The 288,358-nt window shown below is 48.2% G+C and overlaps 3 protein-coding genes and 1 pseudogene across 5 annotated transcripts; 2 read left to right on the top strand and 2 right to left on the bottom strand.

Moving 5' to 3' along the window:
* Positions 1–58,864: 58,864 nt before the first annotated feature.
* On the top strand, positions 58,865–190,228 carry CORO2B (coronin 2B). The gene is made up of 12 exons (XM_080644079.1): positions 58,865–59,236; positions 125,712–125,912; positions 164,626–164,742; positions 178,007–178,156; positions 178,719–178,883; positions 180,842–180,958; positions 181,086–181,190; positions 181,748–181,844; positions 183,550–183,662; positions 184,019–184,109; positions 184,295–184,434; positions 188,264–190,228. Exons 1-12 carry the CDS (start codon positions 59,222–59,224, stop codon positions 188,393–188,395), a joined length of 1,443 nt encoding a protein of 480 aa, XP_080500205.1. The 5' UTR covers positions 58,865–59,221; the 3' UTR covers positions 188,396–190,228.
* Positions 190,229–216,775: 26,547 nt separating this feature from the next.
* On the bottom strand, positions 216,776–217,300 carry LOC308258157 (ferritin light chain-like; annotated as a pseudogene). Its single transcript has one exon. The product of its transcript is annotated as a ferritin light chain-like (transcript).
* Positions 217,301–230,195: 12,895 nt separating this feature from the next.
* On the bottom strand, positions 230,196–270,042 carry ANP32A (acidic nuclear phosphoprotein 32 family member A). Of its 2 annotated transcripts, none has more exons than XM_080676611.1 (7): positions 269,825–270,042; positions 238,274–238,423; positions 237,925–238,047; positions 235,242–235,443; positions 233,700–233,797; positions 231,676–231,739; positions 230,196–231,415 (listed from the first exon to the last, which is right to left on the bottom strand). In XM_080676611.1, the coding sequence occupies exons 1-7, from the start codon at positions 269,876–269,878 to the stop codon at positions 231,354–231,356; spliced, it is 753 nt and encodes a 250-aa protein (XP_080532737.1). In that variant the 5' UTR covers positions 269,879–270,042; the 3' UTR covers positions 230,196–231,353. The 2 variants fall into 2 exon arrangements, with proteins under 2 accessions (XP_080532737.1, XP_080532736.1); XM_080676610.1 differs by lacking the exon at positions 269,825–270,042 and adding an exon at positions 267,253–268,478.
* Positions 270,043–285,613: 15,571 nt separating this feature from the next.
* Positions 285,614–285,961, top strand: LOC308233379 (large ribosomal subunit protein eL33-like; the record flags this gene model as incomplete). Its single annotated transcript, XM_080640311.1, has 1 exon — positions 285,614–285,961. One exon carries the CDS (start codon positions 285,614–285,616, stop codon positions 285,959–285,961), a length of 348 nt encoding a protein of 115 aa, XP_080496437.1.
* Between the last annotated feature and the right edge of the window lie 2,397 nt (positions 285,962–288,358).

Raw genomic sequence — 288,358 nt, 5'->3', positions numbered from 1 at the left:
AGCGCAGCCCAGCCTCCAGCCCGATCTGTGGCATGGCTGCCTCCCCTTCCCACGATTCTTGTCCTGCCACCTCCCAAGGCCGCTGAGCAAATGGACTGATGTGATGATGTAACTGTCAGACGCTGCTATATTTTATTGATTTTTTACAGAGAGGAAGGGAGAGGGATAGAGAGAAACATCGATGAGAGAGAAACATCGAACAGCTGCCTCCTGCACACCTCCTACTGGGGATGTGCCTGCAACCAAGGTACCTGCCCTTGACCGGAATCGAACCTGGGACCCTTGAGTCCGCAGGCCGACGCTCTACCCACTGAGCCAAACCGGATAGGGCAGTTTGTGCTTCTTTGGTTGGAGGTTCCCCATGAAGCGTTCAGGCCACCCCCGCAGCACCTCCCACCAAGTAGTTTAAAGGGACCGATGCTTCTAGATCAGGGGGGTTATCTGCACTGTCATTGGCAGTGCCACGCGGGAGTCCAAATCCCCTCATGCAAACCCAGGGAGCGAGTTACCTCGGGGCCCTCAGCTTCTGCCTTGCTCTTGTGCTTTCACTCTCACAGGTGACCTCAGTGGAGGGGCTCATGGTTTCTAAATGAGAACCAGGTCGAAGGGGTTTGCTTTTCCTGATGGTCCCTCCAACATCCTCCCTCCCCCTCCCCCCACCTCTGACTCTGGTGAGGAAGCTCTCAGATAAGGAGTCAGATGACTGTTGGGGTGTTCTCTGTGCGGCACTTCCCCCCTCCCCTCTGGAAAGTGAGCCTGCACAGCTGCTGTCCTGGGACCTGGGCCAGCAGCACGGGCTGCAGCCTCTAAGTGAGTTTGCAGGTGGGCCATTTGGGTTGAGTGTGCACTCTGTGCTACTGGGGTGCTGCACAGAGGTAGGTGGCTCTGTGACCCCCACTGTCCACTCCTTGCAAACAAAGACTCCTCCATGGTGCTAACTGGGTGTGATGTGGCAGATGCAGTCTGATTCAGGCAGGCCAGTCAGGCAAGAAGGAGCAAGCAGGTACCATAGGTGCTGGGATCCAGGTGCTCATTACATCAGCATTTAGTCATTCCAAAAGTATTTTATGCATCAGTGCCAGGCCCTGGGATGTAATGATGAGGGTGACTGTTAGGCTTTGGTATCACAGAGCTCACATTCTGGTAGAGGAACAGGCAGGTGGGCCGGCAATTGCAATACAGTGTGACCCACGCTGCTGTGCTGGAATCGAACCTGGGACCCTTCAGGGTTGTGGTTGAAGGCACTGCTGTGCTTGAATTGTGTCCCCCCAAGAAAGATATGTTGAAGTCTTAACCCCTGGTACCTGTACATGCGACCTTACTTGGGAATAGGATCTTTGCAGATGCAATCGAGTAGAGATGAGGTCATTAGGGGGGCCCTAATCTATTATGACTGATGTCCCAATAAGAAGAGGAGAGGAGTCTCAGGAGGATGCTATGTGACAAGGGAGGCAGGACTGGAGTGATGCGTCTGCAAACCAAGAGTTGCTGGCAACCCCAGAAGCTAAGAACAAGGGACGGAATAGATTTTCCCCAGCGCCTTCGGAGGGAGCATGACCCTGCTGACACCTGGATTTGGGACTTTAAACCTCCACACCCGGGAGAGAATACATTTCTGTTCTTTAAAGCCACTCCGTGTGTGGTTCTTTGTGACAGCAGCCCTAGGAAACTGAAACAGGCCCATCACCTGTCTCAGGTCCTTTGCCTGGAAGGATCATGGAGCCATGCCCGTGGCTCCTGGGAGCTATGCCCAGAGGGAAATGAGAATGCTTCCCCTGGACAGAACCCCGAGAAGCATCAACTGTGGTTGATCCCTAGATGATTTGTAAGTTTGCTGCTGTCGTGAAGAGAAGTTTATTTTCTACTATATTTTATCATTGATTATTGGTGTTTTAGAGGAATGCTAATGAATTTTGTATCCAACCATCTTGAAGAACTACTTATTTTAGTTCTATTAGTTTGTCTGCTGAGTGTTAGTTCTTATTTGAAGGTAATCATATTACAATCCTCTTTTTTATTTTATTTTATTGCACTGACCATAATCTCCAGTGCTATATTGAATAATAGCAGTCATGGTAGGCACCCCTGTATTATACCTTAACATAAGAAGAATGTATCTAAACCTAAAAAAATTTCTTGTTAAGTATATTCACTGTAGCATTAGAGAACCTTTCTAAAGTGAAAGAAGTTCCCCTCTATTTTTAGTCTCTAAGAATTTTTATCTAAAGAGATGACGTTTTCAAATACTTTTATGCATCTGTTGAAACATCATGGGATTTTCCTCCCTCAGCTCATTAATGTGGTGAAATACAAGGATAGATTCCCTGATACCAGACCATCCTGACATTCCTGGCATCAACACTTTTTAGTCACGATGTGCTGTTTTTAAAATAATTTGCTAATGTTTTATGAAGAATTACAATAGCAATAAGTGAAATAGTCTGTAATTTTCTTCTCTCTCTCTCTCTCTCTCTTTTTTTTTTTTGTCTTCTTCTTATCAGTTTTAAAAACAATGTCATAAACAAGGAGGTTTCTCTCCTTCTGTTAGGATTTCCATCGGGGTGCTGCCCAGGCCTGGAGGAGTGGCTGGGACCATTTCGCCGCATGTTTTCCTCAGCTCAAGGTTTTTTCTCAGAGAACACTGGTTACTTATGTGTCTTAGAGATGGCCCTGTCCCTCACCCCCAACCTCATGGAGCTCTAAGTGCAGATGTGCTGGGTAAACCCACCTGACCCTCTTACTTGTATGACCAATAACACGTGCCTTAGATAAGCTGTTCTAGGGTCAGGCTGGCCAGGGTGCAATAGTTCAGTCTGGAACTGGGGTTAGAGGTCAGCCTGTGGCCATTGTGTGGTTAGCTCATGGCAGTTAGGGCTAACCCTTGAGGATTGGGCTCAATACTCAAGTATGGTTCATGCTCAGAGTCCGTCTCTAAGTCAGCGTCTAGGTGGGGTAACTGAGTTGATGGTCAGCCTATGACTGAGGTTTGGAGCCAGTTTGTATCTAGTTTTAAGGATCTGTGGGTGGCCAGGGTTGAGTTCAGTCCTGCCTAGGGTTAGAAGTCAGTGTGCGGCTGGGTCCATGGACCAGAGAGCAGCCCCCAGGGGGCCTATGTTGGCCTTGGCCAATGAGCAGCTCTCACTACCCTATGCACTGCAGAGATCCCAGGCCTGACCCCTTTGGCCAAAGGGCCTCTGCTCTTGCCCTCTGGAGAGCGGTGTGCTCTGGCCAGATCCTGCTTAGCAACCGCGGTCACTGCAACCCTTGGCCCACCCCCCCCTCACAGGGGCTCCACTCACCCTGGGGTGGCCTGTCACTTTGCTTCCAACACACCCAGGTAACACTGCTGTGAGGTGGTTCTGCCCTGCTCCCAGAGCCAGGCCCACCTCCAGGCCCCCTTTCCAAAGAAGCCGGAGGCAAACCCAGAAAAACAGAACATGCCATGGCTGCTTTAAGGCATCACACTGAATGTGCTACTCCATGGCACTGCTGTGTGGAGGCAGGTTCTGGGTTCAAGTCCTGCTTGTCCCACCATGGAGTGAGCAATCTTGGGTAAGTCATCGTTCTCTTTGAACTTCAGATTTCTTATTTGTAAAATGGGAACCAGGATTTCTGTGAAGATGAAACAAGATAGACTGTTGAAATGTATAGTTAAAACTGTCAAGTGCTATTGAAAAGTAGGGGATGGTGGTGGATTATGAAGAAGATGATGATGATGATGATAGAGGGTGATCATTGTTTGTTCTCCTGGAGTCTCCTGATGGGGCTCCTGCAAGTACAGAGACGAGCACCAACTTTGGCGTCACACACTCTTCAAGTCCAGGCTCAACCTCTTACTAGACATGTGTCCACGGGCAAAGCGCACTCCCGCTCTGAGCCTCCTCATCTACAAAGGGAACCGCTCAGAACAGCCAACATTGTAGGCGTATTAGTTACAGGCCAAGCTTTTAGATGAAAGCACTCATTTCAATCCTCACAACCTTATGCAGATGAGGATACTGAGGCAGGAAGAGCTCCAGGAAATGGTCCCAAGTCACGCAGTGAGAATAGAGTCAGGAGTTACACGCTGGCCAGTGGCTCCGCGTCCTTGCTCATGGCTACCCTGCTCCGTGTGCCCTGGTCTAGGGCGCACCCTTCACCTCCAGAGGCTGAACTGAGACTTCCTCCCCAGCCCTCTGGCTCCAGAGCCCACGCTCGCCACTGTGCTGCTCCGAGCCTGGCCAGGCTGGGGGTCAGACATCTGACTGTGGACCTCACATTGCCTGCCAGTAACACCTTTGTGTCATTTTGGACGCCTAGCATTCTCAGTAGGCCTACCTGCTGGGGGGTCATTGAGGGTCAAATGAATGGAAGAATATAGTTAAAAGGTCAAATCGCGGCATAAGTAGAAGAGCTGTTTAATACCCTCCACACTCTTTGGTTTTCTCCACTTCCCCTTCCCCATCTCCTCGCTCCTCCTCCGTGACAGAGTCAGGACAAAAGTGATGATTATCCGAGGGGCACAAGCAGGGTCTGTCCCCTGGAAAGGCCTCTCCTCCCGGCTCCCTGGGGGCTTTCCAGTTCTCAGGCTGTTCTCAGCAACCCCCAGAAGACGGCCGCGCGTCCCTCTGCAGCGATGGAAATAATTAGCTCCTTTCTTCCTACTTGGACAGTCACGCCTAGTTGGGCTCTTAAATATGATCTTTGTGTGCAGTGCATTTTCAACCCCTCACAGGTTCTATTTTTACTCCTCTTGCTAGAGGAGCGCTGGGAGGAAGATTCCAGCACAAAAGGGCCCTAATTAATTTCCCCTGCTTTTAAATATTTTTCAAAGTATGTGTTTGAAAAGGACATTTAAAAATTCCATGACTGTGGAGGCGGATTCCAACATATTTCTCACCGCTTTCCACTTGGAAAGCCACCTCCCCTGCCAGCGGCGGCGGCGGGGCTGGGCGCTCTGTTTTGCAGCTGGTAGCACTGCTCTCCTCCCCCGGCCCCGGGCTGCCTCTCAGGCCACGCGGAGGACAGGGTCCTGGCTAGGCCCGGGCAGAGGTGAAGGGGGCCTCGGGGAGCCAGCATCACGAAAGCGCAGGCCTGGGCCGTTGGAAAATCCATTAGGGCGGATTCCTTTGCCCTGAATCCCCATTCCCAGAAGGGCAACCGGGCCAAACCATACATGGTGACGGTGATTTATTGCTGATCTGGCCGCCCGCCTTTGAAATGATACTCCTCACACTGCCTGTGTCCTCACCAGGCCACGGGGCGTCTGAGCACACGGTCCTGGGTGAGAGAGAAGCTTCTAGTAGCTGGAACAAAGGGCGGGGAGGGGGTTGTCATTCTTTGAGAGTTAAAGTGATTTAATTCTTTAATTCTCCGGTTTTCGAGCTCCTCACTGAAGAGAAGTTGTTTTGAAAGAGGCTTTTTGAAAAAACGCACAAGAAAAGGTTCTCCCAGTTCAGCTTTCAGTTGCCAGGGGTAGGCTCCAGCTTCTTGGGATGAATCCTAAACCGAGGCCAGGAATTCGGGGCCCCTGGGACTGAGGGGAGTCTGGGGCAGTTGAGAGCCCTGTGCCTGAAATCCCACTGTTAACGCTTCCTGCTTTAAGACGGGAGGCACCACCCTGGCAGCACCAAGCCCTTTTTAGCCGCCTGTGAATGGTGTGGGCGGCAGGACCCAGGGCAGGCTCCTCCCCTCTCTGCCCTCCTCAGCTTCCCCTGGCTCCTCTCCTCCCCTGGCCTCCTTCCCCCACCTCCGTCTTGCTAAGTCCGCTCCCCCAGTTTCCTAGTCAGCCTTCCTCTCTCCTCCCTTTCTTTCTCTCCCTTGGCCTCGAGGCTCCCCTGCCCTTGCTCCCAGCAAGCAGCCTCCGGTCCCGTGTTTCCGTGCAGTCTTGCTGCTAGAATTGGGACCATCTGGGCATGTGCTTCAGCTGCAGCTGGAGACACACTTTGGGCTGGTCTCCACCCGAGGGCTTCCCAGGGGCTCCCTGGTAACCCTGAGATGACCTGTCTTGCTTTTTTCTGATGGGGAGTGGGGCGGGGATTGGCTGGAGGAAAGAGAGGTCAAGGGGCCTTTATAGACACAGAGCAAGCCAGATGTGCTTGATCCCTCAGATCCTGGGTGTCCAGAGCCTTGGTTCAATGCCCTGAAATGACCTCTCTGAAATGAGGAGGAGCCTGGGCTGGGCCTCTGCTCTCCATTTCTCCTCTGCTGATTTCAGACAGCATGCCCGCTGTCCTGCTCCAGGCCCCAGTCTGCATATGCAGGCACAAAGGCAGCATGTGCAGGGCCTTGGGGAGTCCCTCACGCTGTGGGCACAGGGCCGCCCCGCACCTCCCCGCTTCCCAGGACAAAAGTGTCCCACGGGGACTCCTCGGGAGAACCTGATCCCAGTAACCTGCAGAAAATGCGGCCAGGATAGACAAGGCCACAGAGATTTGATTCTTCAGAAAAGTGTACAAACCCAGAGAAGCCCACATCCATCAACGTGTGTGATTGGAGTCCCAGGAGGAGAAAAATGAGGAAACGGGGCAAAAGTCGTATTTGAAAAGACAATGGCCAAGAATTTTCCAAAACTATCAGGCAGGTTAATTCTACATATCAACTTTACATTGGCAATTGTATTCTATTTTTTTCCAGCTTTACTGAGATATAATGGCATACCTGACATGTAACATTGTGTAAGTTTAAGGTGTACAAGGTGTTGATTTGATAAAATTATATATTGTAAAATGATTACCTCCATAGGATTAGCTAACACTTTCGTCTTGTCACATAATTACCATTTCTTTTTTTGGTGAGAACATTTAAGAACTTCTCTCTTAGCAACTTTCAGGTCTATAATAAGTATTGTTAACTGGAGTTGCCACGCTGTGTGTGAGGTCCCCAGAAATTATTCATCTTCTAACTGGAAGTTTGTAATTTTTGACCAACATCTCCCCATTTCATTTACCACTCAGCCCCTGGTAATCACCATTATCCTCTCTGTTTTTATGAGTTTGAGTTTTTAATATATTTTAAATGATTTTAAAGACAGAGAGAGAGAGAGAGAGGCAGGGAGAGAGAGAGAGAGAGAAACATCGATTTGCTGTTCCACTTATTTATGCATTCATTGGTTGTTTCTTGTCTGTGCCCTGACTGGGGATCAAACCCACAACCTTGACATATCTGGACAATGCTCTAACCTAGTGGTCAGCAAACTCATTAGTCAACAGAGCCAAATATCAACAGTACAACGATTGAAATTTCTTTTGAGAGCCAAATTTTTTAAACTTAAACTTCTTTTAACGCCACTTCTTCAAAATAGACTCGCCCAGGCCGTGGTATTTTGTGGAAGAGCCACACTCAAGGGGCCAAAGAGCCACATGTGGCTCGCGAGCCACAGTTTGCCCACCATGGCTCTAACCAACTAAGTTACCCAGTCAGGGCTTGAGTTCGACTTTTTAGATTCCACATTGAAGGGATATCACACAGTATTTGTCTTTCTCTGTCTAAGTTAATTTAGCATAATGCTCTCAAGGTCTATTGATATTGTCACAAATGACAGGATGTCCCTTTTCCTCATAGCTGAAATACATTCTACTAGAGGCCCAGTGCATGAAATTCATGCACTTGGGCATTCCCTCAGCCCAGCCTACACCCTCTTGCAGTCTAGGAGCCCTCGGGGGATGTCCGACTGATAGCTTTGCCCTGGAGGGATGTCCCATTGACAGTTTAGTGTGGTCATCCAGATGGTCATTCCACTGTTCAGCCATTTGATCAATTTGCATATTACATTTTTATTATTATAGATTGTATATATACCACATCTTCTTAACCCATCCACCTATTGATGGACAGTTAGGTTGTTTCCATATCTTGGCTATTATGAGTGATATTCTGTTTTGAAACCCTGAGACCTAGGCAATCTGGTTTAGAGACTGCACTCTTATCACTCTGCTCTATGGTCTGTATAAATTCATTATGAATATTTATCTTTTCATTACTGACATTGGTAATCTGTATCCCTCTCTTTGTTCCTTGACCTGTCTTTCTACAGATTTATCAATTTCATTAGTCTTTTAAACAACCAACTTTGACTTTGTTGATTTTCCTTTTATATTCTGTTTCACTATTATCTGCTCTTACATTTATTATTTCCTTTTTACTATTTTCTTTGGGTAATAATTTGGTATTCTTTTTCTAACTTCTTAAAGTAAATACTTATATAACTGATTTTTAGCCTTTCTTCTTTTCTAATATATTAATTTAAGGCTGTCTATTTCTCTCTAAGCCTGGCTTTAGCTATATCTTTAAATGAATATTAAATAAACTGATTTCAGCTTTTATTTTCTAATATAGGCATACTTAAGGTTATACATTTTCCTCTAAGCACAGCTTTAGCTTCATAAATTTTGATATGTTATATTTATCATATCATTCAGTTCAAACTATTATCTAATTTCTATTGTGATTTTAAAAATCCATCTATTATTTGAAGCATAATGCTGAGTTTTCAAACATCTGGGAATTTTTTAGTTATTTTTTTCTTACTGTCCTTAATTTAGTACACTATAGTCAAAGAACATACTTTGAATCATTTCCACCATTTGAAATTTGTTGAGATTTGCTTTATGGGGTAGCATGTGGTCAATGTTGATAAATGTTTCATGTGCACCTGATATGAATGCTTTTTCTTGGTGCTAGGGGCAGATTCTATGTTTGCTAGGTAGGTGGATTTTGTCACTCTCATTTTTATTTAGTGCAGGTCTACTGGTGCTGAATCCTCTTGGTTCTTGTCTGTCTGAAAATAACTTCACTTTGTCCACACTTTTGGAAGATTTTTTTTCACTGAATAGAAAACTCTAGTTTGATGATGATGATGATGATGATGATTTTAGCATTTTAAAGATATTATTCCATTTTCTCTGACCTTTATCTTTTTGTGCTTTTGAAGGTATATATATATATACATATACATATATATATATATATATATATATATATATATATATATTTACCATGAACCACTTTTAAGAATATTCTTTTTATTTTTAGTGTTCAAAGATTCACTCTGATGTTCCTAAGTGAGATTTTCTGTATATTTATGCTGTTTGGTCTTTGTAACACTTCTTGAATCTTTAGCTTTATGTCCTGTCAGTACTGGAGATTCTTGGTCATTATTTCTTTACTAGAGGCCCAGTGCACAAAATTTGTACATGGTGTGTGTGTGGGGGGGTCCCTCAGCCCAGCCTGCAATGGTGCAAGCTTTCCATGCCCAGCCTGGCCAGAGGCCCTCCATGGCCAGGCATGGAACATTTGCCTCGTTGCCGGGGTGACGATGCCAGTGTCCTCCTCTTCCCCCTCCCCTGGCCGCTCCGTACCCGCTGCCCAGAGGCCCTCTGCGGCTGGGGTGGAACGCTTGCCTCGTCACCACAGCAACAAAGCAAGCATTCCACCAGGCTGCTCACGCTGCCCACTCTCAGTGGCTGCCCGCTTTCAGCGGCCACCCCCCAGGACTGGGGGACTCCAGTGGGGTTGAGAGGACTGGGAGCTTCCGTCTTTGTGGCAGAGTGATGGTCAATTTGCCTATTCCCTCTTTATTAGATAGGATATACCACTTCTCTATTCTCTCTTCTCCTTCTGGGTCTCCAAGAAGGAGAAGAGAGAGTGTATGTATTGAAATCTCTATTTAAACTTTCCATCATGTTCCATATGTATCTTATCCTTTATTCAGTATTTTGCTTTGGACTTCAACCTGTATATTTTCTGTCGACTTAACTATGACTTAACTAATCCCCTTCCTCTCCTTCAGTCCACTATTGAGCCATCCATTAGATTCTTAATTTTCTGAATTATATTCTCTTTTAGTTTTAGAATTTCTGCTTGACTCTTTTTTATAAAATAGATTACCGATTCCTAGTAAAATTCTCCATCTTGTTATATCTTTTTATGGACTTTAATCATAGTTATTTTAAAGTTCACGTCTTGTCACCTTAACATCTAGGTTATCTGTGGTTTGTTTTCCTGTCTGCTTTTATCTCTTGGTCCTGTGACTGGGTACACTTAGTATTTTTGATTGGATACTGACATTAAAACAGGTGGAGGCTTTGCAGGACGTCCTCCACAGAGATCCCCCCTATCCTCTGGCAAGTGGCTGGAGTAGGGCTGCTGGTCCCGCTCCTTCAAGCCGGGGCTGCACTGGCTTGAGGCCTGGGTTCAGCCTCTGTAAGTGTGTGTGGTCATCGTCTGGTTGATCTGGAGTGCTCCCAGCAGAGAACCTGGGTAATTCCTGGGTCCCTTCATCCTTGGCATATCCTCTTTCAAATTTTTGTCCCCTGGGGACCATGGAATTTTTTCCAGCCACGTTTTTATTTCATCCTCACCTGAGGATACTTTTCCATTGATTATTTTTAGAGAGAGTGGAAGAGAAAGGGAAAGACAGAGAGAAATATCAAAACACATCAATTGGTTGTCTCCTGCATGTATCCCGACCAGGGCCAGGACCAGAGAGAAGCCTCAACCGAGGTACGTGCCCTTGACTGGAATTGAACCCGGGACCCTTGGGTCCGCAGGCCGATGCTCTATCCACTCAGCCAAACCAGCTATGGCTCCAGCTTTTACTCATCTTCTTAGCCTCTTATCCTGTGTAGCTGAGAAATGGAAATTGCTTCAAGGAGAAAAGAGCCCACTGCCAGGCTAACTTCTCTGGGCTCCTTCGTCTCTTGGATCTTGACTCCTCTGGCCTTGGAAGCCCGGAACCGTGCTGAGTTTCTCTGCTCTGTGAGATAACCTGAAGCTCTGCTAGCTTCTCTGTCTCTGTGTGGGTAACCTCTCCTGACCCCTCCACCTCTCACCCCGCACCAAATGTCCCGAGGAGAAAAGTGATGTCCAAATGGTGGGATCTTTCCAAGAGCTTCCTTTTTCCCCCTCCAAAATCGTGGCCTCTTGAATCATGGCTGCCTTGTAACTCTTTAAAGAAATTTTAAAAAATATTCTATCCAGCTATTTCAGCTGATCTCAATGAAAATTTTTATCTGGAATGAGCTCCTTCATCATAGCCAGAAGTGGAACTATGTTTCTTCATCTTTTAAATCTTGTTTTAATGATTTTCAAGTGAATTGAAACTGTTTTTTGTTCCTAACCCCTCTTCGTTGTTCCATGGGGCATAAACAAACAAACCATAGTATGTTCATGCAGTTCTGCTGAGTCACCTGAGGCTTATCTCCCCAATCATATTCTAATAAATGAACTTTACAATTTCACTAGTATTGCATTTATTTATAATAATAAAAGTGTAATATGCTAATTAGACCTTCTGGACGAAGCCGGGGATACGAGGGAAGCCAGGGTCCTGGGTGCCTGCCGGTGGCCAGAGGGAAGCCCAGGTACCAGAGGGAAGCCAGTGCTGGCAGCCGGGGGAAGGAAGGCCTACTCTTGCACGAATTTCGTGCATCGGGCCTCTAACGGACATCCTAAGCATTATCTTCTTTGACCATCACCCCAGTCCTGTAGAGTAAATAGAGATAATTTTTCCTGTTTTAAAAATTATGACACTGAAGATCATGAAAATGTATTTAACAAAGAAGTTAAATGAATTCTTGAATGAGTACTGCTAATGAAGCGGAGGAATCCTAACTAAAATTTAGTTATTCTAGAGCAAAGTCTAGCCACTATTCATGCTTCTTTTTAACTGTAGGCTTCCTGAAGCCAGAGCTTCTTCTGAATATTCCACCCACTGAGCTCACCCAAGATCTGAGTGCACAATGGAAGTGCGAGAAATGCTGGCTGAACTGATGTATGTTGCATCGCAGTGGCTGATCAGAGATGGAGGCTCCCAGCCTGACATTGGCCCTTGACTATTGCATCAGATTTCATTTAAAAGGAGCTGAGAACAACAAATTAAATGCCAAAAGAAACCCACAGGAGTTTATGAGAGGTACAACATAAATTCACTAAAACTCTTACTCAGTATTTGTTCTCCTTTGTCTTATATGTAGGCACATCTGGGTATAACGAAATGAGACAAATCTGCCTCTCAGACAGGCAGCTTCCCCTAGCAAAACGCTCACCAAAATGCAAAGTTAAAAGAAAACTGACATCATTTAATAGTTAACGAGGCTGATTATGGTCTAAAATGGCAGGCATGTAAATGGAAGCCATTTCTGAAATAAGCCATTCTTATTGGCTGGGGGAGGAGGGAAACACACCTTTTTTTTTTTTTTTTTTTTTTTTAAGCAAATTCTGAAGTATTTTGAAAAGATGAGCTGCCTGTGAAGCCTTGCTGAAAAAGTCAGGAAGGACTACAAATGGTTTGAAGCAAATACTGATGAGCTTGTCAAAATTTGGGAAAGGTTAGTGCCCCCTCCTTCTGGGCCATGAGAGGATTCAACAAGGCTTTATAGTTTCCAGGCTGAGAAAAACTCAGCTCTTGACAGAGCCTTTTGCAGGGTTTGGGGCAAATATTATTCATTCATTAAAAAGTAGAAATGCAATTTCTGTTACTTGCTCACTCAGTGAAGATCTCGAAACTCCTGTCTCAAGTTCAGTCTAATTCACATTTGTTCCAGTACAGAATGTAACAATTCATGAAGAAGGTCAAAACTGTCAACACTGTTTATAGAATGGGCTGCTGAGCAGAGAGTCAAACTTGGCTTGCTAGGTTTTTAAATTTATTCTAATCAACTTCATTGAGGTATTTTATGTATGCATACACATACGTGTGTATATATAGTAAAAGTGCACCCATTTAAAGTGTTATCCACACATCAATTGGTTGCCTCCCACACCAGGGCCCTGCAAACCAGGTATGTGCCTTTGACTAGAAATGGAGCCTGTGGCCCTTCACTGTGTGGGCTGATGCTCTAACCACTTAGCAACACCAGCCAGGACTATTGAACATTTTTAGTTGGGTTTTCTATTATTATTGAGTTCTAAAAGTTCTTCATATATTCAGGATATAAGTCCTTTGTCAGATATATGTAAAATGAATATTTTCTCCAAGCCTATGGCTTATTTTTCATTTATTAAAGATAATTTTCAAAGAGAAGTTTTTAATTTTAATGAAGACTGTTATGGACTAAGCTATGTACCTGCTAAAATTCTTATGTTAAATCCCTAACCTCCAAGGGTTAACATGTTTGGAGGTTGGGTCTTTAAGGTGGTACATAAATTAAGTGAGGTCATAGGGTGATGCTCTAACCCAGTGGTCGGCAAACTCATTAGTCCGCAGAGCCAAATATCAACAGTACAACGATTGAAATTTCTTTTGAGAGCCAAATTTTTTAAACTTAAACTTCTTTTAATGCCACTTCTTCAAAATAGACTCGCCCAGGCCGTGGTATTTTGTGGAAGAGCCACACTCAAGGGGCCAAAGAGCCGCATGTGGCTCTCGAGCCGCAGTTTGCCGACCACTGCTCTAACCCAATAGCACTGGTGTCCTTATAAGAGGAGGAAGAGACCCCATGGATGTGCATGTGCAGAGAAAAGGCCATGCGAGGACAACAAGAAGGCAGCCATCTGCAAGCCAAGGAAAGGCCTCTTCGAAACCAACCAGCCGGCACCTTGACCTTGGACTCCTGTCTCCAGAACTGTGAGAAAATGAACTGCTCTCAGTGTTGTCTTGTTTTTGAATAGTTGTTTGTTGTTCTTCTTGTGAGGGGGAGTAAAGTCAGGAATGACCTATGTTGACATTTTGGTGATGTCACTCCCTAACAAGTACTCGCGAATGTATGAATTTACTAAGATATTTACTATTTGTTATGCTCTTTATTCCTTTCAATAGGTCCAGGTTTCTGTCTAGTATCAATATTTTGAATTTTCTTTCATCTTTCTTGTACTGTAGTTCTGCCAGTAATGAATTCTATTAGCTCTAGTTTGTCTGAAAAAGTCTTTAGTCTTCATTTTTAAAGAATATTTTTTGTTAATATAGAATTCTAGGTTGACAGAGTATTTTTTTCTTTTAACACGTAAAAATATCTTTCATTGTTTTCTGGTATGCATAGTTTGTGACAAAAAAAGCCTGTAGTGTTTTATCTTTGATTCTCTGACATAGAGTATCTTTTTTCTCTGGATGCTTTTAATAGTTTCATTATTGCTTTTCAACAATTTGATCATAATGTGCCTTTATCTGGTTTCCTTTGTTTTTGTTCTGATTGGGATTTATTGAGGTTCTTAGATCTATGGGTTTACATTTTTCAACAAATTTGGAAAATGTTTTGCCCAATAGATCTTTAAATACTTTTCTGTTCTTGCTCCTCACCTCTGGGACTTCAGCAACATGCATATTAAACTGCTTTTTGCTGTCCCATAGGTTACTGTGTCTCTATTTATTGTTCAGCCTTTTTTATTTTTGTGCTTCAGGTTAGATAGTTTCTATTGCTATGTCTTCAAGTTCACTGATGCTTTCTTCCAATCCACTGTTAACCCCATCCAGTGAATTTTCCATTTCACATGTTGTATTTTTGCCTCTAAAAATTCTATGTGGTTCTTTTCTTCTTCTTCTTCTTCTTCTTCTTCTTCTTCTTCTTCTTCTTCTTCTTCTTCTCTTTTTCATTACTATGTTCATATTTTCATTTAACTTCTTGACCATATGGAGTATATTTATAGTAGCAGCTTTAAAAATCTTGCTTGCTAATCCTGTTATCATTATAATTCCTGTTTCTGCTTCTACTGACTTGACTTTTTTTGTTTTTAGTCACATTGCTCTATTTTTTGGCATGTATAGTAATTTTTGATTACATTTTTATTTGATTGTGAATATTATGCAGTTGAGTATTTTCCTGTGAAGAATGTTGTGGTTTTTATATCATGAGGTTAAATTGCCAAAGGATTAACTTGCTTTTTTCAAGACTTGTTTAAACCTTTGTTACGGCAGGTTAGCAGCTGAATGTCCTGGGTGGTCAATAAAACTTTACTGTGTCTGGTTGGAGCCTAAACATCTCCTCACCTGTATGAACACAGGAAACTTTCAACTTAAAAAACCCCCACAGCTGTTCTTTGTATGAAGTCATAGACTTTCAGCCTCTGTGAGCATGCTTTATAATTCAGCAAACATTCAAGGGAAACACTATGCAATTTCTTTTGGATTTTGTTTTCTGCATAGCTCCCTTCTCTCTAGAACTATATCCACAGTTTTAGCTACTTCAACATCCCTGAAATTTGTTCTCTGTCTCTTCAGCACAATGAGGCCATAGATTTCCTTTCCACATCACAGTCCAGAATGTGCCTCTAGACACAGTCCATAGATATCATTGGACTCATCTTATTTGTTTTCCCAGTCTCATGGATCATACTCCTATGCTGCCTGTTAACCAGTGTCTGAAAACAATTGTTTAATATATTTTGATCCATTTACTGGTTTGTTATGGTGAGAAGGTAAGTCTGAATTCTGTTACTTTATCTTGGAAATCTAGTGTGCTGAATTTTAATTCAGAAACTCTCAACTAGGTTGGGAGAAACAGGTGGATTAATAAGTTTGCAGATCACACACACACACACACACACACACACACACACACGCATGAACAAATAAACAGATAAACCTAACCAAGAGGAACCAGGGGTAGACTCACCAGTAGAGTAACTAGACTGTGGAGCTGAAGCCAGTGGGATTGAATAATTGAGTATTGGCTGATTGGTGATACTGCCACTCCTTTGTGGGAAGAGGAGAGAAGTCAAACTTGAGCTGGTTCTCCCTTGGGCAGGGACATTGAGAGAATGAGATCATGGAGGTAAACACCCAAAGCTCCCCAAGCACTGTCTCAAAAAGCAGTATCTTTTCAACATTTTCAAAGGTTACATTTGGCATGACCGTTGTTAAAATAATAATAAAAATTTGTTAGGGTAAACAGTATGAAATATCTGTGTCACAAATATGAGAGCCTAGAGAAGGTAACCAAAAGGTGGGGACCTTGTTGTGATTATTTCCTCACCACACCCTGCACATGCTTGTGCAGAGCGCCCCATCTTAGAACCTCACATTCAGTGGCTTTCTGTGGCCTTTGATAGATACAAGACTCAGTCTGGCCCTAGTCTCCCTGCTTCCTGAGCTGCCTAAGACGAGCTCTCTGTCCATGGCAGGCAGGATTCACCACGGTTCTCCATCACACAGGTGTCTTTTCCCCTGGGGAACCAGTGGTGGGTCCTCTGGAGGGGAAGGCCTCCCACCACTTCTGCCTGTCTCACCCCACCTAGCAGACTTCTTCTAGCTTGTCTTTATGGATCCAGCCCACCATCTCCATTTCATCAAGCCTTCTCCACTCACCTCTCTCTGGGTGTATAAGTGCACACGCACACACATGCTTGCTGGCCTCCCATAACTGCAGTTATGTTTGATTGTTATTCACCTGTTTCTCCTGTTACAATAGAACTTCTTAAAGACAAATATTTTGCCTTATACATTTTTATCATATTTTATCTCCAAACCAAGGAACATGATCAAAGCCTAAATGATGTACTCACTTCCACCTTAGGAATTTGTCTGCCAGATGAACCAGAATTATCATGTCAGCCAATCCAGGCATCCTTTTTCCTTATTCATTGCTGATTTCAGACTGCTAAATTACCCTTTGAAAACTCACTGACAGTTACAGCCTCTTTGCCAATACATCTGCTCTTTCTCCATGTGCCAGCACAATGAGTCTTGTTACATGGTTCTCAGTGATATGGGAATGCACTCAAGGCTTTACCCAGCCCTTATTAAGATTTATGCCTCCCCAAATATCCTTTGCTCCTCACTTTCTGCTCATGCCGAGGAAGGATCGTTTCTATAGATGGCTCCTTTTATCATCTTCCTGTTGAAATTGAGTTGTTTTTTTTTTAAATCTCCGGAGTGTTATGGTCTTTTCCTTATGCTCTGCTCCAAGGCTAGAGGCATCTCCTTGTAGTCCTGGAGCAAACAACCAGGCATATCATTTTGAATCTACCATTTTATAATTGTACTAGTGGCCCGGTGCATGAATTCGTGCACATTGAAAGGAAATTAATTATAAGAAATATTTTAATATCGCTATTCACCCTTTCTCTATAATAGAAGTGTCAACCAAATTCAGAATCGACAATGACAGATCGAAACACACGCATGCGATTGGTGCCAGTGAGAGCTTTATATGTATCACGCATGCATGAGTCAACTTAGCCTTTTATACATATACTAGAGGCCCAGTGCACAAAATTCATGCATGGGGGAGGGGGGCAGACAACCCTCAGCCCAGCCTGTATCCTCTCGCAATCCGGGACCCCTCGGGGGATGTCTGACCGCAGGTTTAGGCCCGATCCCACAGCATCCCTCTCGCAATCTGGGACCACTGGCTTCTAACCACTCGCCTGCCTGCCTGCCTGCCTGATCACCCCTAACCACTCACCAGCCTACCTGATCACCCCTAACCACCTCTGCCTACCTGCCTGATCACCCCTAACCACTGGCCTGCCTGCCTGATCACCCCAACACCTCTACCTGCCTGCCTGATCGCCCCTAACCACCTCTGCCTTGGCTCCTGCCACCACGGCTTCATCTGGAAGGACATCAAAAAGGACCAGAAGGTTGTTCGGCTGTCTGGTCTAATTAGCATATTACACTTTTATTATTATAGATAGAATAAACTTGCTTAATTAGACCTGCTTTCTGATTTAGCTAAACTTTTTCCAGCTCAGTGAATCACCCCAACTTCTCTTTCAGATAATTGTCAGCAACACAACAGTAAATATCAACACAAAGCAGATTATTATTGTAGATCATGCAGGGAGAACAAAGGGTAAAATATTTAACTGCAGCAGTGTTTGACTATATTCTGCATAGTGAGAAACCTGAAGTCATTTTCAAGGTCCACCAATTCTTACTTCTTTTCAGTTGGGTCAAGTTTCTAAGCTTTCTAAATCTCTGTCTTCTGGCGAATGAAAAGAAAATAGGATTCTACTAAGTCTCCTATCTACCTACTCCAGGACTTCTGTGAGGATCAAATGAGATAAAGCACGGGAAAAAGCTTCACAGACATTTGGTTAAAGTGTAAAATGTTTCCACCTGGCTATAAAGCAAGTCATGTTCCTGGGCTGAAGAAACTCCAAAGAGGCTAGTCGCTAGGGAGAGGAAGTTGGGCATTGCTATGTGACATCATTACCCAGATGGACACTTAGCATATTAACATTTTATATATATAGATGATCTTAGACAAGTTGCTTAACTTTTCTGAACTGAGCTTGGTCATGGAAAAAAAGAGTATTGATGAAAATTATTAATGACTAGAGGCCTGGTGCATGAAATTCATGTATGGGTGGGGTCCCTAGGCCTGGCCGGCGATCAGAGCCTATTGGGGCCATCTCGCCCAGTCCCGATTGGGACCAGGCCAGCCAGGGCCTGCAGCTGGGGCCTGGGAGCCCAGGGTTGGCTGGAAGCAAGTATCTAGGATTTATTTATCTCCTATAATTGAAACTTTGTAGCCTTCAGCGGAGGCCAGGGACGGCCAGGGTGGGTGGGAAGCTTGGCTTCCTCCATTGCCAGGGCAATCCAAGCCTCCTGCTTGCTCCAGCTCCATGGCCGCCACCATTTTTGTTGGGATTTATTTATCTTCTATAATTGAAACTTTGTAGCCTTGAGTGGAGGCCAGGGCTGGCCAGGGTGGGCGGGAAGCTTGGCTTCCTCCATCGTCGGGGCAACCCAAGCCTCCTACTTGCTCTAGCTCCGTGGCCGCCTGCCATCTTCGTTGGGTTAATTTGCATACTCACTCGTGATTGGCTGGTAGGCATGGCGTGTGGGCATAGCAGAGTGATGGTTAATTTGCATGTTTCTCTTTTATTAGTGTAGATAGTTACTAAACCTTCATACACTAATGATACCACCTCTCTGCTCCTCCTGTCTCTCACAAATATATAAACACTTCTAGAACCTGTTAGGGATAATGCAACAGTTGGAGATGCCTAGAGAGAGGAAGAGTGCCTGCCATAGGCATTGGAGGGGGTAATGTTTTGTGAATCCTCACTTGAAAGCAGACTCAGTCAACTTCAATGCCAGCTTAGAAATCAGACACCAGAAATGTAAGGATTATTTGAGATTCCAGAACTCAGGTTGTTTAAGATTCTGGAAACTGGGTCTTTGAGAACTGTGTGGGTTTATGGAACATGAGGCTCTAGGAATGCTGTGTGATTCTAGATCCACTGGCATGAAAAAAGCTTTGGGTGATTTTGAAACATTAGCCTGTAAGAAAGTTACATGATTTGCAATATTGGTTTATAATAATACTATGCCATTTCATAATCTTGTGTGTTTCTGGAAACTTGACCTGTAATAAACTTACAAGATTTTGGAAACTTGATTAAAACATTTTTTTTTTATTCTGAAAACTTGGCCTGAAAGAAATATGCTTGATTCTAGGATCCTGGCTATCAGAATATTATGTAATAATACTGTGTTATTTCAGAAATTTGCTCTATAAAAACATTGTATGATTCTGGAATCCTAGTCTATAAGAGATATAGGGTAATTCTAGAATTTTTATCTCCATGTGCCTTAGCCTATAGGAATCTTGCATGAGTCTGAAAGCTTATTCTGTGGGAACCTTATATAATCTGGATACTTGATCCAAAGAAGCTCATGAGATTTGGGAAGGTTGGTTTACTGGACTTTGTGATTTTTACTCTTGGCTTGTGAGTTTTTATGTGAATTTAGAATTTTGGCCTGAGGAAGTCTTATCTAATTCGAGAATCTTGAGAATCATCTGTGATTCAGAATCCTGGCATATAATAGCCCAGCACTTCAGAACTTTGGCCAGTAAGAATGCGGTGTGACTATGTAACTGGCCTGTAACCACATGGTGTGGTTGCAGAACATTAGCCTTTACAAGGTGTGACTGAAACCTTGGTGTATCAAAAATCACTGCTTGTCTTTTCATATCTGTTCTTCTTTTCTTCTTTGGTTATAGACCACCTGATTTTCAGTTGGGCCCATGGCCACCTGAAATAACAACTAAATTCTAAACCCTCTCTTACATTTAGATTTGTCCTTGTGACCAGACTTTGTAAACAGAAGTGGCACACACAAGTTCTAAAAAAATGTCCATATATGAAGGGGCTAAGTCCTTGTTTCCACCCATCCTCCTTTCTGTGGGTGGAATGTGGACCTGACTCCAGGGGCCACCTTGAACTATAAAATGACCTTGGCAGAGAAGCCATGAATTATGGAGCATTGAGATGAAAGGGCCCTGAGCTCCTGATACTGGAGCAATACATGATGTGAGAGAGAATTCAACTGCCTCATGTAAACAAGCTGAATCCATTGTTTCAATTCAATGAATAGTAGGAGATTCTGAAGATATGGTGTCTGTCATTCTGGCATCATGGCCTGTGAATATTCTGTAATTCAGAAACATTGGTAGACTGGATTATCTGTTGCCAACTGTGCATCACTATCACCCTCTTGAAGAGGAGAAACCAAGAACTACATTTCCCAGAATTCCTTTCTGTGTGGTTCTGGATTAGAGTTTGCCTGTAAGGTAAAAAAGGAGAGGCCATTTGTCTCCAGAGATAGTAATTGGCCACAGCATGGGAAGACTTAGCAAACTATAGCCCATCAGCCAAACTGGCTTTCTGTTTGTTTTTGTAAATAAAGTTTTATTGGAGCACAACTATGTTTGCATATTGTTCATGACTGTTTTTATACTACAACAGCAGAGTTTAGTAGTTGCTACAGAGATCATATGTGGCCTGTGAAGCCCAAAGTGTTTATGGTCTGGCCCTGTACAAAAAAAAGGTTGCCAATTTCCACTATAGAATACAATATTGAGGTTCAGTAAATTCAATTTAATAAGTATTATGGAGTATCAGATATCTGGTATAGGGGGAGGCAAGAGTCTTGTTCACAGAGTGGATATTATTTAGGGGAAATAATAAAGTATACCCAGGTAGCAGGATCTCAGAGTTACATATGTTACCTTCAGATGTTCAAAGACATATATAATTCTATTTTTCATCCCTAATAATTGATCTGATCTTTTTCAAGTCACTATCCATTGGGTGATAGAGGCAAGAAACATTACAATTTACCCCAATAATTTTTAATTGCATAAAATAATTTAGTCTTTTAAAAACAAAGCTTGGTTTCATTAGGTAAAAATGTCCAGGGTATAGCAGTTGAGAGAGAGAGGGGACACTGGATTCATGCCATGTCCTCTGGAATTGCTGACTTCAGCTCAGAGGAGCTGGTCCTGAGTGCTCCTTGGGCTGGTGACTGGGAGGAGGTCCTGGATGTTGCCCTGGCGCCCACTTCTAGAGTCTGTGGTTATTATAACTCATGGGTTGTACTCCCGTTCCTCGGCACAGTCAGAGCCCATATCACCCCGGCTGATTTGGCCCCACTTTGGTTCTTGCTGTCTGTTATTTTAATTGAAGCCCAGTCTTCACGTTCACTCCAAATGGATAGAACTTTATCTAGAGAAAGGAAACTCACAAGTTTATGAATACAAAAAAAAAAGTTAGTTTTTTTTTTATCATCTCCCAACCTCCCTACACCCAGTGGGAGAGAAGGCGAGGATTCCAGAACCCACTCGGAGTTCTTGCACTCTAGGCAGGGTATTGAGTTGCCCAAGGAGGAGACTAGGTACCATGACAGCAGCCTGCAAGTTCTCACAGATCTAGGTCCCACTTTGTCTCAAGAGAGAAGGAGAGATGGCTCAGAGTCCTCATTTCTATTAGCTGAGCTAACTAAAGTCCTGAGGCATTGATGGTTTGGAAAACTATTAATTCTTTTAATTGATTGTATCACAGAATGGCAATCACACTCTAATGTTCCAGATTTTGCATTTAAACAGTTGCATTACATATGAATTGTATTATGCTATTTAACATTCATAGGTTTCAATAGCATAGGAGGTGGTTCAGGGACCAAAAAGGAAGTTTAGTCACAATGTCCTAGAAGTAGGAACTATAGAAGCCCAAGCTGCAGGAGCCTGCCAGGAGAGCACACTGAACCAGAAAGAAAACCCGCTTCCTGCTGCAGTGGCTCTCTATCTCCCTCTACTGACAAAGCTTAACAGTGTGCCAGCTGGCAATGAACAAACATATTTAAAGTGCCCAGCTCCATTTTTGCAGAGCTGGCATTGAAGGACTAATAATCAGTAAACTGATAAGTGGTACATATGGGCTAGGTCTATCTATAATTACCTTATTGGAAAATCTGAAAAAATCTTTGAAATATTTATTAATTAAATCATTTTAAAATAACAAATCCATTAGGTATTAATAATGCATTTTTATGAAAATAACATTTTCCAAAACAAATAAAATTAATGAAAAGAGTAGCATTGTTTTTAGATTTCTGGAAATATTTTTGATGTTTGATTTAATAGAAGACAGCTGGATTCTCCTATCTGCTTCTGCAATCAATCTATTGTGATATGTTGTTTTGGTGGAGGTATATGAAGAAAATCTGCTTCTCAACGCAAACACACACACACACACACACACTCACACACTCATACAATGAAAACTATGTGAGGTGATGATATGTTAATTAGATTTATTGTGAAGATTTTTTCACAGTGAGTATATATCAAAACATAAAGTTGTATACCTTAAATATATACACTTTTTATATGTCAATGATATCTCAGTAAAGCTGTTTTTACAAGTTTTTGTGTTTGGTTTTGTTTTGTTTTTGTTTTTTTAAGCAAACCGGGCTTCACACAGCTATGTAGTTGGAAAAAAGAGGAGTGCTTATATAGTCTTTAAAGATGATTGTGACTATTCTTCTTGGACAGTGCACCAAAGCTCAACATGTGCTCATTTCTTAAAGGCTAGTTGCAATGAGGAATCTGAAATCATATCAATGAACTTTTCTTACTCTTACATCAAACTCCGCATGTCAGCCTTGTACTTTAAATGGATCTTTTGCTTATGCATAATCCTGAAACATCATTCATTTATTGCTTTGAAAATATTGATTCATTGAGTTATTATGTAGAGCTTCCAAATGTTGACACATTTTATTATACAATATATAAAACAACATCCTTATATTAATATTACAAACAATCACAATGTATTGAGAAACTGTCAACCTCATAGAGGCAAATACAAGTTTTCCAAAATTCTAAATTGCACTTGAAAGCTTGAATTTTATAATTGGCAACAATTATTGTCAGTCATTTTTCCTTGAAGTGGTAAGCTCAGTTCATTCATTTTCAAAACTGTGTCTGCCAAATGCCCAAATCTGGATAACTCCACTTTGTCTGTCTTTGAAGTAAGAATAATATTCCATGAAAAAAGGGGCTCGTTTAGCTCACAATGCAATCTATCACAGAGTCCTTGTCCTCCAGACGACCCTCATACTTATGCTTGCAGCAGAACTGCTTTATGCTTTTTCCCACTTTGTCACACAGAACCAGAATATTAAAAAGGCATGCACTCAAGGTTCAATATTTAATACATGGAATAATGTTCGCTGCTTCATCAAAGACATTCTTAAGCCAAACTGGCTTTTTTTTTTTTTTGTCTGCAAGTGCACGGTGGTGAGAAACAGTCAATGACTCCTATTACAACTGATGCCACTGCTTCATTCACACTCAAGCACCAGCAATTTTATTCACATTTGTTTTTGCACCATCGATGCAAATTTCAACACAGAAAAAAAAGGAACAACAATATTTTTGTATTCATAGGAAAATAGTTTTCATTTTGTAGACCCCCCACAAAAGGCCTCAGGAACCTCCAGGGTTCTGTGGGCAACACTTGGAAAAACATAGATCTATTTAAACATTTTATTTTTTAAAAAGTACATTTATGTCATTTCAGGGCCCTAATTATCATTTGAATTGAGAGTCATGTTGGGGCCAAATAGTACTATATTGTTTTTAAGTGCTAGTGAGACTAGGAGGAGGCATAGCACATTGAGGATGAGTTCACACCAAGGGATGTCAAACTCTGTATTATTACATAGTAGTTTGGATAGAGGAAAAAGTGATGGGAGAGCTGGATCATTGCACAAGATAATAATATGCTGATCCCAAAGGAGTCTATATCATTGCAGTCAGTACCATAATCATAGTGCCATGGTGATTTAGTCTCATCAAAATAATATCATTTAGAGCTAATTATCCCTCACTACTGAAGCAGGCCCTTCTGAGTGCTCTGCCCCATGCCCTGTGAATTATGGCCTAGTTCAGTCTGCCTGGTGAGTAAGCATTATCCCCACCCAGTGTGAGCTTCTGCTACTGTTCCCTCTAATCCTTCTAGGTAGTTCTTCCCCTGCTCCTGTGATTTCCCCACGCTTCCGTGCATCTCAGTCCTCGCCGAAGACAGGAGGGAGCCCTCCTTGGGCTTTGGACTCCTTTCTCGGTGTGGCTCTCTCCGCTCCGTACTGTGCCCTGTGAATTCTAGCCGCCTTGGTCTCCCTAGACTCAGTTCTGTCTTCTCAACTCAGAGTCTGCCTGTGCTCCTTCTCCTTGCACTGGGGCCTGGAAACTCTCCTGGCAGCAGGATGGGGCCCTCGTGGGACTGTCTCATTTGTTTGTTGTGTTTGGGGGATCACTGTTCTTTGTTGCCTGAGGTCTAGTGCGTGGAAAACCATTGTTTCATAGTTTTAGTTGTTTAAGGTGGGCCAGTCAACCAGTTTCGGACTTCTTGGCTGGAACTGGAAGACAGGTTCCAGATCCCATCCTACTGTGCACCTGCGAATAGGCTGACCCATCCTTGGCCACATGATTTCTGAGCTCATCACTCCCCTGCATTGCCTTGCCAACTCACACTTTTAACTTCCTGTCTTCAAACTCCTTTCCCTAGAGTGCATTCCAGTGACCACTGGCAACGGTTTTACCCAATGCTGCTCCACTGCATGGATCACCGTCTTCCCAGCCTCCAACACCAGTCTCCTCACTGCCTGCCATTGAGTCTCTAAGAGAATGCCTCATCTCTTAGGTGTTTGTTCCAACAGCACCCACTTCCAAAACCAAGTTTCTGTGTCAGTCAGAATGAGATAGGCTAAGCTATGCAAACGACAACCCCCAAATGAACAAGAGTTAATGTCTGGCTCACACTACATGTCCAGTGTGGACCAGAAGGAAGGGGACCTCACTCATGGTAGTCACTCGGCAACCAAACTATCCGAGGTTCCATGTTAACGCCGGCTTTCATAGTTGCTGAGCCGGAAGAGACATGGCCGAAATTGTCCTCTGGCTCTTAAGGCTTCCCCAAAGGGTCAGATGTCACTTCTGCTCACATCTCACAGGTGGAGGGAAGTCATATGGCTTCCAAAGAGCATAGAGATGTACAAGCTTACCAATGCCTGCTTGATCACCAGTGGTCAATATGTGATTTGCTGAGCAATGCTCCACATTTGGCAGATTTAACAACAACAAAAAGTCTCGTTCCAGACTGCTCCTGGATTGTCAGAGTTTATTGCCGAACAAAGGAATCTCAACTACCAAGGCAATGCAAATCCAAAAAGCATCAGGCTGGACTGGAGCAGGTCACTCAGGAAGGCTTCCAGCAGGGGGCGGCTTTGGGAGTCCCAAATGCCCACAATCCCAGTGGCCCTGGGCTGAGGTCCCAGGGAGGCATTCTCCAACTCTGGCTCTGCGCTGCCAGGTGACCTTGAACAAGCTGTGTCCCCTCTGTAGCCCTCAACTTTCTCCCCTCTAAAAGGAGGACAACGTGAGTGGAAATTTCCAGAACAGTGGCTGGGTGTTCCCTTTCCTTGGCTGGGAATTGTCTCTCCTGGACCAGAGCCTGGCTGACTCACAGGCACTATCAGCATCATTCTCAGGCCTGCGCCAGGTCAGCAAGTTGTTTATCTTGGTGTCTGAGCCCATTCCTGACTTTGCAGACACACAGAGATGAAAAGCATCTGAGGGGCTGCTGTACCCCACCCCCACTTTCCCCTGTCTCCCCTCCTTCCTCTATCACCCCAGGGGCTTGTGGGAATGACTAAAATTCAACTCTACGGCCAGCAAGGCCAATTTCCCAGCGGCAGAGTTCATAGTTCCCAGAGAGAGCCTCCTGTTTGCTCCCCAGGACCCTCCCCTTGTAAGGATCTTGAGTTTATGCCTCCTTTCCAGTCCCCCTGCCTGTCTCTGAGCCCAGAGTTTCCATAGCTGACCCATCCTTGGCCACATGATCTCTGAGCTCAAGACAACTGTCAAAATCTCCCGTCTGCTTCCTGCCCTAGTCACCCATCCTGCTCGTGAATGCCAATCCAGTCTTCCCAGCTTTACCTGGCAGTCTCCTGCCCAGCAGCCTCCAACGGTGGCTGGGGATGAAGCCCCCCTGCACCCCGGGTCCTTTCCTTCACTGTCCCTGCCCTCTAGTCAGAACAAACACTCTTCTGGGTAAGTCACCTGCTTTCCTCCTGAACAGTCTCCCCATCCCTTTGTCGAAAAGGCATCTTAGACCCCACCCTGGTGACCACCCGCCCACCCCATGCTCTTTCGGCCTCGATTGTAGACAGCCAACTGGGAAGGGTAGTGTCTGAGAGCAAGGGCACCAGCACCCAACTGTGGCATTGACACCCTGACTCTACCCCCCCTGAGCAAGTGGCTCTCTCTCTCTGTGGCTCATTTCCCCCAACTGTAAAAGGGAGATGATGATGGTACCTTCCTCAGGAGGTTGCTCACTGGGAGTAACTGAGACCACATGTAATAAATGCTGTGTGAGTGTGTGTACGTGTGTGTCACTAGTGACCTGTGGCACTAGTCGTAAGTGAATCCACGTGTACCAAGCCCCTCATTTCTGTTGGGCTCTGAGCTAGCGATACCTAGGACTCAGGCTGTGCCCGCCGGGAGCCCTCCTTGAACTAGGGGGGAGCCAAGCAAACAAAGTCTGGACACTGTGTGACATGCATGTACAGAACAAGTGATCCTTCTGCCTGGGGGAGAACACCTGAGCTGGCTTCCAAGATGGACGGGGGGGGGGGGCGGGGGGGGGGAAAGAAGGGGGGAGGGTGCCACACACCAACTTGACCCTAAACTCTTAGGATGGGACCACCTTCCCAGACATCTCTGTGCTCCCTCTAGTGCCCCCACCGGGTGTTGCACACCACAGGAGTGGAGCAGCATTCCTCAAGGTGAGGGAGCCGAGCTTAGGTAACCTGCTGCTTTGTACCTTTTCTGCGCATTTTCTACATCTATAAAGTGATGGAACTACTGGTTCCTTCGTCGAGGGGCTGTGCGGACTGAAGGAGTTGTGATAAACAGAAGCCCTGGTGCCTGGTGCATATGGAGTACTCAGAAAATGAAGAAGGTACAAGTCAATGAGAATCCTGCCTCTGGGCCTTCACGGTTTCTTCTCCAACTTCTGAACCTGGGTGTTTAATTCACTTCTTTTCACTTTGTCATTGAGTTGATGTGGGAAGGCATTTGCTCCTGTAGATGTGAGGTCTCAGGTTCATCTGACACCACAGTTTGTGGCCTCCCTGCCCACCGCAGTCCTGGAATCATTAGGTGGCACATTCAACCCTTTGAATGAATCATGAATTGAATTGCGTCTCCTATGTGGGTGTGGCTGCTCTTCACATTTTAAAATTCTTGAGGTAAAGAGTGTGTTTCTCCATGGCCTTTCCCACCATCCGACGCTCCCTGAGGGGAAGCCCAGCCTGAAGGGGAAGAAGGGGTGAAAATCTCGGGGAGGGAGCAGAGCGCAGCCACAGCCGGCAGCATCTGGAGGAGCCCAAGTGGCTTCCCTTCCTTAGGTCCTGGCGGAAACATCCCTTCCTAGGGAGAAAAAATTCCCATCATCCCATCACAGGGGTGTATGAGGCCTGTCTGGGAGGCTGGGGCACTCCCGAGGGGTGATGGAGGCTGAGGTCGCTTCCTGGGCTCAGACTCAGACATCCCCAGTCCCCAGCCCCAAGGCTGTGGTTAGGAAAGTGGCACACAGCGGTGCCAGGGCCCAGAAAGCCTGTCATGGCCAGTGGCCACCCAGAGAGCTGGCATTTCCTCCTAAAGGTCTCATTTCCTCCCCGTGGGGTCTCCTAAACCCCAGACCTCCCCCACTCTGCTCTCCCTCTTTTGCCAACTCATGCCATTCATTTTCCAGGGCAAAATGCCAACAGTGAATTGAGCTGGCCACCCTCGTTCTCTGGGCAGAAAATGGACTCGAGGCTCTTTTCTGAATATAGAACTGCTCTCTTGTTGATTGTCCATTATGTTCCCATCCCCTCCACCCTCACATTTCCTGCCAGGAGGGTGACCAGACAAGGAATTGTCATGTTCATCCTGCAAACGAGGAAACCCAGCCCAGAGACGTTGAGAGATTGGCTACAAGATCTCCCAGTACTGGGTTTAAGGTTCTACCACCCGTTGCGTTTTTCCTGTTTCCTCACCTTTCCAATACTATGCATGCATCTGGGTGTGTGGGTTGAGTTTCTGTAAACTGGGTCCTAATCCAGCTACCCAGGGATTTCCAGCATTTCCAGAGAACTACGGGGAGTCCTGTCTGCGGGAGCAAGCAAGCAGAGCAGCCCTCCTGGCTGCTCGGTGATGGTTTCCCAAGCTGGGTTTTGGTCATGCTGAAGCCTGAGGTGTCTAGATGGGCCACCCGGAAGCCGCTGCTGGCCTCCTGCCTGGACTGCCTTCATTGCTCAGTGCAATGCATTTTCTTCTTCCCCTGGTGTTCAATGGTTATTGAATGAACGAATGTGGAGGGAGGGAGGGAGGGAGACAGGGAGGGAGGACGAATGAAATGTTGCCTTGTTATGCTCTTGATCCTGCCTTGTTCCTGCCCTTCTCTGGTCTTTGGCTGACCTTTTCCTCCACTGACCTTGGCCTTGACCTTAGCTAGTGTTTGCCCCCTGTCCATTCCATTACCTGGTCCTTTAGGTCAGGACAAAAAAGCTCCACATATAAATGTTAGCTAATATTTTAGGCAAGCACTCAGGATATTTTCTCCCTTTCTTGTAGGATCATATGTTATCATTCTGGTGGATTTGAAAAGGTAAGTTAACTTATAACCAGCCTCATTCCAGAAATGACTCAAATCAGTTTGTAAGTTTAAATATAAAACAAATGAAGTAAATTATAAAACAAACAAGTGCAAAAGTCACATTAAAAGGAAAATTATGCTTAAAAAAAAAGGTAAAAATAAGAAATGAGATAAAGGCAACTGGGAGGTCCAGTATAATTGCTAGAGAATAGGGCAAATATCTGCCACTGAGCTTCCTGACAGCCAATGCAAAGAGGGCACACTATAGCATGTACTTAGAATTCCTCAGTGTCCCTCAGATAAAGACAGATCAGAGACTCCCAGCTGCTCCTGGAATGATGCTTCCTCCTAACGAGAGTCCATATGAATCAGCTACATCCATATTTACAGCCTCAGTAACCAGAAATAGAGCAAGAAAGTTCATAGCGCTGCTTCCTTCATTTTAAAATTATAGAAAATACAGAGATAATCACAAACATTTACAATGACAGTTGTTAATATTTTGTTGACATTACTTTAATAAGTAAAAAAACAAAACACTTCTAATAAAGTTCTCTATCTCGTTTTTCTCACTTTCCTCTCCCCAAAGCAACTGCCACAATGAATTTGGTGTTTATCCTCCCAGTCCATTTAAAATACAGACATATGTTTCATGAATAATATCAATTATTGTTTTTAATACACATAGCCATATCCTACTGAACATTTCATTGTCACTTTTTTTTTTTTTTTGCTTACAGTATGTTTTTTAGATTGGTCAATGTTGATATCTAAATCTAATTCTTTTAACTTCTGTATACTATTTCATAGAATAAATATACCACATTTTATTAATATAGTCTCCTATTAATAAACATGTAGGTTAGCCCACATTTTTCTATTAAAGTCAAAGATACAAAAAACATATTTGCAGGGGTGTGCAGGTAAATGTTTAACCATCATCTCTCTGGGGGAAAAGCCCTGGTTTATAGCGTTTGCTAATTTCTATGGTGTAAATACTCCCACCTTGACTGATTTCAAGCTATGGACATAACCATCACTGAACACAGAGTTAGGAAAAGTTGAACATCCTCAGGTCTTATGAGCTGGTACAGGTTGGCTCTGGCACACCACAGCATACACATCTCCCTGAGCATATATATCAGCGTTTCTCCAGGAATATATCTTAAAACGAAGCTGCTGTTGGCATTCTCAAATTTACCACTTATTGCTAAATTGCTCTCCACAGTGGCCTTACTACGTTACACTCCTTCCAGCATCATGTGAGAGTGTTCCTGTCTCCACATCTTTACCAGTACTCAGTACCTTCAGGCTTCCATTTTTGCCAATATGATGAATGAGAAATGGTACAACCAGTGAAGTCGAACACCTTTTTATGTGTTTGTTGATGATTTGGATTTCCTCTTCTGCAAATTGCCTATTTATATGCTTAGCCCATTTTATCTTGAATTATATATTTTTAAATGATTGATAGGACTTGTTCCTACATCATGTCCTCATCCCTTGTCTGTTATGTAAATGGGGAATATCTGTAGTCTAACTTTCTAATCTTTTCTTTATTTTGTACTTTTTGTGGTTTAAGAAAATCTTCCTTCCCTCCCCCAAATCATAAAGATACTCTCCTCCTTGCTTCCTTTTTACAAATTACTTTTTGTCTTATTATATGAGCAATACCAAGTCTTTGCAGAAAAAAATTAGAAATGATATATAATCAAGGAGAAGAAAAATCACTAACAATCCTGCTACCCAGAAATAAGCACTGTCTGTATGTTGGTGTATTATCTTCCAGTCTTTATATATAATAGGACGGTTTATCCTGTCCCTCGATGCGGGTCAGTGATGTCAGCCCGCTGAGGGCATCTTGCTTGTGTAGTACGCAGCTCTCTGAGTATTCGGTTTAGCATTTGTTAATCTGTCAATCTTCCTTCCTGGCATTTTAGATCTGGACCTTTTGTCTCCTTATTGGTTGTTTTAATGTGTCTGTCCTTGTGGCACCAAAACCTTCTGCTGTCTTGAGCAAAGTCTTCCATCCCCTTCCCGCCTCCTCCTGCTCTGGCCCTTGGCTAGTCTTTGGCCACACCAGCTCAGGCCTCTGTGGTGAAGGGCCATAGGGAGGATGAAATGGGAAATGCTCTGAGCGGGCAATTGGTTTACTCCATTGTAATCCCAGCCCCTCTGAAGCTGCTGGTGAGCATGGGCAAGTGGCTGAGTTCCTCTCCATCTTGCTAAGTTTCTTGATTCCTGCTTCCTGGATGGTACAAACTACACTTGGTAGGTTTTCCAAACCTGGGAAAAGGTAGAGTCCTCCAAAGAGGTGGGCAGGGGAGATGCCAGGCCCCGGGTGTCCTTGAAGCTGAGGGTTCTTGCTGAGGCAGATCTGAAGCTACTTCTTTCTTTCCAGCATAAAAATAGTTTCTCATACAAGTCCCCAAAGCAAGCCCCTGGCACGGAATGCTCTTTCTAGTTGATGTAGATTCTTTCCCAACTTTGTCATTGACTTGCCATGTGGCCTTGGCAAATCAGTCAGCCTGGGTCTCAGGACCCCTTCTGAAAACTCCCTTCATGAGAGGCTAGTTAGTGATATGATGGGCTATGGAGTCAGGATGGCAGCATTGAATTTTAGCCCCACCCCTTATCAATTTAGGCAGGTTATTTAACCTCTCTGAAGCTCACTTTAATAATATGTAAAATTAGAAAGCAATATCACCCATTTCACATAGTTTATTGCAAAATTTTAATGAAATTATCCAGGTGCAAAGTAAGTCAACCTCTGTTACAACAGAGTTTCAGGGAATCGGGAGTCACCTGAGAAAGGATGGGCGTCATTCCTAGAATGGCCAGCAGGTGGTGCTGTCTCAAAACAATTCTTCCAGGGGCTTGTGGGAAGATTTTCTCCAGCAGGCAGGGAGGTCCTTGGAGCCAGAGTACATCTGAGGTGGAAAGGACTCTAGAGAGTTTAGCTCTCTCATTCTCCAGAGAGGGATCTGGAGACTAAAGAGGTCATACTGCTTTCCTGCACTCATGACCTTGAACCCAGGCCACCTGCCAGTCACCTGTCCCCATGGGTGCGGATGCTGGGTGGGGAAGTGTGCTGGGTGTGTGTCTGGGTGGAGAAATTATTCCTGTCTCTCCAGGGAAAAGGGGTCCAGGCTGCCATCCCTTGTATTTGAAAAACGAAAAATGACAATCAGAGTTACAAAGACGACAGCTTATTTTAAATGCTTATGATTACAGATTAGTGCTTTTCACTTACATATCAGTGATTAGGACTTTTTTTGATGTGACATCTAAAGTCTAGATTTGGGGTCCTTCATGAATGTGAGGCCCAGAACCAAATGCCCCTTTCCCCTCCCCCCATAGGCCAAGACCAGATGCTGCAGTCCTGGTGGCGGGGGGGGGGGGGGGGGGGGGGGGAGGAGCGGGGGGGTGGGTGGGGGAGGAGTGTGTGTGCAGAAACCTGGCTGGGCCCTGAAGCTTGGTTTCTGCTTGTCTCTACCCCTGAGGTTCTGCAATCACAGAATGCCTTGGCAGTCACCTTGCCCCAACTCTCCTCTCACAGATGGGGAAACAGAGCCTGGAGAAGTCCTTTGCTGGTGACGCTCAGCAAGTGAGAGGTAGATCCAGGCCATCGCACCCACTCCCCTTGTTAGAGAGTAGAAATTTGTGAGCATGCTTCCTCCTAGTCAACTTAGCCTTGAATCCTAGCTGTACCTCACAAAATAGCTTTGCAAGAGAGAACATAGAACACTGTCAGCTTTCTGAAGAACAGGATGACCCTGTAAATAACATGGTCGTCAATGGCATGACCCTGACATTGCTTGGGAAAAACTGTTTTGTCTTGGGTTGCTTGCTCTGCAAAAACTGGATGTGGTAAATGTGCTTAAAAGTGGTCCTGCACAAAGGGTCGAGGCTGCTCTCTGGACTCCCTGCGTGGAGAAAGGCAGAGCAGTCACCGGCCAGCTAATAAAGGCTCCCTAAATTTTAATTTGGCCTGGACTCCAGTGGTTGTTCACTGGCGTTCGCTCCACAACATTTGGAGGCCCCCAGCGAGATAACCAGCCTTTGACTGGTCCTGTGACCGGAGCCCACCGGGGTCCCCGGACTCTCCGACCCAGGGGGAGATCTCTGAGAGACGTTCCTCAGCCCCGGGACTGGTAGAGGTCGGAGACCCTGCCTGCTAAATTTCCTGATTGACTCTGATCGGAGCCACCTGGATCTGGTTCTTACCAGTAAGAAACTTATTTCTGGTTCTGTGGGCACCCATCTAGGGTCTCTGGAAGGCTGGACTCAGTGCTACTTCTGAGACCAGATCCCGGCGCATGACGGTGCCTGGCGATCCTCAGTTGGTTGTCATTGTCTTTGTTATTCTGTGTTATTGTGGTCTAATTGTCTCTATCATTAGAATGGGTCAGTCTGCTTCATGTTCTGTCTGTACTCCCCTGCAATGTTTTTTGAAAAATTTTCAGGAATTTAAGCAGCGAGCGGATGACTACGGAGCCTCTGTTAACGCTTTTGATTTACCGAAATTTTGTCAAAAACTCAGACTGTTTGGTGAATAAATGTAAGTGTGAGAGTCTGTGTGAAAGACAGTGCAAACCCTGCTTTAGAGGGAAGACAGTATAGAGCTTTTAATTGCTTTTCCTTGATTTATAATTTTGCTGTATTACTTTAAAATTTTGGAATTCTACGGTTAATTTAAGGGTATAAAATTTGTGAAGGTTGCCAATCCAGAGAAGTTTAAACAAAGGCTTATTGGGTTAAGTCATAATTAACTGCTTTGTAGGCTGCCTTTTTCAGCCCTGCTAGCAAACAGAGAATCATGTGGTCCCGAGAACTGCGACCTGCCTGCCTTCCTGATAGATTTACAGTGGGTCTCTGGGGGAGGAAGAGAGCCGAAAACTGCTCTGGAGCAGGTGTGAGAAAGGGTAGAGTAGTGGAATTCACTCTCAGCCTGCTGAGATAGAGAAGCCCTAGGCTGGGGGACAGGGGGATGGTTGGAGATATCAGAAGTGGTGAAGGAGGTGAAGGTTGAGATCTTCTGGGGCCTTGGAGTAAAGAAGGAAAATCTGTGAGGGAGAGCAGCCGTTCCTTAAGTGTAAAAAGCCTGGTTATACAGGATCTCAGACTGCTTGCCTTATTTCCCCTGCTAAGAACAGAGTAAATGGTTAATGCAGAAAAGGGGGAGAGCAGGGAGAGATAGGGTTTTTTTTATTTTGCTGGCTACAACCCGCTCTGCTGGCGTCCTTGGTTTCTTACTTATCTGAACTATGCTAGACTCAAGGCTTTCTACAAAACACAGTGGATCTTCCTCTGCCCTGTTTTCTTCTTTTTAACCCTTCCAGTACACATAAAGAAAATCTCATTGTCCGAGCCTGGCAGGGCGGGGTTACTGGGTACTTCTTGGGCGGTGGTGGAATATTCAGCAAAGGAACTTTAAGATATAATATCTTTAATGTTACAACTAGTTTAAGTTTTAAAAATCTCTGTCTCTCAAAAAGAAATATTTTTACCTACTCTTAGTTTTATCACAGAAGGTCTACTTTGGAAAGTCCATAAAAAGGACTGGCAAGGAAAATTCCATCTTAAAGCAGGTCAGTATATTTTTCTCCTTATACAATTCCTCCGAAGTTTGGCAATACTTAATAAATAAATCATGGCAACACATTTCTTTGCATAAATTCAATAAGACCGGTTTCCAATAGTGGTTTTATTAACCAGAAACTTTGACTGGAGTATCATGTTTTAAAGAGCCCTGCCTGAACTCTGAAGACTTGAAGCCAATAAGAGTGCCAAGGAATAGCCTGGTATCCTGCTTGGTAGCCCTGAAAATAGCTGGTGCTGGAGCATCAGGCCCATACTCTATCATCACTGGCGGTTGGTCAGAGTACAAGGGGAGCAATAAGGGAGCTTCTGCGTCCCTGTGGGACCCCCATGCACTCTGAGCCGCGCCGAGTAGGAGGGCTGAGATGGGCCTTGAAGCCTAGGGCATGGGCCCAGGTAGAGCCACTATAGGTGAGGACTTCACCTAACTTAGCAGACACTTCAGGCAGGCCTGACGGCACCTGGATGGCTTGGCTTCCTGGCCCTATGGGGCACATTGAGATTCAATCATAAAATTTCGGCAAAGGTAGTCAGTTACCATTCTTGTTATGTTTATGCAAACAATCAGGCCAAATTAAATACAATAGATAAATTAGTCTTGATTTGGCTCTTTTGATAAACATGGGGGTAATTTTGAGGAGAAAAATTCTATTTCAATGGAAGTTATTAAAACTGAAAGGTTTTTTTTCCTTTTCATCAGACCATTTGTTACAGTTTGTCTCCGCCAGGTCACAAGCCCTCCTTCTGTGCCCAGGCCTCATTGTCCCTCTGACAGACAGCAAGGATCTCTTGGCTCTGAGAGAAACCTCTGACCTGCCTCAGCAGGAAGTAGCTAGAAGAGCCCACCAACGTCCATTTTCCCTAAAAGAATTCAGAGCCAGGATCCTTGAGGTAATATATTAGGCAGTTAGACAGATATGAGAGGAGCAAGGACGATGGGCCAACTAGCACTACCAGATGTAATTAAGTCTTTCCATCTCTACCTATGTGAGACAAGGGGACTCCCCAGAAGCAAGAGAGAACGAGCTGCAGATGAAGCAGCCCGGGAGGCTGCCCTAAAACCAGTGGGGCCTCTACAGATTCTAGTGACTCTTCCAAATCCTGACCTACCCACCTCACCAGCTTACATGGAAACCCAAGCTAGAAAAGCTGAAATCCATAATCAATCTTTACTCAAGTTCTTACAGGCTTTACAGTCCACCCGGGCCCTTATCTTTTAAACAGGCCCACTGACTTTATTCAGCAGAGAATTAATTCTATCCAGCTTATAGTCCTCAGGGGTCAATATAACTCCCTCGCCAACAATGACCCAAAAGAGTCAATGATTTGACTCATGTACATAAAAACCAGTGGGGAATGTTAGAGAGTAGAAATTTGTGAGCATGCTTCCTCCTAGTCGACTTAGCCTTGAATCCTAGCTGTACCTCACAAAATAGTCTTGCAAGATAGAACATAGAACACTGTCAGCTTTCTGAAGAACAGGATAACCCTGTAAATAACATGGTCGTCAATGGCATGACCCTGACATTGCTTGGGAAAAACTGCTTTGTCTTGGGTTGCTTGCTCTGCAAAAACAGGATGTGGTAAATGTGCTTAAAAGTGGTCCTGCACAAAGGGTCGGGGCTGCTCTCTGGACTCCCTGCGTGGAGAAAGGCAGAGCAGTCACTGGCTGGCTAATAAAGGCTCCCTAAATTTTAATTTGGCCTGGACTCCAGTGGTCGTTCACTCGGTGTTTGCTCCACAACACCCTGACTCCCAGGCCTGTGTGTTTCCTGCTTCACTTCAGTATGAATGGAAAAGGGAAAACACCCAACGAAGACTGAGGCTGAGACACCACTTGCTCCCTTTTCCTCACCTAGAACACCTGGGCCTCCTCTTTCCTGATGTGGAATCCCGGCCCTAGCCACCAAAGTCACAAAAGTAGTCCCTTTCTTCTGCTACACTTGGTATTTGGACACAGAGGGAATCTGGTTCCTACTACATGCTGGAGCCATCCAGGAAGAGCACAGAGCCCCCAAGGGCAGAAATGGCCATAGGAGGGATGGGGGAGGCAGGGCCCTGTTGCTAGGCAACCAGACTCATCTGTTGCCTCAGTTACAGCCCCATCAGAGGGAAGTTGTGAGCAGTATGTGCCTACGAGTCTTTCCAGCACCAGCTGGCTGGAGTCACCCCACCCCCACCCCCAACACACACACACACACACACACACGCGCACACACACGCACACACACACACACACATCCTGGTCACACACCCCTGGTGGGAGGGGGACCCATGAGGATCTCCTCCCCTTCTCCTTCCTTCTTAGAGCCAGTCCCCTGCCAGTTTTCTCAAGGACTCTTGGGATAACCACTGCCTCTAACAGACTTCCAGCTTTTGGAAACAAAACCCCAAAGGTAGGTGTGGCTCTTGCTGGCAACTCCTGCTTTGGTCTGCCCGTGACCTCCCCATGACTGCCCCCGACGGTTGGAATGCCAAGCCCACCTGCCTCACTGAAGTGCGGGTGGGAATACAGAGCTTGACACATGATCTTGTCCCATTTACATTTTCTCCAACACTCTGAATGGGATACATAGAGAAGGATAAATAGAGTTTAATCCTGAACAGAAACTGGGGAGGGTTGCCAATGAGGAAGCTAGAGTTTAAGGCTAATCTACCCAAGATACATCTGGGAATGGCGATGCAGGTGGGGGACCAGGTCATGCTCAACTTTGCAAAAGTCAGGCACCATCTTAGCCAGAAGAGCATCTTCTCCAAGGGCTTACTACAGGCCAGGCACTGGTCTGAGTGCCTGTAGGGTAAGTGCCATGATGTTCATGATCACTTTGAGCACAGAGAGTGTCCCAGCAAGGCTCCCAGGTCACAGAGCTGGTGGATGGCAAAGCTGGGCCTTGAACCCAGGCAGCCTGATATCAGAGTCGCGCTGCTAAGCAGGACTCCATAGGCCTGAGTCATGGTGTTCCAGGAGGTAAGCAAGGACAGGGGAGCAGGGAATGATGGATGTGACAGTTGTAGCACACACCTCCCAGGAGAATGAACACGTCTCTGGAAGGCCCTGAAGACATAGTGGTGGGCATGTGGGCACTGCGGGAGGTCTTTGTGGGGTCCTGCAGTTGAGGATAGTTTAACCTGAGGGCTGTGAGGGCAGCCAGATAGGCACTTGTGGGCACCTCCCTGGAAGGAACAGTAGTGTGGGCACAGGGACTTCCTCAGGGGCAGGCCAGCGAGCAGGGGTGGCAAAGGCCTCGGGGAGGGCAGACAAGAAGCAGCTGCTGGGGGAGGCTGGCTCCCCACCCTCTGTGGGGATACACTGTAGGGCTCAGTGGGGACCCCCATGCATGATATATTTCTGGGCAAAAAGCCCAGCCTCTCGAGAAGCCGTGTCTTGCTGCCATTGCCCGCCAAGCCCAGGAGCCTTGCTGGAGCTCTGATGGCTGCGATGGTGGGACGGGAGGAGAAAGATAACTAACTCCCTTCCCCTGGACTCCGGACAGGATGTGGGTCTGCAAAGAAAAGGGAGAGGAGGACATGGGACCACTGACTTGGCTCCTTGTCAGTGGCTGTAGGAGAGACACAAGGAGAAGGAGATGGATGGATCTTGGAGCAAAACTCAGCTCTGCCTTGTCTTGCTGTGTGACACTGGACAAGTGAATTCACCGCTCTGAGCCTTAGTCCCCTCATCTCCAGGTCCTGATACTCACCCCACGCAGTTGTTAACAGATGAGGAAGTGACCTGTGCAGACCACGAAGAGAGAGCACGTTTCTCTTTTGCTGCTGTATCATCTACAATTTTATTCAGTAAACATTCACTGACCACGAGTTACTTGCCGGATGCCATCTCACGTGCTAAGAAGGGGGAATGGGTAGCAGACGTGCGTAAGAAGTGGCTGTTCTTACCAGAAGAGCAGTACACCCCAGGGGCAAGGGGCAATGGTAAGTTAGTGGCACGCCTGTTAGTTAGAAGTGGCAGTGTTTTATTAATACTTTAATGTACAAATTGCCCTGTGCTTTGTCTTGCCGAGAGCATTTGCATAAGAAAAGATAATAAATGAGTCGATTCTCAGGAACACTGGCAGGGGGAGGTGGGGATTCCCTTGCTCAGGGGGAATGAAAAGCCTTCGATGAACTTCCACACAGTGTTCGTTTTATTTTTTATTTTTGTTAATCCTCACCCGAGGATATTTTTCCATTGATTTCTAGGGAGAGTAGAAGAGAGAGGAAAAGACAGAGAGAAACATCCATGTGAGAGAAATACATCGCACCTCCTGCATGAGCCCATACAGTGCCCAGGCTGGGGAGGAGCCTGCAACCAAGGTACCTGCCCTTGAGCCCTTGGTTGGAATCAAACCCAGGACCCTTTGGTCCCATGGCTGACGCTCTATCCACTGAGCTAAACCGGTTAGGGCCACACAGCGTTCATTTTAGAAGTTATGGTCTACCTCACATTGTGGTCAGAAGACTCCCCCACCCCCACCTGGATCTGAATGACTGGAAGCAGTTATTTAAGCAGATTCCCAGCCCCCACTTCTCTGCTGGAGCAGTATCTCTGGGGACAGGGCCCAGGAATTGACATGTTAGTGAGTTGCCCACAAGATTTAGAGCATACAGAGAGAGGTCTGAGAATCCCTGCTGGGACACCGGCAGGACTGGGCTGTGTTGCACAAAATGTGGGATTAGCACTGTGGGCATTGAGGGCATTGCGGGGCCCTGCCTGGGGCAGTCAGAGACCAGGCCACACCAGACCCCAGGGCCTCAGAGGGACAGCCGTGGTGAGCCCTAGGGGACTCAGGGCGGGGCAGGTGGGATCAGGCAGTGGGGCCGTGGCTAGGAGAGGTGTCTCTGCTCCCTGCAGCCCCTCTCAGGGAATTGCAGGCACAGCGGGAAGGCAGGGGCAGCACCGGGCAGTGACCTTGGACAGCACAGGAACTTGGGCCTGGAATAGAAACTACCGGCGGCCAGGAAGCCGAGTGAAGACCAGCTGGCTAGAAGGAAACAAAAAAGTCAGCACCCTGCCTTGTCCCACTAAAAAATGTCGAGGTAGTTGATATCTCCGGTCTAACTGCCTGCTTAAACCTCTGGCCCGCACGCACAGTGGATCGAGGTTTGACCACCATACGGCTTTCCTTGAGTGGCGGTCGTGGGCAGTCTGCCGTCTTGCCCCCACAGGGCAGGTGCGAACACAGCAGCCCACACAGCTGGAAAAGGAAGTCACCGGACCCAGAAATAGAAAATTCCCCAAGCCCGCCTTTTTCGAAGAGCTCGCCTTTTCTCACAAGGCCCTTTTGCCCCCGGTTTATAAAAGCAGCCTTGAAGAGCCAGTTCAGAGGACCTTCCTGTCCTCTATGCTGCCTCCCTGTGCTCGAGCATAAGCTTAATAAAATCTGTCTGGAATTTCTCTGGAGTTTTCTCTCGATTTCTATCTTAGGGAACCCAAAACCCCAAGTTCTTTGTGAAGTGAGAAATGAAACTAAGACAATACCCCATCCCTGTGTGAAGTAATCCAGAGACCAAGCAAAAATGATTTATTTTTATTTTTTTTAAAATATATTTTATTGATTTTTTACAGAGAGGAAGGGAGAGGGACAGAGAGTCAGAAACATCGATGAGAGAGAAACATCGATCAGCTGCCTCCTGCACACCTCCCACCGGGGATGTGCCCGCAACCAAGGTACGTGCCCTTGTCCGGAATCGAACCCGGGACCCTTCAGTCCGCAGGCCGACGCTCTATCCACTGAGCCAAACCGGTTTCGGCAACAAGCAAAAATGATTTAGTTACTTGCTCTGGGAATGCTAAGATGGTGAACGAATGAACAGTTCATTAACAACCAGATTATCAAGACTCCCTTCAAGATCCTTACATCCCTGTGCCCCCCAATTCAAAACTCTGTCAGTTTCCCCAAACCCAACCAGTTTCCTGCCCACTTTAAGTAAGCTTGGACCCTCAAATCCTATCAACACCCCTACCTGATATCCCCATTTTAGACACTCGGAGGGCTGGTCAAGGTGGGCTCCTCCCCACTGCAAGATGTCTAAGAGACTTAGCTTCACTTGATCAACAGTTTCTTGGTGTCTTTGGAGAAGTCCATGGTCAACTTCTTGCCAAAGACTTTGGTTGGTGCCTGTGGTGTAAAAAAATATATATCCATAAGATTTCTGGCACAGAGCTCCTAAACTCCCCCCGGAATTTTCTGAGTATTAGGAGTGTCTTTCCATTCATAAGGGGTCCCTTTTGAGCTCTCCTGAGTATAGGCTAATGAGGTCACTTAGAGTAGGGCCCCGGATAGCCTCAGGAGGGGGTGGTCACCAGAAAGACCAAGTGATTAGAGGGTGGGAACTTTCGGGCACACCCACCAGCCTCTGGGAAGGAGCCCTGCAGACTAAGCTCTACAAAACTCTCAACAACCAAAAAGGATGAGCTCCCAGGTTGGTGAACACCTGGAGATTTGGGGCGAGTGGTGGGCTCAGAGCGGGCATGGATGTTCTCAACCCTTTCCCTTTATCTTGTCCTCCGCATCTCTTCCATCTGGCTGTTCCTGAGTTATATACTTTTATAATAAACTGGTGAACATCAGTACATGTTCCTCTGAATTCTATGAGCTGCTCCAGCAAGCTGATCATACCCAAGGAGGGGGTCATGGGAACCTCCAATCTATAGCTGGTGGGTCAGCAGCATAGGTGACAATCTGGGACTTTCGAATGGTGTTGGGAGGGGCAGTTCTGCAGGACTGAGACCTTAACCTGTGGGATCTGATTCTATCTCCAGGTAGACAGTGTCAGAACTGAGTCAGTGTCTGCTGAGGTTTGGCAAATTGCTTGTTGGTGTGGAGAATAATACACATTGGAATGCCTCCGTAAAGGTCAGTTTGGCTTAGGAAAAGACCTGTCATCTATTCTTTCTTTCTTTCTTTCTTTCTTTCTTTCTTTCTTTCTTTCTTTCTTTCTTTCTTTCTGAGAGAGGAAGGGAGAGAGAGGGAGAGAAACATCCATATGAGAGAGAAACATTGACTCATTGACTCCCTCATGTGCCCCCACCAGTTATCAAATCCAAAACCTGGGTATGTGCCCTGACCAGGAATTGAACCACCCCCTTTTGGTGTATGGAATGATGGTCCAACCAACTGAGCCACACCGGCCAAGGCAAGACCTGTCCCCTTTCTCCGGCTGTGAAAGCAGGGATGGAACCTTGCCTGCTGAATAGTGGCCTGAATAAGTAGGTGGAATAATGAGCCTCCAGGAGGAACCAGCACCTGCGCACACCTGGACTCTAGGCCAGTGAGACTGATTTTAGACTCTGACCTCCAGAACCTAAGAAAAGAAGCGTGAGTTGTCGTGAAGCTACTAGGCTTGTGGTAATTTGTTACAGCAGCAACAAGAAGGATCACACCTGCCATGTGGGATAAAGGTCAGGCCACAAGGGTCAGGGGGAGAGAAAGAGAAGGAGGGACATGGGGCAGCTCTGAGATGGCCATGGGGTGCAGTGAGCTCAGTCCATGTGGAGGAAACCGCCTCAACTGGGCTGGGGTCATGGGACTTCTGCGGTTCTTGGGTGCTCGGTGACAACTGGGCCAGGGTGAGAAATGAGTTAGAAGGGAGGCGGTGCCACAGTGCAGGGGCCTGGCACTCAGGGTGCCATAGCAGGCTTTAGGCTGGGAAGGATGAGGTCTGGCTTGTACTTCGGGAAGGTCACCTGGCTGCAGAGAAGTGGATGAAGCAAAGGGGCCTGTGGGGAGGCGGTCACCTTGGTCACCTTGGTCTTGGGAGCGGGGATGAAGGCCTGAGTGAGGAAGGATGCATGGGCGGGGCTGGCTGTGGACACAGGAGAAGAGGGGAGAGCTGAAGGGATGAAGGAACAACATGGGGGAGGGTAGAGGGAACAACCTTGGTAGTGACAAGATGTCCCCAAATTCTGTCTTTAATCCTTTCCCTCTGTGGGCCTCAGTTTCCTTGTTGGTACAGTGATCCCTGAAGTTCTCACAGGAAACAGTCTGAGCCAGTGGCTGCCATGAAACCATTCCATGTTCCCATAGGCCTCCCAGTCTGGATGGAGGTGTAAGTCCAAGGAGTTTCCACCAGAGGGCAGGGTGGCCCACATACTTAGGAACTTGAGGGCTCAGAGGAACACTGTTAATGTGGCTCTCCTCTCTCCTCTCTCTCTCTCTCTCTCTCTCTCTCTCTCTCTCTCTCTCTCTCTCTCTCTCTCTCACACACACACACACACACACACACACACACACACACACACACACTTCTCTTGGCATCTGTGTCCGTTTGGGTCCTCTGGTAAGCAGACATTGATTGAAATGAAGTTTGGAGTTCAAGCTGAGACTTGAACTTGTGAAATAAGGAGGAAGGCAGCAGGTCTGGCAGGGGGAACCTCAGACCAGATGCAAATCTGACCAAGTCTCTGCCAACCCCTACCCAACAGAGCTCTGAGCCCAGTCTGCCTGTGTGAGAGTCCTGGATGGGCTGAGACCAGCAGGCCCTTGAAACTCGGGGCCACTTAGGAAGATGGGGCTTCACATCCAGTGGACAGAAGGTGCTGGAGGTTGTCTGCTAACTGCACTCCCTGAGACTGACAGCAAGTTCCTTCTTGAAGAGGCCCAGAGCAGCACACAGCCTCCTCTCTCGGAACTCCGTCCTCCACCTCTGCTCCTTGCTGGACGGGCCCTCTTTAGCTGCCCTCCCTGAACCCCTCCCTTTCAAGTCCAGCTTTCAGGACCTTGAGGGCAGGGTGCTGGGCATAAACAGCTCTCATACCAATGCATTCAGTATGAGGCACCCAGAGGAACCTGAGCCCAGCCCTCCTCACTGTTGCGGGGTTTGCACAAATTAGCACCCACTCTTCTGGATGTCCCATGGCACAATCAGGATGATCTTCCCCACCAGCCCCCAGGAATAGGATCCAAAAGAGGAGTGTAGGAGGGGTGACATGTCCCCCAAGGGAATGGCACAGAAAGGGTACAAGAGCCTGTGGGTTTTAAGGTGTTTATGCCCCTCCCCTCAACCCCAATATAACTCCACCTCTCAGTGCTGGTTGGGTTCCAGGAAAGGAAGCTTTGAGAGGGTTTTTTTTTTTTTTTTTCAGAATCAGTTAAATCTGAGGATGCTCAGGGAGATACAGTGAGGGGTGGAGTGGGGGTTTTCCTGCATATGGCACACCGGCTGCCCCTCCTCCCACTTCCTCTCAGCCACCATGATGCCCATCTGCCATTTTGGAGAACTTGGGTAGTGTCTGCAGCTCCACTCTCCCAGGTCCAGATGGTCATCTCATCCCTTTCTCCCCCCACTCTCCTCACTGCCCTCACCCCAGTCCCGCTCAGCAAGGGCCTGAGCAAATGCCAACACTGCCTCCCAGCACCTTCTCCTACCAGGGTAGAGGGTCCTTGGTTGTCATGGAGACCAGGCCTGCACATCTTCCCTTAGCCTTCCTGCGGGAGAGAGGCAGACGGCTGGGATGGGAGAGTGGAGCATAGACAGATATCCAGATAGAGATGGCAGGAGAGGCCCCCGCGCGCGCTCGCACACACACACACACACACACACACACACACACACACACACACATCTAGAGCCTGAGAAAGGACAGGCAGAGTATATGAGGTTTGTCCTGACTGTGATTTGTTATTAGCATACAGGGTCATGTATGCCAATGTGTGCAGGGCCATGTGTCTGTGTGAGTGGAGTATGTTTCAGTGGGGCTGAGTGTACGAGCCTATGTTTATCGGGCTAGTGTGTTTGGTGGGCCTGTGTGTATAGTGATGCATGGGAACGTGTATATAGTAAAGGTGTACCTGTGAGTGTGACACGAGTGTGTGCTGTGATTTGGTGCATATGCATATGGATGTGGGAGTACAGAGGAGGAATGCCCTGTTTTCCCACAGACCTTGCTCCCAAAAGCAGGCTGGCTGGGGCTCCCCAGCTCATACCCACGGTGGACTTTGGATATTGGGCACTCAGTGGACAATGAGGTGTGAGTGGAGAAATGCTGGGACTGACCAGCAGACCCTGAGTGATGGATGAATGGATTACTCTGACACTTGTTTCTGTGAAAGAGAGGGCTAAGGGACTGCTTGGCTATAGCAACCAAACAGTTTGCCTGTCTCCTTAGGCTTTTATTGTAACAACAGTTGGAAATAAAATTAACTATTAGATACTATCAGCAGGGTAAGCATCTTTGAAAAAGCACATGCTTCTACAAGGTTGGGTCTAAAGACTAAACACAGAGATTCCAGTAAAACACCCAGGGGCTCGGACTTGTTTGAAAAAGTCAAGGCAGGGGCTGCCGCCTTCATTAAGGTCTCCCTACAGGCCTCCGACCTTTCGGAGAATCCTCCTTACAGACTTTCCAACCAAGTCCCGTGCTTCCCCATGGGGAAACCTTGGGAGACCCAAGAAAGGCCCTGCTGGGAAGTCCTGGCTAACTCCCCTTGCCTTCTTGGTAAGACTGTGCCTCCTCTCTCCTTCTCCCTTCTCTTCAGATGATAAGCTCCCTCTGCAAGGACTGTATTTCTCTCTTAAACTGGGAGCCCTCCAGGTTAGGCCCTGATTTTCACCCTCAGATCAGAAGTTCCCAGAGTGTAGGGCCTATATCTGTCCTTAAAATCTTATTAGGTAAAATATAGAATGCCCTGTTAAATTTGAATTTCAGATAAAAAGTGAATAATTTTTAAAGATATAAATGCATATCAAAAATTGCTTGGAATATACTTACACTAAAAATGTACTTATTGTGTTTTGAAATTCAAATTTAACTGGGCATCCTGTATTTTTATTTGCTAAATTTGGCAACCTTATACTGGAAACTCCCCAAAGACACAAATAGGCTGAAAGTAAAGGGTAAAAAAAGATATTCTATACAAATAGTATAGAATCAAAATAGAGCTGGGCTGGCTATACTAATGTCAGACAAAATAAATTTTGAGTCAAAAATTGTTACAAGAGACAAAGAAGGACATTATATATTTATAAAAAGGTGAGTCCCAAAATATATAAAGACAGAATTAAAGGGAGAAATAGACAGTTCTACGATGATAGTTGGAGATTTCAATACCCTGCTCTCAATAATGTATAGAACAACTAGAAAAAAAACATCAATAAGAAAATAGAGAACTTGAACAGAACTATAACCAAATAGACCTAACAGACATATACAGAGCACTCCATGCAAAAACAGAGCATACATTCTTCTCGAATGCATATGGAAAATTCTCCAGGATAGATCATGTGTTAGGTCACAAAACAAGTCTCTATGAATTTTAAAAATTTAAATAATCAAAAGTATCTTCTCTGCTCACAATAGAATAAAACTGAAAACTAACAACAAAAGAACAACTGGAAAATTCACAAGTATGTGGAAATTAAACAAACACTCTCAAACAACCAATGGGCCAAAGAAGAAATCACAAGGAAAATGAGAAAATACTTGAGACAATGAAAACAAAAGCACAGTATACCAAAACTTCTAGGATTCAGCCAAAGCAGTGCTTAGAGGGAAATTTATAGCCCTAAATGTCTACATTATAAAAGAGGAAAGATCTCAAATCAATGACCTAAATTGAAATCTTAAAAAAGAAAAAAAGAAAAAAGAAAAAGATAAGCAAATTGAACCAAAGCCAGCAGAAGGAATGACATAATAAAAATTAGAGCACAAATAAAAAAGAGACTAGAAAAATAACAGAGAAATCAATGAAACCAAAAGTTGTTTCTTTGAAAAGATCAACAAAATTGACACTCTGTCAAATAGATTGACTAAGGAAAAAAAGATAAGACTTAAGCTACTAAAATCAGAAGCAAAAGTGGGGAAATTACTACCCACTTTATAAAAATAAAAAGAAGATAAAAGAATGTGAACAATTGTATGCCAAAGAACTAGATAACCTAAGTGGACAAATTTCTAAAAGACACAAACTACAAAACTGATTCAAGAAGAAGTAAAAAAATCAGAACAGACCTATAAGAAGTAGAGATTGAATCAATAATGAAAAACTTCCCAACAAAGAAAGACCCAGGACCAGATGGCTTTACTGGAGAATTCTGCTAATCATTTAAAGAAAAGTCAACACCAACCTTCTCAAACTCTTCCAAAAAATAAAAGAGGAAGGAACACTTCCTAACTCATTCTACAAGAGCAGTATTACCCTTTTACCAAATCTATACAGAGATGTTATAAGAAAAAATATCTATAGGCCAATATTCCTTTTGTACATTAGATTTTCTAAATTCTAAACAATTGCTGTATTTATTGTTGAATGTGTGTGGAAGGAGTTTATTGTAAGTTAGTATGTTTTATTATTTACCCTTTAATAAACATTGTTTTTTACAGTAAGTCAATTAGGGGAACCCCTCATTATGCAGTGGGCCTCGACACACCTAAACTAAGCTTCTATATGAAATTGTTTAGAGAACAATTTAATTCTAGTGAAATCTTTAAAACTGTTTTCTAGCTAGTTTTGTGTTTCAGTAGATTCAAAATTATCAATGAGTACAGAGTCACTATAAAAATGAAGAAGTAGAACTTGAGTTACTCAAGTCTGTCATCCTTCTAGAGCAGGGGTCCTCAAACTATGGCCCACGGGCCACATGCGGCCCACCGAGGACATTTATCTGGCCTGCAGGGTGCCGCTGCCTGTCCTGCTTAGCAGCCAACTCGTCCCAGGCCCGCAGTGCGCATAGGAATTTGTTCATAGTTTTTTTTTTTAAACTATAGTCTGGCCCTCCAACGGTCTGAGGGACAGTGAACTGGCCCCCTGTTTAAAAAGTTTGAGGACCCCTGTAGAGCAATGGGTCAAATCACATCAGTGTTCTCTATCTTTCAGCCATTTTCTCTGATTTTTTAAGAAAAAACAAAACAAAACAAAACAAAACAAAACAAAAAAAAACTTCAGAAGGTTTTACCAAAAAGAAAATCATTTCTTGTGAAGGTATTTTACCAGAAATTTTTGGCAAGAAATATTTGAAAACCACTGCAATCAATACTAAAGAAAGATGTAAACAGTATTGTAATTTCCAGAATTTTTTGTGAAATTAAAATTTTTAGAATCTCTACCAAATATATCCTTATATTTAAGACTTTTCCTAACTATTTATTATCCATTGCTTCATGTAAAAATAAGTTTTCAAAGTTAAAATTAATAAAAAGTGTTCTTTAATGAATTGTGAGTAAAGGTAGATAGACAAATATGGCTTTCCTGTCAGCTGAACATGAATTTGAGGTCAATTTGGATGTCAGTCACAGATTTGCTACTGTGCCAGACTAATAGTAACGTAAGTTTCCCCCTGTTTAAAAAGCACATTAGTGTAATTTAAAAGTATTAATTCATTACTATTTTCCTTTTTCCTATTTTTATTGTTAAAATTTTTATTGGCATGAACATATATATGAAGTTAAAAAAAAACATTTTTAGTGTCTGCATTTCTTTTCCAGCGATTTTAATGATTTCTTTCATCTCAAGATTATACTGAAAGGTTGGGGGTGGGGGTGGGGGTGGGGTGAGGGATGATCCCCATTCTGGGTGTCAGATGCGCAAGGAGGCCACTGACTGGGAGAGCATTTGCCTGTGGTCCCGAGGAACAGGCCCTCCTATGCTTCACGTTTGCCTCACTTCTTTCCGGAACCGTTTTGTTAGGAATAATGCCTACTTAGTCTCTGCTGGGGAGCCCCGGCCTCAGCGGATGGTTCCACCATGTGCTCCTTTCCGCCAGCCTGGCCGCTTCCTCCACCACGTGGTCCCCGGCCCCAGCCAGCAGGGAGGCAGACCTGGGTGGGAGCAGAAGGAGCCTCCCTGGTTAATTGGTGCTAATAAATTCCTGCCTCCCAATCTTTCCTCCACCACCTTTCTTCCACCGCCCTGGGGAGAGCTGAGAACAATGCCAGCTTTGCACTTTGCATCCTGGTTAAGTAGCCCCCTTCTCCAGGCCCTAGCTGCCACCTGGACGGGGAGAAGAGGTAGGGAGAAAGGGGATGCTGATAAATAAAACGCTCAGCATTTCTCTGCCAGAGTCCTTCCTAAGCACTTTTCATGTATGCTACTCATTTAACCTTCACAACAAGGCAGCTACTAACAAAAACCCCATTTTACAGCCGAGAAACAGCTAATATATTCTGAGTCCTACCGTCTGCCAGTCCCTGACCCAAGCCAGGTACAGACATTGCCCTCTGAGGCAGCTGCCATCTTTATCCCCATTAGACAGGGGAGGAAACTGGGGCCTCTTACTTGGGGAGGCTAAGTAATTCAAACAAGGTCGCAGCCAGGGAAGAGCAGGGGCAGGATTTGGACTCAGGTCTGGCTGCTTCTAAAACCCTATATTCCCAATCACCACACAGAACGTCCTCCGAGGAACTCCCACTCAAAATCAGGTCCTGTGGGTACCATGAGGAGGCCTTCCCCTCCCCTCCAGCCTGCAGGGAGTCGGGGCACTAATGGATTTGCCTCCAGGCCGGGAGCTCTGCCTTCCTCCCCTGCTCCCTCCTCTGCAGGCCTCCTCTGTGGTTAAGGGGCAAATTGGGCTCCATGCTCCTGACTTACCTTCCCTGCCTGGTACGTGGGGGCAAAAATCATCCCGGGTGGGGGAAGGAGCCTGTATTGCCAGGCACTCTTGGGGTGAGCGCAGCAGGAGACAGGGCTCTGGAGGCTCGGGTGGCCTCTCTTGACTATTGATGTGGTGGGTCCCAAAAGGAAGCAATGCTGCAACAGCACAGCACCGAGTGCATTACACACACACACTCACGCACTCACGCACGCACACACACGCACACGTGCCCCTTGCAGTAGCCGGAGCACTTGAGACCACCCAAAGGGAGGTAGAATGTCCCCTAAAGGACTAGGAGCAGCTGAGCCCCACACTTCCTCTTGGGTCTGACATTTTCTGTTCTTCGAGTTCTATGTTTCAGTTTTCTTATCTGTAAAATGCGTATAACAATAGTACCTACCTCAGGGAGCTACTGTAAGAATTAAGGTGCATTGTTACAGGCTGAAGAATAGTCCTGGCTCATAGTAAGTCCCACAGAAAGGTTGACTCTGATCATTATTTGTTATTCTAAAGCCAGTCTCCAGTGATCGGGCAATGGGGCCACCCCTGTGTGCTCCAGGGCCAGCCTGGGAGGCATGGGGGCAAAGCTGGAGGTTGAGTACAAGCATGGAGTCTTCCAGAACCTACTGTGCCACTGACCAGCTCAGGGCAAGTTGCCTGTTCCCCACCCCACCGCCTCCTCCCCCAACTCCATGCTTCATCTGTAAAATCAGTTGTAAGGATTAAATGAAATAATGTGTATAGAGTGCTTAACACAGCATCCGGATATAAATGGTGGTGGCATCATCATCATCATCATCATCATCATCATCATCATCACTGCTTGCCACTTACTCTCTGAGAGGTTGTCATGGGGATGGGAATAACGAGTATTATTGTCTAGGTTTGTAGCTAAGAACACTGGGACTCAAAAAGTCAAAATGATCCACCTGCACTCCCACTGATGAGGATTTCTGGCACTCCTGGAACTTAATGACATAGTAGCCCCAATCCCTTATAGCAAGAGCCATCTCGCCCTCTACACTGTTTCCATGGGCATTCGCTTGTTTAGCCCAGCCTGAGACCTGGGTGGTTTGGGCCCCCATTTTTAAAATGGATTTTTATTTTTTAGATCAGTTTTAAGTTCACAGCAAAACTGAGCAGAAAATAGAGAGTTTCCATATATCCCTGCCCCCATGCAGACACAGCCACCCCCACTATCAACATTCCTATCAGAGTGGGGCATTTTTACAATCCATGAACCTACACGTCATAATGACCCAAAGTCCAGTTTACGTTGGGGTTCACTTTTGGTGTTGACTCTCTGTGGGTTTTGACATGGATCCACCATTACAATCTCACTGTCCTAAAACTCCTCTGTGCTCCGTCTTCTCAGCCCTCCCTCCCCACATCCCAGGCTGCTCCTGATCTTTTTACTGTCTCCACAGTGGTGCCTTTTCCAGAATGTCATGCATTCAGAGTCATACAGTATGTGGCCTGTTCAGATTGGAGAGAAAGAGAGAGAGAGAAAGAAACATCAATGATGAGAGAGAATCATTGATCAGCTGCCTCTTGCACAACACCCCTTACCGGGGATCAAGCCCGAAACCAGGCATGTGCCCTGACCAGGAATTGAATAGCAACCTCCTGGTTCATAGATAGACACTCAACCACTGAGCCACGCCAGCCGGGCTAGATTGGCTTCTTCCGCTTCATACTACACATTTAGATTTCCTCCATGTCTTTCCATGGCTTGAGAGCTCAATTCTTTTTAGTGCTGAATGATATTCCATTGTCTGGATGGACCCCAGTTGCTTTATCCTTGCACCTGCTGAAGAACAACTTCATTGCTTCCAAATTTTGGCAATTATGAATGAAATTGCATCCTACTATAAACCCATGTGTATGTTTTTGTGTGGACATATGTTTTCAACTCCTTTGGGTAAGTACCAAGGAGCAATTGGTGGATTGCATGGTGAGAGTATGTTTAGTTTTGTAAGAAACTGCCAAACTGTCTCCCAAAGTGGCTAGGCTATTTTGCATTCTCACTTACAGTGAATGGGAGTCCCTGTTGCCCCTCCTCCTTGCCAGCATTTGGTGTTGTCAGCGTTTTGGAGCTTTGACCCCATTTTGCAGATGAGGAGACTGAGGTGTGGAGAGGCAAAGGCTTTGCCCAGGCAGTGACAGGTTGCCCTCCCACTCCACCTTCGTCCTACACCCATAACTCTCACAGTGTGCAGGCTGATGTGTGTTCTTTGGCTCAGGAGTCACTTTCCTGTGGGCTCTGTGCCCTCCCCAGCAGGCTTGGGGAAGGGATTCACCCACAGGGAGATGCTACTCTGGTGAGTCACCCAAACACAGAGCGTGCAGAGGTGATATTGGAACAAAGGGGCAAGTCTGCAGCACCAGCTGTTTCTCATCCCCTCTTTGGATGGCTGTGTGGTGTAGTGGGAGGAGCTGGCCTTGGACTTGGAAATGGGTTTGAACACAGATCTGCCACTTTCTAGCTATGTGACTGCCTTCAAGTCATTTAGCTTCCAAGCCTTAATTTTCTCTTCTGAAAAATGAGTGTAACTCCATGGGGTTGTTGGGAGGATCAAAGGAGACTGGGCATAGGAAGTAGCTGCGAGTCATATAGAATGATTTAGAATTAGACCACATGGTGAGCAGAAAGCCCAGGGTGCAGCCAGGCTGACCCAGAGTCCAATCTTGTTGCCATCACAGCCTTTTGGGATGACCTTGGGCTCCAGCTCTCTGGAAAATGAGAGAAACCCTCTAGGACTAGGACTACAGTGAGGATGGACTGAGATGTTGGACTAAAGCACCCAGTACAGGGAAGGCTCCAGGAACTGGTCGCTTTTTTATTCTTATCTTAGGTCCCCATTTCTGATGATGGCAGAAAACATGAATCTTCCCACTTCAAGGGGTCCCCTGGCAGGATTTGTCCTGTGGAAGGAAGTTTGGGGGAAATGAAGAGGAGGTCATGGATGGCTGACATCTAAAAGCTATGCCCCAGGCTGTGGTAGACTTGGGGGTAGAGATCTGATGGTAAACATCATTAAAGAGCTGCCCAGAAATGCTTAGCTGGCTTCTTTGTGAGCTCCAGATGGGTCATCTTGCAGCATCACAGCATCCTCCTCTCCCACACTGTCTAGCCCCTTGGGCCTCTGGGGCGGTCGGGTGGGGGGCGGGGGCTCCTTATCCCCAGACATCCACAGGACTCCTGTCCTGGACTCCTTAGGGTTCTACACAAGTGTCACCCTGTCTCACTTGCTTAGCAGCCACGTGGGCCTGTGTAAGAGTCCACCCCACTGTTAGCCTGGGAGAGCTTGTTACAGGAGGAAGCTGAGGCTGAACCATACGGCCTATCTTTCCCCCAACATCTTATTCCTCATGGGGTTGCCTCCCTCCCATCACTGCTACTTCCACCAGGATAATGGCATTTGACAAATATTTAACAGACATCTAAGCTGTACCAGTCACTGTGCTGGGACCTGGGGATACTGGTGGAAACCAAACCAAATCCTTGCCCCTTTGTAAGCTTTTGTTCTGTGGGTATGTTGGGGACAATGTGCAAAGTAATTATGAAGTGAAGACATGTCAGGGGTGCAAAGAATAATGCAAGACAAGGGGTAAAGGGAGCAGGGTGGAGGCATTTCTGGAACTGTCAGGGGAGGCCTAATTAGTACAGAGACACTTGGGTAGATCCCCAAGGAGGCCAAGATAGGAGTCCTGAGACCAGTTGGGCCTATAGTGCCACTTATGCATGCTCCAGTTCCAAGAGGGTGGTCTGCTGAGCAGGTTGTTCCCACAGTCTGGCTGGTGCCATATTCCTTTTGCAGGGTCTAGGTCATGAGCGATTGGGCCACTAGAATGGTGCTGACATGCTGAGTTTGAGTGATTCCCATATCAGACCCAGGTCAAGTTCAGGCCTCTGGGCTATCATCACTCCAGGGTCTGTGAGGTGACTCTAGCCCATCTATGTTTTGACCATGGTGGCACTTCTCATCTGCAACACCAAGAGTGGCAGAGGTGGTAGCAAGCATTCTTTACCCTGGTGCCAACCTCCATGAGCACCCATGGCATCACTCCATCCCATTGCCGTCTTCTGTGGCTAAAGGGCTTGTCATTTACACTCCAACATTCTGAATGATCAATTAATGACCCCAAAACAAGTGACCCTTCTTATCTCCTGCACATTGGGTAAGACTTGCACTTATGATCATTAGTGAAGCAGATGGAGAACATGTGAAAGAGTCACTGGAATCCAGTATTCATGGGCAACACAATGGATGATACAGAGTCATGGGTAATAATGAAACCGGCATTAAATAAATGGTAGCAGAGAACTGAAGGGGTAAGAAGATTCATATTGGTTCATTGCAAACAGGTGCCTAAGAGCCATGACACTGTGAATAAAAACCTTTTTCTCCTGGTGGGGGATAAGAAATGGACCAGGAATGACCTATCCTATCTAATAAAAGAGTAATATGCAAATTGACCATACATACATTACACCCATAAGCCACACCCACCAGCCAATCAGGAATGAGTATTCAAATTAACCCAACCAAGATGGCTGAGACCACGGAGCAAGCAGGAGGCCTGGGTTTCCCCGGTAATGGAGGAAGCTAAGCTTTCTGCACACCCTGGCCGGCCTAGGCCTCCAAAGTTTCAATTATAGAAGATAAATAAATCCCAGATACCAGGGCCTCCGCTTGGGTTGCCGGGGGGCGTGGCCATCCTGCAAAGCACCACAGGCCCCTTGCCCAGGCTGCCCCACATCCCAAGGGAACCCCCACCCTGATCCAGGACATCCTTCAGGGCAAACCAGCTGGTCCCCACCCATGCACCAGGCCTCTATCCCAGGGGTGGGCAAACTTTTTGACTCAAGGGCCACAATGGGTTCTTAAACTGGACCGGAGGGCCGGAACAAAAGCATGGATGGAGTGTTTGTGTGAACTAATATAAATTCAAAGTAAAGGAGCGGAGGGGAGAGCAAGACAACCCTCCGCTCTTTCGGCTCCGTGGGCCAGATAGAACAGCCGAACGGGCCGGATCTGGCCCGCGGGCCGTAGTTTGCCCATGGCTGCTCTATCCTATCTAATAAAAGAGTAATATGGAAATTGACCATCACTCCAACACATAAGATTGCTGCCCCCATGTAGTCAAAGATGGCTGCCCCCATGTGGACACAAGATGGCTGCCACAAGATGGCCAGCAGGGGAGAGCAGTTGGGAGGGATCAGGCCTGCAAGGGAGGGCAGTTGTGGGTGATCAAGCCTCCAGGGGAGGGCAGTTAGGGGTGACCAGGCCAGCAGAGGAGGGACGTTGGGGGTGACCCAGGCCTGCAGGGGAGAGCAGCTGGGGGGACCAGGCCTGCAGGGGAGGGCAGTTAGGGACAAACAGGCTGGCAGGAGAGTAGTTAGGCATCAATCAGGCTGTCAGGGGAGTGGTTAGGGGGTGATCAGGCTGGCAGGCAAAGGTGGTTAGGGGCAATCAGGAAGGCAGGCAGGCGAGCAGTTGGGAGCCAGCAGTCCTGGATTTTGAGAGGGATGTCCAACTGCCCGTTTAGGGCCTAAACGGGCAGTTGGACATCCCTCAAGGGGTCCCATATGGGAGAGGGTGCAGGCTGGGCTGAGGGACACACACCCCCGTGCACAAATTTCGTGCACCAGGCCTCTAGTTTGAAAATAAAGAACATGAAGAGCTGGTTCCTGGGCCTGAGGAGGAAAAGATGGCTCTTGGACCCACAAAGACTCAGCACACTGATTGGACAATAAGCAAACATGCTGGTACCTGTTCTCTATCATTACTTGATGTCTTCATCAATAAATCACAATACTTCATATAGGCCAAGAGATTTGTGTTACATTTGAAAATCAGATTGTTTATATAGACATGGGTTCCCCACATACGCAAATTTGCCCAAGGCTCTGCACATGCTCAGGGCAGCGCTGACTGGGGAGATAAGCCTGTTCTTGCAAACTAGAGTTCAGAACATCTTGCAGCAGCACAGGAGGCCTTGGCAGCCATCTGGTCCCAAGCCTGCTCTTTGCAAATGATGAGGGCTGAAATGCAGCAGTGACAGGTGCCGTGGTATCTAACATGGACAAGCTGCAAGTGCTGGGAGCTCCCCTCCACTCTCTCTAGATACAATGGAAAAAATATCCTCGGGTGAGGATTAACAAAACAAAAATAATAATAAAAAATATAAAAACACCCCCCCCACACACACACACAACAAGACAAATACACTTAATTTTGATAATTATAAAACAGGGTGAGTTAGGCCACCATGGAGGTAGTGTCAGGAGAGCTACATAGAGGAGGTACCATTGAACTGGGCTTTGAAAGGTGAATAGGAGTTTGCTACACAGAGAAAGAGGGGCAAAGGCATTGGAGGCTGAGGAGAGAGCCTGGTCCAAAGCATGGAGCCATGAGAGTATCCAGAGGAGACCAGAGCTACTACTGCACACTCTTAGTTACTCCACAATTTGTAACACATTTCCTCAGCCTCCCTCTGGTTTCACCTGCAGCTCAGTGGATGGTTTGTGTAGAGGGCCCCCTGGGAAGGCACATGGGCATTCTTTAATTATTGTCAGTTGAACCCAGTGGCATCAGCAAAGCCACGCCCTGGGAACACGCCTTGCCAAAAGGCAAGGGTGTTGTCAGCTTGACCTTCATTTCAGCCCTTGGTGTGGGGAAGTGGGTTTTGATATCTAAATCCTGCCTAGCACCAGGAATGCTCAGGGCCTACTCAAGAATGCAAATAATCTCCTTTGTCTTGACCTTTTGGTGAAACTTCCTGGTATTTGAGGGTATAAAATAAACACGCTGTATCGGCTCTGGGACACTGTCTCGCCATCAGAAGAGGGCAGCGGTCCACCTGGCCCCAGCTTTTCTTTCTATCTCTGTGTCTTGTCTCTTTCTTTTATTTCTCAATCCCCAGCTGCCTCTACTAAGGAATTGGACCTGCTTTCTAGCCGCGCTGGATGTGGAAAAGAGAGAAAATAGTTACAGTTTGAGAAAGCTCAGACTTGAGCTGACTGCATCAAGTAAGCTGGGGTGGGAGTCTTTCCACTTCTGCCCCAGGGCATTCTTCAAGTTGAAGTAATGCCCTATGGGGCAGCCCTCAAACAGGGAGGAAGAGAAGCCTGTGGATAAATGCCTGCTGGCTGACTCCAGCAACCAATCCTGGACACATCCCAGAAGTCTCTGGGGAACTGGCCTCCTTCCCTCCAGCCGTGACCTTGAGAACACACAGTATAAAGCCAGTCTTTATATTGTCTCTTCCTCCTTCCCAATCTCACTACCCACACACAGCCCTCTCTTCCACTTCTGCTTCCTGGGACACCTTCCAATTAAACCACCAGCGTCCAACTCCTTTGTCAGGCTCTGCTTTGGGGAGAGTCCAAACGAAGATGGGCCATGTGCTGGGGACCCAGAGTGGGAGGTATTGTGGTGTAGACACTGCACCACAGAAAATGTACACCTTTCTGAGAGTCTTCTGCAGGCCAAGCCCTTGACCTGACAAGGGGACGCAGAGTTCTCTGAGAGGCCCTTCCTCTTACAGACCTCCGTTCTGATTGGGAAGATGTGACACGAGGGGTGAGCCGGCAACATGTGAGGGCTCAGAATCATTTTCCTTCTGCCTTTGGAGCCTGTCACGTGGGTTGTGGGCAGCAGATTGATGTTCCTAATTACATTTGGCTCAAGCTGATATTAAGCATTTGTCTTATTCTCAGGGTCTGTAAGGCTGGTGGATGGTGGAGAGGGTGCCAAGACGCATGCTGGGTAGCCGAGGATGGCAATCTGGGAGTTGAAACATCCATGAGAGATAAAGGTGGACAAGTCACAGCCGTGGGGGGAGGGGGATTCGTGTCTTTGAGTTGCCTTTTCATGGCTTCCAAGGGCTGGAGGTCCTGGAAAGGTTTTAGGGGCACCCTCCTGTCTTGAGGCTGACCTACCCAAGGCAGTCCAGACAGGGACTGTGACCCCTTTTGAGGCTGGACAGCTTGCTGAGAGCAAATGCTTTTGTGGGTCTAATCTAAATATCTTCTGCTGCAGATCTAAGGTTTATTTTGACTGATTTGTTTTTGGTGGTTAATGTTTGCTGAGCACCTACAGAGTGCCCAGGGGTACACAGTAAGAGAAGATGTGTCCTGTGCACAGGATGCTTCCCAGCTCACGGTGTATACCAATAGGAAGCTCATGTCAAGAAGTCCAGATACCCACAGCCAAATGCAACTGGTGGAACCAGGGGTGCTGGAGTTGTCAGGAGTATGGCAAGGAGGTGGGGTGGTGAGAGGTAGGGAGGTTTGGATTAGTGCTGAAGGATGGGGTGAACAGTGTGGTCAAAGGTTTGAGGTCCAGCATGGGAACTAGGAAGGGTCTGCACAAATGAGATGCCTGAGGCCTGTGGCAACATCTGCTACCCAAGAAACTTAGTAAAGTTACTCAAAGTCCTCCTGTGTGAAACCAGGACTCATAGCCATTCATCTAGCATCCAAGGGGAGGAGGGGGGCGGGGGGGGGGGGCAAATAAGGCATCCAGGCTGAGTGGCCCTGGAACACACAGATCCAAAATACACAAGAATTCTGTTCATCACTGTGTGATTTTAGGCAGGTCTCCTCCCCTCTTTGTTCACTCAGCAAAATGAGGATGGTAAGTCCTGTCTCCTACTGTTGCATTTTGGACTACAAGAGGAAATGCAAAGAAAATTAGTGTGATGATCCACAAAGCTCTCTACAGAACCCCTGATTGCTGTAGTGTAACAAGTGTGCTTCTTGAAGGCAGGCATCAGGTCTCCTCTGTTCTCTTGGCACCTTGGACACACAGGTGGTCATCCACCGAGTTGACTGCCTTGTGGTATACTTAATTTGGATGTAAATCTTGGTGTAACAGGAAGCCAGTACTTCCGGGCTTGCAGTGAGGTGGTGATGCACCAAAAAGCCCTGCACTCTCCATCTGGGCTAACCTGTCCCCTGCTCAGTCTTAGCCTTTCAGTGGTTCAGTTTAGGCCCAAACAGGTTCTTTCAGATACTCCGGATGGTGGAGTCACCTTCAGGTGATTGTCACTCAAGCCCCTGCAACAGCTCCAGGATATGGTGTGACCCAGGTCAGGATTAGGTCACTGCACAGGACGCACCTGTGTTCTCCCGACCAGCTGCACCAAGGGCAGTGTAGACACACCTGGGGCCGGGGCCCGCCCTGTCACTAGAAGGCATCTCTTATCACCACGGGTACCAGGACCGTGGAGAGCTTGCGCGCCGTGGATCGCGGAGAAACGCCTGGGGCAGTCCCACCGCGTGTCCTTGTCTAAATCACTTTCCACTCTAGTACTGTTTCTTCCTCTGTAAAATGGCTACGATCCCCCTGGGCCAGCTAATCGGATAGAGAATTGGATTCAACCGATCGCTTACACAACCCTACTCCGCGACCTTGTGCCTGGGGTTTGCGTGAGGAAGGGCCGCGGGCGGACTCTGGGCTGGAGCCTGCCACGCCCCTCTCGCGGAGCGGAGCGCCCCTCCTGGCCCGCGGGCCGACTTTGCGAACCTCCAGGGGGCGAGCCCGGCCGTCTTCTCGGCCAACGCGGCGCCTCGACCGTCCAGCGGGTGATTGCACCAGCGTCCCCGGGCCAGCGGGGCACTGAGAACTCGGGCTGCCGCCCACTTCCCCGGCCAGCAGGTGCCAGGACCCCGCTTGCCCAGCCGCCTGGCGTCCGCGGGCCTGAAGGGGTTAAGGCCGCTGGCCTCGGCGCCCGGCCCAGGCTCCAGGAGCGGCGGTGCCCAGCGGCCAGAGACACGGGCCGAAGGCGCGGGGCACGGCAGCGGGCGGGCGGGCGCTTCCTCCTCCCCCTCCTCCCTCCGCCTCCTCCTTTGTAGCGAGTTCCCGGCCCCTCTTCCTCCCCCCGCCCCCCAGCCCGGGCCCGCTCCCTCGCTCCCTTTCTTCCTGCCTCGCCTTCCTGCGGCGAAAGAGGCTCATCTATTATAAATGCACATTTGGGGCTGACATCAGCGAAGAGCGGCGGGCGAGCGCCGACGAGCGGTCCCTGCGCGCTGCCCGCCCGCCCGGAGCGCGGGCCCCACGGCTCGGCTGAGCCTTCCGCGGGGCGTGGGGAGCGCGCCCAGAGCCGCCCGGGCCGCGAACGCGCTAGCCGCGCGGGACCCCTTCCCGCCGCCGCCCGGGCCTCAGGCGGACCCCGGCCGTCGCCCCCGCACGCCGCGCCCGCGCCCGGCAGCGCCCCGAGTTCCTGCATGACTGTCACAAAGGTAAGCGCCCGGGACCCGCCGGCGCCGACAGCCCTCCGCCTGGGCTGCGGGGACACGGGGGTGGGAGGGAGGAAGGGGCGCTGATGCTGGGAAGGTGCGGCGTGCGCCTACTTAGCTCCCCCAGTCGCTGGAGTCTCTCCGGCCCCCAAGGACTGCAGAGGGAAGGGGGAGGATGCGGCTTTGGCAGCCGCTGTGGTTTGGACAACAAGCCTCCTCACCGGCCCAACCCCAGGACTGCATTTTTAACCCTTGTTTAGGATGCTGCATTCTTAACCCCTGGAGAGAGAGCACTGTGGGGCAGCTCCTTGGTGTCCCCCAGTGGAGCGCGCCGCGGGGAGAGGAGCTGGCAGGGACTGGTGCTGGCAGTGGTGTGGGAATGGGCTTGCCGCCCAGAGGAGGCCACTGGAGGGGAAAGCCCACCACACCTGCCGGCCTCTGCCGCCAATCCCACGGATGCTGGCCCTTCGCCAACGCCACTCACTGGAGAAGGCGCTCCCCAGCCCGGGAGTTGCTACTGGGGATAGGGAAGGTTCTGAGGTGACCAGCTTGAAGATAAGGGGAGGTGGGGGATGTAACAGGGAGGGTAAGATGGGCATTCTGGCAGCCCATTGAGGAGGGGTTTTGGACCTTGCCATAGGGGCCCAGGTTTATTGGAGCGACTTTGGGGTTTCTCTGTTGTGAGGAGGAAGGGGTTAAGAGGAAAGCAGACAGGGTACTGGAAGGTGCCCAGGATTAGGAGACTAGCAGACCTGAACTCACTCCCCACTCTACCCAAACCCTGGGTGATCTTGGCTGGGCCCTTCTTCTTTGGGCCTCAGTTGCCTTTTGTGGAATATGAGGATGATAATATGGATCCTGAGGGTCATGCTGGGCAGTTGAAGAACAAATAAATCAAGGATGTGAACCCACACTTTTGAGGGAGCTCTGTCACTGTAAGGAGCTCACAGCCTGGCCTTAGCCTTGGGTGTTGGCCTTGGTTTTGGTGATCCAGGCACCCAAGGCCAGACTCCACTAGCTGTCCAGCTGGCTCTCAGGATTGGAGAGTTGGAGGCCAAATGGGAAGGGCAGATTGCTTGTGGTCAGAGCAGTGGACCAGATGGAGGGTCAGCCATGGTAGCTACGGGAGGGGTAGTTCTGGCTCCGTCTGATAAGTCAGGGGCTACCTAGGCCCCCATGAGATCTGCTACAAGACAACATATTTGTTCAGGGTATTTGGGCTCAATTCCAAAATTGGGACTTGGAGACATTGTGGGAAGATGAACTTGGGGGCGGAGGGTCCACCTTAGCTCTGGCTACTACTGGCAGGGCTGCTGTGACCCACAGCGAGTAGGATGCTTAGTGTTTTGAAATGCTACGCATGCTATTCACCTGGGAAGGATGATTATTATTAAGGTTATTAATGTCAAAGGGAAGAAGAATAATGGATCGGCCTGGATGAGAGATAAAGGATGTGAGATTTTAATACTGGCACTGACATTTGATTCAGTGCCTCCCCTGTGTCTCTTTATGCATATGAGCCCAGGACGCCTGCCTACCCAGGAGGCTTGCAAGGAAGGTGTGTGTAGCACCCTCTAACAGAGGAAGAAACTGAGGCTCAGAGTGATACAGGATTTGCTTAAGGTCACACAGTGAGTAAGTAGCAAAGCTGGGGTTTACCCTGAGGTCTGTCGTAGTCTATGGCCTATGACCTTCCCATTGCTGTGTACTGTTGAGCTCCCTGGAGATGGGATTATTTCCATGTTAGGGGGTCACTACTTGGAGGCGGCCCCTGAGGTAGGGAGTCCATGAAGGTGGGTACTTGTTTGTTAAACCCACTGGCAGGCCTGCCCTCTTGATGTCCAGTGATTATTCAGGAATGCTTTCCCACCCCCACCAAAACCCTCTGTGTCTCTCTCCTCCTGCTCTAACCAACGTGGCATCAGTCTAAGCCAGCTCCGGGGATTAAATAAAATCCCCACCTTAACCCTATCTTCTTCACTCTTGCCGGTCCTTCACAGCGTTCCTGTTGGGAGGGCTGGAGGAGCAGGCGGCTGCAGGAGAGGGCCTGCGTGCAGTCCTGCTGCCTGGGAGCCTGCTGGAGGAGGTGCCTCTACAAGTTCCAGAAGAAGCCAGTGCTCTGGGAGTCTCAAGGCCTGGCCTCTAGTCCTAAATCAGCCACTAAGAAGGCCGTATGACTTTGGGCCAGTCAGTTCCACCTCTAGGCCTCTGTTTTCCCACCTGTGAAATGGAGGAATTGGTTTTGAAGATGCCTAGAGTTCCTTCTGCTGGTCCTTTAGACATCTTCAGCTTCAGCAAGAAGTCGGCTCTCACGGAGATTGGGGAGCTCTTTGTTCTCTATTTGGTTACAAGACAGATATGAAGAAGAACCCTAAAGGACATGGGAGGTGGGATCACTGCTTACAAACTGGGGGTGGGGGGCAGGGGAGGCAATGGCTTAGAGGGTGAGACCTCAGCCCTTGCTGCTACTCCCCCAGGCACAAGGTCATCCCCTTTGGGGGAGCCTAGCTCCCTGCCCCCTGGACAGAGCTTTTGTGGTAGGTCCCCTGAGGGCAGAGGTTAGGTGTGGATTACAAGAGATCATCTTGTTAGTCCAGAGATCCTGGAAAGAGGAGGGAGGAGATCAGAGGGGCAAGCTGCTAGATGGTCTGCAGCACTTCCTGAGGGGAGGCGGGCCTCTGTTTTCCACTTACCACCCTGCCTCTCATACATATCCCCGTTCTCCTTCATTGGGCGGTGCAGCTGGTGGAGCTGCATATAAAGCCTGGGCATGAGGCGGGTAGGACCTGGAGGGACTTCTGCCCTAATCAGCACTAGATACAGAGCCATGTAGATGGTGACCTTCTAGCCCGCTGGCATTGCTCCTGGTTAGGATGTTTCAAACTCTGTTTTATTGTGTGTGTCTAATAAGCTACCTTAGTTTCCTTATGTAATGAGGAGGAGGAAGGAATAAGAGAGAGAGAGGAGTGGGAGGGGCCAGAAACAGCTTCCCTGACCTTGGCCAGCCACAGGAGAGCCAGGCTTCACCTCCTCCCAGGTTTAGCCTAAAATCCTAACATAGGGCAAGTCAGGGGAGAGGAAGCAGAGGCTGCTTTCCTAGTAACAACACGATTTTATTCCAGATGATTTTACTCTTTGAGTTCTTGTGCCTGCTTTTAGTAATTTTTCTATCTGTATTCCATGTCAGCAATATGCCAGACTGGCAGTACCTCTCCTGTTCTTAATACCCTTTCCTAAACTGCCGTCACCTGGAGAAAACAGAACAAAACCGTTAGCACTGTGTGCGGAGTACAAGTCAGTGGGCTATGAGAAAAGGTCCTTTGGTGTGATTTCCTGGCTTTTGTCTGAGATGTGACCAGAGATGGGGCTTCTGGGTAAGCAAGGTGGTGACTTGTTGTGACGGGGCTTCCTGGTTCCCAGGTGTGCCTTGTTAGGTTAGAGCCCGTGAGCTCAGTGCTTTCCAAGTCCTCGAGGCTAGTTTGGTGGGTCTGCTGTCAGGAGTGCCTCAGGAATGCCTGCCATACTTCAGAAGAACTAAGCAGGAGGATGTGGGCAAAGAGGAGGCCCTGGTGCCAGCACTCCCTCTCCGGGACCTGATTTCAGGTCCACAAGCAGCACGGCAGCCACTCCTGGGCCCTCTTCCTGCAGGTCAGTCTTCTCTCGCCTGCCCCTGTCCTGGCAGAGCTCAGCGCACTGCTGGCCGCCCTGGCCTCTGCTCAGTGTGACAGGACCAAGGATGGTGTTGCTCTCCCAGGTAACTAGTAATAGTTAATTGTTTGACAAAGATCACGTGACTCTAGGGCCCCTATAGAGTGGCTTGTAGGAGAACAGCATGCCTGAGCTGTCAAATCATCCAACCTCTCCCTTGACAGACGAAGGAGCTGAGGCCCAGGGCGCAGAATTGGGAGCTGCCTAAAGTCACTCAGCAAGTTGGAGGCTGAAGGGTCTGGAGCCTGGTTCTCCTGACTGCTGGCCAGTGCTCTTTACCCCGGCCGCCCTGTGAGGGGATTTCAGGCAGCCCAGCCAGAGGCAGGTGTTTCGGCCCCACTCCAGTGACCCCACTGTATAGGCCAACCTGGACTGCTGGGGTCTGGCTTTCCCTCTGCTGGGCAGCCTCTTCCCTTGGAGACCAATGTTGGGGTTTAAGGTATATGGGAGCCCTAGCTATACCCAGGATCAGGATGGGAAGGGAGGGATTGCGAGGCCTCTCTACCTCCAAATCCTTGACCCAGAATCTAGTCTATGAAGGAGATGCCTGGGCTCCATTCCTCTCTCCCCCGCCTCCCACCCCCAGCATCCCCCTTCCCAGCACCTCTTTCCTGTCTGGCTCTTACTGGGAGAAGAGATGTGAGAACCACCGTGTCACAGCCTCAGGTAAAAGGCACACACCCAACTCCCCGCACTTGGGGGTGGAGGGAGGTTCTGCCTCTCTACTTCATGCACTCATTATACCTCCTCCTTCCTGTCAGTTCTTCCAGAGATGGAGCATTCTCATGCAGAGGGTGTGAGGCCAACATTCACTCATTCCTTTTAGCTAGCACCCTGGGAGCCCCTACTCAAGGCCAGGCCCTGTGTTAGGCATTAGGGTGACAGAATGCGTAAGCCATTGCCCCTTCTGTCCAGAACCTCTGAGGAGATGGAGATGAAGGAGATGTCCTGAGCTAAGAGTCTTGAGGTCCAGGGGATACAAGCCAGGAGAGGTCTGTCTTGCTTGCACACTATAGGTGCTCAATAAATACAGGCTCTTTCCTTCCTAACTATCTCTCCTTACAGGCAATGAAACTCACTCTCCAGAAGAGCTCTGGTGAGTTATTTGAGGGTACCCCACAGGCCTAGGTTCTCTTGCCTGGGGGCATTGCCACCTTGGCACCTGTGGCATCACTTAGAGGCTCGTGGGAAGGATTGTGAGGCTCCCCAGGGCCCCAGAATCACCCCACAGCTGGCTGGCCCTGTGGAGTGAGCCTAGACTTGAGCTCGGCCAGTTTGGGAGTGTGGATGCTGGCTGGACCAACGACCTGGCAGCACTAGGCCCTGGCAGCTCAGTGATGGAGTGAGTTTTTCCATTTCTCTCCCGGGTTGGCTAGTCTGGAACAGACATGGCCTCAGCTGCCGCCGGCTCCTGGCACCGCGCAACCCAGAATCCGATTTGGATGTGCTGGCCTCAGATTTGTCTGGTGTCCATGAGATGAGAGAATGTGCACATTCCCAGTGTGCACAGCACCCTCTCCTTTCCGCTTCTCCAGATCAGCTTGTTCTGTTCCCCTGCCTTTCTCTGCCGGTGGACCCCGCAGACTCAGGCCTCAGAGCAGCTGGCCTGGAGCAGGCCCTGCCAGGGAAGGACAGATGTAAATCCAGTGGCTTCCACATGAAAAGAAGCTGTTTACAATGAGCCTTCCCTTTGTGGGCCTGGAGTGTGGGACCAGCTGTGAAGGAGCAAGAGTAGGGGAGGAGGGTGGGAAGTAGGGGAGGAGCTGCCACCCAACCTCCTTGGCCCCTCCCCTCTGCTCCCGACAGAGGCCCCTGGAGGGACTTCTTAATTGGTTTCTGGCTGGCACCCTCCTTCCAATTAACACGGTGATGGGAGGCACCGGCTTGCTCAGGACTGTCCTGTTTACTACGGACTACAAGCATGGGTTACTGCACCTAATCCCTTTCAAGGTCCCATGGTGGGGTTCCCCCTATTTACTGAGGACTAAATGGAGTCTGAGTGGAGAGATGGCCACAGCCTGGTCACAGAGCTAATGTGGGTCAGAGCTGGGATGCACACCCACATCTTCTGACTTTACGCCATAACATTCTCAATCCGATCACATAATGGTCTACATCAAGCATGTCAAACTCAAAGGCTAACACGGGCCAAATAAACGAGGCATGTGGCCCACGGGCTGCGAGTTTGACATGCTTGGTCTACATTCTGTGAGGGTTAATCACCATCATCGAGAGAATAACAGTTATTAAGCAGGCATTGGGCAGGCATGATCGCACTTACCCAGTACAACCATGAGGTTGAATCTGTCATCGGATGATCCCATTTTCCAGAGGAGGAAACTGAGGCTCATCAAGGGTAGGTGAGTTGCTCAAGGTGGCAAGTGTAGTGGATGGGGGAGGGGCGCTCTGTGCCTGGGCTGTCTGAGCCCAGAGCACACATTCATCTAACGTCCAGGCCTCTTGTGCAGGTGTTCCACTCTGCTCTGCTCCCACCCCCGAGGTGGAGGGCTCCTATCTGTGTGACTGTGGTCCTGGTACTGAGGTGTGTTTCAAGGCTGCTTGCCTTGAAGGCGACACCATGGATGTGTCCTGCTTAGACTTCCCTGTGGCCTTTGCTGGAGCTGGGAACCACATAAATAATTTGGGGGAGGGTGCTGGTGAGGAGGGCTTCCTACCTGTGGTGTCTGACATCAGATAGGGCTGCTTAGGCACGGTGGCCAGCCCAGGGGCCGAACAAGGTGTGACTGAGGCAGGACCACTAGCCCCATTTCCATGAAGGGCCAGCAGCCCTTACCAGAAGTGGCCTTCTCTCGATATAATATGGCCCTTGATTCCCAGGGGGTGCCGACTCTGAAGAATGCCAGCTTTAGAATTAGACAGATGGCAGATGGCACTACATCATTTACTTGCTGTGTGTTCTTGAGCAAGTTGCCTAACCTTTCTGAACATCTGTTCCTCCATCCATGAATTGGGATTAATAATAATAGAACTTAAAAGAATTATTATGAAGATTAAATGAACTGATCCACGTGAAGCAACTAGTGTTAGCTATTAACATCCAGAAGACAGAAAATTAAAGAAATGCTGACAGTGGGTGTCCTGAGGGTTATAAAATGAGTAGTAGAGCAAACTTGGGGAATAACAACAGGGGACGACATAGTCAGGGGATCAGGAAGCGACTTTAAGCTGAATCATGAAGGGTGAGTAGGAGGTAGCAGGTGAAAGGAGGGAGCTGAGGAGAGGATAACAGGCAGAGGGAACAGCATGCCAGGACTTTTCCTGCAGCATTGGGGAGGGCTCGGTACATGTATGATCCTCAGAAGGATTTCATGGTGTCGGTTGCTGTTGCCATCCCCACTCCACGCAGGAGGAAACAGGCACAGAGGCACCAAGTAAGCAGCAAAAAGTCAGCCAGCGATGTGGAGTACAGGCTGGTCAAGCAAGCCCCGGCCTCCTGACTCTGTCACTCTTCCCTTCCTCCTCCTGCGGTTTGATGATCACAGGGAGGATGGCTGGGAGCTGGGCCACTTAAACTGACCTGGGCGAGAGGGGGTGGAAGTGCCACGTTCAGTTGTCCAACCCTCTGCCCCCCTTGCAGAGCCTCCCTGGGCTGTGTAAGGGAGAGCGGGGGCCCTCCTGGCTCACAGGCAGCTTCAGGGAGGGGTCATTTAGTTTTTTCCAAAAGGAAATTTGGCTCCGTCAGGAACATTTCCATGTTATATTTTTACTTGGCCCAATTATGACCATTTTTAGTTTTTAAATCTCTGTGATGATCTGGATTGGGCCTTGGTCTTTAAAGTAAAACTATCCTATATAATAAAAGCACAGCGACCGAAACAGCAGAACAACTGGAACGACCAGAGACCAGAACAACCACGGCCCCTCGCCCCAGCCCAGTCCCCCAGCGGGGACCCCCACCCCTATCAGGGTTCCCATCAGGGCAGGCCTGTCGGCCCCCACCTGTGCACCAGGCCTCTATCCTATATAATCCTATATAATAAAAGGGTAATAATCAAATTGACCCTAATGGCAGAACGACCACTCAGCCGGTCACTATGAGGCGCACTGACCACCTCTTGGTCTCTTTCCCCAGCCGGCAGGCTCCGATTGCCCAATGGCAAATGGGGAACCAGGGGTGGGTGGTAGTGGGTGGCGGGGCCGGCTACAGGCAGCCGGGGAAGATAGCCCTGATCACAGGCCAGGCCTAGGGACCGTTCCCACACACGAATTTCATGCACCAGGCCTTTAGTATATATATATACACACTAGTATAAACTTTAATGTTACAAGTCCACTAGGTGGTGGCTGCATTTTGGTTTCTGCCCTGCCTGAGCTCAGGGAAGGTGCACATTTTACATGGAGTTCCTGGCTCAGGCTTAAACTTACTGGCTCCTGTGTGAGGAAGAAGGTGACGCCCTTGGAGGCTCTGGCTGACTGGAGAGGGGGTGTGGGAAGACTCCTGCTGGGTGGGTGCTCACACGAATCCCCAGGAAGAAGCCCCCAGGCTCAGAGTTTCACTCCAGAGCCAGCTGAGGTCATCCGGCCCAGCACTCGGCCTCCATGGCACTCCACACATGCTAGGAACATGAGAATGACTCTTAATCTGAGTTTAGATTCATTTAATAAATCCCAATTTATAAGTAGGCAGTTCCCAGCCTTTTACCAGGTGTTAGGTCCCTGCTTTTAAGGAACCAACTGTGAAACAAACAAGAACAACAGAAGTAGCTAACCTTCCTAGAGTGTGTAGTTTCTGGCAGGCATATAAAAAGTGCTTCATATAGTATATCTACTCATTTAATCTTCATGACAACCCTTGAGGTCTGTGCTATTAGTGGTCCTCTTTCTATAGCTGCAGCAGCAGAGGCCGAGAGAGGACGGGAGGTAATAGTGACTAACGTCCACAAAGCTGGTGAGGAACTGAGCCTGCCGCCCAGGCCTTCTGTCTGGCCACTGTGGGGCTGGGATGACCCTGTGCCACCCACTCCATGTAAATGTGCACCTTCCCTGAGCTCAGGCAGGGCAGAAACCAAAATGCAGCCACCACCTAGTGGACTTTTAACATTAAAGCATATATATATATATATATATATATATATATATATAGTTTTACTTTAAAGACCAAGGCCCAATCCAGATCAACACAAAGATTTAAAAACTAAAAATGGACCTAACTGGGCAAAGTAAAAATATAACATGGACATTTTCCTGACAGAGCTGGGGATCTGGAGGCTCTTGACTCTGTTCCTTACTGTGTGACCTGGGCCAGCCCGTCAATGTCTCTGAGCCTCTCTTTTCTCATCTGTAAAAAATGGAGTTAGTACTCAACCTTTCTAGGGTGCTGTAATATGGAAGTAACATGGAAAAATAGAAGTAAAGTGCTTTGCAGGTGTCATGGCAGGGGGTGGTTCGTGGTAATGTCAAATTCACGGCCCCTCCTGCCCCATCCCACCACCAGGGTTTCACAGCCTTCAGTGTTAGGCAGTTCGGTCCAACAGCTAACCAACTTCTGCTGCTGCAGTGCTGCCTTCAGAACTGATTCGTACTCTGTTGGTGGAAGAAATGAGTTCCTCTCTTCTAAAGGGCCTCTACGTGTTTTTATTGTCAGGCTAGTTTTGCAGATGAAAAGCTGCTTTCCTCTCTTCCTGCTCTATTTTGGCTATCTTAATATGCTTGGGACACATAATCTGGCGATAAAAATTGGGTGTCCTGCTTTCGTTTGGAAAGTGAGCCAAATAAAGATCTAAACCTTGATCTGAATCATCCTGGTTCCCCGTGGAAGGTAGGGAAGACAGGCCCAGGGCACAATCTTGCCTGAGACTCTGGACAGCAAGACCCAATCCTCCATTGGCAAATGACCTTGACCTTTGCTCCAGACACATCTGACACTCCTGGGGGCTAGATCTACTTTTCTCTTGGGCTTATGGAAAGGGATATTTTTGACTAGCTTGAGGTCTTTGCAGCAAACCATTTAGACACCTGGAGTGTGATTTCAGAACTAGTAGCTTTATGATCTGGGGCCCAGGGGAATATCCAGGACGTGGAGCAGCCAGAAAGGTGTTGGTGGAAAGGGACAAAAAAATTGAATTTTTGAGTTTTTTGTCCAACTGCATGAAGAAAATGCTGTTTATGCCTGCCCTGCCAACCTCCAGGTGAAAGGTCTGTTTTCAGGAATGCAGGGGAAATTTGGGATTCTGAGAACTATGGGATTCTGGGAAAGGGGATTTCTGTGTACCTGATAACTTTTTATTTTCACAAATCTGTCCTCTGAAGGCCCTGGGACAGCCTTCCTGCCATAGTCTTTATACTATCTGAAAACAAATTCATGTGGCTATGGATTGAGGCTATTTCAGGGCCCCCACCGCTCTGTTAAACTGGCCTTTTCAGGGTCTGGAGATTCCTCTGCCTCAGAGTCCCTGGAGCTCCCCAGTCTCTGCTACACCATCCGCAGGCAAAGGCCTAACCTATGGTGTTGTTTGCTGAGTGTTTCATGAGTGTGGACCTTGACTCTGTAACTGTGAGCTTGCTGAGGCCGGGGTTTTTAGTCCCTTCCCCAGCACTCGTTAAGGGTGTGGTCCAGACTTTGGGGTACGGGGTGTAAAGATATAACATTGGCTAGGATTGCAGCAGGCCTAACCTCTGTCCTGGTGTTGCTGCATAGGCAATGTCCTCTTCCTATTGATCCATGGATTTCTAGAGCCAGAAGGGACTCTAAAGAGATATAATGGGATCCCCCATTTTGCAGAGGAGAAAACTGAGGCCCTGGAAGGTCTGCCTAAGGGGGCACAAGTATCCAAGCAAGACCTGGAGCTCCCTTGGGTTAATGGCAGGCTCAGGTTGGATGAGTTTCAGTTCAATGGGTTTTTCTAGGCTTCTAGTAGAAACCAGGCCAAGGACTGATTGAAAAGTGGGTGGTGCCCTAACTGGTTTGGCTCAGTGGATAGAGCGTCAGCCTGCGGACTGAAAGGTCCCAGGTTCGATTCCAATCAAGGGCATGTACCTTGGTTGCGGGCACATCCCCAGTAGGAGGTGTGCAGGAGGCAGCTGATCGATGTTTCTCTCATCGATGTTTCTAACTCTCTATCCCTCTCCCTTCCTCTCTGTTCTGTAAAAAATCAATAAAATATATTAAACAAAGAAAAAAAAAGAAAAAAAAGAAAGAAAAAGAAAAGTGGGTAGTAGGGGAAATTCCAGAAGGAGACTTTGAGAACTTAGCCTAGATGACAGGGAGCGCCTGAGCGGAGAGGCTTGGTTTCCCCCGAGTGACCGGCTAGGAGTGCCCGCTCTGAGGCTTGGACACGGCAGAGGCAGGCGGAGTGACTGCTGAGGTTCGTCCTGCTCAGCCAGGGGTCTGTGATTACTGAGATCTTACGTCCAGGGTCCAGGCCACCACTCTGGCCTCCAAAGCGGCCTGTGAACCCCACTCTCCCTCCTGGAAGTCAAGGGAGAGCTGGCCCTCTTGGCACCCTGGGCTGAAGGCGATCTTTCCCTCTTTTGTTTCTCTGAAACCATTAGAAGGGCCTCTGGGTTGGGAGCCTGGGTTGCTAAGAGCTTTCTGCTGGCCAGACCTTATCACAGGCTTGAGAAAGTTTTCCCTGGAACTCTGACTTGGAGGGAGGGAGGGAAGGAGGGAGGGAGGGAGGCAGGGGAAGAAAGTAGAGGATGGAGGGTGGAGGGTGGAGGGAAGGAGGGGGAGCAGGGAGGGGCTCAGGAGCCACAACAAAGCCACCATCCCAGGCCCCTGGAGAACCAGTGCAGGAGCTGGCTGTGGGAGCTGCAAGCTCTGCAGCTCTTGCTTTGGGAAAGCAGCAGGAACGATGCAGCCAGTTCTCCTGAGTTGCACACCAAGCATGACACATTCTTTATCTCATGTAACCCCACAACTCCTCTGGTACCTCCACTTTACAGAGGGGGTACTGAACCTCAGAGAGGGCAGCCCTTGCCCTGGCTCACACCATAGGGAAGGGTGGCCCGGGACCTGCCCCTGGTGTGTCTGGTTGCACAGCCCTGTGGACACTGAGCAGCCCGCTGGCTTGGCAGTGGACGACTGATCAAGCTGTGTGCTCGCTTTTTCCAGAATGCCCTCCCAGCCCCCGTGCCAGAGCCCCGCGCCTGAGTTCAGTTCCTTTGGGCTTTTAAGATGTTATTAAAATGTAAATTAGCCCGGGAGAAGTAATGCCTTAAGTGGGTGGCATTGACTGATAGATGGCAGGGCCCTAAGTAATGAGAGAAAGGAGAGGTCCCTGAGGCGGGAGTGAGGCCAGAGAGGACCTCTGGTTCCAGGAGCAGGTTTTGGGAGGAGATGGGAGTGGAGAAGATGGCCATTATTCTGTGTACCTCTCCACCCTGGCTGTCCTGCTCCCCTGACCACTGACCACCCTCCACACCCCTCACTGCTAATCAAATTAACGAATCCCCCAGATTCATTACAAAATCATTTGCTGAGCATTTGTGTGCCAGGCCCAAAGCATGTGGCATGGAGCATGCAGGGATGAACCCAAGTGTCCCTTCCTTCAGGGGGATCGCAGTCTAGTGGGGGAGACTGGCTGCTCGGAAGGACACACAGCTGTGGGGGAAGGAAGCTGGTGCGTAGGGATGTGGGGGCCAGGGACAAAGATGTGTGCACAGAACTCTGAAGTTCTGGGGGACCAGGTGGGGAAGCCAGGGAAGGTTTTAGGAGGCGGCGATCTTAGCTCAAGTCTTCAAGGTTGAGTAGGTGGAGGCGGATGAAGAGCAGGGAAAGGATCCCAGGTGGAGGGGGTGGCGTGAGCATGGAAAGGGACACGCGGTGGCTTATTCTCAGAGAGACAGGAGTGGGATGCTGCTGGGAGGAAAGGGTAGGATAGCGGTGGTGAAACAGGCTGGAGCGGCAGGTAGGAGCCGGGGGACTTGAGCTCACCCTGTGGTGCCCCGGGAGCCCTAGAGGGGTTTTAAGCAGAGGAGTGACAGGGGCTCTTTTGCTGTTCGCCCAGCCCATGTGGCCTGCAGGCGGACAGGAGAGTGGTCACTCACAAAGCCCGCGTGCATGAGGTGGCGGAACGGTTCCGGCCCCCAGCCCAGGTTTCCTGCAGGCGTCTCCCCGTGCCTGGGAGTGGGTGCTGCACGTGTCCCTCTCCATCAAGGAGACTGTGACTGGGACCACTCCATGGAACTGGCCTTTCCCATGGTTGCATCTGGAGGTTGAGTAGATAGAAGAGGAGGGCTGAGGGCCACAAATCTCCGCCTAAGAAGACTTGGTGATGGCATGGTGAGAAGACCGCTGCAGTGGGGTTTTGGAGGCTCCTGCCTAGGCCTCAGCTCTGGCACTGTGTGGCTGTATGACCTTGGGTCAGTTATCCCGCCCCCTCTGGTTGGGACTCAGTTTCCCCAGCTGTCTTAGGATAACATCACCTGGTTCAAGGCTGGGTGCATGAGTGAGCTTATGCCCTGCTGCCCAGCCTCTGGCCCAGCCCTACCCATCTCCCTCCCCCAACTTCCAGACTCTGCCGCCAGAGTCTACTGAGCTGTGTCTCCAGTCTGCTTGTCCAGACTGCCGAGGGCTGTGAAAGTGCACGGAACTTGGCAGTTGAGCGCCAGAGTTCTAGCTGCGGCACTGCCATGAGCTTGCACTGTGACTTTGAGAAGTCATGCAGCTGGACAGCCTTCCTTGATGAAAATTCTATCCACTTTTCAGTGCTGACCCGGGTTGGGGGTGGGCTGTAGCATTAACTGAGATAGGGCATAAGAGAACCTTCTGGAGTGATAGTGGTTAGGCGAATGTATGCTTGTGTAAAAATTTTTCAAGCTGAACACTTCAGATTTGTGCACAATAGGCATGTCAGATATATTTCAATATCTGAATGCTAATATTTTATTATATAAAACTAGGAGCCCAGCGCGCGCTTCGAAATTGTGCAGCGCCGCCCACCCTCGAGTCGCCGGTCCGGCCCTGCCTCCCCGTCGTCCGGCCCTTGAAGCAGCCGCGGCTGCTGCTGATCAGGCCCTCCCCCAGTGCAGGCGCGTGGAGGCCCCTGCCGCCCTACCCCGTGATGCGCAACCTCCTCCTGTCCGGTGGACCCGTTATCGAGTCCTGGTTAATTAGCATATTTCTCTATTATATATATAAAATCATCATTTATGTATAATGTTAATATTTAATATGTAATCTATTTATAGTTAATTTAAAAAGCCAAACAGACAAAAGGTTTGCCCCAGCTTTCTGGTTCCAGTGCCATCTCTCTCCATCCATTCACATATTCAGCCCAGGCACAAGGAGGTGAAGGAGACGCAGATGCATGGCTGCTGTGGAAGCTCAGAGGTGTGGAACCTGCAGTGGCTCCCCATGCCATTAGTAGTGGTTCTCAATGCTGGCTGCAAATCACCTAGGGACGTCTACATGCTTGTGCCGAGGGCCAGCTTCATGGGTGTGTGACCTATGAGATGCTCGTTCCGTCACTGTCTAGAAATTTCATCACAATTGTTGATCAAGGGGACCTACAAATTATGTAATTGGTCCTTTCTCCCACCCTTCCTCCAGAACAATAGGCTCAGAATCTCTGGGAGGTGAGGCCTGGGCATCAGGGTTTCTTCAAAGCTGAGTTCCCTTCCAGGCACAGCCCTTAGCCTCCGACCCTTGGCTGAAACAGAAGTTGGAGCCTAGTTCTCTAGATGCTTGTAACTGAGTTGGAGCGATAAGACCTCACACGTGAGAGTGTCTTATCAGTTCCCAGTGGCAGCAGAGGCAGCGAGCCATGAGGGAGCTCAGGGAAGAGACCGGGATCATTGTTGTAGGGTGGGATGGTCAAGGAAGGCTTCATGAAGGAGGTGGCCCATGTGCCATCCTGAGAAGGGCGAGAGAAAAGATTGGGGGAGAAGAAAAGGCAGAACAACATTTAGGAAAGGGAAGGACTCGTGTGGGGAAAGGGAGCCAGACTAACTGGAGTGCGAGTGTGACTTGAGCAGAGATGTGGTTGGGAAGCCGGGGTGGGGCACGTTGGGAAGCGCAGGAAATGACAGTCTGAGAAGTCAGAATCCTGTTGGCAGTGGGGAGCTGCTGGATATTCTAGGTCCAAGGAGAATGTACTCCATGAATAAGCATTTGAATGAATAAACAAAAGGAGTGTTTCGGGGAGACTTAAGGGGGACCAGCCTACCGAGTCCCCAAGGTTTCCAGCCAGAACTGTGGCCACTTGTTCTTGCAGGTTCTGCACCCTCTTCCGGTCTGTGCAGGAACCTTGTGTCCCCTGCTGTGTGCTCTTGGGCAGCAGCGATGGAAGCATCTCCAGGAACAGACACTGAGCAGACCATGTTCTCCCATTTCTAGGAACAGCAAGTGGGGGTGGGGGTGCTTCTGGTAAAAAAAAGGGGGGGCTCTGCTCTCCAGCCCACACCAGGCCTGCAGGGAGGTGGCTGTCCCTGCCATCTTGTATTTCCCATGGCTTGGTGGACACTTCGGTGCCTGGAGAGGAGTGAGGGTCCTGCCTGGGGTAGAGCAGCCCCCGTCTCTGAGTAGCCAGCAGCAGATCAAACGCAGATCTGTTTGTTTCTTAGTCTCCTGAAATATTTATGCAGGAAGATGAGAAAGGGGCTCTGTTTATTGAATGCATCCTCTGGGGAAGAAGCCACAGGGAACGGGCTGCTTCCCGTGTCTGAGAGCCAGTGAGCAGAGATGGAATGTCTTTGAGTTTAAAGCCAGACAGAGCCTGTGTACTTAAAAGGGAAAGGGGGGGGGCATGGATTTCTGGAGGGGACAGAAAGTCCTCTCAGCCTCCTGCCTCTAGTCCCAGGAAAGCCTTTCAGCACATGCTTTCCTGGTGACTCCAAATAATAACAATTGAAATCTCAATCTAGTTTCTATTCTGGGCTCTGTCTCTAACATACTGTGTGACCATGGACAAGTTGCTTAACCTCTCTGGATCTTTGTTTCCAACTCTGAAAAGAGGGAGGTATCAATCCAGTTCTGTGTGCCCCTTGGTAGTGTTCAGAGAGTCAGATGAGCTGTGGAACGGCTTTGCTCTGAGGCAGCGAAGGGGTAGGAAGAGGTGTAGGGAGCACTGTACCATACAGAAGTCCCAGCTATGCAGCTTTCAAGGACAGAGAACTGAGTGTGAGTAGGACTTAGTGGCCAGCCCAGCTGGCAGTCTCAGCTGTGGCCTGTGGGGCCAGGCCAGAGGGAGGGCCCCCAAGACCCAGGCCCACCCTGGGCCCCTTTCCTTCTTCCTCCTCCAACTGAGCTCTGCTGTCCCATGTCCCTGAGAACTCTGGCAGGATTTCCTCCCAGGAAGGGGATGCGGGTGTCCGGTTTACATCCCCTGGGAGTTGCAGGCACCAAGGAGAAAAGCAGCACTTGCTCCTGACAATGGGATTGGCCTTTTCTTCAGATGTGAAAGTCTGTGGCTCCGTGCCCTGAGCCTGTGGCTGGCCTCAGATCATCGCTGTCCACAATCAGGGCACCGGGACCCCTGCCCTCAGCTGGACCCCTGGTTGGGCCTTCTCCCAGGGTGGGGGTTCTGTTCCCAGCTCTGTGGCTGGCTGCTGCTCCTGTCTCCCCTGGTGGGCCTTGCGAGAGGTAATAGTTAATAAGTTCTTAGCATTAGAACAATCTGAATCTTAATACAAACTGTCTCGTAGGCACCCGTTCCCTGCCAGGCACTGCGCTGGCTCAGGAGACACAAAGGGACCAATTTCCCTGAACTTTAAGGAAGTTGAGTTCTGGGAGGCAGACAGATGCCAATGCAGTGATTGGAACAGCGTGGGGTCCGGGGCCTGAAGGCACCGGGCACTGGCAGGCAGCACAGGACCTCCTCGAGGGGTGGGGTTTGAGCCTGACTTGGAGGAAGAGTAGGGTTTAGGGAAGGGAGGAGCAGTGGGGTGCAGCATTAGCAAAGGCAAGGGCGGCATGCTCCTGGGGCGTTCCAGAGCTGGGAGGTCACCCAGGGAGGTTTGAATGTGAAGGGTCAGGGGCTGCAAAGGTGAGGAGCAGGCCTGGGGAGCAGCCAGGCCTGGGGGGAAGATGGAGGCTGGGCTAGTCGTGCCTAAATCAGTAACGAGCTTTTCCTGGGAAAGAGACATGATGGAGGCACTAGATTACATGATAATTCATACTCAGAAAGCACGTCCTGTGCTAGCCACGTTCTAGGTGAGGACACAGCAACATCCGTGAACAAGACAGAGAAAGTCCCTGCCCTCAGCGGCCTGGCCTGGAGGGTGGGGACACAGGACAGAACACAAATATGTAAATATTTGGATGTCAGGTGGTGGTGAGCAGTATTCAAGCTAATGCAGTGGGGCCAGGGATGAGAGCCAGGGGACAGGACGGCTGTGAAAAGGGGACATTGGGGCCCAGAGGGGAGTGAGGGAGGCATGCGGCGGAATCTGGGAAGATCTTTCTGGCTGAGAGCAGCACGCTCCCGGGCTGTGAAGGGGAGGCCACCTACCATTAAAGGTGCAGCCCTGAGGCCCTCTTTTGGGGAGCTTGAGGGGAGAGGGTTAGACAGGAGGGTGAAACTGGATCTGGTCACAATGAGTCCAGCCTCCCACAGGCTGGCACTTGCTTCTTGCTCACTAATGTGTACTGACTGAGTTTTTGTGTTGTCAATCCTCACCCGAGGGTATTTTTTTCCATTGATTTTTAGAGAGAGTGAGAGAGACAGTGCGCCCGCTCTGACCATGGGCTGGGAATCCATGCCCTTGACCGGAATCAAACCCAGAACCTTTCAATCTGTGGGCCGATGCTCTAACCACTGAGCAACCGGCTAGGGCCTGACTGACTTTTTGAGAGTGGCCGCTTAGAGGAGGAAGGACAGGAGCAGGGAGATGATGCAGAATGGATCCTGGCAGCCACTCTGAGCTGATGAGGGATGGAGCCAGGGCTCAGTGGCATGGGGGAGAGGTTGCAGGCTTTGGTGGGAGGAAAGGGAAACAACAGCCAGGTGGTACCAAAACTTTCTGGAGAAGAACTGGATCCATGAGTCCACGGGGCGTGACCACAGCAGGGTTCCCACACCCCTCCCATGGGGCCCCTCAACTCGCTGGCCTCTGACCTGGGCCTGTGGAGTGAGCGGAGCCTCACTGCCCACCTGCCCCCTGGAGGATGCTCCAAACTGGGCCGCGTCCTCCTGCAGGGCCGGCAGGGCTCAGGGATCCTCCGGGGCTGCCCTCCCCTGCCAGCCAGCCTCATCTTGCGTCCAACCTCATTAGTATTTTGAGCAGAAGCATATTTATTTTTTCCTGCAGGGAATTGGTGCCCTGCTCGTTTCAAATTGAGTAAAACCAAAGAGCAATTAAGAGGCACAGCCTTCTTGGGTCAAGGAGAAGTGACGGAGGGAGCAGCGGTGCTGGCAGCCGGACACATCTGTTCTGGGCGGGCTTGGGTTTGGAGGGGCAAGGAGGGAGGTGCTGTAGGATTCGCACTCATCGGTATCAAAGTACTAATGATTAATGTTTGTTTAGTTGCTGACCATGTTCCAGGGTCGGTGCTATTTTACATGCATCTTATCACCCTTGCAACAGTCTGAGGTGCAGGGTGGGGTGCTTCTGCTATGTCCATTTTGTGTATGAGGAAACTGAGGCTCAGAGAAGTTACGTAACATACCCAGGTTGCACAGCTACTAAACTGAGATGGAGCCAGGGTGCTATCTTATCTCTGAGATAGAGCCAGGGTGAGATAGAGCCAAGGTCGCACGGCTACTACACTGAGATAGAGCTCGGATCCCATGCTCTTAGCTGCCTGGCTCTTTGCCCCTCCAAAGCATTGCATTTGCCAATAGAACTCCCTAATTTCTGTTTCCCTCCCATCAAAAATATAAAAACAATGAACAAAAAGCTCTCGTGGCTATGGGTGCGAGGCTTCAGTGCAGTTACTGAGGTGAACCAGGGCAGAGAGGAGCCACTGGCCGTGCTGTGGCCTGTCCCTGTCTCTCTCTGGGATCTGCACAGTTAGACCCATTGCTCTTGGCCAGCCTGGGGGCAGCAGACTGGTTAGGGGGCCTTGTGGTGGTCCAAGCGACCGGCCTGAGCCAGCCTGGTGGGAGCAGCAAGGGCTGGAGAGGAAATGGGACGCAGGGTGGTGTTGGTTGAAGAGTCGGTGGAGGTGTGTATGAAGTAGAAATCAGTGGAGGACTGGGGCTCCTGGCCTTGCCCTTAGGGCGATGGAGAGCCACGAGGAAGAAGTGGCTCTGGCCAGTGGCCTGTGATCCAGATCCAGCCCCTCCCTCTGTAACTGGACCATCTACCTTGTGCCTCAGTCTTGGTAGCTCTTCAAGCATTTTCAGTTTTAGAAAATCAGATTCTGCAGAGGCCGAAGCTCGGTACTTCAGGCTTTGCAGGCAGCATCTGGAGAGGAGGGGTGGCATCTGGAGAGGAGGGGTGGCATCTGGAGAAGAGGTTGGCAGCTGGAGAAGAGGTTGGCAGCTGGCTAGAATTGGTGTGTCCTGCTCAGGGGGAACTGAGCTGGGTTCCTGGAGAGAAAGGGGTGGGGAGATCGAGGGGGAGGAAAGGAAGGAGGAAGGGAGGGAGGGAGGGAAAACAAACAGGAAGCTTTGCCATCTCAGCTCCTCTAACATGCAGGGTAAGTGATTTTTACTAATAACCTTCTGGAAAAAAATTGATCCAAGGACAGAAATCTCATTTTCTCAGGAGAGTAGGCCTGCTTTCTAAAAAAGCCTGGACTTGCCCTAAGTGGTGTGGCTCAGTGGATAGAGCGTTGGCCTGAGGACTGAAAGGTCCCAGGTTCGATTCCGGTCAAGGGCATGTACCTTGGTTGCGGGCACATCCCCAGTAGGGGGTGTGCAGGAGGCAGCTGATTGATGTTTCTCTCTCATCGATGTTTCTAACTCTCTATCCCTCTCCTTTCTTCTCTGTAAAAAAATCAATAAAATATATTATAAAATAATAAAAAAAGCCCAGACTTTAGAAAAGCCAGGGGGCCGAGTGCCCCAGAGAGGCAAGTCCCTGCCTGGTGAGCTTCTCCCCAGAGCCACCAGGCCCGGGTTGTCCCTCTGTAGCAGCCTTCTCTCTCCAACTCCTCATTCCCCCTTTTAACTCTACAGCAGACCTAACTGTCCCCCTTCCTCCGCTCTCTTTGCTGGGCACCGAGGGGCTAGGCTGCGAGCGCATCTGTGTTAGGACACTGCGGGGTTTGTGCAGAGCCTTGCCAGGAGAAAGTTTCTACTCCGACCAGGCCTGCAAAGCCTTCCCCGCCTCTGGCTTCCCACCATTTACCTCCTTGGCCCAGGCCCAGAGCCTGCCCTCCAGCCACACTGCTTGCTGCCCTCAAACTTGTGCTTTTCTCTTCTCTCTACTTTCAAAGCCCAGCCGGAATGCCACCTCCTCCCTGGAGCCTTCTCTGATCTCTCCTCACAACACACTCTGTCCTTCCTATGTCACAGCTGTGTTGAGATGGTTGTAGCTGCCCACACCCTGTCTCCCCAGCCAGAGGACAAGGCCTGTGCCCTGTGTGGGAGGAAGCATGTGATGTCATGGATCCCATGGCGTGTTTCCTCGTGTCTGGTTCATAGACGTTCCAGTAGAGAACTCTGAATGACATATTTGTGTTTTCTGCATGGATAGAAGGATTTATTCTGCTCATGCCACGTAGCTTTAGCCATGTGAGATGCATTTGTTGGCTAATCCATCAGAGGGTGCAGAAGAAAGGATCCCGAAGGGCCTGGGCCCTACACAGGGAGCTTATTCTTCCTTGCTCCCATCCCCCAGCACTGCTCACAAAGAGGCTGCGCTGCCCCTGAAGAATTCTAAAGGAGGGAGAGTGCTCCCCAGCCTCCAGGCTCCTGCCCAAGACAGGCTGTGGCCCGGTGACCTCGTGGCAACAGTGTGCTCTCCTGGGGCCCTGCGATCCCCTGGGAGGCTGCCATATGCTTTCCGGACGTTCGGGTCTCATTAACTCCAACTCAAAATTTCATCTTGTCTAATTGTGCTCGAGGCCTGAGTGAATTCAGGGACGATTAGCCGGGCTCTGTGGACCAGTCTCCATGGCAACGGAGGATGCGCCCTAATGAACTTCAATCTTGGAGACCGACTCAGGGGTCCCCTGCCTGCCCCTCTGTGTGGACTGCTGCTGCTCTCCCTGCTGCTTGGCGGAGGCCCCTTCCACAGGGCAACTGGGCTGCGCGAAGGGATGGAGGCAGTCTGTGCTTCAGCCATTGAGACCCCTGTGGTGTAGCCACAGTTCCTCCCAGGACTGCAGGGATAAAAAGTACTTACAGATGATCCAACAGCCTTATTGCTGGCCAGAGTTCCCCTTCCCTTCCCAAACAAACAGCCCTTCATCTAACAAGTGCGCGCGCGCACACACACACACTCACAGAACCAATGATTTAAGTGCCATTTGTTTTGTAAATCTTTAAAATGTGGACGTTGCACTCCTCCTTGGAGGCCTGGCTCAAATGCCACCTCATTCAGGACACCTTCCTGGAATGCCTGTCTCTCTCAGCCCCATTCTACCACTGTGCTTGGTTTGTGCCTCAGGGACGTTTCCAGCACACTCTGCCCTGGAGTGGTTTGCTGAGTACACATCAAGATTGCTTTGCATCAGGTGACAAGCTCCTAGCATGGGAACCCCCTGCCTTCCTCTCTAGAGCCCCAGACCCAGACCTCCATGGGGCTTAGTCCGAAAGAGAAAGGGGTCTTTGCTAACCTGTCTGTGCTTTTGGAGCTTCTCTGTTGATGTGGCTCCCAAGGGCCTTCAGAGAGCCTCCTATGACTGTGGGTCATGCTAAGAGGCAGGTGCTTTGCCTTCCGCACCCGAGAATGAAGGGGGCACCCTAAAACTGGGCCTTTGGCAAAGGAATGCAAAAGAAAAGGAGACTTGAAGTGAGAACAGTAAGCTGGGGACAGCGCTGGCCCAGCCCCAAGCATCCTGGTCGCTGGGCCCCTGACCCCTGGCTCTCCAGCCCCTCAGCCTGGTCCTCTGCAGGAAGACCATGCAGTATGGGAGGAGGGTTGGTAGGGAGAGATGCAAACCCAGCGATTTCTCCACACCCAGCACACCTCCCTCTGAGCTGTCCTGCTGAGTCTCAGTTCCAGAAATGACCTGGAGAGACAGGAATGAGTGGGGAGGAAGCTGCCTTCTGACTTTTAATTAAAAAGGACAGGACACCTCCCAGCTGGACTTTAAGGCAGTGGCACTTCCTGTGGAGTTGTGTATCTTCATCAAGGGGGACGGTGGTGTGCAAGTGTGTGTTCTGGAGATTGAACATCTATCCAGAAAGCTGTTTCCTATATGCTTCTCCACAGCCCCTCCCCTTAATACAATGAATACTTTTTAAAAAATGTATTTTTATTGATTTTAGAGAGGAAGGGAGAGGGAGAGAGAGATAGAAACATCAATGATGAGAGAGACTCATTGACCGGCTGCCTCCTGCACGTCCCCTACTGGGGATCGAGCCTGCAACCTGGGCATGTGCCCTTGACCAGAATCGAACCCGGACCTTACAGTCGCAGGCCAACTATCAACCTGAAGAAGTAGGAATGAACGAATGAGACACTGTCTTTGGCCTCCAGGGCTGTGGGGAAGGCTGGCACCAAGAGGTCATGGGGCCTGCCTATCACTAGGCCTTCATCCAACCAGCATCCCCTGAGCACTCCTCTGTGCACAGGGATAAAGTGGTGAATGCGGCAGATGGTCCGGCCTGCAGGGGACTTACAGTCAAGGGCGCTGAGGGGCTGCGTGGCACAGGGTCTGACCAGGCCACTGGTGCTGCACGGTGTGACGGATACTAGGAAGAGGGAGGTACGTGGGGACCCAGAGGAGGAGCAGCTGACACAGTCTGGGGGACCGGATGGTCAGCCTGAGGAAGTGGCCCTGAGCAGAGTGCTGAAGGAGGATTTGGCCACGTGAACCGCTGGGAAGAATGATCCAAGTGGGGGAACAGCGGTGGGTGCAAAGGCCTGGAGAAGAGAGACAAAGGCTTTGAGGAACATGAGGAAGTTAAAGGTAGTGGGAGCATGGATAGGCTGTGGCGGGGCCCAGGCTAAGGAGGGCCAGAAGAATCCGATGAGTGAGGGCCATGGACTTGACCCTGCAGGTGAGGGAGGGACTGCTTACTGGCGGGGGAGTAACACCAGATTTATGTTTTAATAACATCACGCTGGCATGTATTTTTTAATGATCAAAAACAAAAATATTGTCAGTTTTTTTATTTAAGGTCACGCTTGGTGCTGTGAAAAGGAACAGTGAGAGGCAAGGAAGGTATTGCAGTGATTGGGATATTTGGCCCAAGTTAAGTCTGACCCTGGATATGCACATTTAACCTAGATGTTTTAATTCACCCTGATATGGAAATTCCAGGCCACTAAAAGAGAGATTAGCCCCCAAAGAGATCTGGCTACTCTTTATAATGTGTGTCTTTAACTCTTCTCTATCCCTATCATGTACCAAGCTAAGCAGGACCCAGCTCATCGCCATGGTTCCCAGGGCTCTGGTTGGTGGGGGTCCCATGGTTTTGCCTCCTATGGTGTTTCTCCTCCTTTTATTGCCCGCTTTGGGGTAAGGATGGGAGGTGGGAGTTTCCTGAAGGGAGGTTCAGTAAGACAAGCAACCTAAGAACACCTGGACGCGATTCCTTTCTGTTTTCCAGTAGAAATATTTCATGGAAGCATGCCTGTGTGCTGAGCAAGGAGCGACTGCTTGTATAAATCTTGCAAGCACACATTTATTTCCCCTGTTGGGATGTGTGTAATTTTATTTCCTAGAAGGGGACACACAGCTTTGCAATCTCTTGCCCAAAAGCAGTGGCCCCATTGGATTAACACCACCTGCTTCCCCTGAGCAGGAAGGTGTTAAAGAGCCTCCTGCCCACTAAGGATTTGTCAAAGGTCTGTTAGGATAGGAGGTGAGAGCTGCCAGGTGGCCAGGGCTTGGGGAGCACAGTGGGGAGAGAGCAGGGGGTAGGATGGTCGAGTTTTGCAGAATTGTCCTATGCACCATTGGCCTCCCAGGGCTAACGCGGTGCCTGGCTCCTAGGAGGTGCTTACTAAACTAGTTGCTGGACAGCTGAGTGGCCGACCAAATGAATGAATGAGTTGAATGAATGAATGGAAGAGTATGTACAGATGGTGAAACTTGGCCATCCAAATAATCATAATCTACTAAGAGAAAACATGCTTGTTAATAATGCTCATATGAGGTATGATGACAAAGGAGCCTTTATGGATGATGAGCTGCAGGGACAGTGCAAAGTCATCTGGAAGATGTCACGAGTCTGCATTTCTCCGAGCAGAGTTTGGTTGGTGTGGTGTTAGGGACTGAATTGTGTCTCCCCCAAATTCAAATATTGAAGCCCTAACTGCCAATGTGACTGTATTTAGAGACAGGGCCTTTAAAGAGGTGTTAAGGTTAAACCAGATCATAAGGGTGGGCTGCTAATCCCATAAGGCTGATGCCCTTTAAGAAAAGGAAGAGACACCAGGAATGTGTGGTGCACAGAGGAAAGGCCCTGTGAGCACCCAGTGAGAAGGTGGTCGTCTGCAAGCCAGGAAGAGAGGCCTCTGCAGAAACCAAGCTGCTGGCACCTTGATGTTAGACGTCCAGCCTCCAGAGCTGTGAGGTTGTTTAAGCCATCTAGGCTTTGGCACTCTGTTTTGGCAGCCCTAAGAGATTATTACACATGAGGACCCTGGACCTGAGTTGGGAGGTCAAGGTGGACGGAACCTGGAGATACGAGTGCCGTGTCATAGAATTCAGAAGGCCGTTGGTCTCTCTTGGAGGCTCATGTGGAACATGTACACCCAGGAGATTCAGAAGAAGAGTCCTGGCTGTGGAGTCAGCCTGCCGAGGCCCAAGTCCTGGCCCTTTCTACCGTCCAGGTGTGAAGTCCTGGATGGTTTTAAAACCTCAGTTTCCAATCATAGCAGTCACTGTGCTAACTCCTTGTACAAGTAGCATTGTGAGCATGAAATTTCATTTACATCTGTACAGCAGTCAGCACAGAGCCAGGCTTGGGTAATCCTCAGTAAACCCACGCTGTTCCTCTTTATCCTTGCAGGGTCTGCTCCTCCGTGTGCTCTGCACCCCGGGTGCTCCCTTCTCTCAACACACATTTCAGGGGCGCCAGCCATGGTTCAGAACATTTTGGGACCTGCTTTCGGTACCCAGCAGCTTTCAGTATCAGCTTCTAAGGTCGAGAAATCAGTTTGACACTTCATGGCCAGCCTCCCCCATCCCCAAACCATCTTCCCCACCTTGAAAGGACCACGCTTATGTCTAAAAGATTCTGTTCAGATGTGGCGAAGGAGAGCAACCTTAATAATGAAGGACAAAGACAGGCCCTCACTGAGGGTGTCCCTAAGGATACCTTTCCAGTTCTATGTGGGAGTTTAAAGGTTATTTTTTAAAAATACGTTTTTATTGATTTCAGAGAGAGGAAGGGAGCGGGAGGGAGAGATAGAAACAACAATGATGAGAGAATCATTGATCGGCTGCCTCCTGCACACTCCCTACTGGGGATGGAGCCTGCAACCCTGGGCATATGTCCTGACTGGGGATCTAATCGTGACATCCTGATTCATAGGTTGATGCTCAACCACTGAGTCACACCAGCTGGGCACAAATGGTTATTTTTTTTAAACGTGGTGGTGAAGGGCGGGATTTGATCTCAGTAGTGTAACCAGAACATGTGCTTGCCCTTTCCAGGGAGCATCATGGAAAGGCCAGGGTCTAAACATGTATATGCCGTGATGAAAACAACAACCTCACATTCAGCCTGAGCTCCTCATCCCAGCATCTGACACTCAGAAAGCATGTCATCTGGGAACTCTGGAAAGGTGGAATTATAGGTGCTTTTGTTTTATTTGGTTACACAATTCCATGTTTGGCTTTTTATAATGTACATTATTACATTGATAATTAGGAGAAGATTAAGCAAAACTTTAAGAAGTCTTTTAAAAAAGAATCTGACTGGTGTGGCTCAGTGGAGGTCACCTGTTCGATTCCCGATCAAGGCACATGCCCGGGTTGTGGGCTTGATCCCCAGTGGGAATATACAGGAGGTGGTAGATCAATGTTTCTCTCTCATCGATGTTTTTATCTCTCTATCCCTCTCCCTTTCTCTCTCTCTCTAAGAAAATCAATAAAAATATCTTTTTTTAAAAAACCTTAGGACTACGCTTGCCAACGCCTTTCCCATCCCCCTCCTCTTAAAAAAAGGGGCGGGGGGCGGGGGACTCTAAATTCCCAGGTGCCCAGGAGTGTCCCAAGAATCATAGGTCCCAACGTTGTATAAGCCATTATCAAAGACACACAAAAGTAAAGGAATACCACCCTTTTGGAGAGCAATTTGGCACCATGCATCACAAGCTATAAAAATGTCCATATCCTGTGGCCTAGTAATCCCACTCCTGGGAAGGTGTCCAAAGGAAATAATCTAAAGGCAGGGAAGGCTCTGTGCACAAAGATGCTCATCACACGTTATTTGTAGCAATTGAAACATGGAAGCAAAATAAAGGCCTCACAACAAGGGGCTGGCTAAGTAAACCAGGCAGCATTTGTTCAAGGGAACATTCTGCTGCTGTTAAAACTCATAGCGAAATGCTATCCCAATGTGGAAGAATGTTCCTGCTAAGTGAAAAAGGTGGCTTACAAAGTTGTATGCACACCATGCTTATAACCGTAAAAGTTATTTGGAAATCACAGATGCTCTTAGACTGAAAAGTGAAGGGAGACGTGACGGGACCTAGAGGTGGGCCCAGGAGAAAGGGGGTTCACAGATGTCTCTCAGGTTGTGGGATGTGCAGCCGAGTGGACGAAAGTCCCATTTGCTGGGAGTCATGTTGGCAGAGGAGGAGCAGATTGGGGTGGGGGAAAGATCATTAGTTAGTTCCCGACATGCTAGGTCAGAGATGTTGGGGAGAATCCAAATGAATGGATATGAAGCTCAGAAAAGAGACCCAGGCTGGGGGTGGAAATGTCAGAGCCATCAGCTTGTAGATGGCATTTAGGTCCCGGAGTGTGGGTGACGTCAGGGAAGGAAGAAGTGAATCAGAATCTCTGAGGTGGGTTTGGCCCAATGGGGGTGGGTGTTAAAGTGAGAGGAGTGGCTGGGCGAGAGCTAGAAGCTCTCTGTGGCTGAGGCTGAGAAGGGGAACAGCCTTCAGAGAAGGTGTGGCCAAGGGAAGGTCAAGGAGGAGGGAGAGGTCACTCCACCAAGCGCCGTCCAGAGGGCAAGCGTGAGGCCTTGGCCTCTGGACTCAGCAACATGGATGTGGCCCTTCCATGACTCAGTCGCCCCGCAGAGCCCAGCACAGGGCCTTACATGTGGGCAACAGGCCGTAGGCGACTATTCTGTTGAACTGAACAGAACAGTTGTTCAGTCGCTTTTCATAAAGTAAACATTTTCCATACCCCAAATTCTGGCACATGGTCTGCAGGATTTTTGCACGGCTTCTGGGTGGAAGAGGCCATGTAGAAAATGCAGTTTGGATATAGAAACAGTGAAATGACAGAGATGTTTTGATAGCTCATGGATGAGTGTGGCAGAATATTTGAAACTGGGACAGACACAGAAAAGTCTGGAGCAAAACTGGACATGGGGTGACATTGTCCCCAGTATCTCTGGTCAGCCCCAGTCTGGCTCCGGGTAGAGAGTAAGTTCCTTGAACAGAGGGCTGGGCACGAAGGCGTTCTTGGCATCCCCTGGAGCTGCTGGCACGGAGTAGGGGTTTTGTGGGTGCCCTGTACGTCCTCCATCAATTTGGATTAATTCAGAGCCACAGAAAGGACACCACAGGGAGGCGTCTTCCCCAAACGTCCTGAGCCCTTCCTGGCATTCTCCCTCGCTCACCAGGCTGGAGACAGATATTGGGCCTTTGGAGCAGGTAGTGGGGTTGGCAAGGGGCCGCCTGGCTGTTGTGGGTCAGGCATCCAGACAGGGTACACCAGGATAGCTTGACTCCGTTTCACAACGTCTGGAGTCTCAGCTTGGAAAACACAAATGATTAGGAAGTGACTTGAACATCTGAGAGTTGGAATCTTCCAGAAGTTTCTTCACTCTCATGTCTAGTGCCTGGACTGGGATGATTTGAAGGCAGGGCGCAGCTGGGCTGTGGATCAGAGCATGTACACATGCCATCTCTGTGTGGCCTGGGCTTCCTGGTGGCATGGCAGCCTCAGAGCAGTCAGCTTTCTTGCAGGATGACTAGGCGCAAGCGTTCCAGCGAACAAGGCAGAAGAAGCATGACCTCTATGACCTAGTCCCAGAATCACACAGGTCACTCCTATCCCAGATTCAACAAGGGGAGGGCCCATGGAACCCGCCTGAGTCCTCTCCAAAAAGTGCCTCTCTGCCTGTCACTTCCAGCCTTCCCCTAAGGTCTGTCAGGCTCAGTCTCTGGGAACAAACATGATGTTTTTGTCCCTGCCTTTCCTGAGACCTTAGGGTCTTCATCATCTTTCGGTCAAAACCAAATGCCTTGGCCCTGGCCAGTGTGGCTAAGTGGGTTGGGTGTTGTCCCATGCACCAAGTGGTCGCAAGTTCAATTCCTGGTCAGGGCACATGCCTGCATTTTGGGCTCAATCCTTGGTAGGAGGTGTACAGGATGCAGTCAATCGATGTTTTACTTTCATATCGATGTTTCTCTCTCTCTCTCTCTTTCTCTCTCCTTCTCCCTTTCTCTCTAAAAATCAATAAAAATATTTAAAACAACAATGAAAAAAAATGCCTTCCAGCCTAACATCTCATGAAGTTGAGGCTTGGGAGTGAAGGACCATGTGTGCACAGAGGCCACCATAAGGCTCAGCTGCAGCTCCTGGCCTACAACTTGGGAAGGGATGCAGTGCTGTCCTTGCGAGAGGACTTATCCCACTCTTCCTGCAACCTACCCCTGGGCCAGTATTTCCCTCTCTTGGATGGAGGCAACCGAAGCCAGGCCTGGTGGCCTCACCCCGACCACTGCAGGCCCAGAGCTAACAGTCAGAGGGAGGCAGTGCTCAAGGGGGAAGCGAGCAAGGTCTGTCCTCCTGTGGCTGGCTGCCCACGGCCAGACCTGAGGGGCAATAGTTACAGTTTCCAGGCCCCTGGGAAAAAGGCCAGCAAGGCAGGTTCTCCCTCCCCCACACTCTGGTTCCTGGAAGCCTTCGGCCTTGGGGACAGCTCCCCTGGCCAGGCCCATCTGTGCACGCTGACCGCAGGCTGGCGGGGGCTCAGCTCTCTCCGTGTGTGTGTGTGTGTGTGTGTGTGTGTATGTGTGTGTTGGTGCATTTCTGTTTTTCAAGGATTTGGCTCTTTGTGCAGTGAAGAGATTTTGGAGCAGGATCTGAAGATCAAAGGTCAGGGAACATCTCCCCTCTTTTCCCCATTTCCTCCTCTCCTAGAGAGGGAATGCCCCCAGGAACCAGAATGTGTGAATCCTGAATGGTTGGAGCCTCAAGGCTTTTTTCTTGGAACCTCAAGGCTTTGTCCAGACTCCCATGTGCCTGTGCCCAGGCCCTCTCCCACAATTCCCACAGTGGGAGTGAAGGGGCTCAGAGAGAGGCCTTGGAATTCTTCATCCTCCTCTTCATTCTCACCATCATCATCTGCCTCCCGTGTCCACCATTCCAGCCCTCCATCTAACCCAGGGGTACTCAAACTTTTTAAACAGGGGGCCAGTTCACTGTCCCTCAGACCGTTGGAGGGCCGGACTATAGTTTAAAAAAAAAACTATGAACAAATTCCTATGCGCACTGCGGGCCCGGGACGAGTCGGCTGCTCAGCAGGACAGGCAGCGGCACCCGGCAGGCCGGATAAATGTCCTCGGCGGGCCGCATGTGGCCCACGGGCCGTAATTTGAGGACGCCTGATCTAACCATTCACAAGCATTGTAACAAGTAGTTATTTACTCAAACGCCTATTCAGTGCCAGGCATGTAGAGAACTCAAACTCGGGCCCCTCCTCAAGGGCAGCAGAGAGGAAATGGACTTGCAGTAACAGCCTTGCAGGCAGGCATTGCAGGCTTAGGGTGTGAGCAGACGGGGCAGGGAGAGGGGGAAGGAACCATGGCAGCAGGAATGACCTGAGTGTGGGGCCTTGTCAGGACCAGGTGCAGCCGTGCTGTGGGGCATGTACTATGTCCTCATCATTCAGCGTTCCCTGGCTCGAGCCCTTGCTTCCAGAGGGGAGAAAGGACCTGTGTACAGGGTCACACCAGGCCCACAGGCACCGTCTTTCTTCCTTCCCCCACGGGGCCTATATGTAAGAAAAGGGCCCTGGCTGCGTGAGCTCTGGGACAGAGGATCAGTTTGTGGCCCACATCAGGCATCTCGGCATGAGGTAATGAGAGCCTGAACCAGAGCAGGGGTGATGGAGAGGAAAAGGAAGGGAAATCTCTGAACTCGGGGGCCTGGCCTTGCCTCCCGCCTGGCAGCTGCCCAACACAAGAGCAACTGGACCGTCTGTGATGGAAGATTTCCTTGCAGTTGGGGAAGATGTGGAGTTGGAAGTCACTGGGGTCTTCATCTCCTCTTTGCTGCCAGCCTCCCAGCTCTTTCCGATGCCAGTCCTGGGCCCGCTGTTCTGGCCACTGGCCCCCTCACTACTGTTCATTTCCCAGAGCGTCTGTGTGACTTAAGCAAAGGCATAAAAGCTGCTGGTGGAGGCTGCTGCTCGGCTGCCCTGGGGTGAGCTGGGGTCAGGCGATGAGGACATAGGGCTGGAGAGCTGCCTTTCGCCACACGCCATGTGGATGGGCCTTTTGGGCCTCGTCACTGGCAGTGATGGCAGACATGATGGAATGGGGCGGGGAGTGCGAAGAGGTCCGTTCAGTACACTGGCTGGACCTGGAATCCGTATGAGTCATCCAGACGGGCCAGCTAGCCCAACCCCAGGGGCCCTGTAATTGTGCAACCAGCCTCTCCCTTCCACCCCACAGTTTTCTTGGTAGAAACCAGGCACAGACTCTGGCACAGAGAGAAAATAAATGTGGTGACGATTTCATTTGTGATTCAGACTTAACTAGGTGAATGTTTATGGAGCACCTGTTCCTGGGTAGGTATTGAATATCTGTCCGAAAGGAGTGCTGTCCTCAGGGAGCTGCAGTCCTCTGGCCCCAGCCGGGAGCCCCCAGGAAATGTGGATGGATGCAGCTTGTAAGAGTTGCTGGGGCTCCGCAGGATGGCATGGGGTCTCCAGTGCCTGGTTTACAGAGCAAGTGCTGCACCACTGCCTACTCTGAGGTCCTACATTTTCCTCACGACCCTGTGCAGGAAGGGCTGGGGGCTGCCTTAGGTCCTGGGTGCACCCCTTCACTGCTGATCCTAATTTGACATCCAAGACCCCTTGCTGCTGGCCCCTGCATCCTCTGGGGCTTGTTTCCCACGCTGATCTCCAGACTCCCTTGTTTCAGCGACAACAGACTCCTTGCCCTTTCCCTGATGGCCCATGAACTTTACCCTCTCTTCATTCATGCCTTTGTTGGTGCTGTTTCCTCTCTCGCCCCTGGTTCTGCACTTGAATCTGGAATCTGAGTCAAGCCCAGGCAGACTCCCAGGCTGGATTTTCCTCAGCTCCTTCCCCATCTCTCTGTCCTGCTCAATCAGGCATTGTTCTGACTCTTGCTCAAACTCGTAGTTATCTAACTCAAACACTCATTGGATTGTGGGTTCTTTGAAGGCAACAGTGGCGCTCTTTTTCTCCGAGGGAAGATGAGGCCTAGTGAGTTAACTTAGGTTGGCCTTTCAACTCAGCCACTTGCCATTCTGTGACCTTGGGCAGATGACCTAACAGGTCTGAGCCTCAGTGTTGTTGCCTGTCGGATCGGGAAAATAATACCTGCCTCCTAGGATTGTCACAAGTGATAGGGTAGCTCCATGCCTGACAACTAGTAAATGTTCTAGAAGTGTGGTTCCCTCCTCCCATTCCTCTGTGCCGCTCCTGTGGTCCTAATGCTGTGCCTCACACAAGTAAAATGCTCAGTAATTGTTTGGTGAATAAAGTGAGTGACTTGAGCTCAGAAATAAACCCAATATATATATAGTCAACTAATTTTCTATAAGGTCGCCACAAATACATGATGGGGAAAGGACACAGTCTCTTCAATAAATGGTGCTGGGAAAACTGGATATTCACATGCAGAAGAATGAAATTGGATCCTTATAGCATACACAAAAATTAATCCAAAATTGATTAAAGACTTAAATATAAGACATGAAAGCATAAAACTCCTAGAAGAAAACATAGGCAGTAAGCTCCTTGACGTTGGCCTTGGCAATGATTTTTTGATGACACCAAAAGCTCAGGCAACAAAAGCAAAAATAAACAAGTGGGACTGCATCAAACTAAAAAGTCTGCACAGCAAGGGAAACCATCTGCAAAATGGTTTCCTACAGAGAACATATTTCCAAACCATATATCTGAACAGGAGTTAATATCCAAAATATAAAAGGAACTCACACAACTCAATAGCAAAAAACAAAAAAACTCGAAGAATGGGCAAAAGATTTGCCTAGACTTTTTTCCCAAAGGAGATATACAAATGGCCAACAGGTGTATGAAAAGATGTGCAGCATCACTAATCATCAGGGAAATGCAAATCAAAACCTCAATTAGCTCTTTCCCCACACTCATCAGGATGGTTATGGTTTTAAAAAATAGATTATTGTTGGCAAGGACATGGAGAAAAGGGAACCCTTTTACATTGTTGGTGGGAATGTAAATTGGTGCAACCATTATGAAAAACAATATGGAAGTTCCTCAGAAAACTAAAACTAGAACTCTCATATGATCCCGCAATTCCACTTCTGGGAATATATGCAAGAAGTGAAATCAGTATCTCAAAGAGCTATCTGCATCCATGTTCACTGCAGCATTATTCAAATAGCCAAGATACAGAAACAACACATATGTGTCTGTCAATGGATAAATAGATAAAGAAAATGCAGCCCTAGCTTGTTTAGCTCAGTGGATAGAGTGTCGACCCACATACTGAAGGGTCCTGAGTTTGATTTCGGTCAAGGCCATGTGCCTTGGTTGCAGGCTCGATCCCTGGCCCTAGTCAAGGTGCATGTGGGAGGCAACCAATCGATGCAGCTCTCTCACATGGATGTTTCTGTCTCTTCCCCTCCCTTCTATTCTCTCTAAAAATCAATAGAAAAATATCCTCAGGTGAGGATTCACAAAACAAAACAAACATACATATTTTTTTAAAAAAGAAAGAAAATGCAGTATATACACAATGAAATGTTATTCAGCTTTTGAAAAGGAGATCCTGCCATTTGCAACACCACATATGAAATTGGAAGATAAGTCAGACATAGACAAAAACTGCATGATCTCACTTCTATGTGGAATCTAAAAAAGCTGAATACACAGAAGCAGAATAGTGGTTACCACGGGCAGGGAGGTGGGAGAAATGTGGAAATGTTGGTCTAAGGGCACACAGTTGCAGTTATGTAGGATGAGTCAGTCTAGAGGTCTAATGAATAGCATGATGACTCTAGCTAATATACTATAATGAATACTGGAAATTTGCTTGAAGAGTCAATTTCAAAAAATGGGAACTATGTGCAGAGATGATATGTTAATGAGCTGGACTGCAGTAATCACTGTTACATGTAGATCAAATAATATGTATTCCTTATGTATATACAATTATTATTTTAAAATAAATTTAAAAAAACACAAGTGACTTGACTGTCATCTCTTCTGGACCCTTAAGATGTCAAAATCAGAAGGGACATTACAGATCACTGGGTTTATTTCCTGAAACTGAGCACTGGAGGGCACGAGATAGAAGCTTACTTGAAAGAGTCACTCTTCAAACCTTAGTCTGTTCGTCCTAGTCCAATGCTCTTGACAGTTCCTGAATGTTGGCTGGTCCCTTGGGGCTGCTGGGCATGGGCACGACCAGGGCACATCCTCACGTGGATGTGGATCCATGTAAGAATCCTCCATCTTCATACCGCTCTGCTCAACTCCCACCACCTCCTGGATTTTTTCCTACTGATTCAATACCTCCAGGGAGTTTGGTATGGCAGCCAAAGATGGTAGAGATTGGCATTTCCCTGGCTCTGCAGGCAGGAGTCCTCGGTTCAAGCTTGCTGTTTTCTCTGGAGAAGGTTGTCTCCCAGGCCCCGGGTCTCCTCTCCCATGCCTTTTCCTTTGGTGTCATGTTCTTCTACATTTCCTTCAGCACGCACCCCACCCCATACACCTCTTCCTATCCTCCTATCCTTCCTCCTTCTTCCCAATAAGCACCCTGTGCCTTTAAGTTCTGTTTGTGGAAAGCTGGTCTCAGACTAGATCCTGCGTCCATCTTCTATACCGGAGGGTACACTATCCCAGGGTCCCATCTCTCAAAGAACTGAAGTTTTGTTTCACTGATTGAAATGGCTTATCACCTTACAGAGCACGATGATCTGCTCAGCAGCCAACACATTTCAGGTTCTGTCAGGTGGGCCTGGGCGGCCAACGTGGCATCAGGTCAGTCCAGAATGTTCACATGTAGAAACAGAACATCAGAGTGAAAATGGGCCTTGGAACCACCCTACCCCTTGACTCCAACTCATGGAGATGCCAACTAACACCCAGAGATGCCAGGTAGCACCTTCCATCCACACCCTGGAAGCGGCCAAGGAAATAGCCCAAGAGAGAAAATAAAAGAAGTATTTCGTAGGATTTATTTGTGTTAGCAGAAAATTGGGAAACATTCCATGTACTGAATAACAACGAAGTGAAGCCAGCTGTGGGTCTTCAGCTTGAGGGAGTACAGCAGCCCGAGTGCGGCTCTGGCAACCAGCTCATGCGGTTCTGGGAACCAGCTCATGTCTGCAGACATGCTCATGCAGAGCATGGTTTTACCTGTTCCCCTGCGTTCACTTTCATATTTATTTTTAAAGGAATATCTTTTTCACATTATAAAAATGACATGTTTAGTCTGGAAATTTGGAAAATAAAAACATGTAAAGATGGAAAGAAAATATCACCCTTTATCCTACCCTCCCAAGATACCAGCCTTTGTGTTTTGATGCTTTACCTTTCACTGTGTTTTTTTCTATGAGTATGTATGAGTACGTAGGAGTACGTATGAGTATGTATGAGTATACCCTATCTTTTGCATTTAATATTATAACGTTGTATAAGGAGCACTTCCCCATGGTATTATTTATGCTATATTTCACATTTTGTGACCTCTGAAATTGGGATATATCTTCACTTGATAGCATGTCATAGTTAGTTATTACATGTTTTTCTTTCTCAGAAGAGCATAAAATAAAGGCCAGTCCTATATTGAATTAGATTTGATTAAATCTGGATATACTTCAAAAGCATGATTTTTATGCTTGTATAACATAGTCTGTCATAAGAACATAAGCATATTTGATCTTATTAGCCTCTTATTATTGGGCATTTAGATGAGTCCAACTTTTTACTTTAAAATATATATTTATTGATTTCATAGAGGAAGGGAAAGAAAGAGAGAGATAGAAGCATCAATGATAAGATATTGGCTGCCTCCTATATGCCTCCAACTGGAGACTGCGCCCGCAACTCAGGCATTTGCCCTGACCGGGAATTGAACCATGACCTCCTGGTTCCTAGGTGGACGCTCAACCACTGAGCCACGTTGGTGGGGCCCAACTTTCTACTTTTAAAGAAATATCCTTATATGTGAAATGTGTCCACCATGCTAATTGTTTATTGTGGTTGATTCCCAGGAATAGGTATGATGAGACAAAATGAATGAAGGTCTTAAAGGCTCTCGATGCAGACACATATACATATTGGCAAGGACCAACATGATTATAGAGGAATAAAGATGGGCATTACACTTACCAGGTTCTTATTTTCTATGAAGTTCTTTGTGCATAGACTTTGAAATGATGATCATAAGGACAGTTCAGCTGTAAGTAACTCCATTTACTTATTAGGATGTGTGTGTGTGAGAGAGAGAGAGAGAAAGAGAGAGAGAATGAATAGGAGAGTGAATAGGATAGAGTAGGGAAATGAGAAATGCCTAGTGCTGCAAGAGAGCCCTCAAATACTGGAATGGATGCTGTAGGAGTGTGTGCCATGAAGTCTGGGGTGGGCAGGAGAGCTGTTGGGGTGAGGGAAGGTTGTTTGGTAAGATTTGCATACCCCTAAGTTCCAGCATTGGAGCACAAAGTCTAGCAAAGCACTGAACTGGGTGAGGCCAAGGAGACCTGGGTTCAAGTCTTGGCCTGCTGATAATTTTCTCTCTAACCAAGCTTGAACACATGACTTCCCCTCCTCAAACCTCAGAGTTTTCCCCTGTCAATGAGGAGTGCGAATGGAAGATTTTTAGGATCCTTCCAGCTCTACAGATCTATAACAGTGGAGTTCCCAGCATTTGGGGAGAGACAGATGGCATTAGTTGGTTTGTAACTGACCCTAGCTTCCCCACTTCTGATTCTTTGAAGCCTGGAAACAGCTTTCTTGGCATCTCTTACTCAGGTAAAATGTCAGAGCCATTAAATACCCCTGGGAGTGCACAAAGGATTAGTGTGGCCACGTTTAGCATGACATGGGACTCCAATTCCTAACTTAACCAAAACTCCTGACAACCCTTCAGAGAAACCTGCTGCTTTCTTTTCTTCCCCAAGAATTCCAGAAGAGGCAGGTATAGATGCCTTAAGTCTAGCTTGTATGCTTTATCTGAACTGGCCTCTCACTATCAAAGATCAAACCCTTTTAACCGCTCCCACTACCCCAGGGTCATGAAACAGTGCTTTGGTTAGGACATGGCTTGGACTGCTCTAATAAAGACCCCTAGTGGCATGAACAAAACTAAAGTTTATTTTTGTCTCACATCTCATAGTCTAGATATGTGTCCAGACGGTTAAGGTGGCTCTTCTTTTCAAAGGGGTCAGCAGCCCAGGTTCCTTCTCTCTTGTTGCTCTGTCATCTAGTGAGACTCACCCCCATGTCCATGTTTCTACCTGAGGGATGTTACAGGTAAAAGAAGGGGAAGGCAGTAAAGCATGAAGGACAAGTCTTCAGTCCCCTCGTGGGTGGCAAGGCTCTCGCTGAAGAACTGAGAACAGATTCAGAATTGCAAGCCCTTCCTTGGATTTTCAAGAGCCAATGAGCATGATTCCACATATTTTTATTTTATTTTAATAACCAAAGGCAGCTTACAAATATCTTTCTGTATCAAACAAGGATTAGCAAATTATGGTATTTATAAACCCAAATTAATAATTCCTAGAATTTATTGGGGTCTTGATATCAGTATTCTACGAAGATGGCCAGTGCCTTTGCAGTCCTTGGCAAAGGTCCTCCTGTGTGCACCTGTATAGATTGCTAGAACTCCTAAAATTCTCAGTAAGGACTCTTTGCCGTCCGTGCCATCTTTTTAAAAAATATATATTTTTAGAGAGGAAGGGAGTGGGAGAGAGAGATAGAAACATCAATGATGAGAGAGAATCATTGATCGGCTGCCTCCTACAAGCCTCCTACTGGAGATCGAGCCCGCTACCCGGGCATGTGCCCTTGACTGGAATCGAACCCAGGACCCTTTCAGTCCACAGGTTGATGCTCTATCCACTGAGCCGAACCAGCTAAGGTCATCCTTGTCATCTTGAGTTTGTTCCAATATTCAGTTGCTGCTGCTCCTGCTTTTTCATTATAAATTGCTGTGAGTTTAGCTCCATCATTATTGATTTAATTTGTAGTGTGTTGTTCAGTGAGCCACCAGTGTGTGGCACTTACTTGCATATTTGAAACCTATAATTTTTCATTAACCACTGTGTCTTAAAGTATCATCTGTGGACCACCTACATTGGAATCTCTTAGGTGCTTGTTAAAATGCTGATTCCTGGGCTCTCGCCCAGACCTCCTGAATGAGAATCTGTGCTGGCGAGAATCTCTAAACACATCTTTAGTGTGTTTTCATGGTGGCTCAAACACGAAATCGCCTGGACCCTTATTGCTAAAGCAACTGTGCATATAATTCCCAATTCTGTGTATATAGAAATGGGCTGCATGTGGATTTATTCTACTTACAGATCCTGCAAGAGAAAAGGTGTTGTTTTATCGCATAAAATTGTGCATAGCTTGTTTTAGGAAGTACAGTAGGTGGTTTATAACACCCCTTTCTTATTCTGTTACGCCTACATTGTTTTCCCACTGACAAATGAGTGTGGGTAGGTGAGTGGTCTCTGGGCCTGCCAAGATCCAGAAGCCAAGACCCCAAGGAGCATATTAGCTCCTGACAGGTGGAAACACTTGCTGGAGTAACTCTTAAAGAAGGAACATGGGGACCATGATAAGGAGGGGTCCTGGAGGACTCTCCATGGCTCACAAGGGAGAAGCAGCTAAGCCTGAGAATCAGGGACGTGGCCTGAGGCTGCACTGGAAAGTGGCTGGGAGGATTTCAGGACACCACCCCCACCCTGCCTGTGGGGCCTCTGGGAGCCGCCTTCCCCTCCACCCCTGTACTGTGCACTGGAGGAGGGGCCGGTTCCAGGGTCCCAGCAGGCCCTTTCTCCACTGCCCTCCGTTCTGACTGGAGCACATTGTGTCCTGGCTGTGCCCCTCACAGCCTCTTAGTGACGGGCCTGTTGTCCAAGATGGGCGCGCGGCTGGTCCGGGCCTGCGCCCATGTATTATGCATCAGCAGCTCAGACAAAGCTTCTGTGTGTGGGAGCTGGGTGGGGTGAGGGCTTGGCCCCCCCACAAAGTTTTATTTACCAGGCACTGGATGCCCAGAGGGTGGGATGGTGGGGGCTGCTGCGTAGAGGAGATGGGCTTTGCAGTGGGGCCTCCAAGAGGAAAGAGGTGAGGTGTCCCTGGCGCCACTGCAGGCCTTCCTAGCTGAAGCAGGAGTGATGGCTTACTTCAAGTTCAAGGCAGCCAGGGAAACAGTCGCTCACAATCTCATGAGAAAGACAGGCAGGCCCCGGAGGAGTGATTACACAGTGTGCTGAATTCATTGGGCTCTGGAACCTAACACACAGGCAGACTAATTCCAACCACATGGGTCTGCTTTTGGGATAGGGTTTTGAAAGGAGGATATGGGGCAGGCAGGTCTGAGGGGAGAGTGCTGGGTGTGTAATTGTGTGCTCTGTGTGTGTGTGTTCATTCTCAGCAAAATCTGTGATCCCAAGTGATAGGTGACTGGTCCATCCCATTGATGGACAAAAGGGCTGAAGAGATAAAGAAATAGGATCCAACCCATTTTCAGTGTTGGGCGAGAGTCTGGTCTTTATTCTCTTAGGGTAGGGACACTGAAGGTGCTAAAGAAGAAGAAGATGGTCAGAGGTGTTTTGTTTTTATTTGGAAGAAATCTCTGAGGATAAAATGAAAGGTTTCAAGGGAGAAGGGGAAAGGAAGGAACTAAGTTTACACACACTTAGCAGGTACTTAACTTACCTTGCCTCATTTAACCCTCCATGAACCGGGGAAGTGGAGAGCAGTAACCTTGGTTACCAGATGGGGGTCCAGGGCTCAGAGGGGTTCGGAGAAAGTGGTTCATGGATTGTTGGGGCGAAGTTACAGCCCGTCTGTCTGCCTCCAAGCCCATGCTTTCACATGACATCAGTTCCCTCCAGCTTTACAAAGCTGGGCAGGGTGCTATGCTGGCACAGGTGGCCCTGGGGGACTGATGGCTGGGGATGGCCAGAAACCCAGAGGCAGCCTGGGAGGAGGGAGACACGTTAGCCACTGTGGCCTCTTGTCTCTGCAGATCCTGGAGCTGGGCCTTGACACCACCTCTCACTCTGGAAAGGGACGGTCCATGGTTCTCTAAGCATTTTTCTGTTTAACGCCTCATTAGTGCCCTCTTCACTCGTGGTCTGGGAACCAACGGACATGGTTCTATTCCCAGCTCTAGGTTGCCACTCACGTGCTATGTGACTGTGAGCCATCACTTGCCCTTACTGAGCCCTGATGTTCCCACCTCTGAAATGAAGAGTAGCATGTGTACGTGCATGCGTGTGTGTCTCTGTGTGAATTGTGTGTATGCGTGTAAATGTGTGTAAGTGTGTGCTTGTATGTTAGTCCTCAGCAAACTCGATGTAAAGAGGAGGACCAGATGAACTCTAGGCCTTTCCTCACTGTGTTCTCTTCTTGGGGGATAGGGGATGCTGGCATCATTGTTCCCATTTTATAGAAGCTGAAAGTAGCGTCTTGAAAGGGGATCCTGGGTGAGCCTGGACTAAGCCATATTGCTCTTTTCCACCCACACCCAACAACCTTGATCTTGAAATCCCCACTGGGTGGCTGCCATCCTGCTGGGTGGGTCCTGTGCCTGAACGGGGCCTTGGATGTTGTGGCTGAACATGGGGGTTTATAGATGACTCTTGTGCACCTGGAATACCCTAGTAAACATACTAGTCTGGGTTACAGGATTTTCATTTCACTTCAGTAAATGTTCATTGAGTATCTACGCTGTGCCATGCTTTGTGCAAAGTGCTGGGAACACAGAAGTAAACCTGGCTTGGTCACTGCCCTTCAGGAGCCTACAGTTAATGCTGTGGCTTTCAGATATTTCTGTGGCTCAACTCTTGTTAAAAGATAATTTTATGTCCTAGCTGGTTTGGCTCACTGGGTAGAGCGTTGGCCCGTGGACTGAAGGGTCGCAGGTTCAATTCCAGTCAAGGGTACATACCTGGGTTGCAGCTCGATTCCTGGCCCTGGTCAGGGTACATGTGGGAGGCAATCAATCGATATGTCTCTCTCACATTGATGTTTCTCTGTCTGTCTCTTCCCTTCCCTTCCACCCTCTCTCTAAAAATCAATGAAAAACAGCCTCAGGTGAGGATTAACCAAAAATAAATAAATAAATAAATAAATAAATAATAAAATAATTTTATGTTGTGACCAAGACCAAGAGCATGAGTGCGCATGTGTGCACAGGCACACACACACACACACACACACACACACAAACATTATGCATATAAAACCCAAAGTCCTGCCATTAACTCTGATATTTTCTACTGTTTTATTTTTTTAATGTTGATAGCAACCTATCACTTTGATTTCATAACCTACCAGTAGGAGGTGACCTTCCAGTGTGAGAAATACTGGTTGAGTGTTGCATACTATGGCATTTATTACATTGTATATAAATTATGTGATGTGGGAAAAGGGAGCAAGGAATGGGTTCTTTTGATTGAGAAAATCAGGAAAGGCCCCCAGTTCAAGTGGCACTTGAGCTGGGTCCGGATGAATGATGGGATTTCAGTCAACAGAGAAAGGGAAGGGCAGTCAGACTGAAGCAACAGCGTGAGCACAGCCAGGAGGGACGAGCGCGCACTGCGGAAGGCCAGCACCGATGTGTCTGGCATTGAGCAGCCCTTTTCCTGGGCCACCACATTCATGGTAATCTCATTTTATCATAATGCTACGAGACAAGAACTCTGTAGGCTACAGGTGAGGAAATTGAGACTCAGAGAAGTTCTATAACTTGCTCTCGGTTACACGGCTACTAAATGGTACAGCAAGATTGGAACTCTGGCAGTCCTCCTGAGATCCAAACATGAGGTTCCTAGAGATGTGATCGGAAAGATACTGTCGGGCTAGTTTATGGGGATGCATGAAAACAGCCGGGAAATACTTCATTTTATTCTGGAAGCAAGAGGACAACATTATATGTTTTTTTGAGAAAGGGAAGTGACAAGATCACAGCTTTATTTGGGGATGATCACAGTGGCATTAGCATAGGACATGGGCTCAAGGTGAGGCAGGGACACCTGAGGAGCCAGGGGCAGCATCTCTCCACCCAGGTCAGCAGCCCAGAGACCACTGTCCTAGGGATGCAAAAGCGTATTGGAAAACAAATTATGAAGTTTGGAGAACACTGACTCAGTTCAACCCCGTGCCTGGAAAATGACGGAAGGCCCTCGTCTGTGGGTCTTGTAGGTTATTTTAAGCCACAGAAGTGCAGAGCGCCTTTTCTTTCCAACCTCATCTGGCCCTGCATCATGTTTGTGTGTGTGTGTGTCTCTGTGTGTGTGTGTGTGTGTGTGTGTGTGTGTGTGTGTGTGTGTATTGATTTCAGAGAGGAAGGGAGAGGGAAAGAGAGATAGAAACATCAATGATGAGAATCATTGATGGGCTGCCTCCTGCACGCCCCTCACTGGAGATCAAGCCCACAACCCAGAATGTGCCCTGATTCAGAATCGAACCATGACCTCCTGGTTCATAGGTCAATGCTCAACCAATGAGTCACGCCGGCCGGCTGGCCCTGCATTTTTGTTTTGAATCATTTGTATATTTCTCAATGCCTTCTGTCTTTTCCTAACTCATTCCCCTTTACCCCAGTCCTACAAGGCAGACACCGCAGGGGTTCCTGTTTCTGGTGTGTTTTTGTTTTTGTTTTGTTTTTGATGAACAGACTGAGGCCCAGAGAGAGTGTGGGCCTGCCATCACCCAGCCAGCCATGGCGGACCAGGCCTTGCCACCATGTGTGCCGGGCAGGGTCAGGAGGGAGCCGTCTCTGTGATGAAATCCCCTAGCACATGGTAGAAGGTCGCTGGGTGAAAGCAGGGCCGCCTGCTGGCCCAGCTCCATGAGAGCATCACGCTGCTGCCTTCCAGGCAGCTCCTGCTTCTGAAGGAGCCAGATGTTCTCCTCGCCTACTCGCGAATGGGCTTGTTCGGTGTGGACGGATGATATCAGCAGTGAACATTCTCAACTGTGTGACCGCTGTGAACCCTGCCAGAGCCCTGTGTGGGGACCCTCCTGACCATAAGTAATGAAACCATGGTCTTTATTGGGCGTCTTTGTGGTGCTCACAGATGAACTCTCACACTGACTCAGATGCTGTTCTGACCCCAGGGGACCCAGTCTGGCAAGGGAGGCAGACACATAACAAGCAGCCAAAGAATAACGCAGTAAGTGCCGGAGTGGAGCAATGGACCAAGTGTTATGCAGGGAGCGCAGAGGAGGGAGTGGCAAGTTCTCCCTCGCAGGGATCGCAGAGGCTTCGCAGCGCAAGGGACCTCTGAAATGCACTTGTGCCTTTGAATAGGATTCGCCAGGCAAAGAGGAGACAGCACCCCTGACCCAGAGGTGACCAGGAAGGGTCCAGTTTGGCTGCAATATAGGGCTGAGGTAGCAAAGATGAGCTACAAAGGCGGGTTAGAACCATGTGCGAGCAGGAGTCCAGTTGCTGGCTTCACACTTGCATGAACCCGGCAAGACCAGCCCAGTGCACCTGAGGTGAGGCTGTGCCTTTGACTTCACTGGCTGTCTTTCCCAGTGGGTGGGCTGCCCAATTGGTTCCACTGCCCCTAAAGATTCAGATGATGGCTGGGCTGGAAGCAACCTTGTGAGAACCAGTTGGACTCGCTTTGTTTGGTTGTTAGTTTGTGTTTGGGAGGAAGTGTGGCTCAAGAGGACAGGCTGTGGAGGAGACAGAGCTAGTTCAAAGTCCAGCTCTGCTCCGGCCAGCCATGTGACCTTGGGCAAGTCATTTCTGAGCCTTGGTTTTTCCATCTTTAAAATGAGGGTAATGAGGGAGAAACCAAGATGGCGGCATAGGTAAGCACCTACACTGCTGCCTCGCACAACAATTTCAAAGCTACAACTAAAAGACAGAACGGACACCATCCAGAACCACAGGAAAGCTGGCTGAGTGAAAATTCTACAACTAGAAGGAAAGAGAAAAGCTCACAGAGAATTGGAGGTACGGCAAAGGGTCTTTGTGTGCGCAGAGAGGGAGGGCGGCTGAGAGCCTGGCTGACTTTCTCTGGCGGAAGGGGGAAGGGAGCCCCCGACCACACTGAACCCCAGTTCTGACTGCACTGAACCCCAGTTCTAGGCGAGCCCCTGGGGACCCATGCTCTTGTGGGGGGAATCTGGACTCTCGGGCAGAGACTCGGGAGCCGGGGAAGGCAGAGGTCTGAAGGCGCGCACGTGCCAGTGTGCACAAAGGCTGCAGAGGTTGCCACAGGCTTTCCCTAGTGGAAGGGAGTCAGAAGCTCCTGACTACACTGAGCCCCAGTTCTGACTGCACTGAACCCCAGTTCCAGGCGAGCCCCTGGGGACCCACACTCTTGTGGGGGGAATCTGGACTCTCGGGCGGAGACTCGGGAGCCGGAGAAGGCAGAGGTCTGAAGGCGCGCGCGTGCATGCAAGGGCAAGGCTGACGGGAAGCCAAGACTGTCTGCTCCGCCCTGAGACTCCACCCCATCCAAGCTGAGCACAGAGGCTATTGCAATTTGGCAAATCTAATCCTATAAGGCTGTCTCCAGCACCGAACTTCTCCCAGCATAGACACAGCTGATCCTTACAGCCAACTGGCCTGGAGGTCAATTCCTCCCAGTGATACCAACAACAATCAAGACTTAATTACAACAAGGCTGTACACACAGTCCACAAAGGGGTGCACCAAGAGTGTCCACCTCAGGTTAACTGGGGAGGCCGACCCACTGGGCCATATAGGAAACCTAGCACACAAATCTACCCTACCAACCCAGGGAAGCAGTGAAAATGCGGCGTCAAAGAAACAGATCACAAACGAAAGAAATGGAGAAAAACAAACAACTGGATATAGAATTCAAAACCACGGTTATAAGACTTTTCAAGAATATCCTAGAAAAGGCCGATAAATATAACTAGACCCTTGAAGATATGAAAAAGGACCAACTAGAAATTAAACATACACTGACTGAAATAAAAAATATTATACAGAGACCCAAAAACAGACTAGAGGAACACAAGAATCAAGTCAAAGAATTGAAATACAAAGAAGCAAAAAACACTCAACCGAAAAAGCAAAAAGCAAAAAAAAATCCAAAAAGTTGAAGATAGTGTAAGAAGCCTCTGGGACAACTTCAAGCGTAACAACATCAGAATTATGGGGGTGCCAGAAGAAGAGAGAGAGCAAGATACTGAAAACCTATTGGAAGAAATAATGACAGAAAACTTCCCCCACCTGGTGAAAGAAATAGACTTATAAGTCCAGGAAGCGCACAGAACCACAAACAAAAGGAACCCAAAGAGGACCACACCAAGACACATCATAATTAAAATGCCAAGAGCAAAAGACAAAGAGAGAATACTAAAAGCAGCAAGAGAAAAACAGTTAATTACCTACAAGGGAGCACCCATACGACTGTCAGCTGATTTCTCAACAGAAACTATGCAGGCCAGACGGGAGTGGCAAGAAATTTTCAATGTGATGAATAGCAAGAACCTACAACCAAGATTACTCTACCCAGCAAAGCTATCATTCAGAATTGAAGGGCAGATAAAGAGCTTCACAGATAAGAAAAAGCTAAAGGAGTTCATCACCACCAAACCAGTATTATATGAAATGCTGAAAGGTATTCTTAAAGAAGAGGAAGAAGAAAAAAGTAAAGATAAAAATTATGAACAACAAATACATATCTATCAACAAGTGAACCTAAAAATCAAGTGAATTAAAAACCTGAGGAACAGAATAATCTGGTGAATATAATAGAATCAGGGGCATAGAAAGGGAGTGGACTGATAATTCTCAGGGGGAAAGGGGAATTGGGGGTTCAGGAAGAGACTGGACAAAAATCATACACCTATGGATGAGGACAGTGCGGGGGAGGTAAGGGCAGAAGGTGGGGTGGGAACCGGGTGGAGGGGAGCTATGGAGGGAAAAAGGAGAAACAATTGTAATAATCTGAATAAAGATTTATTAAAAAAATAAAATAAAATGAGGGTAATGAGCCCTTCCTCTTAGGAGTAAGAATTCAATGAGACCATGTGGAAGGAGGACTTAGCCCACAGCCTACTTTGTAGTGAGAGCTCAGTATGTTAGCGGCTACTCTCAATTATGATGACGTGGCAACTTCTGGGTGAGTAGCTGTGTGTGCAAGGTGGAGTAAGTGTGTATGGACATGAGTGTATTTTTGAGACCGTCCATCCTGGTGGAGAATATGACCACCGTATGAGGATGTGATGATTGGTTTTGAGTATGAGTTGACTGGACAAGACTTGACTGAGGGCTGTTGTTGGCTGGAAGGGTTTGGGATGGGAAGAGTGAGCCTGTCATTCACTCTGAGTTGGACAGGACTCTTGAGGTGTCATCCAGTTCAACCTGAACCTGTTGTGTGAGTCTTATTTCTGACACCTGTGCCAGGAGACCTTCCAATTTCTTTAATTGCTTCCAGTGATAATGAACTCCACCTCCCAACACAATCCATTCTGTCGTTGGACATCAATGACTACTCATTAGAAACAAAAGCAGCTCACCCCTATGGAGTACTTTCAGAGTCACAAGGTATATCCCCACGCTCCATCCTTCCATCCATTCATTCATTTATATTTGGTGCTGAGCACCTGCTATTGACCAGCACCATTCTAAATCTTGGGGATGCATCAGGAAAGCAAGGAGACACAGGCCCTATTCTCACGGAGTTTACAGTTTTGTTGACCTCTCACAGCACCCTTGTGAGGTAGGCAGGGCAGGGATTAGCATTACTCCCACTTAACAGACTGGGAAGCTGAGGATGGTGGTGGTGATGGTGACAGCTAAAATTTTTTAAAAATATATTTTTATTGATTTTAAAGAGGGAGGGAGAGAGAGAGAAACATCAATGATGAGAAAGAATCATCGATCAGCTGCCTCCTGCACACCCCCTTCTGGGGATTGCGCCTGTAACCTGGACATGTGCCCTGACTGGGAATCGAATTGTTACCTCTGGGTTCATAGGTTGACACTCAACCACTGTGCCACACTGGCCAGGCAACAGCTAAATTGTATAAAGGCCAAGAATGTGTCAGGTGATTTGTATACTTTATGAAATCTAATCTTCACATGACCCCTGTGCTGTAAGCACTATTAATATCATCCTCATGTTATAGATGAAGGAACTGAAGCTCAGAGAAGTGATGTTGCTTGCTTGGGTCACACAGCAAGGAATGGCCCAGTTCTTTACACCTCCACCCTGCACTGCCTCTGGAATTGAGGCCCTGAGACTTGCCAAAGCAGCAGAACTGGGGCCAGAATTGAAACAGCTGGAGCGAGACTGTGGGCCCTTTGCACTTGGTTGGAAGGTCATGTGGGAGCCCAGGGAGTATCTAACTTGTACAAGCTGACATGACTGACCGCCAGCCCTCCCCAACCACAACCCTCCTCCTCAGCCCCACCTCGTCCCATCCCCAAGGGACAGAAATGGGTGAGGCCAGCCTCTCCCAGCTGCGATGTGGACTGACGCTGTCCCGGATGATGTCCATGGGTTGTCTCAGGCACTGGGGCGGACTCCTGGCGGGAAGGGCAGGCTGCAGGTTCCTTTGCTTTGGAAATCATACTGGGCTTCTCCATGCAGCACCCAGGAGCTGGGTGCAGTGACTGCGTGCTGGGTTCATAGCTCCAGATCATCCCAGTTTGTACCATTTGCTGAGAGTGAGATTGGAGGAGGTGCTTGAGCAGCCCGCCCCTCGCTGTCTACGTCCCAGATCTCAGCAGCCACTTTCCCTTTGTGCTCAGGGAGCACAAACAGGTTTCTTGATGGCTGGCCCTAGCCAGTTTGGCTCAGTGGATAGAGCGTCAGCCTGCAGACTGAAGGGTCCCAGGTTCAATTCTGGTCAAGGGCATACAGGTTGTGGGCTCGGTCCCCAGTAGGGGGTGTGCAGGAGGCAGCCCATCAATGATTCTCTCTCAGCATTGATGTTTCTATCTCTCTCTCTCCCTTCCTCTCTGAAATCAATAAAATATATATATATTTTAAAAAAAAGAAAAGAAAAGAAAAACAGCCAGCTGCTGCTTAGATGAGGTAATTCATGTCAGGGTGCTTGAAGCACCCTATCAAGGGAAGATATTAAAATTGACAGCAAACACAGTTTCTAACACAAACACTAATGGTGATGCACAGATCATTAGTCTTCAGTGTTTCCTCATACGAGGAACTGCTATCTCTAGGGCCTAAAACCAATATATGATGTTTTTCAAATATTAGTTGTGCATCTCTGGGGCTTTTTAAACACCAGACTGCCAGGTTTCTGGGGTCCACCCCCCCCCCCCACACACACATTCTGATTCAGTGGATCTGGGGGTGGTCTCTATTTTTAACTTCAATGCCGGTGACTAAAGGCCACATCTACCCAGAGGAGGGACACTACAGGACAGTGGCAGCCTGCCCAGGGACCCTTTCCCTACGCTCCACTAAGGCCTCTTACAGTGGGGGTTCAGAGTGTGCCGCTGCGTGGGAGAGGGACCCGGGTCTCCTTGTGCCACCAAACAGGGTTTAGGAGTCTCTAAACTGGAAAATCCCCTTAGTTTCTTTTATGCAACTTCCTTTATCCATTTAACATTTCTTTAGGGAATTTTTAAAAGTCAGGTTTACTGTATAATTAACATGCAGTAAAAGCCTTCCTCTTGAGTGCACCAGTCTGTGTTTTAGCAGCTGCCTATGGCTGTGTAACCACCACCGACCCTGATCTGGAACATTCCTGAGGGAGAGTGCCACGCGCCTGGACAGTGAGATGAGTCTGACTGCAGCTTAATGATTCAGTGGGAGAGGAGGCCCGGACGATGGTTTGGTGGGAGGCACTGTGGCAAGCCTGGTCTTTACCTGCCGGGCGGCAGAAGGAAGAGGGGCCTGGGCAGACCTGGGCTGAAACTTCACGGAGGGGATGACTGGGTGTTGACCGAGCCCACGGCCAAAGAAGGAAAGGTGACCTGGGGAGAGACACTGCCCTCCTGGTTCAAAGGAGCAGCGGTCTCTCCCATCATCCTGACACTTTCACAGGGCGCTCATGTCTGCCTTGCAGGCCAGCTGTGAGGTCTCACCCACCACCTAGTGCTCTGCAGTGATGAGGTCACAGAATAGAGCAGCCCAAAGCAGGTGGGACCTCTGTCATTCATCACTGTTCACTCAGCAATCATGCATTAAGCCTCTACTGTACATACAGATATTATAAACCTGGCCCCTGCTCTCCACAAGCCTATCGTCAGAAAGACATTCAACCTCTTTGCTCTGTGGATCTGAAACAAAGCAGGTATATGGGCAGGGCTGGGCTTGAAATATAAAGTGTTCTGAGGAGAGGAAGGAGTTGATTCTACTGGGACATCTAGAAAGGCTTCCTGGAAGAAGTGGCATTTGCCCTGGGCCTCAGGGATTGTAGTAGGTGGTTCAATGATCATTTGCTGAGTTGAATCTTTCAGGGGCAACCTGATCTTCTTTCATCTGCTTCCTCACCCAAGACCCCCAGGCTCATGGGGATGGCTTCCTTTCTGCCCCAGATCCCCCTACTTACCCTGATATCCCATCCCACATTATAGCCAATGTGACTTGCTGTGTGTTGATGTACCATCAGTTTGATGAGGCTCTGTGCCAAGGGCATTTATTTGCCCTCTCCTCTGTACCCCAAATTTTCTTTCCCTGCCCCCTCAACTGAAAACCCAGCAGGAAACCTTCCATAAGGAATACCAAGACTCCCATCCACCACCTAAAGATGCAGACACATCAGCGCTGCAGGGAGGGAGAGAAGGGAAGAAGGGGCACTGCACAATGAGTAATAATGATGATAAATGTCCAACAATAATGATGCCTTAACATAATGACCATATATTGAGTGTCTGCTGTGTGCCAAGCATGCTTTATCTCGTTTAATTCCCACGATAGCCCCACAGCCTGCTTGATAAGTGCACACTCAGTGGAGCTGGAAGGCCTGGGTTCAAATACCTCCGTCCCTAGGTGACTTCGAGCAGGTTACTTAACCTCTGTGCCTCAATTCCCTCCCCTCTAATTAGGGGAAGATAATACATCTACCTCATTGGGTTGTTGTGAGGATTAAGGCATCTAACCAGGGTGGGATGAGAACATGGGGCCAGCTGTGTGATTTACCTCCAGACAGGGCGGGAGGAATGAACTAGAATTGGACAACAGCGGTACTGTGGCTTTAACTAGCGTTGGCAGAGAAGAGACCTAAAGGAGGTCCTGGGTGAACCGTGGGAGTGTGCTGGGGAGCACTAAGTAGGTCCTGGTGTTTGTACAGTTGTTGCCCCTAAACGGGGCTGCTCCACATTGGAAGTTCTGTAGTCAATGTCCGAGAATAGCATTTAGGTCAGAAACACTGGAAGGTAATTGGAAAGGCTCCATGCGTGGCCGCATGCACAGCTGTGTGAGTTGTGACTGCGCAAGGGCACCTGGAAGAGGAGCAAGTGGAGGCTGAAATTCAGCCCGTGTGCTGCTCACCGCGCTGTGGGCCCTGGCCCAGAGCTGTGCCTGCCAAGAGGAAGGGCTGCCTTTTGCTATTTTCACAAAAGTGCCCTACAGACTGGGGTGGTCCTGACTCCAGGGGAGAGGTGAGTAGAGAGACTGTATCTGCAGAGGTGAGTCTGCAGAGGCCAGATGGTGCCAGTGGGTTGGCTTGGATTTGCATAGTGACCAGGAGGGCCTGAAGCTGGAACACAGCCTGGGACCAAGACTGGGAGGAAATGATGTGAATGGAAAGGCTGAGCACTGAGCAACTCCATGGACTTTGTAATATGCTCATGAAGTGGACAGGGACCAGCAGAAGCAGAGGTGCCAGGAGCGTGCGTGCGTGTGTGTGTGTGTGTGTGTGTGTGCGCGCGCGTGCATACTATGAGGGAAAGCAGAAAGAGTACTCCAAAAAGCAAGAATCCCAAAAGAGCCCTAGCTGGTTTGACTCAGTGAATAGCATGTCAGCCTGCGGACTGAAGGGTCCTGGGTTCGATTCTGGTCAAGGGCACATGCTCGGGTTGTGGGCTCAATCCCCAGTAGGAGGTGTGCAGGAGGCAGCTGATCAATTATTCTCTCTCATCGTTGATGTTTCTATCTTTCTCTCCCTCTCCTTTCCTCTCTGAAATCAATAAAAATATATATTTTAAAAAAAAAGAGTCCCAAAAGGACAGAGGCACCGCCACCCTTTCGCAGCTGCCCAATGGCCGTGTTTTGTCACCCACATGCCATTATGTTGGGAGGGGAAGGCAAGGGTGCTGGTGTTTGCTCATTGCCCACCAGGCCCTGTGCCAAATGTTTTACATACATGACCTCATTTTCATCTCCGCCCCGCCTCCTCATGGTTTCTATCATAATGACAGCCATCAGAGGAATAAAGAACAAACGTGGGGGGAGGGACCTCCTCTCAAGTCTCAATAGTGTTGCTGGACCCGGGAGGTGCCGTGTGGGTGGTTGTGAAGCAATGGGCAGTCTGAATCTGATTATTGCTTCTCCCCAATGGCCATCATTCTTACCCCCGAGCGTGCAGCTCTTCCAGCAACTGCACGGGAGGCAGAGGCAGCTGCATAGCCCACCCCGAGGAACTCTGCTGAGAGACCAGAGGAAACCTGGAAAGGGAGCAGAGGGGCCCTAGGTTCTCTTTGCCCTCTGGCAGGGGCAGGCCTGCTGCCATGGGCAGAGCATCCTGATGATTTCCAAGTTCTTGGCAGTGAGGGCAGAGCCTCTGAGACATAGAGACCTCAAGGAGATAGTGTTGAAAGACTCAGACATCTGCTACCTCCTGCCCTTTCTTCTTCACCCTCTGTCCTTCTGGCTACAAATAACAACAAAAATCAACCCAGAATGACTCAAGCTGTAGGCATATGTATGGTTTATTGAACAAGAAGCCTAGAGGGAGGAGTTCCTAGGCTTGGTTTTGTGGCTCAACAGTGTCATTGGGACCTAGACTTTTTTCTATCCTTCTGGTCTGGCTCTTCATCATATTGGCGTTTGATCATGGGTTTGTCACCTCATGGGCCCAAGGTGGCTGCCACAGCCCCAGGCTTTCCGGTCTCAAATGCAAACGAAAGCAGGAAGCAGTGTATCCGCCAGTATATCAAGAAAGAGAAAAAACTTTTCCCAGAAGTCCCCCAGCACAGAACTGGATCACAGGGCCTCTCCTGAGTGTGAGGGGTCCTGGGACAGTCATAGCCCTCCTGCCATGGAAGTAAGTGGAAAAGGATGGGGACAGCTGGCATGTAGCCTGTCAGCAGCATCTGCCACAACTCCCTTATCCAGGCACCTGCCCCACTGCTCTCAGGGAACACCCGGATGGCAGCGTCATAGAACCACTCTGGAGTTATGCTTGACTTTGAAAAGGCCAGTCAAGTCTTACCCAGTAATTGGTTATTGACAGTGTGTGCAGGACACTCTGAGGGAGACCAGGAGGGTGGAAACTGCCCTGAGGAGTGGGCATGTTATCCTCCATTTTTACGGATGAAAATGCAAGTTGCAAAAAACAAATGAACCTGTCCAAGGTGTGTAGGGCCCATAGCTAGTAAGTGGTGGTACCAGAATATCCACCCAGGCCTGTCTAATTTTAGAGTCCCTGCACTTTTCAGGCTTCAAAGCTGGCATGTGGGCCCAGCTTAGAGCCTTCAGAGCATTCTCTCACATGTAAGAGAACCGATCAGACCATCAAGTATAACCAAGTGCCCAGCGGGAGCTGCAGCCAGGAAACGCTGCAGATGCTCAGGAAGGGTGAGTCCGCGATCAGTGTCAGAGGTACATAGGGGCCAATTTATTCAACTTTCAACACCAGTGAGCACACCGGGGAAAGTGTGGTACCTGGGCAAGGAGAGCTCCTTACCCTGAGCTGTCAGGGATGAGTGACTTCCCCTTGCCAGCATAGACACTTGCCAGTGTAGACCGGCTGCTGGAATGGCTCAGACAGCTGCCCTGGGAAGGCCATATGTCCCTCGCCGTGGCTCGGGTGGGTTCTCTTGGTTGCTAGAAACAGACTCTCTCTGTTGACCATTAGTAACGGGAGGCAAGAGAGTGACCAGCAAGCAGGCTCCCAGGGGCAGCCACAGGACCGGGCATCAGAAGGCTGGAATGCCGTTTCAGAGCTACCATGTGCGGGATCCCCCTGGCCATCTTGTGTGCTCAAGCCTGGCCTCTGGGATGGCGATGAAGCTCTCCGACTCTACCTCCTGCTTCTGCAGCCACTTCATTGTGAAGGGACTTGCAGTGTTTCTCTCCCCACCGGCCACACACACACATTGCATAACTCCATGGGGCACTGTCCACATGGTGCAGCTAGGCAGTGCACAGCCTTCACAGCCTGGTGAAACGGCCCTGACCACTTGGATGCAAAGAAGATACAGATTCTTTACTTTTGCTGAAGCTAATCTGATCTCATTCAGGAGCCTCACCTCTCAGGGTCATGGTGATAAACACATTCAGCCTTATCCAGGGGACTCAGTCTGATTCAGTAATTTAAACAGTCCTGTCATGTAATGGCCCAGCCTCTGGGGTGATTTGGCTTCTGCTTGAATGACTCCAAAGGGCTCATCTTGCAGAGCTCCTTCTCCTCTGGCTTTTGTTCCAAAGGCATCTGGGGTTATAGATGGCCGGGCTTAAGTGACCTCAGGTATCAGGGGAGGGGGACCTCTGGCTCTGCTGGTCCTTAGACATGTCCTAGCTGACGTCCACTGAGCTGTGGCTGATTGTCCCATCCCAGCGTATTCTTTGGGCATCTGCCACTGAAGTTTGCAGCTGACAAACTCATGGTCCATTTTTTCTTGGTCCTGATAGTAGGGTCCATCCCGAGCCGGGCCTCTGTCTCACTAGTCATCTTTCCTAGTCTTTCCCATAACCTCTGATACAGTTTGCTTGCCTCTCATCAATATATATTTGTATTGATTTCAGAGAGAGGAAGGCAGAGGGAAGAGAGAAACATCAGTGATGAGAGAGAATCATTGATTGGCTGCCTCCTGCATGCCCCACACTGGGGATCATGCCCACAACCTGGCCATGTGCCCTGACCAGGAATTGAACTGTGGCCTCCTGGTTCAGAGGTCGATGCTCAACCACTGACCCATGCTGGCCAGGCTTCTTGGTGGCCTGTGCTTCTTAGATCGTCCATGTCTTCCCTTTGGAGTTAGCAGGGGCAGCTTGGTTCTTTCCATCCTCTCTGGCCAGTATCCTTGGCCATCTTAATTCCACGAGGCCAGCTCTTATTTGGCCCAGGGCCATTGAATAGGTCTAGAAGGTCTCTCTCCTTCTAGAATCTCAACCAAAAAGTTGGAGAGAACCCCTGCTACCCTCTGCACCACCCTTAACCCACCGAGCACATGTGAACCTAAGATTTGAGCCCAAAAGTGTGAAAAATCAGGACACACATCTGAGCATGCACTTCCCTCCTGTTTCCCTTCTCAGTCTCCGTCCTCGAGGAGTGGGCTCTCCCTCCCTCCGGTGTTGGGCCAGGACCTCCCTGCCATCTGGGCAGCCAGGTGAGACTCCTCATTTGCTAACAGAGGCAGAGGGGAGTCGAGGAAGGCCTCTCAAGTCTGGCTCTTAAGTCTGTTGTGTAGCTGCAAAATCCTATGCCTGGCATCTACTCAGCTCAGCCTTTTGACCCAACTATCAAACAACCTTTTTAAAAAAGTTGCTTAGCCTTACCTAACCACGAGAGACTGCAGTGGGAAGAGAATCAGGCTGAGAACCAGAAGTCTTTGGTTGAATCCCACTGGCCCTTATTGAGCGCTTACTGTATGCCTGGTCTTGTGCTTGGCAGTCTGGGAATGCAGGATAAAGCCCCCAAGGATTGCATTAGGCCCAGCTCTCCCACTGACCCACTGAAAGGCAGGGCAACTGTCAGGGTCAAAGGAGATCACCTAAAGTCCTTTTTAATTGATTGATTAATTAATCAAATTGATTTATATAATAATATTTGTGTAGTAGTTCACAAAGCACTTTCACACACACTGGAGCCTCACAACTATCCTAGGGAAAAGGTAAGAATTATATATCCATTTTATAGATGGAGAAACTGAGACTCAGAGGGTAAAGGGAATTAGGAAAGCCACAGAGGTAGGGTTTCAGAGGGCACAAGTCTCCTTGCTGGACAGATCAGGGACTGAAGTGGCTTCAGCATCTCCTGGCTACGGTTAGACCTGCACATCCTCAGGCCCTGCCCACAGCGATCTGTGTTAACAGCTCCCCTGGCTATCCTGCTGCATGTTCAAATTTGAGGTGCACTGGAGGAGAGCGGTTTCTCAGTTTTAACACACCTGCAGTCCTGGGGATCTTGTTAAACTGTGGATTCTGCCTCTGTCCCAGGTGGAGCCCAGGATTCTGCATTTCTAACCCACTCCCGGATAATGCCTGTGCTGTCGGTCCACAGACAGTTCACTAGGGAGCCTGGTGGAAATGTGGATTCCTCGGCCTAGCCCCAGAGTGGGATCCTGCAGGCCCGACGTGGGGCCCAGGAACCTGAATTTCACAAAGACCCCAGGAGACTCTGAGACAGGATTCCCTCCCCAGGGTTCAAGCTTGCAGACATCCACCCAGCCTCATTGTCCAAGGTTTCCCCCCTCTACTCCCCCTCTCCACGGGCCCTGAACCATCCATCTGATCTTCTGCCAATCTGTGGGTGAAGGGGTGTGAGTAGGAGGCCATCCCTGAGCCAGTAGGGCCCTCAGTTTCTCAAAATAGGTCAGGAGTCTGGCAAGACTGGGCTCACTGGCTGCAAATAGAAACCATCTGCTGGGCCTGTGCTTTGTGCTCTACCACTCCTCCCTCGATAGGCAGAGGAATATAGAACTCAGAACCCCGGTGGACGGTGGGTGCTTCCCTGGGTGCAGCCTGCCCAACCCAGAAACCCCAATGGGTCTGATGCTGAGAGAGGTGGAATGGCAGCACCATGTACTACCCCTCCACCTCCCCACCTCCACTCCCACTTCCTACAGGAGGCTTACAGTGTGTCTTGGCCATTAGGCAACCTTGCTGTGTGACCTCGGACAAGTCACCTCCCCTTCTGGACCTCATTCTGTGAGAGGAGAGGCTGGATTTTAGTGGGCCCAGGGCCCTTTGCTGCCCGGGCAGGCTGTGCTTCCATGAAAGCCTTTTTGTGTCAGGACCACATGTAGGACAAGTTGGGCCTCAGGGGGGCAGCCGTTTCCTTCCCCGGCTTTCCGCCCAGTTTGGATCTGACAAGTGGTAACTCATCCGGCAGATCCGTAAGGGGTGGATAGGTGTGTGATCCGGGAGCACCAAGGGGGCTTTGGAGGCTTTGAGGGGAACAGACAGTCACTCTTTCTTATTCCTGTCCTCTTATTCCTTCACTCATTCATGTATTTAATACATATTTATCAATACTGTATTGAGACTAATGGGAAGCCCTGGAAAAATGAAGAAGAATGAGACCCAGTCTCTGCCCTCAAGAGCATCCAGTGTGGTCGGCAGTGAACACATGAAGCGGAGATCCTGGGTCAGATCTGAGTTCTGATCCGCATTCCTCCACCTAAGTGACTTTGGACAAGCCCAGCTGCATCTGTAAATGGGGATAATCGTCGTGTCTGTTCCATGGGATTATTATAAGGATTACAGGATGTAGTGGATGTCAAATGCTTGGCTCATAGCAAGCACAAGCACTTAATAAACGTTGGCTGCTGTTGTTAGTGTGATGAGCCAGGAAGAGGGTCAGATGAGATGATGAGACAGGACTGACACTGGGGGCTTCCGGAAATATTCCCAGCTCAGGGGCCATTGCGGGAGAGGTGGGAAGCTCTCCTGAAGAGCTCAGAGCAGAGGAGGCTGCAGCTTCCCCTCATGTGCCCAACCTGCTCAGCAGAACAGGAAGGCTGTGGGGATTCAGGACGGAAGCCTACTCCAGGAATAGACTTTGTGTCTGGCTGGACTTGCGTTGGGTGATGGGCAGAATGTAGCATCCATGGATGCAGGATCTGTGTCCTCCCATCTGCAGATGTCATCCCATGTTCCAGCTGGACTTGGTTCATTTCATGTTCATTCCCACTGGACTGTGACCTCTCCCCTCCCCCGAGAGCATGAGGGAGGCAGGACAGAGCTGGGCAGAGGGGAGGAATCCCCATTTCATGGTTGAGAAGACTGAGGGACTTGCCCGGGAGGCTCTGTGTGTCGGCAAGAGAGCTGGCCTGGAACCCAGGCATGCAACACATACTCAGGGTGGAGAGAAAGTCATGGGGGTGACTACAGATTATGACCTTCCGTGGTCCCTGTGCCTCCCAGCCAGGAACTCCTAGGTGTGGGGGTTCAGTCTGATTCTTTTCTTCTAGGCTGTGACTTTGGGGGCTAATTGATATTCTCCCAGCACTGCCCAATAGAAGTTGTTTTGCAGTGAAGGAAATGATCTGTAATCTGTGCTGTTGAATATGGTAGCCACCAGCCATGCGTGGCTAGGAAGCACTCGAAATGTGGTTAGTCTGATTATAAAGAACTGAATTATTTTTTTGTTTTCTAAAAAAGTACCTTGTTAAGATACAGTTTACGTAAAGTGAAACACAGAGATTTTAAGTATACAATCAATGTTGATAAACGCATACCCCTGTGTAACCTATACTTCTATCAAGATATAGAACATAGAGGAACTGAATTTTTAATTTGATGTAACTTTAATTAATCAGAATGTAAACAGTCACTGTGACTAGTAGCTAGCAGATGGGATGGTGCAGCTTTGGCCTACTGTTAGGCACATAAGCTAGAGCAGATACTCTCACACGCTGGTGTCCACAGTTACATGCATTTGCAACATGCTCCTCAGACAATTCCGCTGCATAGCCCAGTGAGGGAGTCACCAGACCAGGGGTTTGGGGGATGCTGTTCTGAGGGGAATGGTAAAGACCACACAGTGTATGTAGCCTCCAATGTCGATCTGTCTGCCTGCCTTGATGGCTTCTACCTCTTTTCCTGTCCTATTCCCATTGCAGTTTAACTGGAGCCCAAGTACACATTCAGTGATGCCACATTGGTACCTTGAAATCAGCCATGTTGGGAATATTTTCACCCTGGAAATGGTCAGACACTGCAAACCAGGGCTCCCCACCCCTCCCACAGAATGCTGGTTGGTAACCATTTGCCAGCACACCACTGCCCTGGGCCCACGGGCAGGCACACTCTTCGAGTGTTGACCGTGTGCCAAGGACTGTTGTAGGCACTGCTGATATAGCAGCGAACGGAAGGGACAATACCCTGCCCTCCTGGAGCTGCCAGTCTAGTGGAGGAGACGGTACCAGCCAGACAAGTGAAATATGTAGTGTGGTCGATAATGACATGTGCTTGGGGAAGGTCTCCTTGAAAGGTCACTTCAGAGAAAAGACTGGAAGGAAGTGAGAAGGGGGAACAGCATCCTCACAAGGTCATGTCACAGATAAAGGGAACTGAGTCTCAGAGAGGTTCGTTGACTCCTCCAGGTGGGCCTGGGTGATGTGGAGCCAGGATGCAAATGTAGGTCCCTTGGCTGCAGAGCCTTCCCTCCTAACCACCGCTGTGCTGCTGAGCTGTGAGCTCCGGCCTGGTGGCACGGGGGCAGTGAGTCAGCCCTCTGTCCTGTGCACCTGCTGCCCTCGGCTGTGCTGTAGGGGTCAAAGAATTCAGAGGCAGACCTTCCAGGACTTCCTGGATCCCTGGAGGCCCAAATCCAGGGGATCCAGCCATCAGAGAGCATCTAAGAGAGATGTGTGGTCTACCTTCTCTGCTGGGAATTTCTTAAATGGCTACAACATCTTCTCAGAGGTCCTGGAAACCAGTGAGAACTCAGGGTCCGGGGCTAGGCCATGGAATGGCAGAGCTAGATGGTGGGCCTTCTGGGCCAAACCCCTCCTGTGGGAGGAGAAGGAGAGATGTGCGGAGGGCCCACGGTGAGTTAGTGGCTGAGCTGGCCATCTTTCCTCACAGAGGTTCTCAGATTGCGTGTCACAGTGCAGTCCCAGGACCATGGCTTGAAGTCCCAGCTTCCTTCTCGACGTGAACACAGACAGCTCTGACTTTGCCCATTTTGCATTTAGGAGCTCTCCTGCTCAAAGGAGAAGATCCTAGCCCTTCATTCTATACAGGAGGAAACTGAAAGAGAGGCATCGGTAATTCATGCCCAGCCCGGCAAGCTCCTCAGGACCCTGGGTGATTCACTCCTGCTCCCTCATTTGGGAACGTGCTCCGTGTCCCTCCTGTGTGCCCAGACCAGGGCTTGGGGATGCAGAGCTGGCTCAGGGGTGGAGGAGGGCCAGGAGATCGGCATCGCTCAGGGACCCGGAATGTTCTGGGCGAATGCAGCAGAGGTTCTCATGATAGTATCTGTGCCCTGTGTTCTCATGTCCTCCAAGGATTCTAGGACGTAAGGGTGGTTGATACCTACACTCTTGGAAGAGGACACTGAGCCTGAAGAAGGAAGGTGACTTGTCCCAGGCCACACAGTTAGTGACCCAAACAGGATGGGAAATGCCAGCTTTTCTCTGGCAGCCAATGGACAGGGAGTGGCTCTCATAGAGGCAGGTCTCCTGGGTCCCCCGGCGGACAGCTCTCCGAGGATGCAGCCGTGTGCTCTCCTCTCACCTGAGCCAGAGAAAAGAGAAAACCTGCCCTCATACATTTTTGTGTTCCAGTTAAGTGACTGGATTTTAGTCATCATCATCTAGAAACTACACCCGCTGCCACGGGCCACAATAAATCATTTTCGGCATCAGAGGACAGGATACAATTTGCCTCCATGTGGAGTGTACATAGTGATTATCTCAGAAGAGAGAACAGCCAGCCTCCATTTCTTAAGGGGCTATAAGGACCATTCAGCTGCAAAATGAATACTTCTTCCTTCCGGGCCCTCCCACTCCTGGAGGGAGACTAGGATGGCCCTGGGCCCGGGCAGAGGCCTCCAAGGAGTGGGCCCAGATGCTGCACACATCTGGAGGCCAGAGCCTCTCCCTTCCTTCCCCTGACCCTTGGCCCAGCCCCATCCTCCTCTTGGCAGAGCCCGGCCTTCCCAAGTAAACACTCAATTGAGGTCAGAGCCTCTCCCAGGAGAAAGGGAGAGGGTGGAACTAGTGTATGGCAAGTCCCCACCCTGTGCCAGACACCTTGTCAGGCAGGTTGCATTCGGCCACTTCATTGCATCCAGTGAGCTGGGTGACGTTGTTCCCATTTTACAGATAAAGAAACTGATGCTCAGACAGGTTGAGCAACTAGTCTAAAGTCACACAGCTAACAAATGACAGAGGCAAGATAGAAAGCTTTGGAGTCTTGCTGACTCTCAAAACCCCACCGGCTGTACAGTTTTTGTACACTTTTGTGTATTGCCCTGTATTATATGGAACAATGTGGGCGGGGGTGGGGGCGGGGGGGTATGAGTTCAGGTGGAGAGGCTGAAGGGGGAGAGCAGTGGACTAAAAGTCAGAAGTTCTTGGCTGAAGTCTTGGCTCTGCAACTTTCATAGCTTGGGACTTCCGGCTAGTCTTACAAACCCTCTGATCCTCAAATTAGTATCATATATACTGTATGTTTTCAATGGAATTGTGGTATCTGCCCAGTTCTGCCCACTGGTCAGCTGGGGGAGGTAGAGAATGAGGGGGTGTCTAGAGAGGGTCGTGGCTGTAGCTGTGAGTGGTTTGGGAGGCAGTTCCGCAGGCACTTGTCCCCTCGCTGATGCTGTGCTGTCAGCGACGAGGGACTCATCAGCCCCAGCCTGAGAGCCGTACTGAACGCAGAGGCCTTGGCGACCTGGTGACAAGTTGTTCAGAGGAGATGGGGCTGCATGACCAGAAGGACAAACACTGCAGTGAAAGGCTTGGACCCAGAAGTGGTCATGGGGGGAGGGTGGGGACCAGACCCTTGTCCTGGGGGAAGGGATGGAGCATCATCCTGAAAATGAAACTCAGAACCTCAACTGAAGTCCTCACCTGGGCAGGTTCTGAGGGAGGCTGCACCCACAGCATCTAAGGAACTGGGCACTGGTGCCTGACCTTCACTCTTGCCCTCCCTCCGGACTGAGAGATTATTAACCGGAGCCACTAGGTGTCTCCTGCCAGACAGGAGTCCTGGACCAGGCCCGGGGTGGACCAGGAGGAGACACATGGTCAGATTAACTTACCATCTATAGCAGGAGAAAGACAACATACATATCTACAGCTTAAAAGAAGTGGCAGAGCAATCATCCGCTCTGTGGGATGCCCTAGGAGGAGAGAGCAATTGCCGTGATGGCCATTGTCATTCAGGGTCACAGCAAACCAGCTGGGCAGGCATTGCGATCCCTGCTTTACAGAAGAGGTGGTCCCTGGCCAGAGTGGCAGAACCAGGGTTCCTTCTGGGCACTCAGCCCCCTATGCTCCTCTCTGTCTCAGCACTTTGTTTTGCATAAAGCAGAGGAGCGCTATTATCTCTGGGCTAGAAGGCCCTCTAGGTCCATCCATTGTTCCACATTACCCTTAACAAGAGGTCACCCACCTGAATCGCGGCCCCCTCCAGGGCTGGGAAGCTCATTATCTATCGAGGCAGCTTCCTTTTCCATCTCCGGCAGCTCTGACTATTAAGAAAGTCCTTCCTTTTGGGAAGCTCAAATGTGTCTCAATTTTGTCCTGAAAAGTTGAGAGTGTGTTCTGGCCTCACTTGACTAGCTGGGGGAATCCACCAGGATGTGGGCTGGGTTTGGGAGCAAGGGCAAAGGGCAAAGGGCCAGATCGTCGGGTCACCTCTTGGTTGTCCCCTCTGATTTCCCTCTGAGGCCTTGCAGCTCCTCTAGTCCTGGCCTCAGCATGGCCTCCTCCCTCGGTAGAGTTAGAAGGAGCCTCTCTGTTCCCTGCCTGCACACCCATGCGTCTGACCTCAGAATGAAGTCAGCCCCTTAGTAACCGCCGGTGGGAAGGTCCAACCTCCCTGCCGACGCCCCTCTTTGGCCACTTCTGTGCCAGGAGCTGGTCTGGCCTCCCAGGTCTTCTAGCCTCTGTCCACCTCCCTCCAAAACAACCCTTGGCACCGTCTGCCAACCCTCACGGTCGCTAGCCCTGCCAGGTGTGTGCGCGCACGTTTCCTCTGCCCCCACCTCCCAGCCTCACCCCCAGCAAAACTGATGAATAACGAAGTGTCTTCAGCCTGCATTGAATCAAGGCTCTGCACCCAACTCCTGGAGTTTCTGGGAAATAGAGGAATGATTTTGAAGATGCCATCAAGCAACATGAGACAAATTGCTGGAACATTTTATAATTGACTTCGTGTCTTTAAAAAGTCAATGTCACTTTAAAATATGTATCTTTAATATTATGGGAGTGTTCTAGATTTAAAGGAGGCAAAAGAGAGATCACAACCAAATGAAACACATGGGAGCAATGTGGCTCCCCTCCCGGGTTCAAAATATGGAATAGCTGTAAAAGACATTTTGGAGGATTTGGAATATGGGCTAGGTATTAGATTGTATCAAGGAATTGTTAATTTTCTTAGATGTGGTAATCATGATGTGCTAATTAGGAAATTGTCCTTTGTAGGAAATGCATGCTATTCAATAGTGGGGTAGCAGTCATGATGTATGCAACTTCCTTTCAAAGGATTCCATAAAGGAAAAAGAAAAAAAGAAGTACACACACACACACACACACACACACACACAAAGAAGTATGGCAAAATGATAATTCACCTAGATGGTGTTTATTTCTGTATGTTAAAATAAAAAGTTGGAGCAAACAGTATGCACTGCAGAGTCAGAAAGAACAGGTTCAAATCAGCCCTGCGCTTGCTGGCTGAGCTTGGCCCAGTCTGTTTCCCACCCTACACCAGCACCCTGTAGTTTCCTGGTGGTGGGTTATGAGACTAACCAGGGTGTGTGCAGTGCCTGGTGCTCTCTCAGAGCAGGTGATGGACCCCTTCTCCATGAAGCCCTCCCGGACCCCTCCCACCTTCCTGGATCTCTCATTTCTGCAACCCTACAGTTAGTTTGCCACCAAATGTCTGTTGAATGATGCTTTTGGTGCTTCTGGGGCACCTCTCAATAGAAAGGGCCCACGGGAGCAGCTGTGATTGTTTATCCTGAACAGGACCTTGCACCTAAATTATCTCATTTTTATTCTTCAAACAACCACACAACGTTAGAAATTATGGGTCTCAGTTTAGAAATGGAGCACCTGGTACTCAGAGAGGCAAACTCTCTTCCCCAAGGTTAGCCGGAGTGGCATGGAAAGTAGATCTACAGGGCCCCAGAGTCCCTCAGGGCTCTGCCATGCACCTGCTGTGGGGTCCTGTGGGGGAAGCTGCAGCCTCAGTGAGGAAAAACCATTGGTAAGCAAGGGTCCAGCCTCCATCCATCAGTCCTTCCAAAGGCCCAGCACAGAGAATCTCTGTGGAGATCCAGCCCAGTCTACCAGCCAGTGGGGAGAGGCCAGTCCAGGCTTGCTGAGGACAAAGCCCTTGGAAAGACACTCTCCACTTTTCCCAGGAAGCAAGCCCTTATTAGCCTAGATCTGCTGGGTGGGTAGAGCCTTCCCCAGGAGATATACTCACTAGAGAACATGCAGCTGAGTGCAGACGCCCAGCCTGAGGGCTCTGCGCCCCCCTCTCCACCCCCCATCCCGATGCAACATCCAGCTCAGAACTGCTGGCTGGGCTGTGGGGGGCAACATGAATGTGTTCAACAAGAATGTGAGTGTGCCCACTGGGAGCCTTGGCCACAAATGCATCTTTGCTGTATCCGCAGGAATGGGGAGCTAGGGAGATGGCAGAGAGAGGGAAGAAAGGGCAGGGAGTAGGACAACATGGAAAGCATAGGGGAAAGATAGGAAGGAGAAGGGTAGAGGAGAGGTGGAGGAGGAAGAAGTGAAGTCAGATGGGCAAACAGACGCAGGTGGCTGGCTACTGCAAGCTTCCCCCCAGGGAAATTTGCATGTGGTGTGGAGGGTGTGGCCAACCCTCCTGTCCCAGGAGTTCCGGAATAACACATTTCCCAGGAGGCCCAGCATGGTGGATGCAGGCTGGGACCGAGGGCCTGGCTCAGACCCGGCCCCTCAGCCTGCAGGGCTCTGGAGTGTTTGAAATGGACACTGGGGCAGGGAGGGGGGGGAGGCGGGGAGGAGGCCCTTCACACAGTGCCCAGCGGCTTCTCCTGCCTTCTATTCTGCTCTATTAAGTGAGCATCCAGGAGGGTGCCAGGCCTGTGCTGTGCGCATCATGGCACCTTGGCACTGACTCGTCCATACACTTGGAGGCAGTGGGGATTATTGGCCTCCCTTATAGCTGCAGGTGGCCTGGAGAGGTTAAGTGGCTTGCCCAGGTCACACAGCTGGGCAGCAGCCGAGATGGCACTTGCATCTAGATCTCAGTCTGGTGCTTTTTACCCTCCCTCCCTCCACCACCCATAGACCCTGCAATGAAGTCAGCACTGGGGCAGCACAGAGCGGGGCCAGTTACAAACAGGCCTGTTCACCCGCCCAGTGCCCTGCCATGGGCTGTGCTCGGGGTGGAGAAAGAGCTCTCGGTCCTGCTCACCACACGTGGCTATGAAGTGGCTCCCGGAGCCTCGCCTGCTGGTGGAGGCTGACCTGCACCCGCCCGTCTCCCCACCAGGCTCATTCCCTTACAGGAGGGGCTCAGCCTGTCTTGAGGCCGAGTGCCCAGCAGGTTTCCCCACGGCAACCAGACCCACCGGGGCTGCCCAGGAAAAGCACAGAACAGTCTTCAGTGCTGCTCAAACGCCGTGGTGTTGCTGCCTGCCATCACAGAGCTGAGACCAGCCCTCGGGCCGAGGGAGACTGTGACAGGTCTAGACTAGGAGCTGACGGAGAGGTGCTAGCTGTCCAAGGTTTCTGAGGGGGTTGCTATGGGTGCTGGAGTCAGGTGAGTTGGGAAGGCGAAGGGTGGGCTGGGCAGAGAAGAGGGGCGAAGGCATTCCAGGCCAGAACTGCACCAGCAAGCAACAGGAGGTTGAAATGAGCAAGATCGCCACCTCCGTTCTCTTCCAGGGGAACTCTGGACTCTACCTGGAAGAGACGGAGCGATTTCCAGCACTTCCTTATCAGATTGAGTTTTTGCTGGGCCCATGGACTACCCAGACTATTTCATACAGTTTTTTCTTTGATAAGTGATTCATTATTTTTTAACTCAGCCTCATTCATAATAGTATCTGTGAAATCATGGATTTGGCATGCAAGTTATATTTTTTAATGCAAATTAAAATAAACACATAACGACTACAATTAAAAACTTCACCTCTGGCCCAGCCGGTGTAGCTCAGCGGTTGAGTGTTGAGCCAGGAAGCAGGAGGCCACGGGTTCAATTCCCGGTCAGGACGCCTGCCTGGGTTCAGGCTGGATGCCCTGTGGGGGGCATGCAGGAGGCAGCCAATCGATGATGTATCTCTCTTTCGATGTTTTCTATATCTCTATCCCTCCCCCTTCCTCTCTTCCTAAAAAATCAATAAAAACATGTATTTTTAAAAACCTTTCATCTCTGTACTGTGTAAAGGAACTGTAAGGGCCCCTGAGACTCCACTCTGGGAAGCGCTGATGTAATCCTGGTGCGGAGTCAGATACAAGAGTGGAAGGGGCCTGCCTGAGCTCACGCAGCCAGGAGTGACCAGCCAGGCCGCTTGCCTCACAGCAGGACTCTCCTGCGTGGTCTTGGGGAGCAGTCTGCAGGGAGGAGAGGCAGGCAGCAGCAGGCTGCAGTGTGGGCAGAGGCTGGGAGGTAGGGTGACTGGGGAGGTGGAGAGAGGTGGGAGGAAAGGTGAGGAGCCTCCCTGTGCTTCTCCGCATTGGCTCTGAACTCCTTCCTCCAGAAAAGGAGCATCTGTGGCTGAGCTCCTGACCTCATTTGAATCAAATGCAAAGTTGTTTTTAGTCAGATCCCAGAGTTGGTTCCCTGGTTCTGTGGCTGTTTCCTTTTGTTCTCCTCTCCTTGGAAACTTCCTGTGAAGCAGTGAGTCTTCCCCTTTCAGTCCAGAGACGGGGTCAGAGGCTCAGGGCGCATCAGGAGGTTTGGCAGAAAGGGGAGGCGATGGACGATGGCAAAGCCAGGCCAGAAGCATGTTCATCTTACAGAGCATTTATTGAGCTCCCGCTGCCCATCAGGCCCTGGGCTGGGTGCTCACTTGTGACTCATCCTGCTTGGATGTGTACCTGCCAGGGGTTCACCTGTGACAGCGTCCATTTGTAGGGTCCCCCATAGGGGGAGCCATCCTACAGTGAGGCTGGACTCCATTGTGGGCAGCCCATGCAGTCCTCACCCAACCACTTGCGCACAGCACGGGACAGGCGTGCAGTGGGAACCAGCTGGTTGGTTGACGTTGGCCGGTTGGTTGGAGCCTGTCTCATGGATGGTGGGCCGAGAGGTGTGAGGAGCACCACTCCACCCTCTAGAACAGGGGCTCCTAATCTTCCATCTCACTGCAGGGTAGGGAGCTGATGAACATGGTCATTCCTGGGCTCCATCCTCCAAATATTGAATTCAGTAGGTCTGGACCGGGACCCAGGAATCCACATTTCTAACAATATGGGAGGGAAGCTCAGCAACCTCCCCCACAACGGATGATTTTGATACAGCAAAATCATGCATAGCCATAGCAGGAAGTCTCCGGTTTCCAGCCAGGAGAGCTGTGTTCATGGTCCGACTCCTTAGCTGGGTAACCTTGGACAGGCCGCTTCACCTGTCTGTGCCTGGCGGTGACAGTGATGATGACATATGGGACTAAACTATTTCTGAGGGTGCACTTGTGGGTTGGGAGCCTGAGAGAATCAGAGGCGGAGATGATAATGGGCGGCTGTTTGCCTCTGTTCGGATAGAGGGGCCCCTTGCCATCAGCAGCATTCTCTCTGTGAGCGCCCAGCCTCCCCAGCCTGCACCTCCTGTGCTGAATTGAGCAGTTTCTGGCACACAGAGGCCGCGCATACCGGTTGTTGGGTGGATGGTCTGCTCTATCACATGGCACGTCCCTCAGAAGAGAAAAGACGCTCCATCCTTTCTGGCAGGTAGGATGGGTGTGAGTACTGAAAGCAGGAAATGTGTGAATACCCTCACCCAGTCTTCGCTCCTGTAGTCCTTTATTTAAAAATTAAGTCCTCTAGCGCAGGGTCCCGTGCACAGTCCTGGGAGGTTCCTTCCCTCTCCCTGTCCTGAAGGCAGCACCAGGGCTGGGCCACCCCCTGCTTCCCTGGGAAGCAGCTTCTCTCCCCGGTGTCTGGCCAAGGGCCTTCGGGAAGCAGCCTGACCCTTGTCTCTCCTGGCCCCTCACAGATGTCCTGGCGTCCGCAATACCGAAGCTCCAAGTTCCGGAACGTGTATGGGAAGGTGGCCAACCGGGAGCACTGCTTCGATGGGATCCCCATCACCAAGAATGTGCACGATAACCACTTTTGTGCCGTCAACGCCCGCTTCCTGGCCATCGTCACCGAGAGCGCGGGAGGAGGGTCCTTCCTCGTCATCCCCCTGGAGCAGGTAGGTGCCCGGCTGCAGCCCAGGGCAGAGGGCTTCTGGTCACTGTTGGGCGGCTGCCCCTATTTCTCTCTGCACCCCACTCCCTGCAACCACCTTTTACTTCCTCATCACGTGTCCAGTGTCTGTGCCTTCCCAGTTTTCCTGCGATTCACCAGAACAATTGCAGGCTGGCGTCCCAGAGACCTGAGGTCTGTTCCCAGAACTTCCCCAAAGGTGTGCACGTGGACAAGTCCCTTTCCTTGGGCTGCTTGAGGTTCTCATTAAACGGAGGGATTGGACCATCTGATCTCTAAGAGTAGGTCCAGCCCTACCATTCTGTGTCCTGGATTTGGAGCTGGGAGGGAGACTCAGCCATGGGCACACTGGGCGTCTACAAAAAACGGCAAACTGAGAAAACGAACAAAACCATGGTGAGCTCTCCACTGAGAGACGCTGTCATTTCCCTTCTCCCTCACCCCCCAACTTCCAGCTACAGGTTTCCCCCTCTGTGGCTGCCTTCGTGAATATAGCTAATTCATCAGCAAAGCCTACATTGTGAAGCTCTGCCATCCAGGCAGAGGCCCCAGAGGCCCCAGGGGAGGTCACATGCCTCAGGAAAAGTGCTCGCTGTCAGTCCTGCTTGTTTCTGGCTGAGCGCTCCCTTCCCGGCCTGACTCATCTCCACTCCCACCCTCACCAAACTGCTCAGGGGAGGAGGGCCATGAGGAACCTTGGTTCTTGCAATCCACGTCAGCTGCTGGGGGAGGCCGGCTCTTTGCAGCCTCTCCTACCCACGGTGGGGGAGCACGGATCTGGGAGAGACGGGCCAGATCCTCCCTTCCTCCAAAGGGGGCAGCTGCAGTGACTGAGGACAGAGCCCCAGGCACGGACGGGTCCGAGGGGCAATGGACTTGGTCTGGGTTCTAGTTGGGCTCTGCCACTTGCCGGCCATATGACTGACCTCGGGTGTCACTTAACCTCTCTGCACTTTATTTTTCTATAATGGTACAATGGGGATCCTAAATTCTCCTCCACCTACACCCGAGATGTTGGCATGGAGTGGGATACTGGACATGAAAACTTGTGAACCACACGACACGTTTAAGATGTTTTGCTGCTTTCTTGGCAGAATCATCAGCTCAGTTCCTCAACTTTGCAGATGTCCTCAGTGGCTCTAACACATTCTAAAGGGCTCTGAAATGTAGCTTGCCTCTCATCCCAAACCAGATTGGCTCAGGTATCTGTCTCCCTCAGAGACTAGCTCAGCCCCCGTCTGCAGGTCCCCAGCGACATTCATATGGGGGCTCAAGCGCATTGCTGGCCCCCGGCCATACTTCACTTGATGGCTTGCAAAGGTCAACAGTCAGTGCCTCACATTATAACAAAACGTTATTTCCAGGTGGACTGAACGTTTAAAGAAAAGGAAAAGCTGCAAGTATGTTGGAGGAAAATGGAGAGCATTTTAAATATCATACAATGAGGAAAGACTCTCTAAGGCAAGACAAGAATCCCCAAGGCATAAAGGAAATGATGAATAGAGTAGAATAATTTTTTTAAAAAAGGTAAAGTTTCCGTACTACAATGATTCAAGCAAGCAGAATTAGAGACAAATTTCACAACTGAGTACAATAGTTAAAATATATAACAGACAAAACATTCGTGTCCAGAATATATAAGGGTTCCAGAGAAATCAATAAGAAAAAAGAGCCTAATAGAAAATGGGTGGAGAATATGAGTAAGCAATTCTCAGAAGATAAAATATACCTTTTAACCTACTAAGTAGGACAATATTTAAAAGAGCAGTCGTCTTGGGTATTGCCAGAGTTGTGAGAGAGCAGGCACTCAAGTGCACTCTTAGTGTATGACATGGTAAGAGGTAAATAAAAACGACTCGGCAACACGAATTAACATTTAAAGGCATACGTCACTGGTCCAGCAGTTCCACTTTTAGGAATCCATCCCTCAGAAATATTCCCCAGTAATGTTTGTAGCATTTTTTAGTACTTGACTTTTTTTTTTTTTAAAAGCACCAACTTTTTATTATTTCCAACAAAAATAAAATTCCTCTCTCAAATTGCATAAAAATTTCTAAATTCTTCCGCAACATTTCTGGTAATAGCACCGCAGTTTTATACTGTCAGTAGCACTGGTCTATCATATGATCAGATTTTGTAAACTCTCTATGAACAGCTGAAAAGAAAGTACTCTTTACAGACTATTTCCTTCTCTATAGAAATATACAAGGTATCTGTACACGTACATATATGGTCCATTCACACATAGCTTTCAACTTTATTTGTTCACATTCTCTGATACCTTTTGTGTAATTTGATTAATAGTGAGCTGAGAGTGCTGGCTCATGCCAGTTGGGGTCTGTTGTTTTCTCTCCTTTCATGAACTTTTCACCTTAGGAAGTACTCCGTGATCTGTGCAGCACTTTTATAATAGTGAAAAATGGAGACAACCTGCAGGTCCGTCCATAAGGAAATGAGTGAACAGATCAGGGGTCACACAGAAGGACACCATGCAGTCATCGAAACTGATGCTGTAGGACAGTGCTTCTCAAGTGTTCAGCCTCGGAATCACCCAACTCTAAAAAATTATTGCTTCTGCTTATAGGGGCTCTATGTCTATCAATATTTAGCATATCTATATATATAAAAAGCCAATGACTGTAATGGCCATAACAACCAATCGCTATGACGCCCACTGTGGCCAGCAAACCGGCCCAATTGGGGTGGGGTCGGCCGCCCAACATCGCAGCCACTCCCCACTGCAGACCTGCCCCTGATTGAACTCTTCCACCCCAATCAAGAGCAGGCAAATGTTCCCTCCCTTACCCGCCCCATCCCCGCCAGCCCCACCCCCATCAGCCAGCCCCACCAGGATAGGCCCGCAGCCCCTCCCCCCGGCCACCCCTGATGGCACCCCCCAACCCCAATAGGGGATGGGAATGGCCAGCCAACATCCTGCAGCCCCTCCCCCTGGCCAACCCCACCACTGATCGCCTTCCCCACCCCAATAGAGGGTGGGGCCGGCTGGCCAATCTCCTGAAGCCCCTCCCCCTGCCCAGCCCCACCCCAGATCGGCCCCCCAACCCCGATCAGGGGCACCCACCTATGGCCCCTCCCCCAGGCCACTGGCCCCCAATCAGCACCCCCCACTCCATTCAGGGGCAGGGATGGCTGGCCCACCGCCCACAGCCCCTCCCCATGGCCAGCCCCCCCTCCAATTGGCCCCCCAACCCCAACCAGGGGCGAGGCCCACCGTCCAATCTCCCCTTCTCCCTGCCAGTCCCTTCCCCCAGCTGGCCTGGTTCTGATCAGGCCCCGATCAGGGCAGGCCAGCCGGCCAACCTCCTGTCATCTCCTCCTCCCGACAGGCCCAGCCCTGATCCGCCCCAAGTGGGGCCGGGCTGGCTAGACCCCACCCGTGCATGAATTCATGCACTGGAACTCTAGTTTAAAATAAAAACAAAGGAACTTCAAAAATATGTATGTTAATTTACTTAACAACAATAAAACATTTCATGCTCTCCAAAAAAACACATGTCTTTATGAGGAAAATATATTTTCCAAAACAAACAAAATTAATGAGAAGAATGGCATTATTTTACATGTTTGCAAATCTCTTAATTAGTCTAAGAGACAAGCGGGATTTGCGTATGCACTTCTGCATTCACCTGTTGTGACATCACACATCACGCAGCCTCTGGAAGACCCTCTGTGCACTCCTGAGAGCAGAGTGAAAAGGCAGCTCATGTCCTGCAGGTAGTTTTAAGCCAGCAGATGCCCTGAAAAGTCCTGGCGATCCCAGAGGCCCCGGACCATATTTTGAGAACCACGGGTGCAGGAGGATATTTAATGAGAGAAAACTTGTTTTAAGTGAAAACAAAACAAAACATAATAAAATGCTTAAAATATCCCATTTAAAAGTATCTATGTATCCATCTACCGGTCTGAAAAAGACTGGGAGAATATACACCTAATATTGAAAGTAGCTATCTTTGTGTATTGGGAGCATGGGTGCTCTTTTATTGTCTTTGTTTTCCGTAACAATATTATCTAAATTTGTCTTAGATGAACACTTAATGTTTTGTACTTTGGGGGAGGGGGATCTAATAAAAGCAGTTTGCTGATGTGAAGAGGGAGCCCCCGACGTTTCAGGGGCCACACAGCCCAAAGCTGGCTCCTGTTCAGCATTCCGTTATGTATGTTGGAAATGTTTTCTCCCAGAGTAACATTTGCTGGAGAAAATGCAAACTTAATCCATAGTGAGGGCATGGGGTGGGGGTGGGGTGATGGATGGCTGGGAGGATGAGGCAGCTTCTAGATCTGAGTGGTTCATTTCGTTTGAGCCAGAACCCCAGCTTCTGTGGAGCAGGGTCCCACCCCCAAAGAGGGGCTGCTTGGGAATCAAGGCCAACTCCCCTTCCCCTGCTGCCTGGACCAAGGCTGTCAGTCTCCTGCCTCCTGTGGTCGGAGCTGGGCCTGCAGGCAAGCGCCTGGCTGCTGGGCGTGGGGAGGCAGGGCTAATAAACAACAACAGCAATAATGCTGAGTTCAGAAACATCTCATTATCTCAGCAGAGATGAGCTGTTTCACGCTGGTCGATTTTCTGGGAAGAACGTTGTATTATGTTAGCTCCAGGTTTTCCCCCTCAGTTTGATAGAAATCCCTCTAAAAAACCAGTTTCCTGTGCTATTCAATACAAACACAGAAGAGGTGTGGGCCGTTTCTTGATGAACCCTAATCATTGCTTGCAGCGTTAACGAGGAGCTGTGAACTCATGTGGCACATTGTCCCTCCCCGCATTGTCCCTATAATGGCTCCAGACTGTTGTCCTGAGCAACCAAAAGGCCATAGAACATTGTCTGTTGTTGTCGATCTTTTCCGAATCCTTTTCCTTCTACTGTCAGTGTCCTTCTCATTCCTTCCTTGCTTCTCTAGATGTTGGGGCCAGATGAGACCAGTATGAGCCGGGGACCCCCAAATTCCTGAGCCTTCGGAGAGAGGCTCCCACTCCTTCAGGAAGTGTTTCTCCCTTTGTTCCATGTCCCTCGAAGCCAGTTGGCCTGAGAGTTCAATATTTGTGAGTAAAAACTGCTCTCCAGGGTAGGAAGCCCAGGACACAGCAATCCCAGACAACGATGATGCCTTGCCATTGTACAGCACTCAGGTCCACCAAACTCTGTCTTCATCAATCCTCCCAGGTGGTAGGTAGAACCATCCCCATTTTACAGGTGGGGAAACTGAGGCTACAGAGATGGACATGCAGTTGGTCAGTGCAGGAGCTGGCCCTGAAATCAGCTCTCTTGTTTCAGAACCCACGGCCCATATCGCTGGTGAAGAAGTTCTGGCTGGCAGAGCTTGGAGCAGTGGGTTTGTCCTCCCGGGCTCTTGTTCAGGCTGCTGTTGTGAGGGCCAGAGCCTGGTTTTCCCTCGTTAGCATTCAGCCGCCAGCTCTCTCCTCTCTGGAGTGGAATGTTAAGCTGCAGATGGGGGAGCAATCAGCACCCAGACTGCCTGGCACAGCTGGAGGGGCCTTATGAATATTCCAGAGACCAGGCACTGTGCCCAGGCCTGATTAACCACTTGGGCCTCCCCAGGTGCACCACCCCTTTCCGCCACACTCTACCAGGGCTGCCCGGTCCAGGCCCAAGAAGCCCAAAGCTGGAAGCACAGCCTTGCATGCCCAAGCTCCACCACCCAAGAGGACTGCCGAAGACAGCTCCCTGGTCCCCTACCTGGCACCTGCTCGGAGAGAAAGAAGCCTGGCTTGCACGTCAGGAGTCTGGGTTCTCCCAGCGGTCCTCAGCCGTGGCTGTAGAATCACCTAGGGAGCTGTTGAGGGCCCAATACATCTCACCTCAGTCCCATGATGGAAGTACAGTTACTCTCCCCATTTTACAGATGAAGAAACAGAGATTTGGAGAAGTCAAATCTCCATGGCACACAGATGGCAGAATTTCAACCCAGGGCTCTCCCGCCTGCCGCCTTACAGAGTGAGGGAGAGGCATGTCTACAGATGTGCCTTGTGTTACTGTTATGTCTCCAAGGATTTCCTTGAACGTTAATTCCACCAATGAGCCCCTCTGATGTGCCGATGCCACATGTGTCCTCTCTGCTGGAAGCCAGGAGAGCAGGCATTTCCTAGGCACTAGGGGACACTTCCTCTCTGAAGGACTGACGCAGCAATTTCAGTTGGCAAGGAGTGGTGGAGACGGGTGTCCTGGAGTAGGGGACCAGACAAGAGAGCATCATTCCTTTAGTCCTGGGACTTGGACTGGGCACTTGGCACATGCCAGGCACTGAGGACCCAAGCAACATCAGGCCTGGTCTTAGAGGCCCAGGGGCATCCCACTGGCAGGCAGGCCAGGCAGGTGGGAATTCCCTGAGAAGGTCCTGTCCCACGTTCAGTAACTCCATGGTGTGTAGAGGGAGCTATCGAACGTGTCCATCTTAATGCTCCTGCCAGCAGCCTGAAGGGTGGGGCATTATTACCTTCTTCAGAAACGGGAGTCCCTGGTGAACTTATGCTCAGATTTAGCTGCATATAATGAAAATAGCCCAATCCTGGGATTGGGTGCTGGGCTTGGTCTCCAGGTGAGGGTCACTCCTACCCCCTGTGTAAGCCCTGTGGCCTCTGCCCACCCCGTGCCTGCTCAGTCTCTACCTGGTGGCAGAACATTTCCTCCTCAGTCTTGGGGCTGAGGTGCTGCATCCTCTTCCCCCAATCCAATTGGTATGACCTCCTCTTGCTTAGTCTCCTGTGCCTGGTGTCCACAGGTGGGAGGCCTAACCAGGGCTGGGCAGTTGCTCCCGGTCTCCATGGCGCTGCAGGGGTGGGTGTTGGAGGTGGGCTTGGGCAGGAATGGTATCAAAAATCCACAAGCATCTCCGGGGGGAGATCAGAGCCCTGGAGCAGGAAAGTTAGTGAGGAAGTCAGGCTCTAAGAGCAGAGAGACCTTGCCTTGCCGTGTAGTTGCTGTGTGACCTCAGGTGAGTCACTAAACCTTCCTATGCCCTACTTTTTTCTTTTGCAAAATGATGGGGTTGGACCACATGATCTCTAGAGTTCAATTTAGTGCTCACATCCTGTTCCCTTTTAGTCAAATATGACCTCACCAGTGTGCTGGGAGGTACTGTGCAGAATACAAGACTGGCTGCTTCTCATCCCTCAAGGCCCAACTCAAATGGGGTCAGTTCCACGTCACTTTCCACATCCCAGCACCTGTCCGGAGGCATTTTGATCCATTGTTGTTAGAGTACTTTTTATATCCTTCCTTATGTTCTTAGGTGCTAGTCCATCCATCTACCCACCCATCCACCCACTCATCCACCCACCTATCTATCCACCCACCCATCCACCCACCCTCTCCCATCCATCCATCCACCTACCCACCCACCCTCCCATCTATTCCTCCATCCAATTTATTCACCCACCCAGCCACCCACCCAACAAATGTATATTGAGCACCTACTATGTTCTAATCACAGCTCCAGGGCCCGAGATGCAGCAGTAAACGAGACCAAGTCCCTGTGGGCATGCAGTTCATGGTCCAGTTGGCCACCTTGATTGGACTGAGTGCCCCAGAGAGTGGGGAACATGTCGGATTTGTACAGGGCATACAGTAGGTGCTCAGCAAGGAGGCCTTGTGCTGGCATGAGGCCAGGTCCCAGAGGCACTGTGCCCCATCTCCCCACCTGGGGTTTTCCCTTTGCCAGTCCTGGGATCCCCTCCCCACCAGGCCCCAGGGACAATGTGGTACCCTGCAGGGGCTTCCCAGACTGCAAGCGGGGGGGGGGGGGGGGGGCGGGGAGCTGCATGCTCCCCTTCACGTCCTCAGAACAGTACTTCCCCACCCAGCTGCTCTCTCTCTGGAATGGACCCCAGTAATTGACAAACCAGCAAGCTCTCTCTATGACTCACAGTATGTTTGAGGCCTAAGATTAAAAAGGGGGTGGAGGGAAAGTACCCAGCTCAGTGCTGAAAACTGTGATAAAATCAGACTTTTTTTTTGCTCATCCAAAGCCTTTGCTTCCATTACAGATTTCTCTCCCTCCCCATCACTCCCCACAATCAGCTTGGAGCTCCTCAGTCCTTCTCAGCCCCATAAAAATAGCCCCAAATCTTCCCACTGCTCCCCTCTATGGATATGTCTCCCCCCTCTCCTGGGGGAATTCAGGGAGCCTTTTCCAAATTCATTTTTCTGATCTTTCCTCAATGGTTCTTTGTTCTTCAAGCTGCCTTCTGCTTGCTGTGATTTGCATCTCAAAGGCTGTGACAGCCCAAATGTACAGTAAGTGACTTTGGGAAAGGGGGAGAGAGAGAAGTCGCAACTTTATGCCATTTGTCTGAGGCCCGAGATTGACAGCCTTGCTTTGTGCTTTCCCTTTTTTGGAAGAATGACTGCTTGCTTTTGAGAAAAGTGAAGGCAAGGCCTTCAGCAGCAGGGAAAACGTGGCTTCCTTACTTTATTTCAAGGTTATGGGGTGAGGTGTTATCTGGATTTGAGGTCCAGGGAGGGACCAGCGCCGCAGCCTGGCTGGTGGGTATGCTGGGAGGTCAAGGAATCCACCCCTCTGCCTCGGGCCAGGGCCTCCACTCGCTGCTCCTTAGTGTCACTCCTTTGATTCCCTGCAGAGCCAGGGAGGCCGGAAAACTAGGGCTGGGTCACTAGGACTCTGTGAACTCGGGCTGTGGGCCCTGACTCTGCCCATGGCACTGGCCTGGACCCAAACCAATTTGGCAGTTAGCTTGGTCTGCTCTCCATTTTCTTCTGAGGCCTGGAGCCTCCCTCACGTTAGCTGTGAACCCCTGGGCATGGGACCTCTCTGTGCCTCACTCTCTCTGTTTCTAAAGTAACAGTGGTACCTGTTTCTTAGGAGGCCGAGATGATTAAATACGGTGCGTGCTCAGTCAGTAGGAGCTACGTGATACCAACAGCTTTCCCCATCCCCGCTTTCTTGTCCACAAAGGCCCAGAAACAGCCTGTGGGCTTCCCAGCCTCCAGCCAGCAAGGGGAGGCTTCTTTTTGGCCTTCTTACTACTGTCTCCATTGCCTGGTGCCGCCCATGAGCTTCCCAGCAGTGAGCCCACCCTGCCCACAGGGGAAGGCACCCACAGCCGAGTCATTTGTGCTAAAAAGCAAGTGGGGATGGTGGTCAGTGTATCCCCAGGAGCATGACTGATGGGACCGTACCAGGCTGAGTCCTGGAGGAAAGAGGATTTGGAGGGGGAGGGCTGGACCCGCTTTGCTGCTGGATCCTGCACCGCCGAGGCAGCCTGCTTGCTTATCTGGCCTGTCAGCCAGGGTTAAATGAGATAAAGCATGGAAAGTTTTACCCGAGTGTTTGGTATACAGCAAGTGCTCAATAAAAGCAATAATGCTTTTATTTCTATTACTAGTGACCCGGTGCATGAAATTCGTGCACATTAAAGGGGGATTAATTAGAGGAAATAATTTAATATTGCTATTTGCCCTTTCACTATAATAGAAGTGTCAGAGATGAAAGAAAATTAGTAAAATGTGTATGAAAACCTTCCTCCTGTCAGAGTCTGGGGCTCACCATGGGACCCAGAGTCATGTCCCCGCCCATCCACATGCACCTCAAAATCGCGTGAGACCGAGACCCAGCCGGGCCCCCCCATTGGGCGAGATCCAGACCCAGCCAGTCCCACCCTTGTCAAGCCCTGCCGGGCAGGGGGCATAGCCTCAGGTCCCCTGGCCCAGCCCCAGGACAGGGGGCATGGCCTGAGGTCCCCCAGCCCAGACTGGGGTAAGGGGCATGCCTTAAGGTCCTCGGTCAAGCCCTGCCAGGTGGGGGACATGGCCTGAGATCCCCTTTCAAGCCCCACTGGGTGGGGGGCATGGCCTGAGGTCCCCCGTCAAGCCCCACCAGGTGGGGGGGGCACAGCCTCAGGTCCCCCGGCTCAGCACCAAGAGGGGGGCGCAGCCTCAGGTCCCCCATCAAGCCCCACTGGGTGGGGATGCGGCCTGAGTTCCCCAGACCCAGCACTGAGGGTGCACCTTGAGGTCCCCCATCAAGCCCCGCTGGGTGGGGGGCATGGCCTGAGGTCCCCTGTCAAGCCCTACCTGGTGGGGGGCACAGCCTGAAGTCCTCTAGTCCAGCACCAGGATGGGAAGTGCACCTTGAGGTTCCCTGTCAAGCCCTGCTGGGTGGAGGGCATGGCCTGAGGTCCCCTGTCAAGCCCTGCTGGGTGGGGGACACGGCCTGAGGTCCCCTGTCAAGCCCCACAGGGGTGGAGGAGGGCATACATAGCCTCAGGTCCCTGCTGATTGCGTGTTAAGGCTCCTTATGGGAACTTGGCCTCAGCCGTGGGTGCAGCCATCTTTGCGATGGAGTGATGGTCAATTAGCATATTCCCTCTTTATTAGATAGGATTATAGCTACTAGAACAAGCTCCCACTTACTGGAGGGAAGAAGGTGTTGGAAGTTAGGGGCAGGAGCTTTCTGGAATCTATGTGGCTCAGAGCCAAAGCACAGGCCCGTTGTGTGGGCATGAGTTTGAGATTCTGTGCTGACCTGGCCTGAAGCTACACAATCCCCACAGTTCATGCCCACCTCCTCAGGGCCCCAGTTCCACTCTACATGGACACAATTGCCAGATCTGGAGGCTCCAGCAATCACATATTCCCATGTGGTACCCATGAGAAATCCTGGCCCCAAAAGACATGTTTATCCAAGGTTGCACAGCAGCCTGGACACCCTCGTGCCCTTCCCAGGAATCCTTGCACTCAGCCGGCACTTCTCAGAGTCCAAAAATCAGACCTACGAAGGTGTTGGTAATCATGGTGGCTTTCCTTTACAAGGGATTTGCATTCGGTTAAGGTTAAGGTGAGATTTAAGGAAACCAAACTGTTACGATCCACAGGAATGTGTTGCTAAGAGTGGAATTCCAGACTGCAGGAAGATCTGTTCCCACAGGGCAGCCAGCCTCACACCCTCAAGGGACTCGCCTGTCCCATCAGGCCTGAGGCCGCAGCTTCAGAAGCTCCCTTCTCCTGTGTCCCTGGACTCCGAACACCAGCAAAAGTGATATAGGGTACAGGGGGGTGTGGTGAGTTGGAATTAAGGTGACTGGCTTGAAATAGCATCTGAGGGGGGGGGGGGGGACTATGGGGCCCTGAGACCTTGGCCAAGACCCCTACGAATTGACCTGTCCCATGGCAGCTTCCAGAACAGTATGTGTTTGCCTTGCCTGAGAAACTGCAGGCCTGACTTAGTCCTAAGGGCAGTTGCCTTTTCAGGATGCCATTCCACATGTCCCTGACCTCAACCCCATCCCAAGGCTCTTAAAGGGCCAGGTCACCTTGATGGAGGTGGGGGTGGGGAGGTCACAGCACTCACAGCCTCTCAAAACAAGAGAGGGCTCTGTGGCATCAGCAAGGCTTGGTGCTAGCCTGTCCTACCCCCTTTGCATTCCACTCAGCTAAGACCTTGATTTCAGTTGCTAAGCAACCTAAGTCTTTAAGTGGGTTGTCCCTCAGGTAAACACCGGAGGGGGAAGGCAGGGATGGCAGTGCTTAGAACGCTGCCTTTTAGAGATGGAGACACTGAAGCCCAGAGAGGGCAAGAGACTTAGTCAAGGCTGCACAGCCAGTTCGTGCCCCATGTGTCAGACAATCAGCTGGGGCAACAAACCCTTCAGAATCCTATCGCCGCCCACCCCCCGAAAGAGAAGCTATCCCCCCTCCCACCCAAGCCGCAGCAACACCTTAGGGACGTTCCATAAGAGACTTCCATCTCCCAGACAGGGAGGCAGGCTGCCCAGTGATGGGGCACAAAGGGTCTGGTGTCGGTCAGTTTGGATTTGAATCCCAGCTCCACCATTTACTGGCCATGTGCTACTATTGTGTGCCTCAGTTTCCTCACCTGCAAGATGGGAGAAATGCTAGTCCCAACCCCAAGACTGTTCTGAGGATTCAGTGAAACGTTAAAGCATGGGAGGGTGCCCGGTACAGAGCATGCACACGGGCTCCTCACCTAGGGCACCAGTGCCTCCTCCCTCCTCCCCCTCTATCTCCCTCCACCCAACCCCCATCACTTCTTTATGTGGAGGGAGTTCAGCCTCAGTCTTAGTCTTATGAGGTTACAGATACAGTGTAAAAGTTTTCAAGCTTTAGTGTCTAACACTGGATCACTTTGTCCAAATGAGACAGGTCCTTAACTTTGGAGGGGTGCATAGGCCACTTGGGCTGTCTGGAAAAGCCCACGGACTTCTTCCCAGAGTAAAGTTTTTAAGGCCATAAAATAGAATAAATAAGATAACAAAGGAACCAATTCTATTGAAATAGAGTTATCAAAATGCATACCAGAATTATAATATAGTAGTATATGTGCCTTTATATTAATATACTAGAGGCCCAGTGCATGAAAATTCATGCACTGGAGGGGGGTCCCTCAGCCCAGCCTGCCCCTTCTACAGTCCGGGAGCCCTCAGGGGTGGGAGACGACCCAGCGATCAGGGGAAGGCGACACCCCATCACACCTCTGCTGCTGCCACTGCCGGCAGTGCAAGCCTTGGCCAGCCCTGGTTACTTAAGCCTCGGGCGGCCCTGGGTCGCTGGACAACCGCCATCCGAAGCTTGCCTGCACCTTGGGCTGCCCCTGGGAGGCTGGGCAGCCACCATCCAAGGCTTGCCTGCGCCTTGGGCTGCCCCTGGGTGGCTGGGGGGCTGAGGGGACTGGGGACTCCGGAGGCAGGCGCACAGAGTGGCCAGGCCCACCTAGGGGTGGGCCTGGCCTTGCTGTGTGCCTGCCACCCCAACGGGGCTGAGGGGACTGGGCGCTGCCATCTTGTGGCTGTGGGCACCGCCATCTCTGAGGGCGTAGCAGTCAATTAGCGTATTCTTTCCTTATTGGCTGTGGGCGCCGCCATCTTTGCGACGGTGTGAGGGTCAATTAATATATTCCCTCTTTATTAGATAGGATTAAATAGCATGATCAAGCAGAGGACCTGATAAGTCCTGTACTTTCAAAGCGATGAGGAGTGTAAACAATTTTTGAGATCGTGGTACCAGGGTAATGTGATCTGAAAATGTCTGTCTTGTCTATTGATGGAAAAGTTGTAGGTTCAGCTAATCTTAATATTAAATTTTAGTTAGAGACTAGGAAAAATTTAAATGTAGTTTTTCTGTTATCTCAGCTCACAGACCTGCTAAGGGTCTGCAGGCCAGGTTAAAGACAGACCTTTGAAACATAACCAGTTAGGCTACTCTGACTTCGCAGAAGGAACATCTTTGTATAAAATCAGGACAAACAGAACTGCCCTGGCTGAAGCTCAGTGGGAAGTGGGTAATGCAACCGGCCTGAGCACCCCTCACCCTGTGGGGTGCCCCCAAATCCCAAGCTTTACTGGGAGTGAAGAAGCCCCACTTCTCTGCTTGGTTCTTTGTGACCTGGGGCAGGTCCTTTGGCTTTTCTGGGCCCAGTTTCCCCATCTGGAAGCGGTGGTGTGGGACCCGGTATCCTCTGCGGTCTTGTCCAGCTCTGATGTGCAGGGAGTTTGTGTTTCTCCTCCACCAGAGACAAAGGCCTCAGAAGCGTGGGTTGGCAGGAGCCCTGGACCAGGGAGAGGGAACAGCTGGGGCCAGGCTGGCTGGCTCCCAATTGTTCAAGGCAGGAGGAGGAGGAGATGCACGGTGCTCTCCAACGTGACAGCTGGGTGAGCCTGGCTGGGGGCCTCATCCTCGCCTGCCATCTGTGCCTCCTTCCTGCAGTCGGCCGGTGGGAGGGGGCGGATAGGGGGTGCTGATGGGGCCCAAGGCCAGACAGCAACCTGGGGCTGCCCCAGAAAAAGCCATGGAAGTGCCTGGTTGCTTACTCTTGGGTGCTTAACTCTTTCCATCCTCCCTTTTCCCACCCTGGTCTTAATTGTGTTCTGGAGAGGGGAGGATACCAGCCCTGGGACCAGTTAGGCTGCTGTGACTTTGGGCAAGTTACTTAACCTCTCTGAACTCCACTTTCCTCTTCTGTCCAATAGACATCAATCCTAAGACTGCCCCTTGGGATCAGAATGAAGTTTAAATGACACAGGGTAGATGAAGTGTCCCCAACACAATGGTGGGCACTTTGCTGCGGGCTTAGTTCTACAGGACACCCAAGAGGGCTTACCCCCAGGACACCCAAGAGGGCTTACCCCCTGGAATTGACACTGAGGCCATGATGAGACCCTGGGCAAAAGTCTGTGAAGGGCCAAAACCGGTTTGGCTCAGTGGATAGAGCGTCGGCCTGCGGACTGAGGGGTCCCGGGTTCGATTCCGGTCAAGGGCATGTACATTAGTTGCAGGCACATCCCCAGTGGGAGGTGTGCAGAGGCAGCTGATCGATGTTTCTCTCTCATCGATGTTTCTAGCTCTCTATCCCTCTTCCTTCCTCTCTGTAAAATATCAATAAAATATATTAAAAAAAAAAAAGTCTGTGAAGGGCTCTTACGCCCCCAGACACACCGGCTTTGCAGTCCACTTTCCCTTGTCCACACTTTTGCTCCAGCTCTTCCCCCTTGTGGACTGCCCTATCTCACCAATGTCCACATATGGAAAATCCTACCCATTTAGAATAACATGTTTATAAATAAGTATTTATTTCCAGATAGTAAAGCCTTCAGATGGCTTCAACTTCCAAAGCAATCAAAGAACACACAGTTAAAAGTCTGCCTTTCACATAGCTTCCAGTTACTCAATCCCTCTACCAGGAGGCAGCCAGTGTTAACAGCTTCTCAAGTGTCTTTCCTGAAATTATATATATATAATATTCCTTCATACACAAAGACAGCACACTATGCCCATTGTTCCCTCAGTGTCTTGCCTTTTTCCATGCAATTATATATCTTGGAAATCTTTCCACATTAAATACAGAAAGTTTCCTCATCCATTCTTACATGACACAGTATTCCGCTGCTTGGATGTACCATCTTTTGTTGAGCCATAGATAGAGCCTACTGATGGGCATCTAGATGATTTCCATACTTCCACTGTCACAAACGGTGCCACACAGAATAGTTAAGGACATGCCTTCTGGCACAGATCTGCAGAATAAATTCCTAAATGTTGCATTGATGGTTCAAGAGGTATGTGTTTCCTCCCAGGAAACAACACTCACACACACACACACACACACACACACACACACACACACACGAAAATTTCTTCCTGACATTGTAACAGGCAAAGATTGTTTAATAGGATGCAGAAAGCAATAATTATAAAAACAACTGATAATGGGACTTTATCAAAATAAAACCTGTTGCTCATCAAAATATACCATTAAGAAAGAGAAAAGGCAAACCATAGATATGGGAGCAATATTTGCAATGCATATAGCTGAAAAAGGACTGGTATCCATAACATATGACTGTGTTTTAAAATAGGGGGAAAAATTAGGGCAAAACTTAAATGGACATTGCATAAAAATGGATGTCCAAATGGCCAAGAAGCCTATGAAGAGGGGCCACTTCATCAAAGTAGTGCCCGTTAGCTCTAACCGGTTGGGCTCAGTGGATAGAGCGTCGGCCTGCGGACTGAAGGGTCCCAGGTTCGATTCCGGTCAAGGGCATGTACCTTGGTTGTGGGCACAACCCCAGTGGGGGGTGTGCAGGAGGCAGCTGATTGATGTTTCTCTCTCATCGATGTTTGTATCTCTATCCCTCTCCCTTCCTCTCTGTAAAAAAAATCAATAAAATATTAAAAGAAACAAAAAACAAAGTAGTCCCAGTTAGCATTTTTATTAAGACTGAGGCTGCTGAAAACCTCTTTATAGGTTTAAGGCTCATTTGCACTTCCTTTTTGTGGACTTGTTTATCTACAGGCTGTACCCATCATTACTCACTAGGAAAATGCAAACTAAATAGCATGAGTTATTCTATACACCCACCAGAATGGCCCAACTGGAAAGACCAACAATATCAAGTGTTGATAAGGATGAGGAGCAACTGGAACTCTCATACTTTGTTGGTGGAGTGTAAAATGTTACAGCCTCTTTGAAAAACTGTAATGACATGTGTAATAAAGTTAAACAGATGTCTACATTAGGACAAGCAATTCCACAAATACGTTTATAACAAAGAAAAACGGGTACATGTATCCACAAAAAAGACTTGTGTAAGAATGTTCATAGCAGCTTATGCACAAGCCATGAACTAGAAACAATCTAACATCCCTCAGCAGGATAAACAGATTGTGGAAGATTCATAAAATGGGAGAGTACTGAGCAGTAAAAAAGTAACTGTAGAGCCCTGGCCAGTTTGCTCAGAGGTTAGTGTGTCGGCCCATGGACCGAAGGGTTTGATTCCTGGTCAAAGGCATGTATCTCCATTTCAGGTTTGATCCCAGGCCCCAGGTGGGGCATGTGCGGGAGGCAACCAGTAGATTTCTCTCTCTCTCTCTCTCTCTCTCTCTCTCTCTCTCTCTCTCTCTCTCTCTCTCTCCCCCTCCCCCCTTCCTCCCTCTCTTTCACTCTCTCTAAATATCCATGAAAAAAAATGTCCTTGAGGTTTAAAAAAAAAGAAGAATAACTATAGCTACCCAAGCAGCATGATGAGTCTTTAAAACATATTGAATAGAAGCCAAACACAAAATAGTTCCTACTGTGTGATTACACTTATTCAAAGTACGAGAATAGGCAAAATTGACCTGTGGTGATGAAAGTCAGAGTAATTAATGGTTGCATTTGGTGTTGTGGGGACACTTTTAGAGTGATGGGAATGTCCTGAATCTTGATTGTGGTGATAGTTACATGCGTGTATACATGTGTAAAAACTTGATGAGCTGTACAGCTAAGATCTCTATCTTTTGTTGGAGATAAATATACCTTATTAATTTCAAACAAGGAGGGGATAATATGTGCTTTTGAAATGTTGATAGACATTGACAAAATTCATTGAGGTTGTAACAATTTACATTCTCACCAGCAAAGTATAAATGTGCCTGCTTCCTTACCCACTTGAAAATGCGGTGTTCTCATACTTTCTAAATTTTTGCTAAAATGAACCTACTTTCTCAGAGTAGGTTCAAGTAGCATTTTTATTAAAAATGAGGTTGAAATATCTTTATATGTTTAAAATGTATTTTCATTTCCTTTTTGTGTGAATTGTCTCTTCATATCCCTTATCCATTTTGGTTCTTATCATTGGTTCTTTTCTTACTGGTTTAATAAGTTCTTTGTATATTAGGGAAGTTAGCCGTTTGTTTGGGATATGACTTGCAAATACACCTTTCAAAGGGTTGTTTTTTCAATGCAGTTTTCTCCTTTTAAATGTCAATAATTCTAATTTGCCGGTCTTTCCTTTTATGGCTGCTGGATCTGGGCCATGGTTAGAAAAGCCTTCTCCATGGTTATCAAGTAGTTTTTTGACAGGCCTTCCAGTACTTTTATAATTTTGTTTTTATATTTAAATCTTTGATACCTTTTGAAATTTATCTTGAAGTAAAGTATGAGGTGTAGATTCAACTTAATTTTTTCCATCCAGTTGTCTTAATACTGCTTAAGTGAGTAATCCATCTTTCCTCCGCGGATGTGAGGTGCAGTCTTGGCCACATTCTACATTTCTGTGTGTATTTGGGTCTCTTTTTGGGCTGTCCATTCTTTTCTGCTGATCTGTATTAATGTATCAGTACCACAATGCTGTGTTATTGAGGCTTTGTAATATGTTTTAATATCAACAATGCTAAAAAATTAAAAAAAGAAAGAAAAACGAACAAAAATATCAGTAAACTACTCATCACTCATCATTATCTTTTCTCAAAGGTGAACTGCCTCTTCCTGCTTGTTTATTTTAGTATTTAAATTTAGAATCTGCTTATGTGAATACAAAAAAAATCTTATTTTTATTGGGATTATGTAAAATTCATAGACTAAATTAAAAGAGTAGACAATCTTATGATGTTGAAGCAAACTATCTATGAACATTGGTAACTTATCCTAGTCTTTTGTACCCGTTGTAGTGTGCTAAATTTTCTTCATATAGAGCTTATACCATTTTTGTTGGTATTATATATACAGTAGGGCCCATTTTCCATTATATCTTCTATTTGGTGATTGTATATTTGAAAGCCATTGGTTTCTGTAAGTTAATATTTTAGGCTGCCGTGTTACTAAATTCACAAAATTTTCAGTGTTTTCTCTCAGGTTTTCTAAGGATACTCTCTTATCATTTGCAAACAGTGATAATGTTACCTCTTTATAATGTTTATAGCTTTAGTATCCTTTTCTGATTGCATGGGATAGTTCCTCCAGGAAAGTGTTAAATAATAGTGGTATCTAATTCCTAACTTTAATGCCAATAATCAAATGTTTTTCCATTAAAAATACTTTGGGTTGAGAAAGATAGCTTTTCCCCCAACACTTTATTATAAAACTTTTCAAACATTCCTCAAATATTAAATAGCTTTGCAGTGAACACCATCTCAATTCTACCGTAACAGCTGGCTATACTTACCACTGCTGGGTGGCCCACTTGTCTGAGATGGGGTGGCTTCAGACACAGAATTCCTTGGGGACAGTCTGTGTAGCTGGCACAGGACCGGACAACAACGTGCTATGTGGTCAGGTGGTGCTCAGATGTACAGATACTGAAAGTGAGGCCCCAGGTACCTGAGTGTCCTACACACGGTGTCACATGGAGGTCACAAGTAGAGGGGCGCTGAGATTTTAGATGATGCTCAGGTGAAAGGAGGCGAAGGATGATAGCCTCTCCCACTCCCACTGTTCCAAACTTCTCCAGGACCCAAGGAAGGGGCATAGCATTTTCAAGAGACAGTCTTTCCTGGCAACTGGTGGGAATTTCCTTTCTTCCCTTCTTTCTCCATCACCTGCTCCTGGACAGCTGACCCCTCCTGGTACAGCCCCGGGCAAAGAAAAGGAAGTGGCCTGAGAAGGTGCTCCCTCCTCCCCTGGGCAGCTGGAGTGGCCAGCACAGCGGGGGCTGGGGGCTGGGGGACGAGTAAGGAAGGGGCCAAGCAGCTTTGTGTCTCTCTCCACCCTGTGGCAGAAGGGGGTCTCTGCGTTGCCATTTTTTTGTAGTCACCACCTTGAGTTAAAAAAAAAACAACAGATAATAAAGTACACAGTTTTATAATCAGGTAGATTTGGGTTCAAATCTCGGCACTGCCAGAAACCAGCTGATGCCTTGGGTGAGTTACGGCTCTCAGCTCCTCCTGTGGGTGGTGAGAGGATCCACAGTCGCAATGAGAGTGCCAGTCTGCACCTGCAGAAGGAAGGCCCGTGGCAAACGGGCATTGAGTTTCCTCTCCCAGCCTCTCCTCTCCCAAATCTCCCCTCACTGTCATGGGGCCCTCCCCTACTCTCAAAGCCCCCCAGGGCCTCTCCTCCCTTTCAGGATTAAGTCCATCCCTGCCCTGGCGCCGATGAATCTCCCATCCCTCCTTTGGGACTCACACTGCCCTCCACCCCAGCCCTGAGCCTGCCCTGGTCCTTCCCACCTCCATGCCCTTCTCCTTCATTGATCACATAGACAATTCCTGCCTATCCTTCCTGCAGAGCTCCGGGCCACCACCTCCGGGAAGCCCCCCAGAACCACCATGCTTCTTTTTTTAGTCTGCCACTAGGTTCTGCTCATACCCATGAGCAGCAGTGGTGGGCGGGGGGGACGACAGGGGACGGGGCTCAGTCTGTTTTCATACCTGCGCCTGCTACTACCCACTGGGCTTCTGAAAGCTGGGAACAGTCCCACTCATCCTATTCCCAACACCCAGGGTTCTGCCAGGATAATAGACCAGTATCTTTCCGGATGGGATAACCTTTTGAGGTTTAGAGTGGTGATGAGTCTTGGCCAAAACCCCAATCTTCCAGACTGCAGAACTTGGACCCTGGATGAGGGGGCTGATGGGTGAGGCCCTATGGACAAGACAGAGGCTTCTGGCAGATCCAGCCCAGTAGCCTGCAGCCATTTTCCCACGTGGAGCGGCTGCCTGCTGGGTGTCTGGAAGCATGTCCAGTGAGCCAGGTTTACATTGGACTTTTCTGCTCGCCCACATGCCCCTTCTCAGCCTCAGTTTGCCCATCTGTGAGATGGGAGAGTGCACTGAAGATGGGGGTAATGTGGGCCTTGCTGCACCTGCAGGAATGCAGGAAGAGCTGGTTCTTAATGTGTGGGGAGGGAGTCGCTGGGAAGGGGAGAGTTTCCACACCAGTTTGTTTGTCTGTAAAAGAGAATTGAATATGTGGCCGGACAGAGTCATGGCCTCGGGTCTTAGAATCCTGACTCAGCTACTTCCTAGCTGAGCCCTAAGTCCTTGGCTTTCTTATTTATAAACAGGAGGAAATAAATCCGCCTGGCAGTGTTGTTATGAGAACAATCACTCACACCTCTTTGTTCCCTGTCTTACTGAGAGCCCACAGCAACCCTAGGAAACAGGGGTTGCCTCATCTTACAAATGAGGAAACTGAAGCGCAGGAAAGTTAGGTAATTTACCCAAAGTCACGCAGCTTGAAAGTGATAGAACCAAAAGAAAACGGGACGGTGCTGGCCCAGAGGTTAGCAGGACCTGGCACACAGCAAGCCTCAGCCAACAGGATGGCCTGGGTCATTTGCGCCTTGAGTACACAGACTTAGCAATTTGCAGGCACAGCTTGGGGGGAGGTGTGGGGGAGGAACAGCACCAAGGGGAGCTACAGAAGATCGGAGAACCTTCTGGATCATGCAAACAATACAAACAAGATGTACAGGCAAGGTTCCTGTTCTCAGGAGCTGTGTGGGCCAGGCAAGGAGACAAACCATACACAGGGAAACAAACCAGTCATTAAGATTCTAGGTAAAATGGTCAAGAAAGACCTCTCTGAAAACTTGGATAGGAAGGAGCCAGTCATGTGCAGACCACAGGGAAGTGTCTTAGCAAGAGAGAATAGCATAAGCTAAGGACCCAGGCCAAAAAAAAAAAAAAAAAGATCAATGTCTGGGGAGCATTATGAATGAGCAGGAGAGCCGTGGGAGATGCGGTTGGAGCTTTAGGAAGGAACTAGATTACCCAGAATCCTGGAGATCACAGTAAGAAGTTTGGATTTTCACCTCGGTGCAGTGGGAAGCCATTGGAGGATTTCAAACTTAAGCGAAGCAAAGAAATACACATAATAACACATCCCTTAGGAAGCCTGAGATAGGACTTGACCTTGAGAAGCATGACACCTTGTTCACATTGGAACCAGGGCTTATTTGCATCTGGGTGGTTGAAATCTACAAGGGCATCTTTGCAACCAGCAAACGGGCAGCTCCCTAATGCGAACCGTAGCAGATCCTCTCTGGCCAGGGCAAAGTGGGTGAGGTGTGAAGAGTATGGTAGGTTTTTCTGGCCCAGTGGGTACGACGTGATCTCTGAAAGAAATTGCAGTGCTTTGCATAAATACGGAAGTCAATCGGGGCCTGCAGAGCTAACACGGGGAGCCCATTCCTGTGACTGCCCCTGACTTCTAGTGTTTCACTGCCTGGCCGCACTTTATCCAAGAGCAATGAGTGAGGCTCTCTCTGAGCTTGCTATGATTTTATGTCTCTGAGCCCCAGAAATCAGCCTGAGCTTGCTGGAGACATCATTCCAAGGGAGGTTTGGTGGCTCGACCAACTAGGAAGGGAACTGAGTAGGGAAAAAGAGGCAAAGTAGAATATTTAGAATCATTAGTTTTTGCAGATGGATCAAAAGTGAAAAGGGATAATAATACAAAGTTAATATCTCTAATATACAAAGAGCTCTTATCTATCATTCATAAAAAGAAATGAGTACCTCATATAATGAGGTCATTCACAAGCAAGGAAATGCAAATGTCCAGTAAGCAAATGAAGACATAACCAACTTTGCCAGCATCCAAGACTTGTGAATAAAATCAATGAAATCTTATTTTTCATCTAAAAATAAGGAAGTTAAAGTCATTATTATATTCTGTGCTGTCAGGAGTATAGGGAAATGGTCATTCTCTTGAGTTGCTGATGTGAATACAAATTAGTACAACCTTTTTGGAGGACAATTAAAATTTTATAACAAAAGCATATTGTAAAGTGCAGACTTGTTAACCTAGCATTTTCACTGAAAGGAATTTATCCTTTAAAACATTCACATATGGCCGGCCATTGTGGTTGAGCATCAACCTATGAACCAGGATGTCACGGTGTGATCTCCGGTCAGAGCACATGCCTGGGTTGCAGACTCGATTCCCAATGAGGGGCATGCAGGAGACCGCCGATCAATGATTCTCTCTCATCATTAATGTTTCTATCTCTCTCTCCCTCTCCATTCCTCTCTGAAATCAATAAAAATATATTTTCAAAGATTCACATATGTGTGTAAAGATTCAGCTGTGTTTACTACAGCCTTTTTAAAGTGTTGCAAATTATAAATCACATATACATCCAGAATTAGGAGATTGCATAATATACTGTGATATAGCCATACTGTGAAATACAATGCTGCTATTAAAAATGGTGATGTCAAAAATATTTAATGCCACAGGGGAAAAAACACACAAAAAACTCTCTCCTGCTGGGCATAAAATTGAGCCAATATTCACCAGGAAATAAAATCAGTCATTCCTCATCTGTATTTCCCAACTTTCCTACCTTTTTTTCTCACTACTTAAAAAAAAGTGAGGGGGAGCCTCTAAAATGTCAGGGGTTGGAGCCCACACCGGGGACCCCAGAAAGTTCACAGGTTAGGTCCACTCCTCATTGGCTGTGGACCCACCTGCTGGTGAAAGCCTCACCCACATGGCTTACCTGCTCTGTGCCTCAGTTTACTATTTCAAAATCTCAGGTGCTAAAGCTTCTCTGCCTGCCTCACAACAAACGGTAATTATATCTCTATTAGTTTTCTCCTTCTTTATAATAAATTACCCCAAAATGTAGCTGGGTAGTTCTGCTTCAGGATCTCCCATGAGGTTACAGCTGGGTTGCCCCCTGGGCCTGCAGTCATGTGATTGGGGGAACTGGGTGGCCTTAGTTCCTGACGCCTGAGCCTCTCCATAGGCTGTGTCCTCTCTGATGGCGGCCAACCTCCCCCAGTGATGATCCAAGAGAGCACGGCCTCCAGGCAGAAACAGGAGCCCTTACAGCTCTCAGAAGCCACATTCTGTTAGCATCACAGACGCCCCTGGTGGAATGTGGGAGGGGATTGCCCAGGGGGTGTGTGTGTGTACCAGGAGGTGGAGATTACGGGTCCTCTTGAAGGCTGCCTCCCACCACATCCCAGGATTAAAGTGTTTTACAGGAAGAGAGAGTGTTCTGAGGGGCAGGGGAGAGCTATGCAGCAGCTCGAAAAATTCTGACTATGCCTGACGATTTCCCGAAGCCCTGGAGAGCGTGTTGGGGGCCCTCGGCGGTCATGGGCAGGGATGGAAGGACTCTACTCCACTTGCAGCTTGGGGAAGATGTACACCAAAAATAATAGTGATTATCCCAGGAGATAATAGAACAGGATAGTAGGACAACTTGGTAATGTCCTTGGTAATGGAGGTAACCTGTGAGCAGCCCCCTCATGACAGTTGGGTCACAGGCATAAATGGAAAGTGTCAGCGAGGCCTGGGCTGAAGAGCTCGGTGGAGGTGGGTGTGAGTATGCAGCAGCCAGGAGAACCCAACCCCAAGGGAAAGGGTCTAAGAACAGGTGTAGCTTGGAGGGTGGGAACAGAGTGCCTGGGAGCCACTGTGAGTGCTGGAAACCCAAGCCAAGAGTGGGAGGTACATAGTGTCTCCTCTCCTGCTCTTCAGTGGTAACTGTGGTAACTGAAAGAGTCATCATTTGGGATGTCAAAATTGGAAGGAGCCTTAGAATTAATTTATCAGGATCCATCCCATTGTCTCATAGCTAAGAAAATAAAGATCCAAAGAAGGAAAGGGTCTTACCCAAAGTCACATAGCACGGTGGGTGGCCAACTAGGAAAGGGGACTCCAACTCCTGAGAGCTTGCAAAGCAAAAAGGGGTTGACTTTTTCTGTGTGGCCCCAGAAGCAGAGCTAAGCGCTTATGACAAGAATTACAAGAAAATGGATTTTCATCTCAATATAAAAAGGAATTTTCTAGTCAATTGAGCACTAGGAACACTCAAGCCAAGGCAGTGTGTGTCTTAGGACTCCAGCTTAGGAAGAGCTGGTGGGCCAAGTTTCCTCCCACACAGTCTACATTTCTGAATGCTGCCGAGAGCAGCGCAGCTACCGCCCTCTGCTGGTGGAATTGCAGTAGCACAGCTTCCTCTGCTTGGCCACTATGTTATCCTCTGGCAGGTCAAGGACTTCCACGTAAGAAGCAACCCTTTGGGGTCTGAGAGCTCCCTGCTGATGGCTTCAGGAAAGGGGATGGGGATATTCCCTGCAGATGTGCCAGGAAGGTAGGTGAGATCAGTGGAATGCCCCACCAGTGTCTGTAACTTGGGAGTGAAGCCAGTGAGCCACCCTCAGGTAACTGATGAATGCCCCGTGTCTTCTCAGGGTGACCTTCCTGTCCTCATCCTATGAGCAGGTCCTCTAGACCTGACAAGGTTGGAACTGGGCACTGACCTGAGTGTCCTCAAACTGGATGTGGCCCTGGGCATAGCCATCACCTACTTACTCACTGGTATCCTAGAACAAGTGCCCTCCCCTCTCTGGGCCTCCCACTGATGGTGGGGTGAGGAGCAGAGAGCTCATATGTCAGGGCTTCTCTGTAGAACAGCGTGAAGAACACCAAACTCATTGGTGCCCAATGACCTCATTAAGCAAGGTCTGAGGTTAAGAGTTTGCATTGGCCTTATCCACCTATTCTTTCTCTTTTACCTACCCCTCCACATTCTCCACCAATGTCTTCATGCTCCTTTCCTTCAGATCTGTCTCTAGATAAGTTCTCAAAGCTCATTCAGAATGACCAGCATCTCCTATCACTATGCCCTTCTTAGTAATGTGTGTATGTTAAGAGCCTCAAGGTGTAGCACCAAAGGAATGAATCCCTAATGGTGGAAGTTCAGATATGAGTCAACGGGCGAGTCAGAGATTCTTCTACTAGTATAAGGCAGAAAACGTTAGTCCAGACGGAAGGAGGAACTCTTCCCTCTCCCTTTTGCGGTGGTCAGACCACAGGCTAGAAGTACAGCATTGTTCTGAGCTCCATGAGCCATACTTTAATTGGGAAACAGAGCGGAAGGTAATCTGAAGAAGGCAGCCATGATGGCGAAAATACTTTTAATCCAGCATGAATTGGAGTGTGTGGACCCCCTCCAGCATGCTCTGGAGTGCCCCTTTCAGTGTCTGCTTTCTGCCTGGCTGTCGGTCCTTTGTGAGGGTCTCACAGTAACGGAGGGGAAACAAGCTTGTATTCATCCCCCTGCCTCAGCCGGTCAGCCTCTGCTTGGGCCTGTAGACCCATCCCTTCCTCTAGTTCATCTTCCCAGGGAAAGCGTAAGCTGCTGATGGCAGGAGCAGCATTTTCTAGATACCAGGGCACGCTTCTTGATCCCCTGGCTCAAGTGGCCACAGGTCCTCTGCAACTGTGGAAAGCCACGAGGCTGCATGGGGGTGGGGGCTTCCTCTGGCCACGCAGAGAGAGCAGGCTTTCGTGAAAATCCTCTGCCTCCTGGGGCCTAGCAAGGCCCATTGCTTTGGCCCAGGAGGCCATATTCATGCCCTTCTATAATTGACAGGAGCCCCCCCCCACCCCCACCCCCCGCTTTGCACCCCAAGCGCCACTGTCCCTTCCTGACGAAAGCCTAAAATGTACTTGACATCCCCGGGAGAGTTGCTCAGCACCGATGCCTCTGGCTACCAGCTCACCCTACAACCCTGGGTGGGTTCTAGCCCTCCCCATCCATCTGGGAGACCACCGAGCCAGGCATGGCCTGGGGCTCCACGGCACAGGGTGTGGGTGATGGGGGACCAGAAAGCCCCAATTTCTATGCAGATCAGAGGCCTCTCTGCCCTCCTCACACAGAGCCCTCAGACAAGCCCCCAGAAGGTAGTCATGGGGCCATTGGACAATGATGGAAAAGGCAGCAGCCTCTGTAAGTTTCCCAAGGACTGGCTGGTGGGGCACCCAGAGCCAAGCTCAGAGGAGCTGCCCTTACTGTCTCGTGTGGGGATCCCCCCAAACAGGTGCTGCACAGTCAACCCTGCTGCATCCCCCAGAGCTCAACACAGGCCAGGCCTCTGTCCCCTTTATCGGTTGGGAATTAGAGTAGCCCCTGGTGACTGGAAAGATAATGGATCTGGCTGGAGGACCAATGGCAGGCATAAGAGGGATGCAGCCCCGCTGGCCCCTCTGGCAGCCTAGCTCTGCTTGACGGTAGGAGCCAGTCTCTGCCCTGGCCTCTGGGCTGGTAAGGGGGGTTTGGGTCTTTCTGGAAATATCATCTACTTCCCACTCATGTATTTATTCAGTAAATATTTATTGAGAGTCTACTAGGTGCCTGGCACTGTGCTAGATGTTGGGCATACAGGAGTGACCAAAACAGATAGATTGTCATGGAGCTGACATTCAAAGGAGGGATTTCATCTCTCCGTGGCCAGCACCAAACCCAGGAGGGTCCTGTCAGGGTTGGCAGATGAGTGGAGGCTGTTTCTAACCATAGACTGTCAGCACTAGAGGGCCCTGGTGTCTCAATTCTGTTCAGCAGACACTTCTGAGCACGTGTGTTCAGGGGCTGTGCTAGGTCTGGTTGCACAAGGACAGGTGAGACACAAATCCTCATTTTGCAGATGATAACGACAACTAGTATCTGTTGAGCAGTTATTTGGTGCCAGGCACTGTGCTGGGTGAGCTTATGTATATTGTCTTGTGAGGAAACTGCAGCCTCAGGAGGAAGGAACTTGCCCATCACTCACTGGTGTGGGCAGAGCCAAGCTGGACCCAGTTCCTAGGAGCGTGGAGTGCAGTCTGTCCCTTCTCCCAACCCCCAGCCCGAGGGTCACCCAAGCTCAGCAGGCACAGCCCGGAGAAAGCCTGGGACAAGGCGGGGCACCTAAGGATTGGGCTGCTCATTTCCATTTCAAGGGCATTGGCAAGGCCATTGCCTCGGACGTGGTGCCTTTCTTTGGCCCCTGAGATGTTGCTGATGGAGCGAGGCTGAGGGTTTGAGCCAGAGGTCTCTGTGTGGCCAGTGATGGCTCAGGGCTCAGTCTTGGTAATGTCTAGGCGGGCATTGGGCCCATGCTGAGTCTGCATGCTCTTGGTGGATGGAGGGTCTCTCGTGGATAAACCCAGAGGTGAGGCAGAGGAGTGGCTCCGCTAAGGGGAGTGTGGGTGGTGCTCCGTGATGCACTCCCACCGCCGACAAAAGCGGCATCTGTACAACTGGCTGGGAAATCACTGGGTCCTGAATATAGACTGACATTGTGTTTGGGGCTGAGGGCATAAGAAGCATGTCTTATGCTTCTTCGGTTTCACTTGTGTCCCACGCTCTGCTGGGAACCCTCCATGATTACTGTATTTAAGATGAAAGTGCTAATAATATCCTGGGGAAGGCAACCAACACCCATGAGATAAAGCAAACAGTGCAAGGCAGTGCTATTGAGAAGCAGCGCAGCATCGTGGCTAGACCAAAGAAGGCTGCGTATTAGGTGGCTGGGCACCCTCTTGAAGTGCATAGTGCACCCTTGTCACTGCACGGAGGACCCTATTAGATCCACGGTTTATGGCATCGTTAATTCCACACACACTTAGGAGAGCCTGCCATCATTCCAGGCCCTGGATTACGGCACAGAGCGAGACCAAGCACTGACCATCGTGGAGCTGACATTCTGGTTCAGAAGTCAGACAGACAGGGCTTGAGACCTGGCTTTGCCACTGTACTAATTAATCTCACTGAGCTTCGCTTTCTTCATCTATAAAATGGACGTAATGAGCCCTGGCCAGTGTGGCTCAGTTGGTTGAGTGTCATCCTGTGTACCAGGAAGTTGCTGGTTTGATTCCTGGTCAGGGCACACACCAGGGTTTGGGGCTCAATCCCTGGTAGGGGGCCTGCAGGAAGCAGCCAATCAGTGTTGTGCTCTCACATCAATGTTTCTCTCTCTCCCTCTCTCTCTCTCTAAAAATCAATGAAAAACCTTTTTAAAATTTTTAAAAATGGATGTAATGATATGTACTTCATAAGGTGATTGTGGTAAATAATTGAAAGTGTTTGGTTTCAGGTCTGACACAGGGAAGGCCCGCAGCAAATGATAGGCATTATTACCACAAATAGGGGGATATGGGGAGAGAGTATTGGGAAAGTTGAAGGAGAAGGGAGACCACACGATGTGGAGGAGTTAGAGGAGACGTCTTAGCAGGAGCAGGAGTCGAGGTGGCTCCTGGGGATGATTAAGGCTGGCCAGAGCCCCAGAGGGGCAGGTCCTTCTGAGGAAGGGTGTCGTGGGGTAAGTGGGGAAGGGGGAGTGAGGCTGCTGTGGGCCACTGAGGAACACTCGATTTGGGAACTATATTTTCCCAAACCAAAGGATAAGACATACAAGAGCTGGCAAAGAAATTCTGTGTTTCTTCCAGATGTGAAAAGCAGCCTGAAAAAAGGGTGTGGTCATCAAAATATATAGGGAGATGTCACTATTTTATTGGGACCTGAGACCTAACATTTAAAGTTGTGTCCATCTCTTGACAGTCTGAGAAGTGTGACCTCAAGAGGGCTGAGCAAATTGATGGCTAAGGGTAGCAGTGGGAACAGAGTCTGGGCCCCTCAAAGGCCAAGCAGGTGAGCTGGATCCGATGAGGTAGGGACAAGGGAGCTGACTCAGGATTCCTAGTTGCTAGCAACAGAAGTCAGCCTTAGTCCTCTTAAGTGGACAGGGAGTTGGGGCCTTCACAGAATCATGGGGTGGGGGTCAGTAGAGAACCAGACTTGGAACACAGGTGAGCACAGGCCTCCGGGAGTCTAGAGCAGGAAGTCAAATCAGTCCTGGCCCTTCCTGGGTGGGAGGTTCTGATTGGCCAACCCGGGTCATGTGCCCCCTCCGTGACAGCAGAGGACCCTGGGTAGGAGGAGCCCCATTTCAGCTCTCGCGATGGAAGGTGAGGGGCTGCATCCCATCAGTACATCATACAGTGGGAGAGTCCCCCAAATCAGGAAGGGGGCTGGGATGTCCAAGTGCCAAAATTCCTACAAATGGTTACAACTATGGAAGATTCTGGAGGAGTTGCAAAATGGAAGTGATAATTAGAGAATGCCAATCTCACACAGGGGTTTGAGAGCTAGGAGCACCAAGGAGACCAGTTGGAAGACTACTGGACTCTTCAGGGGGCTGCGGGCACCATGGGCTGGAGAAGAAGGGGCAGAGGTGAAGTCATGTGTGGGGATTAACGTAACAGAGGCCTCCAGGAATCCTCTCTGAATGCCGAGAGGTCCCAAGTCTCAGAGGCTTAGCAAGGCGCTCACATGTGAACTGCTGTCAGAACTCTGGGGTCATGTGGCCCCAGGCAGACACACAAACTTCATCTCATTTGCCCAGTCTGGCCACCGAGAAGGATTACAGGGCTCGGGCAGGACCCAGTGAGCCATTAGCAATGCCTGCTGCAGAGACAGAAGCCTGGGGGTGGCACGTGGACCCCCTATTTGTTATCTCTGTCCCTCCAGAACACCTTCACTTTTCAGAGGGAGAGACGCAGACCATCAGGACAGAGACTTGTCCCCGGCCGCACAGCCAGTGAGCAGCATCTCCTCCTTCCCTGGGCCAGATGGCAAATGGAAGGAGGGATTCTTAGACTCCTGGCAGCAGCCTCTGTAAAACATGAGAAGGTCTGGTGGGGCCCCCAGTATGGCAGATATCCAGGCCTCTGGGCCCAAAAGCAGAGGGCTGACCTGGGAACTGCTCCTGACCTTGACTGGGTTCTATTCCTCCTCAGGGTCATTCATAACTCCGTCCCTCCCTATTGGGGTTGGGTTTCCACTGGGGTTCTCTCTGTGGCAGGGTCTCTGGAAGGATGAGGCCTGCCTGGGGCCAAATACGGGGTGACACTGAAGATCTTGTAGCCGAACCCCACAGGCCTCATGTCCGTAGTGCTCCCACCTTCTAGGAGAGCATGGCTCCGTGGCAGGGGAGGAGCAGGCCAATGCTAGTGTTGACAGCACAGAGATGGCACAAGCACTCTCTTCCTTTCCTGCCTGAGGAGGCCGTGTGGTACCCAGAGCTCTGAACCTGCACAAACTCTCCGTGGCTGCCATTGCCTGGTGGGGTGACCAGAGTCACACTTCCCTGGGCAATATTAAGATCATGTAAGTGCAAGTGCTTTGAGAAGTATCAAGGTCTGTGAGTTGGGGCATGACCTTCTTCAGACCAAAAGGCTGGGACACAGGGGACCTGACCTTTGCCCAGAGCTTTAGGGAGAAGGACTACAGTGCCTATTTTACAATGGCTCTCTCTCATTTAATATCAACTTCCATCCAGAGGAGAGAAAGCAGACAAGATTGTGAGCAGCTTAATTGGATGGCCTGGGATGCATGGGGCAGATCATGGAGCAGGGAATGTGATGACCAGGGTGGCATATCCAAAAACATCACCCATCTAGAAGCTTGGGGTTCCACCATTACATCACCCATCTCTTAGGTTCAGCATTCTCCATTACCCTGGGTCCTTCCTGATGGTATCTTTCTATTTGCTTTATCTGTGGCTCCTGCCAATGAGTCTGTATTAAGTGTGCAATGATGTTCTTTGATTTCTCACCCCACCCTCCACGCCCATACTGGTTAACACTGAGTCAGGCAGCCGCGGAGCCTGTCTTAAAATGCATTGAGTATTGCAGGGGCTCCCAGCAGAATAGGGAGCCTCTAGGGTAGTGGTTCCCAAACTCTGCTGCCTGTTGGAATCACTGGGGGATCTTTAAAACATACTGATGTCTGGCTCCCCACTCCCAGACATTATGATTTTATTGGTACAGGGTGCAACGTGGGCACTGGGATTTTCAAACTTCCCAGGTGATTCCAAAATGTAGCAAAGTTTGGAAATCGCTAGGGGAAGGGGCGAGTCTGGGTGAGAAAGGAGGAGGGAAGGGAGAGTCTGCAAGAGCAAGTTTAAGGGGCACGTGGAGTTGCCAACCAGTCCCTTTTTAGGACCCCACTTCCCCCCTAATTTATCAAGTGTCTCACCCACATTCTGAAATAGGAGGCAGCGTAGCAGGATGCCTCAGAGTCAGACAATGCCAAGTGCAAATGGCAGCTCCTCCCTTCCCAGCTGTGTCACCTTTGGGAGGTCAACTCCCAGAGCTGTTTTCTCTTCCATAAGATGGGTTGATACTGGAGGGTTAAAATGATTTCATAAAACTATATAAGGTTGTTACAAGAATTAAATAAAATCTATAATAATAAAAGCATAATATGCTAATTAGACAGAACGTCCTACTGGATGTCCTTCCAGACGACCTTCTGGACGCAGCCCCTTGCACAAATTTCGTGCATTGGGCCTCTAGTAATGTATATAAATTGCTTAGCACAAGGCCTGGCACTTTATAAGCACTTGTCAAATGGTTTCTTACTACCACCCTTCTCTTTTTTAGTTATCATTAGTACTGCCATCCTGCGTCTTTCTGATAGCAGGTGTGCCCTGCTTCATACAGTAAGAAGCGGGAGGGCATTAGCCCAGGGTCTGGGAATGGGAAGTCCAGAGAGGCCAGGGTCATGTTCAAGGTCATTCAGCCAGCCAGATGGGTGTGGAACTGGGCCTATGGGCCTAGAAACCCTACCTCCTGCTCAGAGTCTGTTCTTTCTGCCTTGCTAAGCTGATTCCCCAGGTAAGAAAACATTTGGCTCCTGTGAACAAAATTCAGCTTTGCAGCATTGCAAGATTCTAGGAAGCAGAAGCTGCAGTGCAGGTTGTTTTGAAAATCTCATCCTCAGTCAGTTCACTGGGTTCACATAAAGCCTGGATTGGGGCCCAGAGCACCCGTCGCTCCCCTGGGCAGGCTGCTGGGTAAGCCGAACTGCCCACCTTCCCCAGGGAGAGGGCCTGGCCTTGGCTGTACACACACACACACACACACACACACACACACACACACACACACACTGAAACCCGCTTTCAATTCGTTATATAATTTTATTCAATTTAAAGGATCTTATTCCCCGCCTCCAAACCATTCTTGGTAACAAGGGAGTAGAGAAGCCTGTATGAGCAAACACATTTATGTTCCACAAAGCTTCTGAAACGTGTAAACCTGGTAGACTCCAGCTGCACCTTATTTCTTTAAAACCTGCTTGACTGCCCAGTCTAGGTGGCTCGGTGGTTGAGCATCAATCTATGAAACCAGGAGGTCACAGTTCAATTCCTGGTCAGGGCATATGCAGGCTCAATCCCCAGTGTGGGGCATGCAGGAGGTGGCCAATCAATGATTTTCTACCATCATTGATGTTTTTATCTCTCTCTCTCCCTCTCCCTTCTTCTCTGATATCAATAAAAAAAAAATTTTTTTTAAAGAAAAACATAAAACCTGCTTGACCAAAACCAGAGAGGAATATTTTTCAACCAAAGCTATAGGGTGTGTGTGTGTGTGTGTGTGTGTTTAAATAAATAACATTTATCTTTTTAATAAAAGTTTTAAATGTTCATTGTGGAAAAAGTGAAAACCCCTAATATCCACCTAGCCCGAGATGGCCACTATGAACAAGTTGATGTGTTTTCTTACAGACTGTGTGTTTTTTAATAGGTAGAGATCATTTTATGTATTTAACTTGGTTCTGACTGTTTCACTAAACATTATATCTTGAACAAGTCCCATGTCATTAACTATTCCTTGAAAATATGATTTTAAATGCACTTATAATATTCCGTCATATTGCTGTACTGCAATTCATTTTGGTGATGCCCCATTGTTGGGCATTTAAAAGACTGTTCCCTATGATAAGTAAGACAGCAGTGGATGTCTTAATTTTTTAAAAATATATTTTTATTGATTTCAGAGAGGTAGGGAGAGAGAAATAGAAACATCAATGATGAGAGAGAATCATTGATTGGCTGCGTCCTGCATGCCCTCTACTGGGGATTGAGCCCACAACCCGGCATGTGCCCTTGACCAGAATCAAACCTGGGACCCTTCAGTCTGCAGACCAACGCTCTATCCACTGAACCAAACCGGCTAGGGCAGCAGTGGATGTGTTAGTGTGCTTCTCTGTTGATTCCTCTCGGATAAATTCCCAAAGTGGAATTATTGGTTGAAGTCTATGAACCTTTTAAAGGTCTTTGCGACTCTCTCAAGTGGACCTGCGGGAAGGTGGCAGGTTACCTCTCACTCCCTCCCACCCTGTAGAGAGGCCTGCGTCTAGCCGTGCGGCCGCTTCCAACTCTGTCTTTGGATGGAGTGTATTTGAGATACAACCCGATCCCCAACCCTGGGTTCTGCCCTGAGAAGCTCAGGGTATGCAATAGCTGCCATCCCACATTTCATGTGGAAGGTCTGTCCCACCGAACAGGGACCGGATTTGTCCTTTGAGGCCTTAGGAAGTGGTCCACTGACAGTGGGAAGGTCTCCCTGGTGACTATAGACGCCAGGTAACGGGGCTTCCCCACCCCACCCCGAGCAACAAGGTCTGTGGAGGCTGAAGTTCTCTGCGGTTCAAGGACCAGGTGGCAGAGGAGACCCAGGCCCCTGAGAACTACCGCTGGGACAGTTCTGTGATTCTAAGTTATAAACACTAAAAGGCTTTGACGCCACTCGTTAAACCTCTGCCTTCTCAGCTATAAGGTGGGGTTCCGAGGATTCAATTTGATTACATTAATGTAATAAAGTAACCACAGCTGTTAGTGTTGGTGTGAGTGTTAGTGTGTGTAGGGGTATGAGTATGAGAAGGTAGCACTGTGCAGCAGTCAAGAACCAGGTCTGGACTTGGTCTCTAGTCACACCACACACAGAAACTGGGACAGAACAGAGGCATTTGGCCCTAGCTTGTTTGGCTCAGTGGATAGTGCGTCAGCCTGCAGACTGAAGGGTCCGAGTTCGATTCCAGTCAAGGAACATGTCCAGGATGATTCTCTCTCATCATTGATGTTTCTGTCTCTCTCTCTCTCTCCCTTTCCCTTTCTCTCTGAAATCAATAAAAAATATTTAAAAAAAAGAAAACAGAGGCATTTAGGGGATCTGCGAGAGGATTGTTCACATTTTTTCCCCATCTTTATTATTTTTTGGATTGTTCACATTTTTTTTTAAGATTTCAGAACAAGCTTCCCTTAGAACACCTGGTGCATGCATTTTACTTGTTTGCTCTTTAATTTTCTGTCTAGCAGAGTGGTAATTATACAGCGTTCATAAAGTCTGACAGTGTGACAAGGCCCATAGCACCACACGTGATGTGCGGGAGTGGGCTTGTACTGGCCTGTGAGAGCCTGTTACATTTTCAGGAATTTTGCAAGTTGGTTGTTAAACACAGCTATTACTAAAAATTAAATTATGCAAACTTTCAATTAAATAAATTATATTAAAAACAGAGGTACTAAATATTAAAGTCATTACTTTCTAATTATTGTACTAGTTTGTGCTCTTGAGGTTATTTATGTCTATCACACTCTGGTAGCCTGGGATTCCACACACAACGGCAGATTCAACCAAACGTAGATCTAAAATATGGGGGGGAAGTTACGTTGTTGCTGGCCTGCACTATGTAATTAGGCCTATTATGGTTGCATCTGTACTGAACATGTACAGACTTTTCCTCGCCTTTATACCCTGAACAATACAGTATGACGGCTATTTACATAGTATTTACATTGTATTAGGTATTATAAGTAACATAGAGATGATTTAAAGTATATGGGAGAGCCCTAACTGGTTTGGCTCAGTGGATAGAGCGTCGGCTTGTGGAGTGAAGGGTCCCAGGTTCGATTCCCGTCAAGGTCATGTACCTTGGTTGCGGGCACATCCCCAGTAGAGGATGTGCAGGAGGCACCTGATCGATGTTTCTCTCTCATCGATGTTTCTAACTCTCTATCCCTCTCCCTTCTTCTCTGTAAAAAAATCAATAAAATATATTAAAATAAATAAATAAAATATACGGGAGAATATGTGTAAATTATAAGGCACTTGAGCATCTGCAGATCTGTGGGTTTTGGTATCCTCAGAGATCCTGGACCCAATTCCCTGAGGATACCAAGGGATGACTGTATCTAATAGTAGAAATATTACGTAATGGGTGCTACTGTGATTCTCCTCTAACTCTGCTTTTGGTGATATCCTCCCGGCAGCTTGAAATTAGCCACGGTGGAATATTTACACCACTCAAATGGGCAAATGCTCAAAACCAGGGCCTTTTCCCCACAGGAGAACCAGTTGTTGAACATTTACTGGCACATCATGGCCTCTACCCTCCATTCCTGTCCCACTTTCTACATCCTCATTTCCCACTCCTTAAAGTGGCTACTTTCATTGCTTTTAGCTTCTTTCATTGCTTTTAGTTTCTTTTTGCACTTATCCCCATATTTCTTAATTACCTGCTTCTACTGCCATGTTTTGATTTTTAAAATCTTAGACCTTGTCCATTGACTTCCTATTATGGATGACGGGGATCTGGCTCTCTCCCAGCTCGGTCTCCCCTCTTACCACACACACACACACACACACACACACACATGCACACGCACACACACTTCCCCTACTTCTGTCCTCCCAGAACATTAAAGCACAACTCTTGTTTAAATAAATATTTGGAATTTCCATTATTACAACTATGTAAATACTGTATATAAATCATGCATTATGATTGTATTAGCTTTCTTATATACAACTTTTTTTATCATGGAGTTAATAATAGTATTTTTAATTTGCTTGATTTCTCTATAGAACACTGGTTTTCAAACTTTTCTTCTTACCAATGGAACTTGTCTTTCTAACAGCATTTTATGCGGAACCCTACTATATACAACAGGAAAACCAGGGCTGCCTAGTTTGAAAGCCTTCCTTCAAGGCTGCCACGTAGAGCCATGTTGGTTGTGTGCTGCAAAACTCGAGGGTCACCATTCACATAAACAACAGTGTGCTTAAGTTGTGATCATTATTATCACCCACCCCATTTCGGGATGCATCCATTGTAGAAAGAGAGGTCCACCTGGACCTATACATGACATCAGGATTATTCTCTGTTTCAAAAAGACTCACTCCCTTCCCAGTGCAGGGCTCTGACCTCTCCCCATACTGAATAGGTCCCAGGGATGTTGCTTCGCCGGCCCCTCTGGTGCGTCACCCGCAGGCTGCTGGCCAGAGCTGCTGTTAGCCGATGGCCGCCTATTGAGTAATTCCATGCCCCTCCGATTTGCCTGGGCCAGGCTGGGTGCCAAAAGCTTAATGCAATCAGCATTGCTCGGGGATCATTCCGACGCAGCCTTTGGGGTCCAATGTCAGGAACGGCTCAGTCCGAGAGTGCGTGAGCTGTGGGAACAGACAGTGCAGGGCTGTCTGCCTGTGGACATCAGAGCTGGAGGAGGGGAGCCAGCCAGTGACGAGCATTGGGCTTCACAGAGCTCAGCTTTGAGGATCCCCCTAGGTAAGTGCCTGCATTTCAGGTTCAGCTGGGGAACCTTGCGCTTGTTGCTTAACCCTTCTGGGCCTTCACCTCCTCATGCCTAGCTCATAGGGTTGTCATAGAGTTAAAGAGGATAAGGTGTAACTCTAATAAATCCCAGGGCCTCATGTGGCTCAGTCTCTGCTTACAGTCTCATTTAAAGAAACATTGTCCAACAGTCTGAAAGAAATTGGAGAAGATGTTCCAGTTTTGAATTGCATCCCTCATGTCAAAGGGGATTCCATTCTTAACTGATACCCATTCTCTCTGAATCTCTAATTTTCCCACTATGTACAGCTTCAGTAAAGTTTTCTGGAGGACAACCTCTGAGGCGTTTTTCCTCTCTCCTCATTCCTCACCCTCCATCCCACGGCCATTTCCTCTTAGGGCTCTTTTTTCTCTGCCCATCCTGCCACTGCTGTGTCACACACAAAAAAATCAAAGGATTTGTAAATGAGCTGATAGAGATGCAGGCAGGACGTGGTTGGGGAGGTTATGGCAGGACAGCATCTACAGTCACGTTTGCGCCATCATGCTGGTGAAGTACAGGGCATGCATAGCAGGGCCTTGGCAGAAACTGGTTCTGTTCCTCATTTTTCAGTCCAGGAACCTACAGGAGGGTGAGGTCTGACCTACCTAAGGTGCCTCTGACTGCCTAACACCAGTAGCAGATGAGCAGTGCTTAAAAGAACTCTCTCTATTTCCTCCAAACCCCCCAAAACTAGTATTAAAAGGGTGGAGCCTGGCTGATGTGACTCAGCAGTTAAGCATCGACCCAGGAACCAAGAGGTCACTAGTTCAATTCCAGGTTAGGGCACATGCCCAGGTTGCAGACTTGATCCCCAGTAGAAGGTGCACGAGGCAGCTGATCGATGATGTTTCTCTCTCATCGATGTTTCTATCTCTCTATCCCTCTCACTTCTTCTTTCTCTAAAACTCAATAAAAACATATTTTTAAAAGGTGAAGACACAGCTTCTGCCTACAATTTTCCTTCCTTTCCCTGTCACCCTTATAGCCTCTGAGCATGGACCTACCCTCCCAGTATCCCCCACCCCCACATCCCTTGTTCCATTTTTTGTGTGGACTCTATTCCCTTCACAGGATGTCTTTCAGATCATGAACTGAGCACTTACTATGTGCCAGGCTTATTAAAAGCTGGAGATTTGGAGACACAGACCCTGTCCCCAGTTGCTCATACATAGAAACAGACTGCAACTCCATGTGATGATGCTATCACGGAGGGAAGCCCAGAATGCTGTGAGTGTACAGAGGAGGAGCTCTTAACCCATGGAGATCAGGGAAGACTTCCTGGAGGAGGTGACATCTAGCCTGTCCAATAACAATAACTGTCAGATATTGAACAGTCTTTATAATGCTAATCTACACATTAAAAACCTTGCTAAGCACATTCGCTCATTTAATCTTCACAACAATTCTAAGAGGTAGGCATTGCTATCCTCATTTCAGAAATGAAGAAACCAACGCTAAGAGAAATTCACTGACTTTCCCCAGGCTGAATAGCTGTCCGGTGGCAGAGCTGCAATTCAAACCAGGCGTGTGTGACTCCAAAGACTATGACTTACCCACAGGGTACTGTGTGCAGGTGTTTAAGACGCACCCTGAACAAGCCTGCCTCATCACCGTTCAGGTCTCAGGCATAATCAGTTACTTAAATGGCAGTGTTTAGGTGGACACAGAGGCTCCTGGAACAGCAGGAGAGTCTCCTCCTGACCCAAACCGGGCTGTAGCACCTCTCCTGGGGTCAGTGGGGAGTGTGGGCACTGGGGAGAGTGCATACGTCCAAGGGTCTAGGTGTATGCCCTGCCAGGGCAGCAGCCTTTGGTCATTCATCTGAACTTCAAACGTTTTTACTTGAGGAAGAGGCACCTTTTGCTAATTTGCACAAAATGGCGTATGGACCAGTCGTGTCCACCACCCCCCACCCCCATTACATGCATCATTGGGGAGGACACAGCCACAGAGCAATGTGGCCCAGCCTGATCAGGAACTCAAAGACCAATAAGACATTTTATTTTTATTTATTTATTTTTAATGAATTTGACTATTTTTAAAAAATAATTCTTTATTGTTGGAAGTATTACATATGTCCCTTTTTTTCCCCATTGACCCACTCCAGCCGACCCTCACCCCTCACCCCAGGCCCTCACCGCCCCATTGTCTGTGGCCATGGGCCATGCACGAATAAGACATTTTAGAAGCCAAAATGAAGGCTCTCTGTTCAGGGCCATCAAACTAATCTCCTTCTCTCTCTCTTCTTGGCAGACAGGCAGGATTGAACCCAACTACCCCAAGGTCTGTGGTCACCAGGGGAACGTGCTGGACATCAAGTGGAACCCCTTCATTGACAACATCATTGCCTCATGCTCGGAGGACACGTCGGTGAGCAGGAGGGGTGCCCCGAGGAAGGTGGGCCCACGGGGCTCTCCCTGCTTCCTCCAGACGACCTTCCTTCTTACGCTCTCCTCCTTCTCTCTTCTTTGCCCTTCTGACCCAGGAAGGGGAGGGGAGTTAGGAAAAGGATTCAGGGAGCGAATCCATAGACTCTTTGACAGATCTTGTGACATTAGAGTGATTTCATTTGGAGGTGTTGATTTTATAGGTGAGAATTGGAACAAGATTAAATATGTGAGTTGGCACCTGTCTGTGGTCTCCAAAGGAGAAAGGCAGTAGGGGGAACATGGACAGGGAAGAAGGGGAAAGGTAAGGAAATGGATGAGGCATGAGGAGAAGAGCCCTTTTTTGCAGGCTGGGCATGGCAAATGCTGGCTTTAGCCCCTGGGAACCGTGGCGTTAGGGAAGGACCCTGGCCTGAGAATTGTCATCACTTGTCCAAGGACCCACAATGGTGGCCAGAATTTGAATTCCATGTCCCACCACTTAATTGGAAGAGAGAAGAAATAGGAGAAGGGAAATGAGGAGAAGGGAGCAGAGGGAGATGGAGGGAAGAGGAAAAGAGAATAGGTAGGAGAGATGGGGGTGGGAGGAAGAAAAGGACAGAAAGAATTTGGAGAGGAGAGATAAAGAATCCAGGGAGAGTAAAACTTGAAGTTGTTTTCTGGCCAGCCTTCCCCCGAACACTGCTGATTTTCACAGGGTGAGGTAGTGTCAGGTGTTGGCAATAGCCTTCACATTTCTGTAGAGGGTCCCTGTGTCTAGTCTCACATGGTCTTGAACATTGTCAATGCACCAGCTTAGAAGCAAGAGGGGATTTCAGAGCATCAGTTCCCAAGTGAAGGAAGATCAGCCTTTCAGTCAGGTCACAAGCATCTACCCAGCGCTCACTGGCATATCCTGGGTACAGGTCATAGGCTCCCAGGATATTGGAACTAGAAAGGACAGCAAACTCATGTCTCCAGACTGGACTGTGAGCTCCTGAGAACAGAGGTTCTGAATCCCAAGCATCTTGCACAGAGTCTACTACCTAGTAAATGCTTAGTAGGTATTGGATGGCATGGATGATTGGATAGATGGCTAGATGGATGGCTAGGTGGGTGGATAGATGAATGGATGGATGACTAGACTGATGGATAAAGACATGACTGAATGGATGGATAATGGATAGATGAAAGGAAGGAAGGATGATTGGATAAAGGTGAATGGAAAGATAAATGTGTGAGTGAATAAATATACCCCAACTAATCAGTTATCCAAAGAAAGAGAGTCACAGTAAATAGTCTCCATTGGTAAATAAAGTTGGGGGAGGAGGTCAGCTGGCACAGTACCTAGTAAATGAGAGTAGTGGAGCGGGGGCTAGGAGAGGGAATGGGCTTGACCAGTTCCTGAAGGTCAAAGCCCTAAGTCAACCCAAGAGGGTTTCTGAGAGAAGCAGCAGCAGCAGCAGCAAGAGCAGGGCCCATGTGAGCAGAGGACCAAGAATTGGTGGTGACACAGGCCATGAGGTTCAGTTACTTTCTTCAGCTAAATAGGGACAGTGCCCAGGGGTCAGAGCACAGGCAGGCCAGAGGATGGACACAAGATGATGGAGCTCCGGAAGAACGAGGTCATTGGTTGCTTCTGGGGCTGGAAGGGAGGCAGCTGGAGCTGGTGGGGGCTGGAGAGGTCAGTGGTCAGTGCGGGTAAGGCCTGGGCTCAGTGGGAGAGAGGGTAGGTGGAGGCACTGCCCATCCTTCTCTTGTGGGCGCAGGAAGCCCGAGCAACCACAGCTGGCTCCATCGCTGCTCACTAAGGTATTGAGTGACTGTCACCAGCCATCAGGGAGCAAATGTCCCTGAAACTGAGGGCTGCCTTATAACGATCTCCTCCACCCAGTCTGGGCTGGACTCTTTAACACAGTGAGCCCACCCAGCAACCCTGCGAGCCAGGCACTGCCACCCCCAAACCGAGGTTTGGGGGCAGGTCACACAACCAGGAAGTCGAGGAGGTCTTGTGGTCCCAAGCCCTTCCTGCTCTACGAGGTCTCATCATGACATGAGCCCACGGAGTTTGTGGGAAGCCTCAGGGCCCTCCCAGTGTCTCGTGTCCCTCCAGGGGAGCCAGCTGGGACAGAGAAGAGCAGTGTCCCGCTTGCTGTGGGGAGGGACAGGTTAGGCCAGGGCTCTTGGGGTCACTGGCTGTCCTGGCTCTAGCGCAGGTGAAGATTACCGCCTGAGTCAGGGTAAGGGTGGCAGGGTTTCTGGTGCTGATGGCCCTGCCCAGTTCTAGCTCAGCACCTTATTGCACCTGAGAGTTGGGCACCACATGCTAAAGCACTGCAGCTAATAAAACAGACATCCATGCTGTGTGGTCAAGAAAAGCTCAGGGCCCCAGCCCAGGCCACACAGGCCACACGCTCCCTTCAGCCTCACACACATGACGGGAGGACCACGGCGTGTTCGCCTGCTCCTGGGTGCTGGCTTCAGAGCAAGCTTGGCCATGGACTCACACTGATCTGGGATGGAATCTCAGCTTCACTGTGGACCAGCTGGGTGACCAGGCCGTGGTGTTTACCTTCTCTGAGCCTCAGTTGTGCTCATCTTTATAACAGTACTAACGATACCCTTTGGCAGTTGCTATGAGAATGAAAGGAGGTCTGTGCCTAGCACTGTGCCTCCCAATCTCAGTCCTGCCCAGGAAACTCCATGAGCAGAGGGGCAGCATCACACCCCACTCACTGAGCTGCAATGCAGCATGAAGTCACTGTAGCCACGAAGGTCAAACAGGGCTGTGTGTCCAGGGAGGAGAGAGGGGTTAATTCTGCCCAAGGTGCAGGCAGGGCAGAGGGGGTTCGGGAGAGCTGGACTCTGGAGAGGGAGGACTTTGAAGGCAGAGAAAGGGTTTAAGGATGTCCACGAAGAGAGCAGAGGCACAGACCTGGAGGGAGTGTGCCTTGGGCAGCTTAGGCCAGTGTGACAACATACCACAGAGTGAGTGGCTTATAAACAACAGAAGGTTATTGCTCACAGCTCTGGAGGCTGGAAAGCCAGAGATCAGGGTGCCAGCGTGGTCAGGTGTCGCACTGTGTCCTCACAACATAGAAGGGGCTAGGGAGCTCTCTAGAGTCCCTTTCACAGGCACTAATCCAGTTCACGGGGGCTCCACCCTCATGACCTAATCCCCTCCCAAAGGCCCCCCTTCCTCATAGCATCACGTTTTGGGGGTTAGGATTTCAACGTATGAATTTTGGGGCAACACGAACCTTCAGACCATAGCAGAATTCATACGGAGTGTCTGGGAAATGGAGGTGTCTGGTGTGGCTGGAGCGCTGGGGAGCTGGCCAGGGAGAGGGGCGGGCAGGAGAGGGATGCGGAGGGAGGCTGGGAGCAGAGAGAAGCCTGGGATGCCAGGGGAGCAGCTGCACTTTGAAGCGAGGCCCGTGCTTCCCGAGCCATCTGAACATAAGCCGGGACACAGGTGTGCGGTGTGTGGCTGACGCCGAGTGCCCTGGGAGGGCCCAGGGAAGGGGATTAGTGGGGCTGAAGGGTCAGAACCAGCTTTGTGAAGGAGGGGCCCCAGGCCAGCTTGACAAGTGCTGGAATGTGGCTCCACAGAGAAGGGGAGCACCCAGGGGAGCGTGTGAAGAGAAGGGACTCCCATTCGGGGGGAGCACAGGACGGGCGGGCTGGCCCAGGCTGCTGATCCAGAGAGAAGGAGGTTAAGTCTCCAGACAGAGGAGCTAAGCTCTTGCTCTGGTTGACGGTCTGGGCAGCAGCTTGGCGCCCTGCTTTGTTCCACAGGCCTCTGCCCCTTCCCAGCCTCAGGGCCAAGGATCTTGGCCCGGAACGCACAGGCCCCTGAGGTGGAGGCCCAGGTCACACAAGGGGTCTGTGTCTCAGCTCTCCTGACTCCCCGCCAGCACTCTGAGCACCTCACCCCCAGCTGTAGCTTCACAGGTGAGGAAACTGAGGCTCAGATCCATCAGACGCTCAACAGTTACCTCTCGGCATTCTCTCTGTGCCAAGCCCACGCGGCAGCTCGGCCAGGTCCCGGGAGGAACATGCACAGGCAGTAGAGCCCACAGCTCCCCGCTGGGTGAGGAGCCTGCGGGTCTGCCAGGGCTGTTCTGGCAGACCCCAGGACATTGGAGCTAGAAAGGACATCAGCCGACATCAGCCTCCCTCCACGTCCCTCCCTGTGTGTCCCTCTGCGTCTCTCGGGCAGGTCTCTGAGATACCCTCCCTCAACCACTCCGCACCAAGAGTCACCTTCACTGCACATCAGAAACAACATCCAGAACCAGGGTGAAGAGGCCAGTCAGCAAAGCTACCATGAGCTGGGCACTGTGCTACACGCGGGGCCGGGCACTGTGCTACACGCGGGGCCGGGCACTGTGCTACACGCGGGGCCGGGCACTGTGCTACACGCGGGGCCGGGTAGGGAAGCAGCCTGGGCGCCCAGAGAGGAGCTGCGCACAGCAGGTCTTGCCCATGTCTTTTGCCTGTGCGCCCACTCCCACCCTCCACTGCCTCTCCTTGTCTCAGAACATTCCGAGGACACTGATGGGATCTAGCGAGCCTCCACCCCCTCCCAGCTCCTTTCCCATGTCCCCCTATCCCTTGAAAAATCTCCGGTGACAGTGACACCCACCCGCCATATCCCTCAGGATCAGCCTTGCCTCCCCCAGTCTCCCTCCACCAGAGTCTAACCCACCTCTCCCGGGATCCAGTGGAATATACCCCAGCCTGTTCCCAAGGGCTCCTGTCCTGAGGGAGGGTGGGGGCCGTAACTCTCCTGGCATCTGGCAGAATCCAGTTCTTGCTGCTGCTGGGTGATGTCACCTATTGTTGAAGGGCTGTGCTTTTTATAGCTTCTGCCGCAGCTAGGGAGGGTGGCTGGCAGGCGCAGGGAAGGGCGCTCTGGGTTTCCAAGCCTCCTGCTCTCAGCACTTCTCCAGCAGCCGCAGAGGGAGAGGTTTCTGACATCTCAAGGAGAGGAGAGCGCAGTCTCAGGAGAGTGACGGAGGAGAGAGGGAGGCAGGCCCGTCTCCTGGGTGGGCCAAGTCAGCATCTTCCCTTCGCCTTCCATTCCTTTGCCCCTCCATCCAGCGGCTGTCCTCACCACCCCCTTGCATCCCACCCCCTCCCCAGAGATGACACCCCTCCCAGGGGAGCTAGGGGTGGGCTGGGGCAGGATGTCAGCTCTGCTGGAAGCAGCCGAAAGCCACCCACCACCCTGCCCTCCCACACACTTGAGAATCACACCTCTTGGAGCTGGGCGGGAGTAACACCCTCCTAGCGATGGAAGGACAGTAGCCCCAGGAGGCCTCCCCAATGCACTGGGCAGCTGCAGAGAAACGGGCAGTGTGGCTCGTGTGCTAAGCAGCCAGGCTCAGGAGGCCAGGTCTAGGTTCAAATCCTGGCTCTGCCACTTTCTGCATGTGTGACCTTGGCCCAGTTCCTTTACCTTTCTGGGTATCAGTCGCCTTGCTGTAAATTGGGGACCATATTGGGCTCATCATGAGAACGAAATGAGTATAAAAGTGTTTCATGGCTACTAAGAACTCCATAAACATAAACTGTTACTGCCTTAGCCTTAGTGGGGACCAAAGAGTTTAAATGATGTGCACCAGTGAGGGGTGGCCAGAGGGCTGGGAGTCAGACACTCAGTACATGTTCTTTCTACTACATCTCAGTCTGCTCAGCGAGCCCCCAAATAGGCCTTGTGTCCTTGTTTTCCAAAAAGGACTAAGCTGAATGCTGAGCTTCAAAATCCAGGAAAGAAATCCACCCCCACCCCAACCCCCCACCAGACCCTACTTCCAAACCAAGAGGAAAGGGGTGAGTTATCTATCCTGCTCACCCCCAGCCTGAGTAAGCCGCTCACCCGGGTCAGGTGTGATTCATTGCTAAACCTGCGGATGGCCTCTGGGCTGTCTCAGGTTCTCCCAGTGATTCATTCATTCAGCAGGTGTGTCTCGGGTGCCTATTATGTCAGACACTGTTCCTCACCCTGGGGAAAGAGCAGTGATGAAAGACCCCCACCCCTGTATGGAGGAGGTGACCAGCCAGTGGGAAGCCTCGCTGGTTATCTGTGCCCCAAGGAGGGCAGCTTCTAGATACTTGGGGCCAGGGAGCTGTACTTTTTTCCTGGAATAGATGAGCAGAAGGACAGACCATGCCCTACCCAGGCTGTCAGATTTCAGCCGGGGGAGCAGGAAGGGACTGGGCAAGGGCAGGGCTGCAGAAGAGAGGGACAGGTTAGTTTGCCTGATTCCGAGCCTGAGTTTGAATCTCAGCTCCTCCCTTCCTAGCTCTGCAACCCCAGGCAAGTGTCCTAAACTCTCTGTGGTTCGTTTCCTTATCTGTGTAAGAATAACCATTAATTGTAAAAATAAATAAATAATAATAATAATTTGTAGCATGGATCCATCTATGTGTCCAGCTCCACATTTACATTTCATTTAATCCTCTAGCAGCCGCCTCCCGGGACTTGCAGCAGTAGATGCTCAGTCATGCTTCCTTCTGGGCCCTCAGGTGGCCTCTCGCACCTCCCCGGGTTTGAGGTGACTTGTTTCTCACTTTGGGAAACAGTTAGGTGGTCAGAAGATATCAACATGAACGTAGACTGAGATTCTACCTCTTGGTTAGGTGAGTGGTGATAAGCTCAGTTTCTAGTAGTAAACAGAATAATTGGCAAGAAATGGGGAGGTGGGAGCTCCAGGAGCCTCCTGGCTCTGGGCGAGACCTCCCGTCGCTCTCTTCTTGCTGCAGAAAATGTAAGAGTTGCTGTGATCTGGGCCCCAGGCACTGCCTCTGTGGAGTGGTTGGAAATCCTAAGGCCGATGACTGTGTGATGTAGTATAGCTAAACTGGATGCTTCCCGAGGGCGGAAACCATAATGTACAATGTTTCTCCCCACACCGTCCCAAAGAGAGAGAGAGAGAGAGAGAGAGAGAGAGAGAGAGAGAGAGAGAGAGAGTGTGTGTGTGTGTGTGTGTGTGTGTGTATGTGTGTGTGTGTGTGTTTAATTAAATACTGCCCTGGCAGGTGTGGCTTAGTTTGTTGAGCATTGTCCCATTCACAGGGGTGGGGGTGGGTGTCGCCGGTTGATTTCCAGTCAGGGCACATGCCAAGTTTGTGGGTTCAGTCCCCAGTCCGGGTGTGTACAGAAGGCAACCCATTAATGTTTCTCTCTCACATCGATGTTTCTCTTGCTCCCTCTCCCTTCCTCTCTCTCTAAAAATCAATAAAAATAAAACATACTAAAAAATAAAAAGTAAATCCTAAGTCGTTGGAATCTATATCTGTGTCTTCTCCCAGCTACTTAGGACCACTGTGAGCTTCAGCGCCTTCTCAGAGCTCCTCTACCACAGACACAGACAATAAGGACTGTCTCTTTGCTGTGTAACAAGCAGATCCCCTAAACCAGTGGTCGGCAAACTCATTAGTCAACAGAGCAGCAGTTTGCCGACCACTGACCTAGACTCTCGATTCCAATAATTACAGGCTGTTGTTGTTCCTTGTGATTAAGCCCCTATCCCAGTGGTCGGCAAACTCATTAGTCAACAGAGCGGCAAACCGCGGCTCTCGAGCCGCATGTGGCTCTCAAGCCGCAGTTTGCTGACCACTGCCCTAAACAGAACATCCTTTCCTTTAGGAACAATGTCGTCAGAGTCACCGAGCAGACCCTCACTAGACCCTGGCCCTAAGTCACCTGCAACCATGACCCTCAATTTGTCAAAACCTGAGAGAGACCCAACCAGACACCTTCATAATCACATAATAATTTTAAAGAGGAGATGTATGCTGCATTCTGTAAAATAGACAAACTTTATACCATTTACATCGACTACACAGGGGAAACAAAGTGCACATGGAAAATATAAAGCACATCTGAAATTGGACGGATTCAACAAAATAAGTAAATTAATTAAAATGGCCTACATAAAACTTGCATATGATCCTTAATTAATATTAAGCAAGCATTGTTATGTACTATTAGGTGCTTTAGTAATCTGCTTGGTAGGGCACATATTTTATCTTCATTTAGTCTTCATACAACTGTGATTAGAGGTATAATTTTAATATTTTTATTGATTTCAGAGAGGAAAGGAGAGGGATAGAGAGATAGAAACATCAATGATGAGAGAGAATCACTGACTGGTTGCCTTTTGCACACTGCCTACTAGAGGGGATCGAGCCCGCAACCCAGGCACGTGCTCCTGGCCGGAATGGATCCTGGGACCCTTTAGTCCGCAGGCTGACGCTCTATCCACTGAGCCAAACCAGCCAGGGCTAGATGTATAATTATTCTCACAGATGAGAAGACTGGGGCTGAGAGAGGCTAAGTAGCTTGGCTGAAGTCTCACCAGTATGTTCAGAGCCTGGATTTCAATGTAGCTTGCCAGACCCCAGGGCTCTCTCTGTTGGCCAGCTGCTCCCTCCTCCATGCACACAGACGCTAGTTTTGTAGCTTTGTTAACAGTCCTTATCAGCTGTCTTGCCTTAGCCTTGTCTGCACGTGTCTGCTGTCTCCCACAAAGACTGTGAGCTACTTGAGACCAAGAACCGTACCCTGGTGTCTACAGGGTGACACAGGGAGGGGCTGCGCATGTTTTGTTGGATGCCTGTAACTGAGATAAGCAGGGCTCTGACCCAGGGACCTTTGAAGGGGACGGTCCCAGGCACAGCTGCCTGGCTGGAGAGAATGCTTTTCCCACTTTTCCCCTCCCCTTCCTTCCAGAAATCCGGTTTGGCAGGCTCTGTTGGTTTTCCCGTTGAATTGAAGTAGCCTCCCAGAGCAACTTCTGGGCAGATCCACAGTGCTCCTCCCACACCCATCCACTCTTTCCCGCCAGCAAATCCCTTGAATAGGAAGGGATTGGACTTCCTTTTTCAGCTACTAGGCCCCCTGTGAACTTCAGCCTTCCTCTTAGCTCCGATAGCATGTGGCACCAACTGTTAGCGGTAGCAGTGGATCAGAGTTAGTCTCTCCCCCTAGGGACACATTCAATGATGTCAACAGCACAAAAATGTGGAAAATTAACTTACACTGTCTCAATGTGCGCATGAGAAACCCGGGGCCCAGGAAGGAAGCGGCTGATATCAAATGGGGGTAAGACAAGACCCCTCCTTCCCTCTCTGTGGGGCCTTTTCAATCAGGGTCCCCCAAGCCCCGCCTGGGATGCTACTCCAGCAGTTATTGGTGAAAACAGCCCTGCCTTCTCCCTTGCAGCCCTTGCTGCACAAGATGGGGATCCAGTTCAAGGCTTAGCCTGTAGGTTACTAGGCAGAGCCGTCACCCAAACAAAGCCTCAGACTCACAAGGACTCCGAGCCCAGTTCACTTTAACCCACACACCTCTAAATGGCACGCATACCTCAATGCATCATCTACACAAGGAATATGAGCTTCAGGGACATTAACTGGCTTGTCCAAGCTTGTCAGTGAGATTAAAGCCTGGGTGGACCCCCACTTCACAGCTTCCCCATGTGTCTGCGCCTTAACCTAGCCTGTGACACCACCCAGGGACGCCTCAGGTACCTGGCTGCTCAGGAATTAGACTCTGGGAAAGGGTTCAATTTTCTGAGACTCCCCCAAAGCAGCGCTCCTTTGGGCCTCGGTGACCAGGTGTGACACACACGGCCTCTGGCTTCCTCTGCCCCCTGCCAGCCTGCTGCACACCAGCCAGGCTGACCTGCCCGCAATCTCCCCAATGACTGTGCTGAACCCACACACTCTGGTCATTTTTCTGTGTCCCCACCCTTCCCCACATCCCCAGTTGGTATTTTCAAACCTGGGTTGATAGCTTCTTTTTTAACCCTGCTTCTTCCCCTCCTCCCACCATCACCCCCAAGACTGGATTTGAGGTTTCCCCAGCTATGCCCCCACAGGTGCTCTACTGGGTCAGCCCCACTGTATGCTGCTCAAGGGCAAGCATGGGGCAAACTCAGCACCGTCCCATTGGCCAGCAAGGCCCAGCTCATAAGAGGCCTGTGTGGAGTAATGAGGCTCAACTCTCTGCTTCAAAGATCTTCCTCAAAGGCCAGAGGCCACTCTCCTGCCTCAGTCAACACTTGCACCCTGAATACTTGGTGTTCATGTGTGTACACACTTGCCTGCTGTCCTTGAGAGACAGGATGAGGCCCTGGCCAGGTGGCTCAGTTGGTTGGAGCATCATCCTGTACAACAAAAGGTTACGGGTTCAATACCCAATTGGGGTGCATATGTCTCTCACACTGATGTTTCTCTCTCTCTCTCTGCCTCTCCCTTTCTCTCTCTCTAAAAATCAATAAAAACATATCCTTGGGCAAAGATTTTTTTAAAAAGAAAAAAGAGAGACAGTATGAGGTATTCATAGACAGGATCCTTTGCTCCCAAATGCCTCCACACTGACCCATCATTCTGCTCCTTAAAGTCTCATCCCCTCACCCAGCCAGTGTGGCTCAGTGGTTGAGTATTGACCTATGAACCAGGATGTCATGGTTCGATTCCCAGTCAGGGCATGTGCCTCGGTTGCGGGCTCGATCTCCAGTGTGGAGCGTGCAGGAGGCAGCCAATCAATGATTCTCTCTCATCATTGATGTTTCTATCTCTCTCTCCCTCTCCCTTCCTCTCTGAATCAATTAAAAACATTTTTTTAAAAGAGTCTCATCCCCTTGAGTCTGAAAGCTTCTCAAGCTTCCCAAGTGCACACAAAGGAGGCCCAGTATTTCTAAGAATCAAAGAAATGCAAGTCCAAACAGCAGTGGCACTTTTAATCCAATGGGCAGAAATCCAATTCTGAAAATAGAGTTTTAGAGACCTCGGTAAAGAAGCAGACTCTGTTAGTGAAACGGGAAGAGCTTTGGGAACAGTTTTACAGAAACTATAATGAAACACTTCTAGGCAGGTGTCCTACAGGAACACTCACACCCATGCACAAACTTGTGTTACAGGCTGTTCGTCAGAGAATGAGTTGTAATAGTGGAAAAAGCGGGCAGAAGCCAGGTGTTCACTATTAGAGGTTGATTAAATCCATCATGGCACAATCATACAACAGATGTCCCCTGGCCACTTAAAACGATAAGGTGGATCATGTGTAGTGGTGTGGAACGATGTCCACTATCTGCTGTTACATGAGTTGTAGAAGTGCATGTATAATAGTATCCCTTTGGGTAAAAAAGAAAGGAATGTGTGTGTGTGTGTGTGTGTGTGTGTGTGTGTGTGTGTGTCCCTTTCAAATATTAGTCTGCTCTCTTCAAGGGTCACCTTCTTCTAGTACATTTGGGGACAAGAGGGATATGTCTTATTGGTAATTACTGAGTCATCCACTGGGTCCCCACTCCAGCCTCCCGCCATTTCCAGATCAGACCTCATCCCAGAAGGCCTCACACAAGGCCTTTGGAGGAAGGATCATGGAGTCTAAGGAGATGACAGTGAGGATGGGAAAACATTCAACTGTCACCTAATTACAAACGTTTTCTTGAGTGTGTTTTTCAAACAGGATGGCACACCTGAGGGTGACCCCAATCCTTGATTGGACCTGCCTTTCTCTCCCTAAGGCCCTGTGTCTGCATGTGCAGAGCTGGGTCTTCAGAGAAACAAAGTGTGGGAAATGCTCATTTCCATAGTCCGAGTGGAAAGCACCAACAAGAGAAGCCTGCCAAGGGAATTCCCTTTGGGGTACTTCCAATTCACAGCCTTGCTCCCCTGTCCTTTGGAGTGCCTGTAAGTGGCTTTCTTTCTTTCTTTTTTAAAAATATATATTTTTATTGATTTCAGAGAGGAAGGGAGAGGGAGAGAGAGATAGAAACATCAATGATGAGAGAGAATCATTGATCAGCTGCCTCCTGCACGCCCCACATTGGGGATCGAGCCCTCAACCTGGGCATGTGCCCTGATCAGGAATGGAACCATGACCTCCTGGTGGATGGGTCGACGCTCAACCACTGAGCTATGCTGGCCAGGCTATAACTGGCTTTCTTTAACAGGCTTCAGAATTATAACAGGATGGCTAATATTCCATACTGATATGACATTAGATTGTTCTCATGTTGGTCATTTAGAGTGTTTCTATGTTTTCTGTATAGGTAATGTTACAATGAACATCTTCATGCATAGAGATTTTTGCTTATATTGGGTTTTAAGAGTAAAATAACTAAGTCAGATAATATAAATGTCTTACAGTTTCTAAAGATGGCCAAATTGCTCCTGAAAGATGACTGCTTTATAATACTACCAACACCAATTAAACCTACAATATAACCTGCCACCACCACCTCTTTCTTTAAGTTGGCTATTTTAGAAGATTACAAATGGTATCTCAAAGCTGTTTTTCCTGTTTTTCTCCTTACGAGCAAGGGTGGAGTTCAGATTTTCAGGGTTGTTTTAAAGGTGTCCTAAGTTGTAGTCACATGTATTCTTGCCTCTTCACCAGTCAGATCATAATAAATAGCATTAATGATGATAACAATTAGAACAAGGTTTATAATCCCTTAGTTCTGTAGAGAGCTTTACAGCTTACCAACTTTTACAAGCAGTATCCCATTTTATTCTGCCAGTGGGCAAGGCCAGGCAAAGATTTCCTCCATCTCTAGATGAAACCGTTGAGACTCTGCAGAGCCTGTTTGGCTTGATAGACAAGCCCACTGGTGCTGGTGGAAATAATGGGGGTGGGGTGGTATTCAAAGATTACAGAGAAGCTGTTCAGTTTCTCTCCCTCTGGAGCCTCATGGTCTCTTTTTGCTGCCTCTCCGTGAGCCCCTCCTCCTCTCTGCAGATCATCTTTTTCTGCTTCTCGATCAGCATCATAAGCCTGGAAATAGCAGCTGCCTGCAGGCTCTGCCCATCCTTTCAGCTCAGGCTTCAACATCCAAGGAGAATCTTTGCCCCTTGGTTTCTCATCTCTCAGGAGACTCTGGACTTCCCACCTCCCAGACGGTTTCCCTCTGCTCAGGTGTCCATCTTGGGTGGGGGACAGGATCAGGGACAAGGCTATATGGTACAAACAGGAGCTGGGGCTGAAGGCAGATCTCTTAGAAGGATGTGGGAAGGGAAGCAGAGATAGGCTTTAGAACAACGTGACCCTCCTAAGGGAAGAGAGGGGATGGCCTCTTTCCTCTTCAATCATACCCTCGAAACTGCCCCCAGGCCTCAGTCAGCTCTGCCCACCACGCCGGCCATGAGGCACCTCCCCACGCAGGTGGCAGAAGCCTGGTGTGGGAGGGAGAGGCATCGGGCCTCTGCCTGCCCTTCCACCCAGCCTGGGCCCTCCGTTCCCTCTGCAGGTGCGGATCTGGGAGATCCCCGAGGGCGGGCTGAAGCGGAACATGACAGAGGCCCTCCTGGAGCTGCATGGGCACAGCCGGCGTGTGGGGCTGGTCGAGTGGCACCCCACCACCAACAACATCCTGTTCAGTGCTGGCTATGACTACAAGGTGGGCAGCCCAGTAGGCAGTGTGGATGGAGGGGGAGAGAGTAGGGTGTCTTTGGGGGCATGTTCATCAATAGTGTCTCATCCACTCATTTATTCATTCGCCACACACTACTGGGCATCTTTAGTCATTCCCAGGGTCCATAGAGGCTAGAAGCACACATACTGCCTTCTCTGATGCTGATGGACTGGAGGCGAATGCCACTCCGTGTCCACACTCTCCTGGTGGGAAAAAAAGAGCAACCAAAGCTGCTGGAGGGAAGAGAATGGAGTCCCAGTCCCTACCCCCAGGGTCCCCTCAAAAGAGGTGTGCCAGCCACTGGAACCTGGCAAGGAACATTTGTCCTTCCTGCTTGTTGTGGAAACTGAGCCCAAGGACAGCCGTGGGTTTGAGACAGGGGCACATCAGCCTTTGATACAGATCTCAGCGACACCATCCTGCAGCCCAGCACACCCCCACCCTGCACGGGGCACCTCTCCCAGCACCATTGGGCGTGGACCGGGGACAGATGCCGGATGACAGCAGCAGCAGGGCTGACCCCACTCCTGCATGCCTGCCCTCCCAGGTCCTCATCTGGAACCTGGACGTGGGTGAGCCCGTGAAGATGATTGACTGCCACTCGGACGTGATCCTCTGCATGTCCTTCAACACTGACGGCAGCCTGCTCGCCACCACGTGCAAGGACAAGAAGCTGCGCGTGATCGAGCCCCGCTCCGGCCGCGTTCTGCAGGTGAAGCCCCACTTTTTTGGGGGGGAAAGGAAGGTATTGGGGCCTGGGCTCAGCTTTCAGCCAGGCCTAGGGGAAGGCCGAGCCAGCTCCCCTCTCTCATGCACCTGCCTGCACCTCTGTTGACTGTCCCATCTGCTCTGGGCCCTTCTAGGCTCATAGGAACCCTGCCTTGTCCTTGGTGGAGTGGGGCTTTAGTTCTCTTTCTTGGCCACTGCACCCCTCCCCACAGATGGGAATCTTCTGGCCTGCGCTGGGGATGAGGCTGGTGACACCTTCAGCACATGAATCTGTGGGTGTTGACCGAGCCCCATCCTGGACACAGGAGGAGGGGTTTGGACCCTCAGCCCAGCCACCTGTGTGGGACCAGCCTGGTGGCAATGCCTCCGTGCACACCAGCCCCGAGGACAACTCCAAGTGCGGAGGTTGATGGTGAACTTAACTCCAGTTTTGATTTTTGAGTCTTTTGGGTCTTGCCTGTGAGGAAGGGATTAGATGCTGTTTGGGAGTAAGCAATTAACGTTTCTTGAGCACCTAAAGCATGCCAGTCACTAGGAGGGATGGGAAATTTGTATTAAATTTGAGATTTGCCTACTACACAAGAAAGGATGGATGATGACCTGGTTGTGTTTATCTAGGAAGAGTCCAATATTGTGAGGCCAAAGAGCCAGCTACTACTACTTCTACAAATAATTACCCTAGTTATTAGCATCTCTAATATTAGCAGCATTTGCTCAGTGCTCACTGTGTGGCATGTAGGGCCACGGGCTTCTTATCATTCCCTCACAACAGCCCTCTGAGGTGGGTCCTGCTCCTCTTCCCATGTCACACGTGGGGACACTGCGCTTTGGAGGGGGTCGGAGACTGGAATGTCACCGTCATGGAGAAGCTAGAGTTCAAACCCAGCCAGATGGACCCAAGAGCCCATGCTGAGCAGAAAAGGTGCCAGAGAGCAGAGAACCCAGCCTCCACCTCACACCCTGGACATGAGCCGAGAGAGGGTGAGGGGCTTCTCCGGGTTACACTGTTTTGGCAGAACTTGGAACTGAACGCCAGAGCAGGTGGCACCAGCCTGGGTCTGTGCACGGCTCCGCCCGCCTCTGGTGTCTACCTGATGCTGACTCATCCTGGCAGAGGACCGTTGTGCATTAGGAGGAAAAGGAAGTGCCATGAGCTAGGAGGCAGGAGAGGAGGACGGCTTCTTAGGAGCCCCTGGTGTAGTGAGTCATCAAACAGCGAGCCAGCCTGAGTCCCCTGTTCTCAGGTTCCTGCCAGTAGGTTTTGCTGTGCAGGCTAAAAGAGAGGCCCTGAGGAGAGCACCTGGCACCTGGCACATTGCAGGCCCTGCCCGGGGCTTGGTCAACATTAGCTCCCTCTCCCCTGTGCTCCACCCACTGTGGGACATGGCAGAGAGGCCTGGTTTCCCAGTCTCGGGGCTCCACTGTGCCTCAGTACCAGTATTTCTTCCCTGGGGCTGCTATAACAAACTACCACACTAGTGGCTAACACAACAGATATGGATTCTCTCCCAGTTCTGGAGACCAGAGTGCTGGCATCAAGGTGTCAGCAGGGCCACACTCCCACCAGAGAGACTCCAGGAAGAATCCTTTCTTGCCTCCTCCAGCGTCTGTGGCTGCTGGGCTTCCTTGGCTTGTGGTCATATCACTCTAAGCTCTGCCTCCGAGGTCACATCACCTTCTCTGTGTCTGTGGAATCTCCATCCACCTGTTATAGGGCTCTCATTATAGCATTCTAGGACCCACCTGAGTAATCCAGGGGATCCCCTATTTCAAGGCCCTTAACTTAAAATTACATCTGCAAAGTCCCTTTTTCCAAATAAGGAAACATTCACAGGTTCCAGGGATGAAGACATGGATGTATCTCCTGGGGGCCATGATTCAGTCTTCTACAGGACCCTGGTGTCCGGGGCCCTGACTTACCGGCTCTCTCTATCCCCCCAGGAGGCCAGCTGCAAAAACCACAGAGTGAACCGGGTGGTGTTCCTGGGGAACATGAAGCGGCTTCTCACGACCGGGGTCTCTAGGTGGAACACACGACAGATTGCCCTCTGGGACCAGGTCAGCTGCAGGGAGGCTGGGGGGTGGTGACATAAAAGGGTTGTAGCTCTGGAGGCTTTGCTGGAGTTTGGGAAGGTGAGATGCCATCCTTCCTGGACACAGGCTGATACTGGCCGCCTCCCCGCAGGAGGACCTCTCCATGCCTCTGATCGAGGAGGAAATTGATGGGCTCTCCGGCCTCCTGTTCCCCTTCTATGACGCCGACACCCACATGCTCTACCTGGCAGGAAAGGTAGTATAAGGTGGAGAGGGACTGGGCAACCTGTGGGAGACCCCTCCCCCCATGCGGCCCCTACTCCTTCCCTACCTCCCTAAGAAGAGCCAACCTAACCTCTCTGGCCTTCCCCTGTGCCAACCTGGGTCTTTTTTACTCTTTTCCATTGAAACCTACCCTCAGGTCTGACACGTATTCTTACTGAAGTGTCAATGACAGAATTCCTTCCAGGTGGATTGGAGAGGGTTTTACATTGGGATAAGGTCAGAGCCTGAGGTGTAGAAGACTGTGACTAATGGAATTTGAGGCACCTTCCAGGAGATCTCTGACAAATATGGCCTTGATTGTCAAGAAAGCTGTCTATACACACAGACCCACCACCAGCAGCAGCACCACACCCGCAGCGGGTCCCCTGTGGCAGGCCCACCAGGGACCCAGAGGCCAGGTCTCCCTGGTCTTTGACCACCTTTGAGGCACAGTGGAGGCTCTCTTCAGCAGACCCCTGGACCAGGGCTTACTCAACCCTCCCCATACACACATACACCTTCCTCACCTCCTTCTCTCCTTGCCCGCAGGGAGATGGAAACATCCGGTACTATGAGATCAGCACTGAGAAGCCCTACTTGAGTTACCTCATGGAGTTCCGCTCCCCAGCCCCGCAAAAAGGCCTAGGTAAGGGGTTAGGAAGCTGCCCTGGCTGTTAGGCTGTAGAACAAGAGACTAGATATTTGGCTCATGGGTTACACGCCCCCCAATAAAATATCAGACTTAGAAGGCCACAGTTCATAGGCAAGTTAGATAGAACCTACAGGTGCTGCCCCTGTGAAGGTCAGCCGGCTCGTCTCCAGCCACCTGTCACCATCCACTTGACCGGCTCATCCTCCCTTGGTGTTTGGCATCCTCCACGATCTCTGCTCATGAGCTGCCCGTGGAGAGGGGAAGGGATGCAGTGTCTTCATTCCCATTTGCGGTTCTGTCATTGGAGGGTTTTCTTTTCCTTGGGTGGGTGAGTAGGAGGTGGGACAATGCGATGTGATCTGAAAGTCTTGTTGAAGATTGCTCTGGCTTCTGTAGGGAGAGTGGATTCAGGAGCATGGATTTTGAAAGGCAAGAGGGAGGCAGAGAGACCAGTTAGGGGCCACTGTGGATTTCTAGGCAAGAAATGATGGTAACTAGGGGGACAGCATGACAATGGGGAGAAGAGGGTGAATCCAGGAGATGTGTGGAAAGTAGGGTCCGCAGAACTCAGAGAGAAGAGGAGACAGAGGGAGGAACCAAGGGTAAACATTTCTTATCTTCCTCCCCTGTGGCCTCTACTGAGCATTTACCATGAGCTGGGCACGTTGGAAGGTTCAGAGTGGCTAAGTAACTCACCCCAAGCAGAACTCAAGCTCAGTCTGCTGGCTCCAAATGCCACTTGGGTGCCATTGCACCACTGCCCTCCAGCTCCTGGAATGACCTTGTCTGGAAGAGCAGCCTTTCCATTCCAGTTGAGGAGAGGAAGAGCCTTGACGCATGGTCACATCATGGAGAAAGAAACCAATGTTATCTGTGCTCTTCATGCCCAGCAGTTAATGAGCATCTTCATGCTCAGTCCCCTGACTACTTTCCTTCTCTAACCAGCCAATGAACCTGAAGCTCATTGAGGTCATGCTTTGCCCAAGGACTCCCAGCCATAAAGAGGGTCAGAGCCAGGATTCGAATCCGGGTCTTCCCTACCCCCAAGGTTGTGTTCCTAACACCACACTGCACACCGCTCCCTCAGTAGGTGACCAGTAGTGCAGCTGTTAGGGATGGTGTGGCTAAGGACACACACAGACAATGCATGCACTCACATGTGCACACATCTGCTCTCAGTCCTAGAAGACTATGACAGAATAGCAGACAAGCTGCATTGAAATCTCAGGGGTGCATGGAAAAAGATTTTCCCCTCCTTCTTCTCTGAGAATCAGGGACACAGACACTTCAGGAAGCCAGTTCGTTTCAGAAGGTGATGGGTTCTGTGGCTTATATTGTAACAACACTCTGTGACCTTGGACAAGCCCCTTCCCTTCTGACCCTCAAGAGTCTCATCTATAAAAAGAATGGATTAGATCCCAATATTTCTGCAGCCCCTTCCAGTCCTAAAAGACCCCAATTCTAAAGCATGCACTTTGGTGAAACAGATCTGGCCCACGAGGCTTATGTGAGAAATCACCACCCAGGACAGAACTAACTCATGAAGCCCTCAGCCCACCCACTGCCCTCTGCAGCAGTCATTGCTCCAAATCTAGTGCCAAGCCCTGGGGGTCTCTCCCCTTGGCTGGGGACATCAGGGAGAGGGACACCAAGGGGGGAACCCCCTGAGCCCCAGGAAGCCATGTGTAACTCTCCACAGGGGTTATGCCCAAGCACGGGCTGGATGTGTCGGCTTGCGAGGTATTCCGCTTCTACAAGCTGGTGACTCTCAAGGGCCTGATTGAACCCATCTCCATGATCGTGCCCCGGAGGGTGAGTGGGGCTGGGCGGGACTCCCAAGGGCCCCCTGCATCAAATCCTAGCTTGTTCTCCGCTGACTGTAAGCCTGGAGGAGCCCAGAAGAAGTAGCCCTTTTACTGTGGACTTGGGTCTTCAGGCCCAATTTGGGGTGGGGAATGGAGGACATTCCAAGGTGGGGGCAGTGTTGTTTGCTAATGAACCCAAGGTGGGAATTCAAAGTGGGAGACATTGTGAATGCAAAGACTTGGGGGCAGGAAAGCAGGTAACATGGTGGAAGGTCAGCGGGGAAAAATGTCTGACTGAAGAGCAGGGGTTTTCTCAGCTGCCCCCCTCCCCCATCTATTCCATCTTCCACTCCCCCACTATAGTCAGATTCCTACCAGGAAGATATTTACCCCATGACGCCAGGCACAGAGCCAGCTCTGACCCCTGATGAATGGCTGGGAGGCATCAACCGAGGTAAGTGCCGCAAGGGGTGGGCTTCACGAAAGAGGTAAGAGTGTGAGAGCTTTGCCTTCGTCTGGCTCACCCCATATCCCTGCACATCCTCCTGTTGGAACTTCCCTCACACTTGGCCAGCCGTCAAGCAGAAGCTAATTCAGTCCATCCATAGTCAGTGAGAACATGTCCCTTGCCTTTCTTAGATCCTGTGCTGATGTCTTTGAAAGAAGGTTATAAGAAGTCCTCAAAAATGGTATTTAAGGCTCCTATCAAAGAAAAGAAGAGCGTTGTGGTCAATGGAATAGATTTATTAGAAAATGTGCCACCCAGGACAGAGAATGAGGTAAGGAATGTAAGTTATTGCCTCCACAGGCCCTGGAAGAGTGAGGCCTTTACATTACAATTAGAGGTCAGGCCTTTAAGCCCTCTCCATTCTGAAGCCTTTCTCTTTCTGTGACAAACACCATCGGTAGCCTGCTGTTGGCTTCCATCGCCTCTGACCCCTGTAAATAGAGGCTGGGATACCATAGGGATATTGATGCCCCTCCCCAACCCTCACATTCACTACCCCACACAGTTACCTGTGGACTCACAGTCTCCTCATGAATCCACTGCAGAATGTCGCTGTCATTTGGTGGTACAGGAGACATAAATTCCTGACTCACAGAGGAAAGCCAGCCTCGTGCACTACAGCACTGCCTTCCTTCCTGGCGTTGGAGCACTGATGAGATCTGACAATTTCCCGTTTTGTGGAAGATACTGGATGTTTATGGAAATGCTCTTTGTACCATTTGCAATAGCAGTATTCAGGAGCAATCATAGCTAGGCCCTATCCATGGCCCCGAAGGCTTCTCTTTCTAACCACACCCTCAGTCTGTGGTGCCAGTACAGTTTAGCTCAGCCAGGACTCACAGAACGCCCACCGTGTGCCAGGCACTTGGCTTGATGCAGCTGAGGTAGAGATGGCTGCGTAGACCCACCTGCATTGGCATCTAGCTTGCCCATTTCCTGGCTGTGCCTGAACAAGTTTCCTGACCTTTCGAAGTCCCTTTCCTCATGGCAAAAGGGGGATATGAAATGCTGTGAGCATGAAAGAGATCATCTCTCCCTGGCTCACATTAAGTGCTCTAAGAGGCTGACTGTATTAGCTAGCTGTTGCCATGTAACAAATTACCCCAAAACTTGGTGACTTAAACCCACGAACATTTGTTATCTCATTGTTTCTGTGGGTTCCTGTGGCTCAAGGTCTCTCAAGAGGGTGTGAAGTATCAGCCAGAGCTGCAGTCACATCTGGTGGCTCATCTACTTCCAAGTTCACTCACATGGTTGCTGGCAGGACTCATGTCCTCCCAGGTTGTGGGATTGAGAATCTCAGTTTCTCATGGCTGTCAGCCAGCGGTGCCCCCACCCCTCAGGGCCTTGCCACCTGGACCTCTCCATAGGGCAGCTCAGAACATGGCACTGGCTTCCCTCAGAGTGAGTGAGGAAGAGGGGTGTCCAAGATGGGTGCCACAGCCCTTTTGTAGTCTAACCTTGGAAATGACATCTTATTACTTCTGCCATATTCTATTCATTTGAAAATCACTAGGTCCATTCGACCCTTGAGGGGAAGGGATAGCAAGGCGGGGGTGGGGGGACCTTAGAGGCTTCTTGTCACACCAACTTATGATTGCCACTATTACTCATAAAAATAAGACTATTCCTGACCTCTGGGACCTCACAGTTTTAAAGTGGAAATTGACAGGCAAACTGGTAATTGTTATATAATATGTTTATGTGCCATTATAGAGGGACTTTGAGGTTTCTCGGGCTGGATGAAATCATGTGATAAATGGGATTTGCTTCTAAATAATCCCTGAAAAGGGGGAGAGGGGTGCAGGAGAAGTGGGCAGGAGCAGATACCAAGAATAGGTAGATATCAAGGAGGAAAAACAGTAACACGTGCCATTTGTTGAAGATGACTGATGAGTACTTGGAGATTCATGGTGCTATTCTTTTTACTTTTGTATACGTTTGGCATTTTCTATTAAAATTTTGTGTGTGTGTACCTTGAGAAGGTAGAGGTACCTGATTTCCTTTGTTAGCCCATGTGGGCCACATCCTCAGTTCTAGTACTGGTGTGGATAAGGCAGGGTTGACTAGTATTTAAATCGAATACCATTTAGCTATAGATTTGTCTATATGAATCAGAACTGAGGACCTGGAGGAGAACAATAAAGGGTTTCTGGCCCTGGCTGGTTTGGCTCAGTGGATAGAGCGTCAGCCTGCAGACTGAAGGGTCCCAGTTGCGGGCTTGATCCCCAGAAGGGGGCGTGCAGAAGACAGCTGATCAAAGATTCTCTCTCATCACTGATGTTTCTATCTCTCTCTCCATCTCCCTTCCTCTCTGAAATCAATAAAAATATATAAAAATATATAAAAATAAAAGCTCCTGAGCAAAATATGCTACTTTAAAAAAGGGGGGGGCGTCTCTGAGCAGACAAAACAGATGCCACAGTCTCCTTACACTAAAGCCTATGCACTATCCTCATTGGGAAGAAATTCACTCAGAGCCTGCTAACTCTGGTTTTACCCACAGTTTTAATCTTCACAGCAGCTTGGAAGCAGCCAGTTAGAAAATGGGGCCTTAACAGTAGACACATTGATTTAAGTGTAAAGAATGACTGGTGGTTGACACGAGGGAGGAGACTTACAGTTGCACAACTCTGTAACTTTACCAAAAATCACTGAATTGTACAGTTAAAATAGGTGACATTTATGGAATGTCAATTATACCTCAATAATGTCTTTTTAAACAAAAGTTGAAAAAATTGTGCCAAGAAATTTTGAGAATTTGGAAGGCACAGGAGTGTGTATGAGCAAATAACATATCTTCCCTCAGACAAAACCAGGACTGGTTTGTTGGTATTTAAAAACAACAACACAAAAAACAGTTAAAGGAGGAAATCATAAAAATGACATATATATTCTTCAAACCATTTGTTTTCATTTAAAACATATACATTCATTCAACATTTTTTGATGCAGGGCCAAGACTTTCTTTGAGGACATCCCTGGATGAACTCTATGTTTTTCTCAATTAATCACATCTTAACTCCAATTTCCAGTTTCTTTTGCATAGAACAAGAACTTAAAGTCAATCTGAAATAAAACCCTAGGTTTTTTTCAAAGTTTTCCCCAGTTTTTTCAAAAGACAACTTTATTGGGTTTGCATTCACCTGTGGTAAAATTCATCCTTTATAGTATACAGTTCCATAAGTTTTGACAAATGTGTAAGAAGTTTCTATATTCGTGTAACCACTCTCACACAATCCAGATAGAGAAAAGTCCCCCGTCTTTTGTGGTTACATCACCCATAGCTCACTCATTCAGCAGCAGCATTTTTAGCATCACCTTTACCAAGATCTTTTAAACCATTCAAGGTAGTTTATATAGGACAGTAACTGTCTTTGGGACTCACATCTCAGCAGTTTATAGCATAGCGAATTGAAGTATGCAATTGCAAGAGCAAATGCGACTCTCACCGGGAAGTTTGAGGCGGAACCCAACTGCTTGTTGGTGTGGGTCCTCCAGGAGCCACGGCCTTCCAGGCCTCCGTGTTCAGTGGGCACCTGTCAGTCTGTTTTACAGAAGAAATGGATAGGCAGGTGAATATAAGGGGTCGTCTAAGGGAGGGTCTGTCTTTGCCTGTACCCACGCCAGCAACTGGACCACTGCCCCGGGCAAACTTTGGTGTACCTGTGATGGTTCCATGTCAGCAGGGAACAAAGCTGGATTCCATCTGTATCCTGAGCCTCCTGAAGCAAGCACTTTAGAAAGGTTTCCATTCAGAATGGTAACTAAAAGTATTAGGTTTGGGATGTTTGGAAACGACCTGTGCAGTGATCTCGAATCAAGCCCCAAGTCTATCGCTCTTACCTACCTCACAGGGGAAAGTAGGAGCAGTGAGCTGAGTCTGGGGGAGGGAGAGCTGTGGTGACATCAGTCACCTGGGACACTACAGGGGGGAGCAGTGGAAGGTCTGGGGGATGGGGGCTGAGGCTGTATGGGCAGCCCAGGAGGGGGGAGGGAAGGGAGGATGTGGAGGTTACCCATTCAGGAAATCACCTTCTCACCTCCTTTCTCCCGGCCCCGCCCCGCCCTCGTGGCCTCTCTTCTCTTGGTCCACCCAGCTCCTCCGAATGTTCTTCCGGCAGCAGGATGAGATTCGGCGTTTGAAAGAGGAGCTGGCACAGAAGGACATCCGCATTCGGCAGCTCCAGCTGGAACTGAAGAACTTGCGCAACAGCCCCAAGAACTGTTAGCTGTCCGCGGGGCTGCTTTCTAAGCCGATCTCTCCATTGTTTCTACTCTCCCTTAACTCCCCCTTATCCTGTGACCCCAGAGACAGCGCCTGGATGGGAGCTGGGGAGAGCCTGAGGACCCCGCCTGCCGCCTCAAGACTGGAAGCTGATCTTTGACCTCTTGACCTCATGCTAATAAGAGTCCCCAGGCTCTCCTGGAGGACCCCACTGGCAGCCCCTTTTCCTGCCACCTCCAGAATCTCGGCTTCCCCCTGCTGGGCAAAGACCACGGGTTCCCTGAGGGGTGCCCTCAGTGAACCAGGGAGCAGAGGAGGAAACCAGACCCCAGTAGACTTAGAACTGGAACTTTTCCCTTGCAAAGGAGGCTGCTGTCAGGACATCTCAGCACCCACTGTGGGGCTCACCGCATCCCTGATGGACCACACTGTAAGGGCTGGATGGCAGGTGTCACCTGTTCTCCCCTCTCCCCCCCCCCCCCCCCCCCCCCCGTCTGCTGCCCTGGAAGCCAGATTCACCTGACAAGGGTTGCAAGCAGCCTCACTCCTTTCTGTCTCTTACCCCCCCTCTCTCTCTTGTCTTCAGGGAATTAAGAGGATTGCTCGCCAAGGCCATAATGACCCATTGCCTTCCCATGATTCTCTTCAAAGCTCTTGCAATACCCTTTTCCCATTTGATGTGGGAGGCAGGTAGGGTAGGGAATGAAGTCCTCATTTCACAAGTGACAGAACTGAGGGTAATGGAGAAATGACTTACTCAGTCACCCAACAGGTCAACAGTGGACCCAGGACCTAGGGTGTTCCGAACATGCCAGGGCCCTTCCCACTGCATCAAGATGCCAATCCCTGGGGGCTTCACCGGTGCCCAAGTATCTGTGGAGAATGAAAACTGGAAGCCACTTCTACCGTCTGCCCAACACCAGTAGTGCCAATGTGTCACACTGCCTAGTTGAGGCCCCTCACACTCAGTGCCCCTCCATTTCCCTGGCCCCCGTGCCCTTCCCCCCCCCCCAGGGGACTCCCTCTCAGATGAGGCCTCTTCCTCCTGGAAGTGAGGCAGAGGAGGGTGGAGTCAGGCCCTAGGGAAGGCAGAGCAGGGGTGTCTGCTTCAAGGGGTGGATGATGCTCTGTGTGTCTCTCACCACTGTTATCTCAGCCTTATGCTTGTAGAATGACCGCAGCCCCTCCCATTGGTATAGCACTTTAAAGTTTACACAGTTCTTTGACACATCGGATCTCATTTGAGTCTCACATCCACTCCAGGGGTAGGGAGCACTCGTTCTATTCTGCAGATGAAGAAACTGAGAAGTGGCCTGAGGTCACAGGACTCTTGAGACGCCACGTTTCATCTGGTCTTCTACACATTCTCTTTTTGTTTCTTTTTCTCCATTTCCCACTACCCACAGTGTCCGTCAACACTGTTCTTCTCAGAAAAGTCACAGTTTGGGGGTGAGATCTGGCCCGGGAATCAAGAAATGAATGTCCACCCTTCTCTTTCGCTGGCTAGGATCTACTAGACACATCGTGCTCCACACCTGCTTTGCCCATGGCCACCACAGAACATCTACCCACAGAGGTCAGGATTCCCTCCAGGCAGCCTGGGCAGGGAAAGCCCTCCAACCCTTGGGGTTTTCCTCCATGAACTTTCCACCCTCTGGGCCAACGGAAGCAGGGTCTCCTCTCCCCTAACCCCCTGCAGCTAGACAGTGTTAGCTCTCATCTCCTCCTCCCCATACTTCTTGAGCTTTTTTTCTTCCCCATTGACCTTTGTGGTCTTTTGTGATTATTTATGCTGCCTCCCAAGGATAGAATTGAAATAAAATGTTTTCAACTTATCAACCTGGGCATGGCCATGTCACTGCACCCCGGGTGCTTCCCGCTCTTGGTTACCACGGTGTCTTAATGGCCAGCTCCCCAGCCCAGTGCCTTTGCCTTTCTGGAACAGCAGACCACATCTGTATCTGCAGATGTAATTTCACACTTTCCTTCACCTCCGAAGGCTTCTGAGTCTCAGCACTATTGACATTTGGAGCCAGATAACGTTTTGCTGTGAGGGCTGTCCTGTGCACTGTAAGATGTTTAGCAGCATCCCTGGCCTCCACCAATCAGATGCCACAGCAACCCTACCCAGTTGTGATAAACAAAAATGTCTTCAGATAATCACCCAATATCGCCTGGGGTGTCAAAATAGCCCCTAGTTGAGAGCCACTGTTCTACAGTTAGTCAGCAGGCATCTGCTCTGTATCAGCCCTGTGTTGAGATCTGGGGGACACCAACATTTCACACTGGAATGCTATTTCGGTTCACAAAGCACTATCCCATGTACTTGACTGTTGATCTTCATTCACAGCAGCTCTAGGTATATTCTAATATTGTCCCCATTTTCAAGAAAGCAGTCAGGTCCAGAATGGTGACATGCTCAAGGTCACTCAGCTGGTGTAGGGGGGAAGACATACAGGGATGTGGCTCTTATGAGAGTCTCAGTGCTGGGCCAAGTCTGTCCTGAGGGGAGGGCTGGGGCCCATCATAGACAAAGGACAGTGAGCAGCCACTGGGACACCCTCATCTCTCACAAAGCCAGGGTTGTCATGGAGCATAGTTGTTAGGCTGCAAAGTGGACAGGCATGTAGCAGCGTGGACACCACAGAAAACTCAGAAGAGCCAGAGGAAAGCAACGAAAGGCTTAGAAGAGAGGTACTAGAGAGGAAATGAATAAAGGGCTGCAGAGGAGCGGTGGGCAAGACACCGAAAACTGGGAGGGGTTGCCCCAGGCCCAGCTCTGCCTCTAACTGGGTGTGCGACATTGAGTAATCCACTTCTCTCTGGCCTCACTTTCGCCATCTCTAAAATGAGGGGATAAGACTTTAGGGTCCCTTCCTGGTCTAACACTTAAGTGTCTGTTATACCAGCAGTTAAGAGAATGGGACAAATCCCAAGACTACCCATGGCCTAGCCCAGTGGTCGGCAAACGCATTAGTCAACAGAGCCAAATATCAACAGTACAACGATTGAAATTTCTTTTGAGAGCCAAATTTTTTAAATTTAAACTTCTTCTAACGCCACTTCTTCAAAATAGACTCGCCCAGGCCATGGTATTTTGTGGAAGAACCATACTCAAGGGGCCAAAGAGCCGCATGTGGCTCGCAAGCCGCAGTTTGCCGACCACCGGCCCTAGCACGAGTGGTGCAAAGGAGAAGTGTAACAGGAGAAGGGAAGCGGCAGGACGGCTTCCTCCAGGGTGCGGTGCAGGAAAGCACATTTGCTAAACATGCATTTGAGCAAGGACACTCCCGGAGTTTCTGCAGTAGATTGGTTTAAAAAGCCCTGAGTTCGCACAGTCATTGAGAGTCTGGCCTTCATAAGCTCCTTCCAGGAAGCTGAGGAAGACGGAGCTGGTTCCTTGACTGAGGCTTCTCTGCTCCCTGACACACACACACACACACACACACACACACACACACACACACACACACACCAACCACCGCCTGGACTCAGGGAGCAGGGAAATGGACCAGGTGACCTGTCTCATGTGTGTTTCAGTCCCACCCAATCCCCAGTTCTGAGCTTAACTGGGCAGCTCTTTAATCATTACTCATTATGACAAATTGTCCAAGATCAGGGTCAAATGTGATTTCCCCCCAAGTAGCCTGTTTTCCCAACCGCATTTGTTAAGTAGGGACAAGTCCACACTGACTGTCTGTGTGTCCTGTAGTCCTCCATATACTAGAGTATATTATGCCTAGTCTGTTACGCTGATCCTGCTGCCAGTTGTGGCCTCGCTAACCACATTGCTTTGGTTATTGTGACAGTGGAGGACAGCGGGTCCCTCTGGCTCTTTGAACCTGTTCTTACTGCTATGATCCCCACCAGGTGCTTGCTCCCCTCTTTTCTCCAGTGAGAGCATAGGCTAAACTTCTCTTGTATGAAGAGGTCCTTCCTAGTTATGCCTTAAACCCCTTGGCCTGCCCCGCCAACACCTACTTGGATTTTCAACTCAGTCTAACACACTAGAGTAGCTGGATCTACTCAGTCCTGGGTGCTGGGAATCCAGAGACAGGAAAGAATCAGGCCTGCTCTTGAGGGGCCCTGGTCAGTGGTCATTCCATGGGCATTGTGCCATCTAGCAGCCCCTGGAGTGAGCTTTACCCTCTGGCTCAGTGTGGAGTAGGCAGTTGTGGGATTTGCTGACTCCCAGGTTCTCATCCAGCCAGCCTCCTGAGATCCCAGGATGGACCTGGGCATTTTCAGACTCTCTCCTGGTACTGGGCAAACACCCCAGACTGCCAGTGGACCGTGCCAAACGTGGCTGCTTCCTCCCTGTGGGCAATGACTTCATACTGAAAAGCCCCCCTACGCACAGCGCCACCAGCCCCCAGCCTCGCTGCACGGAATGGAGCAGACACTTCCCTGGACCACAGGAAGCATTCCCACCTCCCTCCCTTTCCTCCCTGCCTTGGCCAGCCTGGGAATTGCAGGCCGGTGGTGCAGGGAGGGAGAGGGGAGAGCGCCTGTCTGGGGTGTTGGCAGAAGCTCCTTGTATTTTGTGCATGAGTGTTTCTACTTGGGAACAACCTGAAGCCTGACTTTCCTTGGATTTTAATTCGGTAACAAACACAAATGTCCTTAGAGAGACAAAGTGAACATCTACAGCATGGGGTCTGAGGAGTTGTAGGAAGCCCTGTCCCGCCTCTCCCTTAGACCTGGCTGTCACACTGCCTGGAACACCTCACCCCGCCCCCCCCCCCTCTTTAGCCCATAGTCCCTTTGGGTTAAGCATTGCCCTAGCCCCAGCCCTTTTCATCCCTAGGGACTGGGGTGCTAATGTGACTGGGGTGCTAATGTGAACTGGGTTACCAGATTGAGTGATGGGAACAGGGACAATGAAAAGGAGAAGGCCCAAGTGGGAGGAGGAAGGTGAGGACAGAGATCCCAGATTTCAAGGTCACAGTGCTTAAGGCAAGATTCAAGGACCAGGAAGAGTTTGCTAGGAGCTTGAATCTAGCCAGCAGGTGGCAGATTGTGGCCTTCCTATCAAGCCCATTTTTCCTAACTGGGTCTCTTCTGCCACCTGCACCCCCACCCCAGAATTAATGACCCAACCAGAGGCACCGGGGACTCATGACCAAGAAGGCACACAGAATAGGCAGGATGTGAAAGGTCCCAAGTCTGGGAGAAGGGACACTCACTCAAAAGGGGGCAGCCCACTCTCCCCTGACCTGTCTCCAAGGACCGCCCGAGGAGGGCGCTCACCTCACCTGCCCTGGGTAGTTGAAAGGGCCTGGATGTAGGCTCTGGTCTCAGCCCAGCCCCTGACCTGTGATGTGACCTTGGGCAACTTTCCCACCAAGGGACAATGACAGGGAGGAGCCTGAAGAGTCTGCAATTAGATTAGGCTTGGGGCCGAGGAGGTGGCTGAAGGAAAAGCCAGGAACTTGAAGGGGAGGGAAGGAAGGGGGGAGGGAGGAGCAGGGGTTCAGGCCAGTGCTGTCCGCAGCAGCTCCAGCCCGCTCAGGGTCCGGGAAGTTCTTGATGAGAGAAACAGGAGCGACATCCCAGGTGCGGATACGGCCCCGGGGCAGAGGAAGAGGGGTCGCAGCCAGGCCTCCGAAGCCCTGAGTCCTAGACGGGAGCCAAGAAAGGACTTGAAGCAGGAATGGCAGCTGCGAGGGGGAAAGGTTTGAGGACAGCCCTGAAACAAGGAGCCGGGAGGAGCTGGTGAGGCAGTGGCCCAAGGGCAGATGGGGGTGGGGAGGTGGGGCAGTGGTCAGGGCAGACTTCAGAATGGGCATCTTTGGTCACGGACGTGGGTGCATGAGGAGGGGGAAGAGGGAGAGCTCCTAGTCATGGAACCAGAGCTGGGGTGGGAGATGAGCCACCCTCTGCCAACAGATGGGCCCTCCGCAGAGGTGGGCAAGGTTCTTTGTACCTCTCTCAAACTAGCACCACCCCAACAGGGACCTCAGACAATGCTGGCCACACCGGCTTAGTAAGTGTCCTTTGGACTTGCTGACAGAGGAAGGGCTTCTTAGAAAACTTGTATTCTTTCATCACTGAAACACCTGGCTGCCCTTGGGGCTGCTTGGCACTGTCACGTGAAAGTCCCCACGCACCCTAACTTGTCCCCCACCAGCCTCTCACACATTCATTTGTCCTTTGGCTAAGTCATCTGCAATGATAATGACAAGGGGTTAATCCCTCTCCCCCACTGCCCCTCGCCTACTAAAGATTTGAGACAGTTTTCATTCAAAACTATTTTATCAAGTGCCTTTTCTACACCAAGTATTATCCTAGGTGCTGGGACTAAGGAAATGAACAAGATGTGGTTCTTGCTCTCAATGAGGTTCTACTCTACTTTACCATTAAAATTCTATGCAGTGCAGAGAAAATGTTTGGGAGGACTGAGACGATCCCAGTAATTATCTCAGTGTGATGGGATAACAGATTAATTCGATACTTTTTTAATAGCTGCATTTTTTTTCCATAATAACCTTTTTCAATAAGAGAGGAAGGTACTTTTTAGTTTTAAAGATATTCCATCCCTGGCCGGTTGCTCAGTGGTTAGAGCATGGGCCTGAAGACTGAAGGGTCAAGGATTCAATCCCTGGCCCAGGCACATGTGGGAGGCAACCAATCCATGTGTCTCTCACATCAATGTTTCTCTCTCTCTCCTCACTCCTCCCATTCTAAAAAAAAAACCAAAAATCAGTGGAAAGACTATCCTCAGGTGAGGATTAATAAAATAAAATAAAAGATATTCCAAAGACATGTAAAAGCTTAGGATTTGCCACCAACTGTTTCCCTTGGGATGGAACCTCAGGCTTGCTCTGTTCAGTTCACCAAGGCATGGGGCGTGGGACTTTTCCTCCCCCATCATCACTGCCCCTCTGGACCTCATACCACCACACTTACATGGGTAGTTGGATGGGGTGAACAGACTGTGGGCAGGTGTCACTTCTACTGGATACTTGACAGGTGGGGTCCTGGCAGTAGACTCCCAGCTCCGCCACTGAGATGCACAGCTCACATGGATCCCTGCACAAGCAAAGGTGGCAACAGATTTACACCGAGCCTTGACTGAGCTTGCCCTTGGTCCACTGGAGGCTGGCTTAGCCTTCCCTGATCCTTCCAGGTCTGGTCCCACCCACTGACCTCCTCCCACTCCAAGTGGCCCAAATCCTGATCTTGCCTATGGAAGAGCAGGGTATAGGGGTTCTTCACCTATCTCTGTCCCAGTCTACTGTTTGTGGCATAAACCCTATGACCTGCTTCCTGTGCCATTCAGCCCTTTCTCCTCTTCAAACCAAAACTTTTGGATTTCAAGACTATTGTCTCAGCCATGACTTTAAAAAGAAAATTTCTGCTATCAGAATCATGATGTTCCCTTGGGCAATAAATACTTCTGGCTGAGTCCTAGCAGGTTTGGCTCAGTGGACAGAGTGTCTGCCTGTGGACTGAAGGGTTCTGGGTTCAATTCCGGTCAAGGGCACATGACCAGGTTATGAACTTGATTCCCAGTTGGGGGCCTGCAGGAGGCAGCCGATCAATGATTCTCATCATTGATGTTTCTATGTCTCCCTCTCCCTTCCTCTCTGAAATCAATAAAAATATATTTAAAAAAAATACTTCTGGCTGGGGTGGACATAATGTACATCAGGAACTACAGATAGACTGTTATTTCCGAAATCCACCCTCTCCACTCGCCTCAACATGCGCACATGAACGCATGCTTGCACACATGTGTAGTATGTAACTGGATCAGTAAAATGGCCAGAAAGACTAAGATCATATAAAATGGGAGAAATTTAATTAATGATATGGAACTGAAAAACTGTATCTTTTTGCTAATTTTTAATTAACATCTGCTGGACAATGACATTACATTAGTACATTAGGTGCCAGTGATATAGAACAGATTGAGATACACAAGACACTGACCTTGGTTTATGAGGGATGCAGATGCTTGAATAAGTAATTGCAATTCAGTACAGTAAGTACTGTATCAGAGCCATGTATACAGCCAAACACAGAAGACAGAGGAAGACCGCATGGTGATAGGCAATCTGAGTTCTATTCTGTATTTATTGAGATGTAAGTGATATATGACATTGTGTACAAAAATTTGATTTGATACATTTATATATTGCAATATGATGACCGCCATAGTATTAGCTAAGACTTTCTTTTTCTGTTGTTGTTAATCCTCACCCGAGGATATTTTTCCATTGATGTTTAGGAATAGTAGAAGAGAGAGGGAAAGACAAAGAGAAACATCTATGTCAGGGAAACACATCGATTGGTTGCCTCCTGCACAAGCCCCGACCAGGACCCGGGCTGGGGAGGAGCCTGCAACCAAGGTACATGTCCTTGACTGGAATTGAACCCGGAACTTTTGGTCCGTAGGCCGACACTCTATCCACTGAGCTAAACCAGCTAGGGCAACACTTTCATTCTGTCTCATAATTAGCATTTCTTTTTTTGTGCTGAGAGTATTTAAGATCTGGTCTCTTAGCATTTTTGAAGCATGTAATACACTGTTGACTATAATCACTTTGCTGGGCATGAGATCTCCAGAATGTACTTACCACAAGTTGTATCCTTTGACCAACATCCCCCCCAGTCTCTAGTAACCACTATTAAGATTCCTCATAGCCAAAACCGGTTTGGCTCAGTGGATAGAGCGTCAGCCTGCGGACTGAAAGGTCCCAGGTTCGATTCCGGTCAAGGGCATGTAACTTGGTTGCGGGCACATCCCCAGTGGGAGGTGTGCAAGAGGCAGCTGATCGATGTTTCTCTCTCATCGATGTTTCTGACTATCTATCCCTCTTCCTTCCTCTCTGTAAAAAATCAATAAAATATATTTAAAAAAAAAAGATTCCTCATAGAAGTGCTATCATGCAATATTTGTCTTTCTCTGTCTGGCTTATCTCACTAAACATAATGCCTTCAACGTCCATGTTGTCACAAATGGCAGGATTTCCTTCTTTCTAGTTACCTGTGTTCTTGGAGTGAAAGCAATTTTCCACCAAAGAAGAGAGAGGAGGCATCCCAGTCAGGGAACAGCATGTGCAAAGTCACTGAGAAGGACAGCTGGCATGGTGTTGGTGTGGATGGGGAGGAAATCCGTAAGTCCTTAAGTTGCTGAAACCAAGGAGAAAGGGGCGAGTGGACAGTAGTCTGCAAGGGATCTTATACTTAGGCTATTTATTTGGAATGCACTGCTTTTAAAAATATGTATTTGCTGTTTTTTAGAGAGAGGGAAAGGGAGAGGGATAGAGAAATAGAAACATCGATGAGAGAGAGACATCAATTGGCTGCCTCCTACACATCCCCTACTGGGGATCGAGCCCGCAACCTGGGCATGTGCCCTGACCAGGAATCGATCTGGTGTGACCTCTTGGTTCATGGGTCCACACTCAACCACTGAGCCACACCAGGTGGCTGGAATGCACTTTTAAGCAATGGAAAGCCTCAGGAGGTGTTTAAGCATCGGAATGATCAAATGAAAATTGCATTTGAGAAAAATTCATGGGGAGGTTGGAAAAGAGAGAGAGACTAAGGGCAAGGAGGCTAATGAGCAGTTGCTGGGAGTATTCAGCTGCCTTATGAAGGTAACTGAACTCAAAAATCAGAAGCCGTATAGAGGGAGATGCGGGAGGTGGGCTGCGGTATACAATAAAACACCTCACTCTGAATTGAATACTTATTCTTAGTGGGTTATGAAATTGATTGAGTGAGTTGCAACCAGCATTTTTTTAGTAGAATAGAATAGAATTAAGTAGAAACACAAAATAAGGGTATCTGTGTATGAAACTTTGTTCAGTAGTATGCATGTGTGTATTGCTCTGTGAGAGAGAGAGAGAGGGGGAGAGGGTGGTGTGTGTGTACTGAGATATAAGATAAAATATGTGTTTTTCACTGTGGGTCACAATCAGCCAGTTTTGAAAGTCGCTGATGTAGAACACACGAATGGTGCAAAGCAGAGAGCAGTTGCCAATGGATTCCCAGGAGAGAGAGGTGCAGTCCTGTGTGGCTGGCAGGGGTGGCTTTCCAGAGGATGTTTGGGAATAGAACGTGGGCCTTGAAAGAGGATAGGGTACAGATGTGAGAGGAGAGGATTTGGTGTCCCTGGCAGAGAGAGGCCTTGAGAGGTAGGTCCCAGCAGCCCTGCTGGATCCCTCCCTACCCTTAGCCATTCTCAACAGCCTCAAGATAGTTATCTTGGGGGAATAACATTTCAGTCTCAACACAGAAAAGCATTTGCTGACAGCTTATCTTTTCCTCCAGCACTTATGCAAAACCTATCTGTCAAATAACCCATGTCTCTTTTGACCTTCTACACAGGGGCACCAAGTTCATTCTCAAAACAGCTCACTTGACTAACAAGAGATATTTTCCGTCTTCATGAAAACTCTCAAGGGAAACAGAATTGAATGAGCTGAGATCAGGGTTCAAGCTCTAGCTCAGAAGCATATTCAACAGTCACCGAACATTACTGAACACCACTTTCCTCATAAAATGGGCTAATCAGAACTACCTATTTTTTCTCCCAAACTTGTGAGCATCAAATCAAATGACATAATGGTTGGAAACCAGAGTTACTTTTCTCATTGGCCAGAAGACCCAACTAATGTCAGATCTCCCAAAGCATAAACATGATTTGGCAACCTTGTCATTGTCACAGCAGATAAGAAAAGTTATTGTTTTATCAGCTGGCACCAGAGTTCCTTTTAGGAAAGGAAGTGTCATTGTTTAGGAAAATACCTTGATAGGCCCCTTGGGGTAAAGGTGAGGCTTTGAGGACATGGGTGGGGAGGAAAAAACAAGGGTAGCATAACTGTTCCATCTAAGAAGTGAACAAGAATTTGGGGATCAGGAAGAACAAAAGAGAGAGGGAAAAAAGCAAAACTAAGCAATATGGCCAGAGACTAAAGCCCTAGTGGGTTTGAAAATTGGGGAAGCTTTTTAAAAACAGATCTCTGGACTGCAGTTCTGCAATCCACCCTCTTTACAATGTAACCCATTCCCCCAAATCTCCAGTAAACGTCTATTACACAAAGCTCCCCTGTGGGAGCACGGTTATCGGGCATCAAAGAGAAAGGGCTGTGTTTAACTTTGGGGGCAATTCTGGGATACAGATAAAGGTGCAGCCACAAGAAAGCAAAGGCAGAGGTGACGCAGACTTGTAAGTCCAGGGAATTCACAGAAATCTTGGAGAAAGGATTTTTCCTACCTTATGAGATGGGGTTCAGAAAACCACAGGCCCAAATTAGTGTCACTCATGCTAAAAGAGCAAGATACCAATCCTAGATTTAATACCAGATTTAATCGCAGCGTCTACCTTTCCCAGAAACATAATCTTAATCAACCAGTCTGGAATTTTCTGGTCAAACACCAGCAAAGTAATCTGTCCTGTGGACCCTCCCGGTCCCCCATAGAAAGAAGAGGCAATCTGCACAACAGAAACCCTTCCTCCAAAGAAATGATGTCTCTGCCCCAAAATAATCCTCTCTTTTCGTTTGTTAATAGCTCCCTTGTGCCACCCTTCTTCCTATAAAAACCATCCATTTTGTACAACCCCTTGGCACCCTGTCTGGTTGCTAGGAGGGATGCTGCCCAGTTCATGAATCATTCAATAAAGCCAAATAGATCCTCAAATTTATTTTTTCTTAACACCTATTACATATAGAGTTGAGGTGTTAGGATTACCCCAGTAGACATCTGAAACCATCAGCTATCCAATTCTTGTCTATTATTATGATAAACATTTTTCCAGGCTTCTCTCTGGGTGAAATCAATATTATCTGGCTACCATTGATTAAACTTCAGTCACAATTTAAGAATCAACCACACAAGGAGAGTGCACCAGCTTTTTTCTTCTTTTTTCTGACTGACTACTGACCAACATAAACTCTGGGCAGTGCTAATCTAATGCAGCTATGGAATTCCTTTAGGATAATAATCATCTATTGCTTAGCATGTTACTTAAAGCTACGTCATCTTATCTCATTGAACACTGGGTCTTCAAAAAAGTCACATGAAGCCAGAAAACTATAGATTATCAACTCCATGTTAATAATGAGGAAACTAAGGCCCAAAAGATCAAAGTATTAGGTTTGGATTAAATATGAGAGGTAATCTCAGTTCTTAAGGAATGTTGGAGAGATAAGATATAAAATGCATGAAAAGTCAAATAACCGTATTAAAGAAGTAGGAATAAATCCTTATATAATAAAAGGATAATATGCAAATTGTCCCCTCAGGAGTTCAACCGACCAGGAGTTTGACCGCTTGCTATGACATGCGCTGAACACCTGGGGGCAGTGTGGAATGAAGGAAGGCCCTGATTGGCCCTGATCACTGGCCAGGCCTAGAGACCCTACCCATGCACGAATTTCATGCACCGGGCCTCTAGTATAAAAATAAAAGTTTGAGGGAAGAGCACAATTAATTGTTGTGAGAATGATAATGATCACAATGCATTCCTGGCTCAACCTTCTCATGACCCCACCCACTTCTTTCCATCTTCAGGATCTCTCAAAGCCATCATTGTCTCCACCAGGATTACTATAATAGCTTTCTTAGTAGTCCTCTGACTCCAGGCTTGTCCCTCTAATCAGTTCTCCAAACAGAGTAATCTTTATAACATGTAAACCTCATCTCTGTCACTCCCCTACTTTACACTTAGTGGCTCTCCAATGCGTAATCTGAAGTAGAATTCTTTAACCTCATCTACAAGTCTAGCTTGTCTCCTTTCTCTCAAGTCTCATCTCTTTCCATTTGTTACCCGAAACTCTTTGCTCCTATAGAATGCTGTATAATAAAATAAACATTTGGTCTTTGTTTCTTTTCCTGTCCCAGAGCCCCTAAGACCCTTGGGATTTCCTGAATGGTAGGTGTATCTTCTGTTATTCTTAAGGAGTCACTTTCTATCACACTTGAGTTTATATTAATACAGAGACTTAGGGTAGGGCCCCTAGATAACCTCAGGATGGGGCTAGTCAAGTGATGGAAGGTAGGAACTTCCAGCTCCACCCACTGAAGTTGGGGAGAGGAGGCTGGAGATTAAGGTCTATAAAAAACAAGATCCTGAGAGGTTTAGAGTTGGTGGCTACATCCATGTGCTTGGAGGGTGGTGTACCCCAACTTCATGGATACAGAAGTTCCTGTGCTGGGGACCCTTCCTGACCTCTCCCTATGTACTCTTCATCTGACTATTGATTTGTATCCTTTATAATAAACTGGCAAGTAAAGTGCCTTTCTGATTTCTGTGATATAACAAATTATCCAACCCAAGGAGGGAATAATGGGAACTTCTAATTTATTGTCAGTCAGAAATATAGGTGGCCTGAGGCTGCAACTAGCATCTGAAATAGGGGCAGTTTTGTGGTGTCTGCACCAACAGTGGAGTTTTCACCAACTTTGCATAGTTAGTTTCAGAATTGAATTGTTAAACACTCACCGGGTGCTGGAGAATTGACTGGTGTCTGAAGACGTCTCACACAGATACTTCTTTCTTGCTTTGTTTTCTTGATTTCCTGAGCTGTTTCCAGGCACGGTCTTGCTTCGTGGCCTTTATACACCTTGTCCCCTCTGCTTGCATCACTCCTGCCCGCTCTCCTCATCTGGCTAATTTCATTTTACCTTCAGATCTTAGATTCAATGCCACTTCCCAAAAAAAGGTCTGTCATATTCCTGTAATAGATTAGAAACTACACCTTGCTACCCCCTGGTTATGAGTGAGATGAGAAGACTTTGGTTCTTGTCTTCTTGAGGGAAAGATTTCAATCAAGAGACCAAGTGTAGAAAAGCAAGCAAGAATTTATTGACTGTAGCAAAAATATCATGGGGTCCCGTAGAGGTTAGGGGATACGTGCCTGTGGGGGAGGGAAAGGGAGCAGGAATGGCTCCAGCATGTTCCCTGGAGGGAGAGTGCACTGGGACTTTCGTTTTCAGAGGTTCTAAAGGCTGGGCATCTAGGGAGCGTCTTAGTGGTGGATCAACAAAATATTCATCAGTTTTATGCAGATGTACCAAAATGGTATTTATTCTCTTAATTTCTCTGTCCGTGGGTGTGGTTGGCAATTTGCACTTAACTGGATTTCTATTATCTGTCTCCCAGAGTAGGGTGATTTAAGCTATTTACCCTCTGGTTGGGGAACAGTACAAACCATTTACTCTTAAGTATCCTTGGTTTAGAAAAGATAGGATTTACTAGGTGGCAACAAACTGCTGTTTAACTATCTGTCTCAGTGTCCCTAGTCTGCTTGTCCTGGGACTTTCCTAGCTTCTTACTATGCTATAACACCTTAGCATCTTTGACTTCCCCATTCTAACACTCACCACACTTCACCACTTATATAATCGTCTCTTCTAAGAGGGAAGGTAGCTCTGTCAGCTCACTGATGGATGGACCATGTCTGTCTTGTTCCTCATCTCATATCCAGCACCTGGCATAGTACCTAGTGTGTCATGAATAAGATAGTTAACAAGTATATTGAGTTCAGGATGAATGAATGACTGTTGCAGGAATTCAGAGGGAAAAAGAGATCAATGCTGAGAGAGGTGGTCGAGAAAGAGGTAGGCTAGGGCTAGAATGACAAGTGGAGAAGCTTCCTCAGTCACATAATTCATCAGTGACAAACCATGATTCCTTCCTCCAACCAGGAAGCAACTACAGTGTGGAGAACAGAGTTCTGGACCACACGCCAGCATAAACTTTTAAAAATTCTAAGTCATAAAAAAGTACTGATACAATATTGGGACTCTTTATTTTGCCTACTGAGTGTGGCTCCTGGACACAATGGGAATTTGCAAGTTCAGGAACTGTATCAGTTAAAAAAAAACCCTGCCAGTCACCTCCAAGATACCAGGGAAGAATAATAAATGAGGAAGTGAGGCATGGGACAGTAAAACAGGGTCCCCAAGATACACATTTTATTATTATTTTAAAAATTGATTTCGGAGAGGAAGGGAGATGGAGATATAGAAGCATCCATGATGAAAGGGAATCATTGACTGGCTGCCTCCTGGCTGTACCACCACTTTAGTATCCACTTGCCTATTGATGGGCACTTGGGCGGCTTCCATATCTTGGCTATTGTAAATAATGCTCCAGTGAACACAGGGGCACATATAATCTTAGGAATTAGTGTTTTGGGTTTCTTCAAATATGATTAAGGAGTACAGACGGGTAGTTATAGAGCAGCCACAGGGATGTAAAGTACAGCATAGGGAATATAGTCAATAATATTGCGATAACTACGTACAGTACCAGTTGGGTACTGGAAATATCGGGGGTGGGGGTGGAAGACACTTTGTAAAGTATACGATTGTCTAACCACTATGCTGTACACCTGAAACTAATACAGAATAATACTGAATGTAAACTGTAATTGAAAAATAAAATTTAAACTTCTTTAAAAAGAACTCCCTTTATACGTTTTCAAATTACTTTATCCGAAGATCCAACCAGCATTTTTCAGTGATTCTCCTTCCTGGAGAGCACCACTGTCAAGGAGTGTGAGAGGGTAGGACAGGGTTCCTTCCCAGGTGGGCATCTTGGTGCCAGACGGCCCCTCTCTTCTGGCAGCTGCGCCATTCTCTCCTGAAAGCACCAGTGGACTAGCCCAGGCCCTAACCCGTCATCTCAGCCTACACTGGACCTTCCAAAATAGGGATCCCCTTCACAGACACCTGGCACGTCACACTGTAAAATATCTTAAATCTATTTTAATTGGTAGGTGTTTAGAGAGAGATTCAAGTCAGCTTGGGAAGATTCTAGGGAGTAAAAATAACTTACAAACGGAGGAAACAATACTAAAAATGCTAAAGAAAATTAAAGTATCTCTTAATCATTTAAAGAGTATTAGTATTTGATAAGTGACTTTAGTAGCCAATCATGCTGAATCATTTTCCAAGGAATTTGGCAGTATGGGTCAGCGTTACTTATTTTTGAACCTGAGTTGGTTCTTTTTTTCTTTTCCTTAAATCACACGGTCCATAGTGTACTTTACACCCAATCACTTTTGATGACATTGGTTCAGAGATGAAGTAAAATTTTAGGAGTATGGAATTAAATGGCCTATTATATATATATATATATATATTGATTTTAGAGAGAGAAAGGAAGGTAGAGAGAGAGAGAGAGACATTGATTTGTTGTTCCACTTATTTATGCATTCATGGGTTGCTTCTTATATGTGCCCTGATGGGGGATCAAACCTGAAACCCTGGCGTATTGGGATGATACCCTAACCAACTGAGCTGTATGGCCAGGGCTTAAATGCCTTCTTGACAACAACAAGCTCATTTAAGAACATGCTCATTATTTTAAAGATTCAAGTAATTTGGAAGTGTACAGAATGGAGTCCTCCTTCCCCACCACTCTCTCACACCCAGGAGTATTTGGAGTGAATATCCTTAATTGTTTAGTTATCCAGACCTTTCTACTAGGGGCCCAGTGCACGAATTCATGCACCTTGAAAGGAACTGTGGGCCACGAGGCTGTGGTGGGCACAGTGGGAGGGTCTCAAGCCCATCCTCTGCGCCCCCATCCAGCCCCTCCTGCTGTGGCACCCTGGTCCCCGTCTGCCAGCAGCCCCGCTCCCACCACCACAGCTCCCATGCCCTGATGGCGCCGGCCCAGCTTGCACCTGCTGATGGTGCGGAGCACTTGGGGCTGGCAATCGCCCCTCAGGAGCAGGGGGAGGTGGAGAAGCCCCCTCAGGGGTGATCAGGGCTGGCAGCAGCCGCTCACACCCACTGACGGCGCCGAGCAATTGGGGCTGGTGCTTAGCACCGGCAGCAGGTACAAGCAGGGCTAGCGCCGGCAGCAGGTGCAAGTGCCAGGCAGGACCGCAGCATGCGGGAGCAAGGAATTTTCAGTAACCACCAGAGGCTCAACCCAATGACAGCAACCAGCGCCCCACCTTGGTCTGGCGCCCCCGCTCACCTCCACCATCCCGCAGCGGCCGACACCCACCATGTTCCACGCTCTGCCACCTGCTGCCAATGCTCGCCATATTCCTCGTGCATTCCCTGGTGGTCAGCACACATCATAGCGACCGGTTGTTCGGTTGTTCTGCCGTTAGGTCTATTTGCATATTAGCCTTTTATTACATAGGATCTATTTATCTGTCTATCTATCATCTGCCTACCTGATTGATACAGCATGTATTCACCTATATTAAAATGTACTCATGCTGTGCAAACTGCCCTGCAGCCTCCTTTTAATTTTTTTATAGGACAATACACTATGAACATATGTTGAGGTTGATATATGAAGATTTACTTCATTCTTTTTTTTTAATATATCTTTATTGATTTCAGAGTGGGAGAGAGAGAGAGAGATAGAAAATCAATGATGAGAAGGAATCATCGATCGGCTGCCTCCTGCATGCCTCCCACTGGGGATGGAGCCCGCAATTTGAGCATGTGCCCTTGACTGGAATCGAACCCAGGACTCTTTAGTTCACAGGTCATCGCTCTATCCACTGAGCCAAATCGGCCAGGGCATTCTTTATCATTGTTTCCCATAGTGTGGGTTTAAAATAATATTAACTAACTCACTTGGGGACATTCAGGCTTCTCAAATATTTTTTTTCACTATTTCAAAATAACATCTGTATAAGCTTAAGAGCACAGGCTTGCCCAGCTGATGTAGCTCAGTGGTTGAGCATCTGCCCATGAACCAGGAGGTCACGGTTCAATTCTCAGTCCGAGCACGTGCCCGGGTCCTGGGACCTATCCCCAGTGGGGAGCGTGCAGGAGGCAACCAATCAATGATTCTCTCTCATCATCGATGTTTCTGTATCTCCCCCTTTGTCTCAGAAGTCAATACAAACATAAAAATAAAATAAAATAAAACAAGAGCACAGGCTTGTATCAGGCTGCCCAGGTCCAGTCCTAGCTCTACAGCAGGCATGTCAAACTCGCGGTCCACGGGCATGCGGCCCACAACGAATATTTTTGCGGCCCAGCCAATATAACGGTATGTAAGAAGCATTTTAATAAAAATTTTGTAACTTAATTTTTACAATATCCTGTTATATATAATTATTAGTAACGAACTACAACATTTGCTAATGACTGATTACTATAATCGTGTTGCATTCATTTCCCTTAGATGCCTTACGCGCAGGCACACCATTTCTTTCCACTAATACTAGCAGCGAATATTTTAACAGCTGATGGCCATGTCATTAGCCTTGTACTGACTTGTTTGGTGTGAGCAACAGGATATATTTAGCTTTCGAAGAACAAGAAAAATAGGTTTATTTGCATTACGCTTATTAATTTGTGCAGTTATTCAGTGTCTGGTAAGTTATTGTTCAAGAAAAAATATTAATTTTTATGAAAATGTTCTATTATTTTATGTTCACAATTATTCATTTATTTCAGCCCTTTGCATTCAGCATGTCTCTATCGAAATAAACCTACGTTTCTATGAGAATTGAAGCTTTTGTTTTTTGCGGCCCACATAAACTTAAACCTTGTTTACCTGGCCCACGTCAGCCTTTGAGTTCGACGTGCTTGCTCTACAGCTCGTTAGCTTTCCTCTTCTTGCATCTCTCGTGTTCATACCTGTGAAACTGAGATAGTGGCTCCGACTGCGTAGTGCTGTGAGGACTACATGAGTTTATATCAGTAAAGCACTTTGCACTGAGTCTGCCACCTCACAAGTGCTTGTCTTTATTATTATATACATCTTTGACTTGTGCTAGTGTTTCTGTAAGATAGCTTTCCAGAAGCAGAATATAGAGATATGCCAAAATGCCTTCCAAACATCTGACCAGTTTACATGACCACCAGCAGTGAATGAGATTGTTCTTTCTCCCACCCCTTTAAGGTTGGACTCTTCTGTTCTTCTCTTTATTAGGTCAATCCTTTTCAAACTTTTTTTCAAAAAACTATTTTTTTTATTGATTTCAGAGAGGAAGAGAAAGGGAAAGAGAGATAGAAACATCAATGATGAGAGAGAATCATTGATTAGCTGCCTCCTGCACGCCTCCCACTGGGGATCAAGCCTGGAACACAGGCATGTGCCCTTGACTGGAATTGAACCTGGGACCCTTCAGTCCACAGGCCGACGCTCTATCCACTGAGCCAAACTGGCTAGGGCTCAAACACTCTTGATCCATGATTTTCTTAGTTTGAAGTAGCCTGGCGACTTAAACCTGAGCTTAGAAATACCTGTCAAAATTTCAAAAAAGTATATTCTTTGACCTAGTGACTCCAATTCTGGGAATTTATCCTACAGATATACTAGCAGACTTGCAAAATGACATGTCTACAAGGTTATTCATTGCGGTATTGTTTGTAACAGCAACAGACTGGAAACTAATAGGAGACTCATTAAATAATTTATGGCCCATCCACACAATGGATTACTATATAGCCATTTATAAAAAGAAGAAAGGAAGCTTTCTTTGTGCCAATATAGAACAATATCCAAGATGTATTTTTAAGTGAAAATAAGAATGTGATAGCTAACACTTGTATCCCATATTTCTTCAATTCTAAGATATGCGTTTTTTCACTTTGTAACATTTTTGAAATAAGGATGTGTTACAGTCAAAGGCATGTCATAATTTAATTGGAATGGCTTGCCTTTCCTGGTCTACAATATGATGATGTGCTTTACAGTCCATGGCATCGAGGATTTGATGAAATACAATAGTGCTTACTGTGTGCGAGGCACTGTTCATTTCAATCTCACAACAACTGGTAGGAGTAAGTACTATTATTTCCTACGTTTTACAGGTAAGGAAATGAGACTTGACCTTGGGCAGTCCCGCCGCAGGGCTCATGCTCCTAGACTCTTGACACCTTACTACATATCACACCCAGAGAGCTCACTGTGCCAGGTCCTGTCCTAAGTGCTTTATACATTTATTAGCTCATTTAATCCTCAAATAACCATATGAGACAGAGGCTATTATTATCCTCATTATGCAGATGAGGAAACGGAGGCACTGTGAGGTTATGAAACTTGCTTAAAGACACAGCTAACTAGTGGAAGAACTGGGATTGGAACATTGGCAGTCTGGCTTCAGAGATCATGCTCTTAATGCTCTCTATGCTACCTTTTGTGTTAAAAAAAAAAAAAAAAAAAGGATGGAGTTATAATAATACTAGAGGCCCGGTGCACAAAATTCGTGCACTTGAGGGAGGGGTCCCTCAGCACAGCCTGTGCCCTCTCGCAGTTTGGGAGCCCTTGGGGGATGTCCAACTGAAGGCCACCGCCGCTACATTCGCCAGCCATGAGCCCAGCTCAGGGCTTCTGGCTGAGTAGCCCTCCCCCTGTGGGAGCACACTGACCACAGCAGGCAGCACCTGCATTGAGCATCTGCCCCCTAGTGGTCAGTGCACATCATAGCAACCGGTTGTTCTGCCGTTGGATCGATTTGCATATTAGCCTTTTATATATATACTAGAGGCCCCGTGCACGAAATTCGTGCATGGGGCGGGGGGAGGAAGGTGTCCCTCAGTCCAGCCTGCACCCTCTCCAATCTGGGACCCCTCGAGGGATGTCCGACTGCCTGTTTAGGCCCGATCCCGGTAGGATCGGGCCTAAACAGGCAGTCAGACATCCCTCTCACAATCCAGGACTGCTGGCTCCCAACTGTTCACCTGCCTGCCTTCCTGATTGCCCTAACCGCTTCGGCCTGCCAGCCTGATCACCCCCTAACCACTCCACTGCCAGCCTGATTGATGCCTAACTGCTCCCCTGCCAGCCTGATTGTCCCTAACTGCCCTCCCCTGCAGGCCTGGTCACCCCTAACTGCCCTTCCCTGCAGGCCTGGTCCCTCCCAACTGCCCTCCCCTGCAGGCCTGGTCCCTCCCCCAACTGCCCTTCCCTGAAGGCCCAGTTGCCCCCAACTTCCCTCCTCTGCCAGCCAGGTCACCACTAACTGCCCTTCCCTACAGGCTTGATCACCCCCAACTGCCCTCCCTTGCAGGCCTGGTCCCTCGCAACTGCCCTCCCCTGCTGGCCTGATCACCCACAACTGCCCTCCCTTGCAGGCCTGGTCCCTCCCAACTGCCCTCCCCTACTGGCCATCTTGTGGTGGCCATCTTTGACCACATGGGGCAGCCATCTTTGACCACATAGGGGCAACCATCTTGTGTGTTGGAGTGACAGTCAATTTGCATATTACTCTTTTATTAGATAGGATAGAGGCCTAGTACACGGGTGCGGCCGGCTGGTTTGCCCTGAAGGGTGTCCTGGAACAGGGTGGGGGTTCCCTTGGAGTGTGGGGTGGCCTGGGCGAGGGGCCTGTTTTGGTTTGCAGGCCTGCCACACCCCCCGGCGACCCAAGCGGAGGCCCTGGTATCTGGGATTTATTTCTCTTGTATAATTAAAACTTTGTAGCCTTGAGTGGAGGACAGGGCAGACCAGGGGGCGGGAAGCTTGGCTTCCTCCATCACCGGGGAAAGCCAAGCCTCCTGCTTGCTCCATAGCCAGCCGCAGCCATTTTTGTTGGGATTTATTTATCTTCTATAATTGAAACTTTGTAGCCTTGAGTGGAAGCCAGGGCCAACCAGGGTGTGCGGGAAACTTGGCTTCCTCCATTGCCAGGGAGACCCAAGCCTCCTGCTCGCTCCGTGGCCGCAGCCATCTTGTTTGGGTTAATTTGCGTACTCACTCCTGATTGGCTGGTGGGCGTGGCTTGTGGGCGTACCAGAGGTACCATCAATTTGCATGTTTCTCTTTTATTAGTGTAGATTAGAGGCCCAATGCATGAAATTCGTGCAAGAGTAGGCCTTCCTTCCCCCAGGCTGCTGATACCGGCTTCCCTCTGGCACCAGGGACCCAGGCGGGCTTCCCTCCAGCCGCCAGCAGGCACGCAGGACCCAGGCTTCCCTTGTAGCCCTGGCTTCATCCAGAAGGACGTCCGGAAAGTCGTTCGGCTGTCTGGTCTAATTAGCATACTATGCTTTTATTATTATAGATATAGATCTTTACATTTGCAGATGGAATCTTAGGGGGAATAAAGAAAAGCAATGCAAAAATAAAGAAAGAAAGCAATGCAAAAATAAAGAAAGAAAGCAATGCAAATGTATCAGTAGATAGTGGGTAGGAACTGAGTAACTGGTGGATGAGGGGGAATGAGACTTTATGTACACCTTTTTAAGTTACTTGATTTTTGGCCCAGGTGAGTGTATTACCTATTTGGACTAAAATAAACAGCAATTTTTAACTTTGCTTAAAATTAATAGACCAGTGGTGTGAGAGAAGTGGCCCTGGGTATTCAGTTAATGAGATTTCTATATTCATTTACTGTTTTAGTATTTATCTTTTAAGCCTCAAAAAGATTTTGTTTTATTGCTTTTAAAGTAACAACAGATAACAGATGAAATACTCCATTAATCCTAATCACAAATACCATGATTTCCATCATAACACCTGATATACGTATCTGCCTGGCCGTGCCAATAGCAGGATGCTAACTTATAACCCATGCATAGCTCCCCCCTTCTCTTTGATCACTATGCTGTCTCAGGCTGTTACCTCCAGTGAGTGAACAGTGGACTAGCATGTGTTGTATGTTGATTTTTTAAGTCTTTTATTTCACTATAGTGTTCAATTTACTAAGGCCATTGACTCTTCCGACATTTTCCTTCATCGTCATTCAGAGGATCTAAATCTGTTGAGTATCTAGGTTCCCCCCAAAATCCTATCTTAAGGGCCAGGACTTGGATCGCCTGTATTTCTATGACACAGTGGTGGCACTGGCTCTCAAATGATGTTGACTAAGCTTTTGGCTTTTCAGAAAAGATGATAAAATGTCTACTTTTCATTTGTATTTTGTTTGTGAAGCTCCCCTACTACATCTTACATGAAGGACATGACAGGATATGTTTTGTTTTTGTTAAATGGTGTGTTTGAACCTGATGTTTCCGAGGGTGGGTAAAAAGCAATCATCCTTCCAGTGCTGATTCTTCAGGGTGCTGTCCCAGCGCAAGGGGAAAGCGCCCGGGTTCTATATCAGCTGATATGAATGAATTCATTCATCCTTATTCAGGGAATGCTCTACTCCAGGGGCCCAGGGATCACTGAGGAGTCCCTAAGCCATCGAAAGAGACCTCAGCTAATGCTATTTTTTGGATTCCTGATAAGTTAAAAAATGAAGAAATGCCCCAATAGGGACACAAAAATTACAGCATATTTTAAATATCTACATTTTTACATTTACTCCTTTAACATTAAAAAAAAAACCAGGAACAAGAAAATTCTATATTTGTGTTAATCAGAAGATAATAACAGAATTCATAAAAATAATAATTCATAGCACATGGTCAGCAATGTGGTCCAGTAATAGGCCATAAGTTCAGAGTCCCTGGATAAACATCTTTTTTCAGTTTTATTGGCATGTCTGTGTGGTTATATGTATAATTTCATTTGGAAAGAAGATAAAAATTTTATATTTAAGATGTTCTGTGAATGTGAGGTCTGGGGGAATCTAGCAAAATTCTGCAGTCTACAGTCTGGAGAGAATTGTTCTCACAAATTGGAAACTAGGGTAAGACCTCTAACTGTAGTTCTGTTCTTTGCTGTAATTCTGCAAGAATTGGTATAAGCCAGCTTTGAGTCAGGCATATCCAAGTTATTAGGGTTCACTTCTATTGTTTTATTCATCTGTTCACCAACAACAAGCAAAATAAGTGAATTCAGCAACGCTACCTGGTCTTTGCACTCTCAGTTTTGTTTTGTTTTCCTTATGGAGAGCTAAGCATTTCCTATATTTTAAAAGGGTATTTAAACTAGAATTCTCACCATTCATTTTCCATTATAAAGAAGCTCTTTAGGAAATACAGCTTCTGTACAAATATCATTCAAAAGAAAGCATGAGCGTCTCTATTAACATCAAGTAAAAAATCAGGCCAAGTAGCCCTAGCCAGTTTGGCTCAGTGGATAGAGCGTTGGCCCGTGGACTGAAGGGTCTCGGATTCGATTTCCGTCAAGGGCATGTACATTGGTTGCAGGTTTCCCCTCTCACATCGATGTTTCTCTGGGTCTCTCCCTTTCCCTTCCACTCTCTCTAAAAATACCCTCGGGTAAGGACAAAAAAAAAAATCATGCAGAGTTTATTCTTTGAACACAATGGAATCAAAGTAGATATCAATAACAAAAAGATAACAGTAAAATTTTCAAACAATTGGAAAAATAAATGTTTACTAGTACTCAAAGGAATACAAATGAAAATGATAGTAATAAGATACAGTCTTCCTCCTATGAAATTGGCCAAAAAAAAATACCCCCACCAGACCTAAATTTAAAAAACAGATCTAAAGGTGATTAAGATATAGGGGAATAAACACTCTCGTACTTGGGGTGTATAAATTAGTATGACCTTTCTGGAAAACAATTTCTTAGTATTAGATGTAAAAAAAAAATGTTTCTAACTTTTGACCTAGTAACCCACCTTCAAGGAATCAATTCATCCTAAGGAAAAATTAAAATGTGGTCAAAGATGTATTGCACAGCAAGTTCTCCCCAGCTTTGTTTGCAATAGAAAAACTGGGAAGCAAGCCAGCGTTTAACAATAGCGAGTGATTAACAATTTATATATAGTACATGCATACAATGGAATAGAGTGCCATCTAAAAATCATGTTTTTAAGAATATTTAATGACAGGGAAATGTTCAAGATATAAGTAAAAATATGAATATGTCATTAAGTGATTTTCTGTGAGTCATAAAATTACAGATTAAAACAAATTTTTCTACTTTTCTGTATATTCCCAAATTTCTATAATAACCCTTTTTTTTCAGCTTGAAAAAAAAACCAGGAACAAGAAAATTCCTGTTTTCCAGGATGATGTCAAAGTATTTTAGTTGAATATAAGATACAAAGTTAATGTTTTAGGATATTTAAAAAAAATTTTTAATTGATTTCAGAGAGGAAGGGAGAGAGAGAAACATCAGTGATGAGAGATTGGCTGCCTCCTGCATGCCCCCTCCTGGGGATTGAGCCCACAACCTGGGCATGTGCCCTTGACCAGAATTAAACCTGTGACCCTTTAGTCCGCAGGCCTACACTCTATCCACTGAGCCAAACCAGCAAAGGCAATGTTTTAGGACAAGCATGTCAAACTCAAAGGCTAACACGGGCCAAATAAACAAGGTTAAGTTAATGTGGGCTGCAAAAAAACAAAAGCTTCAATTTTCACAGAAATGTAGGTTTAGTTTAATAGAGACATGCTGAATGCAAAGGGCTGAAATAAATGAGTAATCCTATCTAATAAAAGAGTAATATGCAAATTGACCATCATTCCAACACACAAGATGGCTGCCCCCATGTGGTCAAAGATGGCTGCCCCCATGTGGACACAAGATGGCCAGCAGGGGAGGGCATTTGGGAGGGACCAGGCCTGCAAGGGAGGGCAGTTGGGGGCAATCAAGCCTACGGGGAGGGCAGTTAGGGGTGACCAGACTGGCAGAGGAGGGCAGTTAGGGGTGACCAAGCCTGCAGGGGAGGGAAGTTGGGTGCAACCGGGCCTGCAGGGAAGGGCAGTTGGGGGGGACCAGGTCTGCAGGGGAGGGCAGTTAGGGGCAATCAGGCTGGCAGGGGAGCAGTTAGGCATCAATCAGGCTGGCAGGGGAGTGGTTAGGGGCAATCAGGAAGGCAGGCAGGCGAGCAGTTGGGAGCTAGCAGTCCTGGTAGGATCGGGCCTAAACAGGCAGTCGTACATCCCTTGAGGGGTCCCAGATTGGAGAGGGTGCAGGCTGGGCTGAGGGACACCCCCCCCCCATGCACGAATTTCATGCACTGGGCCTCTAGTTGTTAACATAAAATAATAGAACATTTTAATAAAAATAATATTTTTTCTTAAACAATAACTTACCAGACACTGAACAAATTAATAAGCGTAATGCAAATAAACCTATTTTTCTTGTTCTCCAAAAGCAAAATATTTCCTGTTGCACACACCAAACAAGTCAGTACAAAACTAATGACGTGGCAATCAGCTGCTAAAATATTTGCTGCTAGTATTAGTGGAGAGAAATGGTGCACCTGTGCGTAAGGCATGTAAGGGAAATGAATGCAACACGATTATAGTAATCACTCATTAGCAAAAGTTGTAGTTCGTTATTAATAGTCCTATACAGTAGGTCCTCAGGTTATGTAGGAGATCCATTCCTATGGTGCAACGTAACTTGATTTTCGCCATAAGTTGGAACCCACCCATATAACCACCTACGTCACTCACATGGAGCACGTACACAGCAGTAATGAAGTGAAACAGCAATAAAAATTTAAATGAAAGACAATTCCTGACCTTTACTTGTGGTAAATAAATAATAAAAAACATAAAGCACATATGTACATACGTCGAAATGATGGAACTTTTTTTTTCTTTATAAATAAATAGGAAATGGCAACGTAACCACGAAACGACGTACGTCGAGTCTGACATAACCCAAGGACTGCCTGTATAATAAAAGCCTAATATGCTAAGTGTCCGGTCATCCAGTTGGCCGTTCAACCCATCAAAGCATAATAAGTTAATGATATGCTAAGGCTGCTCTACTGTTCACTATGACATTCATTGACCAACAGGGGGCAGACAACCAGTCGACCAATCACTATGATGTGTAATGACCACCAGGGGGCAGACACTCCAACCAGTAGGTTAACTTGCTGCTGGGGTCTGGCCAATTGGAACTGAGAGAGACGGGCTGGACCCACCCCGGCCCTGATTGTGCACTGGTGGGGTCCCTTGACCTGGCCTGCGCCCTCTCGCAATCTGGGACAGCTCGGGGGATGTCAGAGAGCCGGTTTCAGCCTGATCCCACAGGCCAGGCCGAGGGACCCCACTGGTGCACGAACTCGTGCACTGGGCTTCTAGTTATGTATAACAGGATATAGTAAAATTAAGTTACGAAATTTTTATTAAAAAGTTTCTTACATGCAGTTATATTGGCTGGGTTGCAAAAATATTTGTTGTGGGCTGCATGCAGCCCACGGGCCGTGAGTTTGACATACTTGTTTTAGGAGATTTAAAAAATCACTCATAATGTTAATTCTATAATGTATCTTTGTTTTGCATTTATCATACATATAGTAAACCTTAAAAATGTACATCAAAACACTCATATAATTACCATCTAGCTTCTATAGTTAACATTTTGCTATATTTATTTTACCACATATCCATCAATCCATCTTATTGTTTTCTGCATTTAAAAATAAGTTCCAGAAATCAGTGCCCTTCACCTCCAAATACTTCAGCCTGTATATCATTAGCTAAAGTTAAATACATATTTATTTACAGTTCTTAATTTTTTTAGTTAAAATTTACACCCAGTGAAATGCACCAATCTTGTGTGTGATGAATTTTGACAAATGTACACACATGTAACCCACACCCTAATCAAGATAGAGAATAATTCCATCACCCCAGAACGTTCCCTCTTGCCCCTTTCCCATCAGTCCCCAGTCCCACACCTCAGTGCTTGGCTTCTTTCACTATAGATTAGTTTTTCTAATTATTAAATTTTATGTAAGTGAAATTATACAGTATGTTCTCTTATGTCTGACTTGGTTTTGATCAGTATAATAGTTTTGATATTCTTCTGGATTGTTGTTTTTATTGGTAATTCATTTCTTTTTATGGGGAAGGTAATACCATTGTATATACCACAATTTGTCTCTATGTTCACCTGCTGTTGGACATTTGAGTTGTTTTCAGTTTATGGCTATTACAAAGATGCTGTAAACATTTTCTTGTGAACATGTTTATTTCTGTTGAGTAAACATATAAGTGGGGAATTGCTGGGTCAGGGGGTAGGTAAACATTGATAAGATTAAAAGAAACTGCCAGAACTTTTCCAAAAGAGGTTGTGCCATTGGATGCATCCACCAAATATACACGAGAATCTGGTTGCTCCACATCCTCACCAATTTTTGGTGTTATCAGTCTTTTTACTACTGTAAGCCATTCTGGAGAGAGGGAGTGATAACTCACTGTGGGTTTAATTGGCTTTTCCTGATGGCTATTGATATGAGCACTTTTTCACGTGCCCACACCACTGGTGAAGTCCTCTGTGAAGTGGTCTGTTCAAATAATTTGTTCATTTTTTCATTGGAGTTTTTGTTCTTATTGAATTGTAGAGCATGTTTTCTTTTCATATGATAATATGAACATACTGTGCTTACTTGTATGCATGTTAATTTGTTTTCTGTTCTTTTTTTTTTTTTTCTTTTTCTTTTTTACTGCAAAAAGCTTTATTGTTTCATTTGGTCCAATGCATGGGAGAGGGCTCCAGGGTGGTTAAAAGAATGGCTAGTAGTTTCGGGAAGAGGCTCGGGTAAAAGCCAGAGACACCAGGGGGGTGCAGAGGGGCCTCTGAAAGGCCTCTGGGCTCCAAAGGCTCCTAGTCGTGCTTGAGGGTGAGCCTTTCGAAGAGATACTCGCCCAGCCCAGCCTGGGGGCCGGCCAGCCTGCGGATGTTAGTCAGGTGTCGCCCATCTTCTTGATCAGTTTCACCTCCTCATCCAGGAAGTGGTTCTCCAGGAAGTCGCAGAGCTGAGGGTCTGCATGGGTAGAAGCCAGGGCCTGCAGCTCCAAAAGGGCCTGGTTCAGGCTCTTCTCCAAGGCCAGGGTGGCTGCCATGGCATCCTAAGTTTTGCCCACTCATCTTGGGAGGCTTCAGCAGGTCCTGGAAGAGAATGCGGCCACCACGCTTGTTTTGCAACTTTAAGAGACGCTCAGCGCCTTCCGCTTCTTCTCTGCCAACTTGGGGAAGAAGTGGCCCACACCCTCGAGAGCCACATCGTCAAGGTCAAAATAGTAGCCCAAAGAGAGGTAGGTGTTGGGGGGCCCGCAAATGCAGGTTGGCCAGGCGGCTGACTGCAGCCTCCACCGCGGTGGAATAATTCTGACGAATTTGGGAGCTCATAGTTGTTCAGCGATAAGGAGTTAAGGCAGGAAAAAACCTGGTGTGTTGCCTGGTTCCGGAGGTGTTTCTGAAGGTGTGACTGGATGAGACACAGGAGAGTGGTCAGAGGCTGGAAGAAGGGGCAACCCTGGGTCTGTTCCATCCAAACACTGTTGAAGCAAGAGACAGATCCGGGACCACTGAGGGCACTGCCTGTCTTCTGTTCTTTTCAATAAATATCTATATATGTAAAAGGCTAATATGCTAAGTGTCCCTCCGCCTGCCCAACCGGTTGCTATGATGTGCGCGGACCATCAGGGGACAGACGCTCAACATAGGAGCTGCTATAACACCCGCTGGCCATTTACAGAGAAATGGCAGTGTAGACCTGGCACTGACAAAGCAACATTCGGCTTCACCCAAGTGGGACAGAGGCCCCGCCACTACCCCAGAACAACAGCTCACCAAATTGCAACCAACACTGCAGAGACCCCATGGCACAAAATGCGGCCCACAGCCCAGCCCAGCCCAGCCCAGCCCGGAAACAGTGGCTGTGGGCGCCAGGTAATGACATCATGTAGCATTGCCCAGCTTCCTCTCCCTAGTGACTAGCCTCCTTTCAGTTTCTTCAGCTCAGGAACACGACTTGCTTTATAGCCAGGTGGAAACATTTACACTTTAACCAAATGTCTGTGAAGCGTTTTCCTGTGCCTCATCTCATTTGATCCTCACAGAAGTCCTGAAGTACGTAGATAGGAGACTTAGTAGAATCCTATTTTCATTACATTAGCTGGAAAACGGGGATTTAGAAAGCTTAGAAACTTGACCCGACTGAAAAGAAGTAAGAAATGGTGGACCTTGAAAATGACTTCAGGTTTTCTCACTGCACAGAATATAGTCAAACACTGCTGCAGTTAAATATTTTATCCTTTGTCCTCCCTGATGATCTAAAATAATAATCTGCTTTGTGTTTATATTTACTGCTGTGTTGCTGACAATTACCTGAAAGAGAAGTTGGGGTGCTTCACTGGGCTGGAAAAAGTTTAGCTAAATCAGAAAGCAGGTCTAATTAAGCAAGTTTACTCTATATACTAGAGGCCTGGTGCATGAAATTTGTGCACGGGTGGGGAGGGGGGGATCCTTCAGCCCGGCCTGCGCCCTCTCACAATCTGGGACCCCTCAGGGGATGTCCAACTGCTGGTTTACGGGCACACTGCATGCACAGTGACCATACTTTTCATACAGGTGAAAGGCATCTTGCTGTTGTATGGGCAGCTGCATTTTTTGCCCTGATTATAAAAAGTAGTACATAACAAGATCCTTCTGAGGCAGTAGTACCATTTTCCCCAACTTATGGGTGGAAAAACTGAAGCAGAGAGAAGTTAAGTAATTGGCTTTGCCACACAGTTATAAGTGTCAGAATCAGGGCTGACCACAAAAGGTGCAAGCCAGAGTCCATGCATGTCATTGCTGCATCATCCTGTTTTTTCAGGATAGAGTAGCCTTGCCAGGTTTTAATTTTTAAATATAAGAGACTGTTCCCAACATATAGGGTAGGGTCCCTAGGCCTGGCCGGCAATCAGGGTCGATCTGTGGGGCAATCGGGTGGATATTGTCCCTAGGCCTGACCAGTGGGGCAATCAGGTGCCCCTACTGGTACCCGCCTTGGCTGACCTGGTGCTGCCCGCTTGCTGGCCCCACCCCCCACCAACCTGTCATTCTGCAGGTTGTTTCACCTTTTGGTTGATTTGCATATTAGGGTTTTACATAGATAGATATAAAAGGCTAAGTTGACTAGCGCATGCATGATACATATAAAGCTCTTGCTGGTACCAATAGCACATGTGTGTTTCCATCTGTCATTGTTGATCATGAATTTGGTTGACACTTCTAGAGAAAGGGTGAATAGTGATATTAAAATATTTCTTCTAATTAATTTCCTTTCAATGTGCACAAATTTGTGCACTGGGCCACTAGTTGTATTATAACATTTCCCCCTTTATATTTCCTCCTGGAAACTTAGTACATTTTAAAGTGTCATAAGCCTTTTCCCATTATGGTACAATTTTGAGAATTATCAGTTTGGGTGACCACTGATAAAATTGGCATAATTTAATTTGTCACTATAAAATCTCAAGGGACACCTCAAGTCCAAATTGTGCTTGTCTGCCATCCTATCTAATAAAAGAGTAATATGCAAATTAACCATCACTCTGCTATATCCACAAGCCATGCCCACCAGCCAATCAGGAGTGAGTATGCAAATTAACCCAACCAAGATGGCTGCGGCCACAGAGCAAGCAGGAGGCTTGGGTTTCCCCGGCAATGGAGGAAGCCAAGCTTTCCGCACACCCTGGTGGGCCCAGATCTCTACTCAAGGCTACAAAGTTTCAATTATAGAAGATAAATAAATCCCAACAAAAATGGCTGCGGCCACAGAGCAAGCAGGAGGCTTGGTTCCACTCAAGGCTACAAAGTTTTAATTATAGAAGAGAAATAAATCCCAGATACCAGGGCCTCCGCTTGGGTCACCTGGGGGTGTGGCCAGTCTGCAAACCACCACAGGCCCCTTGGCCAGCCCACCCCACACCCCAAGGGAACCCCCACCCTGATCCGGGACACCCTTCAGGGCAAACCAGCTGGCCCCCATCCATGCACCAGGCCTCTATCCTATCTAATAAAAGAGTAATATGCAAATTGAATATCACTCCAACACACAAAATGGCTGCCCCCATGTGGTCAAAGATGGCTGCCCCCATGTGAACACAAGATGGCCACCACAAGATGGCCAGCAGGCGAGGGCAGTTGGGAGGGACCAGGCCTGCAAGGGAGGGCAGTTGTGGGCAATCAAGCCTGCAGGGGAGGGCAGTTAGGGGTGACCAGGCCGGCAGAGGATGGAAGTTGGGGGCGACCGGGCCTGCAGGGAAGGGCAGTTTGGGGGGACCCAGGCCTGCAGGGGAGGGCAGTTAAGAGTGACCAGGCCTGCAGGGGGGGCAGTTAGGGGTGACCAGGCCTACAGGGGAGGGCAGTTAGAGGCAAACAGGCTGGCAGGGGAGCAGTTAGGCATCAATCAGGCTGGCAGGAGAGTGGTTAGGGGTGATCAGGCTGGCAGGCAGAAGTAGTTAGGGGCAATCAGGAAGGCAGGCAGGTGAACAGTTGGGAGCCAGCAGTCCTGGATTGTGAGAGGGCCTAAACAGGCAGTCGGACATCCCTCGAGGGGTCCAAGATTGGAGAAGGTGCAGGCTGGGCTGAGGAACACCCTCCATGCACGAATTTCATGCACGGGGCCTCTAGTCTTGAAATAAGATAGAAGATAAGTGTCCCTAACTTGGTAGTTCCACCCAATACCTTCTACTATGGCTGGCAGATGATCAATAACTACTTGTTTAATGTTTTTTGTGGTGTGGTCCATTTCACTAAATATTGATCTTGGGGGGAGAATTTGACTCTATAGTGTTAACAGAACTATCAGTCTATCCTCCTATTTAAGTCCTCTCTCTGTGAGAACTCTGTCTTTTTTCCTTCTAAAGAATTGAATGGCTACTAGGTCATGAAATCTTACATTTGCAATAGCATGGATGCACTTAGAGGATACTATGCTCAATGAAATAAGTCAATCAGACAAACATCATATGATTTTACCTGTATGTGGAATCCAAAGAACAAAATAAACAAACAGACAAAATTAAAACAGACTCATAGATACAGAGAGAGAACTGGTGGTTGCCAGAGGGGAAAGAGGTTTGGCGCACTGAGTGAAAAAGGTGGAGGGATTAAGAAGCACAAATTTGTAGTAACAAAATAGTCACGGGGAAGTAAGTATAGCTTAGGAAATATAGTCAATAATACTGTCAAAACTATATATGGTGCCAGTTAGGGTACTGGAAACATTAAGGGGAACACTATGTATATGATTGTCTAACCACTAAGCAATATACCCAAAACCAATTCAAAATAAAAATTAGAAAAAAAACTGCATGCTGCCCTGGCCAGTGTAGCTCAGTTGGCTGGGTGTCATCCTGTTCATGGAGAAGCTGTCGGTTGATTCTGGGTTTGGGCTCAATGATGGAGTGGGAGGCAGGGTGCAGAAGGAGGCAGTCGATTGATGTTTCACTCTCACATCGATGTTTTTCTCTCTCTCTTCCTCCCCCTTCTTCTCTCTCTAAAAATCAATAAAAATATTTTAAATATATTTTATTGATTTTAGAGAGGAAGGGAGAGATAGAAACATCAATGATGAGAGAAAATCACCGATCGGCTGCCTCCTGCATGCCCCCCACTGGGGATCGAGCCCACAAGCCAGACATATGCCCTTGGCCGGAATTGAACCTGGGACCTTTCATTCCGCAGGCTGATGCTCTATCCATTGAACCAAACCAGCTAGGGCTCAATAAAAATATTTTTAATAAATAAATAAAAATAAACATAATAATATTCGTTTAAAAACCTGTATGCTTAGATTGCAAAAAACAAAACAAAACAAAAAAGCAGTTTACTAGGAACTTTGTTTCTTTTCCCCCAGCTTTTTGGGGTATAATTGACAAATGGAAATTGCATATATTTAAGGTGTACATCTTGGTTTTTGATATAAACGTACATTTTGGAAAGATAGAAAGACAAATAATTGAATGGCAACAGCTTGGAACTGGTTAGGAGCCTAAAGTATGGAGGTCAAAGAGACTTCCAGAGGCCCATCAAGGCAGGCAAGAATATACCAGAGATCTAGAGTAGGTGAGGTGTGGGCATCCAAACTCAAACTCAGATTCTGCAGATAATCCATGAAGCTTCGAGGGAAGGCATGCCCATGGCCCCTCTGGGAAAGGGAGTCCAGACAGCTCTTTCTGCAAGTTGATAGTGCTTATAAATTCAAGTAGGAGATCTCTGAGCAGATGCTTGAAGCAGAGCTTGGTGCCCAAGCAAGAACCTGACCAATAGGGGGCTCCCCATTGTTGGTGATTAACCAGCTCAGGCACCTCCTGGTTGCCTGGGGAGGGGAAGGTGGGAGTGCAGAGAGCAGCAGTGTCCACTGAATGGCTGAGGACCTGGAGCTACCTTTATGTTTGAGGGCAAAGGGGTCTTTGCTGCAACTCTCCGAAATGCCTGCTATACAGTCTGTGAGGGGCTGGGTCCCAGGGAGGCTAGGCTGGCGGTGGTGTTGCAGCTTTCCTCCCTGCCATCTGAATTCCAGCAATGAAGTTTAGAACATTGGCCGAAGGAGTGCGAGTAAGAGGGGACATCTGGCTTAGATAGTTGGCTGGTGCCTGCTAAATAAGGGCTCCATCAGGGAACTTCTAACCAGAACAGTTCTCAGGGTGGGTGGGCTGAGCCAATGGCACAGAGTATCGCTTCTACCTAGAGAAGTCAGGGGCGTGGAGCCACAGGGAGCTGGCAGCCCCTGAGAGGAGAAGCCAGCAAGCTCCAAAGAGTCTGCCATGACTAACAGACATAAGAGAACCAGCTCCTCTGGGGACACCCACAAACACCCAACTTGAACTGTATGGTGAAGGTTGTAAATTTTAAAAGGGAAGGGGAAACCTGGCCCCTTCATTGGCCCCAGCCCCACCCCACCACCACCGTGAACATACAAGGAAGTTGTATTAGGAAGAAGGGCTATTTTCCACCCTTTCCCCCTCCTCAGACCTTCTGGAGCCTTGGAGGGGCCATCAGTAAGCAGCTGATGGACCTCCTCTCTTGTGTTAACTCAAACCTGGTTCTAACCTGATGATCCCTCTCCCCAGCTGTCTTCTGGGCCACAGTGTCCCCCTCCCTCATATGCCCCAAAGCCTGGAACTGAGAATTGTTCTGGTTCCCCATCACTGTTCCATCTCTCCTCCTCCTTTAAAGAGGCATGACTGCCTCTTTGTTCCCATTATCTGCCTCCTCATTAGTGAGGATTCTAGCAGTTGGCTTATTATAATTTTTCCTGTTTTTATTCCTATTACTCTTCAGTGACTTGAAGCACAAACCACCCAATCAATCCCTAGGCCTTTCTGTTTTGCAAACTCCTCACCTCCAGTGAAGATCTGCTCCTCCTTCCCATCTCAGACACCTGCCCCCATGGTCATATCCTGGCTTCTCAGCAGTCAGTGCACCACCTTGGACATCTCCATTCTCTGACCACTGCCTGTCTCCTTGCAGCTCACCTACCTTGATGCTCCCAACAACCTAACTCCAGCAGTTCTCCACTCTACTGACCTGCTTCCATGTTCTCACTATCAGTCATGACTCACTTCCCTCCATAGCTAACTTATAATTCACTAGAGGCCCGGTGCACAAATTTGTGCACAGGTGGGGTCCAGCCGGCCCACCCCAACAGGGGCCATCGGGCCGGGCCAGTTGAGGGGGGGTGTGGGAGGTTGACCGGCCCTGCCCCTGATGGGGGGGCTAATCTGGAGCAGGGCCAGCCAGGGGGAGGGGCCATGGGCGGTTGTGGGGGGCAATTGGGGCCCCAATCAGGCCTGTTGGCTGCCACAGTGCATGTCATAGCAACCGGTCATTCCATCATTCTGGTCACTTGGCTTTTATATATATAAACTAGAGGCCCAGTGCACGAAATTTGTGCACAGTGGGAGTGTCCCTCAGACCAGCCTGCACCCTCTCCAATCTGGGACCCCTCGAGGGATGTCCGACTGCCCGTTTAGACTCAATCCCAGTAGGATCGGACCTAAACAGGCAGTCGGACATCCCTCTCACATTCCAGGACTGCTGGCTCCCAACTGCTCGCCTGCTTGCCTTCCTGATTGCCCCTAACTGCTTCAGCCTGCCAACCTAATCACCCCCTAACCACTCCCCTGCCAGCCTGATTGATGCCTAACTGCTCCCCTGCCAGCCTGTTTGCCCTTAACTGCCCTCCCCTGCAGGCCTTGTCCCCCCCAACTGCCCTTCCCTGCAGACCCTGTCCCCCCCAACTTCCCTCCTCTGCTGGCCTGGTCACCCCTAACTGCCCTCCCCTGCAGGCCTGATCCCTCCCAACTGCCCTCCCCTGCTGGCCTGATCGCCCACAACTACCCTTCCTTGCAGGCCTGGTCCCTCCCAACTGCCCTTCCCTGCTGGCCATCTTGTGGTGGCCATCTTGTGTCCACATGGGGGCAGGATCTTTGACCACATGGGGGCAGCCATCTTGTGTGTTGGAGTGATGGTCAATCTGCATATTACTCTTTTATTAGATAGGATAGAGGCCTGGTGCATGGGTAGGGGCCAGCTGGTTTGCCCTGAAGGGTGTCCCGGATCAGGGTGGGTGTTCCCTTGGGGCATGGGGCGGCCTGGGCGAGGAGCCTGTGATGGTTTGCAGGATGGCCACGCCCCCTGGCGATGCAAGCGGAGGCCCTGGTATCTGAGATTTATTTCTCTTCTACAATTGAAACTTTGTAGCCTGGAGCGGAGCCAAGCCTTCTGCTCGCTCAGTGGCAGCAGCCATTTCTGTTGGGATTTATTTATCTTCTATAATTGAAACTTGGTAGCATTGAGTGGAGGCCTGGGCCGGCCAGGGTGTGCGGAAAGCTTGGCTTTCTCCATTGCTGGGGAAACCCAAGCCTCCCTCCTGCTCTCTCTGTGGCTGTAGCCATCTTGGTTGGGGTTAATTTGCATACTCGCTCCTGATTGGCTGATGGGCGTGGCTTGATGGTGTAGTGGAGGTATGGTCAATTTGCATATTGCTCTTTTATTAGATAGGATGGTCCATCCTTACAAATCTTCTAAACACCCCATCTTCCTTGCCCTCTGCTGTATGCATTCTCATCATCTGGCTAGTAAAGCCCAGCTCTCTGCCACCTCGATGCCTGCTCTCAAGCAGTAGAGCCATGCTCGGTCCCCCTTTAAAGTCATGGTCTCCATTTGCCCCTCCAGGCATCCGAGAGTGGTTGTTTCCCACCCTCCAGAACAACTGTCTCAGTCTTCTGCCCCTCTCATCCCCCAACCCCCACTGATGATCCTGCCTCTTATTTTCTGCAAAAGTAGACAGGAACTTTGCCATCTTCCCTCCATCAAATTTGCCCACTGACATGGACCTATATAGCCTTTCTCTCCTGTTCAAAAGATGAAGTGTCCTTTCCTCTACCAAAGACTAAACTTCTATTTAGTCACAGGATCCCAGGCCTCCAATTTTCTCCGAGATTCTCTGTCTCTCTCTCTCATCATCGATGCCTCCCTCTACACTGGATCATTCCCACCAACGCACAAACACGCTATCTCCTGTCACTTCTGGGAGGCAGACACTATAGAGAGGAGGCTCCTCCCAGGTCACACAGGCCTCCTCGCGCTAGCCCAGCATGCTGCCCCTTTCTACTTTTCAAGTATTAGAAGGAGTTGCTGTTGTTGTTTTTTCAAAACATGTAGGGTCCCTGTCTCCAGGGGTAGAAATCAGTTCTCCTTATTTCCGAGGTTCAAGTCATTTTTGTTGCATGACAGCTGTTCCCGGGGACTGTGAGGAGACTGGTTTTGTCACAGTCTGGAGAACTGCAGAGATGAGTGGGAGGACTGCGCTGGGCCTGAGAGCTGGATTCTTGAGAAAAGGTGTGAAATTAGTCAAACCAAGATTCAGAGATGAATCTTGCTGCAGTGAGCTGTAGGCTGCACAGGCCCTAGGAATTGAGGAAATACCCCCATACTTCAGGCCAGGAAGCTGTGCGTGCTGACAGCAGTAGTGCCTTCCTGGCTATGCGATCTTGAGCAAGTTTCATAATGTCTCTAAACCTGTTTCTTCATCTGGAAATTGGGGAGAATAACTACCTCAAAGAGAGTTCTTCTGTGAATATGAAATGAGATCACACGTGCCGAGCTGTTTTCTCTTGGCTTCTTCACTGGCCCAGGCAATCGTGAATGTGTTCGGACTGAGCCGTCTACACCGTCAGACCTCAGAAGATCCTTTTGTGAATTCTGCATCAGAGTGCTCCTGCCCACAGAGGCTGTTTCTCCCACGTTGATCTTTCCTACTGCCACCTCGTAGTTTTGACAGAGAACACCTTGACTAAACTTCATGTCAAGAGAGACCTACCTGAAGGCCTCAGGGCAAGGGAAAGACTATTACAACAAACTACCGACTAAGGCTGTCAGAAGCCATTTAGTCTGCATGGATCTTCTTACAGGATGTAAAGGTGACTTGTATGCAATCACCCAGCAAGTTCGTCTCAGGGCTGGGAGAGGATCCAGGTCTCCCAACTCTTGAGCCCTGGTCAAGGCTTGCTGGCCCTCAGAAAGCCATCAGCAAAATTTAGTGCAAACTCACTTCTTTTTACAACTAAGATCTTCAATATAGTGTATCGTGATAGTGGATACAGAGTGAATTTTATTGTATGTAAATTTTAAAAGGGGGGGAACCACTTTCATATAGATTATCTTAATGACCAACTGGTTTGTAGGACTGTTTTCCCCTCCTTACAGAAAATATTTGGGTTGCTGAGACTTCTTTTTCATAACACTGGCATCTCTCTCTTTCCCAAAAGCAGTTTTGCTTTCCACTTTGTAAAGTCCCTTCACATCTTTCCCACCGTCTCACAACCTGTAGTTATTATCATCCCCTTTCTCCAAGAAGTGTCAACATCATGTAGACCCAGGTTCAAATCCCAGCTGTCACTCACCACATGTGTTATCTTGGGCAGGTTACTTAACCTCTCTGAGCCTCACTTTCCTCAACATTGAGTGAGCATGGCCATAACTCTCCTCACTGGGCTGTTGTGGGTATTATGTTCAATGCAGCATTTCCCAAATGTCCCCAATGATGAGAATCCTCTGGGTACTTGTTAAAACACAGATTCCCAGGCCCCAGTCCAGAGCTACAGAACCGGAATTCCCAGGGGTGAGGGAGGCCTGGCAGTCTGACAAGCCCTAGGGATTCTTATCAGGGAGATTTGGGAAACACTAGGTTGACTTCTATAAAGCACATAGTGTTGTGTCTGGCACTAAGCGAATATTTAGCGAGTACTTATGTGTTCAGTCTTTGAAATGGGGATAATTACTGCCTGATAGGGTTTTTTATGAGAAAGAAGCAAAATGATGTGCGACGTCCAACATTAAGTTCTAAATCTGCGTTAGTGTCCTCACTCAGTGTACTGGCCCCCACCCCCCACCCCCCACCCCCCCAGGCCTCCATCATCCCAGCCCCACAGGCACAGCAGGAAGTTCCTCATTTAAATTCCAGGGACCAAGCCTCATTTTACCAATCTCTGTCCCAGGCCCTTCCTTGGACCAATCACTCTGGTCAGAGTATGGAACATGCTGATTGGCCAGCACTAGGTCACTTGCTCAGCCCAGGAACCAGATAGGTGACCATCAGCCCCACCTGAACTTCAGGAATGGTGATAGGCCATGTCCATGGGAGTCTCTGCGGTGGTTTTGCCAGACCTAGAGGAGAGGATGCCTGGCAGGCAACTCCACAGGCGCCCCTGGCATCAGCTCCCAAGTCCCAGGTGGCAGTCTGCGATGCCCCTGCTGCATTCAGAGCCCGCCTGGAGGGGCTCAGTCAGGCTGATCAGCCTCAGACCTGCCCTCATCTGTCCAACCATCTCCAGGCCTCTCCTTGCCCCACTCAGCCCTGAGCCCAGCTTGCCACAGGGGCCTGTCCAAGGGCTAGTCCAGGGACTCAGGAACACCACTGTCCAAAGCTGCTTATTAGGGACCCATTGTGGGAAATCTTCCAACCAGGAACAATGAGTCTCTGAACCAGAATAAAAACAGCCTTTGCAAGTCAGCAAGTGAGACGAACCAAATTGCTTGTCTGCCTGGCTCTTTGAACACAGTGGATAAGGAAAAGACCTCCAGTGTCAGACACAGGTTTGAAGTTTAGCTGCCAGTTACTTGCTGGGCTAGTTGTCTAGGTTGTCTGAGCCTTGGTTTCCTCTGTGAAAAGAGGGAGGCAATGGATATAAATTATGACAAGAGTAGGAGCTCATAATCTAGAATCAGCATCATCATCCTCCTCTCCAGGCACTAGTCTGCGTCAAGAAATGCCCTTCTCAGGGATGACCAGCCTGACACTATTGGGAAACCAAACCCACCATGAATATTTAAAAAACATAGGATGCACTCCAAAGCCATGTACAACACACAGCTGGGCCCTGGCGCTCGCGGCATCCTGTCCACCCAAGGCCGGGCTGTTCCTCCTGGAAGACACTACTGTGGATCTACTGATTCTCACAACAGCTGGCCTCCCTGCAACCAGTGAGCCGCGGGAGATTTGGTGCAGAAGCCCAGGAACAGGAGTCCTGGGGCCCAGGGTGGGCTCTGGCACCTTGCAGTGTGACCTTGAGCACATCACTCACCCTCTCTGGGTTCTAGATTCCTCTTCCATGAAATGAGAGGGGTGACTGATGACTGGGGGTTTCAGGCTCTCAAGGGTCCATAGGACATCTGCTAGCTCTCAGTGGGGAAACCTCACTCCCAGGTGCACTGGGCAAGGTGAGCAACCGCTTTACACAGCTGGCTCATACAGGTGTCTCGGGGAAGCAGGAGACACTCTAGTGCAAGACGAGGGGGCCCACTCTGGAACCACCCCTCCCTGGATTATTCCTGATGCTCTTTTCTGGCTGTATGACCTGAGTACTGGCACCTACCTAAGGTGGCTGTGAGAATCCATTAAGAATGAATCCTCAGTACCTGGCACAGAGCAAGAGCTCAATAAACGTCAGCCTCTCCCCTGTGGCTAAGCTTCCTCTTCCTCCTTGCCATTCATGACAAGGTTTGATAAAAATAGTCCAGACCTGGGTTTCACCCTGACCCCACCTCTTCTTACCTTCAAGTCACTGGGCCTTGGTATTCCTCACCTATAAAACAGGTAAGTAAGACTTTTACTCAAGGGCTGATGTGAATGTTCAGTATGATTGTCAGTTTTCCTCCCTCAGTTCCATCAGCATTAACCCAGTCATCGTCTATTTTAGCTTCCATTTTTATAGCATTTATTTCCGTATCTATGTGAGTCAACCCCCAGAAAGGGAGCCAGGGCCAGAAAACCCAAGGCCAGGCCCAAGCGGCTTGGATTTCACCCCACCCCCATGTTCTTTCGCCAGCTCTGGAGGCACAGAACATGCCTACCCCGTTCACCCTCACAGCCCCCGTTTTCCACAGCACCGGGCCTCTGGGAGGCCACTGCCCATCCTACAGAGTTAGGGGATATCTCCAAAGGGAAGTGCAGGAGTCCCAGGACACCACCCAGAGGGGTGGTTTCCCAAAAGCGAGGTGCTTCTCAGAGCACCTCACCTACTGGAACTGCACAGGTGCCAGGGCTCACATGGGGTTCAAGGCTACAAGGCTGAGGATGAAGACATGTGCATATGTATAAACTACCACAGCACTTTAGTATAACCCTTCTGGAAAACATGGCACCTTGCACGCGAGTGTTAGAAATGTCAACTTTTGGTGCAATGACACTACTTCTAAGCATTTGTTCTAAGAAATCCTCAAAACATGCAACAGAATGTCCACTGTGGTGGTAAGCTAGAAATAACATCAAACCATTGGTTAGGACGGAACACATCGGAGTAGTTAGTGGACCACTACCTACCCTTGTTAGATAGATGCTTTTGAAGACCCTTTAGAGGTAGAGAAATTATCGTAATAATGCTAAGTAAAAAAGACAAATGTGTTTCACACAGTCCTGAGGCTCTCAAGCATATGTTCTATTTTACAGTCTGAACAACAAAACAATGGAAGGTATTCAGAATAAGATCTGGTCCCAAGGTTGGCCTAACATTTTGGTTTTTTATCTTTCTCTCTTTACACTTCTCCCCGCTCCAACATGAAGCTTCTAATGAAGAAAGCACACCACTGAGTCTTGCTTTGAGACCCAAAGTGTCCAAACGTAGTATCGGGTTACGTATCCCATGAGAAAAGCTATTTTGTCAGGGAGCCCTGTCAGATAGCAGGTGGTGTGGAATGCATCTTAGATCAATGGCCTGTTGGACTCAAAGAAGCCATCCCAAAAAAATTGTATAAAAAGATTTATTGAAATTTATCAATGACAAACAGACATAAAACTCAAAGTTTGGCTCTTCTGAGGGGGAGGAAAGAAACGGTGCAGATGCTCTTTTGTACAGATGAAACACGGGCCAGGAAGCACGTCACTCCTAAAGCAATCCAGAAGAGGGACATGAAAGCAAACCTGTACATTCACTAGGAATTTGCAGTCATTTCAGATTTCCACTAGGTAAGAAAATACAATTTTGCGCTAGTTTTTCCGTGCTCGGGCGTATGAAAAAAAACAAACAAACCCAGCCGACATGCAGCAACATCTCCTGCACTTAGGTTTGTAAAAATGATCTAAGCACAGGAGTACATGTGGAAGAATTCTCTTGTCATTTTGTAAAACAAAGCATTCTAATATTTTACATTACAAGAGAGGAGAGTTTTTAAAAAATCTTTTAAAGAGGTTAACGGTTAAGGGTTTGCTTCTTCTCTTTTCATTCTAACCACCAAATCCATTTTACTCATGAGCTTGCTGTTTTCAGCTCTCTGGCTCATAGCTCCTACTCCTAAGAGTGACATCAGAGTCTTCTTCGTAGAACGAAGCCCACCACCATCTGTGAAGAGGGAAAGGGAATGAGAGATGGGGACTGTCCCCCCAACCAGTGCCAAAATACGCCTTTAGGTTGCTATTTAAAACCAGGGCGTTGGATGCCTCTAGCAGGCCCAAGAAATGCAGAAACCACGTGAACCAGAACAAGAGGTAAGATGTGGCTGGTGCTCAGTCCCTCCTGGGCTTTGCGAAACCAAACTGAGGCAGCCTCGGCCTTCCAACCAACTCAAGAGACTCAGGAAATACCAGGAAATGTGAGAGGCCTCCAAACCATCCTCTCTGAGGGTATGGAGCAAATGCTCAGTTGGTGTGTACTCAGCTATTGCAATTACAGGGACAAAAACAGACACAAAAAAAGTAGGGGAAAAAATAAGGAGTGGCAGTAAAAATAGTATTTTATTCCACCCCCTCCCGCCCACCCTCTCCCCACAACCCCCAGTACACTTTTCCCCTCTCGTTCCCACAGCAACGTTACAATCAGAAAAAAATAAGTTTCGGGGGGCGGGATTTGGGGGGTACGGGTAAAAACAGTCAAATCACAATAGGAATTTTTCAAAATAGGTTATCCACTTAGTCATCTTCTTCTCCCTCATCTTCAGGTTCTCGTTTTCGCTTCTGACCCTTTTCTTCTTCTGGAAGAGCAAGGAAAAGGCGTTCAGATTAGAGTGGTCCTACCTCTAATTTACCCCCACCCCCCACCATGGAAGCCAGGGGACCAGACATCTAGGAAGCTTTGCCCTCCTGGCAAACCGAGGCAGGACATCTGCAAAGCCAGGCACCTGCAGCCTCAGATGGGCATGTTCTGCCCACTGCCAGGTCTCTGGGGTCTACACAGTCTACTGTCAACTGAAGGGGACAGCTGCTACCAGCCAAGAGTACAAAGGCTGCCTACCACCAGCCTCTTCTTCATCTTCCTCATCGTCTACTTCCCAGTCGTTATAATCTTCTTCATCCTCCTAGGAGAGAAGATGTGTGCCAGTCATCAGTAGTGCCCCGGCCACAGACCTGCTGAGGAAGCCACTTTCCCCAGCACTGATTCTCAAAAAAGGCCTCTCAGAGCCCCCATGGACATTCTTTTCCATCACAGACCCCTTTTAAGATTCTATGGAAAGCTTTAAACTCCACCCCCAGAAAATACCTCTGTCACATACAATACTTGCAAACAATGTCAGGGGGGGTTGTGGATCCTACCCCAGGTTAAGAATTCCTGAGCTGAAGTCCCTACGACTCAGGCAGCGTTCTAATCCAATGCGCTGCTTTCCTAGGAGAACAGGTTCCCAAGCAGACTCTCCGTCATGGAAAGTAGGCCATCCTTCCATCTGTCCTCAATCTAGTGCTGGCTTCAAGGAAGACCCCAGTTTCAGCAAACACAGATTCTGTGGGCAAGTCCAACCTCACCCCACACAGCCCAGCACCATCTTGCAAACTTGGACCACTTGGAGGGGAGAATAAATTCCACTGAGGGCATCATCCCAGCTCGGTAAGATCCAGCCAGATGTGTGACTTCTTTTCAACACAGGACCCTTGCTTTATGCTGCTCCCGGGTTACATGCTAGTTAAATCTCTGCCTGTTGAACACTGTTCCTAAAGCATCAGGCAGGCCATTGTTTAACAAGAACTTGGTGATAGACTTCTTTTTGTCAAGGGAAATATCCTTTTATAATGTCACAAAAGAATTCCTTAATCAGTCTGTTTGCTGAACTGGTGTGTGTGTGTGTGTGTGTGTGTGTGTGTGTGTGTGTGTAAGCTCTCCTTTACTGGAAGCTGGAAATCTGCAGATGGTCAATAAGATCACATATACACACATACATACACACACACACACACCAACCCTGCACGCTGCAGCTTCTGTGGCAGGAAGAACAAGGCAAAAAACCCCATTAGTCAACACAATATACTGCCCTGTCCTGGGAGGTGTGGGGGCGGCTGTTTTCCTAAGGGTTCAGAGGTGAGCCTAGCAGCCTACACCCAGGGAGAAGAGCAACTGCACCGAGACCAGGCAGGAACCAAGCCCATCGCACCAGCTCTCCTCTCCGCCGGGGCTGTGCTGGCTGGGAGATCCTGCCCAAGTCGGTGTGCTCGGCAGGTGGGTGTCTGTGTGCTCAATCAAGAGACAGAAAACCGGGAGAAACCAGGAGCCTTGTCCATGCTGTTATAATTTTAAACCTCTCCACATCTAACTTTAATAATCAGCAAGAGCTGATGCAGAACACCCAATACAAAACCCAGCACGCTGAGCCGGCATCTTGGAGGAAGAAGGGAGTGAAAGCCTAAAATAGCAAGTGGTCAAACACCTTAGTCAGACACTGTCCTTAAGCATTTTACTTATAAATTCGTTTATCCTCTTGACAATATAGTGAGTTGATCCCTATTTATAATCCAGATGGCTATTTCTCAGATGAAGAAATAGAAAGGTCAAGGAATTTGTCCAGGGACACACAGCTGAATCTCTGTGCTATATTACCACTCACAGACACATCCCAGACTTGTCAAAAAACTAGGAACCAGTCAATGTGTTAAGAAAATGGCACTACTTCCATTGTGTGCACTAGACCCTTGTCACTCTGATTTGGGATCCAGCAGTGTCTTTCATTATCCATCAGTTCAGGGCAGTCTTTGATTTTCCCTAATACACTGTGAGTGCTCAGTGAATTAACATATGAATGCAAAAGGGCAGGAAATGGGGACATGGATGCAGTAAGAACTAATTTGAGGGCTAGGCTTACACCAGCAGGTGAGGTCCCCTCTTTACCTGCCTCCAGAATCCCCTCTCACCCACTCCTAATCCAACTCCCCAGGACTTGCTGCAAGTCTGGCTTCTCTCAAACCAGCCCTGAGTCCCTCTTACTTGCTGACTCAGAGGCAGCAAGTAAGAGGGACTCAGGGAGATGGTACCCCACCCAGCCAGGCACTTACCTCTTCCTCTCCACTCACATCCTCCTCTTCACCTTCTTCCTCCTCTTCTTCATCCTCTTCATCTTCCACTAGATGAGCATCCTCATCATACTCTTCCTCTGTGCAGTGGAAATGGGGACAAGAACGAATTGGTGGTGAGCTGGTTCCTCCCTTGCACAGCACAGGCCCCAGGCTGGCGGGCCTGGCAGGGGTGGTACGGTCCTCAGTGTGGGGCCTATGACCTCACACCCCACCAAGGCCCAAAGCCTAGATGCCTGAAGGTGATGGAACACATCCTAAAATGATCTAAAAGATAAGCCCTTGAGTGGTGTGAGCAACAAGCCCTGGTCCCGTAGCTGTACAAAAATGAGAGACCTTTTGTGAAGGTTGAGACCACGGAGAAATGGAAGGATCAGCGGAACAGGCACAGGGCCCGGGAAAGCTGAGAAATTAATTCATTTAGAAAGAGCATCCAGCCAAACTGCTCACTTTAAAGCAGGGGTGAGGTGTGTCGGCCTATGGGCTGTATAAGGCCCCGAAATATTTGGTCTGGCCCTGCCAAGGCATTAGGGGTGAGTTAATTAAATGTTTGACCAAATATAGCAGACTAATTCTTAAGTTGATGATTCTGTATGGCCCTCAAATGATGTCATAAATATCCAAATGGCCCTTGGCAGAAAAAAGGTTCCCTACCCCCACAAGAAATCTGAGGCAGAGGGGAGAAGTGATTTGTTCAAGGTCACACATCAAATTAGTTTGTGCCTAGAAACCTGGTCTCAGGACTCCAGTCCTGGGCCCGTTATGTTGTATCACAAAGTGCATGAATATCTTGCAAAATACTCCCATCTAACAATGAAAACCAAAATCTTGGGTCTGAATTAACCAGGCAAGTATCTCCATTCTCAACTGTACTCTGGCCATGAAGAACCATGGAAAAGCCACACTGTGCTGGTGACGAGGGAAGGCAAGAGAAGGTGCCCTTTCCTTTCCCTCCCTGCAACCCTGGCTGCTCGCCACTCTGCCAGGGAGCCCACCAGGCTACCTGCAGCCTCCACTTGCCGGGGTCCCTGGGGCTCACAAGTCCTGGACTGTGGTTCTCTGGGCTGCAGCCACCAGGGGGCCCCACAACCTCTCCAGCTCCATGACTGGACATCTCAGACTATACCCCACCTTCCTCTATTTGCTCCCCCCTACCTGGGACAGTGTCTGAGTCTAGAGTCACAGAATCTCATTTCCAGTGGGACTTTGGAAAGGGAAAAAAAAAAAAGAAAAAAAAAAAAAACCCAAGTGAGGCTTCAGCTAGATGGTCTTTAATAAGTTACTATACAGTCAGAGTCAGGCTGTTTCTCTGGGGCTCATGCACGATTCTTTTAGGGAAGTCAACCAATGATCCAGATTAGGGACACCAGTAAACACAGCAGAGAGCCCCACTCCCTCCATAGCTTTGGAAGGAGGTTGACAGTCCTACCCCTGAGCAGCCAGTGGGGGCCTCCCAACACCCAGGCCACCCCTCTGTAAAACAGGGAGGAACCAGGCCTGCCCTGGCCTCACTCGGCCACCCACCATCCTCATCCTCCTCCTCCTCATCATCCAGGCCCTCTACGTAGCCCTCGGCGTCGGAATCAGGGGCCTCCTTGTCGTCCCGGTCATAGCCATCGAGATATGTAAGTTGTGGGAGGAGCTTGAACACGTTTTCTCGGTAGTCGTTCAGGTTGGTTACCTCACAATTGAAAAGGTCTAAGCTCTTGAGGTTTTCTAACTTTTTCTGCAAGCAGAAAAATAAAGTCAACAGTGAGTGACCTGTGGGAGGCAGGAGAGGAGGGGACAGGTGGGCGAGGGGAAACAACCCAGGGAAACAGGTGGGGATGAAGTGAGACAGTGTGAAGAGCCAAGGCCACAGGGGGTAAAGAATTCTGATTTGGTTCTGCTCGGCCACAACGTCCACCCACACACATCACCCCCAGTTGATGGGCCTCCGTTTCTTCACCTGGAAAACGAAGGGTTGGATTTTATCGTTAAAATCTCATCCAATGCTCACACTTTCATTTTGCTTGAAATTAAGTGGGGCTCTCTTGGTGCATGAGACAAGAGCTGTGCTGCCTGCCCCTGTGACAAGGGGCCAGACGGGAACTAAAACGGCAGCATGAGCCAACATACTAACCCCTGCTGCTAGAATAATAGGAGTCAACACAGCACTTGTGTATTAACTCAATTTGTCCTCAGAACCCCGATAAGCTAGAAATAATTATTTGCTCGTTTTCCAGATGAGGAAGTAGAGAACTGAGGTTTGGCAGCCCAGCTTCACTACTGTGCATACTCTCCGCCATGCTGCCTGTCAAAAAGGACGAGAGAAAACCCAGCGGAGGATCCAGATTTTGTTCATGGCACTTAACGTGAATACATTTGCTTTGTCAAAGCTTTATCTACAAGGGTTTAAGGTCATATATTCCTGCTTGGTGTCTGAGGAAACTGAGGCCCAGGAAGTGGAAGGGTCACACAGCTAGCAAGAAGACCCTGCCCCAGGCCAAGCCCCTGTTCCCATGGGGCCAGGCCTAACAGGCGACAAAAGCCACTGTCCCTCAGGGTCAATGTCAGTAACCAGGTTGCTCTCTCAAGAGTTCAAGATAGAGACATGGCCATTCTCAGCAGAAGGTCAAGGGCAGGGAAGGAATCTCGGCTGTGGTTTGGGTGGGTGAGCCCAGCACCCCCAACCAAAGCAGTTGCCCACCCTTTAGTGGTGAGTGTAACCCATCAGTCACACTACACTGATCACTAGGAAAAGGAAGCTACAAAAATGTATGGTCTGGCCCTAACCGGTTTGGCTCAGTGGATAGAGCGTTGGCCTGTGGACTCAAGGGTCCCAGGTTTGATTCCGGTCAAGGGCATGTACCTTGGTTGCAGGCACAACCCCAGTGGGGAGTGTGCAGGAGGCAGCTGATCGATGTTTCTCTCTCATCAATGTTTCTAGCTCTCTATCCCTCTTCCTTCCTCTCTGTAAAAAAATCAATAAAATATATATTAAAAAAAAAAAGTATGGTCTGGGTGGGAGGAGCATGGTGTGTGTGTGTGTGTGTGTGTCTGTCTATATCTGATCTCTAACGATGACTGATTCACAGTGTTTTATACACTTGGTCCCTCACCACCCAAACACACAGCTAGACCTCCACACATTTTCCCTTTTGTAATGAAATTGAGACTTTCAGATATACAAAATAGTTTTGCTTTCCGATCAGAGGAGGACTTGACAAGAAGTTCCATGGGAAGCCCATTCTAGTGGGTGACCCCATGCCACAGATGGGCAGAAAATGTCTAGCTTCCTGTTCTGCCACCTGGGCCATCCACCAGCCCCCCGAGCACCCATAGAGGGCAAAGAGTGCTTTTTGGATAAGAACCCTACAAACCCAGCTGAGAAGTGCTCCAACCTCCACCCTCAGAAAAGGGAAACTTGACAAAAGACCCCCAGGGCTTTCCCCTGATTCTAAGTTGCATGGCGTATGAAGTGACTCTTAGGTGTATATTTACAATAAGTGTGTTTATTTTGTGTGGTAGTATTTCTATCTTTCAAAAAAATCTACTAATGAACCAATGACATATCTTACAGTTGACCTCCTTAAAAACAAAATCAAGATAATTCAGTCATTCAGATCCTGCTTATGTAAAAATTGTTATCCTGACCAGGACTTACTGTTCCGGCCAGTAAGAACGTTTGGGAGGACAGCAGAGGAAGGCCGGCACGTGGCTCCCAGACCACGGTTCTCTGCCATCCCAGACGGCTTGTGTCGGGGCCGACCCATCTCTCACCCTTCAGAGGCACCAGCCTCAGGCCAGTCAGTGACCAAGGAGAAAACAGATTTGCCTCCTCCGGGATCAGCCTAATTCTTGGATGGATCCTCCCTCCCCAAAGAGGGGCCAGGAGCCTGGAGAAATGACAGCTCCAGTTTCCAAAGGGAAGCAGACACTGCATGAGGAAAAGCACTAGGCCCGACGCTGAGGCTAGGGGCCTAGTCTTCACCCAGACTGCCAGGCTGGCTGTGTGACCTGGGCCAAGTCACTTAACTTCTCTAGGTCTCAGTTTCTTGACGGATGAAGCAGAAATAGTTGCTCAAACTCTATCTCACAGCACATAGTGATAGTTAAATGAAGTAAAAAAAGTAAAATAAGTGGAGGGAAACTCAAAAACAGCATTCGCTGCTATCAGTCCTGCCCTCCGCCCTCCCTGTGGAGAGGGAAGGACCCAATGACTCACCAGTGGCTCTATTGTGCTGAGGTCTTTAATTTTGTTGCCACTTAAGTTTAGATGCTTGAGGTTCGGACACTTTTCTGCCAATACTTCCAGGCCCCCTGAGATTCTGTTATCGCTTAGTTCAAGCTAAACAAGACAGGGAAATAAAAAGCAGAAACAGCTCTTAAAATGAAGGCTCTATGCTCAGAGCCTAGCAGACAGCGGGGCAGGCAGCTGGATACACCCTCAATTATGCTCCTTAAAACATGAAGTGATGGCCATTTCTCCTCCCCACCCCGACCACCTGCTTGAGGGCGCATGCGCACGTGCGTGTGTACACACACACACACACACTCCTCTACACTCTATTTACCTTCTTAAGTTTGTTTAACTTTGGTAAGTTTGCGACTGAGGTGAGGCCTACGTTGATTGTACTTAAGAACTCCAGTTCTTCAAATTCATCTGTGAGGCCTTCGATTTTGCCTTCATAAGACCGACAGTTGTCCAGGACAAGCTCTTTCACCTGGAAAGGGAAGGACTGTGAGAATGGAGGAAGGAATGGGGCTGAGGCAGAAGGGTATCAGGCCTCCTTGGAGGACAGGGCAACAAAGCCAGGAAGCAGTCCCTCGTACATTAAAAACAGCACTTCCGGGGCATTGCACTGCACCTGCCCACCCTGGTCTTTCTACCCGGGGGCTCAGGTTGAGGTGAGCGGAGCTGCAGAACCAACCAGGGGCCACTCCAGACAGGAGGCATGGCTGAACTGCAGAAGATAAATTCAGTAAGCCCTGCCGCATTGACAATACTGGTGGTCTCATTCCAACCCTACCATGCACCACCACAGCCTCCAGACCCTGGCTCTAACGTTAGGAGACTTCTGAGCCTCACCCCACGCCCATCGTGGCCCCAGCCTGACCAGCCCGAGGCCAGCTCCCTACTGCCCACCCTCAACCCACGTGCTTCCTTCACCTCCATGTGTCTGTGACCTTCTTCCTGCTGGCGTACCCTCCCATTCTTGTTCTCACACTGCTCTTGCCACCAGTCATAACCTGCCCACCTGGCCTGGAATTTGTCACCATGGTCACTGCTTGGCCTACCCCAGGGTAGGGAGAGACAATTAGGGGCTCCTCCAACTCTCCATTCGCTAGTCCACTGCTGTCCCACAGAACTTCCTGTGGCAAGGGAAACCCCTGCACTGTCCAAGAGGGGAGCCACTAGCCATGGGTGACCACTGAGCATCTGCAGTGTGGCTGGTGAGATCGAGTTTTAAATTTAATTTAACTTTAGTTAATATTAAGAGACACATGTAAGCTACCATAACAGATATCTCAGCTCTCAGTTTTGCCCTTCAGGGTCCTGAGTAGATGTGGAAGGAGAAAATGGAAATCCACAAACCAGGATGGACCCATAATGAAATGCTGAGGGCAACAAAGTCCAAAAGCTGGTCTTTGGAGGCACTTCTATGGCTCTGCCCCCTGCCCAACTCTCTGGAGGCAGTTTGCCCTATTAGGGGTTTTAGATTCTCCTCTCTTGGGCCCCAAATCCTTTATTTCTAATGAGGTAGAAAGAACTGATAAAAAAGCTACCCTCTCATTAGGTTGTTAGAAGGCAGACGTGGGTGATGTGGGAGGCCAGGCTTTCGGACAATAGGGTGAGAAGAGCGATCATGTCTCAGGCCTGAACTTACCCAGGGAGTCAACCAGGGCAGCCAGGGTGCTAGCCCTCCAGGCAGATGCCCAGTTACCCACTCAGGTCCCTGACAGGCTGGCATGGCAGCCCCTGGCCTCCCAGGGCTGGCAGGCACCTTAAAGATGATTCCACCTGGCCACACCTGGGGCCTGACACAGCACCCCTGCCTGCTCCCTGCAACCTCCAGGAAACATGCACTGCTGCCGCCTGGACATGCTGGCCCTGGGACTTCTACCCACAGGTCTGACTTCTCAACCCCGGGTCACACGGACAGGCCTGTCCTTCTTAGCAGCAGCCTTGCAATGTCCAAAGGGTCATTCCTGCCCCTCAGAGACTCTTCTTCTCAGGGATAAGCAGTCGGACCCTGTAACCTGCCTGCCAGGCTGCCCCCATGCTTCCCTGCAGCAGGCGAATATGCTTAGGTTTTCCCTGCAGGGTCCAGGATGACCATCTTGCCAAGGTCCTCCAGATACCCCTCCAATTGGGGCTTCTCTGGGTCAAATGCCAACTTGGGGGAACAGACCCACGGCAGGCCTGCTGTGCCCAGTCTACGCTTGCCAGCGGGCAGACTAGGGGAGCTCAGGGCACATCAGTGCTCTCTTCCTCCCTGCTGGAGAGATGCACGCGGCTCAGCCCAGAACAGTAGCAATTTGCAAGGAGGGGCAAAGCACGGCATAGTATTAATCCCTCACGGCTAGGAAGCTCTGGGCCTAGGCACTGGCGCCAAGGCCCACCTTTCCTGGGGCCTTTCCTGTCCTTTCCCACTCTCTCAGTCCCCAGGAGAGGCCAGATGTCCAGGTCAAGTCACCTTCTCAAGGTCAGTGGCAAGAATGCCTGGGAATAAGTCCTACCCTAGGGCAGGAAATCAGTGTAGAGCCAGGAAGCCAGGCCTCAGGGGAGCAGAGCAGATGGAGGGAGAGCAACTGTCCTGGGGGAGGGAGGACCCTCCTTCAGTCTGTGGTAAATGCCGGAGTCACAGGGCCCACCATCTTCTTTAGTTACTGTTTCCTTGGAAGGTCTTGGGAGTTCTGTAACCTCCACCAAAGAAAGACAAATATGAGAACGGATTCCAATCCACCCTCAACGATTTCAGACATGTAATTTCTCTAACCGGGTCAACGGCTTTCTCCTCTTAAGGCCATTAGCCAAGGAGAAGGCCCCGCAGCTGGCGGGAGGTGGTGCCGGAGAGTCAAGGGAATTCCTCCTAGAAGTCGACCTCTTTCCCGAAGCAGCACAGTGCTGCCTGGGAATTCTACAGACAGAGGCTCCAGCTCCAGCTCCAGCTCCAGCTCCACACCAAACTGGAGGCCATTCCTCTCGGGACCAATATGCAAGTAAGTGCTACTATTACTACTCTGTTATTAATAACAATCCTGGGCTCTTTCCTGGGCCCTCAGCAGGCACTCTCTAAGTGCTAGGCCCACAATGGCTCCACAGGGCATTCTCCCGTTTCTCAAGGGCAGAAGTGGTCACAGGAGTGTGTCTGCTGGTCCCGGTGGTCAGTGTTGGCTCCTGATGATTTCTGACATTCTCAAATATAGGGCACAGGCGCTCCCAGCGCCCCAACTCAATCAGACAAGCTGCTCTGACAGCCACCTGCTCCCCTTTTACCCCTCTTTTAACTGTTTCACCAGCCGGGTGGGGGCCACTCCCAGCAGACCCCACCTTGGTTACACTTCCTCAGTAACCAAAGCACAAAACAACCCAGCCCTTGCTCAGATGAGGCTGAAGTCAGGGAACACAGATCTGGAGAGGGGCTGGGGGACCCCACTCTCTCCAGGGAGCAAGAGGCTGCTTCCAGTCACTGGCAAGGGAGGCCTGTGGTGTCTGGGAGCCAGGTCTGTGGGGCATGCAGGATCCCTGGGGTTTCTGCATTTCCTTCCTGTTGGGGGTTTCAGCACTCTTAGGGGTGAGATTAAAGAGGAGGGGGGCAAGTCCAGGCTTAAACCCCAGGGTACTAATATCACCAAAACGTACAAACCACACTGGGGGAAACCCACTTCTTCTTTGTGGGTTGATGGGGATGGCAAGTAAGCTGTCTGTGAAAAGTCTGAAATGGACCAAACAGAAAAAAACAAAAACGCCAGCCCAACAGCAGAAGTCATGGGGCCCACCCCCTACCTTGGACGAGGGCCACACTTTCTTTGAGCTCCCGAACAGGAACAGGCTATCTATCCACACCTCCAACCCGCCCCAGGTTTCCTTAAATCACTTTGAACTGTTGCAATTGCAACCCGCTTCCTCCTGTCTCTGCTTGGTGACCATGCTCTAAACCTTCCAGGTGAAGAGAGCATCCTTGACATTCAGGGAGTGTTCTCCTTAAAAAAAAAAAATTAAGGCCCATTTCCTCCTGCCAAATCCTGGGTGTGAGCGAAGTGCAAAGTTAAAATTAAACCGGAAATTTGTACTTTGGGTTTAGACTCTCTCCCAACTCCAATGGCTGTTTAAAAATATCCGAATGTGGTTACTCTCTTTCTAGTTCAACAGCTGGGACGACACTGCTTGTATAAGGAGCTCTTCAGATACACCAATGGCAAACCTATACAGGACCCTCTGTTTCATGCCTCAAGTGCTGACACCCCAGAGAAGCCTGAATATCCACACTCGGCCCCAAAGAGATGTGAGTGGAGCACTAAGAAGTTCCCTAGAATTCAGACTGCCCGGCCCTGGTATTTCCTGAAAAACTTATCCACAAAGCAATAACGCAGTGGCCATTTCTCACCACCGAGAGCTGTGAGGTCCATGATCAACATGAACACATTATTACTGAGGAACAACCCACTGGTTGTTCTAAAACTGTGCAATCGTGTCTTTACAGTGGCTCCAATTTGACCATTCCTCTGTGTTCCCAACACTGCAGCCTGGTCCTGGCCAGTCACGTAAGCCACTCTAAGCCCGCTCTGCTTCCAAAGGGGCCTCTGTGACAGCAGGGACATTGGACTCCTGGGAATAGGCCCTGACTGGGGGCCAAGGACCCGGCTGACGGGTTGAATGAACCCTGACTGTATCCCTGAGATGCTGGGCTCAGCCTCTGCAGAAAGGGGATGATACTTGTTAACCTATAAAATGCAAACTCTGGCCTAGAAAACATTCTCAGCTTGTGGCCACTGCCGGGGGGGGGGGGGGGGGGGGGAGAAATACAAGTTCCTAAACTGACCTGAGAGGCCCTCCACTCTGGATCTCCCCCTACGCCCTCCAATCTCATTGCTCCCCGCCTCTCATCCTTGCACAAGGCCCCCCTCCCCAGGAGGCCTTTCCCTGGGTCCAGCTCTGAGCATCCCAGGGCACCAAAGGCAGCTGCTGCATGAATCATTTAATCGTGTATTAAGCATCCGATCCTCCTAGAGGTCAGGGACTGTCCTTCTCCATAATCAGCCTAGCGGGGAGTGGACACCAGAGCAACTGCTTAACAAATGTCCTGTCTATCGTGCCAGGCACAACACTAGGTGCGGGGCACACAGAGTAAGTCAAACCATGAAATTTACAATGTAACTGGTCCAGGACAAGCTGAATGAACACCCTCCTTCTGTGAACAGCGGCAGCAATGGTTTCCAGTATGTCTTGTATCCCGGAGACCAGCGAACTGTGCACACTCCTCCCCCCTGACCCAGTGCTCCTGTGTCACTGTTCACCTGGGCCAATGCTGAGAGACTCGGAGGGGACAGTGAGCAGGAGGTGTGGTGGCTGGCTAGGAGGAGACAGACAGCTGGTAAATAACTACAGTCCTGTGTGCCAGCTAGGAGGCATACTGTGGGACCTAGAAAGACAAAGAAAGGGGACACACATATCAAAGCCAGGACTGGCCATGTAATTTGTAGGGCCCAGAGCAAAATGAAAATGTGAGAACCCTTGCTCAAAAATTATTAAGAATTCCAAGACAGTGACAGCAGCACATTAAACCCAAGAGCAGGGCCCTTCTAAGCATGGGGCCCTGTGTGACTGTGCAAGTCACATGCCCGTGAAGCTGGCACTGATTTAAATGGACAACTTGGGCCTCAAACAGAGTCCTCTGAAGGCCAGAACCAGAGAAAAGGAAGCTGAGTGAGAACTGCTCTTTATTTTCCCAGCATTTCCTGAGGCAAGGTGGAGAGGTGGACAGAAGGCAGGCTCTGGAGTCACGATAAGACCTGGCTCAAATCCATTCTCCACTTGCTTGCTCGCTCATCTCACCCTTCCTGAGCTCCTACAATGACCAGAGTTTGATCACTTAGGGTTGGATTAAATGAAATAATACTTTGAACACCCCAGCTGTGGAAAAAGCCATTTTTCTTCCCCTTGATCCAGTCACCTTTATTGCTGTGTCCCCTATCAAAGCACAAGAACGAGAACAGCCCGATTGGTGTGGCTCTGCAGCTGGGCATCGACCTATGAACTAGGAGGTCATTGTTCAATTCCCAGTCAGGGCACATGCCCAGGTTATGTGTTCAATCACCAGTAGGGTCATGCAGGAGGCAGCTGATAATAATTCTCTCTCATCATTGATATTTCTACCGTTCTCACCCTCTCCTTTCCTCTCTAAAATTAAATATAGATAGATAGATAGACAGATAGATAAATGAGAACAAAAGCAGGCCAGCAGATCTGAGTTATTACCTCAGCTGTTTGCAAGGCTTCCTCATGGAATATACAAGGCCTTTTAACATTTTGGAGAACTAAGATGGTGTACCCCAAACACACCCCTTTATTTTACATCCACGCCTTGATTCTTTTTTTCCACTAACCTCAACCCTTGACTGTCTTTTTTCACTGAGCAAGACTTCAATACATATTTGTAGCTTTGGTTTCAACCTTGTCAGTCCCTGACCAATTTAGTTTTCCAGTTCCAGCCCTGCACAGAAGAGAAGACTCAAATCAAATTGACCCTGTGGTGTTTTTTTGTGTGTGTGTGCTCATGGGTTTTAAATAGGTCAGCTTTTAAATGGGCCATCCCCTGTTGCAGATTTCTAGCTAGAAGGCCAGACTGTTCGAGGCACCAAAGCAGAGGGGAAACGGGCTTCTCCCAAACGTGTTCGATTAGAGTGATAAATGCTTGTGATTTTGTCATTGTAACCAGAAAATCTAGTTTTGCTTCACAGTTGGTGTGACAAAACCTGCAAAAATCAGTGAGGTTCCATGGGGTGAAAGTCAGGTTCTGGGAGAAAAGTCAGACATTTCGAAAGCTAGACAGGCCTTAGGGATCATCTAGGTCAGTGGCTTGCTGACCACAATGCACAGTAAAAAAATCCATTTACACCTTGACTCAGTGCATACCTTTTTGTGTGCATATAGACATACACACTGAAACAAAACTTACCCTGTTAAAATTACTCCTTTCTAGTACATTAAAAAAAAATTTTAAACCCATGGTTTGCAAAATACTGGTCTAGTTTAGCCCTCTTTTCTCAGAGGAAGAAGCCGGGTCCAGAGTTTGCCTAGAGCTCAGGAACCACAGGCTGGGTGATTCTTCTGCTGTACCATGTGCACTGTACTGCTGCTCTTACCAGAAACCAGTCCCCTGTGGAAGACCCAGAAATTGTCCATGTAGCTTTCAGTTTCTGTTAAGAGGAGGGTATTCCTCAGCCTTGATGGTAGCGGAGACAGGTGTCCACACCTCTTAAAGATCTTTTAAAATCTTAACTAAGGGGCAGGGCCCACATTACTAAAAAAATAAAAATAAAAAAATAAACCTCTCCAAGATAAAAAAAAAAAAAAGCATCTGAGTGTCTGGATTTTGTTTCCTACAATAGAGCTCTGGAGGCACGGGCGGGGTGGGAACACATGGCCGCGGGAAGTCGGTGACGCCATTCTTATTATTTTAGGGAACCAAGGAACGCAAGCAAGCAGCGCGCTGCAGCAGCGGTAATTAAGCTGTTGGCCGGCAAGGGTAATAGGCTGCGCGCCGGCTAGGGGAGGGCTTGTATTAACATAAACCCTGTGACTGGCTCCCTCGCTGCCTGGAACTGGATTCCTACCTCCTCCACGGGTGTGGGGAGGACTTGGTGGCTGTCTCGCCAAGACAGAGGAGCTGGTTCCACTGCAGATGCTTCCTCCAGCCAGAAGGACAGACTCAGAGCTGTAACCACCCCAGGACCCGCCCAGGTGGGTGTAGGACCTGGGCTTTGGGCCTTCCAATGGGCCTGTTTAACTTCTTGTGAACTTCAGCAAGGCTGGGGCCCCCCCTGATGTTCTGCCTTTGCTTTCCTCCCCTAAAATCTCATTTTCCCTTCCAGCCATCTACTCCACTTCAGGGACTTGTCAGTTCCACCTCCTGCAGGAAGCTTTCCCTGATTGCCCAGCCCTGCACTAGCACTGCCTGGTTTAAGAGCACAAGAAGGAAAGTATTCCAAGAGCAAGAGAATATAGGCTTAGAAAGCTGTTTGGGAACCAGGAAGTGGGGAGAAGTTCAGAAGGGAGAGATGAGGCTCTTGGAATTTGTGGGTGGCATGATCAATTGAAAAAAATTTGGCAGCCTGCATCTTCTAAATGGTTGTCCCTTCCTACCTTCAGTAGATCCCGGGAGGTCAGAAGAAGCAGGAGTTGGAAGCAGTCCAGTGAAGACCCTGGTCCCAGCAGGTAGCATGTGAATGGGACCAGAAAAAGGAAAGGGGGAGATGTGGGCAGGTGCAGTGCAAAGGATGCTCGACACGCTGTTTGACCTGGACACTGGTGCTCACTTTGCCACTACCTTGCTTGTGTGCTGAGGGAGGTCATGTCCACGCTCTGGGCTTCTGCCAGCCCCTAGTCCACATACTGAACAATGGGGCCTGAGTACAGAGATGTGATTCCTTCTGGTTCTAAAATTCTGTAGTCCACACACTTTTAGTCCCACCCATACCCAATCTCAGTCACTGTTCTCCAAAAGTAGGTGGGAAATTTCATGGGCTAAAGAAGCCCAGAATTCATCACTAAGGGATGCCAGAAAGGAAATACAGGACACTGGTCAATTATCCTGATAATTACTGAAATGCAAAAATCAATCATGTAGTCTGTTAAACACATCTGGATCACCCAGAAGTCTGTGGTATTGTGTTCTAAATGTGGGAGACAGGCCTCCTCCATATGATGTCCGCCACCTCACAAGGCGGCAGGGAGCAGGCACCTCAGCTGACGGGGTCCCATTCTCTGCTCAATAACCCTGTGATTCTTAAAAAACCCACACCATCCACAATGACCTCATTATAGAGCCACAGCACTGGCCATGAGAAGACTGAAGAGAAAGGCCTAGAGAGCAGGGGTGGATAAATCCTGCTCAATCTTCCTAAAACGCTGCTTTGATCACCTCCCATCAGATCTTCCTAAAATGCTGCTTTGATCACCTCCCATCAGTCCCTGTCCCAAAGCTTTTAATGGCTATGGGGATCAAGTGCAAATCCAGAGAAGGATTTCCAGTGCCCCCACCATCATGGCTCTCTGGCCAAACCCCGTGCCTCCTCTGAAGGTAGTCTGTCCCCGCCTCACCCCTCTACCAGGCTCCCTAACCTGCAGCGAGCACAATGACACCACCTGGCATTCCTTCCCCATGTTAGAGTAAACAAAGCGCTTCTCCAGGCATCATCACGTTTACCTTGTCCACAGACAAGCGGAGTTCTACCCTCCCAGGGAACTTGTCCCTCTCCATCATGCCCTCTGAGAGCCACTGCTCGGCCACAGGACATCTGGCAGTCTATTCCTGCTGCCTCTCCTCCAAACACAGCCTTCCTAAGGTCTCAGCAGCCCCCTGGTGCTCTGCCTAGAGGAGCTAGCTTTCATAAACACAGGTCACTCAAGCTAGAGGAGAGGAAGAAGTGGGGTGGGCAAAGGCTAACCCCTTATTCACTTTCTAAAGCAAAGTGCCCCACTGACTCCACTGTTGGGCAAGTCAACACAAATATATTTTTTTAATTTTTTAATATTTTTATTGATTTCAGAGAGAAAGGGAGAGGGAGAGACAGAAACATCAATGATGAGAATCACTGATCAGTTGCCTCCTGCACGCCCCCTACTAGGGATCAAGCCCACAACTGGGCATGTGCCCAGACCGGGAATTGAACCATGACCTCCTGGTTCATAGGTCAATGCTCAACCACTGAGCCATGCTGGCCGGGCAAAAAAATATATTTTTTAAATGGCTTCCTGGGCCCTCTGTCCCAGCCAACTAATGCGGTTGATTTGGCTACTGCGATCAGATTCAAGGATTTAAGCCTGGCTGGGCTGGGACCACTTGCAGACAGCGAGGGCTGTCTGCTGCAGAGATCCCACCAGAGTCCCTGGGTCAGCAGGGTCTGAAAAGGGAGCACAGCCCAGGGTCTCTGCCATGGGTGTAGTGTGGACCATAACAGCTACCCACTCCCTATGGGCCTGAGTGGAAGAATGGCCTGCAAAACAAAAGTTCATTCATTTCCTCAGTTTTACTACTAAGATCCATGAGCGGGCAGTTCAAAGCCTCTGTCCAGCCCAGCCCACCACCATAACCCATCTAAGAAGAGAGCACACCACTCAGACCTGGAGATCGAGGCACTTTCCACAGCCCTGGTACTAGGCCTCTGTCGAATCCCCAACTGGCTTTTAAAAAATGCTTCAGAGAATGAAGGGGCTATATCTTTGCCACTTCTGCGGAACCAGTGGATCCAACCCAGCTTCTCCGGCAACTGAACCAACCCAGTGATTCACCCAAGGTTAGAGTTAGCCCACTGTAGAATCAAGCCTTGGGCCAGCCTCAGTTCTCTTAACTTAGGGGCCACCCCTTAAGTCACAAGCCTCTCCATAGGGAACTCCTTAAAGCCAGAGGAAACAGAGCAGGAAAAAGAAAAAAGCTGTTAGGAAAAGAGCCCCCTGCCTGAATTTAGCTCCCTCCCTCCCACCCTGCCTCCACTCACCCCAGTATGAATAGAGTGCAGAAGAGGCAGGAAAAACTAAGTGGCTCCAGAGATGAAACCTTCGACCTTGGCCTCCTTCCCTGCCAACCCTACCCAAAGGGACAAAAGTATTGGCAGTGACAGAAACAGAGCAAACACTGCTGCACTGAGCCCTGGTGTCCAACCACCAGTCAGAAACCGCTGATTTGGGCAGAAAGGGAAACCAATCATGCATTAGAACCTAAGGCTGGGGGCTAAATGTTCCTTCCATCCAAGGTCACACACAAGAAGCACTTTAACCTGATTTCTCTTCTCCCTTAGAAAAATTCTGTATGTGCAACTTGCCTAAGTCTATAAATTAAATGCTTATGATAAAAGGATTGGGGATGGAAGTATAAGAAATGCTAAGTAAATGTTAGTTCCTATGTCTAGTAACTGGAAGGGGGGGAAATGGAAAGCAATGGAATGAGAGAAAGAAAGGAATGGAATGGAAGGCGAGGTCCTGCTGGGAGAAGAGGATGATGAAACATGGGAGGGAGACAGACAGGCCTGAGAAAAAGACACAGGCAGTCACCAACAGGGAAGAAAGGAGGAAGTTACTAGGCTTACAGGCTTTGCTTTACTTCCAGAGCTCCACCCTCTTCACCTGCATTTTGGTGATAGAACTTTTCTTTTTTTAAAAATCTTTATTGTTAGATGATAGAACTTGACCTATCTTTACTGTTTTTTTTAGTAGAGTTGAGTTCATTGTCGTTCACGGATCTACAGCTGCGTTAATCTCAAAATGCTAAAATACAAAAACTGTACAATCTTTATAATCCTTGAGGATCAGGGAGGGGCTAGACCAGTAGAGATGATGTAAAAAAGAACCTAATGTGTTAGTCTTCACCAGAAGCTCATGAAAAAGGTCCTGCCAAGGTGGTCAACACAGACAAGGCCATCCCAGGCTGTGTTGACAGAAACAAGTAGGATGGACCAACATTCCTTCCTCAGCGTCACAAAACACTCTGCCCCAATAGGGCCAGACTTCAAATTCCGAACCTTGAAGCATTACAAACTTGAGGAAGGCAGCCAGAGAGGGAAGACGTCTGAAAACTGACACTTGGACGAGCAATGGCAGGAACTAGGGATGTTTAGGCTGGAGGGTGGAAAAGACTCTTGATCACTATCTTTCTCCAACTATTTGAGGGAGTGTCATATGCAAACAGAAGTACATTTATTCTGTGTTCCTCGGTGGCGCAAGAACTAAGATCAGTGTGCACGAATTACAAAGAGGCAGTTTTTGGCCCCAAATAAAATACAAGAGGGTAATTAAATCATTACACTGTCCCATAAAATGGGCTGCTCTGAAAAAGAAAAAAAAAGTGAGCTCCCTGGAGGATACTAAAGATTGTCTGTAAAGAACTTCACACATAAACAGTGCTGAACGGTTATTAAATGAAAAATATTGCATGATGAAGCACTGAAAAGAGATGAGCCTTGGGTCTTTTATTCTCTTACAATGCTACGGTTTGATTCTTTACTCTTTCTTTTAAAAAATATATTTTTACTAGAGGCCCGATGCATGAAATTCATGCATGGCTGGGGTCCCTACACCTGGCCGGCCATCGGCCGATTTGCAGGGCGACCAGTGGGGCGATGAGGGTCCCCCTGTCCCCCGCTGGCACCTGCCTTGGCTGGCCTGGGGCCTGCGGGCTGGGGGGCAGCTCCTGCGTTGAGCGTCTGCCCCCTGGTGGTCAGTACGCATTATAGCGACTGGTCGTTCCGCTGTTCGGTCTATTTGCATATTAGGCTTTTATTATATGATTGATTTCAGAGAGGAAGGGAGAGAGAAATAAAAACATCAATGATGAGAGAGAATCATTGATCATCTGTCTCCTGCACACTCCACATTGGGGATTGAGCCCACAACACAGGCATGTGACCTGACTGGAAATTGAACCGTGACCTTCTGGTTCATAAGTTGATGCTCAAACCACTGAGCACACCAGCAGGTGATTCTTTCCTCTTTAAAGAAGTGTTACTACTTATTTAGGTGACAGGTTCCATCTACTCATTTGACAATATTTACAGAATCTATTAGATGCTGGACACCCATGCTAGGCATAGGAGATACAGCAGTAAACAAAACTAGGTGCCTGGCCTCCGGTTTACAGTCTAGTGGGGGAGCAGGATAATAAATCACTAAGTGTATACATCTGTACATAACATATGTAACTGCTACAAAGAAAAAAAGGGGAGGATAGCAATAGCAACAAGGGACACTCCTTTAGAAAGCGTGGCCAGGGACAGCCTATCCAAAGCTGAGTTTTCAGTGGGACTTGAAACCAAGCGAAGACCTTGGGAAGAGCCTTCTGGGCAAATGGAACAGTCAAGGCAAAGACCCTGAGAGTGGGGAGTGTGCTTGGCCTTCTGGGGAACAGCCAAGAGGACAGGTGGTGGCAACAGAGTATGTGGAAGAAGAGAAGGAGAGGAAGTGGTGGTGTGAGCATGGGTTGGGGAGAGGGCAGCTGTCTGTCACATATTTGGGGTGCACTGCATGTAATTGCTGGTAGGGTGGTGGGTTTCATAGGCAGTGGAATTAGCATTGTTTGGATCACATCAAAGGGGTAAGAACTAAGACCCAACCAATAGGCCTGGGATTTCCCTTGCCCTTTCTTAAAGGAAAAAAGAGAAGGAGCTTTAGTCAGGATTGTGCTCACCCAATGTTTCCAGGTAGAAATGGGGGACACCCCTGGGAAACATCCCATGGCAGAATGTGTTGATTATGAGAGGTTGGGCACATGTGAAGTAGTCAGAAAGTCTGGTTTGGATCTGGGCTTTACCACTTAGGAACTGTGTGGATGTGGGTAAGATTTCACTGAGACTCAGTTTCCTCATCTGTAAAATGGGAGGAATTTTACAAGGTTTCTTACACAAGACTTTGCACCCAGAGAGTAGAGACGAGGTGTTATGCAGCTCTGATTCCCCCACACTGCCTTGCATGCAGCTCTCAACAAATGTTTGCTGAACCGAAAAGCATTAAAAATAATCTGGGAAAACATTCTGCCACTTTTTTCTTCCTATGAAACTGCAGTTTGCCAGAATGCTCCAGAAGTCTCTCTTCACTGTAATCCTTCACTTTGGGGGGAGAACCAACTGAGTCACATCAGGGCAGGGTTCTCATGGGATAAAGTCCCAGGAACAAGGCCTGACACCGCTGCAGAAGGCTCCTTGTTCTCCACACCACCCCAGCCCTTCTCAAACAGTCTGAGCCGATCCAGGTCCCAGCCACCAATGAAAGGGACTGTATACCATCACACCATCATCAGACAGGGCCAGGGTCTCCTGGAAAAGCCTACACAGGCTGGAGATTCACAATATATGCAACATTTCACTCCACAGGAAGCCTTGATCTAATCCAACTGCCCAGATGAGTAGAACAGCTGGTCCAAAGTCACTTCGGTTTAGAAAAATTTGTTTTAAAAAGTAACACTTTCATTCTCATGGTTTCAAAACCAAAAAAGTATAAACAGTTCATTCTCTCTCCCATCCCATCCAGTTAACCACCTCACCAGGATTTGTTTACACATATAAAAACAAATTCAGAATCTTATTTTTCTCCTTGTTTCATATTTGCATTGTGTTCTACTGTGCGGGGGTGCCATCATTTTTCTTGACCAGTCCCTTATTGATGAATATTTGGGTTGCTTCCAATTTTAGCTCTAATAATTCTACAACACAGATAAGCTGGTGCTTATGTCACTTCCCGTTCGCCCATCTTATTAACCAAGAAGCTGGAATCAGATTCCACTTCTGACCTACAAGGGCAGCCGTTATAGAGCCTCAGAGTCCTCCAATTAAATGGACTCACTACTGTACCTATGTAGGCAAGTTACTTCCTCTCCACTCATTCAAGAAATGTTACTCCAGAACCTACAAGTGCCAAAAAAATTTTTAATATTCAAATTTAAATTTATTAAGATATTCAGCTATGCCTGTCAATGCACCAGGGCACTGGGGATCCAATAATAAAGGAATCCTTGCCCTGTGCCTCAGTGTCCAGTCTGCAAGGGACAAGAAGGGACTGCTACAATACACAGGGGCAGTTAGTTCAGTGGGCCTTGAAGGCCATCTGATTCCCCGGCTAGAAATGGGCGGCCATACCTACACCTTAGGGGTGTTCTGAGGGATCAAAAAAGTAATGCTTGCTAACTAGCTAGCATGATGCAAGGCCTATACTAGGTGCTCAATAAGGGGTAAAACCTAATTCCTGTCCCAGAAGGAGGTCTTGCTGATGGCCAGGATCACCATAATCACCATGCCTGCTCCACAACAGCCATGACTCTTTTCTCACAAGTCAGAATACACTGCTGCTGGTTTTAAGGCAGTACCTCAGTCCCTAATTATGTCTTAGCCTACTTTTACTGGAAAACAATGTGGCCTTCTCCCACTTTCCAGACCCTCTAGTATCGGAGGCACCCTGGGCATGCTTCTCAGCTACGTTTACAAGCCCCTGTGCGTGAAGCAAGTCAGAGTGTAAAAGGAAATCCAGACATATTCATTAAGGCCCTGGCACAGAAAGGTAAGGGCAGACACAGGAAAAGTGGATTTCCCCAACAATGTAAAATAAGCATTTAATCGGGGGGGGGGGGGAGTGAAGGGGGGAATCTAAAGAAAAATCATTGAACCTCACCATTTATTGTTTACTTCAATATATATTCTATTTCACACAAAGAACATTTTTAAAAATCAGAAATTTTGGCATCATCGGTTATGATAGAGAAAGGAAATGGAAGTCAGGAGACGAGAGTATTTCCATATTCTCAGCAGCCCCTAAGTGGCTGGAAGAAGGCAGGAGGTCAAAGTGAAGATTTGCGGCTCCGTACACAGCTCTGAAATCAGTGACCTGGCTTTGCACCCAAACACGGCTGTGCTCAGGACTAACTGACCTTGAGCTAATTACTGAACTACTTTTCTGAGCCTCAGTTCCCTGTCTGTTAAAGTGGGAATAATCCCACTCATTTTGTAGTATTTCTGTATTGATTAAATATGAATAAATAGGATGTCTGGCACATAGACATTCAATAGGTAAAAATAAGCAAAACATAGAAAAGACACTACTTTTTCTCAATATTTAGTAAAAAGATGACAATCTGGGTCCTTCCCTTTAGAAGCTTGAAGCAGAAGAGTAGGCATCACATTCTTCAGCCCCCATAATAGTGGGAAGCTGGTTCCCTAACAGGCTAATTAAGGAAGTCTTACTTCACCAGAAGCTCCTTTCAAATTCATGCAGGAACCTGCTTCTAGATGAAAACTATCAGCCAATTAATGCTCAGCCTTGTCCTTAGAAGAGGTGGGTCAGGGCTGGATTTGTGACCTGAACTAACTGTGGGCTTCTCCCGCTCCAACCGCGGGCACCATGAGTCCTGCGTCACGATCTTTGGTCAGAGGCATTGGTAGGTTCTCCCTAGCCCACCCAAAGGCATCTGGACCCTCAACAGGAGGGAGGACCTGGTCCAGATGGAATCCAAAGTAGCAATGGGGGCCGTCCACGTAACTGCCATTTCAAAAAGACCAATGGAAACCCCACTGTGACAGGCAGCAAGAGCCTGTGGTTAAGAAAATTGGGCCATACCTCTGCCTAGGCAGGCAAAACACCAACTCCAGGTGGTTAAGCCCATGCCTGGAGGCTGACTGGCAGTTACAGATGTGTTTGGCATTTCTGCCTCCCAACCCCAACACCCCCAGCCATAAATGAAAAATATTATTGTTAATAAATGCAATCTGGAAGTATAAATTTTTCGAAGTGTGAGTCTCAAGAGGATAATAAAACACATTCTGAGATGAAAAGGCAGAGGATAAGCTGACCAGAGCAAATACCCAAGGTTGTGAGCAGAATACTGGCCAGTTATATTTTGTCCCTCTTTTGTATCATTTCATCTTTCCTGCTAATCACCTCATGAATTTGCATCTTAACCTCACTTGGCCTCAGCTTGCTCATCAGCAGGTGATTCATAGGCACGTACTGATCAGATAGATACTTAAGATTCTGGCTCATGGGGGCCCAGAAGTCCAGGGCAGGTTCCGTGAGTCTCTGCTCCTCCTCAGAGAGGCCTTCCTGGGTCACCCACTCCCTTTAGCACAGTTTTACATCTGTACTCACCACACCAGCAGTTATGCCTTTGCTTGGATTACTGACTGTCTCTCTCAATGGAATGTTAGCCCCACGTGGGCAGTACAAATGGTGTGCTCATCTAGTTCAATGCTAGCTGTATGCAGAATGCAGAGAACAGAACAGGCACAGGGCAGGCATTCAATCAATACAGGCAGACATTGGAGATATTGCAGGTTTGGTTTCAGACCACCTCAACAAAGCAAATTGCAATCAAGTGAATCACACCAATTTTTTGGTTTCCCAGTCATATAAAAGTTATATTTACACTATGCTGTAGTCTATTAAGTGTGCAATACCATTATGTCTTAAAAAATGTGTATACTTTTAACTAAAATATACTCTATTGCTAAAAAGTGCTAAGAGCCTGTTGGGAAAATGGCATGGATAGACTTACTTGACGCAGGGTTGCCACAAACCTTCAATTTTGAAGAACATAGTGTCTGTGAAGTGCAATCAAGCGAGGTGTGCCTTCTGTGGCAACGGATGGCCGGCCCGGCCCTTCCACACAAGTATTTTCTATCTGCAGAAATCACCCTCATAACTCAGGTTCACATCAAACACTAGCAGGCCACGCTGCTCATCATCAGGGACATCCGTGGCAGTAATAAGCCTCCTGGGGCTGGCAAGCCATTTGCCCATACAGGCCTGGTTTCCGGCTGAATGGGTACCTTTCAGACCAGACAGCCACTGGTCAAACTCGAAGAAGGAATTTTTTTTTTGCATATTAATTTCTTTATTGGTTAAAGTATTACATATTTGTCCTCATACCCCCATTACTTTCCCACCCCCCATCCAAGGTGCATTTTCATTCCCACATTTGACCCTCTCCTGTGGTGGCCCCTAAGAATGGCCACACTGGGCACTTGAACTGAGGGAAGACTCCTGAGCACCCATCTACCTACCCTGAACCAAGTACCCTTTTGCTTCTACAAGAACAGCATTCCATTTCAGCTCCCAGGCCTGCTCCTCTACCTCCACTCCAAACAGCAGCCCTGGATGACCCTACTTGAGGAGAAGCCTCCCCAGACTCACAGACCACACCTAAACGTGCTGACACACCAGCTCTCTTAATCAAGACACATAAGGGCATGTCTGCCACAGAGCAGCTAACTGGATGGGGGCTAAAAGAAGCAGAACCAATCATTATGGCAGCAGGCCAATCCCTGCAGATAGGCCTCTCCAGGCCTACCAGAGACAGCTGGGGAGCTCTGCTCAAGTGCATGCCTTCCCACTCTTCCCAGGCCACACCCGGGGTGCACCCAAAATTCCATGAGGAGAGGAAGATGTACAGAAGTGGAAGGAACGCCCTGGGTGGGTGTGATGGCCAGTTCCTGGCCCTCCATATGGAACAGACCCTTGTGCCAGAACAGACAGATCTTCTGCACAGGCAGCCAAGCTGGAGGCTGGAGGACAGATGACGTAATCACAAAGCCTTCCGGGTGCACCCAGCTGCAGGGGAGCTATGCCAGCTCTGCTAGCCCTCCCTACTGCTCTCCAGAGGGGGGATGAAGAGACACTGACCAACCCAATGGGAGCAAAGCCACAGTGCACACCCCAGTGAAGTGCTACTAGAACCAGCTGACAGAATGCTGGGGCATGACCTGGAAGTCCCCAGGCTTCAACATCTTTAAATCACCTGGGAAGGACACAATTTGCTCCCTTTACTTGACTTCCTGGAGACCCCCTTCTCAGGAGCTGTTTGAATGAAACATAAAGGCCTGGGAGGGGCAGACTGAGTTCTGCAGCCAGGAGGTAAGCTAAGAGGCAGGAGGGGCTACTGGCACACTGCTCCAGAAATGAATGGCTAGCCAGGCAGAGAACCCCTAACCCCGACCCCAAGATGGGAAAGGGAGGCCCTGGGGCAGGGGAAGTCCGCAGCTAGGTTGATGTTGTTCCAGCCCCACCTCAAACATGGGGGTTCTGCCCCCTACCTGGGGCCCCCTGCCCCCTCCTACCTGCTTTAGCAGCTCAAGTGAGGCCTCCTTCAGGGGCAGGTAAAGGCAGCTCTCCCAAGAACTGCTCCCACCATGTACAAGCTCAGACACCCAGTAAGGGGCCTCCTTCAGACAGGCTGGCTCCCCTGTCCAAACAGCTTGTTCAAGCCTGGGCTGGTTAGAATCTACTACCCTTTAGAGGCTGCCCGCAATGCACGTCTGGCACAAACCTCATTTCTTTCCGTCCTAATGCCCCCCCACCCCGACCACCACTCCCAGGAAGCAGATATTATTGTCAGTCACCATTTTACAGATGAGGCAACTGAGGCTCTAAGAGGGTACTTGCCAGATATCTTCTAGCCATGGAGCTCCATTTTCCTGGGCACTGCCCCCCACACCTGACTGTTGGCCCTGAGGTCCCCTTCTTACAAAAGGCCCACAGGCCTGCCTTCTCAATTCCCTAGAAATCCCGATGGGCCAGGCCCAGGCTTGCTCAATAAACCCCACTCCACACTCCAGCAGCAGCACCATGATACAAAGAAATGAAAAATTACAAGTGTCACGAGCAGGAATGTGCTTGTCTGTCAACTGTGTGGCCATGAGGGTATGTGGGGGCCAGGTCAAGGACTGGACCCCTGCCCCCCAGCAGGTTAAGTCCTACATCCTTCTTTCTATTTCCCGTTTTCCTTGCTCCATTTTTCTCTCCTTTTCCCTCCTTCGTTTACTTCTTCCTACCTGCTGTGACGTGCTGCACCTGCCTCAGTGTGGTGGCTCCCAACTGTGCCTCAGAGCCCCGTTCAGAGCCTTCTAAAAATACAGCCTGGGCACCCCCCTTGGAGGATTCCTTAGCCGGGTAGAGCCTGGGAATTTCTTGTAAATGCTTCCCTGGTGGTTCTGACAACTGGGGTTGCAATCTGCCTCCCTAACTACACCCCCACCCCCGCATCTGTATGCTGAGTTCTCCACCATCCCCCTCAACCACAGAAACGCATACCACCACCTTCCTTTCCTGTGACCCATTCCTCCTGGCCCAGGTGGAGTGGGTCACAGGAACTGGATTAAACAAATCCAATCTGCTACAGATATTCAAATAGTATTCCTTTAACTCCCTACATCACTCTGGATGCCGGGTGAAAGTGGGCTCCCTTCACCCCTCCCTCCAGTCACATCATTTGAGCCTGCTGGTGGGGCCATAACTAAGGTGAAGGCGGTTACATAACCTGGGTTGAGTCCCTCCCTGGGATGCAAGCCCCTGAAAATAATCCCTTTAATTTTACTGTTACAGGATCTTGCCTCAAACCTACCATCTTTCCTTACTCTCTTTCTCTCTCCCACCCATGACTTCTGCAGGAGGCAGCGCAATCTGACAAACCAGTCCTAGACACCTGTGATTGCTGGGTGTTGGTACCACTCTGCTAAGGTGCTTCGCACTCAGGCCTGTCTCCTCCAGTTTCACTCTGGCCCTCCATCCCCCCTCTTCCAGCCTGAAGCTGATCCTGCCTTTGATTTATTCCCAGCCTGAGGGTAAGTAGGAGAGAGCCTTCTCCCCTCCACTGACCAGCCTAGGTCTACTGATGGAATCCTCTCACCTCAGACCCTTCTGGGCCTCTCCAGATCTGCAGGAACAGCTCAGGGATTGGCCTTGGCTGAACCCTAAGGGATGACCTAAGGGAGCTTTGGGTAGGCCTGTGCACACAGTCTAACCAGGCAGCACCTAGCTGACACGAAGAAATGGACACTTGATTTGCTGGGGATCTCAGGCAGACCACTGGATTTATCAAAGAAGGATTAAGAATGCCCTCCAGGCCTACCCATCACACACCAGGGCTGGGAAGATCTAATTAAGGAAAGAGTGTTTGGTAAGGTATAGGCATTTCCTGTGTGACATGAACTTTCATGACCAAATTAAAAATAAAATAAGCAACTGATTAAAGCAGTGCTCCCCTTCCACTGGGATGCAGGGAAAAAAAATATTAGGACTTTTAATATCTTTTAACTTGTTCTTAATTTTTAGTGTTTTATAATGTGCATATACTTATATGTAGTTTATGTGAATAATCCGTAACTAAATGGTAAACATACTGGGGCTCACTGTCAAATTCTTCACTATTACCCTATATAATAAAAGGCTAATAGGCAAATTGTCCCCTCGACTGGGAGTCTGACTGGGAGTTCGACCAGGGGGCGAGGCCAGCCAGCCAACCGCCCACAGCCCCTCCCCCGGCTGACCAGACAATCACCCCAATCGGGGGCAGGCCAGACGGACCCCACCTGTGCACGAATTTGTGCACCGGGTCTCTAATGGGATATAAAAGCTGGAAGAAGTTGAAGAGCACTGGGCTGAGAAAATATGAACCACCCACCCAGTGGCAGAAGCTCACACCCATCCAGGGGAGAGCTGAGAGCACCAAACCTCTATTCGTTTCAGATGCTTTGTTTCAGTGGCTTCGTGCTTGGTTCACCAAACAGAGAGAGGGCAATGAAGATGACAAGAACATGCAAATACCATGGTTCCTTCATCCAACCAACACTTCTAGAATGCCCACCATGAGCCAAGTACAGTGCTGAGCTCTGAGGATACACAGTGTAAAGCAGACCAGGTCCTTTAAATCAAGCAGCTTACCAGCTAAGCAGGGGGAGAGATGCTAATTAAAACACTCACACTCAGGAATATATAATTACAAACTCAAGCACTTTGAAGGAAATTTCTGTAAGAGTTTTCTAACAAAAGAACCAGACCTAGAGCTGAGGAGGGGTGGATGATGAAGGAGATGGTAAAGATGATTAGATGCTAAGTAGGTGATAGTGGCAGTTACAGGGTGGAATAGATTTGAAAAAATAAAAGGCAGTGAGTGAGGCCAGCACAGCAGGAAAGGGGGCAGCAAGGGAAGAAAATGAGAGGAAGAGGCCAGCAGTGGCCAGTCCATGCAGGACCTTGTTGGTCTTACTAAGGACTCTGGATTTTATCCTATGAACAATGATGTGTTTTAAGTACAGGGTAACGATTTCATCTGTTTTGTTAAGAGCATTCTAGCTGAAGTTTGAAGCATAGCTTCCAGGGGGCTGTGATGAAGGGAGACTGGCTGCAAGAAGTGGAGAATATTTTGAGTTGACAGAACTTGTGATAGCTAGAAAGAAGATCCCGTGTGTACATGTTGGGAGGGGGAGGGAAGAGGTTACACAGGTCGTGGGTTCCTTTTGAACATACTGAATGTGGGGTGCTTTGGAGATACTCAGTGGGTCCTGAGCTTAGCTCAGTGGGTCAGGGCCAGAGATGTAAACTGCAGCTGTTGGTGAGGGAGGACAGGACTTTATCGGGAGGGAATACAGAAGAGGGCCCAGGGCCAGGCTTAACCGAGTCCAATGCTTCATGGCTGCATAGAGGAGGGCAAAGGCCACCAAAAACTGAGGAGCAGCCCTCGCTATAGAGGAAAAAAACAGAGAAAGGGAGGGGCAAGATGGAGCATATCTCATGAAGGTCAGGGTGTAAATACTGCTGCTGAGGAGTCACATAAGAGAAGACAGGGAAAGCTGTTTAGGAAGCAAACCAGATTAAAGAGGGTTGAGGTGTGAGGAGGGAACGGAGAAGGTGGTTATAGACAATGCAATAAGCTGCATGTAAAAGGGAAGAGATAGGTAACAGCCACAATGAGACAGAAGAATCAAGGGAGGTCTTCCACTTGTCTTAAGGTGGGAGAAACAGCCCACGCTGGAGAAACATCCCTACAAGAGAATGGCTAGGTGCCCAGAATGAAGAAGGGGACCAGAGGGCAGGCAGGGATGAGAACCAAAGGACAGCTGAGCTGGGCATGGACTTGGTCTAGGTATTTCTTTGGAAACCAGGAGGTTTTAATTTTCTCTGTAAGGAAGGAGGATGCAGCTAGGAGGGAAAGGGTCTGAGAGGGTAAGTGGGCAGTTTGAGAGGAGCCTAAAACAGCTGCTTGAGGGCAGTGACAAAAGGAGTTGCCAGGAGAGCGTCAAGTCGTGACATTCTCCTCAGCAGAAACAACTTGACAATCCAATGCCGGGCTGAGCCGAGATGTTTAGATGGGATAGTTATCCTCACATTCAGAAGCAACACATTTACGGTTGAATTGCTTGTGGGGAAAATAACTTCTGGCAAGTTTTAGTCTATAGCTCCTAACCTCTTTTCCCATTGAAAGAAATGTTACTTTTTTATATATAATGTATCTGTTGATAATGTAAGGTTTATTTTTAAGTGGGTGACAACTGTGGTGTTCTAGTGGAACAAACCATAACAATAACATATAACGCTTATTGAGCGCTTACTGTGTGCCAGATTGTGGTAGGTACTATCACATCGTCATTTTACACAGACAAGAAGGGAAGGTGCTGTGGGGTGGGGGGGCCTGCCCAAGTACCACAGCTGGAAGGGGTCGGGGGACAGGAGGAACACCCAGGCAGTCTGGGTGAGAGTAGCAGCCAAGTGAATCTTCTGTTTACAACCTTTCTCCTCCACACTGGTAAATAAATGTGGGAGCCCCCAGGCAGCCTGCATAGTGTGCACTACACCAGAGGATGGAGGGCAGTGGGTGATGAGGGTAGAGACAAGGGAGTGGAGGAACATGCTTGGCTTAGGGTCACTGACACAAGCAGGAACATAGGAAGGCATCCAGCCAGAGTAGGAATTTAGGATAATGATTCCCTAATGCCATGAAAAAGTTTTGGTTAGGAAAGAGCTAGAAGAAAGGAGAGCAGGTTGAGAAAATGGGACTCGGAGATAAGCTGGCTTAAAAACACAGAAATCGCTGACCCTCAGGAGACAGATTTCACAATGCTACAAACGACATTCCCTCATTCCCCCAAATCAAACCACAAGATATCTGAGTGTGAACGAACCTTAATGTTCATATTTTAAATGTCTTTCAAACACGAACAATTAAACCAATTTATGGGTCAAAGTCAGCACACTTGTTTTAATAGAAAAGTGTTTTACACGCAGTAAGGGAGCTCACTGTCAGTTTTTCAAATGACATGTATGTATCTAACACACCGGGCAGTGGTGTAAAACATTTCTTTTTTTAAAAAAAATATATTTTATTGGTATTTTACAGAGAGGAAGGGAGAGGGATAGAGAGCTAGAAACATCGATGAGAGAGAAACATCGATCAGCTGCCTCCTGCACACCTCCCACTGGGGATGTGCCCGCAACCAAGGTACATGCCCCTGACCGGAATCGAACCTGGGACCCCCCAGTCCGCAGGCCGACGCTCTATCCACCGAACCAAACCGGTTTCGGCTGTAAAACATTTCTTACTGTTAGGATCAAAAAGTCTGAAAGCCACTAATCTAATTAAGAGTGAAGAAAACAGAGGCCCCGAGCAGCTGAACAACATGCCCGAGTTAGTTAACAGCAAAGCTGAGAACAGCATTCAAGTTTCTAATAGTTCTCTGGTAATTTCCTCACCAAACTGGAATCTCCAAATGCAAATAACTCTGGGAAAGAGAGCCCTGACTTTAATCCACATGCAAGTAAAAGATAGTAAGTAAGCTGATCTTTTAGATCTGCTGCCTGGAGCAAGTTTGGGTAAAGGAGAAGACAGTCAAGTGTATCCGGGCAGTGGTAGAGCCAAAACAAAATAAATTTGAGCGAAAACATGGGGGTTGCAGGGTGTGGCCCAGGAGGCACAGGTCAGGGGCTGGTGTGGTAGAGCAAAGAGGTTTTATCTTGTTTGCAGATTTTGTGTTAACCAATCTCATCGGACAACTAGTTCTATACAAGGAGGGTGCTTCCATGTCTGGGCAGGTGGCCCTGAGTGCTTTGTGCATCTTTTTCAACAAATTTTATTAAATGAGAAGTTCTGAACAACAGATGCCTTCGAAATTCTCCATCCCTGCCAGACTCCATCTCTTTAATGAAAACATCAATGTTGGGGATTTATCATTTGTCGTAAAATTACATTTCAATGTAATGTTAAGATTCAGAGTCAGGTCCATGTTTCTCTTCTTGTGGCAGGAAGGCAGTGGTGACAGGGACCCGTGAGGGGTACTTTATAGGAGACTAGAAAACTAGCCACAGCAGGGGGTGGGCAGGTCACAATGGGGGGAGGGGAGGGCATGGCAGCAAACATCAGTAAGGGAGTGCCCCCTCTGGACACCAGTGCAATGAGTTTCCTCTTTACCAAGGCAGAATTCAGGCCAAACAACTGGGCCATGTTCATTCTACCAGGGCTCACCAGCACCTTCTCCTTTCTTAAGTGACTGCACCAAGGTAGAGAGGGCAGGCACAGTGGAAAGGAGACATCTGATGAGAATCCTACACTCTCTCCATAACCAATCACCAAAAGCCCCAAGTTTTCTATGTCAATGTGGTATAATTATTTGGACCTAACCTCTGGGATGACCAGCTCTCAAAGCTCAACCGGGTGCCTGTGTTTCCTATAAGGATTGTGTAAGTCTAGGAGCAGTGGTTCTCAACCTTTCTAATGCCGCGACCCATAATACAGTTCCTCATGTTGTGGTGACCCCCAACCATAAAATTATTTTCGTTGCTACTTCATAACTCTAATTTTGCTACTGTTAATGAATCATAATGTAAATATCTGTGTTTTCCGATGGTCTTAGGCTCTACAGCAACGGTTCTCAACCTGTGGGTTGCGGCATTAGAAAGGTTGAGAGCCACTGCTCTAGAGTAAGTCACCTGAAAGGCTGGTGATGCAGCAGCAGCTAAGGCAGGGAACTGAGTCTGTGGTTTGCTATCCTCATTCTCTTGGATTTAGCATCTCTTTCCTCAGGCCTGGCCAACCTCACATCCATTCCCTTAGTTCAGTGGCTCAGGCACAAGAGGCTAGAGGTAGAAAGAAGGGCTTGGAAGCTCAAAGCCACTTTACTGCTGGTTCGTTCTCCAGGGTCCATGCATGGAATAAGAGCAGCATGCCCAAACCAGAGATTCCAAGGTTATCTGTGGTTTTCAATCATCTGTGCTCTGAGGGTCTGATGTCAGCCACAGGGTGCACAGCTGTGGCACCTTACCAGGCCTCAAAGCTCAAACCGTTGCAGTTCAAAGCTCCTACCCTCTAGCTCTGAGAAGACATCTAAAAAGTAACCATGTAACTACAAGATATGCAAAAGCCTTCTGAAATTGCAAGATAAAAAATTTTAGCTGGTTACACAGAATCTCTGGATAGAAGTGGTGTTCAATTTTAAACGAGCAACAAGGAGAATTTCTCTTCTAATGCAGGTTCTTGAATTGAGACTGATTTGCACTAGGTGTCAACTAGTTAAAGGGCACACATACAAGGATTTGGAGAGCCCCCAAAGCACAAACCAAATGAATGGCTTGCCACATGCTTAATAAAAAATTTTTTAAATTTAAAAACCCAGATCTCAGGGTCCCTCCCCCTACTCTACTAAACCAGAGCTTACCAAACTTTTTCTGAAAAGGACCAGATAGTAAACTTTACCTAAAGGCAAAACTGACAGTACTACACAGGCACTTTCATAATGAGGGAAAACAAGTTTCCACAATTCTCTTTTTTATTAGTTGTTTTTTTTTTTTAAATCCTCACGTGAGGCTCTGGCTGGTCTAGCTCAGTGGATAGAGCACCAGCCTGTGGACTGAAGGGTCCCGGGTTCAATTCCTGTCAAAGGCACATGCCCAGGTTGTGGGCTCAATTCCTAGTAGGGGACCTGCAGGAGGCAGCCAATCAATAATTCTCTGTCATCATTGATGTTTCTATCTCTCTCTCCCTTCCTCTCTGAAATCAATAAAAATATATTAAAATATAAATAAATAAATCCTCACGTGAGGATATTTTTTCTTTTAGAGAGAGAGTGGAAGGGAAGGAGGATGGGGAAAAAGAGAAACATCGAAGTGAGACATATCGACTGGTTGCCTCCCTGCACACCTGGACTGACCTAGATTCAAAATCGAACCCATAACCCTTCAGTCCGATGCTCTAACCACTGAGAAACCGGCCAGGGCCACACAATTCCTTTATTGCTAAAATTAAAAATATATAAGTATAATTTTTGTAATAAAGGTCTAACACAGAATTCTTTTTTTTTTTTGCGGGGGAAATAACATTTTATTTAATTGGGATTCAAAGTTAAATGTTCCATATCATCAAATGGTGTGTAATGTTTGTATGTACAATTATTCTTAGCTCATGGGCTGTACAAAAACAGGTTCCTTGCATGATTCTGGTGATGGCCATGTTTGGGACCCAACAGACTATAATTTGCAAACTCCTTACTGTCCACCTCTGGTTTTACAGTGAGAGGAGAACCCAATTCTGCTACTCACCTGCTGTCTGACTGTTCAACCCTCTCTCCCAACCTCAATGATTCACTTTCACAACAGGGAGAATAGGCTGTCACAATTCTTGGTCTACCCTGAAGGAGTTGTTGAGAGGATTGAAATGATCCATGTGGTATTATTAGCATATTAGTCCTAAATACCAAGGACATGCCAATTCTGTTCAGTTTTTAGCTATAGATGGAGAGTAATAAAAATGCATTACATACGAGATCCCATAGAAATCAGTGCCTAACAGTGGCTCCTCTTGTCTTTTCATTACCCCAAGTGCACCCCCAATACCTAAAAGGCCAGATTTGCTTCAAGTCTAACCAGAGGTGACATGCTAAACCAAACTCAGAAAGTGTATGGCTTCCCCCTTAAAATGATAACCCAGGGTGTGGGTGGGGATGGTGCAGGAGGCCTAACATACGGAAGATGATTTGACTTTGGGTAGTGGGCACAGTGCAATATACAGATCTTGTAACATAGAAATGCACACTGGAAACCTATATGATCCTATTAACCAATGTCCCCAATAAATTTAATTTTTTAAAAAAAGATAATCCGCAGAGCTTCTGGTCCTGACCAACTCTCCCAACATCATCATCCAAGAGGCCCTTCAGTCTTCGTAACTTCAACACAGGAAACTCACTTGCCATTAAGGTGAGTAAGTTTGAAAGCCAGAGAAACAAAAAAGTTCTTCCTTAAGGTATTTTACAAAAAAGGGTGCTTCAGGAGAGGCAGCGGAGAGTAGAGATGGAGTACAGACTGGTTGTGATAGCCTATGTTCAATTTCCTCATGTGTAACGCAAGAATAATAAGAGTATCTTCTACCTCATAGTGCTAAATTAACTGATAGGCACAATCCACTAAGAACTGTGCCAGGCACAGCATGCGTACAATGTAAAGCATTAGCTATTATTGTTATTCTAATCCTAAGAGGAGTTCAGAGTTGTGCCCCACTGCATCCCGTATCTCTCAGATAACAACGCTATCGTAGACTGAACACCCAAGGGCCAGATCAAGCCAGTTTTGCTGCTTACACACTAACTAGGATTATTGCTTCCGTTTTCCAGGTAAGGAAACCAAAGTTCAAAAAGGTAGGTTAGGTTGACCTGCTCGAGCTCACAGGGGCAGGTTAACTTACCTTACCTCTTTTGAGACAGGGGGAATTCAAACTCAGATCTGTGTGGTTCCAGAACCAAGATTTACTGTGGACCCAGCCCCCAAACTTAAAATTACCATCAGCAGCAGCAATTCAGTAACAAAACATAACTAACCATGCCTATCCCGAGCTCAATGCTCAATTTTCTGCCTGTGGATTCCGTGTTGGCTTGCATAAACTGGAATTAACACCAGCCTACTTGAACCCAATTAGGCAGTAAGTCAGACTGGAAAACATCATGCGATGTATTCCAAAGGTCAAAGTTAAACCTGGCTTACTGGGCAGCCTTTGCTGGGCACTGCCATGAAAGCTAGTCTCTATGCAGACACCAGTGAGGTGTTTAATCAGCATCCCATCGGCTTTAAAAAGTCCCAGAGAGATGCCACCTACAGGACACCTTGTCTGGCTCTGCAGTCAATAGCCAGAGAAGGGGAGTCAGCAAGAAAGACATTATTTACTTTTTAAAAACCAAACCTTATTCCCTTCTTTTATCCATTTGCGGTTACATTTAGTACTGTAGCTGCCTCCCCCTAGGTAGAAAATAAAAGGAGAGGGCAGAGAAAGGGGGGGGGGGGGCGCCACCCCTATCAACCTGCAGGGCGCTGCAACACCCACCTGATACATGGAGCAAGACCTACCTTCCCCGGAGAGCCCAGCCTCCAGGGCGTTTCCCCCACGCCGCGTCCCTCCCGAGGAAGCAGCTGCGGTCCTTGCTTCAGTCGGGGCGCTAGAGTTGCGTGCGCATCCCCTCCCCAAAAAGAAACCCCCTGTTCAATTTCTCCCCCCGCCCCCTCCTATAAATTCTGAGGAAAGAACAAACACCAGGGTGATAGGTTCGTCCTCAGGACCACATTTAACTACGTCTAAAACGACTGCAGGAGGAAGGGCAAAATACTGGAGAGAGGGGGGTTGAGGAGCGCCATGGGGGACGGGGGGGGGGGCACTAGAAGGATCTAGCGATTGCGACGCTCCAGCAGAGCCTCAGGCCGGTGGCACAGTAGGGAACACCCATCGGGTCCCATAGCGCATCTGAGGGTGCTGGGGCCAGCTCCCCAAGCTGCCTCCACGTCCAGGCCCGTCGGGGTGATGGCGCAAGGCTCTGCCTCCCGCCGCCCCCCCGCCCCGCAGCGACAACAGCCGCGGTGACAAAATGGCAGCCTGGCGCCCGGCAGTCGTGCCACAAGCGAACAGGGCCCTGGCGGCCGCCCCTGCCCCCCAATAATGCCTCAGCGCCCTTGGGGCTCGGCCTCGGGCGGGTCTGGCCCTTAAAATAATAAGACACCTCGAGCTCCAAACCAGCTCCGGACGCCCCAAGGCCCGCCCCGGGGACTAACCCAAGGCGTCCGCGCCCCTGCCCGCCAGCACCAGGCCCAGCGCCCTCCCGCTGGAGCCGCGGGGAGCCCAGCGCCCGCATTCGGGGCCCGCGCTCCGCCGCCGCGCGGTGGGGGAGGGGCGGGGCGGGCCGCGCGAGACCGGGAAACATGGCTGCTCATCCTATTTCAGCGGCGCGGCGCGGCCACCAGCCCCCGGATCGGAGTTGGGAGAGGCTCGCAAGGTGGGTGTGTGGGGGACCCGGGGGGCGGCGTGGCGGGCAGGGGCGCAGGGGGCGCTCTCCGGAAGCTATTTGTCTTAAGAACGTTAAAAAAAAAATAGTTCCTCCTCCCCCACCTCTTTTGTCCCTCATTAGCGAGCTTTCTCCCCTCCTCCCCAAACGCTCAGAAAGTGCCCCCTCCACTCCCCGAGCCCCACCCGGCCTCGAGGCTCGGGGCAGGCGCGTGGGCAGAGAGCCTGGGCGGCGAGGGGGCGAAGCGTGAGAAATCGCTCCCTGCTCGGCGCGCTCCCCTCCCCCAGCACACACTCGGAAGTTTAAAGAGCCGGTTCGACCCGCTTTCGAGCTCGCTCCCAGGTGGCCGGCAGAGAGGATGGGGTTGGCCGGGTGATCCGCGTCCACACTCGCAGCCACCCGCGGAGACCCAGGCCCCCTGCTCGGCGCCCTTCCCCCTCCGCACGGGGGGCTTCCGGAAAGTACGCGGGAAGATCGCGGCTCGGGCCCCCTCCCCCATCACCACACCCAGCCCCCAAATCCTCCGGTTTGGGGTTCCAGCCGGGAAGGAACCGACCAGAGAAAGGCAAGCCGCCGGCGAATTGTTCCAGGCAACTCCTGCCTTCTCCACCCGGCACCCCTCCCCGCCCTGCGCGCCATCAGGCTCCGCACGTCTACACTCCACAGCTGCGTTATGATGTGATGGGGGGAGGCACAAAAAGGATCTTGTTTTCAAAAGTCTCACTCAGGTTTGGGGGAGGAACTAGAGCAAAGAGGAAGCAAGGCCTGTCTTCGCCAGGGATTCGGGTTTTAATCAGCTGGAGGGGCGACAGGTCAGCACACTGCTCCGCCAACTCTGGAACCCTGGCCACCGCGGCTGGAGGGCCGGCCTTGCGCCCGCGCTCTCCTGGTCCCCCAAAGGCCACTGGAAGAGTCAGCCAGCGTCTCTGTCTCAGACCCAGGTTCTCTTCCGCGGAGCCGCCAACTCGCATAAAACAGTGTTTGAAAGCGAGAGGGAGCCAGAAAAAGAAAAACAAAAACAAAAAACGAGCGTTCGAGTAACCAACCCTGGCCTTCCACTTCCTCAGGGGTGAGCTTTCGCGGAGGCTCCCAGTTCCCTGCCGTGTAAGTTTCCTTTGGCTTTACTCCCGCCGCTGCCCAATCAATAACGGCGACGGGAAGGCAAACTCCCATCCCGGAGCTGCGTGTTCGCTATGCCCGCATCAATCTGGACCCAGCCAATACCCACCACAGGCACCAGTTCCGGGCAGCTTGAGTCCTGACAAAGTTTCCCATGCCCATTTATTAGCCAGGCACCGAATGGCTGCCGAGGAGCCCACTCTAGAGAAAGACCGGCCAGGGGTCGCCAGGGTTCGAAGGCTGGCATCCGGAAGGAGCAGGGACGAGGGGGGACCGGGACGTAGCCTTTGGATAACTTGCAATAGCGATCGCTGGATGTGGGGAGGCGCGGGGATTATCTGTGCCTTTGCACGTTCGAAAATCCCTCCCCCTCTTCTTCCCATTTATCCTCCCCTCCGAAGGAAAGAAATATCAGCATCTGGCCCGAAGGTGGGGTGGAAAGAGTGAGGGAGAAAGAGGAGAAGAGGAAGAGGCAGAGAAAGGGAGGGAGGGAGAGAAAGGGCGCGTTCACGAACACTACAAAGTTACAAATATGGCTCCCCCGTCTCTCGCCTCATCACTGCAAAGAAATGAAGACGCACTTTAAACTCGAGCCATTCCCAACTCCACTGCAGCCCCCTCCCCACGCGCTCTCCCCGGGGGCCTCGGTCCACATTTATCAGAAACTAAACCGGACTCGCAAAGCCCAAAACTTATTGTGTGTGCGTGAGCGAGAGTGAAAGGGAGGGGTGAGGTGCGGGAGGGGGTGGTGGACGGGGGTTTTCATTTATAAAATATAAACCCCCTTTTTGTTGTTAAATCCAGGAGGCAGCCCCTCTCCTCCTCCTCCTCCGTCGTTAATCTTTTTCCCCAGACGGAGTCATGGGAGCAACGAGCTAGAGGGTCATTTTGCCTCATTCTCTCCGACCCAAACGCGTGCGCCCGCTGGCCCCCGATGGGTGCACACTCGCACGCACACTCTCGCACCCACACTCGCACACGCGGGAGCACACGCACAGGTAGTCACACACCAAGGGCAGCGGCGGCGGCGGCAGCCGGAACATGCTCTGATGGTATTGCAACCCCCCAACCTTGCAATTCATTTGCAGTCCGACCCCCAAACCCACACCTCCCGGGCTCCCCCCCCTCAATAAAAGTGCCTCACCCCCCCCCTCCCAACGCACACACACACATACACAAAGTAGGAGAATGGACCGACAGAGATATTTTTGGCAAATGCTCACATCAGAGGGCGTCCTGTTCCGCAGCTCTAAATGAATCCGTTTGTCCATATCCATCTCTCGCGCTCTCTCTCTGCAGAGGCTCCCGCGCCGGCGGAATTCAATCAATAAACCCCGAACCCACGGCCGCGCGTTTTAGGACTTTGAAGGCTCAACCAGCTCCGCTCGGTTCTCGAGCCCCCAGCACCCGCGGCGCACACAAACCTGATCGCTGTGGAGGCGGGATCTGCGGTCTCGCGAATGAGCGGCAGGAGCTTCAGCCAATCGCCGCCGAGGATCTCTGGGCAACAGCCAGTGGCAGCAGCGGCGGCGGGGGAAGGGACCAATGGGCGGGCTGCGCAGCCGGCCAGGGAGGCTCAGCCATTTGGTTGTGGTGCCGGAGACGGACCCCTTTAGATTTCTGGGCGGCAGAGGAGCGCGGCCGCTGCTCCGTGGCTGAGCGAGGGGGGTGGGATGAATGGCGGGGGAAGGGAAGGTGACTACCTCGAGAGCCGAGCCGCCCGGCCTCGCCAGCCCGCCGCCGACTCAGCGTTTGGCCGGGGGCGGGGCCGCAGGTGCGTTATACCAGGGGGAGGGGCGCGGCCGGAGGGGTCGGGTAGGGGTCCTTGCGGGGCCCCGGCTTCGCAGGGCCGCCTTAGGCCTGCGCGCGCCACCCCAGGGGGTTGCGGAAGGAGGCTGTTGGCGCGAGGTTTGGGAGTCGCGGGCTGCTGGGCAGGCGGGAGGATAAAAGGCTTGGGAAGAGGGGAGGGATCAAGGGTGCAGCGAGGGGTGTGTGTGGGGGGGCTGGTCATTTTTTGGGTCCGGCGGGCGGAGCTGGTGGGACTTGGCTGCTGCCCCCCTTCTCCGTGGGCTCCCATCCCCGGCTCACAACCCGCGCGCCCCTTCTCCTCCACCCTCGTCCTAGTCCAGCCGCGGCCATCGCCGCCCCTCGAATAAATAAATAAATAAAAGCAAGTCGCGTCCACCTTTGGATGACTAACCTCGTGGTCTCGACCCTTGCCACGGAGGAGCATTTCAAATTGCTGTCATATAAGGTCAGCTTGCGAGGAGTGATCACCAAAAAGGCACCCAGAATCTTGTTTAATCAATGAATGAAGACCATGGCTTAAGAATTGTGTATGTAGGATATTAAAAAAGTGGGAAAGGAAGGTGCTAATAACTTCTGCTTTTTTGGACCAAACATAACTTATGGGCTGTATAGACCTAATGAAAGAAAACGGCGCACAGTTTAGTCTAATCGTCCACCTGAGTCATATGGTTCAACTTGGGTTGCCAAAGAGGCTCTATTTGGAGCACTTTATCAGGCCTTTCGGTTTGTTTGCTTTGGGTTTTTCGAATCACATTAATTGTAAGAGACCTTAAAGCCTTAATTCCCGCTGGGTTACCAACCTCTATGTGCAGGCCTAAGGTCTTGGCTGCCTATGGTTGTTAATAAATCATGGGGGTTGTTATCAACAAGGAAAGATACATCTTGACCCTTCCATACAACTGTTTTTAAATGCTTTTATTTCTACACGCCTAGACTCTTTCACCGTAAGGAAGTTGTTTTCTGTTTGGATACATGTGTTTCTTTTTCAGGGAAGTGGGTTCAAGGGACAGATAAATCAGTATGTATGTTGCAAATTTGAAATGTTGTTACATAACACCAATACAGTTTCATTCGTGGGCATATAAAGTTTAGGAGGAAATAAAAAGTGACAGAATGTAAATAAAACACATACAGAATGCCGGCACTGGGGAAGAAGCTTGTAGTAACTTTAATATTGTAACCTGATGGGTTACAAAAGTGAAATCCTGCAACTAAGCATTTTGCTCAGTAAATTCTTTCAGATAAAATAAGTGAAATTTGAAAAGTGATCATGTTCTTTTGAGTAGCTTGGAAATGAGGAATAAAAAATTGAAAGTCATTGTTTTTTATGGGAATAAATAGAGTAGTTTATTTGACTTGACTTAGCTGACATATGTCTTCCTCAGTGTTGTTAATCTTATTGAAGTCAATTTGTGTATTTTGAATTTATTCTTTTTAAAATTGTACTGGCTTCGTTATAAAATGTACTGGGACCCCAAATTACCTGTATGCCAGAGTCAGTTCTTCCTGGGTATGGTATTTAAGGTTGATTAAAAGCAGAGCTCTTCATCAGAAGCACATTAAGTCAATATGATGTGTAGAATCTAAGTAACATAGGGTCCTGAAGCTTATGTTCTCTTGATGGTAAATGCTTCAATTTAAATATTTAACCCCAATTAAGTCCACATTTTTAGCAATGTGATATGGGACAGTGCCTTTCCAGAGGAGTGAGTAATCCCTTACGAGCCAACCAATCAAATGCAGGGATGTTCCTCATCCAGCTCTGCTAAAAAGAAGCAAATAGCTCACTTTATCGTACAAAAACTAAAGAGGATGGTGTGGAAGCTCAAACCCCCATTAAAGAAAGTGGACAGATACAAATGAAAATTAGAATTGAAAAAAATGGCTTTATCACTAAGGCAAAATATTAAATTTAACAGTTATTTTTTAAAATATATTTTTATTGATTTCAGAGAGGAAGGGAGAGGGAGAGAGAAACATCAATAACGAAAGAGAATCATTGATTGGCTGCCATTCTGCATGCCTCCTACTGGGGATTGAGCCCACAACCCAGGCATGTGCCCTTGACCAGAATCAAACCTGGGACCCTTCAGTCTGCAGGCCATTGCTCTATCCACTGAGTCAAACCGGCTAGGGCTAAATTTAACAGTTATTTTTAAAAGCACCTTACCCTTATACATTTTTATAACAGCTTTTGTATTGGTGTTAGAAAACTGAAAGAAGGCTTTGCCAGATGTCAATCATTAGATATTGAAATGTCCAAAATGTACATATAACCAATTGAATACTTAACATCCCATCTTTCCAACATACTCTGAAAGAAAAGATTCCTCTCATTTTTACAAATAGATATATTTGTAGCTTATTTTAAAGGAAATTTTAATGATTTTGATTTTTTTATTATCAAAAGGAAATAGGAATATAGCTCAGCTAACACTCAACCATTTGCCCCGCAGTACTTGACCAACATAAAAACAAAAAACCCTGCTCTTATTTTCCTTATTTTACAGAGTTGTTTCTTAAATTACATTCAATTGCATGTTATAGTTATAAGTCATTGCTCTAAATGGCTCTGCATATCACACATCAGACATCAGAAGATATAGTAAGAAAAGAAGCCCCTATCAAGAAATCTTGGCTACATTTGTTGTTGTTTTTTAATCCTTACCCAAGGATATTTTTTCCATTGATATTTTAGAGAGAGTGGAAGGGACAGGGAGTAACAGACAGAAACACTGATGTGAGAGAGACACATCGATTTGTTGCCTTCCGCATGCCACAAACCAGGACCCGGAGCTGCCCTTGACTAGAATTGAACTCGGGACCCTTCAGTCCACAGGCTGACGCTCTATCCACTGAGCCAAACCTGGCAGGGCTTGGCTACATTTTGATTTGGAGTGAGCACGATGAGTTCTAACTGTTGAGATGATTCTGCAGTGGGAGTTAGGTTAAGATGGAGAGTCTGAAACCGGATTTGATTCGCACTGAGAGTAATAAATGAGCTACAATTCAAAGGTGTGAGCCCCTACGGAGAAAGATGGACTTCAAGTTCAGAAAGATACCATCCTGTCTTCCAGAATATTTCCCATCAACAACCATCCCAAACAAATGAGCAGCCTATCGTATTCTCTAGGACCGTGGTCGGCAAACTGCGGCTCGCAAGCCACATGCGACTCTTTGGCCCCTTGAGTGTGGCTCTTCCACAAAATACCATAGCCTGAGCGAGTCTATTTTGAAGAATTGGCGTTAGAAGAAGTTTAAGTTTAAAAAATTTGGCTCTCAAAAGAAATTTCAATCGTTGTACTGTTGATATTTGACTCTGTTGACTAATGAGTTTGCCGACCACTGCTCTAGGAGGTATGAGCAATGCATATCCGTAACCTCTTGATACCTGTTAGAAAGTATTGTTTTATAAATAACCCATGTTGATCCTGCTGCTATTTTAGCTCATTTGCCCTTGTTTGGTCTCTGAAAATGGAGACCCTCTAGGTAGCATCCTTTTCATGAGTTGAGCTGATATATTCACAGTTCAACTTTTTGTTCTTCAGTTTGAGTCACATACACTGGAACCTGGCCATGATACTTTTTCACCTACATCATGGTTCTGCTGCCTGGACCCCAAAAGACAATGATATGGAAAGACTCCAGCTTAATTATGTTCTCTTTGTCCTGTATAAAAAGGTTTTTAGAATGTAGATTATTCTTTTGAAATTCATGGTAACAAATGTGAGACGACTACTGCATTTTGATTTGAGTAGCAAAGGAATGTTGAGGCCCAGGATCTAAAAAGTTACCTATTGTTTGCTTAATAAAGTATTAGATTACTTTATTTTTAAATTACTGAATAGTTACCTTATCAATGGGCAGGTCATAGAGAAAAAGCACTGTTAAATAAAAATAGAGGATTTAAAAATTACTAGTAAAAATCTTAAAAGCAGCTCAAAGATGATTCATTTTGAAAAGGAAAAACAACTGCCCTAGTAGCCGGTTTGGCTCAGTGGATAGAGCATCCACCTGCAGATTGAAAAGAAAGAAAGAAAGAAAGAAAAGGGGGCGGGGGGGACACTATTACCTGTGCACTTGTTTGGAAATCACTAGAAATTCTATGAGTATATGTCTTAAATATATTTAGTAAAGAAAATTTGGGGATAGCAATAAAAGGAAAGTTTATTTACCATTCACCAGGAAGAAAACCAGAGCCATAAGCTCTTATTTTTAGTATTAAAATATGGCTATAAAGGAAAACAGTACATAGTTTAAAGGTAAATAATGGAATGAGGGATCATGGAACAAGACTGACTAAAGGCAATCTATGTTGAAAAAAATAGAAATGCAATTCACTTAGAATCTGCAAATTTATTTCCATCCATCTGGGGTTGAAGTTTACTTCTATATAGAAAAGGGTACTAAAGTCTATTAAGATGAGATAGAGAACAGACTTTCTAAGAACTTTTACTATATTTACTATTTGCAAATAGTGTTTGTAATTTTAAGTATGCATGGTAAAATTGTCCTCTCAAATTATGTACTTTGAAATAGTTCTTATTTGTAGCTAGAAGTAATTATGTACTTTTAAATATGAACTATACCTCTTCTTGAATTAGAGATCAATCTGAAGCATTCTAAGAAATTAGTAACTTTTAAATATATTTCTAGTTAAAATAGTAGGTCCTCCAGACAGTATACCTATACCCTAAACTTTCTCTGGAAATTCTGAATTCTAGCAACTTGAATATAAAAATTATGCATTCCTTTGTACAGGACCAAATGAGATAGCCATGTTAGATGTTTGAGGACTCTTATCCAACAGAGTAACACATACACGTTTTACTCTGCTGGATTGCTTTTTTGTCCCAAGAATTTACCTGAAATCATTTTCTATGCCTTCTGTGTATAAGAATTATATCACTTCTACATATATTTATTCAAAGACAACTCGAGTAACTGTGACAAGTATTTTTCACTAGGCTGGACCAAAACTCATGAACATGTCTGTGTTCAAGTTCCTGTGGAGAAGAAATGCTGTAGGATGAGGCAGAATAGCAGGCAAATAACAAGCATGTTGATCACAGTGTGGTAGCTAGAGAAAGAAAAATATTCATATGCCCAGGAAAAGTCTGGAGAGCATACGTCAGGAAATACTTTAAGATTTGTTTTGTTTTTACAAAGCTGCTCTGGGTGATGGTGTTATAGTGTTTTCTGTTTTGTCAAAAGTTTCTAAGATTTTCAGTTGATAATGTTTGCAATAAATTTATTTTTAGTGGAAAATATAGATATAGCAGATACAGTGTTTGCGCTAGTTGGAATTCTTGGTTGCAGGCAGCAGGAACTGTCCCTGACGAATGCAGGCAGGAGTTTCTTATAAGCTTACCGCAGAACCAAAGAACATGGTCCAGGAGAAGATCAAGATATTGCTCCAGGTATAATCTGCAGAGGACCCCACCCCTTGTCATTCATCTCTAAGCTCTGGACTCTGTGTCCCTTCACTGCTGTAAATGATCTCAGGAGCCTCCATTTTTGTGTCACTCCCTCAAGATTCAAAGCACTTAGGGAGAGCATTTGCAAATTCCCCAGCTTTCAGGGGAAAAGATTGTATGACACTGCCTCCCATTTATGTTAGGATTCTCCCTCAGCCCTCCCACCTAGTATTCTGATGCTAGGTGGCCAAAAGCAAAATCTACTAAAGTGTTCTGATTAAACAATACTGTGAAGATTTTCTAATGACCCAGATTACCCATTTTAGCTCCTCTCCTGCTCCAAACTATTTACCAGGAAGAGACTTGATATGATCCAAATGTATGTATCCCCAGCCCCCAATCGATCCCCAAGGTGATGGTATTAGCAGGTGGTCCTCCCAACAGGAGGCAACTGGATCGGGAGCCCTCATGATTGAGATTAGCACCCTTATTAAGAGGCCCCCCAGAGTTCCCTAGCCTTTCCATCCTGTAAGGTATAGCGAAGGAGAGTCTTCCCCCCACCATGCTAGTAGTTTATTCTGGACTTTCAGCCTCCGGAACTGTGAGAAACAAATAGCTGTGTGTGTTTTTTAACTCATAAGCCACCCAACCTGTGGTATTTTGTTACCATAGCCTAAAACAGACTAAGACAGGACTGCTTCACCTATTTAGGATCAACCTAAAACAGCCAATGTTTGAACCATGGCTGGGCTCAGTTGGTTAGAGTGTTGTCCAGATTCACCAAGGTTGCTGGTTTGATTCCCATCGAGCACAAACAAGAGTCAACAAATGAATGCATAAATAAGTCAACCAATGAATGCATAAATAAGTGGGCCAACAAATTGATGTTTTCTCTCTCTCTCAACCAATCCATTTAAAAAAAAACCACACAAAAAAACAGCAAATATCTGAGATCCTCAATTTTCTTTCAAATGCTTCCCTTTCCAAATCCTAAGCCAGAAGAAACAATATATTATTATTGATGTTGATGATATACTTAAAGAAAGCAGAGTTGATAGTAACATTTTGAGAAAGGTCTCCATAGATATTTGATTTAAAATAATAAGGAGCCCTAGCCGGGTTGTGCAGTGGTTAGAGCGTGGGCCTGTGGACTGAAGGATTTTGGGTTCAATACCTTGTTTGCAGGCGCAATCGCTGGCCCTGATTGGGACACGCATGGGAGGCAACCAATCCATGTGTATTTTCACATTGATGTTTCTCTCTGACTCTTCCCCTCCCACTCTCTAAAAACAAATGGAAAACAAAACAAACAGAAAAAAAAGGTAAGGAATTTAGTCCTAAGAGATACACTAAAGATAGAATAATCTACATGTTATATTTCAAGAATAAATGCAGAGTCTTTAGATAGGTAATGTTGAGTAGTGATGCAGTACTGCCGATGGCTTTCTAACTGCCACTCTGAGCACATGTCAGGCTCAAGTGCAGAACTAAACTGAAGGGCATGAGATTTGTAGTAAAAATGTATTGGAAGTAGGCAAGTGGTCACAGGCTAAGAGTTCTTAAAAGGATGAAGTCTCTTTAAGGACAATTTTGAAGAAAAAAATGCTGATGGTGAAAGAAATGCAAAAACCACAAACACATCAAAGAGACCCATATTCCTGGGAACAAAGAAGAAGGTCATAAAGGATCTGCTTATAGATAGAAAACATATTAATCCTGGGATAGTGTCCTCTTTCCTCTTGCGCCCCCTGCTCCCAACACACACACACACACACACACCATTTTAGGTCTCTTAGCTTAGATTGCTTTTTTTTTTAATACATTTTTTTTTTTATTTCAGAGAGGAAAGAGGAGGGAGGGAGAGATAGAAACATCAATGGTGAGAGAATCATTGACTGGCTGCCTCCTGCATGCCCCCTACTGGGGATCAAGCCTGCAACCCAGGCATGTGCCCTTGACTGGAATCGAACCTGGGACCTTTCAGTCCGCAGGCCAAGGCTCTATCTACTGAACCAAACCAGCTAGGGCTTAGATTGTTTTTCAACTATAAAAACCAAGTCCTTGCAAGGACTTGGAACAAAGTTATAGGAATTCAACTGTTTTCTAGTTTAATTTTTACAACTGTTAAAGCATGGTTTAACTGTAACATGAATAGAAACACCTTATAAGTGGTAATAACTTCTCTTCTGAGATGCAGTGCTAAAAATTCTGTTCATTAAAACACAAAATGCTCTTCATGACAAAGTGTTTTATTTATTAGAATTTAACTTTTTCCCCAGATGATTTAATGCCAATCATGGCAGACTGCTAATTATAAAGTAAAATCTCTTCCTCTCCTTCCTGCACACAAAGCTTGACTATGCTTCCCAGCTGCCCTTGTAGTTAGATTGGGCCCGTAGAACTGAGTGCTAAACAGTGGAGTGGGAGGAGAAGTGATGTTTGTCACTTTGAGGCCTGAAATTGCCAATGCATGCTGACTGATGTGGAGGTGACAGAGTGATCTTGGAAGCCAAGTGTTGTTCATGAGGTTGGAACCTCCCTCAGCCTGGGTCTCTACAGAGAGTCGTCTATGTTCACTTGCTCATCAAGAGAGAAACTGTGACCAAGATAGAAACGTTTATGGTGCTGTGCCGTTACACGTTTGAGACACTGCAGCCATGCTAACACGAATAAAGTTTTTTTAAAAGTCAGTCTTAGCTTTCTATTCATTTATGATTTTGTAGATCAACTGTAAATTTCAAATATTATTAGATTTGCAATACATCTTTGAATTTCAGGTTCTCAGAAGCACCGTAAAACAGGTAAAAGAGTTATATTAAGTAATAAGAACTTAATGAAGAAAAGATCATTGTAAGAAAGTCTATATAAGTGACACACAAATATATCTCTTTTCCCCCAATTTAGTGCTTGGCTCATAGCAGGTATAAAAAAAATGTCTATTGTTTCATCAATAAATGAGCCTCTCTCTGAAGCTCTGGACTGACATTTCACTTGACCATGAGACATTTCCTACAGGAACATCCACAGAACATTTCCAGAACTAAAATAATCTTCCCCGTCAGGCTCTGCCCGCTTTGCCTCTACCAAAATACCATCGTGTGCCTCACTCTCTTGTTTTTATCAGTGGCACCCTTGGAATTGCCCTCTGTTGACTCACATAGCCAAATGGTTGCCTCATCTTCTAAGTTTTATTTCCCAAATATCTTTCCTCCTTTCAGCCCACTTTCTCCAGTGTACCTAAGAGTGCTCACACCAACTCCAATATCCCTCAGATCTAAATTGACCCATGTGCTTGTTTTTCTCACCAATAACATTTCCCCAAAAAAGTGTTTTTAAGGACCAAGATAGGATCACCACCTTTTAATTTTGCAAGATAAAAATATGTTCAAAAAACTTCTTTATGTGATATATGTATAAAGAAGATAAATATATAAGTAAAACATTTTCTTTTTTTTTTTTAATATATTTTATTGATTTTTTACAGAGAGAAAGGGAGAGGGATAGAGAGTTAGAAACATCGATGAGAGAGAGACATCGATCAGCTGCCTCCTGCACACCCCCCACTGGGGATGTGCCCGCAACCAAGGTACATGCCCTTGACCGGAATCGAGCCTGGGACCCTTCAGTCCGCAGACCGACGCTCTATCCACTGAGCCAAACCGGTCAGGGCAAGTAAAACATTTTCATTATCCATCAATGGACACTTACATTGTTTCCATATCTTCACTATTGTAAATAATGTTGCAATGAATATGGACATTTATCGTTTATTTTTCTATAGACTATTGTCTTAAAACAGTAATGTAGGGTCCAGCCAGTGTAGCTCAGCAGTTGAGTGTTGACCCAGGAAACAAGAGGTCGCTAGTTCAATTCCCAATTAGGGCACACACCAGGGTTGCAGGCTCGATCCCCAATAGGGGGCCTGCAGGAGGCAACCAGTCAATGATTCTCATTGATGTTTCTATTTCTCTCCCTTCCTCTCTGAAGTCAATAAAAATATATTTAAAAACAAAAACAGGTAAACTTTACTGGTTAGGGAAAAAAAACACTTAAAAGTAATGTAGGAAGGACTCAACATTGGAATATATGAGAGTCCTTTACATTAATGAATTTAATTTTATGCAAATTCACTACATTATTCAGGATTTTCAACTCAGGTAGTCGGAAACTTCTGTGGCCCAGCACTGGCCCTGAAGTCCTGATATCCTCTCATCGCCAAATGAATGTTCCTAAGCTCCAGTCACAGTGCTTCTCCCATCAGCAACAGCTTCTCTGGTTCCTGGTGGCCTATCCACCCCACCCCAGCCATGCATTTAAATTTCCAATAAAGAGACCACACATGACCTCCCCATTGTTAATTTCTATTTTCCAGACAAATTGGACCTTCTGTTATTCCCTTTTTTCTGTCTTTGACTATGTGATCCTCCCAGCTTATATACCCTTTCCTTTTTTCCTCACCAGTCCAAATCCTACCCAAAAATTGAGACTAAATTTGATACTACTGCCTTCATGAAACCTTTAAATCCACCCAGAGATCCTTCCTGTCCTTGAATTTCATAAGACCTTAAGGGTAGCAATAGGACCACTTCCATGTACTGTGTTTATTTACCCACTCCCTTAATAAGTCCTTAAAGATATAATGTTTGACATATTTTGTTACCCCCAGTATTATTTGAACATTGAATATTCAATATATATTTAATAACTAAATAATATAATAAATTATTAAATAATTTATTTAATAACTAAATAAATTCTTTGAACCTAGTGGGCACCCTACTTTAAAAGTCCCTTTGAAACATTTAAATGACTATAATCTTTAATGTCAAGTAAATAGCAATAGGATATTGGGGAAACAGGGATTGCTAAGTAACTTCTTTATTCTAACATGAGAAAAACAAAATAAATTCTTATTTCTATGACCACATAGTAGAAGCTTTTCTACTATAACATTTTATTTTAGGCTCCTACCCAGGGATTGAATTGTCTTAAAAGGCAATTTGTGGGAGAGGTGGGAATTAGAGAGCTCCCTAACTCTAATTTTGTATCTATACCACTTTTAGTGAAGTTACACAATATTCTTTGGATTTTATATTCATCAAAAAGCAAGACAAAATAAGATGACAAAGCTCAAAGACCCAAAATCATAAAACTTGTAGAAGAAAAAATACAGGGTAAACTCCTTGACATTGGTCTTGGCGATGATTTTTTTGGATTTAACACCCAAAGCAAAGGCAACAAAAGCAAAAATCAACAAGTAGGGCTACATCAAGCTAAAAATTTTCTGCACAGCAAAGGAAGTCAACAACACAAAAAGGCAACCTACTGAATGGGAGGAAACATTTGCAAATCAATCTGATTAGGGGCTAATATCCAAAATATATAAAGAACTCACACAATTCAATAGCAAAAAACAAAAAAACACACAGTTTAAAAATAGGCAGAGGAAATAAACTTATTTTCAAAAAAGACATAGAAATGGCCAAGAGGTACATGAAAAGGTGCTCAACATCACTAATAACTACAAATCAAAACCACAATGGAGTATCACCTCACACCTGTTAGAATGGTTATAAAAAAGACAAGAAATAAGAAGTGCTGGTAAGGATGTGAAGAAAAAGAGCCCTTGTGCACAGTTGGTGGGAATGTAAATTGGTAGAGTCACTGTGGAAAACAGTATGGTGGTTCCTCAAAAAATTAAAATTAGAACTACCATATGATCCAGAAACTCCACTTTGGGGTTTATAACATAAGGAAATGGAATCACTATATTGAAAAGACATCTGCATACCCATGTTCATTGCAGCCTTATTTACAATAGCCAAGAAATGGAAATAACCTAAGTGTCCATTGATGGATGAATGGACAAGGAAAATGTGAGAGATCTATATCTATCTATATCTCAGCCATAAAAAAGAAGGAAATACTGTCATATGTGACAACATGGCTGGACCTTGATGGCATTATGCTAAGTAAAATAAGTCAGAGAAATACAAATACTATGTGATCTCACATATGTGGAATCTAAAAAACCAAACTCATAAAGAACAGATTAGTGGTTGCCAGAAGCAGGGCATAGGGAGTGGGTGAAAGTGGTCAAAAGATGCAAACATCCACTTATGAGATACTGTGTATAAATTCTAGGGAGTTAATGTACAGCATGGTGACTATACTTAACAGTGTATTGTATATTTGAAAGTTGTTAAGACAGTAATTTCTCATCACAAGAAGAATTTGTAACTGTGAGGTGACAGATGTTAACTAAAGTTATCATGATAAATCATTTTGCAATATATACATATATCAAATCATATTGTACACCTAAAACTAATACAATGTTATATGTCAACTATCATATATAATAAACGGCTAACGTGCAAATTGTCCCCTCAGGAGTTTGACTGGTCCTGGCGATGATTGGGGGAAGGAAGGCCCCAATTGGCCCTGATCACCAGCCAGGCCTACGGAGCCTACCCGGGCACGAATTTTGTGCACCAGGCCTCTAGTATCTCAATAAAACCAGAAAAAAAATAAATTAAAGGAATGAGATGACAAAGCTCATCTATTTCACTCTTATTTAACAATTGAAGGAAATCTTCATTTTTTATCTTTTATCTAATAAATCTAACATTTTTCTATAATGTTCATGAAATATGAATATCAGTGTGTAAATGTTTTCATTTACTTCAGTTGTATGAATAGAAAATTTAACAAAGGTTAGGATGAGTATATATATTTCTTTAAATTATTTTTTAAATATATTTTATTAATTTTTTACAGAGAGGAAGGAAGAGGAATAGAGAGTTAGAAACATCAATGAGAGAGAAACATCGATCAGGTGCCTCCTGCACACCCCCTACTGGGGATGTGCCCACAACCAAGGTACATGCCCTTGACCGGAATCGAACCTGGGACTCTTCAGTCCGCAGGCCGATGCTCTATCCACTGAGCCAAACCAGTCAGGGCAGGATGAATATATTTTATTAAGCTATTAATTTTTACAGAGGCATGGAAATAAAAGACAGGACCCTATAATGATACAGGAATTTAAATTTAGGATTTGAATTTGAGTGGGAGCATGTGGTAAGAAGCTCTTTATGTTTAGCCTGGCATTACAGCTTGAGATGAGAAAAACATAGTGGTTCTTTTAATTCATTTCTTTTGAAATATGAAATCTCTTGACTTTCAGCACTATTTATTATTGAGTACCTGGCATTGGACTCACCTTCCTGCGTAAAACAGTTGCCGCAACCAAGGCAGGATTATTACCCTTCAGAAATGGGAAGCACATGAGGCCAGCCTCACATTCATTCCTGCACAAGGAAATGGAGCAGAGAACAGTAATGTGTATGGCCAGCGGAAACAGAGATCAGAGTTCAGACCTACTAACAAAGCTGGGTTTAGAGGTCCCTTAAGGAGGGAGCTGCAGAGAAAAAGCACTCCAAAATTGCATTAAAAATTCCCTCAGAAACTTGGCCCATTGTTACAATCTAAGAGCATGGCAAGACTCCAGGAGACCTAGCAGAGAACAGTGACTAGGAGGCTGAGAGCTGAGCAGAGATTTCAGAGGTTGAACAATAATGGGAAGACATGAGAGGTTAAGCCAAGCCTAATTTAGAATGTATAAAACTTCATGAATACCTAGGCACTTAATGGAAACCCCTGAAAGCCCACATCCTAGTATTAAGGACCTTCATGAATGAGCAGTGTTACACAATAGGAGTAAGGACTAAACGTAAATAATTTGACACTTGCTGTCAGAACAAGATTCAGCATTCAGAGGAAGGCAGTATAATCTAGAGCCTTTTCACTGTAATAACCACTGTATTAAATCAGCAGACAAACAACCCAAAGCCTGTCTGGTGTGGCTTAGTTGGTTGAGCGTCATCCCATGCACCAAGAACCAAGAGGTCACCAGTTCGATGCCCAGGATGTGGGCTTGATCCCAGTAGGGGGCGTGCGGGAGGCAGCCGATCAATGATTCTCTCTCACTGATGTTTCTCTAAAAACAAACAAACAAACAAACAAACAAAACCTCCACTGGATATGCAAAGAAAAAAGAAAAAAACAACCACCACCAAACTGCCATGAGGTAAAACAGTAAAAAAAAGCAGATCCAGAGATGATTTAGAAATTACTAGAGTTATCTGATAAAAACTTCAAAATAACTACAATTGGTATGTTAAAGAAATTGGAGGAAAAGGTGAACACAATGAATGAAAAGACAGACTACTTCAGTGGAGAATTTGAGTCTATGAATAGGAATCAAATCGACATTCTAGATATGTATATTGAAATATCTGAAATTTAAGAACTATTTGAATGGTTACAGCACCAGTCTAGACTCAAAATTAATCAGAGAAAATTTTTAAACTGAACACAGAAGGACAAAAATAATGAAAAAGAACAAAATATGAAAGAGATATGGGGCATAGGCAAAAAAATCTAATATACAATAATTTAAATCCCAGAAGGAGGAGAAGAGAGAGATAAGCATAAACAATATATAGAGAATGGTGGCTGAGAATTTTCCTATCTAATTAATGATAAAGCTCACAGATTCAAAAATCCTCATGAACACCAAGCAGGATAATAAGAGAAAACCATAGCACACCATAGTCAAATTTTGTGAAAACTGAGATAAAAGGAAATCTTTAAAGCAGCCAGAAAAAAAAAATGATACAATAGTTGATATTATAACAAAAATGTATGGAAGCTGGAAGGCAATAAAATAACATCTTCAAACAGCTGAAAGGAAAAAAATACCACCCTGCTAACGTAGATTTCCCTAAAAAAGAAAAGTTTAAGAAAATGTTCTCAGACAAATAAGTTGCAAAATTGTATCCCTCGCAGGCTAACATAATAATAAAGCCCAAAGAACTTTATTCAGGTTGAAGATAAATGATCTCATAGCATCATACTGAGTAAATATGAGAAACTCTTGACTATTGAAACAATAATCATAATAAATATTTGTGGGGTTTATACACATGTAGGCAATAAAATGTATAAAATAAAGATGTGAATGGGGTAATGGATATACACTGTTTTAAGATGCTGACATTATTTGTGACAATGACAGGTACACTGTAATAAGCTAAGAATACATTCTTTACATTCTAAAAGACTGATAGTAAAAAGAAAACAAAAAAATAAAATGGAATATTAGAATCCTTGACTAATAAAAACAAGGCATGAAGGGAGGAAGAAAGCACATGGGAAAAAAGAAAACAAATAGCAAAGTAGACTTAACCACAACTTAATCCTATATAATAAAAGCCTAAGATGCAAATCGACCGAACAGCAGAATGACCGGTCACTATGACACGCACTGACCACCAGGGGGCAGATGCTCAATGCAGGAGCTGCCCCCTGGTGGTCAGTGCACTCCCACAGGGGGAGTACCGTTCAGCCAGAAGCTGGGCTCACGGCTGGCGAGCGCAGCAGTGGTGGTGGGAGCCTCTCCCACCTCCGCTGCAGGCGGGTGGTAAGGAGCAAGGGGTCCCGGACTGCGAGAGCCCCAGATTGCGAGAGGGATGTCTGACTGCTGGCTTAGGCCTGATCCCACTGGGGATCGGGCCTAAGCTGGCAGGCGGACATCCCCCAAGGGGTCCCGGATTGCGAGAGGGAACAGGCTAGGCTGAGGAGACCCCCCCAAGCCCCTGAATCTCATGCACCAGGCCTCTAGTTATTTCATAATTAGAGTGAATGTAAAGAAATAAAACTCCCAATTAAAGAACTAGATTGTCTCTTTCCACCATCTTGGAACCTGTGGAGGCCTGCTAAATGACAAATGTGTCTGGAAGGCTGTGGTCCAAGGCCATTTTTGTTGGCTATAAGTTGGGTCTCTGGAACCAGAGGGAACACACAGCTCTTCTTAAAACTGAAGGTGTTCATGCTCAAGATGAAACTGAATTCTATCTAGGCAAGAGATGTGCTTATGTGTACAAATCAAAGAACAACACAGTGACTCCTGGTGGCACACCAAACAAAACCAGAGTAATCTGGGGAGAGGTAACTCACGCTCATGGAAACAGTGGCATGGCTCGTGCCAAATTCCAAATCAGCCTTCTGGCTAAGGCCATTGGACACAGTATCCATGTAATATACCCCTCAAGGATTTACACTCATTGAAAAGTAAGTAAATAAAACTGGATTTGTTCTCTTGTGAAAAAAACACACAATATAAATTGTTAGATTTTAAAAGACTCAATATATGCTGCTTACAAGAGACACACCAAAATACATGAAAATATGAAAACAAATAAGTTTAATGGAAAGGATGGATCAACTATGTCATTTAAACACCTAACCCAAGAAAGCAAATATTATTATATTAATATCAGAGAAAGTAAACTTTAGGGCATGAAGCTATTACTTGATATAAAGAGGGAAATTCCATATTGAAAAAAGAATTAATTCAACAGTAACAACAACAACAACAACAAAACAATGCTAAATTAATATGCACCTAGCCCTAGCCGATTTAGCTCAGTGGATAGAGCATCAGCCTGTGGACTGAAGGATCCCAGGTTTGATTCCTGCCAAGGGCACATGCCTAGGTTGCGGGCTTGATCCCCAGGAGGGGGCGTGCAGGAGGCAGCCGATCAATGATTCTCTCTCATCACTGATGTTTCTCTCTGTCACTCTCCCTTCCTCTCTAAAAAAATCAATAAAAATATTTTTAAAAAAGACTAACATGCACCTAAAAACACATCTCTAAAATGCATAAAGCAGCAGTTTACAGAATAAAAGGATAGACAATTCCAATAATATATGGAGAATTCACCACAGCTTTCCCAGTAACTTATAAAACAATAAAAACATTAAGATATAGAATATCTAAATAACACTACCAGCCAATTTTATCTAATTAGTATTTATAGGATACTATATCCCCAAAGAATAGAATACACATTCTTTTCAAGTGCACATGTATCATTTATCAAAACATGCTTTGATCTATAAAGCAAGTTTTAACAAATTTCAAAAGTCAAAAGTTATATAGTGTATTATTTCTTTTGTTATTATTTAAAATATATTTTTATTGATTATAGAGAGGAAGGGAGAGGCAGAAAGTGATAGAAACATCTATGATGAGAGAGAATCATTGATTGGCTGCCTTCTGCATGCCCCCAACTGGGGATGGAGCTCACAACCCGGACATGTACCCTTGACCAGAATCGAACCTGGGACCCTTCAGTCCGCAGGCTGACACTCTATCCACTGAGACAAACCAGCTAGGGCTATAGTGTATTATTTCTGATCACCAGAATTTAGAAATCTCAAAATATTTAGAAATTAAGGAACACACTTCAAAAATAATCCATGAGTCAAAGAAGTAAGCACAATGGAAATTATCAAATATTCTGAGCTGTCTGTACTGGAAATGCAACCTATCAAAACCTGTGAATTGCCACTAAAGCAGTATTCAGAAATAAAATTATAGATCTGTATGTATATATTAGAAAAATGTTTATAAATCAATGATCTAAGCTTCTAATGCAAGAAATCAGAAAAAGAACCTCAAAGAAAATCCAAAGGAAGCAGAAAGAAGGAAATAGTAAATATTAGAGCAGAAATCAATAAAGTAGAATACACACAAAGTGGAGTATATCCACATAGCCAAATATTGTTTATTGAAATTAATAAAATTAAAAAACTCCTAGGAAAACTGAATAAGAAAACAGAGAAAACACAACATACCAACATGAAGAATAAAATATTATGAATAACTGTATGCCAAAAAATATGAATATTTTGAAGAATAAACACATTCCTTGAAAAATGCAATTTACCAAAATATAATCAAGAAGAAATAGAAAATTTAAATAATCCTATATCTATTAAACAGATTGAAACTCTTTTTAAAAAATATATATTTTATTGATTTTTTACAGAGAGGAAGGGAGAGGGATAGAGAGTTAGAAACATCAATCAGCTGCCTCTTGCACACCCCCTACTGGGGATGTGCCCGCAACCAAGGTACATGCCCTTGACCAGAATCGAACCTGGGACTCTTTAGTCTGCAGGCCGATGCTCTATCCATTGAGCCAAACCAGTTAGGGCCAGATTGGAACTCTTATAACAAACCTTTTCACAAAGTAAGCTACAAGCACAGTTGGCTTCAGTGGAATTCACTAGAATTGTCACATATTCAATGAAGAAAAGATTAATTTTACAGAAATTATTTCAGTAAATAGAGGTTATAAAGTCAGCCTGACCTGGATATAAAACTAGACAAGGATACTACAATAAAGGAAAATTACATACCAATTGTCTTTCATAAACAGGCACAATAATCTAAACAAAATTTAGCAAATGAGTTATAGTCCAGGATAGCAAGGGCAGTTTAACTTTAGGAAAATCAATTAATGAAATTTGCCACAATAATGAAGGAAAGTCAAAACCCCACATCATCCTCTCAGTAGATTCAGAAAAATCATTGATAAAAGTGAACATCAGTTCAAAACTATAACATCTCAAGCTAGGATGTCAGGGAACTTCCTCAAACTGATAAAGGGTATTTAA

The sequence above is a fragment of the Plecotus auritus genome (assembly GCF_963455305.1).
Source record: "Plecotus auritus genome assembly, chromosome: 1".
NCBI lineage: Eukaryota > Metazoa > Chordata > Mammalia > Chiroptera > Vespertilionidae > Plecotus > Plecotus auritus.
Note: the sequence above shows the minus strand (reverse complement) of the source record. Positions and strands in the feature narration are given on the sequence as shown.

Bases quoted from the DNA above. Each gene is read 5' to 3' on its own strand.
- CORO2B (XM_080644079.1), top strand. The intron at 178,157-178,718 runs GTGGGCAGCCCA...CTGCCCTCCCAG, and splicing joins GTGCTGGCTATGACTACAAG to GTCCTCATCTGGAACCTGGA. The intron at 184,110-184,294 runs GTAAGTGCCGCA...TGCCTTTCTTAG, and splicing joins GCTGGGAGGCATCAACCGAG to ATCCTGTGCTGATGTCTTTG.
- ANP32A (XM_080676610.1), bottom strand. From the start codon at position 267,411: ATGAGCAGCCATGTTTCCCGGTCTCGCGCGGCCCGCCCCGCCCCTCCC. The intron at 235,444-237,924 runs GTGAGTCATTGG...TTCTGCTTGCAG, and splicing joins TCAGCACAATAGAGCCACTG to AAAAAGTTAGAAAACCTCAA. The intron at 231,740-233,699 runs GTAAGTGCCTGG...CTTCTCTCCTAG, and splicing joins ATGTGAGTGGAGAGGAAGAG to GAGGATGAAGAAGATTATAA.